At 42.8% G+C, this 232428-nt stretch overlaps 1 protein-coding gene across 1 annotated transcript; it reads left to right on the top strand.

Annotated features, from left to right (window-relative positions):
* The first annotated feature begins 20032 nt into the window (after window positions 1-20032).
* On the top strand, window positions 20033-214406 carry LOC126355551 (membrane-bound alkaline phosphatase-like). Its single transcript, XM_050005909.1, has 10 exons — window positions 20033-20093; window positions 28454-28531; window positions 59819-60039; window positions 74206-74379; window positions 107058-107252; window positions 159227-159431; window positions 191952-192086; window positions 199267-199458; window positions 205833-205943; window positions 214213-214406. Exons 1-10 carry the CDS (start codon window positions 20033-20035, stop codon window positions 214404-214406), a joined length of 1566 nt encoding a protein of 521 aa, XP_049861866.1.
* Window positions 214407-232428: the final 18022 nt, after the last annotated feature.

Genomic DNA, 232428 nt, shown 5'->3' with positions numbered 1-232428 from the left:
ACTCATTGCTCTACAGTACTAGCATTAAGCACATCAGTACGTAGCATCAACAGGTTAGTGTTCATCACGAACGTGGTTTTGCAGTCAGTGCAATGTTTACAAATGTGGAGTTGGCAGATGCCCATTTAATGTACGGATTAGCACGGGGCAATAGCCGTGGCGCGGTACGTTTGTATCCAGACAGATTTCCAGAACAAAGGTGTCCCGACAGGAAGAAGTTCGAAGCAATTGATCGGCGTCTTAGGGAGCACGGAACATTCCAGCCTATGACTCGCGACTGGTTAAGACCTAGAACGACGAGGACACCTGCGATGGACGAGGCAATTCTTCGTGTAGTTGACGATAACCCTAATGTCAACGTTAAAGGAGTTGCTGCTGTACAAGGTAACATTGACCACGTCACTGTATGGAGACTGAAACGGGAGAACCAGTTGTTTCCGTACCATGTACAGCTTGTGCAGGCACTATCAGCAGCTGATTGGCCTCCACAGGTACACTTCTGCGAATGGTTCATCCAACAATGTGTCAATCCTCATTTCAGTGCAAATGTTCTCTTTACGGATGAGGCTTCATTCCAACGTGATCAAATTGTAAATTTTCACAGTGAACATGTGTGGGCTGACGAGAATTCACACGCAATTGTACAATCACGTCATCAACACAGATTTTCTGTGAACGTTTGGGCAGGCATTGTTGGTGATGTCTTGATTGGGCCCCATGTTCTTCCTCCTACGCTCAATGGAGCACGTTATCATGATTTCATACGGGATACTCTACCTGTGCTGCTAGAACATGTGCCTTTACAAGTACGACACAACAAGTGGTTCATGCACGATGGAGCTCCTGCACATTTCAGTCGAAGGGTTCGTACGCTTCTCAACAACAGATTCAATGACCGATGGATTGGTAGAGGCGGACCAATTCCATGGCCTCCACGCTCTCCTGACCTCAACCCTCTTGACTTTCATTTATGGGGGCATTTGAAGGCTCTTGTGTGTGCAACTGCGGTACCAAATGTAGAGACTCTTCGTGCCCGTATTGTGGACGGCTGTGATACAATACGCCATTCTCCAAGGGTGCATCAGCGCATCAGGGATTCCACGCGACGGAGGGTGGATGCATGTATCCTCGCTAACGGAGAACATTTTGAACATTTCCTGTAACAAAGTGAAGGCACGCTGGTATGTTCTGTTGCTGTGTGTTTCCATTCCATGATTAATGTGATTTGAAGAGAAGTAATAAGTGTTTCCGGACACATGTCCACATAACATATTTTCTTTCTCTGTGTGTGAGGAATGTTTCCTGAAATTTTGGCAGTAACGTTTTGTAACACCCTGTAGATATTCCCTCCGGTAATAGGCAAGGGGATTCACGTCAGGTGATCTCGCAGGCCATGGAATAGGACCTCCCCTTCCAGCACAGCGACCTTCAATACAGAATTGAGGTGATTGCGGACATCCACACAGGAGTGAGGTTGTATTGTATCCACATCCTCTTACAAACAGACAAGGGTACGTTCTCCAACAGCTCAGAAAGAACTCTTTCCGCGAACATCAAGTACAGCAGGCCAGGTACAAAATACGGCCCAATGAGATTGTCGTATATAATGCCGGCGCTGGTATTCACAGCAAAACGTACTTGATGGTGTGTTTCTACTACAGTTTGAGGGTTTACCTCATCCTGCACATGGCTATTCCTCCTGTTCCAAATACCATCACGTTCAAATGAGGTCTCGTTTGTAAACAGCACGATTCGGAGGAAATCTGGTCGATATAACCACTGTCGCAACAACTACTGACATGTGGTGCTAAAACCAGTCTCCTATGTTCTTCAGTCGAGACAAATAAACCCTCTTCGTGACGGATGATGGCTGTTAGAACATCGTTCCCTGTACACCCTTTCAGCAGTGGTAACATTGAAACGAACTTCCCCATACACAAGGTGTATGTCAGTGAGTTATGCGAAACTCAACTCTACTGCTCCATCGTACTGTACTGCATGTCTCTGAATAACATTGATTAATGAATGGGTCTGTCGTTGATTCGCAGCGCGTTGTGACATGAGGCAGTGTAAATACGGTACAACTGAGTCACCTTATGGACAAGTAAAGTAAACAAAACCCTCATCGTAACTTCCTAGAAATCCTCTGGTTTCGTTGAAGGAAATAAAGAATGTACATGTAAATAAACTGCACAGTATGTGTAAACTTGTTCGCATGTTAGTTGTAAATAAAGTGGAAAACAGTAATGCTAGACAAAGCGGTAGACAAGGCTACTTCCATATCTCCTTAAGCTGGCTTCTCCGATCCCAAGTTCCCTAAATCAAATTGTACAGTCCTGTTACATGTTTGCACTCTCTTACGGAAATATCCCGTATACATCTGCGTGTCGAAGCCTTCAAAAGTGACCATTGTATTTACCTAATTTAACCAATTGTAATCTTTTTACCTTGGGGCATTAGAAGAATGTGACGTACATCATTCTAATCATCAGCAGAGCAGAGCTAATTTCTCGATCGAGCAACTAATTGCACATCAAACGGAATGCCGAAAATGTCGACTGTGTTTAATAATCAGTCTTGCAAAGCATTTAACTAGATTTACAACACACTTTTTTGACATCAGTTCTAAACTTTTTCGAAAAAGTTCCTATCAAAATAATGTATGTAAGTGTAGTTATTCATTTTCAAAACCTTGTCTTGCGAATCGACGTTTTAGAAAAATATTCTTTTGAGTGACATATATTTCCTCAATATTTATCGGCATTTCGAAACATTCAGTATTTGGCTCATTTCGTCAAACCTAGTGTTTTAATAATATCACTCAGTGTAACTGGTGGTAATGAACGAGCATTGTAATACCATGTTACAGGTAGTGAGTGTTGGTTCTTTTTTGCTAAAGCAGGGGTATCCAACCAGCGGCCCAAATCAAACATCAGTGCTGTTCATGAACGTGTCACACGATCGGAGAAACCTGTGAAATTCCATCTACATAACACTATTACAAAGTTAATATTTTTAATTTCAAACTCCGGCCACTGGATGTCATTGTTCCACACTGCTCTTAACATTGCTACCCATGCTGCACTTGTGCTCCAGAGGCTCGTCCTTGTTACTGGCCGCTCCTCCAAAGGCGCTGGTGTGTTGTCTTAGGGCAACGCTTGTTACAACTCCGAAACTAGAGATTTAGGAACGTATAATGAAATTAAATGATGGAAAAACAAGGAAATTCTGTGTCATATCCGTACAAAGAACGTTTTTGATTGCAGTTCTGACCACTACTAATCGGTATGAATTGATGTGGGCCGTCCGCGGTGGCCGTGCGGTTCTGGCGCTGCAGTCCGAAGCCGCGGGGCTGCTACGGTCGCAGGTTCGAATCCTGCCTCGGGCATGGGTGTGTGTGATGTCCTTAGGTTAGTTAGGTTTAAGCAGTTCTAAGTTCTAGGGGACTTATGACCTAAGGTGTTGAGTCCCATAGTGCTCAGAGCCATTTGAACCATTTCTTGATGTGGTTTGCAATTATTGGCAATGTTTGCTATTTTACAGTCTCGTAATTATGTTATAACTGGTATACTTTGACATCATATTCACTGCTAAAAATAAGAGCCTCATTTAAACGTGAACATCTCTGTGATGAGCTCTCACGAGATCTTTTCACTTTCGTAAGCAATTTCTACCACGGCAGACAATCGGCACAAATAAGAACGTGTTCATACTGCACGTGATGGAAGTTGTTTCCCTTGCCGTTCGTCGCACTTTGGCGATCATCATGCTACTTCTCCTCACACCCAACCTCCAGTAGATAACGTTTATTGCACGTGGTTTCTTGGATGGAATGCCTTGAGTTCCAATATGATAGTCAACTGAAAGAAAAATAACTGATTATATACGTACCTTTGTTGGACGTTAACAAATCATGCCTAGCCAGAGACAAATATCCCTCCCTTCACAGTTTTGCGTTACAGATCTCATCGTTGTCTGGAGGAAGATACTTTTGTTAAGGGTTATTTTCAAGAATTAATCACACAAAGAGTAAAGATAGAACCATACTAATACACGAACACCTAGGGAACACCCTGAGAACCGCAGCCACTTCGACTGTACCTGATATTGATCCATTAGTTCCACAAATTCAAAGTCAAGTGTCACATTAATTATATGATTCATTAGTATATATAAAATTATTAATGGAATCTCATATACAAAATTTAAAATTAATCCCATGTAGCCTCTAGCAAATAAAGAATTCTCAGTTAATAAATCCGAAATTAGTTTGGTATGAAGTATATTACGTGCGGTCCAAAACTTATCGTCTTCTTCCGTTGTGTCCCAGGTAAATTAAATGGATGGAAACCCATGGTTTACAGTCCGGATAAGCGTCCAGTCGTTGCACTGGCCCTAAATACTAGTAAGATCCTCACCCAGTATCCCCTTAGCTGACGCAACTGTTCCATTATACGTCTGTATCATATCCAATGAACCGTATATTTTGCAAGTTACTGATATGCTGTCTTACAGAATTACAGCAGATGCAGAAATATGTATTAATAATACTTACAGTTAGAGGTTTTTAAGGTTCAATTACCTGATAATTTACCAGTTACTAACATCAAAGAGGGAGAGAATTTTTGTTACTACCGTTCACATTTTTGACGACATTCTTGTAAATTGTTCAGTGAATATTGTTTCTATGGTAAACGAGCGTCATTATGTTACGTCAGAAGCGAGTAAAGCGGCTTGTACAGTTCTGCATCTATAGGTAGGAATTTGGTGAATAGTGACGTTAACACCCGCATAAAAGTTTATTTGTTGCTGATGTAAAAATTGGTTTAAATCCAATCCATTTCTTTAGAAGAAGTTCAGTACTAACATCAGTTAAAATTTCAGTCTTGTAAATACCAAATAAAGGATTATTTTTGGTTTTATTGCTTCCTTTTCTAGATTATGTTCCTGGAAGGCAAAAAGTGCATTCAGTAAGTGATGCAACACCTTTTTTCTTGGCCAGTTTCGGTTGAAAAAATTTGAAATTTGTTGTGATAGTTTTTGGAATATTCCCGCGTCATCCTCTCTAGTTTTATGAAGTTCCGATAGATGATGGGGCTATATGTAGCATTCAAAATGCATCTGTAATGGATATGCGTTCTAAGCACAGATATGTCATAGAGTTTCTTTTGGAGAGAAACCAGAGCCTTTGAGGCATTCATAGGATACTTCGCGGTGAGCAAATCTCCGGTGACTCGTTGGACGAGGCGACTGCCATCATCACAGCAATTTCGCGCAGACCTGTCCATCTCTCGCGTGCCTGTCGACCTCACACAGCTATGACTCTTGTAATGTTTGAACATGTGGACACTTTCATTCGAGGTGATCGATGGATCACAACTAAATACTTGCCTGCACAACTGAAGGTCTCCGCTGGTAATGCTGATAGATTCGTCCAGGTTGTAGTACTCAAAGGTGTGAGCCAGCAGGGTTCCTCGCAGCCTAACAGAAGACCATAAGGCTGCGAAGGTCCATCCGTGCGAATCTGCTTGTTCGTTAAGAGGCTGATCATGACAATTTTTTGTTCAACATTGTCACAGGTCATGAAACAACGGTTCATCACTTCGAATGGGAAACAAAACGGAAACCCACGGAGTGGGCCGCACCACTTCTCCTCCAAAAAAATGTTCAAAGCCGCACCCTCAGCCGGTGAAGTCATGGCGACGGTCTTGTGTGTCTCTGAAGGGGTTATACTGTCTGATGTCCTTCCTGATGGTGCAACAATCAAGTCTGATTTGTATTGTGCTACCCTCACGCTATTGGAGAAACGACTTCAGCGAGTTCGTCGCAAAAAATATGCAAAAGAGCTTCTCTTTCTCCATAACACTTCAAGACGTCATACAAGTCTTAGTACCCGAGAGGAGCTTACAAATCTCCATTGGACTGTTCTTCCTCAACCGCCCTATAACCCGTATCTCGTACCTCCCGAGTTCCATCTGTTTGGCCCACTGAAAAGTTCACTCAACGGGAAGCAGTAAGTGGATGTTGCGTAGGCTGTTGATGCAGCAAGACGTTGGTCTCGTTTCTGACCAGTAGAGTGCTAGCATGCGGACACACTTGCCCTTCCAGTAAGGTGCACCATAAGGTCATCGCATTGAACAGAAATTAAGTTGGGAAGACGATTTGTAGCCAAAAGAGTGGTGAATAATACGAGGTAGGGGAAAAAAACCTAACTGTTTTCAGAAAAAAATATGTCGCATTACTTACTGAACGAACCTCTTAGCATCAATGAAACAATTCTGCAGGTACCAAATATCACATTTTTTATGCTTAATTGCTTCTGACTCATGTACGAGGAATTATTCTAAATTTTACTTCAGTCCCCGTGCAGTATATATGCTACATACAAATTTTCCTTTTTACTAGCGCACGGACTCAACCAAACTCGCTTGCGCTAATTGTAGCATTTACTTTACTTTGTCTGCTTTCACCGCATCACTTATTTTCGTCTCTGCATATTCGTAGTGGAAAGCAGCATCCGGATGGAAAGTTGTTTATCGCACTGTCAGTGCAACTTCGAATACTTAAGCTAGTTTCTCTAAGTTCACAATAATTTTTGACTACATTGTGTCTTGACCTTGCTGTAATCTGCTAATATATCCTAAAGTAAGAGATAAGTGATTATTTATTTCACCACAACAGTACAGTGATATACTGTTTTCGATGTAGCAGTGTGACTACATTTGGCAATGCCTTGTTTTTCTCATTCCACTGATGTTTATCTTTAGGTAATATATATAGAGTTTTACGTGTATTGCACATATTTCAGTTGTTTTGTAATATTAACTGTATTTACTTTGAACATGTTCTTTAATTTTTGTGAATAACACTAGTCTGTTTTTTTTTAATTTCGTGTTTCATTCTTATGTTGCCCCAGAGCAATGCATTGACCACGTATATAAACTTTTCTCTCATAAGATCCAAGCACAGGACTGAAGAGGATAAGTGAAGAATAACATAAATGTGGCAAACATGTACAGCGGTTAGTCAATAAGTAAATGCACTTCCATTCAAATTGTGTTTAGATTAGCAGTATGGATTAGTGCGCTCTCCAACCACTAGATGTCACCACTTTGGCATGATTAAATGTTGTTACATCTTATCGCTTGGTGTTATCGCAAAGCAAAAGTGGATGCGGCACTCTGCTTCTGCAGAAATGAAGCACGGCGAGCTGCCATCGATTCTTTGCTGTCTGGAGGTGTACCAGGAGCTGAATTCCTTGAAGACCTTCAGCCCAGTGCACCAGCAGTGTATACCAACGGGCTGAACAATTCAGATGGGCCAATAAGGAGTACAGGTGTAAGCTGAGTTCCAAAACAACTCGACGAAGAGAACAAGCGCAATCGTATAAGAATCCGTCAGTCGCTACTGGATTACAGTGCAAATGATGGTGAAACATTGACCGAATCATAGCTGTTGATAAAAACATTGGTTAATCGCCTTAAACCAGAGAACAAATGCCAGAGTATGGAATAGAAAAACCATACTTCCACCCAAAAGGAAATTCAAGAGTCGACCCTCTGCAGGAAAAGTTATGCACACAGCTTCTTTGGAAAGTACAACGACTGGTTCTAAAAATTACCTCCACAAGGCGCCAACGTTAAAGAATCATCATCACAATTACACTTTTTTTTCAGTTGAAGACTGCAGTTCGAAACAAACCCTCAGGCCTATTGTCTAACGGCGTTATTTTTTGCTAGAGAGTGCTCGTCCACATATCACCGCCCACACCATTCAAATTCTTCAGTATATGCCTACGAGAGATATTGCGAAATCCTCCATATTCTCCTGATCTTGGCCAGTCAGATTTTCCTTTGTTCGGACCAGTTAAAAATGGCTGAAGAGACCGTCGATTCATCTCAGATGTGAAGGAAACAATGCATACGTTTCGTACTGCTCCGTAGAAAACCTTTTCTGTGTGTGCTTATTGAAAAGCTTGTGTAGCGATGATCCATGAGCAATGAAATGCGGACTGACTATGTTAAAAACTAACGTATGTGTAAAGTCTGTAATATCGTAATAAAACATTGGAGAAACGTTATGTAGACACTGTATGATTTGGTTCAAATGGTTCAAATGGCTCTCAGCACTATGGGACTCAACATCTTAGGTCATAAGTCCCCTATAACTTAGAACTACTTAAACCTAACTAACCTAAGGACATCACACACACCCATGCACGAGGCAGGATTCGAACCTGCGACCGTAGCAGCGGCGCGGTTCCGGACTGCAGCGCCAGAACCGCACGGCCACCGCGGCCGGCACTGTATGATTTATCCTATTATTAGCGAACTGGATCTTTCGACTTTCGCAAACCAACTGAAACCCTCAATGACTGTATAGAATACTAGAGAGCTAAGCAGCAACTGACAAAGAATGTGTTGCTCCGCAGAAGTAAAGGAGGCAACAGGAGCCACTGCAATAACACTGTTACTACTCTTACCGTACTTAAGCCAACAATTTGTTATTAATATTCAAGAAAAAAGTGCATTCAATGTCTGTAATCCAATTATCCGACGAAAAACAAGGCGAGGAGTCTTCCAGGTCACAATCACCGAGATCAAGATGGTTAAGACACAATTCCAACTTACTATCTGAAGAAATTCATCCGCATAGTCCCGACATCAAGGCTGCTGTGAGTAGCCCCATCTCAGAATGAGTTTAACATCTCATGCATTCAAATGGCAGACCAAAATAATTACAGAGGAAAGAAAAGTTTAAGAATTGTTAAATGACGATCAATTTGGCGTTATAGCAGTTAAAGGAATCAGTACTGACGTTGTGCTTGTCAATGGGAGTAAGACAAAATAAAAATCAAGACACGTTCATAGGGCTTTGTCAGTCTAGGAAAAGTAGCCGAAAACTTACAATGGTGTAAACTGGTCGAAGTCTTCAGAAAAGTAGTGTAGCTCATACAGGTTTTGATAAGAAATCCATGTCTGAAAATGTATGCCTTGGATATAAAATAAGTTTGAAGGTCACATCACTTGGAAACCTTCTGATTCACGGTAGCCTCTCAAACTGAGAACAGGGCATCTTCTTCGGTACTTATGACCTCACGTAACATTTTCCTTCGACTACAACAACGGCACAGAGAAACTGATGCGTTTGCAACGAGGAGAGTTGATTATGATGCTTTACGTAAGCATCGCGCTCTCGACTTTTCAGAGGTCATCGTTCGTCAGGAAAGAGGAATCATGAGGACTAATACTCGAAACAATGTGTAGCCAATGGGCTCCTTGAACACACAGGTCAGATCTCATTGTCTGCATTGTGTATGGAGATTTGAGAGTGATTCGATCTTCAAACTTGTTTTACATCCACACGTATCCGGAGTAGCGTTTAGTTTTGAAACTTTATCAACAGTGCCCGCTTTACAGCACCTAGAAGCCTGTAATAGAAATTATGCAACACCATGTACAGAAAGTCTTGTAGAATACAATGTGTAAGAGAACCAAGAGGCAAAATTAAGAACAGAAGATCAGGAACGAAGCACTCGGAATGCTCTTCAGTCTATACATCGAAGAAGCAGCGACATAAAGAAATGAAAGCTTGAAACTTCCTGGCAGATTAAAAATGTGTGCCGGACCGAGACTCGAACTCGGGACCATTGCCTCTCGCGGGCAAGTGCTCTATCAACTGAGCACTTGCCCGCGAAAGGCAATGGTCCCGAGTTCGAGTCTCAGCCTGGCACACAGTTGTAATCTGCCAGGAAGTTTCATGTCAGCGCACACTCCGATGCAGAGTGAAAATCTCATTCTGGAAATGAAAGCTTAATACGAGATTACAATTTAGGTAGAAATGAAATGTCAACGACAAGATTCTCTGACGAGATTGCTGTTCTCAACAAAATTGAGAGAGATTTACGGAACTTACTAGGTGGAATAAACAGTCTGATGACAAACCGCTATAGATAAGGGTAAGCCGAAGAAAGACAAAACTATTAATGAGAAGGAAATTAGCGGTTAACTTAACATCAAAATTAATGACCAGGAATCATACGGAGTGAAGAACGAAGCTAGCAGCAATCTAGCACAGACAAAAAGAGCGCTCTAACCAAAAGATGTCCACTATTATTAAACACCGACCTTGAGGAAGAAATTTTTGAGAACATAAACAGTGTGATTCATTTAAGGCGTAACGCCCCTTTTATTTCGTGAACTGATCCACATATCGGAACGCGGTTTTCGGCAAATGATAGAGTGCCGAAGTACACGTATCTTTTGCTTGGTTAATGCTTTTAGCGCTGGTATCAACGGAATTATTGAAGCAAGTACGTTTTCTTAAATGGTACCGTATACTTTGTCTAGCTACATTTGATAGCCCTTGAGGAAACAGTTACAGTGATATAGCATTAGTTAATGTGAACGCTGAAACCTGTCGTAAAAAAGTCAGAGAAATATCCCAGAATTTATGAGCACAGTGGCTGGAAGCGGCATTAGTTGTGCAAACAAAGCCAAGCAGAGCTCTCGTGCAACACTGTGTCATAATGTCAACACATTTGGCCCATTTACGTGTCTACGCTGCAGGCCGCTCATGTACGCCAATGAGGAGAAGTTGGATGTACTAATTTTATGCTGTGAATGCAAAAAAATGTCGTAAAAACAATCCAGCGATATAGGGTTATCTATCAAAATCGACAATCTGCGACGCGCCATATAACTGCACCAATTTTTAAGACGCTAGTACGGCCAGTTTGCTTGAACGTTGGAAAGAGGACAAGAAAGAAGACTGAACCTCACAGAGAACACGAAGAAGCTGTTCTGGGTACGAAGCTAATCAATCCGCACAATGTTACGAGACACATTGCCAAGGCCTGTGGAACCAGCCCGACGAGTGTCACTCGCATCCTTCATCGACAGAATTTCCATCCCTACATCAGGCATCGACGACCCTGATTTCGAACGTCGTGTACAATTTTGTCAATTATCTCTTCAGCAACTGAGACATGACCCTACGTTTCGTCAACGTTTGCTCCTTAAAGATGAAGCAAGATTTAATAACCACGTTAATGTAAATTTTGCGTAACATGCCGAAGATCGACAGTGGTTTCGTCTGCTGCAACATCAACGGCCGTGAAGAGCAAATGTATGATGCGGCATACATGAAATAACACTGTGGGACCTCCCTTCATCTCAGGCGTTCTAAATGGACATTCGTACGCACACTTTGCGACGAACATTCTGCCGGTTCTTCGAGAAAAGGAACCACTTTATATTCGACAGTGTATGTGTCTGCAACACGACGTTGTCCAGCTCACTCGTCCCGCGTTGCAACGAAAATGATGAATGAGAACTTTCTGGACATTGGATAGGACGAAATTCTGTTGACAAATGGCCTGCGAGATCCACCGATTTGACTCCTCTGATTTCTTTTGTTTGGGGAGCACTCAAATATGCAGCCTATGAGTAACCGCCAACTACGCCTGAAGATAAGAGTCGTCGAATCACCAGCGCATGCCCTACCATGGCGATTGCAAATGTGCCTTTCAGTCCGTGGTCCACACTTTGAACAAATGCTGAAATTAAGGATAAAGTTATTATCTTGGAAGACTAAATTAAGTTACGTCATTTAGGACGTTTCCAAACAATTGTTCGTAAATTGATTATTTCATTTATTTGTGTACGAAATAGCAATGAAGTGTCAAATAAGTCGACTGCGTTACCAGCTACGTGCAATATACGCACGTAACTGGTAACGCAGTCATTATGGCAGCGTAGGTATAGTCATTTGTACGACAGCATGTATTTTACCCCTAAGAAGCACACGGCAACGTACAGGAAACTTTAGGTCAAGCCTTCCATCTAACATTTACGTATTTAATAGAGTAGTTGCATTTTGCAGCGTGTAAGATCTCTTTATTTTTGAAGAATGATCAGTTGATATATCTGTTTCAACTCACGTATATCTGGGAGGATACACAGATGTGAAATAGTTTTCTAAGCCATTTGTTATACACTAGATTCTAGCCTATGTCGTACTTCCATACACAGCATTCGTAGGTGATTCTGCATCTAGATCCTAAGTTGGTACAAGGGAAAACAAAGCTTTGTTCTCAAAGCGCAGGCCTAACTTACAGTAACCAAGTACGCAGCGTGGTCCGACACGCCCGCTTGGCATAGGTGCACCGCAAATGCCGTTTTCGCTCTCAATTACTTTACCATTTCTTAATTTTTTTACTAAATGTTTTAGAATCAACATTAACAAATGCTACGTTACTGTAATTGTGTTCTCAAGAGCTATGATTCCATTACAAAAAAAAAAGAAATTAGTTCAGTTCCTCAGTTGATACCGGCGCTAAGAACATCAACCAAGCAAAGACGTATGTGCTTTTTGACGCTCTAACATTGTACGAAAACCGCATTTAGATATGCTTAGCCGTTTACGAAATATAAGTGATGTTACATCTTACTTGACTCATCCCGTATTTGGAGGCCGGCCGGAGTGGCTGAGCGGTTCTAGGCGCTACAGTCAGGAACCGCGCGACCGCTACGGTCGCAGGTTCGAATCCTGCCTCGGGCATGGATGTGTGTGCTGTCCTTAGGGTAGTTAGCTTTAAGTAGTTCTAAGTTCTAGGGGACTCATGACCTTAGAAGTTAAGTCCCATAGTGCTCAGAGCCATTTTCGTATTTGGAACACAGCATTGTACGAGAGCGAGTGGATGGGCCATTGGGAAACTGGTGAAGAAGAATTTGAAACATTTGAGATGTGGTGCTGTAAAATGTTGTTGATACCTAGATGGACTGGTAATATAAGAAATGAGACCTATCTCTGCCTAACCGGAGAGGAAAGGAACTTTCGTTAAACGCTGACGAGAATATGTGACAGGATGATAAGACATGTGTTGAGATATTAGGGACAAGCTTCCTTGATACTACAGGACGATGTAGAGAGTAAATGCTGTAGAGAAAAACAAAGGGCGGGACTATATCCCAATTGAGGACGTTACGTGCAAGTGGTATTATGTGATGAGGAGATTCTAACAAAAGAGAAATTCGCCATGGGCCCCATTAAGAAACAAAAAAAAATACAATTTTGCTATTACGATTCTTACAGATACTGTTCTGGATATTTCAACTACAAAACTGTTCTTTCGGAATAGGAACTCTTGTCTTGATTATTCCCATTTGTAGTTCGGAATTTACGTTCTAATGTGCCTATTTTTTCTCTCTTCTGTAACAGTAGTGACTGTTTTACGCAGTGTGTTGATTGGAGTGCTGCAGTTTTTCCAGTTTTTCATTCCATGTTATGGTTATTTAACATATGTTCATTGTAGAGTCAAGTACGAAAATCATTTCAATCAGTGAATATTTTATTCCTTACTTATGTTAGATATTTCAGCTCCCACGCAACAGTATATCACAGTTACACGCAATACAGAAATACGAGGATTGGAACTTAAATAGTGGCAACTATTTATTCACAGCCGATACAAAAGAGTTACATGTTTGCACCTATTACTGTCCTTCAAAGTAGTCACCAACGTTGTGTAGAACACGTGCCCACCGAAGTTGAAGGCGTAGTATACCGTTAGCAGAGCCTGTTCTGTTGATGGTGCGAATGGAGCGGTCTATAGTTATGGTGATTCTCGTGTACGAATGTAATTCATTACGTTCCTCCACGGCAGACCGACAGTGCACAGTATTAATGTCCGTTTTTGGAGCGTCACCTGCGCAATACAGAAATACGAGGATTGGAACTTAAATAGTGGCAACTATTTATTCACAGCCGATACAAAAGAGTTACATGTTTGCACCTATTATTATCCTTCAAAGTAGTCACCAACGTTGTGTAGAACACGTGCCCACCGATGTTGAAGGCGCAGTATACCGTATATCTCTGCGAAAGAAGCGGCGACACTTTCTGCGCAAACCCACCCATCATTTTGAACGACAATGCGCGGGCCCATACAACGCAAGCTGTGGCTACTCTGCTCGGTCGATGGGACTGGGAAGTACTGTACCATCCACCATACTCACCGGACTTAAATCTTTGTGACTTTGATTTAATTCCGAAGATGAAGTACCCACTTCCTGATTTTCGCTTCAGGTCTGTTCCAGAGATTCGACAGGCAGCGGACCGCTCCATTCGCACCATCAATAGAACAGGCACTGCTAACGGTATACTACCCCTTCCACATCGCAGGCAACAGATTATACACAACGCTTGTGACTACTCTGAAGGACAGTGACAGGGGCGGCGTCTGAGGCAGAACTGTTCTAGGCGCTTCAGCCCCAAACCGTGCGACCGCTACGGTCTCAGTTTCGAATCTGCCTCGGCAATAGATGTGTGTGATGTATGTAGGTTAGTTAGGGTTTAAGCACACTCCTGGAAATTAAAATAAGAACACCGTGAATTCATTGTCCCAGGAAGGGGAAACTTTATTGACACATTCCTGGTGTCAGATACATCACATGATCACACTGACAGAACCACAGGCACATAGACACAGGCAACAGAGCATGCACAATGTCGGCACTAGTACAGTGTATATCCACCTTTCGCAGCAATGCAGGCTGCTATTCTCCCATGGAGACGATCGTAGAGATGCTGGATGTAGTCCTGTGGAACGGCTTGCCATGCCATTTCCACCTAGCGCCTCAGTTGGACCAGCGTTCGTGCTGGACGTGCAGACCGCGTGAGACGACGCTTCATCCAGTCCCAAACATGCTCAATGGGGGACAGATCCGGAGATCTTGCTGGCCAGGGTAGTTCACTTACACCTTCTAGAGCACGTTGGGTGGCACGGGATACATGCGGACGTGTATTGTCCTGTTGGAACAGCAAGTTCCCTTGCCGGTCTAGGAATGGTAGAACGATGGGTTCGATGACGGTTTGGATGTACCTTGCACTATTCAGTGTCCCCTCGACGATCACTAGAGGTGTACGGCCAGTGTAGGAGATCGCTCCCCACACCATGATGCCGGGTGTTGGCCCTGTGTGCCTCGGTCGTATGCAGTCCTGATTGTGGCGCTCACCTGCACGGCGCCAAACACGCATACGTCCATCATTGGCACCAAGGCAGAAGCGACTCTCATCGCTGACACGTCTCCATTCGTCTCCATTCGTTCCTCCATTCACGCCTGTCGCGACACCACTAGAGGCGGGCTGCACGATGTTGGGGCGTGAGCGGAAGACGGCCTAACGGTGTGCGGGACCGTAGCCCAGCTTCATGGAGACGGTTGTGAATGGTCTTCGCCGATACCCCAGGAGCAACAGTGTCCCTAATTTGCTGGGAAGTGGCGGTACGGTCCCCTACGGCACTGCGTAGGATCCTACGGTCTAGGCGTGCATCCGTGCGTCGCTGCGGTCCGGTCCCAGGTCGACGGGCACGTGCACCTTCCGCCGACCACTGGCGACAACATCGATGTACTGTGGAGACCTCACGCCATACGTGTTGAGCAATTCGGCGGTACGTCCACCCGGCCTCCCGCATGCCCACTATACGCCCTCGCTCAAAGTCCGTCAACTGCACATACGGTTGACGTCCACGCTGTCGCGGCATGCTACCAGTGTTAAAGACTGCGATGGAGCTCCGTATGCCACGGCAAACTGGCTGACACTGACGGCGGCGGTGCACAAATGCTGCGCAGCTAGCGCCATTCGACGGCCAACACCGCGGTTCCTGGTGTGACCGCTGTGCCATGCGTGTGATCATTGCTTGTACAGCCCTGTGTACCCGGTAGAGCACTTTCCCGCGAAAGGCAAAGGTCCCGAGTTCGAGTCTCGGTCGGGCACACAGTTTTAATCTGCCAGGAAGTTTCATATCAGCGCATACTCCGCTGCAGAGTGAAAATTTCATTCTCGAAACATCCCCAGGCTGTGTCTAAGCCATGTCTCCGCAATATCCTTTCTTTCAGGAGTGCTAGTTCTGCAAGGTTCGCAGGAGAGCTTCTGTAAAGTTTGGAAGGTAGGAGACGGATACTGGCAGAAGTAAAGCTGTGAGTACCGGGCGTGTGTCGTGTTTCGGTAGCTCAGATGGTAGAGCACTTGCCCGCGAAAGGCAAAGGTTCCGAGTTCGAGTCTCGGTCGAGCACACAGTTTTAATCTGCCACGAAGTTTCATATCAGCGCACACTCCGCTGCAGAGTGAAAATCTCATTCTGGTAAAATCAAATGGTTAATCGTTGGAATTGTTCACATTACCTAAGCAGGTTGTTGTTCGCAGTTTAGTTACTCTCAAGCATTGGTTGTTCTAGACACCAGATTAAAAGCAGAATGATATCAATATTGTTTACCCACCACCTTTGACGAAAGTATCCTGTTAGAAAGATCGTAGATTATAGTCAGTACGTTTAACACAAATAAATCTACAAGCTACAGTTATCTGATTAAACGGAAGTGGGTTCGCAGTAGATTAAGAATATCGTACATGAGGATGCAGAAGGCAACGAAACCACTGCATTAAAGACACGTAACGTGTATCCACAGGACATGTGGCCTGTAGTTGAAGAAGTGTCATGATGATCTCTCCATTGGCAAAAGATTCCGGAATATTCCCCCATTCAGATTTGCGGGAGGGGACTGATAAGGGGGAGGTTACCACGAGAAAAAGATTGAATAATCAACGAAACGATAATATTCTACGAGTCGGGGCGTGGAATATCAGAAGATTGAACGTGATAGGGAAACTAGAAAATCTGAGAAGGTAAATGCAAATGCTCAATCTAGATACAGTAGGGGTCAGTGAAGTGAAGTGGAAGGAAGACAAGGATTTCTGGTCAGATGAGTATCGGGTAATATCAACAGCAGCAGAAAATGGTATAACAGGTGTAGGATTCGTTATGAATAGGAAGGTAGGGCAGAGGGTGTGTTACTGTGAACAGTTCAATGACCGGGTTGTTCTAATCAGCATCGACAGCAGACCAACACCGACAACGATAGTTCAGGTATACATGCCGACGTCGCAAGCTGAAGATGAACAGATAGAGAAAGTGTATGAGGATATTGAAAGGGTAATGCAGTAGGTAAAGGTGGACGAAAATCTAATAGTCAGGGGCGACTGGAATGCAGTTGTAGGGGAAGGAGTAGAAGAAAAAGTTACAGGAGAATATTGGCTTGGGACAAGGAATGAAAGAGGAGAAAGACTAATTGAGTTCTGTAATTATTTTCACCTAGAAATAGCGAATACCCTGTTCACGATTTACAAGAGGAGGAGGTATACTTGGAAAAGGCCGGGAGATACGGGAAGATTTTAATTAGATTGTATCATGGTCAGACAGAGATTCCGAAATCAGATATTGGATTGTAAGGCGTACCCAGGAGCAGATATATCACAATATAGTAGAGATGAAGAGTAGGCTGAAGTTCAAGACATTAGTCAGGAAGAATCCATACGCAAAGAAGTGGGATACGGAATTTCTAATGAATGACGAGATACGTTTGAAGTTCTCTAACACTGTAGATACAGCAATAAGGAATAGCGCAGTAGGCAGTACAGTTGAAGAGGAATGGACATCTCTAAAAAGGGCCATTACAGAAGTTGGGAAGGAAAACACAGGTACAAAGAAGGTAGCTGTGAAGAAACCATGGGTAACAGAAGAAATACTTCAGTCGATTGATGAAAGTAGGAAGTACAAACATGTTCCGGGAAAATCAGGAATACAGAAATACAAGTCGCTGAGGAATGAAATAAATAGGAGGTGCAGGGAAGCTAAGACGAATTGGCTGAAGGAAAAATGTGAAGATATCGAAAAAGATATGATTGTCGGAAGGACAGACTCAGCATACAGGAAAGTCAAAACAACCTTTGGTGACATTAAAAGCAACGGTGGTAACATTAAGAGTGCAACGGGAATTCCACTGTTAATTGCAGAGGAGAGTGCAGATAGGTGGAAAGAATACATTGAAAGTCTCTATGAGGGTGAAGATTTGTCTGATATGATAGAAAAAGAAACAGGAGTCGATTTAGAAGAGATAGGGGATCCAGTATTAGAATCGGGATTTATAAGAGCTTTGGAGGACTTACGGTCAAATAAGGTTGAAGGGATTGATAACATTCCATTAGAATTTCTAAAATCATTAGGGGAAGTGGCAACAAAACGACTGTTCACGTTGGTGTGTAGAATATATGAGTCTGGCGACATACCATCTGACTTTCGGAAAAGCATCATTCACACAATTCCGAAGACGGCAAGAGCTGACAAGTGCGAGAATTGTCGCACAATCAGCTTAACAGCTCATGCATCGAAGCTGCTTACAAGAATAATATACAGAAAAATGGAAAAGAAAATTGAGAATGAGCTAGGTGACGATCAGTTTGGCTTTAGGAAAAGTAAAGGCACGAGAGAGGCAATTCTGACGTTACGCCTAATAATGGAAGCAAGGCTAAAGAAAAATCAAGACACGTTCATAGGGTTTGTCGACCTGGGAATAGCGTTCGACAATATAAAATGGTGCAAGCTGTTCGAAATGCTGGAAAAAAATAGGGGTAAGCTATAGGGAGAGACGGGCCATATAAAATATGGACAACAACCAAGAGGGAATAATAAGAGTGGACGATCGAGAACGAAGTGCTCGTATTAAGAAGGGTGTAAAACGAGGCTGTAGCCTTTCGCCCCTACTCTTCAATCTGTACTTCGAGGAAGCAATGATGGAAATAAAAGAAAGGTTCAGGAGTGGAATTAAAATACAAGGTGAAATTATATCAATCATACGATTCGCTGATGACATTGCTATCCTGAGTGAAAGTGGAGAAGAATTAAATGATCTGCTGAACGGAATGAACAGTCTAATGAGTACACAGTATGGTTTGAGAGTAAATAGGAGAAAGACGAAGGTAATGAGAAGTAGTAGAAATGAGAACAGCAAGAAACTTAACATCAGGATTGATGGCCACGAAGTCAATGAAGTTAAGGAATTCTGCTACCTAGGCAGTAAAATAACCAATGACGGACGGAGCAAGGAAGACATCAAAAGCAGACTCGCTATGGCAAAAACGGCATTTCTGGCCAAGAGAAGTCTACTAATATGAAATACCGGCCTTAATTTGAGGAAGACATGTCTGAGGATGTACGTCTAGAGTACAGCATTGTATGGTAGTGAAACATGGAGTGTGGGAAAACCGGAACAGAAGAGAATCGAAGCATTTGAGATGTGGTGCTATAGACGAATGTTGAAAATTAGGTGGCCTGATAAGGTAAGGAATGAGGAGGTTCTACGCAGAATCGGAGAGGAAAGGAATGTGTGGAAAACACTAATAAGGAGAAGGGACAGGATGATAGGACATCTGCTAAGACATGAGGGAATGACTTCCATGGTACTAGAGGGAGCTGTAGAGGGCAAAAACTGTAGAGGAAGACAGAGATTGGAATACGTCAAGCAAATAATTGAGGACGTAGGTTGCAAGTGCTACTCTGAGATGAAGAGGTTAGCACAGGGAACGAATTCGTGGCGGGCCGCATCAAACCAGTCAGTAGACTGATGACAAAAAAAAAAAAAAAAAAATACAGCGGATTGTAATGAGATAACACTACGTGTCTGGTTCTCTCGTAACGGATCCGATAAACGTCTGAAGCCATGAAGCCAAGTGAGAATGAAAGACGGTGCTGTTACGTATTTTGTTTATTTTTTATAGGCGGTCTTATCAAATACATGGTAACTGGAGGAATTCTGAATAATTCACAGAATTATGAAAAAATTAAAAAAGAAAGTGCGTCTCTTCTCCGATTCGTATAGTGAGGAGAGCTCATCAAACTCCAGTAGCAAACGCTGCACGAGAGGCGTTGTACGTGATGGAGGGTTAAGCACAAAGAAGTCACTCATTTCTGCTAGTATCGACCGAAAGCCTGCGAGTATTGTTAACGATAGAATGCTGAATATTACTTTGCATTCACCTCCTGCTTTGGAAAACAGTCTTAGAGCGCTGTGGCATACAATTTCTCGCTTGTTGGTAAACTGAGCTTGGGCAAGAACGAAACGAGAGCCGAAGGAACGTGACACAACGCATTCAGTACCCTGCGTGCCGTGCTGCCGATTGCCGCGAAGGAGCCGCCATGGTGACCCGTATTGCTTTCCTTGTGTTAATCCATCAGGTGTTTACATCTAATATGCAAGGTAAGTGGACAAAGCATTCATCAAGACATAACACCTGTATTTATCGTTTCAACTCTTATTTTCAATGGTCTTGTTTCTGGAGGTGTTCGTTTCTATACTCTATTGGCATCTTATCGTCAACAAAATAAGTATAGTATTTTGCGCATAAATGGGAGGAAAGAAGCACCATCATAAATTTAATGGCCCTTAACCACGCGCTGGAAACCATAACAGCTGTAAAATATCGAGAAGTAAGCGCCAGAAAGAATCACATAACAGAAGCAGTTGTAAAAACATGCCGGACTGGAAAGAAGCTTAAGAATATGGCACTCATTCAGGAAACAAGTAATTTATGAAACTGCATCTTCGACAGATTATTGGATACTGCTCGTCAGACTATCTTCGTTACAAAGTAGGGTTAAAAGAAGAGATAGGAAACAGCCAGGACGAGCAGTGTGTCAAGTCTCCGATTCTTATAGTAAGGAGAGCTCATCAAACCATACCAGTTCTAAAAAATGGTTCAAATGGCTCTGAGCTCTATGGGACTTAGCTTCTGAGGTCATCAGTCCCCTAGAACTTAGAACTACTTAAACCTAACTAATCTAAGGATATCACACACATCCATGCCCGAGGCAGGAATCGAACTTGCGACCGTAGTGGGCGCGCGGTTCCAGACTATAGCACCTAGAACCGCTCGGCCACTATGGCCGGCCAAAACCCTACAGGCAAACGCCCTTCGTTGAAGGGTTAACCAATAAAAACTGTCAGGAAGACAGAGGCAACATATTAATTACTCCAACTTAGATTCAGCAAACTGAGATTGGCTGGGTATCTTTCCCAATGGCAAAGATATCTCTCCAGCTTTGGAAAAGTGTGGAATATATAACATTATTTGTAACCATCACAAATTCTTTATAGGTCAGTATCTCAGAGCAAAATGTACTCGTCTGAAGAAAACCATACAGATTAGAAACTTGGAAAACGAGACTCTACTTTTGCAGATCACCTTCTTAATGAAGGCCTTAGTTACAAGGTGACACAGGACATATTACGCCATATCCATAGAGGAAGGAAGATGGACTATCTTTAAATAATGGAAACTAATAAAAACATCCATCAACTGAAGCTTATACTGAATGAACAAACATAGTTCACTCACTCGCCACTTGTGACTGCAGATACTATTCACAATACCGTTAAAGCCATGTTGTAAATTACCCCTCTTACTCACATTTCCCATTATCCTTTATTTCAATTACTATAACTTGACTGGTTACTTTCAAAAAAATTTACCTTGTGGAATCATAGCTGCCACATTCACCTGCTTAATATCAAATATTATATCTCATCTGTTTGTAATTTAAGACCTACTGAAGACAAGATTCTTTTTCAGTTACATCCTTGAAGCATATCACCAATGTTTATTCTTCAATTATTTTCTTCTGTGTATAACTGTCGTAATTTCTCTATAGTTCACTAGTTAAATAATAATACATCGCATTTACACTGAAATAATATGTATTGTTTTATTCGTAATTCTAACATCAACATTTTTCGCTTCTGGAAATGTAGATACCCAGTAGGTACACTAGGTCAAAATCTTTATGCCCAACAAATCACACCCTCATTTTTGTACCAGATGATGTTGTAACATCGGAAAACCGGGTCGTGTGACAAATAACATGTAGTGATCTGTCTGTTTCATTCATAACTGTCCAGATGAATTAATTTGAAATAAAAGAAACAAAAACTGTTTAAGAGAAACACTTATACTGTCTTCTGCATTAATGTGGTATACAACTTGTATAAAGTCACTTGTAATTGCCCATCATCTACTTTGTAGTGCACTATAACTTATAGGAATATTAATCATTTCGAAAACTGTTTCTTAGATGTTCACTTACTAGAAACCCATTCGTAAAAATACTTAATAGCTGCATAATTAGACTACTAACCCCCCCATCCCCCCACCCCATGAACCATGTACCTTGCCGTTGGTGGGGAGGCTTGCGTGCCTCAGCGATGCAAATAGCCGTAACGTAGGTGCAACCACAACGGAGGGGTATCTGTTGAGAGGCAAGACTAACGTCTGGTTCCTGAAGAGAGGCAGCAGCTTTTTCAGTTGTTGCAAGGGCAACAGTCTGAATGATTGACTAATCTGGCCTTGTAACACTAACCAAATCGGCCTTGCTGTGCTGGTACTGCGAACGGCTGAAAGCAAGGGGAAACTACGGCCGTAATTTTTCCCGAGTGCACGCAGTTGTACTGTATGATTAAACGACGATGGCGTCCTCTTGGGTAAAATATGCCGGAGGTATAATAGTTCCCCCTTCAGATCTCCGGGCAGGAGCACGTTGTTGCCAGGAGAAAGAGAACTGGCCTTCTTCGGGTCGGAGCGTGAAATGTCAGATCCCTTAATCGGGCAGGTTGGTTAGAGAATTTAAAAAGGGAGACGGATGGGTTCAAGTGTCGGTTTAATAAAGTATTTAAAAAAATAGGAATGCTGGTAAGCTTCAACGAACAGCATAGTGGACGCATTATTGTGGCCAAGATAGATACGAAGCCCACTCCTTCCACAGCAATACAAGTTTACATGCCGACTAGCTCCGCAGATGACGAAGAGATTGATGAAATGTATGGTGAGATAAAAGAAAATATTCAGATAGTGATTGTAATAATCATGGGTGACTAGTAGGGAAAGGAAGAGAAGGAAACTTAGTAAGTGATTATGGAATGGTGGTAAAGAATGAAAGAGGAACTCGCCTGATAGAATTGTGGACAGAGAATTACTTAATCATATCTAACACTTGGTTCAAGAATCATGAAAGAAGGTTGTATACCTGGAAGAAGCCTGGAGATAATAGACGGTATCAAATAGATTATTTAATCGTAAGACAGAGATTTAGGAATCAGGTTTTAAATTGTAAGATATTTCCAGGCGCAGATGTGGACCCTGACCACAATCTATTGGTTATGAACTGTAGATAAAAACTGAAGAAAGAGTAAAAAGGTGAGAACTTAAGAAGATGGGACCTGGATAAAGTGAAAGAACGGTAGGTTGTACGGAGTGTCAGGGAGAGTATTAGAAAACGATTGACAAGAATTGTGGAAAGAAATACAGTAGGAGAAGAATGGGTAGCTTTGAGAGATGAAATAGTGAAGGCAGGAGAGGATCAAGTAGGTAAAAAGACGAGTGCTAAAAGAAATCCTCGGGTAAAAGCAGAGATACCGACTTTAACTGATGAAAGGAGAAAATTTAAAAAGGCAGTAACTGATGCAGGCAAAAAGGAATACAAATATCTCAAAAATGAGATCGACAGGAAGTGCAAAATGACTAATCAGGGATGGCTAGAGGACAAATGTAAGGATGTAGAGGCGTATATTACCAGGGGTAAGATAGATACTGCCTACAGGAAAATTAAAGAGATCTTTGGAGAAAAGAGAACCACTTGCATGAATATCAAGAGCTCTGTTGGAAGCCCAGTTCTAAGCAAAGAAGGGAAAGTAGAAAGGTGGAAGGAATATATAGATGGTCTATACAAGGGATATGTTCTTGAGGATAATGTTATGAAAATGGAAGAGAACGTAGATGAAGATGAAATGGTAGATGAGATACTGCATGAAGAGTTTGACAGAGCACTGAAAGACGTAGGTCGAAACAACGCCCCAGGGGTAGACAACATTCCATTAGAACTACTGACAGCTTTGGGACAGCCAGGCCTAACAAAACTCTACCATCTGGTGACCAAAATGTATGAGACAGGCGAAATACCATCAGGCTTCAAGAAGAATATAATAATTCCAACCCCAAAGAAAGCAGGTGTTGACAGATGCGAAAATTACCGAACTATCAATTTATTATGCCACGGCTGCAAAATATTAACACTAATGCTTTATAGAAGAGTGGAAAAGCTGGTAGAAGCCGACCTCGTGGAAGATCAGTTTGGATTCCGTAGAACTGTTGGAACACGTGAAGCAATACTGACCCTACAATTTATCTTAGAAAACAGATTAAGGAAAATCAAACCTACGTTTCTAGCATTTGTAGACTTAGAGAAAGCTTTTGACAATGTTCACTGGAATATTCTCTTTCAAATTCTGAAGGTGGCAGGGGTAAATACAGGGAGCGAGGCTAATTACAGTTTTTACAGAGGCCAGATGGCAGTTATACGAGGCGAGGGGTATGAAAGGGAAGCAGTGGTTGGGAAGGGGGTAAGACGGGAATGTAGACTATTCCCGATGTTATTCAATCTGTATATTGAGCAAGCAGTAAAGAAAACAAAACAAAAATTCGGAGTAGGAATTAAAATCCATGGAGAAGAAATAAAAACTTTCAGGTTCGCCGATGACTTTGTAATTCTGTCGGAGACTGCATAGGGCCTAGAAGAGCAGCTGAACGAAATGGACAGTGTCTTGAAAGGAGGATATAAGATGGACATCAACATAAGCAAAACGAGGATAATGGAATGTAGTTGAATTACATCAGGTGATGGTGAGGGTATTAGATTAGGAAATGAGACGCGTAAAGTAGTAAATGAGTTTCGCTATTTGTGGAGCAAAATAACTGACGTTGGTCGAAGTACATAGGGTATAAAATGTAGACTAGCAATGGCAAGAAAATCGTTTCTGAGGAAGAGAAATTTGTTAATACGAAGTACAGATTTAAGTAACAGGAAGTCGTTTCTCTAGGTATTTCTATGGAATGTATCCATATATGGTAGTGAAACGTGGACGATAAATAGTTTAGACAAGAAGAGAATAGAAGCTTTTGCAATGTGGTGCTACAGAAGAATGCTGAAGATTAGATGGGTAGATCACGTAACTCCTGAGGAGGTATTGAATATAATTATGAAGAAGAGAAATGTGTGGTACAACTTGACTAGAATAAGGGATCGGTTGTTGGACATATTCTGAGGCATCAAGAGATCACCAATTCAGTATTGGAGAGCAGCGTGGAGGGTAAAAATAGTAGAGGGAGACCAAGAGATAAATACACCAAACAGATTGAGATGGATGTAGGTTGCAGTAGGCACTGGGGGATGAAGAAGCTTGCACAGGATAGAGTATCATGGAGAGCTGCATCAAACCAATCTCTGGACTGAAGACCACAACAACAACAACAATAATTTATAAAGTTTTTGGCCACGTTTATCTCATGAAAGCTAAGAGTGTATTACATACACTCTGCTCATCGGTTACATTCTTCACCCAGAGTCTTAGCAAGTGCTGCAGTTTGATTGGGATTACATGTATATAGGAATAGTCTTTTGTAATGTTGTCTAACAACAGCAATAAACTAGGCTTGAATGACCAATGTTACAGACGCATCGTCAACTTTGATACAACCCACTGGATGTAACAGTGATTATATCTAACATGTTCCAGCGTACTCGGAACGTACACTAATACAGATAGAGAGAATTAACTATCAGAGCAAGTAGATCCTTTATACCTTTCATAGATCACAGCTGCACAAAAATGACACGAATTATTCCTCAGGACAAGGTTAACATAGCTGATAGTAGAACCATCCAATTTATAATGATCTGTTTGTACTTTCTGTTTAGTTTAATATATCTCTTCACTTCTGCACATGCAACTGCCTACGAACTGTTTTGATTGACCAATCAAACGCGCAGCCTTGGTTACAAATGCTCTACGTATATCCCGTTTAGGACATAAGACCATTATCAAGTGTCTACTTCCAAGTAGAATACAAAGAACAGTATCTAAAAGTAAGGACTCGACAGCTAATCTTAGTGTAATTATGCATTATCTTACAACTTGTTACATGTATACCTATAATGTATATCCAGAAAAACGTATAGGACTTACTGAGCAGGATTTTTTTTATTTAATGAGAAATGGTAAGGTTATTTATGATTGTAACATTTCACGTTTCTTTGATTATGTGACATCGAAAATTAGACTTCTTAGACAAGATTCAGCTTTTAATTTCAGTATGTTCTCTTTATTTGGTTTTAATCTTTCTGCTGGTTAGTAAATACTGCACACTTAATGTTCAGTTTCAGTCAGATTGCCGTTATATATATCTGCTGCTTCGAAAGAATTTTTGTCAGGTGTACTATTATGAATTATCCTACCTCAGTGAATATCGACCAAACACTTAAAAACATGAAAGTGTATCCAATTAGTGGCAGAATTTTAAGCATGATTAACATCTGCATGATATTGCAAGTATATAACAAAGAGAGATAATGTTGCAGACGGCCTGCTGAATTATAAAAACAAATTTGATAAGGGTTTGGTGATATGTAGGGAAAGAAAAGGAAAAAAATTAATAATCATGGGTAAAGGCAAAACCGAAACGAGCTTACTTAACTGCAGACCCATAAAGTATAAGTAGTTGTAAACTGTCGTACCTCAATGATGAATGGATAGAAGAGTAAGAGTTGAATGTTACTAAAATTCTGTGGATACAAACATAAGTTTTATATATTAAGCGTAGAAAGATTTTTAGCGGTATTACTGGTTGCGCCAGAAGCAGTTACCATCGATCAGTGACTATTTTTTTCTGTCTGACCGCAGTTTGGAAATAACGTGTTCGACTTTGCAACTGAAGTTGTGAATGATTGTATCCTAAGTGTAAAATAATTCCCCTCACTGTTAATATTAAACTCATTTTGAAAGTTATGTTATGTCTAAGATTTCAGATCATTCTCCGTGCGTCTTTACTTTGTAGTGAAGTACAGATACAACACAGAGTACCTGTGTTTATATTGTATACGTTATAGCGTTCCATGCACCAAGTAACACAGTTTTCAGGCTCCTATTAGTGTCCAAAACGAGCTAATTCCACAAATACACTCCTGGAAATTGAAATAAGAACACCGTGAATTCATTGTCCCAGGAAGGGGAAACTTTATTGACACATTCCTGGGGTCAGATACATCACATGATCACACTGACAGAACCACAGGCACGTAGACACAGGCAACAGAGCATGCACAATGTCGGCACTAGTACAGAGTATATCCACATTTCGCAGCAATGCAGGCTGCTATTCTCCCATGGAGACGATCGTAGAGATGCTGGATGTAGTCCTGTGGAACGGCTTGCCATGCCATTTCCACCTGGCGTCTCAGTTGGACCAGCGTTCGTGCTGGACGTGCAGACGGCGTGAGACGACGCTTCATCCAGTCCCAAACATGCTCAATGGGGGACAGATGCGGAGATATTGCTGGCCAGGGTAGTTGACTTACACCTTTTAGAGCACGTTGGGTGGCACTGGATACATGCGGACGTGCATTGTCCTGTTGGAACAGCAAGTTCCCTTACCGGTCTAGGAATGGTAGAACGATGGCTTCGATGACGGTTTGGATGTAGTGCACTATTCAGTGTCCCCCGACGATCACCAGACGTGTACGGCCAGTGTAGGAGATCGCTCCCCACACCATGATGCCGGGTGTTGGCCCTGTGTGCCTCGGTCGTATGCAGTCCTGATTGTGGCGCTCACCTGCACGGCGCCAAACACGCATACGACCATCATTGGCACCAAGGCAGAAGCGACTCTCGTCGCTGAAGACGACACGTCTCCATTCGTCCCTCCATTCACGCCTGCCGCGAAACCACTGGAGGCGGGCTGCACGATGTTGGGGCGTGAGCGGAAGACGGCCTAACGGTGTGCGGGACCGTAGCCCAGCTTCATGGAGACGGTTGCGAATGGTCCTCGCCGATACCCCAGGAGCAACAGTGTCCCTAATTTGCTGGGAAGTGGCGGTGCGGTCCCCTACGGCACTGCGTAGGATCCTACGGTCTTGGCGTGCATACGTGTGTCGCTGCGGTCCGGCCCCAGGTCGGCTGGCACGTGCACCTTCCGCCGACCACTGGCGACAACATCGATGTACTGTGGAGACCTTACGCCCCACGTGTTGAGCAATTTGGCGGTACGTCCACCCGCCCTCCCTCGTGCCCACTATACGCCCTCACTCAAAGTCCGTCAACTGCACATACGGTTCACGTCAACGCTGTCGCGGCATGCTACCAGTGTTAAAGACTGCGATGGAGCTCCGTATGCCACGGAAAACTGGCTGACACTGACGGCGGCGGTGCACAAATGCTGCGCAGCTAGCGCCATTCGACGGCCAACACCGCGGTTCCTGGTGTGTCTGCTGTGCCGTGCGTGTGATCATTGCTTGTACAGCCCTCTCGCAGTGTCCGGAGCACGTATGGGGGTCTGACACACCGGTGTCAATGTGTTCTTTTTTCCATTTCCAGGAGTGTACATTTCAGGTTGAGTGTCAGCTGTTTTGCGTAACGTTATCCTTCATGTAGAGAAACTTCAACATGCGGCCTTTAAATTGTTGTGTTACCTTCAGGAGCCTCAGCGCCAGAGTGACAAGCTGCTGTTTGTGTTCCAGTGAGCGCCGTGGTCGACTTGCGACAACCTGACCTAATCAGACATGGCTACCCTGTGAGGAAAGCTGAGCAAGAATCGGGTAAGAAACAATTAATCTGGAACTGGAGACACCTAAGCGTAGTTCTTGAATAAAAAGGACCATGTTTTTAGCAGTAATGTGTGATGCCAACAATAAGTTAATCATGCTACTTACGATGAGACTATACAATTATATAACACTAATACTGCCTCATACTCCTCTGCGTGAAACACTCTGGTAAACGAGGTATCGTTAAACTAGTGATACCACAAGAATCAGTTCTGAAGTGTGCCTTCAGTACAGGTCTCTGCGTTGGTCACTGTTACTACATTATGATTTCTGTTCGTTTACAAGCAAGCGGAAAAATGTTTCCATATAAGCACGAAAAGGCGAATATATTCCCCCTTAAAAGACACAGACGGAAAAGTGGGGAAACAGCTGCTTCAGTCCTCGTTCAGCATTCCTCACGAAAAAGTTTAGCACTAAAACCTATTTTAACAGAGAAGATTCAAATTCTTTTACCCAGTCTTTGTTTCTAATTAAGCGTCATACTCAGCATTTGCCTCTTACTGCTACTGCCTTCATATGTCTCTCTCCCACTGTCTGCTTGTTCTCCCATTGATCTACACTGTAGAGTATATCTCACTGGCACTGCATCCTGTCTCGCCCATACTGTCTCCTTTTGTCTTTCTTTCCCAATGCCACTGTCTCCACCATATCTCAGCAGCTCAAACCTTTCGGGGGTCCTAATTATTTTTCGCCAGTACCCACGTGTTTACAATTTCAGTCCAAAACGCGGTCTCCCCTATACCTACGTGTTATAGTTCACCGGTCTGGGAGGGTCCAGACCCCACAAGCCTACGTATGTTCTCCAATTAGTCGTATTTTTCATTTCTTCTCTCCCTTCTATCTTTTGCTTCCACTGCTTTTATCTCCATCCATATTTCTTTCTGTTTTATTGCCACTGTTTCTTACTGACCACAAATACGTCCTCTCTCTTTGACGTTCCACCGCTGTTGTAATCATCTTTCCCTTTTACTCCCACTTCCTCTCCCATTATCCATGTCATCACTCTTTCTCTCCCAATGGCACTGACTGCTCTCTCTTCCACTGTCACTCTCTCTCCGCTGCTCTCTGTCAGCGAAAAAAGAGCCTAAATTTTTGGTGAAGAAGGCGGAATGAGGATTACGGTTGCATGTTCCGTAGTTTTCTGTCATAGTCTTTTAAAGAGGAGCACTTCCGCCCTTTCTCTGCTCCGACAAAAACATTTTCTACTGTTTTTTTTTTTTTTCTTTTCCCCGCTACAACAGGGTGTGTTGCTTGTAGAGTACAGGCCAGCAAAGTTTTGACACTTTGGTTGTGTACCTGAAAGCATTTATATCTTTGAAACACATGAACAACAAATGAGTAAATGTAATATAAGGTTAACACAAAATCGTTTGCCTTAGAGTTTTGTGATACTTCGCTCACTGTTCGCAGTTCATCGGAAACAAGCAGCTTCTGAATTGTATTTTGGAAGAGCAAACATGTTGGTAGAAGTATTTTTTTACAGAATTTTCAGTCTTTTCAGTTTTACAAAATTTTTTACAGTCATTTTAAGCTATTTTAGGGGATGTTAAGGCGCTTTTGAGCCCTTTTTTTTCTCTCACTGCAGTGTCACATGGTACATATTTGTACAGGGGTGAAGTTTCCAGTATACAGTAGGCCATGAAGTTTTATTGATGAAAAAATGCTGATGAAAGCATACTTTGGTGGCCTCAGAACCCTTATGAAGACTATAGAGCCCTTTCAGTGTGTTCAGTACGCCCCAGGCCGGGTATTACGTGCATGTTTTACGTGTGTAAGTATGGTAACTTAGAACCTCTGGATTTCAGCAATTGATAATATTTTGGTAATTGTGGTAAGTTCCTATGGGACCAAACTGCTATGGTTATCGGTCCCTAGACTTATACACTAGGGCAACACACACACCCATGCCGAGGGAGGACTCGAACCTCCGACGAGGGCAGCCGTTTGAACCGTGGTAAGGCGCCCAAGATCGCGCGGCTATGCCGCACGCAAGTGATAATATTATCAGAAACATCATTTTTATAACATGTGGTAATAATGCGACGACATTCCATGAGTAGAAATTATAGAAGGGGCAATCTGCACAATTACCCAGAAACCTTGATTTTACGTGTTTCATGATAACGTATACAGGTTTTTGAAAATGGGGAAATGACGTTTCTGTATGAATGTCTAAATAATATAGAGTTAAAATTTGAGCTGTTTTGTATGGTTAGTTATTTAGATAACTGCAGCCCACGTAGAAAATCTACTAAAAACCTGTTTTTGCGGTTAACTTTAAACATCTACATCTAGGTAACGGGTAATGATGTATAAAAACTTTCAATGTTGCCAATGAACACCTTCTTAAGAACATACGATAAAAATTTCGATGATGTGCCTTCTACAGAAATTATTGCAGTCGCCTTCTCCACAAATGATAATTTTCGAGGTTTTCTCAGGAGCTGCCCATGAACAAATGCTGCTTTTAAAAAGCGTCTGAGGGCCACCCTAGACTGCACCTAGTGCAAAAGAACCAAACGATTTGCTCAGTTTGCCTGGTCTGGAGGAAGCGATGCCTCTCTAAGAAAATGCACTGGCTTTATTTTATGGTGGCTTCTCAAGCTGCTTGTTTGCCTGCGAGTCTGCTGTCTGATAAGCAGCCACTATGCTGGCACTATGTGGCCAGTTGTTGACCGCGACATACCCAACAGCGCCTTTCTTCTGCATTCACCACAACACGACACTACACGATTGTGTGACAGCTAGCTACTGCTGCGTCAGGCAACCGCTGCAAGGTCGGCGGTCGACAACCAACTTGCTTCACCAGCCGTCAGAGTCTTACTGAAACAGGGAATCCGTCGGGTATAAATTTCGGTGTAGGGTGCTTGTTAATCTCTATGAAGCCGCTTTGATGCAAAATCTTTATTTTTTTAAACATGTTGGTCTATATTTGTAATGATTACAGCATTACCCTTATTTGCCTTTTCACTATTTCATCATTTTAGTTCTTGTTAACTCTTGCTACGATTAGCAGCTTTTTAGATACACCTTCCAAACTGATGATTCATCTTATACGGCCTCCTTAGTCTTGACACTTACGCATTTCACATGCAGTGCGTCTTGGTTGCTTTATTGTAACGCTTCTTTCTCTAATGACTTTTTTTTACTTCATTGTTACATAAAGCGCTAATCAAATAATAATGCATTCCTTTAGACAGGAACTGTTATTCAGTATCATCAAAGCACTGTCTGCCAAATTTAAAATACTGTCGTGTATTTTGTATACCGATTACCATACGTTTTGCCTATTACCATTTTCTGATATAGGTATACGACTTTTTTTGTTATCTCTGATGTTTACGGTTCTCTGTACTTTAGGTTTGTTTCCATGCGCTATACAGCACTCTGAAACTGGTTGGGGGATAGCGTATGGACTAACTGGATTTAATCGATAGCTTTCGCCTTTACATTTGCGTTCGTTTATCTTTGTATCAATCCTTAATCTCAATCTACATCCCTAATTTTACAGTTTTATGCAACACTGGTTATGTGATTTTTATATTGCTCTGGATTATTGTTCCCGCATACACTGAGGGGGCAGATGTCAAGAAACGGCGATATGCACATGTGCAGAAGATGGCTGTAGTATCGCTTGTTTTTATAACTCAGCAGGCCGTTTGCAACATTATCTCTCGTTGTTGTATGCTTGCAATATCAAGCAGAATTTATAGAGGATTTCCAAAGAGTTTTATATTATTTTCAAACGTAATATTTTGTTAGACAGCATATTACATACAACATTCAGACTTACTGCAGTTCTCTGAGCTTTCAAAGCAAGTATTACCTTTGACACGTTCCTAGTGATGCTATGTAACTACGTATGGCAACTTCATGGTGATGCTATGATGTCATCAAGAACAGTCACCACGTCATTTGTGCACCGCACCTGCATTCCAATGGAGTCTACGTCCAAACACATACTAATGGTGTGCTGTTAATTGTCAAGGAATTGCACACTAAGAAGTGAATCAAAGTGTGAAGTATATACTTTAATTAACTTTTGTCTCTGTTAGAGTGTTCAGTATTGAATGTCTGACTTTGCAGTCTCACTATCTCTGCATTGACCGTTTTTTAATACCACAATGTTTGCAAATTCCATAAATCGTACCTCTTACGGGAATCAAGGTATATCAGCTTACAAACGTTTGTATGAGAATACGCAGGTGTAAGGGGTCTCCATATACTTATAAAGAACACTATATCCCTTCCCTCATGAACTGTATGTAAATAATTCACTATAGTTCACATTAACAGTAAATACTCATAATACCAGAGGAAGAAATAACATTTTTTACTTCACACTAAGGTCATCTTTAGCACAAAAGAAGGTGCACCGTGCTGCAACTAAAATTTTTGATCACTTCCCCTATGACTGAAAACATGTGGCAGATAACAAACTAAAAAAAATTTTCCTTGAAAGATCTTCTCTTCTGTAGACGAATTTCTATAACTGTAATGTGTGAAACGTGGCGGATAGAAATTACCAATATCTCCGTACTAAAAAACATGATTTTCAGTGTGTATCAATATTTACAAATTAATCATGAAATAACTTGAAGGCCATTATGAGATAATAGACGTTTTTTATTTGTCAGTGTTCATTACGTTATCATCTAATTTAGTTTTCAGCAACCCGTGCTCGCTCCCCGGGCAGACGTAAACTTTCATTTGTCGAACGGTCTGCGTTAATCTTGTATGCGATAAGCAACTTTTTAACTACATCCAAGGCGAGAAAGACATAGACGAGGACCTACTTAAACCACGCATAGAAAATCGTATACGTTGTCTGCCAAAATGTTCTATATTAGACCTGATGATGTGCAGTTGACTTGAATTTCTGGTACCTATCACAGCAATACAGCCCATCGAAAAGTCTGGACCACACTAGGCGTAAGCTAGAGCGTTTAAAATTTTGTGCTGTTGAGCAAAATTGTGAAGTAGACTTAGGGCAAGTGCGTCGTAAAGTCGTCTGCAATATGTGTTGTCACTAGGTCGACGATCGTATATGACCCTGTTACATAGTTATTAAGTTCGTGAAATCTGTATCTGCAACAAAAATACAGTGACTGATTGTTGAACTCCTGTTCCTTTTTGAAGTATTCTATTGGAAAGCAGTCCCTGTTGCCTCTTCCGAATGGCCCCCTCCAAACCTCACGGCGTGGCAGAACAACTGGCAGTAGGCATGATCTTTCAATGGCAGAAGAATGAAGTAGAAACACATCACTTATGTCCCAAAAACTGCTTTCTTCGCAGTTACCGCTGTTTCGAATTGCGTATAGGAACAAGACGGGATTTGGCTCCATGATACTGATGCTTCTATATCTTAGGCATCGCATAATGAGCCCACGCGGTAACTACTGGAGGGAGAACCGCATTCTCTTATCTTTCTTTGTTCTGAGAGTAGCCACGATACCGGGTGATAATATATCTTCTGGTCCCGAACATATTGTGCCTGATATACACTACACTGCCGGGAGAAGTATTGAAATGTTGTGCAACCCTCCATACATGAATGTGGCGATCAATCCGCTGACGTGGGATGCTTTGACATATGAGGTGAATGTGTTTAGTCGATCTCAGTGTTACTCATGTCCTTGCACCAAACTTACACCAGTTTTCACGACTCCTGTCTGCATCTACACACGGTGCTTGGCGGAGGGTACCTTCTACCGCTACTAGCCGTTTCCCTTCCTGGTCCAGTCGCAGATGTATCGAGGGAAAAACGAGTATCTATATGCGTCCTGTGAGCCCTAGTTTCTCTAATCTTAACTTCGATGTCCTTACTTGGAATATATGTTTGCGGCAGTAAAATGGTGCTGCAGTCAGCTTCAAGTGACTGTCCTCTAAACTTTCTCAATAGTGTTCCTCGAAAAGAATGTCGTCTTCCCTCCAAGGATTCCCATCTGTGTTCCGGGATCATCCCCGTTACACTTAAAAATGGCTTTGAGCACTATGCGACTTAACTTCTGAGGTGATCCGTCGCCGAGAACTTAGAACTAATTAAACCTAACTAACCTAAAGTCATCACACACATACATGCCCGAGGCAGGATTCGAACCTGCGACCGTAGCGGTCGCTCTGCTCCACACTGTAGCGCCTAAAATCGCGTTACACTTACATGTTGTCGTAAACTACCGGTAAGTAAGGTAGCAACTCGCCTCTGAACTTCTCAGATGTGTTCCTTTAATCCGCTCTGGTGGGGATCCAAAATACTCGAGAAGTACTCAAGAATAGGTCGCACTAGCGTCCTACAAGCAGTCTCCTTTCGCAGATGAACCTTATATTCCTCAAATTCTCCAAATGAACCAAAGTCCACCATTCGACAACCCTACAACAGTGCTCGCATGCTCATTTCATTCAAATCGCTTTGCAGCGTTACACCCAGATATTTCCACGACGCAGCTCTGTCAATCAGGACACAACTGATGCTGTATCCGAACATTAAGGATTTCTTTTTCCTTCTCACCCTTATTAACTTAAGTTTTTCTACACTTGGAGGTAGCTGCTATTCATCAGACCAGTTAGAAATATTGTCTAAGTGATGTTGTGTCATCATGAAGCCACTAATCTTCGACTTCTTTCCGTACATAATATCATCAGAAAACTGCCGGAGATTTCTGCCCGCCCTGTCTGCCATATCATTTATGTATACATAAAATAATAGTGATCCTACCACACTTCACTGAGACCTCCTGACAGTACCCAAATCTCTGACAACGCGCATGTTCCGGAAACTTCCAACTGTTGACTGTGATTAGCAGCTGCGGCCGTTTTCGGTATCTTTATTAAAGTTCAAACTTAATTCGTCGAGCATATACAGTAGAGCAACTGGGACACCAGTTAACCGATAGTGTTCAGTCAGTGAATTTACATTAGCGCGTCATACACTTCCGCTAGTGGCCGCTAGTTATTTGATGCTGCATCTCTTTTCCTCTCCCTGCCGCAACAGGCAATCAAGTGCTTGAATTCCAGCCGCCAGTAGTCACTACTAAGCGAACCCGGACTCCCTAGCCGCGCGGTCTCAGGCGTCTTGCAACGGTTTGCGCGGCTCCCGCCGACCGAGATTAGAGTCCTCCCTCGGGCATGGGTGTGTGTGTTGTCCTTAGCGTAAATTAGCTTAAGTTAGATTAAGTAGTGTGTAAGCCTAGGGATCGATGACCTCAGCAGTTTGGTCCCATAGGGAGTTACTACAAATTTCCGAATCTCGTGCACGGCAGTGAATCGCGCCGACCTCTCAGCTCCGGAGATCGACTCTCATTTCATTTCAGCGGCGAGTCAGTGTTCGCTTGTAACATCGTGCTCAAGTTGTACCGTTAGCAGATGCGAATAAACGTAAACGCATTGTTCTCAGTATTTCCGATAAACTTAAAATAATAGGCTACATGAAGTATAGTACTAGTTGATCAAGTGTACCTAAGGGACATGGAGTTGGGCACGCCACAGTATCGTATATTGAGACGGACGTTGATGCCGTTACAAAAATGGAATGCAAGTCGTCTTGAGAATGAAGATTGAAGCTTTCTTTTTTTTTTCTTTTTTTTCTTTTAATGCAGGTACATAGAAAAGGACTACCAATAAATGGCCCTTTCATTTGTGAAAAATTGCTTGAAGAAAAAAAGAAATTCCGTGAGGGGTGGGGGGAGGGATATGGGTAATACTCATTTTAAAGCGCCTACCAGCTTCCTCATACGTTCCAGACCTAGACGTGGAACTGGAGTACTGGACATTGAAGGTGAAAAGCTTTTGGCTGATACTGAAGCAGCTAATGGGTCTTTCAGTAACTTGACTGCTAAGCAGAACTATAGCAAAACCAGTGTCTACAGTGCACACGTAACTGGTTGGAATTGGAAGAAAATACCAACAAATTCCCTAGTTTACAAGAAAGAAATGTCAGCACGTGCGTATAAAGGAAGCATATCTAGCGTCAGTGTTATAGTATGGGGAAATGCTACCGGAATAAGTAGGCTATCCTTACTGATTATAGGGAATTCTATGAACCCGGTGTGACTTACGGAACTAAAAAAACTGCCGGTCACCTACAAGAATCAAAATAAGTCATTGGAAACAAACATGTTTACAGAATGTTATAGCCCTGTAGTGATCCCTGAAGTTAAAAAGCATCAGCATATAATTGTCAATTTTGGGAAAGTTTTGTTGTTGATTGATAGTACCCCAAATCTTCCCTCAAACCTTTATCAGTGGAAACTTTAATGTCTCTTTTCTTGCATCCGAGTTCAGTGCTCCAACCGATGCATAAAAGGAGAATTGAAAGCTTCAAACGGTAATAAACAAAGGCGCTGCTGCGTATAGCTCAGTTGAAGAAGGATGTGAAAAACAGTTCTACATCTACATTCATACGCTGCAAGCCACCCAACGGTGTGTGGCGGAGGGCACTTTACGTGCCACTGTCATTACCTCCCTTTTCTGTTCCTGTCGCGTATGGTTCGCGGGAAGAACGACTGTCTGAAAGCCTCCGTGCACGCTCGAATCTCTCTAATTTTACATTCGTGATCTCCTCGGGAGGTATAAGTAGGGGGAAGCAGTATATTCGATACCTCATCCAGAAACGCACACTCTCGAAACCTGGCGAGCAAGCTACACCGCGATACAGAGCGCCTCTCTTGCAGAGTGTGCCACTTGAGTTTGCTAAACATCTCCGTGACACTATCACGGTTACCAAATTACACTGTGACGAAACGCGCCGCTCTTCTTTGGACCTTCTCTATCTCCTCCGTCAACCCGACCTGGTACGGATCCCACACTGATGAGCAATACTCAAGTATAGGTCGAACGAGTGTTTTGTAAGCAACCTACTTTGTTGATAGACTACATTTTCTAAGGACTCTCCCAATGAATCTCAACCTGGTACCCGCCTTACAAACAATTAATTTTATTTGATCATTCCACTTCAGATCGTTCCGCACGCATACTCCCAGACATTTAACAGAAGTAGCTGCAACCAGTGTTTGTTCCGCTATCATATAATCATATAATAAAGGATCCATCTTTCTATGTATTCGCAATACATTACATTTGTCTATGTTAAGGATCAGTGGCCACTCCCTGCACCAAGTGCCTTTCCGCTGCAAATCTTCCTGCATTTCGCTACAATTTTCTAATGCTGCAACTTCTCTGTATACTACAGCATCATCCGCGAAAAGCCGCATGGAACTTCCGACACTATGTACTAGGCCATTTATATATATTGTGAAAAGCAATGGTCCCATAACACTCCCCTGTGGAACGCCAGATGTTACTTTAACGTCTGTAGACGTCTCTGCATTGATAACAACATGCTGTGTTCTGTTTGCTAAAAACTCTTCAATCCAGCCACACAGCTGGTCTGATATTCCGTAGGCTCTTACTTTGTTAATCAGGCGACAGTGCGGAACTGTAATGAATGCCTTCCGGAAGTCTAGGAAAATAGCATCTACCTGGGAGCCTGTATCTAATATTTTCTGGGTCTCATGAACAAATAAAGCGAGTTGGGTCTCACACGATCGCTGTTTCCGGAACCCATGTTGATTGCTACAGAGTATATTCTGGGTTTCCAAAAACGAAATGATACTCGAGCAAAAAACATGTTCTAATATTCTACAACAGATGGACGTCAGAGGTATAGGTCTATAGTTTTGCACATCTGCTCGACGACCCTTCTTGAAGACTGGGACTACCTGTGCTCTTTTCCAATCATTTGGAACCTTCCGTTCCTCTAGAGACTTGCGGTACATGGCTGTTAGAAGAGGGGCAAGTTCTTTCGCGTACTCTGTGTAGTATCGAATTGGTATTCCGTCAGGTCCAGTGTACTTTCCTCTGTTGTGTGATTTCAGTTGCTTTTATATTGCTTGAACACTTATTTCAATGTCAGCCATTTTTTCGTTCGATCGAGGATTTAGAGAAGGAACTGCAGTGCGGTCTTCCTCTGTGAAAAAAGGTGTTTAGTATTTCAGCTTTACGCGTGTCATCCTCTGTTTCAAAGCCATCATCATCCCGGAGTGTCTGGATATGCTGTTTCGAGCCACTTCCTGATTTAACGTAAGACCAGAAGTTCCTAGGGTTTTCTGTCAAGTCGGTACATAGAATTTTACTTTCGAATTCACTGAACGCTTCACACATAGCACTTCTTACGCTAACTTTGACATCGTTTAGGCTCTGTTTGTCTGAGAGGTTTTGGCTGCGTTTAAACTTGGAGTGAAGCTCTCTTTGCTTCCGCAGTAGTTTCCTAACTTTGTTGTTTTTCCCGTCCCTCACAGTTTTACTCGGCACGAACCTGTCTAAAACGGATTTTACAATTGCCTTAAACTTTTTCCATAGACACTCAACATTGTCAGTGTCGGAACAGAAATTTTCGTTTTGATCTGTTAGGTAGTCTTAAATGTGCCTGCTATTACTCTTGCTAAACAGATAAACCTTCCTCCCTTTTTTAATATTCCTATTAACTTCCATATTCAGGGATGCTGCATCGGCCTTATTATCACTGATTCCCTGTTCTGCACTTACAGAGTCGAAAAGTTCGGGTCTGTTTGTTATCAGTAGGTCCAAGATGTTATCTCCCCGAGTCGGTTCTGTGTTTAATTGCTCGAGGTAATTTTCGGATAGTACCCTCAGTATAATGTCACTCGATGCTCTGCCCCTACCACCCATCCTAAACATCTGAGTGTCCCAGTCTATATCTGGTAAATTGAAATCTCCACCTAAGACTATAATATGCTGAGAAAATTTATGTGAAATGTATTCCAAATTGTCTCGCAGCTGTTCTGCCACTAATGCTGCTGAGTCGGGAGGTCGGTAAAAGGAGCCAATTATTAACCTTGCTCGGTTGTTGAGTGTAACCTCCACTCACAGGAACTATCCACTTCTGCTTCACTACAGGAAAATCTACTACTAACAGCGACAAGCACGCCACCACCGGTTGCATGCAATCTATCCTTTCTAAACCCCGTCTGTGCCTTTGTAAAAATTTCGGCTGAATTTATCTCTGGCTTCAGCTACCTTTCTGTACCTGTAACGATTTCAGCTTCGGTGCTTTCTATCAGTGCTTGAAGTTCCGGTACTTTACCAATGCAGCTTCGACAATTTACAATTACAATACCGATTGCTGCTTGGTTCCCGCATGTCCTGACTTTGCCCCGCACCCTTTGAGGTTGTTGCCCTTTCGGTACATGCCCGAGGCCATCTAACCTAAAAAACCGCCCAGTCCACGTCATACAGTCCCTGCTACCCTTGTAGCCACTTGCTGCGTGTAGTGGACTCCTGACCTATCCAGCGGAACACGAAACCCCACCACCCTATAACGAAAGTCGAGGAATCTGCAGCCCACACGGTCGCAGAACCGTCTCAGCCCCTGATTCAGACCTTCCACTCGGCTCTGTACCAAAGGTCCGCAGTCAGTCCTGTCGACGATGCTGCAGATGGTGAGCTCTGCTTTCATCCCGCTAGCGAGACTGGCAGTCTTCACCAAATGAGACAGCCGCCGGAAGCCAGAAAGGATTTCTTCTGATCCATAGCGATACACATCATTGGTGCCGACATGAGCGACCACCTGGAGATGGGTGCACCCTGTACCCTTCATGGCATCCGGAAGGACCCTTTCCACATCTGGAATGTCTCCCCCGGTATGGACACGGAGAGCACATTGGTTTTCTTCCCCTCTCTTGCTGCCATTTCCCTAAGGGGCCCCATTACGCGCCTGACACTGGAGCTCTTAACTACCAGTAAGCCCACTCTCTGCGACTGACCGGATCTTGCAGACTGAGGGGCAACCTCTGGAACAGGTCAAGCAGACATATCCGGCCGAACATCAGTTTCAGCCGGAGACAGAGCCTGAAACCGGTTCGTCAGACAAACTAGAGAGGCCTTCCGTTCAGCCCTCGCTAACTGTACACCGGAATTAACTTGAAAGACGCTGTGTACACGCCAGAAGATGCTTGGGCTACTGTGAAGATTGGAATAAACTCCATACATCAGATGATCTTACCGCTGGAACTTGAGACCCAATTAAACAGCCAATTTGTATCACATCTAGATGGGATAACTGAACGATTATCAGAATTTAAGGATTGTGACCGGGAAAATGTCCAGTATTGCAATGTGATGCCGATGACTCCGCCCATGAAGTCATTGCCAGTGTCATTGATGACCAAAACCCTTACGACGATGAGTAAGAGCCTAGCGACAATCCTACGGTAATGGGGCTGTCCAGCAAGGAAGATTTTCAATGCCTTGAGACGGCTTTAAGTGGTTTGAAAAACAAGAACAGCGTGATGTTGGCTAGTTGCTGTTTTTATGAAGTCTGAGAAATTTAGAAGCAGAAAACCATATCTCAGCTCCGAAGCAAATGTAAATTTTGGGACTCGTTTCGTAAACTGTAGGCCTGCCTAACCAGTGACTGTTTTATATAAGGTATGAACAGTATTTCCAATACAGATAGAATATATGCAGCTTTGTGTTTAATACATACATCTGTCTCATTGCTTCATGTTGCTCCCATGGTACATTCTTTTGGTAAACCATCGGTTATCCGAAAAGTCGGTTATCCGAGGGCCGTTAGTCCCGAACTGTTTCGAACATTCGATCCTTCATTGCAACTGTCATCAGCACCATCTCATAACGTGAGCGCGACGATAAACGCAGCACGTCATAAACTATGTATAATAATCTGTGTAATCAATGTATAGCACTTTAGTCTACATTTTTCACGGGTATGTTATTGGTGTCCGATCACAGAAACTGAGAATAACCAGTAGAGGCGTGTGCTGACCACATGCCCCTCTGTATCCTCATCCGGTGACGCTTAAGGGCTGAGGATGACATGGCGACCGATCCGTACCGTCGGGCCTTCAGAGCGTGTTCGGACGGTGCTTGTTGTGTTTATATGTTAATGGTAAATGGAAATGAGCGTTTGGCGTCATTGGCAGGGGGGACCCTTACGGGGCAAGTCCGGCCGCCTTGGTGCAGGTCTTATTACAGTCGACGTCACACTGGGCGACCTGCACGCCGGATTGGGGGTGAAATGATGATGAAGACAGCACAACACCCAGTTCATCACGCTGACCACTCAGCTATCGGGGCGGACTATGTTACAGGTGAAGCTTTGCGAGCAAACAGTGAAGTGTCAGTTGTTTATGTACTAGCCTTAATTGTTTTTCCCGTGCAGCCTGAAAAAGAAACATTGTTGTATGTGAGGCAGTAATGTTTTCTCGCTGTTGTAGCACTTATTCTTCTATCTTGTATTATTCACCTTTCAGTCACACCAGTTTGTAGGATTTTCTACGATTATCTTGATCAGCTTTCTGGGGTAAACATGTCACTGCGACCAAACCTGTAGCTTTAGTGGGAGGTGAGCACAGCATCCGTTATGTTCGAGAAGTGTTGGGAACTACATCTGCCACGTCTAACAGGACAATAAAGAGATAGACTTAACCTGGAGGATATGCACGGGAACCAGGTATTGGCTCGAGAAAATCAATATCGGTAAGTGATGGCTATTTATTACAAGACCTCCGTAAACGTCTTAGCACCGCCGTTAAAGCACGAAATCGATTCCACGAAGTTCGAGATGTTAATGTTAATGAGAGAAAAGTCCGAAGGAGACTGGAAGCGCCTATTTTCAGTGCAGAAGACCTGCAGCGAGCCCAGAATTCACCAGATGGCATCGCAGTGCTGACTACGTTCCGCAAGGTAATATCGTGGCTGAAGAGTACAATTTTTGGATGAAGTGATGCTAGCCGATGAGTCGCGGTTTTGCCTTCGATAATCTGACGGTGGAAAGCAGCTCTGGAGAAATCCTCGGGAAAAGGTATTAACCCTGCACATTCTCGTCCAGAATCTCTTTTACAGGGTGTGGGCTGGCCGCTGTGTCCGAGCGGTTCTAGGCGCTACAGTCTGGAACCGCGCGACCGCTACGGTCTCGGGCTCGAATCCTCTCTCGGGCATGGATGTGTGTGATGTCCTTAGGTTAGTTAGGTTTAAGTAGTTCTAAGTTCTAGGTGACTGATGACCTCAGCAGGTAAGTCCAACAGTGCTCAGAGCCATTTGAACCAGGGTGTGGACAGGAATCAGTGCCACCTTAAGAACGGTTCATGTCTTTGTGGAACATGGGAGCCTTACAGTACGTCTGTTTGCGCAGGAAGTCCTATTGGAGGTTACTGTAGCTTCTGTTCCATTTATTCGTGATGGTGTTACACTAATGAAAGACATTGTACCGCCACGTGATGCGAGAATCAAGCAAGAGCTCTTGGACAAACTGGACATTCATGCTGTGGCTTCACCTACTCGAAATCCAGAGTCTTACCGAGCACGTATGGGTCCAATTGAAGGCAATGGCAAGTCAGCACTATTCGGATATTCTACATGACCTGCTGGTGGCCATCCTGAAAGCATCGAAGGAATCGGAGATGATTCCTCATGAAGTCATTGCATTATAAATCAGGATAGTGCCTGAAGGCTTGGATACAGTGGTTGTTGCAAGAGAGTGCAATGCACGGTTTTCAATATGCAAAGAGACGTCCCTGAGGTGAAGGTTGATGTGTAGAAAATGAAAACCGTGATGTACTGCTTTCATGAGCTTCTTCAAAATCTGCTTGAAGTGTGAATTCATTAGTATTACTTCCCAGTCTCTTGCTTAAATTGTTTATAATCGTCAACGTTTTTCAGTGTTAGACACATCGATGGGACTGTGCCACAATAATTTATAATAAAATGGTAGATTGGTGTCATAAATTGAACTTGTATTTAAAAAAAATTGCTTGCTTGGAAGTTGAAGTATCGCTTTTTTCGTGCTCGTCAGCGTATGTTTTGAACCGCAGTGGCATATCTGCCTTGATGTACCAGCGGAATTTGTTGCCGGTGAACCTAATCTATGACCTGGTCAAAATGATAGCACCGTCCAGTTTACGCCCGAGAAACGGAAAGGCGAAGTGGTTACAAGTTAAAACTCCTGTGTATTATTGTCACATGCTCAAAGTCTTACACGTCATGGCCCTACATAGCACAGTAACTGCACTATGATCACCACTTAGGTTTTCAGTAGTTCCCGCACATTGCAGCTGTGACCGCATTAAAAAAATAAATCATCTATCGTCTGCATTCTTTACTTCTGATGCTTCATTATTTCATGAAGATGTAATGTACTTTTTAAAATTGTGTCGTCCTGTGCGTACGTGGTGACTCATTTATTGTGGAACCTATCCTTAACAAATTCTTTACATCGAAGAATAATTTAAGTTACCTTTCAGCACAAATTACGCGAAGAACCTTTTCAGTCCACCATGTTTTTAAAATTCTTCTGTAGTATCACATTTTAAATGCTTAGATTCTCCTGTTTACCGGTTTTCCCATCGTCCACAACTGACAACCATACACAGCTGTGCTCCAAATTTATTTGACCGTTCGGATTAGCCGTGCGGTTTGAGGCGCCTTGCCACGGTACGCGGGGCTCCCCACGTCGGAGGTTCGGGTTCTGTCTCGGGCTTGGGTTTGTTTGTTGTCCTTAGCGTAAGTTCGTTTAAGTTAGATTAAGTAGTGTGTAAGCCTAGACAACGATGACCTTAGCAGTTTGGTCCAGTATGAACTTACCACAAATTTTTCCAAATGTATTCCTTACAAGGATGAAGATCGATGTTAGATACTGTCAGTCTCCTCTTGGCCAGGAAAAAGTTGTGCCCTCTTTGAATGAGCTAATTGCTTTTTATGTCCTCCTTGCTTCGTATGTCATTCGTTATTTTGCTTGCAAGATACCAGGTTCCTTAACTTCAACTGCTTCGTGATCCCCAGTTCTGATTAATTTATCGTTAGTCTAATTCCTACTACTCCTCATTACTTCTTCAGTCTACAGAGCGCGGTCTTGAGGCTGTTGAATTCCGTACAACAGGCCGTGTGAATCCTCTTATATTTTACTGAGGATAGCAGGTTTTCATCAGCGAATGTTATCGGAGATATCCATTCGCCCAGAATTTTAATTCTACTCTTGAACCTTTTGTTTATTACTGTCACTGCTTCTTCGATACATTGACTGAACAGTAGGGCCGAAAGACTACTTCCCTGTCTTTAAAGCCCTTATCTTTCCCAAAACCAAACTGGTCATCTAACAGATCCTCAATTTTCTTTTCCATTCTTATGTGTATTATTCTTGCCAGCAACTTGGATGCATACGTTTTTGATCCGACTGTGCGATAATTCTCGCTCACGTCTGCAATCTGCAGCCTGGGGATTGGGTATACGATATTTTTCCGAAAGTCTGATGGTGTGTTCCAGAGTCCTAGACTGTACACATCAATTATAAGAGTTGCTTGGTTGTCACTTTCCCTATTGACTTCAGAAATTTCGAAGGAATGCCATCTATCATTTCTACCTTTTTTTCACACAAGTAATCCAAAAACATTAGTTATAAATCCTTTAGCAAACAGCCATTATTATTCGAAACGTAATCCTCAGCAACGTGTTTCAGGACTCAAGCTCCCATCATCTTTCTGCCTATGTTAATACTACATAAACATGCATTTCGAAAGCACACAGGGTCAAAACATAAAAACAAAGAAAATAATTTGTTCCTGAAGTCCTCGTCTTACTTTCAAAACGATAACACCAGGTTCTGTACTGCGCTTACCGTGTTACAGCCCATCCACCAATGCATTTGCTCCGTAAAGCCGTAAAAATTGTCCACATAAGTTGTCTCTCCGTGCACCGCTAATTCATATAGATGTGTACGGCTCTTATATTCCTTAAAGAATCGGAAGTTTACTGGTCGTTACTAACTTTTATTACGAGGTTATATCTGCTCTTGGGTACGCCTTTTCTTATGTCTGCTCTTGGGTACGCCTTGCAATTCAATATATGATTTCGGAATCTTTGTCTGACCATGATGCAATCCAGGCGGAATTTTCCCGTATCTCCTGGTGTTTCTCAAGTATACCGCCTCCTCTTGACGTTTTTGAACAGCGGATTCGCAACTATTAGCTGAAATGTATTGCGCCTTCTATTAGTCTTCCGCCTGTCTCGTTCCTGCCGCCACTTCCTTATTCCCCTGTAACTCTGGCTTCTATTCATTCCCCTACTATTGCGTTCCAATCCTCCATGATAGTTATCATCTCCTTTCCATATTAAATTCCAGTTCAGCATCCACAAATACTTTCCCCTGTATTCGGTTATAAATCCACTCATGGATCACAAAGTTTTATTGATCAGACCATTAATTTCGGTCAGCAATGACAATCTTCAGTCCTGAGTGAATCGAGTACATGAGACAACTGTGTAACATCGTGTGTCGATGGGACAGTCACACTAATCAGACATACAAACTTTGCCACGAAATCTAAAAATTTTACTGAGTGTCATGGACTGTATTACACCATATATGTTGAAAGTTTGAAGACATGGGACTAAGTAACATTCTTAGATTTTCCGACGAAGCTTATATAGCTGAATAATGTGACTGCCATCTATATACGCAATGAGACGAATAACATAATGTGCTGTATTCAGGTGTGAAGATAGTTATAGCGGACCGGAATTAATTACCTGATTAATAAAATTTTTGTGTTCCATAACTGGATTTACAATAAAACACAGTTTTCCTGGACCGCTTTGAAACCGTATTCTGAATATGTAGCAATAGGTCTTTCTCTGTTTCTTCATCTTCTGCTTGTAACGTGCGAACTATTTTTCTTGGCGCTGGTGTGCTGTCGATTCTGATGTGAACAAATCTGCCACTGAACTATTTACAGTAACTCAGTCTCTGTCTTATCTTTCTATCATAACGTTTCATACTCTCCTTAAAGAGTTTCTTGCTGCTCCTGACGAATTTATCTGACCATGAACCATTATATTCTTTCCATTCCAGTTCACTGGTTCTCACTCTATCTAGACTGCACCTTCGTATTTCAGCTTTTAGTTTATCTGCCTTTCCTACCATGCAATGACTCCAAAAATGCTACCCTTTCGTTGACTATTCATTTTCTTGTGTTTATGTCCCACTTAACAGTCCTCTCCCTCTTGAATCTTTTGTCAGTGGATAAGCCATAATGACATTTATTCAATTACAGACAAATTTCCTCTGAATACACGTTTTATATCTCTCATGCAGTGGTTTCCATTGCCTTCTACATCTTCATGCTGTTGACTACTACTGGTTCTCGCACCATTTAGAACCGGTTCCCCAAACTAAGAGCAAGAAATTGCCATGATACTCTGTCTGCTTCCCCACTCTCGTTGACAAGGCAATTGCAGACCGAGGATGGCTCCTTATACCGTAAGTCTTCGGCTTCCATTGGTGATGATTTTTATGCAAAAGTAAAGCGGTGGGGGGTTCGAACTTGAGTCTCAGGGAGGTTTAGTAGGAGCCAATGAAGCTACCAATAGATCACGAGTATTGTCCACAAAGTTGTTGAAACTGCTTGTTAATGTGGCATGTATCCACGTATCAATTCAAAATAAACATTGCTTTTCCTTCTTTTGTAGCAGATATTGAAATCTCAATCGAGTTCCTCCTTCCGTAATTTAAAGACCATGACGCATCACCATTAATGTGGACAGAGCTTGAACGAAAGTGAATTGTGGGCTGTCATCGCTGTATTGTCGTAAGACGTGTGAGAGAGAGAGAGTAGAAGTGTTTTTCAGTTACTTAGCACAGATCAGTGGAACCCTCTACTCTGCCCTCCAGTACTAAATTGGTGATCCCTTGATGGCTCAGAACATGTCCTACCAACCGATCCCTTCTTCTAGTCAAGTTGTGCCACAAATTTCTCTTCTCCATAATCCTATTCAACATCTCTTCATTAGTTATGTGATCTACCCATTTAATCTTCAGCATTCTTCTGTAGTACCACGTTTCGAAAGCTTCTATTCTCTTCATGTCCAAACTAGTTATCGTCCATGTTTCACTTCCGTACATGGCTACACTCGATACAAATACATTCAAAAATGACTACCTGACACCTAAACCTATACTCGATGTCGACAAATTTCTGTTTTTCAGAAATGCTTTCCTTGCCATTGCCAATCTACATTTTATATCCTCCCTACTTCGACCATCATCAGTTATTTTGCTCCCCAAATATCAGAACTCCTTTACTATTTTAAGTGTTTCATTTCCTAATCTAATTCCCTCTGCAACACCCGACTTAATTCGACTACATTCCAATATCCTTGTTTTGCTTTTGTTGATGTTCATCTTATATCCTCCTTTAAAGACACTATCCATTCCCTTCAACTGCTCTTCCAAGTCCTTTGCTGTCTCTGACAGAATTACAATGTCATCGGCGAACCTTAAAGTTTTTATTTCTTCTCCATTGATTTTAATACCTACTCAGAATTTTTCTTTTGTTTCCTTTACTGCTTGCTCAATATACAGATTGAATAACATCGGGGAGAGGCTACAACGCTGTCTCACTCCCTTCCCAACCACTGCTTCCGTTTCATGCTCCTCGACTCTTATAACTGCCATCTGGTTTCTGTACTAATTGTAAATAGCTTTTCGCTCCCTGTATTTTACCCCTGCGACCTTAAAAATTTGAAAGAGAGTGTTCCACTCAACATTGTCAAAAAGTTTCTGTAAGTCTACAAATGCTAGGAGCGTAGGTTTGCCTTTCCTTAATCTACCTTCTAAGATAAGTCGTAGGGTCAGTATTGCCTCAGGTGTTCCAGTATTTCTACGGAATCCAAACTGATCTTCCCCGAGGTCGGCTTCTACTAGTTTTTCCATTCGTCTCTAAAAAATTCGTGTTAGTATTTTGCAGCCGTGACTTATTAAACTGATAGTTCGGTAATTTTCACATCTGTCAACACCTGCTCTCTTTGGGATTGGAATTATTATATTCTTCTTGAAGTCTGAGGGTATTTCGCCTGTCTCATATATCTTGCTCACCAGATGGCAGAGTTTTGCCAGGAATGGATCTCTCAAGTCTGTCAGTAGATCTAATGGAATGTTGTCTACTTCGGGGGCCTTGTTTCGACTCAGGTCTTTCAGTGCTCTGTCAAACTCTTCACGCAGTATCGTATCTCCCACTTCATCTTCATCTACATCCTCTTCCATTTCCATAATATTGTCCTCAAGTACATCTCCCTTGTATAGACCCTCTATATACTCCTTCCACCTTTCTGCTTTCCCTTCTTTGTATAGAACTGAGTTTCCATCTGAGCTGTTGATATTCATACAAGTGGCTCCCATTTCTCCAAAGGTCTGTTTAATTTTCCTGTAGGCAGTATCTATCTTACTCCTAGTGAGATAAGCCTCTACATCCTGGCATTTGTCCTCTACCATCCCTGCTTAGCCCTTTTGCACTTCCTGTCGATCTCATTTTTGAGACTTTTGTATTCCATTTTGCCTGCTTCATTTACTGCATTTTTATATTTTCTCCTTTCATCAATTAAATTCAATATTTCCTCTTTTACCCAAGGATTTCTACTAGCCCTCTTCTTTTTACCTACTTGATCCTCTGCTGCCTTCTCTACTTCATTCTCCAGAGCTACCCATTCTTCTTCTACTGTATTTCCTTCCCCCATTCCTGTCAATTGTTCTCTTATGCTCTCCCTGAAACTCTGTACAACCTCTGGTTCTTTCAGTTTATCCAGTTTCCTTCTCCTTAAATTCCCACCTTTTTGCAGTTTTTTCAGTTGTAATCTACAGTTCATAACCAATACATTGTGTTCAGAGTCCACATCTGCCCCTGGAAATGTCTTACAATTTAGAACGTTGTTTCTAAATCTCTGTCTTACCATCCTATAATCTGACTGATACCTTCTAGTATATCCAGGATTCTTCCATGTATACAACCTTCTTTTATGATTCTTGGACCAAGTGTTAGCTATGATTAGTTTGTGCTCCGTGCAAAATTCTACCAGGTGGCTTCCTCTTTCGTTTCTTACACCCAGTCCATATTCACCTACTACGTTTCCTTCTCTCCCTTTTCCTACTGCCGAATTCCAGTCTTCCATGACTATTAAATTTTCGTCTCCCTTCACTATCTGAATAATTTCTTTCATTTCATCATATATTTCTTCAGTTTCTTCGTCATCTGCAGAGCTAGTTGGTATATAAACTTGTACTACTGTGGTAGGCGTGGGCTTCGTATCTATCTTGGCCACAATAATGCGTTCACTATGCTGTTTGTAGTAGCTTATCCGCATTCCTATTTTCCTATTCATTATTAAACTTACTCCGGCATTACCACTATTTGATTTTGTGTTAATAACCCTGTAGTCACCTGACTAGAAGTCTTGTTCCTCCTGCAACGAACTTCACTAATTGCCACTATATCTAACTTTAACCTATCCATTTCCCTTTTTAAATATTCTAATCTACCTGCCCGATTAAGGGATCTGACATTCCACGCTCCGATCCGTAGAACGCCAGTTTTCTTTCTCCTGATAACGACATCCTCTCCATTAGTCCCCGCCCGGAGCTCCGAATGGAGGACTACTTTACCTCCGCAATATTTTACCCAAGAGGACGCCATCATCATTTAACCATTCAGTAGAGCTGCATGCTCTCGGGAAAAATTACGGCCGTAGTTTTCCCTTGCTTTCAGCCGTTCGCAGTATCAACACAGCAAGGCCGTTTTGGTTAGTGTTACAATCAGTCAATCATCCAGACTGTTGCACGTGCACCTATTGAAAAGGCTGCTGCCCCTCTTCAGGAACCACACGTTTGTCTGACCTCTCAACTGATACCCCTCCGTTGTGGTTGCACCTACGGTACGGCTATTTGTATCGCTGAGGCACGCAAGCCTCCCCACCAACGGCAAGGTCCATAATTCATGGGGGTAGGATTACATGGTTATGTGCATAAATGCACATATGTTGTCCTTTTGTTTTAAAAAATGTGGTGGGGCTGCCCCAGGGTATGGACACAGTTTTACATAAATTTTTTATAGGTAAAAAGAGATTACAACGTATTACACAACTTGTGATCAAAAGTATCCGGACACCTGGCTGAAAATGACTTATAAGTTCGTGGCTCCCTCTGTCGGTAATACAGGAATTCAATATGGTATTGGCCCACCCTTAGCCTTAATGGCAGCTTATAGTCTCTCAGGCAAACCTTCAGTCAGGTGCTGGAACATTTCTTGGAGAATGGCATCCCTTTCCTCATGGAGTGCTTCACCGAGGAGAGATATCGATGTCGCTCGGTGAGGCCTGGCGCGAAGTCGGCTTTCCAAAATATCCCAAAGGTATTATATAGTATTCAGCTCAGGACTCTGTGCTGACCAGTCCATTACAGGGATGTCATTGACGTGTAACCGGTCTACCACAGGCCATACATTATGAACAGGTGCTCGATCGTGTTGAAAGATTGAATCGCCATCTCCGAATTGCTCTTCAACAGTGGGAAGCAATAAGTTGCTTAACACTTCAATGTAGGCAGAGTGCAACGAAAACAACAAGTGGTGTAAGCCCCCTTCTTGGAAAAAACGACCACGCCATAACACCACCGCCTCCGAATTTTACTATTGGCACTACACAAGCTGTCAGATGACGTTTACCGAGCATTCACGATACCCACACCCTGACGTCGGATCGCCACATTGTGTACCGTGATTTGCCCCCCACAAAACGTTTTTCCACTGTTCAATCGTCCAATGTTTAAGCACCTTACACCAAGCGAGGCTTCGTTCCGCGTTTACCGGCGTGATGTGTGGCTTATAAGCAGTCGCTCGTCCATGAAATGCAAGTTTTCTCACCTCCCGCCTAACTGGCATAGTACTTGCAGTGGATCCTGATGCAGTTTGGACTTCCTGTGTGATGGTCTGGATAGATGTGTGGCTATTACGCATTACGACCCTCTTCAACTGTCAGCTCTCTCTGTCAGTCAACAGACGAGGTCGGCCTGTAAGCTTTTGTATTGTACGTGTCCGTTCACGTTTGCACTTCACTTTCACATCGGAAGCAGTGGACCTATGGATGTGTAGCAGTATGTAAATCTCACGTACAGACGTATGCCACAAGCGACAGCCAGTCGGCTGACCACGTTCGAAGTCCATGAGTTCCGCGAAGCTCCCCATTCTGCTCTCTCAAGATGTCTAGTAACTACTGAGGGCGCTGATATGGAGTACCTGGCAGCAGGTGGCAGGACAATGTAACTAAAATGGAAAAGGTATGTTTTTGGGGGTGTCCGGATACTTTTGATCACATAGTGTATGTCTTGTAGGTTGAACTTTTTGGAAAATGAATCGGAGTGGTTAAATTATTTACCCTGATTGAAACTGTAAACTATGGAAGTGCCATAAATGTTTCGTCCAGGCTTCTGAAAAAGTAGTTTGAGCTTGTTTCACTATTGCATATAAGTAAATGTTCCTCAAGTTTATTTCTGTGGATACAGATTTCTAGTTCTTCATACAAGAGACATTCTGCTTACTTTGTTCAGTGTATTTACTATTTTAAGGTTGCTTTCTTTATTATCAAATAGATGAGGTTCGTCTTTTACATGAGAGGCCAATGCAAATCTGCTGTTGTGTTCTTCGAATGTGGTGTGGAAATTATAGTCTTTTGACCTAAGTACTGAGCTAGGCATTTACTGCATATGATTTTATATATGTCTGGAAAAGAAAACTTTTTAAACCTCACAATTGCGTTTCCTAAATAAACTATTTCTCATTAGCGGAATAAGTAACATAAACTACATTTCTCTTGGTCCACTGTTGTGAAAAGACGTATATACGAGGTGCATTCAAGTTCTAAGGCCTCCGATTTTTTTCTCATTAACTACTCACCCGAAATCGATGAAACTGGCGTTACTTCTCGACGTAATCGCCCTGCAGACGTACACATTTTTCACAACGCTGACGCCATGATTCCATGGCAGCGGCGAAGGCTTCTTTAGGAGTCTGTTTTGACCACTGGAAAATCGCTGAGGCAATAGCAGCACGGCTAGTGAATGTGCGGCCACGGTGAGTGTCTTTCATTGTTGGAAAAAGCCAAAAGTGACTAGGAGACAGTTCAGGTGAGTAGGGATCCGGAGGAATCACTTCAAAGTTGTTATGACGAAGAGACAGTTGCGTAACGTTAGCTCGATGTGCGGGTGCGTTGTCTTGGTGAAACAGCACAAGCGCAGCCCTTCCCGGACGTTTTTGTTGCAGTGCAGGAAGGAATTTGTTCATCAAAACATTTTCGTAGGATGCACCTGTTACCGTAGTGCCCTTTGGAACGCAGTGGGTAAGGGTTACGCCCTCGCTGTCCCAGAACATGGACACCATAATTTTTTCAGCACTGGCGTTTACCCGAAATTTTTTTTGCGGCGGTGAATCTGTCTGCTTCCATTGAGCTGACTGGCGCTTTGTTTCTGAATAGAAAAATGGCATCCACGTTTCATATATTTACACAACCGACGAAAAGAAAATCCCATTCATACTGTCGTTGCGCGTCAACATTGCTTGACAACATGCCTCACGGGCTGCCATGTGGTCATCCATCAGCATTCATGGCACCCACCTGGATGACACTTTTTGCATTTTCAGGTCGTCATGCAGGATTGTGTGCAGCGAACACACAGAAATCCCAACTCTTGAGGCGATGCCCCAAAACAATTCTCTCCACTTTCTCGATCATGTCATCAGACCGGCTTGTGCGAGCCCGAGCTTATTTCGGTTTGTTGTCACACAATGTTCTGCCTTCATTAAACTGTCGCACCCTCGAACGCACTTTCGGCACATCCATAACTCCATCACTACATGTCTCCTTCAACTGTCGATGAATTTCAGTTGATTGCACACCACGCAAATTCAGAAAACGAATGATTGCACGCTGTTGAAGTAAGGAAAACGTCGCCATTTTAAGTATTTAAAGCAGTTCTCATCCTCGCCGCTGGCGGTAAAATTCCATCTGCCTTACGGAGCTGCCATCTCTGGGACGTGTTGACAATGAACGCGGCTTCATATTAAAACAAAGTGCATGTTTCTATCTCTTTACAGTCAGGAAGATGATGATGTGTCACACGCAAGCGCAGTTTCCCTACACCACTTTATTCATCTTGTAGTGTGTGGTGGCCTGAGCTCCCAGTTGGTGCACATCGACAGTACGAAATATACATATATAGCTTCTTTTCTGTGTTTACTTCGTAGATTATTACTTAAATAACGTGTGTGTTTCGTATAGGAGGTGTAATTTTGAGTTTTAGTTACTTTAATCGTATATTCAGGCAGATTGTAGCACAGTCGTTAGGCATTTGTACAGGTTAGTTCATACATTCTTTGCGTGTTTCCCTTGCGTTATCTAGGCACAGACTTGTGTTTCAGTAACTGCTGTTCAACATCGACTAGAATGGACAGGGACTGTGATTGCTGTGTTCGGATGAGGGCTGAGTTGGCACCCCTTTGCTCACAGCTGCAGGCGGCGCCGACTTTGGTCGTGCAGCTTGAGGCTGTTGCCAATGGGCAACATTGTGGGGAGCCGGACTTGGGTATCACAGGGATGTCAACCTCGTCCCGCCTGTCTCCAGATCGGTCTGCCGCTGTGGTTGCCCCGGTTGCTACCTGCAGTGGGGCTGAGCCCTCGCCTGTGGTTGATTCGGAGGTCATTCCAAGGCGTGGCAGGCAGCGAACGACGTCCCCGGAGGCTGATCAGAAAGTCTCTCAAGTGCGTCTGCCAAACAGGTTTCAGGTACTGTCTCTGGCTGAGCCGGGTGCAGCTGCCTGCCCTGTTTCAGAGGATTATTCTGAGCATTCAAGGTCCGGGCATCACAGAGGATGGGCTTATTGGTTGGGAGCTTCAATGTTAGGCGCGTAATGGGGCTAAGGAGGGGAAGAAATCTAGTGAGCACTCCGTGTGTATTCAGGGTGAAGTCATTCCTGATGTGGAAAGGGTCCTTCCGGATGCCATGAAGAGCACAGGGTGCAGCCAGATGCACTAATGACGTGTGTCGCTTTGGATCTAAGGAAATTCTCTCGGGATTCCAGCGGCTATCTGATTTGGTGAAGGCTGCCGGTCTTGCTCACGAGATGAAGGCAGAGCTCACCATCTGCAGCATCCTTAACGGAACCGACTGCGGACCTTTGGTGCAGAGTCAGGTGGAGGGTCTGAATCAGAGGATCAGACGATTTTGCGACCGTGTTGGCTGCACGTTCCTTGACTTGCGCCATAGGGGTTCCGCAGGGTAGGTCAGGACTTCACTACACTCGTCTGGCGGCTACACGGGTAGCTGAGGCTGTGTGGCGTGGACTCGGCGGCTTTTTAGGTTAGAAGGCTTTGGGAAAGAACAGGGTGGGCTGCAATCTCAAAGGGTGCATGGCAAATACAGGACGTGCTTGATTCAAGGAACAGTCGGAATTGTAGTTGTAAATTGTTGTAGTTGTGCTGGGAAAGTCCCTGAACTTGAAGCGCTAATAGAAAGCACAGAAACTGAAATCGTTATAGGTACAGAAACCTGGCTAAAGCCTGAAATAAGTTCTGCAGAAATTTTTACGAAGTCTTAGACGGTGTTCAGGAAAGATAGATTAGGCAGAATTGGTGTTGGAGTGTTTGTTTCTGTCAGTAGTGGTTTATCTTGTAGTGAAGTCGAAGTAGATACTACGTGTGAATTGGTACGGGTGGAGGTTATACTTAACAGCCGAACTAAGTTAATAATTGGCTCCTTCTACCGTCCCCCAGACTCCGATGATATAGTTGCTGAACAGTTAAGAGAAAATTTGAGTCTCGTAAAAAATAAATACCCAACTCATACAGTTATAGTTGGTGGGGACTTCAACCTTCCCTCGATATGTTAGCAAAAATACTTGTTCTAAAACGGTGGTAGGCAGAAAACATCTTCCGAGATTCTCCTAAATGCTTTCTCCGAAAATTATTTCGAGCAGTTAGTTCACTAACCAACGCGAATTGTAAATGGTTGCGAAAACACACTTGACCTCTTAGCCACCAACAATCCAGATCTAACAGAGAGCATGATACTGATACAGGGATTAGTGATCAGAAGGTCGTTATAGCTAGACTCAATACCGTTTCTTCCAAATCCACCAGAAACAAAAGAAAATATATTTTAATTTAAAATAGTGGATAAAGTGTCACTAGAAGCCTTCCTAAGAGACAATCTCCATTCCTTCCGAACTGCAAATGTAGACGAGATGTGGCTCAAATTCAAAGATATAGTAGCAACAGTAACTGAGAGATTCATACCTCATAAATTGGTAAGATATGGAACCGGTCGCCCATGGTACACAAAGCAGGTCCGAACGCTGTTGCAGAGGAATCGGAATAAGCATGTGAAGTTCAGAAGAACGCGAAATCCCGAATATTGGCCAAAATTTACAGACGCGCGATATTTGGCCCGGACGTCAATGCGAGATGCCTTTAATAGGTTCCACAACGAAACAATGTCTCGAAATTTGGTAGAAAATCCGAAGAAATTCTGGTCGTATGTAAAGTACACAAACGGCAAGACGCAGTTTTCCGAAATTTCTTCACCAGGGAAGACAAATGGAATATTCCAGAATTTGAAACACGAACAGCTGCTAGCATGAGTTTCTTAGAAGTAGATACCTTAGGGGTTGCGAAGCAACTCAAATAGCTTGATACAGGCAACTCTTCAGGTCCAGATTGTATACCAATTAGGTTACTTTCAGATTACGCTTATACAATAGCTCCCTGCTTAGCATAGTAATCATATACAACCGTTCGCTCACTGATAGATCTGTACCTACAGATTGGAAAATTGCGCAAGTCGCATCAGTGTTTAAGAAGGGTACTAGGAGTAATCCATCGAACTACAGACCTATATCATTGACGTTGTTTTGCATTACGGTTCTGGGGCATATACAGTATTCAAAAATTAATCACCTCGAAGGGTACGATCTATTGATACGAAATCAGCATGGTTTCAGAAAACATCATTCTTTTGCAACACACGAAGTAATGGCCGCTATCGACAGGGGATCTCAAGTTGATTCCCTATTTCTAGATTTCCAGAAAGCTTTTGACACCGTTCCTCACAAGGGACTTCTAATCAAGCTGCGGGCGTAAGGAGAAGCGTCTCAGTTTTGCGACTGGATTCGTGATTTCCTGTCAGGGAGGTCGCAGTTCAGAGTAATAGATGGCAAATCATCGAGTAAAACTGAAGTGATATCAGGTGTTCCCCAGAGAAGCGTCCTAGGACCTCTGCTGTATCTGATCTATATAAATAACCTGGGTGACAATCTGAGCAGTTCTCTTAGGTTGTTCGCAGATGCCGGCCGCGGTGGTCTAGCGGTTCAGGCGCTCAGTCCGGAACCGCGCGACTGCTACGGTCGCACGTTCGAATCCTGCCTCGGGCATGGATGTGTGTGATGTCCTTAGGTTAGTTAGGGTGAAGTAGTTCTAAGTCTAGGGGACGGATGGCCTCAGATGTTAAGTCCCCGTAGTGCCCAGAGCCATGTGAACCTTTTATTTTCGCTAACTACTTACGACTTGACCTATATCGTAAATATTCAATACTTTGAAAATATTCACTATGAATCAAGGACCACTTGCTCTATAGTTCAAGAAACAAGTATCAGTCTGTAACTGTTCCCTGCTATTCTCTGAAATCCTTCTAACTTCTCTGAGTGGGAGGCAGGCAGTTTCAGCTCAATGCTATTCCAATGAATACTGAAAACTGATGATTAGCTTGCAGTGTGTCTACCAGAGTCTATCACTAATTCTCGCAGCTGAAGGGTCTATTGCACCATCAGGTGCTTCTGAGGAATGTCACTGGTTTTAGGATACTAACTTTACTCGCTGAATCTCAACTTCCCTACAGTCTGCCGTTTTTTAGCTTTTATCTCGTTACACATTGATTCTTGGCGCAGTATTTGTCAGCAATATTCACTTGGTAGCTTTCTTCGACATGTTCGACCATCATTCTAACTTCCACAGTATATTCCTCCATTACATCCATCGGAGGGCTATCAGTGACGCCTGTGATCTCGACCCTCATAGTCTTAGCGAACAATCAAAAATAATCCTCACTGACGCGTTTGGTCAGCCACTGAATAGCAAACAGCTTTCAGTTGCCTTCGGCGTCATTATCTAACCCTATTTGTCATCCATCCGTTCCATGCACCTGAAAGCCTGCGTCCACTTTTATTTCTGCTCGAACATGTAATTAAACATTTTCTGAACTGACATGTAATTAAAATTATAACATTTTCTACAGTCGTGACAAATCTTCGAAACGTTTAGTGGCAAAATACAGAAGTAGAAAGTGGCACATTATTTCTTTGTTGTATGGTAATGTATAGTTACTCATTAAGTTAGTCCAGAGCACTAATGCGCTGATTCCTAGATCCGGGTAGGCCAGCCTACCCCGGATCGAATCCGCCCGGCGGAATAACGACGAAGACCGGTGTGCCAGCTAGCCGGGATTTGGTTTTTAGGCATTTTTCCACATCCTCCTAGGCGAATACTGGGCTGGTCCCCACGTGCAGCCTCAGTTACACGACTCGAAGACACCTGAACACATTCGCACTGTTCCATGAATTATACTCGACGCAGACACCTTTGGTACACTAACTCCGTCCCGGGGGCTACGGGGTGGCGGCAGGAAGGACATATTGCAACCTCTTAACATTAGCCTTACCTAATCCGTACCCAACCATGCCGACCCTGCGAACCACGGGATCCAGGCACAAACACTAGGTAACGTACAGTTATGTTAACTGGCATTTTGTCTGTGTGGTAATTTGATGCTGAATTTGTGATTAGAAAAACAGTTAACCTTGGGCTTAAGTTCGTAAGCCGTCTTTTAATTCTTGAAAAATGATCAGCAGTGCGAAAGTTAATCAGAAATGCAACATTACACTGTGTAGTGCCACACCCATGGCGTTTTGCTAAATTTAAGGAAACTGTCTTGTTAGCAATAGTGCAAGCAATCTGACTGGGAGAAAAATATGTAATATCAGATACTAACAAATATGTCTTGTATGAAATATGTGTCACTATTTTAATGTTAGTTGTCCCCACGTAAATTATTAATGGCCGAACTATTTGGGTAATGTATAAATGCTATACTGCTGCTATCTCCAAACTACTGCAGCTCCTGCTGCTATGCTAGTGGAAGAATAAAAGTTCGAAATACTAGCAATACGATGAGCAAGGCGTACCTTAAACTATATACACTCATCCACATAACTTGCATGCAAATAAAACTCATTACTACAATGACCATTGTCAACTAAATTTCTCTTGCGGAGAAACTTGGGAGAGCAAAATTATATATGTGAAACTTGAAACAAAGAGACGAATTCTGAATGATGAAAAAACGATAAAAATTAACTGTATTAACAAAATGCTATATCTCTAAGACAAAATGTTTTAACACATGAAATTCCAAAAATTCACTTCACATTAATAGTGGAAAAAGCAAGGACAAATTCTCTTTACTTTCTTGCAAACACGTATGCTGCACGTCTTTGAAGAAAAATCACACGTTGTTATACTGTCACAAAAATCTCCAATACTAAATACCTGACCATACTAATTACTACGCTTGCTTGTCTCGGCAAATGCGCTATAACAGTATCTATTGAAGTCTTCTCACTGAAATTACAAAATATTGCTCCATAAATGAAAGAAAACTATTTATTGCACACAGCGTGGCCTAAACACATCTTACTCCATCACAAGATACAATTCGACTCTTCCTCTCTATATCTCCAAGACTGTACTCCATTCACAAGGTGCTGCTAAAAGTTTCTCGCAGCGCAACCTCTTTGTTAGAGAAGTTGCCCATTGTTGAAATTAAATGACCTTACAGCATTGTGGGCCGGGAGTCCCTCATTTGGGGAAATTCGACGGCCCAAGGTAGGCACTGATTGCGTTCGACGCCACATTGGGCGACTTTCGCGTCGGAGATGGGGATGAAATAATGATGATGTGGACAATACAACACTCATTTCCTGAGCGGAGAAAATCAACTGCTCCTGCCGGGAATCGAACCGGGCCACTTGACGTGGCATTCCACCGAGCTGACCACTCAGGTAACGGGACAGGACTGCCTACTATTACTCAGATGCTATGGAAGCTTTAAATTTTCCCGTGACATCCAAAATATTAAGAGAATTACAATTTTTTGTGTGGAACAGAACGCCTACAAAGTGTCTGAAGCAGAGATTAGTTTTATTTGAATATATAAATAGTCACAGCCCTCATAATGCCATCCTTTATGGTCGACGTAACATGTTGTTATCGTATTTGTTGCACCATTCTCGTAGATAAACAAGTGATTACACTAGAAGGGGTTGTCTCCTAAGCAATGATCGATTGTGGAGTGGATGATAATGCAGCGCCCGGTGTTGACAGAGCCGGCGTACTGGCGGTCTCAAGCACGGCGGAAGCTGCAGGCATCACTAGACCGGCCGCAGCTTCTTGGCTACGCCCGCAACGCCGTTCTACTGGTGGGCCCCGGGCTTTCGGCCAGTGGGCTGGCGGCGGCGCGCGTGCTGAGGGGTCAGAGGCGGGGGGACGCCGGAGAGGGCGCTGCACTCTGCCTGGACGCGCTATCCAACGTCGGGCTCGCCAAGGTCAGTCGCTGTGGGTTCAGCACGCGCCTGTACGCTTCATAACGTTACTCTGCACTGACGATGACGTCCACGATATTCGCCAACACAAGATCGTGTCCACGAATTTCCAACACTTGCTGCCAATGGTATTTATATTTCTCTTAGAAGTTTATAATGCAGTATGAAGACACAATCTTCTCTACAAACTTAGTAAAATAATTTCATGCAGAAAAACAATCTTATTATACTGGGGAACAAGATAAGCCCTTCAAAAACGCTGAACGGTGGACTACCTCAGGGATCTATTCTCGCCCCACTTTTCTTTATATTATGGCTGAATTAGGTCTCATAAGTTTGCACATACAGATAACAGCATGCTGGCAGTGGGACATCGAAATTTAGAAGAAACGGCAACCATCTTAACATCTGATGTGGCAAAAATGGCAAAATGCATTCGGAGGTGCAGACTGAAACCAGAGTTGCACTGAGATGGAGATGGCTTGTTTTCATTTGTGCAACAGAGCGGCTGATAGAAAGCTTCGTGTCTGTTTTGGTGACCGGCTATTACACCGCAATCAGAACTCAAAATGTCTACGTGTTATATTGGACCAGACACTGTCCTTCAAGAAGCATCTGGAAAACACCGTTCCAACGATAAAAACTAGGAGTACCCTACTGGCCATTAAAATTGCTACACCAAGAAGAAATGCAGATGATAAACGGGTATTCATTGGACAAATATATTATACTAGAACTGACATATGATTACATTTTCACGCAATTTGGCTGCATAGATCCTGAGTAATCAGTACCCAGAACAACCACCTCTGGCCGTAATAACGGCCTTGATATGCCTGGGCATTGAGTCAGACAGAGCTTGGATGGCGTGTACAGGTACGGCTGCCCATGCAGCTTCAATACGATACCACAGTTCATCAAGAGCAGTGACTGGCGTATTGTGACAATCCAGTTGCTCGGCCACCATTGACCAGACGTTTTCAATTGGTGAGAGATCTCGAGAATGTGCTGGCCAGGGCAGCAGTCGAACATTTTTTGTATCCAGAAAGGCCCGTACAGGTCCTGCAACATGCGGTCGTGCATTTTCCTGCTGAAATGTAGGGTTTCGCAGGGATCGAATGAAGGGTAGAGCCACGGGTCGTAATACATCTGAAATGTAACGTCCACTGTTCAAAGTGCCGTCAATGTGAACAAGAGGTGACCCAGACGTGTAACCAATGGCACCCCATACCATCACCCCAGGTGATACACCAGTAGGGCGATTACGAATACACGCTTCCAATGTGCGTTCACCGTGATGTCGCCAAATACGGATGCGTCCATCATGATGATCTTAACAGAACCTGGATTCATCCGAAAAAATGACGTTTTGCCATTCGTGCATCCAGGTTCGTCGTTGAGTACACCACCGCAGGCGCTCCTGTCTGTGATGCAGCGTCAGGGATAACCGCAGCCATGGTTTCCGAGCTGATAGTCGATACTGCTGCAAACTTTGTCGAACTGTTCGTGCAGAGGGTTGTTGTCTTGCAAACGTCCCCACCTGTTGACTCAGGGACCGAGACGTGGCTGCACGATCCGTTACAGCCATGCGGATAAGATGCCTGTCATCTCGACTGCTAGTGATAGGAAGCCGTTGGGATCGAGCACGGCGTTCCGTATTACCCTCCTGAGCCCACCGATTCCATATTCTGCTAATACTCATTGCATCTCGACCAAGGTGAGTAGCAATGTCGCGATACGAGAAACCGCAATAGTGATTCGACCTTTATCAAGTCGGAAACGCGATAGTGCGAATTTCTCCTCTTTACACGAAGCATCACAACAACGTTTCACCAGGCAACGCTGGTCAACTGCTGTTTGTATATGAGAAATCTGTTGGAAACTTTCCTCATGTCAGCACGTTGTACGTGTCGCTACCAGCGCCATCCTTGTGTGAATGCTCTGAAAAGCTAATCATTTGCATATCACAGCATCCTCTTCCTGTCGGTTCAATTTCACGTCTGTAGCAAGTCATCTTCGTAGTGTAGCAATTTTAATGGCCACTAGTGTAATATCCTACATTATCTGTGCATAACAAACTTGGGCACCACTGCTGGAAGTTTGCCACACGCCATAATTTGAGCAACTCTAATCTACCGATGAGTATGGTACTCCTTTATAGCTCAATAGCGCACGCACACAACCTTTCGAGATACAGCACAATTGTGTAGTGAGAAATAAAAGCCAAATTCCTGTCTCCTCTGACTTCGACGAAAATCGGCTCTCATCTGCGAGTTTAAACTAGTGCAAGACGACCCGTAACTCTATATCCATAAAGACGTGGATATCCTAGAAAGATACCGGCTTTGATAAAGGAAACCCTCCATGAAAACAACCCAGGGACTGCACACGTCTCAGTTCAGCTTAACGGACTTAAGGGAATGAGACGGAACAGAGGCTTGTTCTCCACATTGCCATAACTTGACCTGCATAACAAAGAACCCCCTGGCTTTCACGAATCATGCGGAACATGGACAAAGTCTAACAGATCACATACCAGTCATGGCAAGAGCGTGGACTATCTTCACAGATGGGATAAGGCTCAATCTCCAAAATGTGACCGTGTAGCAGTCAGCAAACTGTTCATCACATTGTTACAGAAAGTCCAAACAGGGCCTATCGTGGCGCTTCTGACGACTTCCTAATTGCATCCACAGACGCAACTGATTATATTACAAAGTTTATGTCTCTTTACAAATTACATGTGTTATTGTTTGCATTGTATTTAATATTGTCCTTAAAAAAATAATTAAACCCTACGCTTACTAATGACACTCCAAATTCTCAAAAAGACACCATTGACTGACTTGTAGTTTAGGCATCGTAATCTCTTAACACATTAAAACAGTGTAAAGACCACGATTATTTCACATGTGCTCGTCGACATACTTGTAGCGCACAGTCGCCATTGTCAGCTGCGGCATGTTTTCAGAGAAGTAAATATCACGTAATCGTTATCACCATTTGAAACAGGAAATGTACGCACAATAATTAAAATGCCGCTATTTTCTATATTTTATGGCGTTGCAATTTTAAGTCCAAGAGAGTACAGTGAAATAGTAGGACGTTCATAAAATTTTACAAAATCGTTCGCAAAATTTTACGAACATCCACCTACTTTGCTGTAGTCCCTTGGGAACTAAAATTGCAACGCCAGGAAGTATAGGAGGTAGTGATATTTCAGTTATTGTGAGCATACGGAGTAATAGCTAAAATACATTATTTGAAATGTAGGTGATATGAAGACGTACAGGGTGCTAATTTTAGCACACAGGGCTATCAGCTCTGGCCGTAACTACGTAACTCTTCTGGCTGGGCATGGAGCCAGAATGAGCTTGGATGATATGAGGACGCCATTCCTCTCTGCTTCAACTCTAAGTCAGTTGATCAGTCGCTGTGACGGGCGAGTGCTGGATTCCCACTCTCTCGGCAACTCTTTATCAACTGCATTCACTGCGCGGGAGAGTTGGATAAAGTGTAGGCTGTGACAACAGCCGTAAATCCACTGTATTATGGTACGTCAGGGTAACAAGTAGCCTTGTGTTATCTTGTTGAAAATTAGTGCAAAGAATATCTCAATTATAGGGCACAGACACCGGCCATAAACTGCCATATCTGTGATGTCTGCCGTCCATTTTTCGGGCTATGTGAGCCAGAGCGGATTGCGTTGTGTATACAATGCACCCTACTCCACAATCCGGGTTGTGGCCTCATGTGATGGTGATACGATCAATCGAGTCACGTTCGTTCTCCTGGGAGGGTCTACACAGGGATAGGTCCATAGTAATGCAGTACACAGATACAGAACTCGTCTGAGAGGAAGACATGATACCACTAACGAGTCCGATATTGTCACTGGGTACGCCACTGGTGGCGTGACTCTACCTAATGCCACGTCAATGGAAGCCGCAACGTTGGTCGCTGTGCTAGAATTCCGTGGTGCTCCAGATGTCATTGGATTGTTCGTATGAGTACTTGTCTTGCTCCAAACAAGGACAAAACACCTTGCCTGATTCAAGGAGCATGACATGGATGTACGAACCATGAGAGCTCACCAAACAGTAAGTCGATAGTCGCCTTTGTCTGCGACATTCTGCGAAGCTTTATCTCAGGTGACCTACAGAGAAGGGAAGCACCCCATGTGATAGCGCAAATTAGTGTAAGGGAAATTGACACGTCTCATAAACGGAAATGTTTTACTGGAATGATGATTAATAGGGATGGCCCCATCGATCATGAAAATAGGGGTAACACACCATGCCACAGATATACAAGGTTTATTTACAGCTCGTACAAAATAGATACGTGTTTCAAAGTTTTCTGACGTTCAAAGTAGTCACCAGCATTGTGCATAACCCGCTGCCGGCGATGTGGAACTTGTACGATACTCTTAGCAGTGCCAGTTGTGTTGACAGTTCGGGCGGCGCGGTCAATTTCTCGCCGAATTTCCAGCAGTTCTGAAGCCAATGCCGTGAAGTGTTTCCTTTAGTTTAGAAACCGAGTTGAACTTACGAGGGCTTAAGTCAGGGGAGTGCAGTAGGTGGTATAGCACTTAGCAGCCCCATGATTCAAACAAATCGATAACAGCTTGCATTGTATGTGCTTGAGCATTGTCCTGAAAAATGATGGTCAGGTCCTGCAGAAAGTGTCATCGCTTCTGTCTCTAAGCTGGTCGTAGGTTGTGTTCCAAAAATGAACAGCATAGGGACAGGAGTGATGAAAAATTCCACAGGACGTGCCCATCATTTTGTAGGACAATGCTAAAGCATGTACGGTTCAAGCCGTTACTGATTTGTTTGACTGATGGGGCTGCTATGTGCTGCACTCCGCTGACTGAATCCTTCGTAAATTCAACTCTTCAAATAACCTTCTTGACTTGAAAATTCTTGTTCATCGAAGATTTTGAGCATAGTGATACCGTATTTTACGCAATCTTTCGCACCCTGTGACCAATGTGTAGTCAGCAATGGGTGGTAAAATACTTCATAATATGACATTCTTTCATTATGGAACCCATCCTTATAGTTGATTTTAATTTCTAGGTATCCACACATGAATTATGATTCGTGAGAAAATAGTCAATTAAGTGGTAACGAATATTCAGATAGGTGCAGCCAAGCCGGGGGGTGAATTACATTTCCAAAATCTAGAAGCACTAGTAACCAAAATTGTCATTCTTCTGTATACTCGAATGGTCATTATTGCACCATACCAGTTGTCCACAGTTTTGTCTGCGAAAGTAAGCTTGCTCCAAAGAATGCTCATCTAAACCCCATAAGTTTTTATGCTCATCTAAATTATCTGAATGTAATGGCCAAAATCACTAGCGTCACCATCTCGATTAAGTTTTCTTTCGATTTGTATGACGTGATCACCTATTGCCTTTACTTCCAATTGCTCTTGTTGTGGATTTTCATTTTACCATCTGAAGTTAGTTTCAAAGCTTCGCATTACTCTGTTCCAAAAATGAACGTGTATAGTATCATCAGAAACTCTATCTCCATTGGTCAAAAATTTGTCACTTTTGCAGTAAGTTCATCAACTTGTATGTAGCTGTTGTTTCCCTGTTTCCGAATGAGGTGTCAATGCTTCATTTTGTTCACCTATTTCGTGAGTAATAGGACTGAATTGGTCATTCTTTTCTTTTACTTGAGTGATCACATTTCACGGAACTACAGTGTTTGCCTTGGCCAACAACTGTTTTTTGTGCTGAAGTAGATTTGTTACAACATTTGAAACAATCTCATCTAACTTTGTGTCTCTTAATAAACGTGTTTTGTTCTGTTGGCGCTGTTCTGTCTCAGTTTTACGAAGCTTAGTCTCAATAATATGTTTTATATCCTGGACGTGATGACGAATTTCTTGTTTAATTTGAACCGATACTTCTGTATCTGTGATTTTATCGCTTCGTGTGTCTTCTTATTTTCTTCCTTGATATGTGAGTTCTTCCTTTTCTTTGTTCTTTTCTTCTCTCCCTGTGACCTAATATTTTCTTCCTATCTCTTTCTGCGACACTTTAATCTGAGTAACATTTTTGTTCATATCCTTCCTCATAGTTAGCAACTACTCAACAATACTGACGTTGCCAGATTCCACAGAAATGGCAACAGAACGTGCTGCGGGTACAAATCACACAAACGATGCTGACACAAAACCGGAATCTACCGTTCTTGTGTGACGCTGTTGTGAAATGAAGTTAAGATGAGGTTTCTCATCTCCCACTGATTCTTCCTCAGAGCCTAAAATTCCACTAGCAGTCACTTGTCCTGTACTTTGATTAGATATTAAATTAGTTTGAGCTTGCATGTTTGTAATGTTAGCTTTTATTAAAAATAATTTGAAAACTTAAATTTTTGTTGTTGTGCAGAGCAGTGAACAATGCTACAATGAATGACGTCACAATACGTGTCTTGCAATACTGACACACAGATTAACAGAGTTAAAATTCTACATGAAATTACGAACTGAACTTCGACGAATAAATGCCCAAAATGCTTATGCTACAATAACCTGCAAATTTACGAGACGAACCTGATCAGTTAAAATTCCGATCATTGAATGACATACACGAACATGTTACACTGCACTGTAACATTAAGAATATGTTACAAAGGAAATGAGATCTGAACCTTAGTTTAACTAAACTGACCCTGATGTGATTTTCAAACGCAGTTCTTGAAAGCAAATAATATTATTGTACCTTAATAGTGATGTTAAAGAGGCTCTAACAAACTCTCGTAACTTCGCTAATTTTTGTAGTCCTGTCTTCCTCAGTTACGTGTAATTTACTGTGTATTGATAAATTTTACTATTTAGACAGTCTGACTACCACTGAATAAACACAATTTTCGTTCCATATGCGTTTCGCCTTTATCCTCTGCAAGGCATCTTCAGTGGCATGGAATATGTACATATTTTCACAATTTAGTTCGCATATTGGGGCACTGTACATATACGTTACAAACAGTTCTTGTGGCTGGTTTTTGCTGTGATGTATTAATAATTCAAATTCTACTTAAATGTTTCGCGGACAATTTTCTACATTTTACGTTTCTGTTCCATTTGTGCTGCCGTTCCTCTTTTGATAATTGCCATTTGGGGTTTTTCCTACTTTTCACAGCTCTAGGATCTGAATACTTGCTTTGATGCAGCGTTTTGGTTTGTGTTGCCGACTGTCGGATGTTCTTGCCACAGATCGACTGCAGTTGTCAACTTTCGAGAGTAACTTTGGAAGTATCTGTAAACTGTTTGTGTTTGGATGTGTGTGTATGTGTTTTGGTGTGAAATAATATTTATTTTGGTGTGCTTCATTTGGCTGCTTGTGTGAAAGGGGCAACTTTTATCTTGTCATTTCTTTTATTAAGTGTAGTAGGGAGCCTGTACTGATGTGTGTTAGCTCATTTATCACATGGTATTTTTCAGCGATAACTTTCTGAAAATGGAAGTTTTCTTGTATTTGTCATGATTGTTTATTCTCATTATTTTCATTTCTTGTTCCATGGTTGTAGTATGATGGTTATGGTGTTTTAAATGTTCTGAAAATGTGGAGTGGTTTGTTTCGTACTTCTAAAACCTGATATGTTCTTTGAACCATGTTTTAAAATTCCTGTATATCATGCCGATGTATACTGCATCACAACTTTGACATTCAAGTTTATACACTCCTGGAAATGGAAAAAAGAACACATTGACACCGATGTGTCAGACCCACCATACTTGCTCCGGACACTGCGAGAGGGCTGTCCAAGCAATGATCACACGCACGGCACAGCGGACACACCAGGAACCGCGGTGTTGGCCGTCGAATGGCGCTAGCTGCGCAGCATTTGTGCACCGCCGTCGTCAGTGTCAGCCAGTTTGCTGTGGCATACAGAGCTCCATCACAGTCTTTAACACTGGTAGCATGCCGCGACAGCGTGGACGTGAACCGTATGTGCAGTTGACGGACTTTGAGCGAGGGCGTATAGTGGGCATGCGGGAGGCCGGGTGGACGTACCGCCGAATTGCTCAACACGTGGGGCGTGAGGTCTCCACAGTACCTCGATGTTGTCGCCAGTGGTCGGCGGAAGGTGCACGTGCCCGTCGACCTGGGACCGGACAGCAGCGACGCACGGATGCACGCCAAGACCGTAGGATCCTACGCAGTGCCGTAGGGGACCGCACCGCCACTTCCCAGCAAATTAGGGACACTGTTGCTCCTGGGGTATCGTCGAGGACCATTCGCAACCGTGTCCATGAAGCTGGGCTGCGGTCCCGCACACCGTTAGGCCGTCTTCCGCTCACGCCCCAACATCGTGCAGCCCGCCTCCAGTGTTGTCGCGACAGGCGTGAATGGAGGGACGAATGGAGACGTCTCGTCTTCAGCGATGAGAGTCGCTTCTGCCTTGGTGCCAATGAGGGTCGTATGCGTGTTTGGCGCCGTGCAGGTGAGCGCCACAATCAGGACTGCATACGACCGAGGCACACAGGGCCAACACCCGGCATCATGGTGTGGGGAGCGATCTCCTACACTGGCCGTACACCTCTGGTGATCGTCGAGGGGACACTGAGTAGTGCACGGTACATCCAAACCGTCATCGAACCCATCGTTCTACCATTCCTAGTCCGGCAAGGGAACTTGCTGTTCCAACAGGACAATGCACGTCCGCATGTATCCCGTGCCACCCAACGTGCTCTAGAAGATGTAAGTCAACTACCCTGGCCAGCAAGATCTCCGGATCTGTCCCCCATTGAGCATGTTTGGGACTGGATGAAGCGTCGTCTCACGCGGTCTGCACGTCCAGCACGAACGCTGGTCCAACTGAGGCGCCAGGTGGAAATGGCATGGCAAGCCGTTCCACAGGACTACATCCAGCATCTCTACGATCGTCTCCATGGGAGAATAGCAGCCTGCATTGCTGCGAAAGGTGGATATATACTGTACTAGTGCCGACATTGTGCATGCTCTGTTGCCTGTGTCTATGTGCCTGTGGTTCTGTCAGAGTGGTCATGTGATGTATCTGACCCCAGGAATGTGTCAATAAAGTTTTCCCTTCCTGGGACAATGAATTCACGGTGTTCTTATTTCAATTTCCAGGAGTGTATATTCATCATCGCTTGAAATGGTATTTGGTTGGCTTTTGTGTGATTGGATGGTTTGTCAAGTCTTATATTCTAAGTGGAAGCCCTGTCTTTTCACTATGTTGGCAACTCTGTGTGTTAATTTATGTGTGTAGGTCATAGTGTACCATCAGTTTTTTTTGTGTGTGATGATGTCATTGTGCGTTTTCGTTGAGTGTGTTTGTGAGTTAGCCTTTTGTGAGTTGTCTTGTGTTCTGGAAGTTGTGTACTTAATTTGTATTTGTGTTTTTATCTTCTAATTGAGCCTGTATGCTACATGTGAGTCATACCCATTGTGCCTAGCTATTACTATGTTTCTAGTGATTTCTTTTTCATAGTTTCAGTTGTTGAGTGGGATCCTGTTTAATCTATGTAACATATGTCTTAGTGCTGCGTTTGGTACAGATATGTGGATGACATTATTTGATTGGTAGATGAGCCAAATGAAGAAATAGATGAACTCCACTTAGAAATCAACGTAAAATTCACAGTTGAAGAACAGAAAGAAAATCAAATTAATTATCTTGACATAACAATAAAAGAAGAAAAAGGTAAATATACGTTTAACGTCTTCAGAAAACCAACAGCCACAGACACCGTAATACAGTCCACATCCTATCATCCCCACAACTAAAAGCTTGCAGCACCAAGACAGCACTCTCAAAACTTGGGCACGACATTCGATCTTTGGCAAGAAAATCCAACAATTGGCATCACAAATCGAAACACTGTATCAAAACAAGTTTTCAGATCGTAGTGCTGCGAAATGTGGGAAAAAACCCAAATTGCAATTATAAGAAGAGAAAAGGCAGCAAAAATGGGACAGAAACATTGTATGTAGAAAATTGCCCACGCAACCATTAAGTAGAATTTAAAATATTGCTACATCATAGCAAAAATCAGCCACCAGAACTGTTTATAACCGAAAGGTACACTGTCCTAAAATGTGAACTACATAGTGAAAATATGTTCATATTCGACGCCACTGAAGATGCCTTGCAAAGAATAAAGGCGAAAAATGTATGGCACGAAAATTGTGTTTATTCAGTTGTAGTCAAACTGTCCAAAAGGTAAAAAATATCAATATGCGGTAATAAGTCTTGTAACTTACCCTCGGCAAAGGAAAATCGGTACTGCTCGAAAGTGTTGAATGTTAAAGTGCAGCCCAATAGCAAAAGAGCTAAAGAAAATCTCGTCCAAGTCCAATGCAAGGAAAAGCAATTATGCTACACACGTCATACCTTAAGGTTGAGCAACTCTGTTCCGCTAAGTTCATTGGGGTGACACATGATTACAAAAATAAAACCTTCACATTTCTAAAATTAGTCTCTAAAAAACCATATTTCGTTAAATCAACAGCGTCTACATTTTATTTCTGTATGCTACTAGTCATTCGCAGACCATTCAGGACCGTGACCAACCAGCATTCTTCCACTACCGGCTCTCGAACCCTACAAAACCAAAGAAAATGCTACTGACAATCTAAGACCACATTGCTTATAATCAGAACCGCTATGGCCTTACATATCGACTCTTAAAGACTTATTTCTGAAAATGTATCCATTGCACAAATATTACGTGTGACTCCTCGAGTAAAAAGAGAACTCACATCACCGTCATCGAATACCAAAAGTAATACACAAACCTTACATATTTCCGACATTTACCTACACCGCCAAGTTACTCCTCCACATAGTCGGCACTCCGACTTAGGTATTTATCGTATGGTGATATCAACTTTCTAATACCCACTTCGTAGATGGAAGCAATTTGTGTTTTAAGCCAGTTCTCTGCGCTGGTCTGCTGCTCATTGCCTGTGCCAAAACGTTGCCACATAGCCCGCGAGAGAGCAAAAACATAAAAATCAGAGGGAGTCAAGTGCGGGCTGTATGATAGATCCTCAGATACCACCCATCGAAAACGCTGAAGGTGCGTCTTCGTTGCAGCTGCAGTGTGCGGCCGAGCATTGTCAAGAAGTACAGTCCCAGTTGACAGTTTTGCACTTAACTTGTTCTCGGCTGCCCTTCATAAACGAGTTTCTAAAATGGTCTCATCCACTCGCTGAACATGTTCATCGGTTAATCCTCGCTTTATTCCTGGACCGCCTGCATCATGAATGTCGGTACGCTTTGCTTCGAAATTCCTGCAACATTGCGTTCTTAATCCTGACAGTTACGTTACGAGTGCAGCGTGGAAATCAAGCGCAACACTTCAGAATGAAGAAGCAGCACGAAATCACGCACTTCACACTTGGTGGGAGACTATTTTTCTAGAAATCTTTGTGTGCTGACAGTGCACTCAGAATTGAAGAATACGATGTGACGTAGTCGACAGGCATACGAGAGACACTGTTCAATTGATTGTGCGAAGATTGATTGGATTTTCTCTTTGGTTTTAATTTCTCGACCGATTGGAACTAGAGCAAAAATGACTCTCGTATTACAGATATGTTATTGACTGTAGTATCTGTAGTAATGCGGTACTAGCACATGATAAATGTTTAAAAGAAATGTTGCTCCACATTCATAACTTCCAAGGCCTGTATTAGTTTTTCCGGAAACCTCATTCTCAGTACACTGTTCATCACAGAGAATCGCTACGTGTGTAAAGGAGACGAAAGTGCACTTCTATTCTCGATAGAGTTCACTATGGTGTACTGTTTCTCCCATCATGAACGAGACATATACCGAGAAGTAGTAGATAGTATCTGAAGTCCCAGGAGCAGTCCTGTGCATTCTTGAATCGTCATTACATAGATAGACGAAATTGCAAACGAATATATACGAGGACGCTTTCTGTTTGCTTGTCTACTGTAATCCTGATCTGGGACGTATCGAAGCAAAGGCAAACAGTAGTCTGCAAGCATGAAATAATTCCACCGACTCAGATACCTTCTTTCCATAGCTGACATTGGTGGAGCCGTTCACTATGCCTAGCACTTATTGCATCGCAGCTTCCGGAAAAAAGTGTGAATGCGAGTGTCGAAAGAGAATTTTTCGTGATATGTTGCAGCCTAGGCGATGGTACTTGTCCAACAAGTTGTTCAGCGGCTCAGCATAATTTTCAGCTCTTCCGTAACAAAAACAACCATGCACAATACTTTCAAAGTCCACCCAAGCTAGTTTTCCATTCTGCAGGAGGATTATATCAAAGTTATGATCCGCAGGAATTTTGCGAATTTCGGGACTAGTACAGATTTATTCCTTCAGTTTCATCTAAGATGTGGAAACTTGAGTCTCTGGTACTTGAAAGCTTATGCATCCTTGTTCATTCCTTTTACGGAGTTCTTCACGAGGCCGTGTTTGATGTGTTTTTTGGTGGCAGTATAGTTTAATATCGATCTACCTGCGATCTGTGCCGGACGTTCTTATTAACTGGATCGCAGAGTTTCCCTTGGAGACTAAAGTCTTCTTCTATAGGAAACGGCGGTATTCTGTGTACACAGCCCTACTGCATGTCCCAAAGTACTGCAGTCATCTTGAGATCTACTAATTCCTTCTTGAACTACCTTCAGGGTGTTAAATGTTGCCTTGATGTGGATAGCATGGCCAACACAAAAGGAAGGCATACAGCTCCCATTACGTAGTGTAGCAACGCAGCTTTTAAACTAAGCTTTAATTTGTCTATGAACAGCCCCAAGTTCTCTGGTGCCTGGATCACATTGAAAGCTGTCGTCAAACCATTCACGTCACAGCTGGCATTTAAATCACTCCTCCTTTTAAAATATAGAATGAGATCTTACTACTGTGTGTTACGCATTGACAAATTAGCATGTAGTTGTAGAAGATTCGTAGTTTCAGCTCAGAACTTAGAATCTCAGTTTTGTCTTTTCGTGGGTCTAAATCATTCAGATCACTCACATTGTGGATCACTTATTGATTGAGCTGCAAAATCGCGAACCTGTGATGTTGAAGCCGCGCGGGATTAGCCGAGCGGTCTATGGCGATGCAGTCATGGACTGTGCAGCTGGTACCGGCGGAAGTTCGAGTCCTGTCTCGGGCATGGGTGTGTGCGTTTGTCCTTAGGATAATTTAGGTTACGTAGTGTGTAAGATTACAGACTGATGACCTTAGCAGTTAAGTCCCATAAGATTTCACACACATTTGAACAGTTTTTTTATGTTGAAGCAAAGGTTTTTAGATACAATGTTTCCTCTGTTTTTTCTTCACCGACATCTGCCTCCGAACTACCCTTTGCTGGATTCGGTACAGGAAGGTGATGCACATGTGGCAATGGACGAATAGCTGACCTGATGTCGGGGTATGTCACGTTCAATCTTTTCTTCCTCGATAGACGTGACTGAATAGCAGATATCACGCTGAAATAGCAGTAATATACACAGCCGTTCTGTTCCCTCCAGCCGCGGTGGTCTAGCGGTTAAGGCACTCAGTCCAGAACCACGCGACTGCTGCGGTCGCAGGTTCGAATCCTGCCTCGGGCATGGATGTGTGTGATGTCCTTAGGTTAGATAGGTTTAAGTAGTTCTAAGTTCTAGGGGACTGATGACCACAGCAGTTAAGTCTCATTTGAACCATCTGTTCCCTCCAAACCTTAGGGATGCCTCGTTCAACGTTTAGTTTACCGATCCTTGTACGTTTCCAAAGCAGGAATTGTGAGGTGCCCACGGTTTGCCATTATTTTGGTGAGAAATTGTCTGATCACGACAAGCCGTGGACTGTTGATGGTTTTACGTCTGTATTTGGTATTACTCGAGATCGACCCAATACTTCAGTTCAAATGGTTCAAATGGCACTGAGCACTATGGGACTAACATCTGAGGTCATCAGTACCCTAGAACTTAGAACTACTTAAACCTAACTAACCTAAGGACATCACACACATCCATGCCCGAGGCAGGATTCTAACCTGCGACCGTAGCAGCAGCGCAGTTCCGAGCTTAAGCGCCTAGAACCGCTCGGCCATAGAGGCCGGCTCCAAGCTCCACTGATGTCAAGCATAGATAATACCGAACAGTTGCGGTACAGAATTTAGTCGTTGCTTTTAGTGCTGCACCTGTGTGTCCTGTTGCAGACGTACTGCGTGGACTCCCAGGTGGCGGACAGCGCGTGCAGCGCCACGGCACTGCTGTGTGGGGTGAAGGGCGTCGCCGGCACGCTGGCGATGGCGCCGTCTGTGCGCCGCGGCGACTGCAGGGCGCAGGGCAACGCGACAATGCACCTCTCCTCCCTGCTGCGGTGGGCGCAGGTAACACGCCATGCGTCTGTGACGGCCAGCCACTTCGCGCTACGGTAGCTCAAAACTATTACAACTGCTTTGCTGCAGATGTTATTCCCTATGCCATACGTATGTGTGAATGTGGACTGTCCGCCGAACAGTGCTGATGAAAAGCTTTGCATTTTCAACTGAGTTGCAGCGTTGAGATACAACGACCCTAGCAGACGAGTGTCTTTACGCGCCGCGCTGCCACCACCGGCGCTGAGGCTTCCTGGTCTATGCACTCCGGTATACAGGGTGTTACAAAAAGGTACGGCCAAACGTTCAAGAAACATTCCTCACACACAAATAAAGGAAATGATGTTGTGTGGACATGCGTCCGGAAACGTTTAATTTCCATGTTATAGCTCATTTTAGTTTCGTCAGTATATACTGTACGTCCTCGATTCTGATGATCAAATTGTAAATTTTCACAATCAACATGTGTGGGCTGGCGAGAATCCACACGCATTTGTGCAATCAAGTCATCAACATAGATTTTCTGTGAATGTTTGGGCAGGCATTGTTGGTGATGTCTTGATTGGGCCCCATGTTCTTCCACCTACGCTCAATGGAGCAGGTTATCATGAATTCATACGGTATACTCTACCTCTGCTGCTAGAACATGTGCCTTTACAAGTACGACACAAAATGTGGTTCATGCACGATGGAGCTCCTGCACGTTTCAGTCGAAGTGTTCGTACGCTTCTCAACGATAGATTCGGTGATCGATGGACTGGTAGAGGCGGACCAATTCCATGGTCTCCACGCTCTCCTGATCTCAACCCTCTTGACTTTCATTTATGTGGGCATTTGAAAGCTCTTGTGCTTGCAACCCAGGTACATTTGGTACAAATGTAGAGACTCTTCGTGCTCGTATTGTGGACGGCTGTGATACAACACGCCATTCTCCAGGGCTACATCAGCGCATCAGGGATTCCATGCGACGGGGGTTGGATGTATGTATCCTCGCTACCGGAGGACATTTTGAACATTTCTTGTAACAAAGTGTTTGAAGTCACGCTGGTACGTTCTGTTGCTGTGTGTTTCCATTCCATGATTAATGTGACTTGAAGAGAAGTAATAAAATGAGCTCTAACATGGAAAATAAGCGTTTTACGGACACATGTCCACATAACATATTTTCTTTCTTTGTGTGAGGAATGTTTCCTGATAGTTTGGCCGTACCTTTTTGTAACACCCTGTATACGGCGTTCCTCATCTGAGAGCAATAAACCCTTCTAACCACGAACATTTGTGCTGGACCGGCATTCGAACCCGGATTTCCTGCTTATCGCGAGCGCTTGCCTTACAATTTGGTTATACGTGCACCATTCACGGCCACATCCAAAATTCATTATGTCGTCAACCATGCGTCTATAGCCCGTACTCGTACAACCATTATGTATAATCCAGTACAGTGGAGATATCTGAATTTGTTCAGTGTCGGTGGATAAATACGATATAGCAGTGTCTGCGTTGTTCAGATATGAAATGCAATGTTCCTTCGCACACGCTTGCATGTCCAAAGAAACACCGCATTCATCTGCCGACAGAGGGTAAACGACTTTCCATTAAAATTGTCTCACATGTACGGGAATGTACTTAATGGATGTGTAGCCCAAACCGTAAAGCGGCCGCTAGCGACAAGAGGGAAATCATGGTTCGAGTCCCGTGTGTAGGACAAGTTTTCATTTTGGTCATTCCATTCGACAGCTGATGGTTGCCCTTATTCGCAATTGCAAATACACTCCTGGAAATGGAAAAAAGAACACATTGACACCGGTGTGTCAGACACACCATACTTGCTCCGGACACTGCGAGAGGGCTGTGCAAGCAATGATCACACGCACGGCACAGCGGACACACCAGGAACCGCGGTGTTGGCCGTCGAATGGCGCTAGCTACGCAGCATTTGTGCACCGCCACCGTCAGTGTCAGCCAGTTTGCCGTGGCATACGGAGCTCCATCGCAGTCTTTAACACTGGTAGCATGCCGCAACAGCGTGAACGTGAACCGTATGTGCAGTTGACGGACTTTGAGCGAGGGCGTATAGTGGGCATGCGGGAGGCCGGGTGGACGTACCGCCGGATTGCTCAACACATGGGGCGTGAGGTCTCCACAGTACATCGATGTTGTCGCCAGTGGTCGTCGGAAGGTGCACGTGCCCGTCGACCTGGGACCGGACAGCAGCGACGCACGGATGCACGCCAAGACCGTAGGATCCTACGCAGTGCCGTAGGGGACCGCACCGCCACTTCCCAGCAAATTAGGGACACTGTTGCTCCTGGGGTATCAGCGAGGACCATTCGCAACCGTCTCCATGAAGCTGGGCTACGGTCCCGCACACCGTTAGGCTGTCATCCGCTCACGCCCCAACATCGTGCAGCACTCCTCCAGTGGTGTCGCGACAGGCGTGAATGGAGGGACGAATGGAGACGTGTCGTCTTCAGCGATGACAGTCACTTCTGCTTTGGTGCCAATGATGGTCGTATGCGTGTTTGGCGCCGTGCAGGTGAGCGCCACAATCAGGACTGCATACGACCGAGGCACACAGGGCCAACACCCGGCATCATGGTGTGGGGAGCGATCTCCTACACTGGCCGTACACCTCTGGTGATCGTCGAGGGGACACTGAATAGTGCACGGTACATCCAAACCGTCATCGAACCCATCGTTCTACCATTCCTAGACCGGCAAGGGAACTTGCTGTTCCAACAGGACAATGCACGTCCGCATGTATCCCGTGCCACCCAACGTGCTCTAGAAGATGTGAGTCAACTACCCTGGCCAGCAAGATCTCCGGATCTGTCCCCCATTGAACATGTGTGGGACAGGATGAAGCGTCGTCTCACGCTGTCTGCACGTCCAACACGAACGCTGGTCCAACTGAGGCGCAAGGTGGAAATAGCATGGCAAGCCGTTCCACAGGACTACATCCAGCATCTCTACGATCGTCTCCATGGGAGAACAGCAGCCTGCATTGCTGCGAAAGGTGGATATACACTGTACTAGTGCCGACATTGTGCATGCTCTGTTGCCTGTGTCTATTTGCCTGTGGTTCTGTCAGTGTGATCATGTGATGTATCTGTCCCCAGGAATGTGTCAATAAAGTTTCCCCTTCCTGGGACAATGAATTCACGGTGTTCTTATTTCAATTTCCAGGAGTGTACATTTAATATGTAACCTGAGACAAGTGTTCCATGAAGATAGCTGCAGTGAAGCCCAGATTAAAAGGATGTTCGAAGAATTGAAAAGTGTACGGAATCAGCGAGAAGATGATAGAAATGGTTTAGTTTTCTGACACTGCAGTCCTTTTCACGTTGGTCAGACATAAAAAAACACCCTGTGAGTGCGTTATCGTCAACAGAGTAAATGACTGGGTATAGGAGTGGACCCTTATTCTATGACAGAGCGCGTCGGTTTTTAGCTGTGCACTATTTGTTTACTTTCAGAATTGTTGTCATAGAAGTACACGAATGTAGATAGATTGTGACATGACAGTTTCAGGACAGTTGTCAATGTAACGCATTACATCTTGTTTAGCAGAAGTAACACTGAACACAAGAATATCAGATTTAGGAAGAGGATTCTCTACAAGATTTTCCTTATTTACGCACCGCGAAGTTGGCCAATATTACGACGAATCATCCGATTCCGGTTCTAAGTTCTGTACTATTTAGGATGACAATGAAGTTTAGGGAGTATCGTTAGGTTTTGTGACAAGATGCGCAAAAAGGTTACTCAAGGCTCCTCGAGCTGACGGTGGACGCAAGCTGGTGAACCAAAAAGTTTACACCTCTACCAGCGGCGATTACCTTTTAGCTGCGATGTGCTGTCGGCTGCATGACTGCTCTCGTCCTCTGAAAATCCTATAAAGAGCTAATCAATATCTTTACTGATTTTATCAGCTGAAACTGTCCTATGTTTCTCGTTAGGCGAGAAAACATGCACTCATCCCTAGTCTGGAAAATATGGCGATATACACGTGCATAGATGGTGCAGTGTGCTTACAAAATGCCCTCTCAGTTCTCACAAAAACAATTAGCTGTGAGGCTCTTTCTTTTCTCCGCTATCAGAGCTCAACGACTCTTAAGCTAATTTCTAACTGAATGTCAGCCGTAAATGAACGCAATGTTCACACACAATTTCTCTTTTCGCGTCGTACAGAGCGAGTTGCGCTCTTTTCTACACTGGACGATGCTTCAGAGGAGAGTCCCTGAAGTTTTCGGCCTTGTGTCTTTCGCAGCAAACTGTCCCTCACCTGCGTCCTTTAATACTCCACAACACTTCTTTTTCAGACCATTTGGAGCGTTCCTTTCATCTTGTGGAAACTACCCTTGTCAGTCGCAAAGGGCCTACCTATAGCAGCGTCATGTCGCCCCTTTCTACTCCTTCCGAGTTTATTTCAGCCAGTCGGACATTGTGCCTGCTCCTGATGCCTAAAAGTGACATGTATACATCACGAAAGTACCATGGGCATTTCACATGATCAGCTGCGTCGCTGGTCTGTTTGTATCCATCTGGAAATTCCCAAACTTAGTTTTCTAAATAATTTCTCCATCGAAAGCAGCGCTGCGCCGCTACCTGCTCCCCTCGAGGTATTGCCCAGCGCGTTCGTTGTCCCTTTCGCCAGTTCACCAACTCCTATTAGAAGCATTCCATCGTACTCGGGCAACGAAAGTGCAACTTGCGTCTGCCCCCAAACAAAAATGTTTCTTACAGCAGCTTGTTTCACCTTTTGCTCATTGACATGCAGGATTTGGGTTTGGTGTGTTAATATCGACGAATTGAGTGTCATCTCTTTGCATTACATACTGTACATTTTGATAGGCAAACCTGCTCATTATTGCCAAAGTATGTCAGGTTACATATTCATCTACTTGTTACAACGCATAAAATCTCATGTAAGGTGCGAAATTGATTTTCATTCAAGCTGCCACCTTACAGTAATATTCTCTATGTGTGAACGCCCGTAATCAAGATCTCGATGGTACCTGGAAAATGCTACACGAAACCCGTCTTCCGGCTCCATCAAAGGCGTAAGATGTTCTCCGCTTCGACGTGGATCCAGTCAAACATCACCTACCAGAAACATGAGGCATCCACTATGAATGTAGCTGACAATATAATGGGCAAACGTAACAGTGTGTCATGGAACTTGAGAAGAACATAATAAATGTGTTCGTCTGTGGGACAACAATGCTATGCTGGGCCATCTGCCATTGGGAAAGAGTAACACAGGAATTTTTAGTTACCAAGAACCACGACATTCTTATCAGTAGGTTACCAACTAAGCTTGGCACGGGATCCTACGTTTCTGATCAAATGTATACGGTCACTTATTTGTGGACAGTAACGTGTGTGCATCTAACTTTTGCCTCTGAGACATCTTTAATTCTGCTAGGGCACTTTCAATGAGCTGAGCTGGCAGAACGTCTGTGGTGGAATGGCAACCCGTTCTTCCGTAAGAGCCGAGGCAGAGAAGGTAGCGAGGTTGGACACTGCGGCCTAGAGCGAAGGGGACGTTCTAAACCAGGGATCCCCAAACTATTTTGGACAAGTGACCCCTTTTCAAAATGAACTGTTACCTCAGACCCCCATGGACAAATAACCTACTTTTAAGATCAAACCCCTTATTCATAATGGGGTTACCTTTTCGTCAGTAAGTACTCTTGATAAGTGGTCATCCATTTTTGAAGGCTCCTTGGCATCGTTACTGAATCCTTTTTCACATGTGAGACACGTCGGAAAGTGTTGATTTGATGGAGATCCAATAAATCCGAACTTAAAGTAGTCCCAAGTGTATTGTCTGCATTTTTTTCGTGTCCGCCATCATTAAACTCTCAGTAATCCTGCAAATAAAAAACTACCTACACAAAAAACAATAATAAACTGTTAAATTTGCACACTAATTTTTATCATACCCAGGTAATGGATTATTGTTAGGTATTACTGACTTAGTCATTGATAAATTTGGATACATATATTAGGAAAGTAACTATAGTAGGTAATTAGGTATAGAAAATTCGTATTAGGTAAGTTGGTACCTATCAGCATAAGAACGAAAACCCAAGCAAACTGAAAACTTCAAAGTTTAGGTACCTACCTACTTAAAAATTTAAGTGTAAGTAATTTTTTCAAATACTTTTACACCTACCTATTTAAAATATGTTGTATGTTGTGTTTACCACTTATTCAGTCACTTTACTTCACTTAATTTAGCTATGTAATAACTTTGAAATCCCTTGAAATAAATGAGTACTTATATAAGTTATTATTGTTCACGCTCCAACAAATTGCAAAACCCAAATGAACTTTCAACCTAAGTTCAAGCTCGTTAAATAGTAAAATATCAAGAACGTGTTTGGAGTTGATCATGAATTCGTTCGTGTTAAATCGCGTAAGCGTCAAGTAGAGAGCAAGTGCAAACGCGCCTGAAAGACGTACGCTCCAACTCATTATCTTGCACAAACTTGTCCGCACAGACTTGCCGAGTTTTTCATCTTGTACGAAGTTGAGGCTTTACATTACTACAACAATGCTATTTCCTACAAAAATATTAATTATTCTTAGTACACGTGACACAACATAAACAACGCAGTACCCACCTATCTTGAAAGTTTTAAATAAGAACTTGTGTTAATTTAATAGGGGTCGATTTGTAGATCTCGTCGACCCCCAAAATCAGTTTTCGTTTATGTCGACCCCTAGGAAACCGATATCGACCCCAAGCTGTCGATATCGACCACGTTGGGAATCCCTGTTCTAAACCTTCCCAGAGGTGTTCCGTGGGGTTCAGGTCGGGAATCTGGGCACGCCAGTCGATTTCAGAAATGTCCGCAAATTATTACTTCGTGGATGCTGCCTTATTAGAGGTCGTTCTCATGCTAATAAAAAATCGTCGTCGGTGTACATTTCTTCTACTGTACGCAATACACAGTGCTGTAAAACACATTCTCATTGTTCCACATCTATCGTTTTCGAAAGCGTAAAACTGGGACCACACACCAACCATAGAAAACACCCCCATACCATAACACAACTTCCTCCGTCATCAACTCTTGGTACCACACATAATGTCAGGTAACTTCCTCCACTGTAGAGTTACGTCGCTCTCCACACGATCTCAAGCTTCGTTTAGCATCCCCTACTGCAATGTGTGGCTTACGAGGAAGTGATCGACCACTGTACCGATTTCTTCTCGTCTCTCTACTCATATTGTGCTGCATCGACTGCTGGCATCATATTGGAACTCGCATGTGCTTCCTCCTACTGATTTCATGCGATATTTTCCAACCACCCTCACCGCTGCTGGACGGCTGCTATCCGTCAGTACATGACGTATGCCTGGTCCTGGCTTACCTGCTGCTGTTCCTTCGCGTTTCCACTCCACTGTCGTATCACCGACAATCGACCTGGGCAGTTTTAGAAGGTTTCAAATGTACCTGATGAATTTATTACTCAGGTGACATCCAATGACTAGTCACTGAGTTCGAAGCTACTGAGCTCTCCTCACGACCAACTTTGCTGTAACTATTTTTGTACTGACAACAGAATACCCTCCTCCTCTGTTTTACTCTCGGCTCCGTCTCTGGTGACATCTGGCGGTCGGTTCAGCTTTACATAGGAGTGTCTCGACTTACAGTACGACCTATGAGAGCGTGTCGAGTAGTGGACATCACTCCAGCCAGATCTAGAGTGCTCGTGCAGAGATTCGAGGTAAGCATGCGGCCAAGGCTTACCCCCATACCGTCGTCTACAGCTAGATGGAGATGGCAGCCGTCCAGCGGGTGTAAACATAGGGACATCGACAGTGCCTCGATACGTCTTCTTATAATAACGAATATGACGCCAATTAAAGCGACGACACTGCTTATCACTGCATTTTGTAGTCAGTAGCTCACGGTGCCGTAACTCGAAGTTATAGTCCCGAAAGCAAGTGTGTGTACTAGTGAACGTCTCTCAGTTGGAGACTGCTGCGCCACAAACAAAGTGAAACTCAGTACGTACTGTCTGACATTTTACAAAAAGTAGGTAAGATTTGTAGGTAATCTGTTTACGAGGGACGTTCAGTAAGTAATGCAACACATTTTTTCTCGGCCAGTTCCGGTCGAGAAAATGCGGTGCTTGTGGCAGTACCCTGTTTGCATGTTGGCAGCGCTATAGACTGTGTTAATATCTCTTACAGCGCTCTGATCCCTCGGCAAGAGATTCTGTGGTTGGGCTGAGTAGTAGTTAGCGAATGGATATGGGTGTGTATGGACATTATACTCTTTGTTGAGACTGTGTCGGTGGAACATGCATTGTATAGTGAGACGCAAGGAAATGTATGAGAATGGATGTATAGTTGATAATACTTGAGCAGTGGAATCATTGACAACTATATAAAGTTTGGAAGTGAATGTCACATGAATAAGGTAAAATTATTTAATGATTGCCACTCCAATTCACGTATCATGTCTGTGGCACTATCTCTCCTACTTCACGATAATACAAAACGACCTGCCCTTCTTCGTACTTTTTCGATGTCATCCGTCAGTCCCACCTGATGCGGATCCCACACTGCACAGCGATACTCCAGAATAGAGCAGACAAGCGTGGTATAAGCAGTCTCTTTAGAAGACCTATTGCACCTTCTAAGTGATCTGCCAAAGAATCGCAGTCTTTAGTTTGCTGTACCCGCAATATTATCTATGTGATGGTTCCAAATGGTTCAAATGGCCCTGAGCACTATGGGACTTAACATCTGATGTCATCAGTCACCTAGAACTTAGAAGTACTTAAACCTAACTAACCTAAGGACATCACACACATCCATGCACTAGGCAGGATTCGAACCTGCGACCGTAGCGGTCGCGCGATTCCAGACTGAATGGCTTAGAACCGCTCAGCCACACCGGCCGTCTGTGATCGTTCCAATTTAGGTTATTTGTAATTGTAGTCCCTAAGTATTTAGTTGAATTTAAGCCTTCAGATTTGTGTGGCTTATCGCGCAATCGAAATTTAGCTGATTTCCTTTAGTACTCATGTGAATAACTTCACACTTTTCTATATTCAGGGTCAATTGCCACTTTTCGCACCAGACACATATTTTATCTAAATCATATTGCAAGTCGTTTTCATCATCTGATGACTTTAAAAGACGGTAAATGATAGCACCATCTGCGAACAATCTATGACGGCTACTCAGATTGTCTGTTATGTCGTTAATATAGATCAGGAAAAATAGAGGACCTATAACACTTCCTTGGGGAATGCCGGATATTTCTTCTGTTTTACTCAATGACTTTCCGTCTATTACTACGAACTTCGATATTTCCGACAGAAAATCAGGAATCCAGTCCCACAACTGAGGCGATACTCCGTAGGCACGCAGTTTGGTTTCTGACGGTGACGAAAGCCTTCTGGAAACCTAAAAATATGTGATCAATTTGACATCCCCTGTCGATAGCTCTCATTACTTCATGAGTATAAACAGCCAGTAGCGTTTCACAAGAACAATATTTTCTGAATGCGTGCTGACTGTGTGTCTATAAATCTTTTTCTTCGAGGTACACAGTATATGTTGCAAAACCCTACTGCAAATACATGTTAGTGATATAGGCCTGTAATTCAGCCTATTACTCCTACTTCCCTTTCTGGGTATTGGTGTAACTAGAGCAATTTTCCAATTTTTAGGTATGGATCTTTCTGTGAGCGAGTGGTTGTTTTTAATTGCTAAATATAGAGCTATTTTACCAGCATACTCTGAGAGGAATCTGACTGGTATACAATCTGGACAGGAGGCCGTGCCTTTATGAAGTGATTTAAGCTGCTTTGTTTCACCGAGGACATCCACTTCTATGTTTCTCTCAGGTCAGTTGTTCTTGACTGGAAATCAGGAATATTTTCTACGTCTTCTTTGGTGAAAGAGTTTCGGAAAATCGTGTTTAATAACTCTGCTTTAGTGGCACTGTCATCAGTGACTACTCCGTTGTTATCGCGTAGTGGAGGTATAGATTGTGTCTTTCCACTGGTGTGCTTTATGTATGACCAGGATCTCTTTGAGTTTTATGCCAGATTTCGAGTCAGAATTTCGTTGTGGAAATTATTAAAAACATATCGCATTGAAGTAGGTGCCATATTTCAAACTTTTGTGAAACATTCCCAATCTTGGGGATTTTGCGCTCTTTTAAATTTGGCATGGTTTTTTGTTGCTTCTGCAACACCGAAATCACGTTTTGTGTACCATGGTGGATCAGTACCATCACTTATTAATTTATGTGGTATATGTCTCTCAATTTCTGTTGATACTATCTCTTTGAAAACATTCCACAGTTTTTCTACACTTACATGATCAGATCGGAAGGAGTGAAGACTGTCTCTTAAAAATTGATTAAGAGCATTTTTTATGCTTTTCTAAACAGATATACTGTGCGTTTATTTTTGATGGTTGTAGGTGCTACGGTATTCAGCCTAGCAACAACTGCCATGTGGTCGCTAATCCCTGTATTCGTCGCAATCCTTACTATATGTCCTGGATTATTTATTGCTAAAAGGTTTACGCTTCGAGTGGGCTCATGAACTAATTGCTCAAAATTATTTTCTGAGAAAGTATTCATTACAATGTCGGATGACGTTTTATGCCTGCCGCCGGATTTTAACGTAAATTTTTCCATCATATCGAGGGTAGCCATCGACTATAATTGTATGAGCGTGGTGCTTTTTTGCAATGAGACTCAAGTTTTCTTTGAAATGTTCAGCAACTGTATTTCTGAGTCGAGGGGGGGGGGATGGGGGGGGGGGTCGGTAAAACGATCCAATTAATAGTTTAGTCCCATTGTCAGGTATAACCTCCACCCATACAATTTCACATGAACTATCAACTTCAATTTCGCTACAAGGCTAACTACCTGTGACAGAAAAAATACTCCACCACCAATTGTATTTGATATCTCCTTTCTGAATTCTGTTAGATCGTTTGAAAAAAAAATTCGGCTGAACTCATTTCCAGTTTTAACGAGATCGCTGTACCTACAATTATTGTTTGAGCTTCAGCCTTTGTTTTGGTAACCATATTCCTCGTAGTAGTTAGAGTCTATAGTAGTTACAATCTTTTCATTCAGCTGGCTGTAGCTGCTACTTGCTGTTATTGCTGCAGTTCGTTTTTGAACATTTTCTGTGAGGTAAGTGATTTATGAAAAAGAGTGGGTTTTCCACTATCGGGATTCGTGACTGTAATGAGTTTAGACAAGTAACAGGGTTGGAGATCGTTTCATATTTCTTTAATTTCACATTTTTTGGATTTGTATTATTGATAGGATTTCTGGCTATTCAGGTCTATTCTCATGTGGTACTTATTGGAAGTCATGTTCTCAACGTATAGCAGTCAGACTACGCTAGGCTTGTATATTGTGGGTAATAAATGAATAGGTTATGGTTGAGTGGCCTTCGTCTGGGAAAATTCTGTGGGTCAGTGTTTGATAAAAAAAATAAAGAGTTAGTCTCGCTTGTCGTGGGACATCGTGGAATATTCTCGCATGAGCAGCTATAGTTTCGCTAATTTCCTATAGCTTGCGGCGCTATACGTGGCTCTCAAATAGACATAAGTTCCAAGCATAGGGCTATCATTTTGATTTGGTGGAATACCTAAGCATTGCAGATATTCATAGGTGCTTGTGAAATGTCTCCGGAGATTTGCAAATGAACAAAAGCACGGTGAGTCTTTCAGAGAAGCGTCTGGAATTAGCGAAACGAGGTAGTGCAAACCTTCCTTATCGTCCAAATGCCAGCCGCCTTTATACAGTTGTGACTCCAGGAATGTTGGAACGTGCGGACACTCTAGTTCCAGGTCATCGACAGGTCACAATCAGACACCTAACTGCACAGCTGGACATCTCTGTTGATAGTGCCGACGCACTCGTCCACATTTTGGGATACACAAGGGTGTGTACCCGTGGGGTTCCTCGCCGCCTGACGGGGGCATCATAGAGCCGTCTGCGCGGTTTCATCGCTTCGAATCGGGAACAAAGCGGGATCCCATGTAGTGGCGCCACACTACCTTTTCTCTGAGAGCAAAGTTCAAAACAGCAGCAGCCGCTAAAGTCATACCGAAGGTCACCTACAACACTGAATGCGCTATTCTGTCTGATGTTCTCCTTCATGGGCACTATTTGTTCTAAATGTTTTGTGCCGTTGTTGTTGTGGTCTTCCGTTAAGAGACTGTTTTGCTGCACCTCTCCATGCTACTCTATCCTGTGCAAGTTTCTTCATCTCCCAATACCTACTGCAACCTACATCCTTCTGAATTTGCTTGGTGTAATCATCTCTTGATCTCCCTCTACAATTTTTACCCTCCACGCTGTCATCCAATACTAAACTGGTGATCCCTTGATGGCTCAGAATATGTCCTACCAATCGATTCCTACTTCTAGCCAAGTTGTGCCACAAATTTCCTTTCTCCTCAGTTTTATTCAGTACTTCCTCGTTAGTTATGTGATCTAACCATCTAACCATCGGTATTCTTCTGTAGCACCACATTTCGAAAGCTTCTATCCTCTTCTTCTCTAAACTATTTATCATCAATGTTTCACTTTCATATATGGATGCACTCAATACAAACATTTTCAGAAATTCCTTTCTGACACTTAAATCTATATTCGATGTTAACAAATTTCTCTACTTCAGAAAAGTTTTCTTGCCATTGCCAGTTTACATTTTATCTCCTCTCTACTTCGACCATCATCACTTAATTTGCTCCCCATATACCAAAACTAATCTACTACTTTAAGTGTCTAATTTCCTAATCTAATTCCCTCAGCAACATTCGATTTACATCTTCAACTTTTGTAGTCCTGTCTTCCTCATTTGCGTGTAATGTTATGTTATATCGAGAATTTTTACTTATTGACCGTCTGACAGCAACTGAATAAAACGAAATTTTAGTGCCATACACGTTTCGCCTTTATTTTCTGCAAGGCATCGTCAGTGGCCTGGAATACGTACATATGTTAGCTATTTAATTTAGATTTTTGTCATTGTGCCTATAGGTTATAAACAGTTCTGGTGGTTGGTATTTCCTATTAAGTAGTAATGTTTTGAACTGTACTTACAGGTTGCGTGGACAATTTCTTACATATTATGCTCCTGTTGCATTTTTGGTGTTGTTCTTCTTCTTGTGAACGTCAATTTGCGGTTTTTTCCACATTCCACGGCACTATGCACTGAACGCTTGTTTCAATGCAATGTTTTGGTTTCCGTTGCCGACTGTCAAATGTTTTTGCCAAAGATCGAATGTTATTGCCAAACTTATGAGTGTAACTATGGAAGTATCTGTGGTCTGTTCGTGTATGCATCTGTGTGTGTGTGTGTGTGTTTTGGTGTGATATTAGTTTTATTTACTTTTATTTTATACAATTTTAATTTTTTTTGTGCTGTGTGTGTATGTGTGTGTGGGTGTGAGGGTGTGTGTGTTATGGTGTGATATAATTATTGTGTGTGTGTGTGTGTGTGTGTGTGTGTGTGTGTGTCCAGGTGATGTGTGGAAGAGTTTTTTGGTTTTATGTTATCATTTCCTTTATTAAGTTAAGTAGGGAGCCTGTGCTGATGTGTGTTTGTTCATTTATCACATGTTTCTTTTCAGCTATGCATTTCTGGATGTGGAAGTTCTCTTGCGTCTGTATAAGATGTTTGTTATGGTTGCTTATTCTCATTATTTTTATTTCTTGTTCCATGTTTTTAGGATGATGGTTATAGTGTTTTAAATGCTCTGTAAATGTGGAATGGTTTGTTTCATATTCCCAACATCTGATATGATCTTTGTATCTTGTTTCAAAATTGCTGGATGTCATGCCTATGTATACTGCATCACAATTTCGACGTTGAAGTCTATTTATTCCTGATTGTTGGAATTTGTCCCTCTTGGTACATGGCTGGCTTAAGTGTGATTGAAGGGTTTGCCCAGGCTTATATGCTATTTTGAAGCCCTGTCTCGTTAGGATGTTTGCAACTCTGTGTGTTAGTTTATGTGTGTAGGTCATGGTGTACCATCTGGTTCTTTTCTGTGTGGTGTTGTCATTGTGTGTTTGTTGAGTGTGGTGTAAGTTTTCAGCTTGTGAGTTCTTTTGTATTCTGGAAATGTTGTGTTTGTTTTTGTATTTGTGTTTTTATTTTTTAAATGAGCCTGTGTACCAGATGTGCTTTATTCAGTTGCTGTCAGACGGTCCATAAGTAAAAATTATCAATATACCGTAAAACCACTCGATTTAATTCGACTACTTTCCATTACCCTCGTTTTGCTTTTGTTCGTGTTCATCTTATATCCTCCTTTCAAGACACTGTCGAATCCGTGCAACTGGTCTCCCAGGTCTTTTGCTATGTCTGACAGATTTGCAGTGTCATCGGCAAACCTCAAAGTTTTTATTTCTTCTCAATGGATTTTAATTCTTATTCGGAAGTGCTTATTTGTTTCCTTTGCTGATTGCTCCTGTATATAGATTTAGTAACATCAGGAATAGGCTACAACCCTCTCTCACTCCCTATATCAATCACTGCTTTTCTTTCGTACCATTAGACTCTTATAACAGCCATCTGGTTGGTTCAAATGGCTCTGAGCACTATGCGACTTAACTTCTGAGGTCATCAGTCACCTAAAACTTAGAACTACTTAAACCTAAATAACCTAAGGACATCACACAAATCCATGCCCCAGGCAGGATTCGAACCTGCGACCGTAGCGGTCGCTCGGATCCAGACTGTAGCGCCTAGAACCGCACGGCCACTCCGACCGGACAGCCATCTGGTTTCGGTACAAATTGTAAATAGCCTTCCGCTCCCTGTGTTTTACCCCTGCCACATCTAGAATTGGAAAGAGAGTATTCCATTGAGCATTGTCAAAAGATTTCTCTAAGTCTACAAATGCGATAAACGTAGGTTTGCCTTTCCTTAACCAATCTTCTAAGGTAAATGGTAGGATCAGTATTGCCTAACGTGTTCCAAAATTTCTACGGAATCGAAACTGAACTTCCCCGACGTCGGCTTCTGCCATTTTTCCCATTCGTCTGTAAAGAATTAGTGTTAGTTCGTTGCAGCTGTGACTTATTAAACTGATAGTTCGATAATTTTCACATCTGTCAACACCTGCTCTCTTTGGGTTTGGAATTATTGTGTTCTTCTTGAAGTCTGAGGGTATTTCACCTGTCTCATACATCTTGCTCACCAGATGGTAGAGTTTTGTCAGAGCTGGCTCTCCCAAAGCAAGGCTATCAGTAGCTCTAATGGAATATTGTCTACTCCTGGGGCCTTGTTTCGACTTTGATCTTTCGGTCAAACTCTTCAGGCAGTACCATATCGCGCATTTCATCTTCATCTACGTCCTCTTCCATTTCCATAATATTGTCCTCAAGTACATCGCCCTTGTATAGACCCTGAATATACACCTTTCACCTTTCCGTTTTCCCTTCTTTGCTTAGAACTGGGACTCCATCTGAGCTCTTCATATTCATACAAGTAGTTCTCTTTTCTCTAAAGATCGCTTTAATTTTTCTGTAGGCAGTATCTATCTTACCCCTAGTCAAATACGCCTCTACATCCTTACATTTGTCCTCTATTCATCGCTACTGAGCCATTTTGCACTTTCTTTCCCCATTTTTGAGACATTTGTGTTCCTTATTGCCTTCTTCATTTAACGCGTTTCTATATTTTCTCTTTACATCAATTAAATTCAATATTTCTTCTGTTACGCAAGGATTTCTACTAGCCCTCGTCTTTTACTTATTTGATCCTTTGCTGCCTTCACTGTTTCACCTCTCAAAGCCACTCATTCTTCTTTTACAGTATTTCTTTCCCACGTTCTAGTCAATCGTTCCCTAATGCTCACTCTGAAACTCTCTAAAATCTCTAGTTTTTTCAGTGTATCCAGGTCCCATCTCCTTAAATTCCCACCTTTTTGCAATTTATTCAGCTTTAATCTACAATTCATAACGAATAGATTGTGGTCAGAGTCCACTTATGCCTCTGGAAATGTCTTACAATTTAAAACCTGGTACTTAATCTCGGTCTTACCATTAAATAATCTACCTGAAACTTACCAGTGTGTCCACGCCTCTCTCATGGATACAACTTTCTTTAATGATTCTTGTTGCTGGTGTTAGCTAGGATTAAGTTATGTTGTGTGCAAAATTCTACGGGGCGGCTTCGTCTTTCATTCCTTACCCCCAATCCATATTCACCTACAACTTATCCTTCTCTTTCTTTTCCTGCTATCGAATTCCAGTCATCTTCGCAAAGTGAAGAAACGAATTAAGCGTGTTCGTAGTCACAAAAATGCAAACGGGGTTTTCCTTCTTCGTGAAAACTCAAGACGTCACACAAGTCTGCACATCGGAGAGGAGCTCACGAAACTTCATTTTACTTTTCTTCTTCGTCCACCCTACAGCCCAGAAATCTTTGGAAAATTTATGGAAAGGTTTTATGGGACCGAACTGCTGAGGCCATTGGTCACTAAGCTTACACAGTAATGAATCTAACTGAAAGTAACTTACGCTAAGGACACACACATCCATGCCCGAGTGAGGACTCGAACCTCTGACGGGAGTGAGGGGGGGGGGGGGGGAGGGGAGGGACGGAGCTGCGCGGAGCGTTAGAAGACGCCTCAGACCACGCGACTAGCCCGCACGGCTACAGGCTCCATCTTGCACCTTCCGACCTTGGTCTCTTTGGCCCAATGAAAGATGCACTCCGCGGCAACCATTACTTGGATGATTTGGAAGGTACTGATGCATCAAGACGGTGGCTCCGACGTCGACCACGAGAGTGGTACATTGCGGGTATGCGTACCGTGCCAATGAGGTGGTGTAAGGCCGTCGCATTGGGCGGAGATTATGTTGAAAAATAAGGCTTCGTAGCCGGAAGAGTGGAGGTAATATGGTTTGTTTGAATCCTCAGTAAAAATAACTGTATTTCAGAAAAGAATGTGTTGCATCACTTATTGAGCGCCCCACGTAGTGTGAACCAGCCTGGACATTGAATTCAACGGCATCTTGTCTACTTCGAGAATCATGCAAATACTGCGTGTGCTTCACGCGACATCCAGCGTCCACGGAAAACATCAATTAGTTCCTCGTTACAGACACAATGTTTCGTTTTTCAGTTTTGTATAATGTTGATTCCTCAGCGGTACATTTTCGCGGTATGACTGATTTGGATCTCCTCAGATCATCTTCAGATACAAAAAAAGTAAAACTCAATATGTACACTCTAATGTTTCACAAAAAGTAGGCAATTGTTGAACATAACTGTTGAATTTGCCTACGTTGTTGCGTTAGCAATTCGTCGGAACTACGTTTTAGAATTCTTTGGTGTACCACTGTGGTCTATGTTTCCATTGAGTGACTGGTGGTGGGAGGGAGAGGACAGGAAATGAGGAATGGGAAGGGAAGCAGGAAACGTGAAGCGAGGAGGACTGAACGAAGAGGAAGAAGGCAGGGACGTAGCGTAAGTTGGATGTCACTAAATAAGGAATTACATCCGGTAAAATATTATTGCAGCTTGCGTAATAACAGAAATTCGAACTCTAAGGTTTTAAAAGGCAGAATTATTTAAAATTTACTGTTATGATGTCAAGCGTGTAGAACTATGGTAGTGCAATGTGTGAAACGTTTAAAGCAGTAAAAAGGTGAAAGTGTAATTATTTGAAGTAACCACAAGTGAACTGTCTTAAATGTTTCCAAGGTGTAAAACTTTGAAACTACGAAAGTGATAAACCAGTACAATTATTGAAGCGTAGCTCTGTGAAACTACAGATAATAGGATGTCGCAGTTGTGATTAATTGTATGTGACTCTACCTGGTGACGTTGTTCGACGCCTATGTGTCAGTGAGCTTGGAAGCCAGTCGGCACGCCGTCTTGGAGTAGAACCGCCACCGTTGTCCATTCTTGGTTCCAATACCGCGTTGAGCAGAAGTGGGCGACAAGGAAGAGACCTTCAGAGTTCCTACAATACTGATTATAAGTAAAACTGTTCTGCTGATTTAACCTGTTGTCAGGCTCTTGTAAATGATGTGCAGCAACTTTAATTTCATCCAACACTGTCAGGAGGTGCTCTTAATGTTCACTGTATAGTTCTTCCAAATGCGTCTCAATGGTTCCTACAGAGTGCTTCGATGTCAGATGTTCACCAAACGGTTTTTATTATTGTGTACTAAAGTATGCTTTTTGAAATGTACTTCAGACATGCTATTGCTTCTGACACTAGTCCTTTGCGTTTCAAGGGCATTTAGACGATTTTATTGCTTTCCTCTTTACCTGCTAACTTACTGCCACTGATTTTAGCTGGTTGCTGTTGTCTTTTATTTTTATGTAGCGTAATTGTTATTACTGAAGTTGGATACCATTTGCTAACTGCAACTCATTTGATAATAGCAATTTCTTTGTTCTTTTCTTGCTCGCTTAATGGCAGTTTCAACAATTTATTAATCACAGTAGAAAGTATGCTATCTCTATCTACCACTGTGTAAGGACTTGGAATCAATAATAATGTTTGTACAAGTATGTTTTCTATACACGATAAAACAGTGTTCGTCCGCCTCTGTTGCATCCGTAACATCCAGGCAATTCATCGCTTCCTCAACTGCAAACCTAATTACTGGGTGAATTACAGCCGTTCTCTGAACTGCGTCATTAACGTCACTTTGATCTCTAGTGATTAACAAACTGGAGTATTCCACATTACGATAACAGCACAGGATTCTGCTGCATATTGCTGACTTCCGTTTGAAAAATCAGTGCACCAAGTGATTAGGGAAAATTGCAGCAAATGATGGATGCGTAATTTACCATGGCTGGCCTAGCGGACAAGGTAGCGCAGTACTTGGTATAACGATGAATATCAATAGCGACAGTGTAAATCGAAAAATACTCCCCAGCACCTACTGAAGACAATTGGTGCAGATCGCTAGCAGACACAGCGAGATGTATTTTATGAGCAAGTCGGCCTCGGAAAAGGAAGGGGCAAGAGAAGGTTTTTTTCTGCCGCTGTGATGCATGTATAGGACGTATAGTTAAACCAAATACTGCTGTAGATTAATTTTGCGCCCGTACTGTTGGGCTGGAAATATTCCAGTTCAATAAAGCATTTTATTTTTAATAAAGAAACAATAGACGTTTACTAATAACGGGATGACACATTAAACGAGAGAGTGTTACCGACTGGTTGAGCTGACGATATGTACACCATGGAAATACGAAATAGCAAACATCTGCCCAAACACCAGAGGAAATACACTTTATGACTCCTAGGAGAGACTACAGGTATGTATGTAGATACAGAAGAACAACAGCAGCGCACCCTAATTTTATGTGACTAAAGTCTTCCAACACGGAAGTCTTCCATGTCTTTCGTTTAGGGTAGCTTCTGTTATTAAAACAGTAAAATTATTGTATCGTTTATTACTAATCATTGTGTAGTGAATCCACTTAACCTTACAATATACACGGAATTTCACAAAGTACTATAATAGTAACCACTCATAATGATGCCAGAGGCGATCTTCCGGTGACTAACATAACGTCGTACAACTTAAGAGACGAAGTCTGACTTTTTACGATTGAGAAGTGTCTTTGACTCGTATAATGGCTTGCCTCCTGGGTTACAGCCCAGCACTATTTGAATTATGAATAATATTCTTCAGCAACGACGGCCGAGAAATTCTGTTGTAAGAAGTCACTCTCTTTCTGCCAACGGCTGTGTCAAAGGGGGCGAAGGAGTGGACGAGGTTCAGGGGACTCCCTCGCCCTTGGAGAGGAACATTACCACTAAAACCCGGCATAATCATTAGTGATCAACGACATAAGGACGCAGAAGGCAATAGAAACCACTGCAATGAAGACACTTAATGTCTATCCACAGGATTTGTGGCCTGTAATTGAAGTAGTGTCATGATGAAACTCTCCATTGGTAAAAGATTCCGGACTAATCCCCCATTCGAATCTCCAGAAATGGACTGCCAAGGGGGAAGTGACCAAGAGAAAAAGATTGAATAACCAACGAAAGGATAATGTTGTACGAGTTGGGGCGTGGACTGTCAGAAGTGTAAACGTGATGGTAAAGGGAGACAAGCTAGAAAGGAGAAAGGTGAGGTTTATTCTACGTATAGTGGACGTCAGTGAAGTGATTTGGAAAGAAGATAAGGATTTCTTGTCAGATAAGTATGAGGTAATATCAACAGCAGCAGAAAATAGAATAATGGGAGTGGATTCATTATGTATGGAAAAGTGGGACACAGAGTGAGTTACTGTGAACAGTTTAGTGACAGAGTTGTTCTCATCGTAAGCCACAGCAAACCAACACCCACAACAATAGTAAAGGTATACACATCGAAGTCGCAATCCGAAGGTGAAAAGATAGCGAAAGTGTATGAAGCTATTGAACGGGTAATGCAGTTGTAGGAAAGGGAGTTACTGGAGAATATGAGCTTGGCAGTGGCAACAAACAAGAGAAGAGAAAGATTAGTTGAGTTCGACACAAATGATCAGAGAGCAATAGCTAACACTCAGCTCAAGGATCACAAGAGGAGGAAGTATACTTCGAAAACGGCGGGAGATACAGAAAAAATTCAGTTACATTACGTCATGGTAAGGAAGAGGTTGAAAAATCAGATGCTGCAGTATAAGGGGTGCCCAGGTGCAGATCACAATTTGGTAATGATGAGGAGAAGGTCGAAGTTTAAAATACCAATCTGGAAGAATCAATTCAGAAAGAAGTGGGATAAGAAAACATTAAGGAATGAGGAGATACGCTTGTAGTTCTCTGGGGCTGTAGATACTGCGATAATGACTAGATCAGAGCCAGTTAAACTGAAGAAGTATAGAAATCTCTAAAAAGGGCAAACATAAAAGCTGCACAGAAGAAAAGTACACACATGGAACAACTGTGAGGAAACAGTGGGTAGCAGAGGAAATACTTCAATTGATTAACGGAAGAAGGAAGTACTGACATGTTCAGGGGTATTCAAGAATGCAGAAATACGGTCCACTTAGGAATGAAATAAATAGGAAGTCTGCGAAGCTAAGGCGAAATTACTACATGAAGAACGTGAAGAAATCTAAAAAGAAATTATTGTCTGAAGTACTGACTCAGCATATAAAAAGGTAAAAAAGCAGTCTTCAGTGAAGCTGAAAGCAAGGACGGTAGTATTAAGAATGCAATGGGAATTCCATTGTTAAATGCAGAGGAGATAACGGATAGGTGGGAACAGTACACTGAGGGGTTCTGTGAGGGGGAGGAGTTACCTGGCGACGTGGTAGAAGGAGAAACAGGAGTCGATAGGGAAGAGGTATAGAATACAGTATTACAATAAGAATTTAGAAGAGCTTTCGAAGACGTGAACTCAAATAACGCAGAAGGGATAGATAATATTCCATCGGAATTTCTAAAATCTTTGGGATAGTAGTAACAAAAAGATTATTCACTTTGGTGTGAAAATGTATGAGTCCGGCTGTATAACATCCACCAAAAGTCTTCAGCCGGAGCTGGAGAATATTTTTCCATTTAACTGGCGCTGTTGATATTCGTCGTTAAACCAAGTAATGCATGTGACTAATTTGGAACCATTATATCGCATGTGCACACAAAGTTACATCTCTTAAAAAACGCAAGATAGCAAGAGCCGAGAAGTGCGAGAATTATGGCACAATCATAGTAACAGCTCATTCCTCCAAGTCAGTGACAAGAGTAATGTACAGAAGAACGGAAAAGAAAATTGAGGATCTGTTAGATGATGATCAGTTTGATTTTAAGGAAGGCAAAGGCACCGGGGAGATAATTCTGACGTTGGGGCTGATACTGCAACCGAGACTGAAGGAAAATCAAGACTGTTTCATAGGATCTGTCCATTTGGAAAAACCATTCGACAGAGGGAAATGGTACAAGAAATTCTAAATCCTGAGAAAAATAGGGGTAAGCTATAGGGGCAGACGGATAACATACTACGTGCGCTAGAACCAGGAGGGAAAACTAAAAGTGGAAGACGAAGACCGATGTGCACGGATTGAAACCATGTGAGACAAGGATGTAGTCTTTCGCTTCTGCTCTTCAATGTGTACTTCGAAGAAACAATGAATGAAATAAAAGAATGGTTCAAGAGTGGGATTAGGAGCCAAGGAGAAAGATATCAGTGTTAATATTCGCTGATGATATTGCCATCGTCAGTGAATGTTAAGCAGAATCACAGTGACTGTTGAATGGAATGTACAGTTTAATGAGTACTGAGTATGAATTGAGAGTAAATCGAAGAAGGACGAAAGTAACGAGAAGTAGTAGAAATGAGAATAGAGAGACAGTTATTATCTTAATTGGTGATCACGCAGAAGACTAAGTTAAGGAATTCTGCTATCTAGGAAGGAATATAAATAACACATGACGGACGGGACAAACGTGACATCAAAAGCAGATTAGTGCTGACAAAAGGGCATTCCTGGCCAATAGAAGTCTACTAGTATCAAACATGTGTCTTAGTTTGAGGAAGAATTTCCTCAGATTGTACGTTTGGAGCATAGCATTGTTCGGGAAAATTAGGTCGGCATATAAGGTAAGCAATGAGGAAGCTCTCCGCAGAATCGGCGACGAAATCCATGCCTGGAAAAAACTGACAAGGAGAAGGGGCAGGATGACAGGGCATCTGTTAAAACATCAAGGAATAACTTCCATTTCCCTAGCAGCTGTAGAGGGTGAAAACTGTAAAGGAAGACAGATTGGGATATATACAAGGAAATTATTGACAAAATACACTCCTGGAAATTGAAATAAGAACACCGTGAATTCATTGTCCCAGGAAGGGGAAACTTTATTGACACATTCCTGGGGTCAGATACATCACATGATCACACTGACAGAACCACAGGCACATAGACACAGGCAACAGATCATGCACAATGTCGGCACTAGTACAGTGTATATCCACCTTTCGCAGCAATGCAGGCTGCTATTCTCCCATGGAGACGACCGTAGAGATGCTGGATGTAGTCCTGTGGAACGGCATGCCATGCCATTTCCACCTGGCGCCTCAGTTGGACCAGCGTTCGTGCTCGACGTGCAGACCGCGTGAGACGACGCTTCATCCTGTCCCAAACATGCTCAATGGGGGACAGATCCGGAGATCTTGCTGGCCAGGGTAGTTGACTTACACCTTCTAGAGCACGTTGGGTGGCACGGGATACATGCGGATGTGCGTTGTCCTGTTGGAACAGCAAGTTCCCTTGCCGGTCTAGGAATGGTAGAACGATGGGTTCGATGACGGTTTGGATGTACCGTGCAATATTCAGTGTCCCCTCGACGATCACCAGAGGTGTACGGCCAGTGTAGGAGTTCGCTCCCCACACCATGATGCCGGGTGTTGGCCCTGGGTGCCTCAGTCGTATGCAGTCCTGATTGTGGCGCTCACCTGCAAGGCGCCAAACACGCATACGACCATCATTGGCACCAAGGCAGAAGCGACTCTCATCGCTGAAGACGACACGTCTCCATTCGTCCCTCCATTCACGCCAGTCGCGACACCACTGGAGGCAGGCTGAACGATGTTGGGGCATGAGCGGAAGACGGCCTAAAGGTGTGCGGGACCGTAGCCCAGCTTCATGGAGACGGTTGCGAATGGTCCTCGCCGATACCCCAGGAGCAACAGTGTCCCTAATTTGCTGGGAAGTGGCGGTGCGGTCCCCTACGGCACTGCGTGGGATCCTACGGTCTTGGCGTGCATCCGTGCGTCGCTGCTGTCCGGTCCCAGGTCGACGGGCACGTGCACCTTCCGCCGACCCCTGGCGACAACATCGATGTACTGTGGAGACCTCACGCCCCACGTGTTGAGCAATTCGGCGGTACGTCCATCCGGCCTCCCGCATGCCCACTATACGCCCTCGCTCAAAGTCCGTCAACTGCACATACGGTTCACGTCCACGCTGTCGCGGCATGCTACCAGTGTTAAAGACTGCGATGGAGCTCCGTATGCCACGGCAAACTGGCTGACACTGACGGCGACGGTGCACAAATGCTGCGCAGCTAGCGCCATTCGACGGCCAACACCGCGGTTCCTGGTGTGTCCGCTGTGCCGTGCGTGTGATCATTGCTTGTACAGCCCTCTCGCAGTGTCCGCAGCAAGTATGGTGGGTCTGACACACCGGTGTCAATGTGTTCTTTTTTCCATTTCCAGGAGTGTAGTTTGCAAGTGTTACTCTGAGACGACAAGATTGGCACAGCAGAGGAATTCGTGGTGAGTTGCATCAAACCAGGCACAACACTAATAAAAAGAAAAAGGATAAGAGAAGAAATTATAGCAGGAAATGCGGCAGTCAACATGGGTGACATGTAGTATCAAGTATTAGAGTATTTAACAGATATTTCTTTGATTTACGACCTAATAAGGCGGAAAGGATGGATATCATTCCTTCAGATTTTCTAGTTTCATGGGGGTATGTGGCAACCAAACAGTGTATGAAATCCATGAGACTTATTTTAAAGTGTCTGCCGGATGGCTCATGCGTTTCAAATCTAGGCATGGAGTTGTGGAACTAAACGGGTGAAACACTCTCGGAAGCAGAGCAATATTTCTATCTTTTGGAAACACTAATGATAAAAAAATACTACCAAAAATGCCAACAAATGTCTGGAATACAAATGAAACTGGTTTATGCCGAAAGAAAATGCCTCCAAACTCAAGTCTAAACATCCAGGAACCTTGAAAAAAGAGGAAGAGCTTGTCATCAATGTCCTTGCTTAGACGGGACCATTGTGTCAGAAAGATTTTAACTGACTTGAGAGAGATATGAAGTAGTTTAGTCACCAAGAAGACTATGATGCTGCTCAACTGTAATCTTTAAAATATTTGTGTTTGCAAGATTTTGCGGAAAAAGAACGGATCTGAGGTCTAAAAAACAAGAACTATTTTCCTAGCTAGTTTGGCAGTTTTACCCTGCATTCTGAACTTTTCAATCTAGGGTATTTAGTTAGTTAGTTAGCGTTCTATGTTACTGGAATGACGTTTATAGAAATATGTGTGTGCAGTTTTGTATATAATTCATTGTTTTTGTGTTTCATATTTCTATGAACAATGATACAGTAGGCTTCAATAAGTGATTGGTTATCCGAATAATCTATTATTCGAACAAACACTCTTCTTCAGTTGGTCCAAACCATGGGCTATCTACCGTATAATGTAATATGATTTCGTATCATGGACTAAGTCCATCTGCACATAAATGATACTTTTAGTACAATTTGTGATACAGCTATGGATCAGTATTCCAACCGATAAGCATTCTAACACCGTAATACAAGTAAATAAATCCTACTCGTGATATACTGGATACTTATTTGAATAAGTGAAGAGCAAATAGAAAGTTGTTTTTATTGTTCTGTAAGCTTCATCTTTGAAGTTTCAACAACTTAATCACGTATGAAGAAGGCTATCAGGAGCTGAAACCAGCAATGTGAACATGGTGATTTTTAAGCGATTTTGGTCATGATAAACTGTTCTATAAAACATTTAAAATATCGGACAATTCCATTTGGAGGTATTTAAAATTTTAGAAAGCTTTTTTAAAATTATGATCATGATCCTGATTGACAATACTTACCGTTCAAAGCGGAAATGATGATACCACTAAAGCTGATTAAACATCAGCCAAACAGATATGAATTAACAGTCAACAACAAACAGTTTTGTTTAGTTCAAGACGGAATGCTCGATATGTAATTGTTTGTATAATGTACAAAAATACTACACGTGTCAACCACTTTCACAACTAACCATTATGTTAAGTAATTTTATTTTATTGTGTTTACGTAGAAGATGTATTTTATGCCCCACCTCCATACTAAGAAAAACGTCTTCATGAATGAAACTGGGTTCTAGTTCCTGGATTGTTTCTCTGGATTTGTCGTTCCATCTTCAAGCATATACGCGTTATTGTGTTACAGCTTTGCGAAAACATAAAACTTTGCTTGCAGGATTGAGCAAAAGTCTAACACTGCAATTTATATACACCTGTAAATGATTAAAAGACACTATCCAACCAAATGCGTTAGCAAAGGCATCTGAATTTCTTCGAATGGTATATTGTCAATATTCCCTAAGCAGTAACCTGTGAACCCCACACTTAGACCATTATCAGGAAGACAATAATTTTGTTTAGTTGATTTCGGCTTGAGCCTTCTTTTGACAGTAATGTTTTTACTAGCGCTACGGTTGAGCCACGCTAACGAACGTTTGCCATAGCTTTTCGCACTGAGATTGTGCAGTATTGCTTATACTCAGCGGAGGTTTAACACAAGAATGCATGGGGTATTTAGCGAGTCTTCATAACACGTATTACGTGAAAGTGATTCCTCAGTACAAATATAATGGATGCATTATTTGTAAGGGCTCTACTGAAAGAAAATTCTAAGAAAATGTCCTGGGAAGGCTTTCTTTTTTTCATCACTCTTCTGACTGGTTCGATGCGACCCACCACAAATTCCTCTCTTGTTTTAACCCTTTCATATGAGAATAGCACTTGCACCCTACGTCCTCCGGTATTTGTTGGGCATATTCCAATATATGTATTCCCTGCTGCTTTCGCCATGTGAAACTATCTCTGGTGTGCTAACCTCTGATGTCTTAATGCACATCCAATCATCCTGTTCCTTCTTCATGCGAGTGTTTGCCACACGTTTCTTTCATTATCTGTTCTGTAGAGAAATTTGTCATTCCTTATAAATCATTACTCTCAGGATGTTTTTCATAAATCAAAGGTCCATTTATTGTCCGTTCTAGGCTACGCACCTACATAAGTCATATGTGAACTTCTGAGTCAAAATCTTAACTTCTCGCATCTTCGGTGTCGATGACACTCGCAAATTTTTGTAACGAAGTCACTGTTGTTTTTAATATAACTCCATATTCGCAAGCCAATCTTGGTTCACTAGAACGATTTTTCAGCTGATATAGCGTTTTAAGGTTATCGGGAACATTAAGAGATACGCGTCTAAATTTTGACGCTATTTCGAACGACACTCTGTAATAAACGAAGGTTCAGACGTCAATAAAGACCCGCATCAATGACGGATGGCAGAGAGAGGAAACTAACTGAGACGCAGCGTAAGCGGGAATTCTACACGATGCGAGCAAAAATTTGAATTTTCGATTGGAAGGCTTTCGGTTACGCTATGTGTCGTATGTGGTTATTAGGGTAATTTATGCTCTAAGTCTACTGTAACATACAACTAGACGAAACACTTTTTCACTTTTTACATAGCTGATTAGGAATATAACTTCCTGAATGTAGATATGGAAACACAGTTTTATGTCTGCGCTCATTTCTTATGCATTTACCCAAAATTAATTACCGAATCAACAGGAAAGTGATGGAGATTAAAATACTAATCAACGAATACAAGCTCAGTTTCTTAGATCGTCCGGTCCAGCAATCAAATACGGAGATGCAGATACAGCCCTTGACATCCCTCACTGATTGCTGAAATAATGCTGCCTTATGTAACAGCTTGTTAGAGGTTAAAAGTACCACTCGGCACTATGCTCAACAAGGTGGTGTGAGCTGGATCTGTGATACTTAGGCGACCGGTCTACACGACGGAAGGCCCTATCCACACGATATTTCATTTCATTGTAAGTTCACTTAAGGCAAAAATGTGAAAGTTACCAAATCTGACTGAGAAATTTAGAGTTATACCGGCGTAACGGACATTACCCACTTTCATATTGGAATATTCTGGCATAACTGTTAAGCACTTTAAGAGGTCTTGGCAATCTACTTTCATCATTTGTGAATGTGTTTGGGTATCCAGTTTTAAGATTCCCGTATATGATCATACTTGTTTGTGAAATTCGGACTTGTGTAGACACGGATCTGTTGGACAACTCCTTACAATTACCAACAAACTTTGTCAGGTTAGTCCCACTTTTTAAGCAGATGCTATTTCTGTACGATAATTTCGAGACTATTGGGAATGTTTAAAAATGCAAATAAATCATTTCTAACGTCGACTTTGACTCGGTGTTTGAAGACGTATATGAGAGCGAGGCACTGCTCTTGGGCGTGGTTTTAAATGTAAGAGAAGTATACACATAAAAAGCTGTTAAAGGAGCTGTTACACTATGGACCTGAAGATTGCATCAGCTTTCGGTGAACAGACAGTGAAACAGACAAATTGAACAAGTTATTAAATACTTGTTTCGAGTTACCTTGCCCACAAGCCGAAAAAGAAGTATGCGAAGCTTTATTCTCTTCTGCTTGGTCCCCTAATGACAATCAATTAAAACACCTCATCGTGGGGACATAAAGCATACACCGTCTGCGGAAGAACCGGACAACTTAGAATTTTTGTATTTTATTACACTCCCACTAATGCTGTGGATAGAATATTGTTTCATTCTTTAACTCTTCCTGCTCTACTGTTTTGGTAAATGCCAGTGATAATTTGTTTTTATGTTTGATCATCGTTTCCATAGTTGTGGAGATTCACGATAGAGTGAGACAAATAGTACTAAAAATTACATTTTACTGAACGTACGCGGACAAACGTCGAAGCAAAGAACTTACATTCTGTCAACCAAAATTTCTAGAAGACATATCAAACACGCTCTGTGTTTGACGAACAGCACCCTAACTACAAAACCCGTACATCTGGTGCCTGAGAATACAAACTGGAAATGTGTTCAGATAAGAAAACTCGGTGTCAAGAGGACGAGGAACTCTGACACATGAGTAACACTGAAAAACAAACGAGGATAGGAAACCATTCTCGAATCCTACGAGGAAATAACACATTGACTACCCTGTGCAGTCTTGCACGTACCCTTGCAGTTAGGTGCCACGAAAGATTATGTTCCGTCCCGGGGCAGAACAGCGCAGGTCCCGCGTTAGGTCCAGCGTCTAAGGCAAGATTGAGTTCGGAATCTTCAGCAGCGTCTCCTATGCGAACACGTGCAGCCCTCCTCACCTCTATTCATTCCAGAAGCTTCTTCTAGAGCCGATCACCTATGCTCCTGCTTCTTTGCGTCCCAGCTGATGAGAGGTTGCTCGTCTACACTCACACATGGTGCAGCGATACAGTTCTGACTGCTCACTTCTGGTACCTCACGCGGCTCACTCGCGACAAACGTACTCACGAATAAAAGCCCAATACAAGGTCATTTGGTTTAAATGTCATAAAACATTAAAGTGTATTGAGAAACACTTGTTGATTCTTGCTCAGATATACCTTGATAAGTAAACCAAAAAACGAATGTGGTAATGATTTCGCTTGTACTGGTATGGACGTTAACATACTACATTTAAACATATGATCTCAATGAATGTGTGTGCTTAACATTTTAAAGAGCTCACTAAAATAGACTCAGAACGTCTTAATTCATGGAACTGACGGTGTTTTTCACAGGCTGTGTAGTCAGAAACGATCGTGGATGTCTTATGACGATGGTTACATAGTGCTGTCAAGTTCATGGATCATTAGGGCTCGAAAAGTCGTATGCTTAGCAGCCTCAAGAACGCGCTTTTCCGCACAGCCTGTTGCTACGTAGTGTGGGGTTAGGAGAGGAATAGAGTGTTTCAAGACGTTAATGTGGAATTTGTTCCCGTGACTGTGTATTTAACTTTCAGTTCATTACTACTTCCAACTTGTGAGAGCAGCGCGGACTGTTATAAAACTCTGTTTTTTGCAGCTAAATATCCTAGCAACCTGGAAGTGGGGCAGAGGAAATGCCAGCTGGGAATCTTTGGAATGGGGATTGTTACCTATGATAGCTATTTTTAAATCACCTAGACGCGAAAGCAACCAAACAATATATGAACTGTCTCGTTAATTTTGACTACGAGTTTAATTATTAGTAAACGATTTTAATCTGCTGCATGAGCTAAGGATGTCTTTACACTGTACGTTAGTTTTTGATATGTACACGAGACTATTTTGGACAATCTTTTTGTCAATGATTTCCCATGCCTAAGGTATGCTCAAAGAACCCTCTCGTGCCTGATGATGTGTGTACGTAGTGGCCGAAACCTCATTCCCTATCTTTGCTGATTTTGCTAAGGTGGTGTGGCGCCTTTCTTGATTTTACACAGACACTTAGAAAATAATCACTGAGGCTCTTAGACGACAAATTTGCTTGAATCAAACAAATTTTCTGAGAAGATAAAGCCGGCCGCGGTGGCCTCGCGGTTCTAGGCGCGCAGTCCGGAACCGTGCGACTGCTACGGTCGCAGGTTCGAATCCTGCCTCGGGCATGGATGTGTGTGATGTCCTTAGGTTAGTTAGGTTTAAGTAGTTCTAAGTTCTAGGGGACTGATGACCACAGCAGTTGAGTTCCATAGTGCTCAGAGCCATTTGAACCATTTTTTTGAGAAGATAAATAATTTCAGAGCTCTCCGTGAAGGAATATCCAGATGAGATGAACTTTTTCAGTTTACGAACAATCGCCGATGTTCAGTGACATTTAATTTCAGTGGCCGATGTGTAATTTTAGAACGTCAATCATTTATTATTCTGACAAGATACATAAGCTATCAATTGCGCAATGATTTGGACAAGACTTCCGTATGTTGCGAAAAGTGGCACTTGACTATAAATAAGGAAAAGTGTGAAGTCGTCCACATGAACACTAGAAGGAATCTGCTTAACTTCGGTTACACGGCAAGGCTGTAAGTTGAAGTAAATACTTAGGGGTTCGAATTACGGATAACATAAATTGAAACGATCACATAGATCATGTTCTAAGAGAAGCAAACCAAAGACCGAGGTTTATTGGCTGAACACTTAGAGAGTGCAAATTGTGTATAAAGAGACGTCTTATACTGCGCTGTTCCGTCCTCTTCTGGAGTGTATTGTTGCAGATAAGATTGATGGAGGATGTCAAAGAAGTTCAAAGAAGAGCAGCTCTTTTTCTACCGTCGTGAAGTTGGGAGAGAGTGCCATGGATACGACACGTGAAATGGGTTGGCAAGCGTTTTTCGTTGCCGAGGGCTCCCCTCATTAAATTTCAGTCAACTTTCTACTCCTAATGCGAAAATATTTTGTAGCCAGCCATCTACATAGAGAAAAATGAACATCATAACAGAATGAGGTCTAGAGTGGAACGACAGACAAATAGCTTCAATGTGTTTCGATGACCCTTCTGCCAGGCACTTAAAGTTAGCGAGGATACATGCATCCACCCCCTGTCGCATGGAATCCCTGATGCGCTGATGTAGCCCTGGAGAATGGCGTATTGTATCACAGCCGTCCACAATACGAGCACGAAGAGTCTCTACATTTGGTACCGGGGTTGCTAAGACAAGAGCTTTCAAATGCCTCCATAAATAAAAGTCAAGAGGGTTGAGGTCAGGAGAGCGTGGAGGCCATGGAATTGGTCCGCCTCTACCAATCAATCGGTCACCGAATCTGTTGTTGAAAAGCGTAGGAACACTTCGACTGAAATGTGCAGAAGCTCCATCATGCATGAACCACATGTTGTGTCTTACTTGTAAAGGCACATGTTCTAGCAGCACAGGTAGAGTAACCTGCATGAATTCATGATAACTTGCTCCATTGAGCGTAGGTGGAAGAACATGGGGCCCAATCAAGACATCACCAACAATGCCTGCCCAAACGTCCACAGAAAATCTGTGTTGATGACGTGATTGCACAACTGCGTTCGGATTCTCGTCAGCCCACACATGTTGATTGTGAAAATTTACAATTTGATCACGTTGGAATGACGCCTCATTCGTAAAGAGAACATTTGCACTGAAATGAGGATTGACACATTGTTGGATGAACCATTGGCAGGAGTGTACCCGTGGAGGGCAATCAGCTGCCTGCACAAGCTGTACATGGTACGGACACAACTGGTTCTCCCGTAGCACTCTCCATACAGTGACGTGGTCAACGTTACCTTATACACCAGCAATTCTCTGACGCTGACATTAGGGTTATCGTCAACTGCACGAAGAATGGCCTCGTCCATTGCAGGTGTCCTCGTCGTTCTAGGTCTTCCCCAGTCAGGAGTCATAGCCTGGAATGTTCCGTGCTCCCTATGACGCCGATCAACTGCTTCAAACGTCTTCCTGTCGGGACACCTTCGTTCTGGAAATCTGTCTAAATACAAACGTACCGCGCCACGGCTATTGCTCCGTGCTAATCCACCGAAGGTTGTTTTGACTTTCCTGTATGCTGATTCAGTCTGTCCGACAATAAAATTTTTTTCGTCTTCTCCACATTTTGCGTGCATCCATTTTTCCTTTGTTTTCCTGAACTTCCTATTTATGTTATTCTTCAGCGACAGCACTGCCAACATCAAAAGAAAAACGCTACGAGTCTGGGCACCAACCTAATAGTATTACCGGGTAATCGCTACTGTGTAGTAAACCCTGTAACTGAGTCGGTGTAACTTAGTCGCTGACTGTTGTAGTGGGCTAGGGAGGCAGCTTTGCTGGACCTCAACCAATAACTTAATGCAGTTTTGTAGACATCTCTATGCCAACGTCACAGTGTTTCACAGCTCTGTAGACGGCTGCTGTTTTCACTTGCAGCTGTTCATCCTTTTCTGTTGAAAACTGGCAATGGCACTGTTAGCTGTTAGGAGTCTCCTTACACCGTGTCGACCATATTTAAAAGACAGACTGTCAACTGAGGTACTAAAGGGCGACTGGCATTGCTTGTTCAGGAAGGGGGCAAAGCGACGGGCGTGGTCACCAACGGACGTGTGACGCAGGCACCGGTCGCCGCCAGCTACGCACACGCAGCCTCCGCTGCGTGGGAGAGCGATGCCCTGTGGACTGCTCACCAACACGGTGAAGGCCACTCTTGTCCGGACGTGGCACTGCAGCTAGTCACGGGCGAGACCGGCCAGAAGCTAAAAGTGGGTATCCTTCCCATATGTGTTGTTAGTATCAGAATAAACATGATGTTTCTCACACGGACCGGCACAGATTTCGCAACAACCATGCTCCAACACCGATACAAGGTGAGCTTTCCCGCTAACAGTAAAAGTCTTGTTTGTTAGTCAAAAAATACACTTGGGTCCCCTGTTGGTCAATGCCCTTTAATACAACTTTTTGCACAGCAAAGCCGCCACTTGTGTCACTCAGGATGGTCAGCAAAATTTCTATTTGCAGCTGCCATGCGGAGGTAGGAAATCACGGGAACTACTGAAATAGCTCATAAATTCACTGCAATTTGCATTTATTGTAACACTTGATTACACACCGAGAAAATGTCGCGTGTTACACTCGACAGATAGTAGCACTTGAACAATAATAAACACCTGATTCAGTTTTCTGCACTTTAGTTTAAGTTCAACAGGCTATCACAATTTAAGTTCTCTCATAAATATAAATATGTACGTAGGTGCTTTAAAGAACTGGTTATGAAACAGACGCTTACAACATCAAGGCCGGCACACTCCATTTAAAGGGAACATAATTAGCAAATATAGACACTGACTAGAATATTAAGGTGGATAATAGGAAAGTTCACCGTCCACAACACCTTACGGTGACAGTCAACCTCCACTAACTTCCTTTACAATATGACATTAAGAACAGCTCAATAGTCATAAAAAAATTAATATATGGAAAAAAGCTAAATCGGATATTGACAAATCTATGCGCAAAGGATCCGCATTTCATCCAAACACCCTAAAAATGGCTAATTAATGGCTACCTAGAGTAACAAAATTTTGACTAGCATGCTTATAGATTGACTAGAGTAAAGGAATAAATATCACATACACGACTTCTGACGACCGAAAAACTGTGTTGGACCATTGAGCAGTATTTAATTTAACCTAGCCACAACATATGCTAACCAGGTTAGCTGCGTATTTAAAGACAAGCATCGAGCAAGAACCCTGGTCAGAAGTTAATGAAACCAGCACTAATTTACAACAAACTGCGGCAATGAACTACAACTGAAACCCAAGTATAATGCTGAGGGGCGAAACGCCCAGCGTAAAGCATGATTAGCGCAAACACCTAGTTTGAGAACAAAACAAACATGAAACAACAGAATGGTATTTTAGTTCTTTCAACATTGCAGCCCAGTCAGCAATCGTGGTAATCTAATATATAAGAAACTATCATCCTCGATTGCGGTAATGAAACCAACCATTACCTAGGTTTCAGCCAAAGTAATTGAGCCTCCTTCAGAAGATAAACCTGATTCTATAATACGTCTACGAGGGCATGGTCTAGAAATAAAATTAAAACAGACTGAATAGGTGTAGTCACACTTTAAAAATGCGGCACATAGGTACTAAGTCACCACCAAGACTTAACTTAATCTCCGGCGAGCGCCTCATCTCCATGGACGCCGCGCAGTGGGCCTCGGGAGCACACGAGAGCTCCAGAGGCCCACCGCACGGCGTCCATGAAGACGAGCTGCTCGCCGGACCTTAAAGGGATCACACCCTGCCTATCCAACCCATGTTAATTTAGGCAAGTATCTGACCAATTTCTGAAAAAAAAACTATTTGATGCAGGACCTGAATATTTTTACTGTATGTTACATGGTGCTAATAGAGTCAACTGATGTAAGTAGGCTGTATAGGTTTTTTTTATTTCTAATGCCACGTAGCACTCTGTATGAAAAACACTGGCTGTGCTGTGTGCAGTCTGTGGCTGGTTTGCATTGTTGTTGGCTATTATAGTGTTGGGCAGTTGGCTGTTAACAGCGAGTAGCGTTACGCAGGTGGAGGTGAGCCACCAGCTGTGGTGGATGTGGGGAAGTGAGATGGCGGATTTTTGAGAGCGGATGATCTGAACGTGTATCCATCAGAAACAGTACATTTGTAAGAATGGATGTCATGAACTGCTATATATATTATGACTTTTGAACACTATTAAGGTAAATACACTGTTTGTTCGCAACAAAATCTTTCATTTGCTAACTATGCCTATCAGTAGTTAGTTCCTTCAGTAGTTTGAATCTTTTATTTAGCTGGCGGTAGTGGCGCACGCTGTATTGCAGTAGTTCGAGTAACGAAGTTTTTTGTGAGGTAAGTGATTTGTGAAAGGTATAGGTTGTTGTTAGTCAGGGCCATTCTTTTGTAGGGATTATTGAAAGTCACATTGCGTTGCGCTGAAAATATTGCGTGTCAGTTTAGTGTTGATCAGAATAGGTAAAGAGCGAAATGTCTGAGTACGTTCAGTTCTGCTCAGCTGTTTGAAAATCAAATAATGTAATAGATTTATCAGCACAGTAATACACTAATTTTTCTAAGGGGACGTTTCACTGTACTAAAATGTACTTCATCAATTTTATAGTTTTTAAGAAGTATTTTTTAAATTTATTAAAAAACTAATTTCTTCCTACAGAAAATTTTTTTGGTGATCTTCCTAATGGGGGAATATTAATGAATGTAGTACCAGAGGCGGCTTTTTATGTTATGCAGAGTCTCTGAAAATTTCATTCATTTATCTGAGATAAATTAGATGCACACCTGTCTGCATGTGATATCCTCATTTCATAGCAATGTTGCAGCCCAGTAACCATATTTTCACCAGGATTAATGCCCAGCTTTTTCAGTGCCCAACACTTTCCAGTATTACCACACAACACTTTCCATTATTACCACAACTGAATATAGTAACAGCATCATGAACTTCTAGTTTCATTGTATGCATGCCCACAAATACAGTTTTAGGAAGGCGGTTCCAAATTACGCTATTGAAACATTCATTTGGGTTCTGTGTCTGCCCATGCAGACATTTCCTTAGAAGGTCAGTATGAGCCAGGTCACTGAAAATAGATTTAATTGCTGTTATAACAGCAGCAGGAATAGAATTCTGGTGAGACTAAGATTCTCCAATTGCCTGAGCCCTATTGCATTAGCACCACGAATTTTCTCCTGATGGACACAATCCATGACATGGCTTATCATCTGTAGAGGACTTATGGAAGAATATGGCCTAAACATCTCTCTTCATTGTCTCCAGATTTTCTTTATTTCTCCTAATTGACTGCTCATAGTATACCTGCAAGTTTTCTATTTCAGTTTTAGCTAACCGACCCTGTCCAGTCAACAGTTTTCCATCTTCTAATTTTTTCCCCCTCTCATATCAACAGTTAGTTTTCTCAGCCTTGTTACCAACTGTTTCTGAACATGGCCTACACATTCTATTTTGCTAATAATGGCATCTCCATATAGCTTAGAGTTCACCATGTTGTGTATGTCTTACTATCACTAACGCCCAAATATTTTGTGTACTGTACGACTCTTCTATCTATGGAGCGATGAAATATTTGTTGTACTCCATGCAATTCCATACCACCACTTGTTCGTCTAAAATTAGCCACTAAGGTTCGTTCTTTCTGTTCATTGTCTTTACAACATTTGCAATATTTAGACATTATCTTAACATCTAACCCTTTACTGGTGTCTACACTTGTGGCAGTCACTATTCCATTCAGAGAAGTATGTCCTCTTTTCTGCCAGCTTCCATCAACTGCAACTGCAATATCCGAACATCCATCATTTTCTTCCACTGCTTCCCTAGCAGGCAGTTTCTTGCTTTCCTCACTGACCTCACATTTTTCTCTAATACTGCAGTCAGGTTTTCGAATTTATTTGGTGGCTGATGTAAAATCATCTCGGAACAAAATGTTCTCCTTGCAGCCATGCCATTGCAAATGGATCGTAAGGCATAAACTAATCTAGTATTGATTTCATAAGAGCCACTTGCATCTGGTTTTGAAGAACTCAAAAAAGAAATCACAGCTGAACATATAGTACAAATTCAATCCGAAGCAATTGCTAGGCCGTTTCTCCCACTGGCACTCTCACAAATTTTCACACTCTGTGATTCACCACACTGTCTACATTGTACAAATTTACGTCTGATAATATTCTGAAATTTATAATAATGTTACTACTCCCCTTGTCACTTACAGTAAATTCATTACAACTATCTTCAAATGGTAAGAGCTTCTTTGATGATACACTTGTTGAAGAAATACAATTAGAAACATCTTTACCTCTTGTACAGAAAGCTTTCTAAACTTGTTTACACTAAATTGTCGTTTCTTGGAAATGACACTACGTTTCGTCATCTTCAATAAACACAACAAAACACACGTAAACAAACACTGCAAACGTAACTATAATAACTACTCGCAATCTAATTTGAACAAAACTACCCGCGTGTTTGAAAGCGTGTTGTTTACAAACAGCAGAAACAAAAGTATACCCACCTTTGCATTCCAAGGATAGCCAACACACTCGGGAGAAAAAAAATCCCTGATGTGCAATGTACGGGATACAAGGATCTAAAGTATATGCAGAAAAGTGGGTGTGGCACTTAAACACACGTGGTAATGCCCGAAAAAATTTTTGTCAGCAAAATCATTTTCAAAGTACTTACAGAAAACCAAAGATGGTGAAAACCGTAAATCGGTTTTTTTCGACCTGAACCACGGTGTGGTCCCCTTAAGTCTTCGTGGTGACTTAGTACCTATGTGCCGCATTTTTAAAATGTCACTACGCGTATCCAGGCTGTTTTAGTTTTATTTCTAGACCATGCCCTCGTAGACATATTACAGAATCAGGTTTGTCTTGTGAAGGAAGCTCAATTACCTGGGCTGAAACCTAGGTAAAGGGTGGTATCATTACCGCAATCGATGCTGATATTTTCCTATATAACAGGATGAATTGCAGCTTGTAGTGCAAATGGCAGAACCCGATTATAGGCTTTACCCAAGGCAGGACTAAAGCACACTAGTTTCTCTCTCAATTAAAGTTTCCTAAACAATCAAAACTAGCAGGATTCCTTTACACGGCAGACGTGCCAACACTTCCGTTCATACCACAGGATCACCTAGCACAACATAAATCATTGACACATTTCCGATAATATTTTAAAACAACATACTTAAATACCTTTGTTTACCACAAGCCTTAAGTAGTTAACAGGTTAGGCGCTGTTATCGATGCCATCCAAATGAGGTAGCAAGTTAAGTTCTACAATTCTACCTTGCCATTTAACACGCGTCATGACGAGGAAAGCAAGAATCCCGTTAATTAAATGTAAGTCACTACTTGGATACATTATTTGGCGATGCCCTTAAAATCAACAGACAAAGGTGAGACTCAAGTTTACAGTCGCAATGATTACACGCTGAACACGAGCATAAGGTGAGCAGGAAATAAACTTCTCCTTGTCCAGTCATTTACACACCGATGAAACAAATAATCTTCGCCGAATTACTGCAGACGCCGGAGTCCCCAGTTGCTTGCAAATGATGCAAATAATGGTCAAAACGTCTTAGTTTAAGTCCGATCACATCTGTAGGACAGGAGTTTCAGTGAACAATCAGGTCACATCCCCTTGGATCCACCTGCGAGCAAGACAGTTACAATGGCTGCTACCAAGGCTTTAACGATGCATCACACCTGACACGAGTCACGGCAAACCATCAACAAAGCGGCGTGGCCTCCTGATCACTCCCAGAGTTCCTCCTCACGACCGACGCTGTTCCGCAAACACGGCAGGCAGCCGGCCGCAGCAACCACACAGCAAAGAGCAAAGAAGGAATTTCAAAACGAACGCGGTACAGACAAGAAGGAAACGCTGAGAACCAACCGTGACATTACTGCATTTCTGCAACGAAATGAACTATACGTATGTATTTTACTGTGTAGGCTAATGGTTACAAAATTAATCGTAGATTTACTTTTTGTAAGTCTTGTGAATATTCTTGAGTAGGTCAGCTTTCTAGTGTAAATTTTCCCCTTGACCAGAAACTCCGTCACGCCACTAAGTTTTAATTTTGTGCTAGTTAAAAGCACACAGTTTAGATCAGTGCATTCCAGTTTGAATATCTATCTCGTGCGGTAACTTTTCGACAAACAGGATTTCTATTAACAGGTACCTCTAAATACAGCAACTTCAGAAGAGAAATTTATTGCTGTTTAATACGTAGCTTGCGGTCTCATAATACAGTGAGAAATCTGCGCACCAACTTTTAAAGGTACTTTCTTCTCCTTTGATATATTTTCAATCTCTGTAGCGCCATTTGAGACCTTATATCTATTTTATACACAGTACGATATGACTAGGGACTGTGCTTGTTGTGAGTGGACACAAGAAGAGTGGGCTGCTGTCCGTAAACAGTTGGAAGCTGCGTTGGCTATCGTCGACAACCTTCAGCTAGTGCTCGAAGTTGCGGTGACGTCGGGAGGCCAGTGACGAGACCTGCGACACCTTTGGTGCCACTGGAATCCCCTAGTGGTCCTGACGTCGCTGCGGCTTCTGATACGCAACGTGTGACCGGTCCGTCCTCACTCGCGAGTGGGTGGCAAACAGTGGTAGGTCCGTGTGTCACTGGGCGGAAGGCGAAAAAGGGAGCAGGACGTGCGCCTGGCTCACTGCGTCTTAGCAACATGTACGAGGTGCTACCCAGTGTTGATGATAACTCTGAGGTAGCACAGGATGCCTCTTCTGTTGGGCCAGCGGTCGATTTTCCTGCCCAGTACGGACAAGTGCAGAGGGTAGCTAAGCTTGTCATTGGGAGCCCCGATGTTAGGCGGGTGATGGAGCCCCTCAGGGACATAGCAGGTAGGTCGGGAATTATTCCAGTGTGCATTCAGTATGTTTGCCGGGTGGTCTCATCCGTGATGTAGAGGGGGCCCTGCCGGCGGCTATCGAGTGCACTGGGGGGCCACTGGCTGCATGTAGTGGCACATGTCGGCACGAATTACGCCATCGTCGGATCCTTTCGGCGGCTGGCTGACTTGGTGAACGCAAATAGCAACGCACGCGCGGTGCATGCTAAGATGTCTATTTGTAGCATGGTACCCAGGTTGATTGCGGTCCTCTAATTTGGAGCAGACTGAAAGATGTAAGCGAGAGGCTAAGACGACTCTTTGACGGTATCGGATGCGAATTTATCGACCTCCGCTATCCGGTGCCCAATTTTAGGGTTCCCCTTAACACGTCAGGTTGCACTACACGCAGGAATCGGCAACTAGGGTAGCGGAGAACGCGTGGGGTGCACATGGGGGTTTATTAGGTTAGAGGACCCCTCCCTTGGGATTAAAGACGATTTGCCTGTTAAAACAGCCACAGCGACCTCGGAGAATCTTGGTCCTTCCAAATCAGAGACAGAAAAGATCAATATGATTTTAGTAAACAGTAGGAGCAGCGAAGGAAAGATCCCACAGTAAGAATCGCTTAAGCCCGTCTCACACGAAGCAAGATTCTCTGTAAGTTTCCTAGCTGGCTCGCGCGACGGCTACCTTGCGGGCTCCGTCGTCTGCTAGCGGGATACCTTCCTGAGTACCTTGCAAGATTTGCAGGAAAGGTTCGGTGCTATTCTTCTTGTAAGTTTCGCGGCGTGCTATCTGCGTTGGCCAATAATGAGACGTTTCGGTTGTGACGTCATACGCGGCAAGCTTGGGCGGGAAGCCTTTGTTGATAGTCACTTTTCTGCTGTTGTGAAGTGCGGTAGCAAGTTCTTATAATTATTAACTAATGGCACCGCAGTGGTCCAAGGGAGCGATTGAACTATTGATTTGTACTTATAGGGAAGAACAGTGTCTGTACGTCGTGAAAATCGCAAACTATTATAGTAAACACTTGCGTGCAGAAGCCCTCGAAAGAGTTGCAAGTGTCGTGTGTGTTGTTCGACCATATAGATCCATTCGTATAAAATTTTAAAAGCATGTACGATCTTCTATCCTTTAAAATAAAGTCGTATATAACAGTTATTATTGGTATATTTATAAAGTGAAACAATAATGAAATAGTGATGCTTTTCAAAGAAAAGTAGGTGTTATGCGAACTAACTTCAACTCTTTATGAAGCATGGAAAGCACACCTTTTCCAGCGTTTCTCCTCTTAATCCACTTTTTTGTCCATTATTTCCTTCTTCTTCTCTCATTAGCATGCATTTCTTCATCGTTTAGCACCAGAACAGCTAATAACGCCAGTTTGTTCCGAACATCTGTACCGGAAGCAGCCATCTTCGTTCGATACAACATGCAGCAGATCACAACAAAACTAGCTGCTGCCGATCTTGCACAGTGGGAGAGCTTCGGCATGGAAGATAGCCGGCTCCTTTTTCTGCAAACTGTTAGGTATGCATGCCACTTCGCAAACTTGCGGCGAACCTTGTTCCTTGTGAGATGGGCTTTACTGAAGGTTATAATGCACACATAGTATTGAGAAAAAAATCTGGTTGAAATTAGACGTCAATGACAACGAAATACTAAGTTTAGATTGGGATATTTATCATATGGATAGGCTGGTCGCCAAAGCTCGCCGCGTGTTTATTGCAGTACAAAATTCAATAAAATCTAACGAGTTTATCACGGATTCCGAATGTGAATTAATCTCGGTTAAACTATCAAAGAACTTTGGCGAGTGGCGTGGCGAGCAGACGTGTTCGCCGAGCGCTCCGCTTGTTGTCGCGTTTGTGGTGGGAAAATGTGGTCGAAGTGCAGGGCACGTTTCAGAGTGGATAGCTGAAGGCGTAATCTGTCACGTTACGCATTCAAAACTAGTGCGGAGACCGTAGTTTGAGGTCTTTCTTTTCTTTGATAGTGAATGTGTTCTTGCGTGGCGTGGGGAAAGTTACGTCAGCTCAACGGGAGGCTATTGCCTACTCTGTGAGCTGCGATGAGTCGCGCTTTCTGCTGACAGCGCTGACTGCGGCTTGCTCACTGCGCGAGCCACAGCTGATCGTTGCGTCAGGCGTCCCAGACAGCAGCGGCCGACTCAGTGGGCGCCGTCTACGGAAAGCTGGCTGCAGGTAGTGCCAACTGGCGTGTAGCTCTTATTTGCTGGCGTTACCGGGTAACAGCGCGGTACACTGTGGAATAAGTCACAGAGTGTACTGCTGTTAAGGGAATTGGTTGCACTCGGCTTAGAGACAATCTACATGCGCAACGAATCGAGAATCTGGGAATCGGCTACCGTACAGCACATTTCGTCCGGTGCGCGCTATCTTTGCCTTAGTCTGTGAAGCATTTGGGACGTGTGCATCGTCTTTTAACTAAATGAAGCACCACGTCCGCGAGTATACGCGGACACTGGAGCAAACAACCTGGTCCACGCTAGCGGCAGCCCTGCTACTTTCGAAAATGACGAACATACTCCCGGAATCAATGTGAGCGACACGTCAGTCAGAGGACATCGAAACAGTGACGCCACTCCGGCGGCCAGGAGCACGTGTTCAATAAGACAAGTGGTGTCCAGCGTGAATTAATTCGCAAAAGAAAGAAAATGAAAACTAAAATGATAAGCTCTGTAGATGAGATATTAGCGGAGTTCCGGAATGAACTAAAACAAAAAAGGGTGTCAACCACAATTACATCGAAGGTTAGAGACAAAATGCGGGCACTCGCACAAAGCCAAGCAAGACTCTATGGACAAAGTGAAGAGCTCAGAAATGAAAACGCCAGACTCAGAAAAGAACTATCGGTTGCAAACGTACCAGATGCCCAGGAACGCATTCAGCGTGTAGAACAAGAAATAGCGGAACTCAGATCCGAAAATCAGAGACCAGAGTCAGAAAATAAACCCCTCTCACTCTCATTCGCAGTGATTGAGGCAGCCGGTCCGATTGCAAAACGTAAAAGCAAAGTACAGGAACGCATTCAACAAACATAAGCTAAACAGTCCAGCACACTTTTCTTTAAATCAGAAACCAGTCAAGATGCGAGAACCATTAGAGAAACCATCACTAAAACAATTAACCCCAAGCAAGACAAACTAAAAATAATATCATCAGCTCAACAGCAAACACCGTAATAATTGAAACAGAATCACAAGTAGACAAGAAAAAGACATGGAAAAAACAGGATTGCTTAAGGATATTAGGTCTGAAGAACCCAAGAAGTTCAGATCCCTGCTGGCAGTGCACCATGTCTCAACAGCTCTTTAACTGACCAGGAATTCGTACAAGGGCACTACGAAATAAACCTGAGTGAACAAATTACTGAAGGCGAATTCGGTAGCGAGGTTAAGATAAAATTTAAAACAGGACCAAAAGGCCAAAGGACAGTAAACAATATTCTAGAAGTGTCGCCGAGAGTACGATTACTGCTGCTACAAAAAGAAAGTTGCTGTACAAAAATGTTGCGGCTTTGATCACCCATCGAAGCGTCGCGACAAAGATCCAGAATGTGTAAGATGTGCAAAACCGGGACACAAAAAGTCAGAATGCAGGCAGGAGCATCCTGTAGGCTGTATACCATGCAAACACAGAAACTGAACATGAGATAAGTCAGGGGGCAGATTGTCCTACATATAAACAACTCTACGACAAACAAATAGAGAGCACCAAATACGGTGTTCTGTACAACGTCCATTATTAAGGAGTGCTACCATAACTGTGACAAACACATTCAGGAACTGACGTAACTAGTAACACAAACAGGCGAAGGTACAAATCGCCTTCAACTAGGATGAGAGGCTGGCGGCGAGCCGTTGCCTGGCGGTAACACATGGGGATATTACAACCCCCAAATGCAGATACCGATACTAATGTAACGCCTCAGTTCTGGGAGACAATACAGCGTAGGTACTTCAGCATTACCGACTATATAGACGATATGTGCATGCAGGGTGCAGTTTAAAACGCGCCCTTAGAACAACTTATACACGACTGGTCTATGTGAAACGTCCTCTTTGAACAATTATACACGAATGTGCTTAAACTGACACACAATATTTTTAGCGCAATGCAATCTGACTTCCAAAAATCCCTACGAAAGAATGGCCCTGACTAACATTAACCTATACGTTTCACAAATCACTTACCTCACAAAAATCTTCGTTACTCAAGCTACTGCAACACAGCGAGCGCCACTACTGCCAGCTAAATAAAAGATTCAAACTACGGAAGGCACTAACTACTGATAGGTATAGTCAGCAAATGAAAGATTTTAATATAGAACAAACAATGTATTTACCTTAGTAGTCATAATATATATATCACTTCATGAAACCAATTCTTACAAATTTCAAAACTCCGCCATCTCTCTACCCACGTCCACCACTGCTGGCGGCTCACCTCCAACTGCGCTACGCTACGCGCTGTTAGCATCCAGCTGCCGCTGCCCAACACTACAATGGCGAGTATTACAACAATGCCAACCAGCCACAGACTGCACACAGCACAGCCAGTGATTTTCTTACAGAGCGCTACGTGGCGTTGGCGTTACCAATAAAAAAAAACCTAAACAGCCTACTTACAAGTTGAATATGAGGTTGCCGGGCACCTCAAACATCACATGTTTGACCTGAGCCATCTTCCAGGCTGCTCTCCTTTAAGGAGTTGACGAACTGGAAGAGGAAATACTGCGAGATAGTCCACAGAGATATAACGACGTCCTTGAACATCCAGAAAATGAAGAAGTCACTGAGTTCACAAGAAATCCAACACCACAGGCAGACACAAACAAAGACAATTGCACTCTACCCGCCCAACAAGTAGGCCCTATATTACACCAGTTCGTTTTGTCTACGGAGGTAGCGCACTCAGTCACTACGAAAAACAAAACAGTAATGTAGCTGAACAGAAAGACACATCCTGCACCGGCACAACACCAGACACAACCATCCCAGAAACGGACATACAGCAGTCACATTTTACGAACAAGTCTCCGGTAGAGATCAAAAACAACAGGTCACTATCAGGGCAAATGCTCAGTGAAAACACATCAAACTCCATAGTACCAGAAACCATAAAGCACGAAAGACGTGCTGCACTACAAAATTACTCGAAATCGGAGCAACAAACAACCAGTCAAGAACAGCAACAAGACACAACCAAGGACCCCAGGCTGAATACCATGAATTACGTAAACTACGAAAACTTAGAAGTTAACCTACGACTTAGCAGACTAGAAAACAAGGATATATTTCAGATAGGTCTTCGCTATGTAATACAAACTAAGCATGAAAACGGGGATAAAATCTGCTTTCCAACTACAGAAATAACTGACAGGATCAAAATATCCACGGGTGTACTGCCGGTCTATAGTGTCCAACGGGCACAATATTTCGGCGATCAAACATGTCGCCATCATCAGGTGAACTGACGGACTGAGCCCCTGTGAACGTGCCGGCACGGAGATCCGTACGCTATGGCTGCTCAGGGGGAACTGTGTTCGGTCGCGGCGGCGGCGGATTTAAATACCCTCCGCCCGCGACGCGCTCCCTCCGCCGTCCGCGCCCCGCGCCACGGTCTCGCGGTGGAACAGATTGCGACGGCGTCTGAGATGACGTCGGTGTGATGGCTCTGTCCGCCATGGTCGTCACAACTATGCGTTGGCTCGATTTACTATTGATTAACCCAATCGCTGGTTCCCAAGCCTTGCTAAGATTATAGCCACAGTCACGGTTTATGAGGTCGTCATTGGTGCGAATTTCGATGGCCTCTCTAACAACGCTGTCCCAGTATCTCGACGTCTGTACCAGAATCCTCGTGCGGTCATACTCCATAGCGCGATTTTCCGACAAACAATGTTCAGCGACCGCCGACTTGCTCGGATACATTAGTCGAGTGTGCCTCTGGTGTTCACGGCATCGATCCTCGACAGTACGCATCGTCTGACCAATATACGACTTGCCACATTGACACGGAATCTGGTACACGCCAGCCTTCCTAAAACCGAGGTCATCTTTGGCGCTCCCCACCAGTGCACGAGTTTTATTCGGAGGACAAAACACAGTTCTGACGCGGTGTTTCTTCAGAATGCTTGCGATTTTCCCCGAGAGTGCGCCTGTGTATGGAATAAATGCAGTGCCTACCTCCTCCCTCGTGACTTCATCCATATCAACAGGTTGTGCTGCAGTGGTTGGGCGGAGAGCTCGTTGGATCTGCCACTCTGAGTACCCATTTTTTCGAAACACAGTTCTCAGATGTTCCAATTCCTGGGGTAGACTCTCTGTGTCAGAGATAGTGCGCGCCCTATGTACTAGAGTTTTAAGTACCCCATTCCTCTGTGAAGGGTGGTGGCAGCTGTCTGCGTGCAAATACAGATCAGTGTGTGTTGTCTTTCGATACACCCCATGACCTAGGGTGCCGTCAGCCCTTCTCCTGACCAAGACGTCAAGGAAAGGTAATTTACCCTCCTTTTCAGTCTCCATAGTGAATTTGATGTTGGGGTGTACGGAGTTTAGATGTGTAAGGAAGTCAAGGAGTTTATCCATACCATGTGGCCAGATGACGAACGTGTCGTCCACGTAACGGAAAAAGCAAGTGGGTTTCCATTCGGATGAATCAGTTAATGCAGAACAGGGAATCAGCGATCATAAAGCGGTTACTGCATCGATGATATCAGCCGTAAATAGAAATATTAAGAAAGGTAGGAAGATTTTTCTGTTTAGCAAAAGTGACAAAAAGCAGATTACGGAGTACCTGACGGCTCAACACAAAAGTTTTGTCTCAAGTACAGATAGTGTTGAGGATCAGTGGACAAAGTTCAAAACCATCGTACAATATGCGTTAGATGAGTATGTGCCAAGCAAGATCGTAAGATATGGGAAAGAGCTACCGTGGTACAACAACCGAGTTAGAAAACTGTTGAGGAAGCAAAGGGAACTTCACAGCAAACATAAACATAGCCAAAGCCTGGCAGACAAACAAAAATTACGCGAAGCGAAATGTAGTGTGAAGAGGGCTATGCGAGAGGCTTTCAATGAATTCGAAAGTAAAGTTCTATGTACTGACTTGGCAGAAAATCGTATGACATTTTGGTCCTATGTCAAAGTGGTACGTGGATCAAAACAAAATGTCCAGACACTCTGTGACCAAAATGGTACTGAAACAGAGGATGACAGACTAAAGGCCGAAATACTAAATGTCTTCTTCCAAAGCTGTTTCACAGAGGAAGACTGCGCTGTGCTTCCTTCTCTAGATTGTCGCACAATTTACAAAATGGTAGATATCGAAATAGACGACAGAGGGATAGAGAAACAATTAAAATCGCTCAAAAGAGGAAAGGCCGCTGGTCCTGATGCGATACCAGTTCGATTTTACACAGAGTACGCGAAGGAACTTGCCCCCCTTCTTGCAGCGGTGTACCGTAGGTCTCTAGAAGAGCGAAGCGTTCCAAAGGATTGGAAAAGGGAACAGGTCATCTCCGTTTTTAAGAAGGGACGTCGAACAGATGTGCAGGTCTATAGACCTATATCTCTCACGTCGATCAGTTGTAGAATTTTGGAACACGTATTATGTTCGAGTACAATGTCTTTTCTGGAGACTGGAAATCTACTCTGTAGGAATCAGCATGTGTTTAGAAAAAGACGGTCGTGTGAAACCCAGCTCGCGCTATTCGTCCACGAGACTCAGATGGCCTTAGACACGGGTTCACAGGTAGATGCTGTGTTTCTTGACTTCCGCAAAGCGTTTGACACAGTTCCCCACAGTCGTTTAATGAACAAAGTAAGAGCATACGGACTATCAGATCAATTGTGTGATTGGATTGAGGAGTTCCTAGATAACAGAACGCAGCATGTCACTCTCAATGGAGAGAAGTCTTCCGAAGTAAGAGTGATTTCAGGTGTGCCGCAGGGGAGTGTCATAGGACCGTTGCTATTCGCAATATACATAAATGACCTGGTGGATGACATCGGAAGTTCACTGAGGCTTTTTTCAGATGATGCTGTGGTGTATCGAGATGTTGCAACAATGGAAAATTGTACTGAAATGCAGGAGGATCTCCAGCGAATTGACGCATGGTGCACGGAATGGCAATTGAATCTCAATGTAGACAAGTGTAATGTGATGCGAATACATAGAAAGATATGTCCCTTATCATTTAGCTAGAAAATAGCAGGTAAGCAACTGGAAGCAGTCAATTCCATAAATTATCTGGGAGTACGCATTAGGAGTGATTTAAAATGGAATGATCGTCGGTAAAGCAGATGCCAGACTGAGATTCATTGGAAGAATCCTAAGGAAATGCAATCCAACAACAAAGGAAGTAGGTTACAATACGCTTGTTCGCCCTCTGCTTGAATACTGCTCAGCAGTGTGGGATCCGCACCAGATAGGGTTGATAAAAGAGATATAGAAGATCCAGCGGAGAGCAGCGCGCTTCGTTCCAGGATCATTTAGTAATCGCGAAAGCGTTACGGAGATGATACATAAACTCCAGTGGAAGACTCTGCAGGAGAGACGCTCATCAGTCGTTCCCTCATGTCTTAGCAGAAGTCCTATCATCCTGTCCCTTCTCCTTATCAGTGTTTTCCACATATTCCATTCCTCTCCGATTCTGCATAGAACCTCCTCATTCCTTACCTTATCAGTCTACCAAATTTTCAACATTCGTCTATAGCACCACATCTCAAATGCTTCGATTCTCTTCTGTTCCGGTTTTCCCACAGTCCATGATCCACTACCATACAATGCGGTACTCCAGACGTGCAACCTCAGAAATTTCTTCCTCAAATTAAGGCCATTATTTGATATTAGTAGACTTCTCTTGGCCAGAAATGGCTTTTTTGCCATAGCGAGTCTGCTTTTGATGTCCTTGCTCCGTCCGTCATTGGTTATTTTACTGCCTAGGTAGCAGAATTCCTGAACTTCATTGACTTCGTGACCATCAGTCCTGATGTTAAGTTTCTCGCTGTTCTCATTTCTACTACTTCTCATCACCTTCGTCTTTCTCCGACTTACTCTCAAACCATACTGTGTACTCATTAGACTGTTCATTCCGTTCAGCAGATCATTTAATTCTTCTTCACTTTCACTCAGGGTAGCAATGTCATCCGCGAATCGTATCATTGATATCCTTTCACCTTGTATTTTAATTTCACTCCTAAACCTTTCTTTTATTTCCATCATTGCTTCCTCGATGTACAGATTGAAGAGTAGGGGCGAAAGGCTGCAGCCTTGTCTTACTCCCTTCTTAATACGAGCACTTCGTTCTTGATCGTCCACTCTTATTATTCCCTCTTGGTTGTTGTACATATTGTATATCACCCGTCTCGCCCTATAGCTTACCACAACTTTTTTAGAATCTTGAACAGCTTGCACCATTTTATATTGTCGAACGATTTTTCCAGGTCGACAAATCCTATGAACGTGTCTTGATTTTTCTGTAGCCTTGCTTCCATTATTAGCCGTAACGTCAGAATTGCCTCTCTCGTGCCTTTACTTTTCCTAAAGTTGAACTGATCGTCACCTAGTGCATTCTCAATTTTCTTTTCCATTCTTCTGTATATTATTCTTGTAAGCAGCTTCGATGCATGAGCTGTTTAGCTGATTGTGCGATAATTCTCGCACTTGACAGCTCTTGCCGTCTTCGGAATTGTGTGGATGATGCTTTTCCGAAAGTCAGATGTTATGTCGGCAGACTCATATATTCTACACACCAACGTGAATAGTCGTTTTGTTGCCACTTCTCCTAATGATTTTAGAAATTCTGATGGAATGTTATCTATCCCTTCTGCCTTATTTGACCGTAAGTCCTCCAAAGCTCTTTTAAATTCCGATTCTAATATTGGATCCCCTATCTCCTCTAAATCGACTCCTGTTTCTTCTTCTATCATATCAGACAAATCTTCACCCTCATAGAGGCTTTCAGTGTATTCTTTCCACCTATCTGCTCTCTCCTCTGCATTTAACAGTGGAATTCCCGTTGCACACTTAATGTTACCACCGTTGCTTTTAATGTCGCCAAAGGTTGTTTTGACTTTCCTGTATGCTGAGTCTGTCCTTCCGACAATCATACCTTTTTCGATGTCTTCACATTTTTCCTGCAGCCATTTCGTCTTAGCTTCCCTGCACTTCTTATTTATTTCATTCCTCAGTGACCTGTATTTCTGTATTCCTGATTTTCCTCGTTTCATCAATCGACTGAAGTATTTCTTCTGTTACCCATGGTTTCTTCGCAGCTACCTTCTTTGTACCTATGTTTTCGTTCCCAACTTTTGTGATAGTTCTTTTTAGAGACGTCCATTCCTCTTCAAATGTGTTGCTACTGCACTATTCCTTATTGCTGTATCTATAGCGTTAGAGAACTTCAAACGTATCTCGTCATTCCTTAGAACTTCCGTATCCCACTTCTTAGCGTATTGATTCTTCCTGACTAATGTCTTGAACTTCAGCCTACTCTTCATCACTACTACATTGTGATCTGAGTCTATATCTGCTCCTGGGTACGCCTTACAATCCAGTATCTGATTTCGGAATCTCTGTCTAACCATGATGTAATCTAATTGAAATCTTCCCGTATCTCTCGGCCTTTTCCAAGTATACCTCCTCCTCTTGTGGTTCTTGAACAGGGTATTCGCTATTACTAGCTGAAACTTGTTACAGAACTCAATTAGTCTTTCTCCTCTTTCATTCCTTGCCCCAAGCCCATGTTCTCCTGTAACCCTTTGTTCTACTCCTTCCCCTACAACTGCATTCCAGTCGCCCATGACTGTTAGATTTTCGTCCACCTTTACCTACTGCTTTACCCTTTCAATATCCTCATACACTTTCTCTACCTGTTCATCTTCAGCTTGCAACGTCGTCATGTATACCTCGACTATCGTTGTCGGTGTTGGTTTGATGTAGATTCTGATTAGAACAAACCGGTCACTGAACTGTTCACAGTAACAGACCCTCTGCCCTACCTTGCTATTCATAACGAATCCTACACCTGTTATACCATTTTCTGCTGCTGTTGATATTACACGATACTCATCTGACCAGAAATCCTTGTCTTCCTTCCACTTCACTTCACTGACCCCTACTATATCTAGATTGAGCCTTTGCATTTCCCTTTTGAGATTTTCTAGTTTCCCTACCACGTTCAAGCTTCTGACATTCCACGCCCCGACTCGTAGAACATTACCCTTTCGTTGATTATTCAATCTTTTTCTCATGGTAACCTCCCCCTTGGCAGTCCCCTCCCGGAGATCCGAATGGGGGACTATTCCGGAATCTTTTGCCAATGGAGAGATCATCATGACACTTCTTCAACTACAGGCCACATGTCCTGTGGATACACGTTACGTGTCTTTAATGCAGTGGTTTCGTTGCCTTCTGCATCCTCATGTCGTTGATCATTGCTGGTTCTTCCGCCTTTAGGCGCAATTTCCCACCCCTAGGACAAGAGAGTTCCCTGGACCTCCATCCGCTCCTCCGCCCTCTTCGACAAGGCCGTTGGCAGAATGAGGCTGACTTCTTATGCCTATGAGATTCTATAAAGATTATGCGAATGAACCTGCTCCCCGTATAGCATCGTAGATCGCTTGTGAAACTAAAGGTACCTACCGACTGGAAAATGCGCAGGTCATTCCCGTATTTAAGAAAGGCCGTAAGACAGATCCACACAATTATAGACCTCCACTGTTGACGTCTGACTGTAGAATTAGGAACATGTTTTACGCTCAAGAATTGGGACGTTTTTGGAAAATGAACATTTCCTCAATAAAAAATCAACATGGATTCCACGAAATGAGATCCTGCGAAACTCAGTTCGCTCTGTTCCTCCATGAGATCCACAGCTCAGTGGACAAAGGCGCCCGGGTTGGCACCGATTTCCTTCATTTCAGTAAGGCATTTGACACCGTCCCGCATTGCCGTTTAATGAAAAAAATACGAGCATGCTGAGTTTCGGAGCAGACCTGCGACTGGATTCAAGACTTTCTTGCAGAGAAAACTCAGCACGTCGCTCTTTACGGAATTAAATCTACAGATGTAAAGGTAATATCCGGACTATCAAAGGGAAGTGTGATAGGACCGTTGTTGTTTACAGTTTACATAAATAATGAAGTAGAAAGCGTCGTATGCTCTTTAAGGCTATTCGCAGATGATGCAGTTGTCTGTACCAAAGTAGCAACGCCAGAAGATAGTAAGACTTGGCAGAACGACCTGCAGATAATTGATGAATGGTGCAGGCACTGGCAGTTCACCCTCAACGCAAATAAATGTAACATATTGCGCTTACATAGAAAAAGAAATCCAGTACTCTACATCTACACTATTGATGACAAACAGCTGGAGACAGCGTCTGCTGTAAAATATATAGGCGTAACTATCCAGAGCGGATTTAAGTTTAATAACCATACCAAACAGATAGTGGGAAAAGCAGACACCAGACTCAGATTCATCGGAAGAATCTTAAGGAAATGTAACTCATTCACAAAAGAAGTGACTTATAAGGAATAGTTCGCCCGATTCTTGAGTATTGTTTATCTATTTGGGATGCCTATCAGGTAGTACTGACAGGGGATATAGAGAAGATTCAACGAAGAGTGGCGGGTATCGTCACGGGTTTGTTTTGCTGGCGAGAGAGCGTTATGGAGATGCTAAACAATCGCCACTGGCAGACGTGACAAGAGAGGAGTTGTGCATCACGGAGAGATTTTCTATTGAAATTTCGGGACAGCTCTTTTCAAGAGGAGTCCAACAACATATTACTTCCCCCCACATACATCTCACGTATTGACCACGAAGAGAAAATTTAAGAAATTATAGCCAATACAGAGGATCACTGACAATCATTCTTCCCACTTAGTATTCGCGAGTGGAAAAGGGTTGGAGGGATTAGACGGTGGTACCGAAAGTACCCTATACCACACACCATCAGGTGTCTTATGGAGTATGATGTAGACGTAGATATGCAGATTTATCATGATGTGAAATATGTAGCCAATAGCATCTCTCACCTGAGAGTACTTGTATCGAAAGTGAATGCAAGTATGTGGACCATGTGAACATAATATATGGCTTATGAATTATGAAGGAGGCCGATACCGAATACGGAAAAGTTTCTCCAACAAGTCGTTACTGCTAGTAAATCACTAATTTGGATGGTTACTGAATGTGACAAGCATTACATTTGAACATTTTTATGTGTAGTTTGTAACATTAAAGAGTTATAAGCTTTAATGTGGATTAAGATTTCATCATTTACAAAACTTTTAATTTTTCGTACTAAAAAAGCAAACGTTTCCTTGCAGCAAACACTATAAATCAGAATTTAATTCAAAAATAGTATAACTTTTTATCCCAAAATGCATTAGTACGTTATGAATAGCTCCTGTTTTTCTTCATTCATGTTTATACTTTTCAAGATAAGGATTGTAATAATCTCTCAAAGACGTAATATCAAGAGAATACATTTTGGAAATTTAGTTCAATTATTTAAACATGCAACAGGCAACTCAAAGATCGTAAAATTCTCGAAATTGTACTACAAATATCTATGACTTTTTTTCTAACTCCCTTGCAGTTGAAGATCAGAGATTGCACAGTCAACATGGTTCATTCTGCTCTTTGTTGTTGCTGTTGCTGTGGTCTTCGGTTCTGATGCACCACTCCATGCTACTCTATCCTGTGAAAGCTCCTTCATCTCCCAGTACCTACTGCAACCTACATCCTTCTGAATCTGCTTAGTGTAATCATCTCTTGGTCTCCCTCTACAAATTTTCCCCTCCACGCTGCCCACCAATACTAAATTGGTAATCCCTTGATGTCTCAGAACATGTCCTACTAACCGATCCCTTCTTCTAGTCAAGTTGTGCCACAAGCTCCTCTTCTCTCCAATTCTATTCAGTACCTCCTCATTAGTTATGTGATCTACCCATGTAATCTTCAGCATTTCGAAAACTTCTATTCTCTTCTTATCTAAACAATTTATCGTCCACGTTTCACTTCCATACATGGCTACACTCCGTACAAACACTTTCAGCAACGACTTCCTGACATTTAAATCTATACTCGATGTCAACAAATTTTTCTTCTTCAGAAACGCTTTCCTTGCCATTGCCAGTCTACATTTTATAACCTCTCTACTTCGACCATCATTTTGCTCCCCAAATAGCAAAACTCCTTTACTACTTTAAGTGTCTCATTACCTAATCTAATTCCCTAAGCAGCACCCAACTTAATTCGACTACATTCCATTCTCCTCGTTTTGCTTTTCTAGATGTTCGTCTTTTAATGGTTCAAATGGCTCTGAGCACTATGGGACTTAACTTATGAGGTCATCAGTCCCCTAGAACTTGCAACTACTTAAACCTAAATAACCCAAGGACATCACACCCATCATTGACCGAGGCAGGATTCGAACCTGAGAACGTAACGGTCGCGCGGTTCTAGAGTGTGGCGCCTAGAACCGCTCTGCCACACCGGCCAACCTGTTCATCTTATACCCTCCTTTCAACACACTGTCCATTCCGTTCAGCTGCTCTTCCAAGTCCTTTGCTGTCTCTGATTGAATTACAATGTCATCGGCGAACCTCAAAGTTTTTATTTCTTTTCCATGGATTTTAATACCTACTCCAAACTTTCCTTTTGTTTCCTTTATTTCTTGCTCGATATACAGATTGAATAACATCGGGGAGAGGCTACAACCCTGTCTCACACCCTTCCCACCTACAGATTCCCTTTCATACCACTCGACTCGTATAACTGCCATCTGGTTTCTGTACAAATTGTAAGTAGCCTTTCGCTCCCTGTATTTTACCCCTGCCACCTCCAGAATTTGAAAGATCGTATTCCAATCAACACTGTCAAAAGCTTTCTCTAAGTCTACAAATGCTAGAAACGTAGGTTTGCCTTTCCTTAATCTTTCTTCTAAGATCAGCTATAAGGTCAGTATTGTCTCACGTGTTCCAACATTTATACGGAATCCAAACTGATCTTCCCTGAGGTCGGCTTCTACCAGAATTTACATTCGTCTGTAAAGAATTCGAGTTAGCAGTTTGCAGCTGTGACTTATTAAAGTAAGGTAATTTTCACATGTGTCAACACCTGCTTTCTTTGGGGTTGGAATTACACTCCTGGAAACGGAAAAAAGAACACATTGACACCGGTGTGTCAGACCCACGATACTTGCTCCGGACACTGCGAGAGGGCTGTACAAGCAATGATCACACGCATGGCACAGCAGACACACCAGGAACCGCGGTGTTGGCCGTCGAATGGCGCTAGCTGCGCAGCATTTGTGCACCACCGCCGTCAGTGTCAGCCACTTTGCCGTGGCATACGGAGCTCCATCGCAGTCTTTAACACTGGTAGCATGCCGCGAAAGCGTGGACGAGAACCGTATGTGCAGTTGACGGACTTTGAGCGAGGGCGTATAGTGGGCATGTGGGAGGCTGGCTGGACGTACCACCGAATTGCTCAACACGTGGGGCGTGAGGTCTCCACAGTACATCGATGTTGTCGCCAGTGGTCGGCGGAAGGTGCACGTGCCCGTCGACCTGGGATCGGACCGCAGCGACGCACGGATTCACGCCAAGACCGTAGGATCCTACGCAGTGCCGTAGGGGACCGCACCGCCACTTCCCAGCAAATTAGGGACACTTTTGCTCCTGGGGTATCGGCGAGGACCATTCGCAACCGTCTCCATGAAGATGGGCTACGGTCCCGCACACCGTTAGGCCGTCTTCCGTTCACGCCCCAACATCGTGCAGCCCGCCTCCAGTGGTGTCGCGACAGGCGTGAATAGAGGGACGAATTGAGACGTGTCGTCTTCAGCGATGAGAGTCGCTTTTGCCTTGGAGCCAATGATGGTCGTATGCGTGTTTGGCGCCGTGCAGGTGAGCGCCACAATCAGGACTGCATACGACCGAGGCACACAGGGCCAACACCCGGCATCATGGTGTGGGGAGCGATCTCCTGCAATGACCATACACCTCTGGTAATCGTCGAGGGGACACTGAATAGTGCACGGTACATCCAAACCGTCATCGAACCCATCGTTCTACCATTCCTAGACCGGCAAGGGAATTTGCTGTTCCAACAGGACAATGCACGTCCGCATGTATCCCGTGCCACCCAATGTGCTCTAGAACGTGTACGTCAACTACCCTGGCGAGCAAGATCTCCGGATCTGTCCCCCATTGAGCATGTTTGGGACTGGATGAAGAGTCGTCTCACGCAGTCTGCACGTCCAGCACGAACGCTGGTCCAACTGAGGCGCCAGGTGGAAATGGCATGGCAAGCCGTTCCACAGGACTACATCGAGCATCTCTACGATCGTCTCCATGGGAGAATAGCAGCCTGCATTGCTGAGAAAGGTGGATATACACTGTACTAGTGCCGACATTGTGCATGCTCTGTTGCGTGTGTCTATGTGCCTGTGGTTCTGTCAGTTTGATCATGTGATGCATCTGACCCCAGGAATGTGTCAATAAAGTTTCCCCTTCCTGGTACAGTGAATTCACGGTGTTCTTATTTCAATTTCCAGGAGTGTATTATATTCTTCTTGACGTCTGAGGGTATTTCGCCTGTCTCATACATCTTACTCACCAGATGGTAGAGTTTTGTCAGGACTGGCTCTCTCAAGGCCCAGGGCCCTTGTACGACTTAGGTCTTTCGGTGCTCTGTCAAATTCTTCACGCAATATCTTGTCTCCCATTTCGTCTTCATCTACATCCTCTTCCATTTCCATAATATTGTCCTCAAGTACATCGCCCTTGTATAGACTCTCAATATACTGCTTCCACCTTTCTGCTTTCCCTTCTTTGCTTAAGACTGGGTTTCCATCAAAGCTCTTGATATTCATGCAAGCGGTTCTCCTTTCTCCTAAGGTCTGTTTAATTTTCCTGTAGGCAATATCTATCTTACCCGCAGTGAGATAAGCCTATATATCCTTACATTTGTCCTCTAGACATCCCTGCTTAGCCATTTGCACTTCCTGTCGATCTCATTTTTGAGACGTTTGTATTCCTTTCTGCCTGCTTCATTTACTGCATTTTTATATTTTCTCCTTTCATCAATTAAATTCAATATTTCTTCTGTACCCAAGGATTTCTACTGGCCCTCGTCTTATTACCTATTGGATCTTCTACTGCCTTCACTATTTCATCCCTCAAAGCTACCCATTCTTCTTCTACTTTATTTCTTTCCCCCATTCCTGTCACTTGTTCCCTTATGCTCTCCCTGAAACTCTGTACAACCTCTGGTTTACTCAGTTTATCTCCTTAAATTCCCACCTTTTTGCAGTTTCTTCAGTTTTAATCTACAGATCATAGTTAATAGATTGTTGTCAGAGTCCACATCTGCCCCTGGAAATGTCTTACAGTTCAGAACCTGGTTCCTAAGTCTCTGTCTTATCATCGTATAATCTATCTGATACCTTTTAGTATCTCCATGGTTCTCCATGTATACAACCTTCTTTCATGATTCTTGAACCAAGTGTTAGCAATGATTAAGTTATGCCTTGCGCAAAATTCTACCAGGCGGCTTTCTCTTTGATTTCTTAGCCCCAAACAATATTCACCTACTACGTTTCCTTCTCTCCCTTTTCCTACTCTCGAATTCCAGTCACCCATGACTATTAAATTTTCGTCTCCATACACTACCTGAATAATTTCTTTTATCTCATCATACATTTCATCAATTTCTTCATCATCTGCAGAGGTAGTTGGCATATAAACTTGTACTGCTGGAGATGGCGTGGGCTTCGTGTCTATCTTGACCACAATAATGCGTTCACTATATTGTTTGTAGTAGGTTACCCGTACTCCCATTTTTTAATTCATTATTAAACCTACTTCTGCATTACCCCTATCTGATTTTGTATTTATAACCCTCTATTCACCTGACCAAAAGTCTTGTTCTTCCTGCCACCGAACTTCACTAATTCCCACTATATCTATCTTTAACCTATCCATTTCCCTTTTTAAATTTTCTAACCTACCTGCCGGATTAAGGGATCTGACATTCCACGCTCCGATCCGTAGAACGCCAATTTTCTTTCTCCTAATAACGACGTCCTCTTGAGTAGTTCCCGCCCGGAGATCCGAATGGGGACTATTTTACCTCCGGAATATTTTACCCAAGAGGACGCCATCATCATTTAATCATACAGTAAAGCTGCATGCCCTCGGGAAAAATTAAGGCTGTAGTTTCCCCTTGCTTTCAGCTGTTCGCAGTACCAGAACAGGAAGGCGATTTTGGTTAGGGTTTGAAGGCCAGATCAGTCAATCATCCAGACTGTTGCCCCTGCAACTACTGAAAAGGCTGCTGCCCCTCTTCAGGAACCACACGTTTGTCTGGCCTCTCAACAGATACCTCTCCGTTGTGGTTGCTCCCTTACCAATAGTATAAAATGCTTTTGCAGTAAACACATCTCGATTCCCAACAACCTCCTCCAGTACTTAAACTCCGCCGCAGTTTTTCTCTATGAATCATATGATCGCACCACAGATAGAAATTTGCCTTACATTAAATCCACAAAAGCTCCTTATTTAAACGTTATATCCAATTAAATTTATTAAGTGTTCCATTAGTATTCTGTTTTTTCCACTGAGGACACTTATTTATTAAATCGTGTGGGTGAGGAACATGAATGTGTGGTCAATGACATTCATAATAATTATGGCAGTCAGTTCTTATATGAATAAGTTGCTTTGCTTGTTTTGTTTTTATGTCATTCTTATTTTTGACAGATCCTGTTAGTACCAGTTATGTGACTTTAAAGGTTGTATTTTTCCTTGACTTCTGAATCTTCATGCCGTTAGTCAGTGGTGAGTCTTCCGCATTTCTTAAAGAAATATAATTCATCCAGTAGATGAGGGCTTTATGAAAAATTTGTTCTTTCGATTGTTGATTATTGTCCACGTGTCAGGGCTGTTTATGATATTGTGTTAACATTGTAGGTTGTGACCATCCAACGAAGATCAGCGCGTTTCGTCACGGGATCGTTCAGTCGGTGTGACAGCGATACTGAAACACTCTTTAAACTACATGGCAGACGCTACAGGAGACGCATTGTGTATCAAGTAGAATTTGAATGCAGATGTTTGAAAACTGCGTATTCATATAAGAAGGAGGTAGCATGCAAAGCTATACCGAGATGATTCTGCGCCCTTGGCAGAACTGTCAAAGCTACATACCCCCACAAAAATTAAACTGCCCTTCAGGAAATTTTTCCTAGCAAATATTGTAATTTGTAGCGTAGACTTAATAACTGTCAAGCGCTATTGAATAATGTTGCTTACATGAAGCATGTAGATGAGAAACATTGCCCACAGTGAACTAAATGAATAATTTAAGGAAATAAATAACAAACTTCTAAAGTTACTGAAACAACTGAAAGTAACACATAACCGATGACTTATTGTATGCAGGAACTACTGTACAATGATTTTATTTTGATCTCTAACAAAGGCCTTATTTTATTTGCTCTTAGTCAGCTATTACTAATGCATGAATTATTAGGTGGAAATAAGAGCAAAAATGTTATACTAAAAAGTCAGAAACATATTCTTTTCCAAGAAGTATGATTTTATATAATTTTATTTTCTGTTTCCTTACTTTCAGCGAAGCAACCTCTTTGATTATGTCACATTTGGCAGATGTGCCGTTTTATGTCGACAAGACAGCTGAATATGACTGTCTGCTTTACGTGTACTCGAATTTAATTTGCTGAAACTGCTTTGACAAGATGCTGCAGTGACTGGGGCTGTCATAAATAGGAATTAGCGACTACAGTGTTGCTGAAACGAGAATGAATATCGTAACGTCCAAACCCACCTAAAATAAACGCTAAATACATCCCGTTAAAAAAAAAAAAGTTAAAAGTTCGCTTGACAGATTGCTAAGAGACAGTCTCCATTTCTTCCAGTCTGACCACGTAATGATAAACCAAATGTGGTTTAAATTCAGAGAAATAGTATCGATAACAGTTGAAAGATATATTCCAAACAAATTAATAAGAGATGGTATCTGTTCCCCATGATAGATGAAACAGGTCAGAATACTGTTGCAGAAGCAACGAAACAAGCATGCAAATTTTAATTAGCGCAAAATCCCCAAGATTACGAAACTCTGTCTCGTAATCTGGCAAAAAAAAAAAAAAAAAAAAAAAACCATTGGAATTCTGGTTGTATGTGAAGTACCCCAGTGACAAAACGCAATCAATTGCGCGAAAACATGGTGGTGTTATTAGTCACAGTACACTAAACCAGAGGTACTAAACACGGTTTTCCAAGATTCTTTCACAAAAGAAGAGACAAAGTAAATACTTCAGAATTCGAATCAAGAACAACTCTCAACATCAGTAACGTAGAAGTAGATACCCTAGATACAGTGAAGCAGCTTGAAACACTTAATAAAATCAAGGTTTCCGGTCCAGAATATATGCAAGTCAGGTTCCTATCAGAGCATGCTGGTACAATACCTCCATACCCTGCAACCACATACGGCCGCTCGCTCGCAGAAAGATCCATACCCAAAGACTGGACAGTTGCGCTAGTGACAACAATACCAAGAAAGGAAATAGGAGTAACTCGCTGAATTACAGACCCATATAACTAACATCCATTTGCCGTAGAATTTTCGAACTAATACTGTGCTCTAACATTAGGCGTTTTTCGTTGCGGCAGGACCTTCGCATGAATTTTCGATCACCAAATTTCTCCTCAGAGCGTGAAAAATGTTTGGTTGGCGCCCAGTTACGCCGGGAAAAACAATCAAAATAGTAATATTTAAGTGCTCTTATTTCCCTTGTGCTGTTCGAGAGTGGAACTGAAAGGAAATACCTGAATGGTAGTTTGATTAACCCTCTGTCAGACACTTAATTGTTAAATGTAAAGTAATCATGTAGATGTACAGATATCCTCATAGCTATTTCGATGTTAGCATCCATACGTAAAAACAAAATGTATAAAAATGGGAAGCTTTGATAGTGCTCTTCACGTCTGTTTGCATTTGAATTTAAAAGCAGCTGTTTCCTTAACTACGTCGACTGTATAGATATTTCTGCTACAAATGATTGAAATGTCTCTAAGCACTATGGAACTTAACATCTGAGGTCATCAGTTCCCTAGACTTAGAACTACTTAAACCTAACTAACCTAAGGACATGACACACATCCATGCCCGAGGCAGGGTTCGAAACTGCGACCGTAGCAGCAGCGCGGTTCCAGACTGAAGCGCCTAGAACTGCTCGGCCACACCGGCCGTCTATTTCTGCTGCATTTGACACCAAAAACGGTTGCATATTTTACAAAATAAGATACAGAGCCTTCATTGAAAATCTTCCTAACAGGAAATTTAAGTCAGATGAACTGACGTGTTATATGTTAGATCTATTTGAAATTTCAGTTATTATTCTAAAAATTGCTTTGAAGCACTCAAGCTTAAACTATTTCACTGCAGCTCTCAGTTGGCAGAAATCGGCAAAAATTGTAGGTCTTCGGTCAAACAGCGCATTTGCTTCAGCTCTGGCGTCTGCAGGGAGCAATTTTAGAGCCTATCCCCTCCCTCCCTCCGCCTTCCGTTACCAAAAATCATCTGTTGGCGCTCATGGCTCCAGCACCCGCCAGTTTGCTCTGAGCACTATGGCACTTAACTTCTAAGGTCATAAGTCCCATAGAACTTACAACTACTTAAACCTAACTAACTTAAGGACATCACACACATCCATGCCCGAAGCAGGATTCGAACCTGCGACCTTAGCGGTCGCGTGGTTCCAGACTGTAGCGCCTAGAACCGAGCGGCCACTTCTGCCGGCACCCGCTAGTTCATCTTTGAGAGCCTGCAGTAGAGTAGTGAAACTGCAGCAAAAATTACTGCGTGGGTGGCTCTGTATGAACAATATCACTGTTGGCATGTACACCATGTGACACCTGCACGCCAGTAGTAATTTCTTTAATGGTCTTACTTTTGCGGAATGGCTACGTGGCAACACAGTTCGATTACAGTCTCGGGCCGAGGGAAACGCTTTCTCTCCCCGGCCGCAAGTAGGGAACGAGAACTCACTAACCTCTGCCGGTTCATTCTTAAATCGTCCTTTTCATTGTTTTTTCGGTCGGATTTTGCGCCCCCTCCATTCCTGTGCCCTTAGCGTAAGCCTGTCTCGTCGATGCCGCGGTGTGGCCCAGGCAGCACGTCACTTCCTTCCCCTGGGGTGAAGGTCCTTATATTTTGTTCACCTTAGGAAAATGTGTAATTAAATCCTCGGATATTGAAATGAATATTTTATTTTCAGTGTAACTTGAACTTTACCTAATGCGTTTCAATATACTAGACATACAATACATAATTATTCGCTGTTAATGAAATATTTGCGAAATAAAAACATATGTCATCTACAGAAATAGAAGTAGGCCTACACCTGCAAATACCAAGATCGCTATGGTACAGCATTTTTTGTGATGACCAGTTTTACTTAGACATTGGGCGACACTCTATTAGGTTATGTTATTTATGGACACATTTTCTTTTTAGTATACATTAATTTACAAAATGAGTACAAATATGAAACATTAAGGGAAGACAACCATTAGGACTTTACACCTATTTGTTCCGTTTGTCCCCGTCAGTTCCCATTTCCCACTTAGAGACCTCGAGCACAATGGTAGTACCTAAACCTCGAGCTAAGTCGGCCAGTTTGTATAGCTACTATGAATGTAACGACTTATTGATGGTTTTTATGAGTAGAGTAATTCATTACATTACACAGCAAGTTTATCTTTATTGCATTACATAGCAAGTTTTAGGATTTCGCTGTGTATTTTGGTCTTGTCATCGTCTTTCACACCAAGACATCGAACAGCCTAAAGTTCAAAGACCTAAAAGTCTAGCTATGTGTTGATACAGTAAATATTGTGATTTGTATAAAGCTAACTAAGAAATTTCATTGTATGGTTGCTGTTCTTGTGAAGAGGTGCTTGTGGTAGCTCCGAGTGGAATACGTGATGTTTCCTTTGCAGTTCCTTCAAGTTTGCTTCATTAGAAAAATGTTCAAATGTGTGTGAAATCGTACGGGACTTAACTGCTAAGGTCATCACTCCCTAAGATTACACACTACTTCACCTCAATTATCCTCAGGACAAACACACACACACACACATTCCCGACAGAGGACTTGAACCGACACTGGGACCAGCCGCACAGTCCATGACTGCACCGCCTCAGGCCGCTCGGCTAATCCCGCCCGGCGCTTAATTACACGGAGGTACCAAACAACAGGGTATGGTTGTCGAAATTTTATGCTGCCTGCATGTTTCTAACATGTATATTTTTAATATGCCATATCATTGGCTTCACGACTTGTGCTTAATTACACTGAGGTACCAAACAACAGCGTATGGTTGTCGAAGTTTTATGCTGCGTGCGTGTTTATGACAAGTATATTTTTAATATGCCATGTCATTGGCTTCACTACTTGTGTTTTAAACGATATATTGAAGGTACACTGCTTCCTTTTTTGTTTCTAAACTGGTTTTTAAGTTTTATATACATTAATTAAAATTACTGTAAGAAAATAAATGTTAAGTAATTTTATTTGGATTATTTATTGTAGGTCTGCAGTGCGACATTCTTGGATGCTAGGACGGCCTTAAACATTAGATGATACCACGTATTTTTGTGTGTAGTTGCTACAACAGTGTCACCTGGAGGCTAGGAACAACTCATGGCTAAGGAAGCGAATCTTCGGTGACACCGGGTACACCTAATGACTGTATCAGTATCCGTAGATAAATCGAGTCGGCCTCTTGAAGAAGCGTCGACATTCACAGCAGCCTTCCCCGACTTCTAGTTAAATGAATACGACGGGAAAATGAATACGACGGGAACATGAATACGACGGGAAAAACTCGTACCGAGGTTTCTCGACAGTCCTTACTGCAGCGGACCTTTCGTGAACGGAAAAGGCTAGGTGGGAAACGTAGCGATACATGAAGTAGCCCCGCCTTGTACCATAAGATAGCTTGTGGAGTATGTATGTATACGTTGTGCTCATATGGAAAGATGTTCAAATAAAATTTCATATGCACTTACGTGAAAATCATCACTCATGTGCACAAAAGAAAATGAAAAAGACCTCCAAAGATCTGTCGCTGAAATTTTCATATTATAACCTCTTCTTAAGAACTATCGCGGAAATACCCTTAATGGAGTGGTAGGAAAGGGTACTTACCATCAAAACAGTAAGCCCGTAGTAACTCTGACTTGTTGTTAAAACAAGTAGGACGTTTTGTCTGGAGTGCCGGTGGTAGAATATACAAAGAACTTTCTCTTGAATCAGTCCATTCATGAAAATCAAATCAAAACCCCTGCTGTAGTTTCTGAGATTAGCCTTCACACAGACAGAGAAACGTAGCAGAGAGCTTAATTCGTCATAGTTCAACCAACTTGCATGAAATAGTTATAAATTACATACATAGACTTCCTCATGAGTCTATCTAGTAGTGAAAAACAAATCAAAATCCCTTCAGTAGTTCTGAGATTAGCTGTCACAAATAGACAGAACAAAGTGGCAAGGGTTTCATTTATAACTTATAGAAGATACTATTTATAGATGTACTGGTCCAGATCAAGTTTCACTGCTCTCTGGAGTTGCGGTGATCGTTTACTATGGTGCTCTTCCTCCCGGCACCTCCTCTGTAGGTTACCAACTCGTAGTTGCCACCATTGTGGCGACATGTCACTCAAAACGCAAATTAAATGTGGTACAGATAACAGTACATATATTACACTCATCATAATTATATTTATAAATAGTTGTTGTTATGGTATTCAGTCCAGAGATTGGTTTGATGCATGCTACTCTATCCTGTCCCAGATTCTTCATCTCCCAGTACTTACTGAAACCTACATCCTTCTGAATCTGTTTAGTGCATTTATCTCTTGGTCTCCCTCTACGATCTTTACCCTCCACGCTGCCCTCCAACACTAAATTTGTGATTCCTTAATGCCTCAGACTATGTCCTACCAAGTGATCCCTTCTCCTACTCACAAATTTCTCTTGTCCCTAATTCTATTAATTCTGTTCAATACCTCCGCATTAGTTATGTGATCTACCCATCTTATCTTCAGCATTCTTCTGTAGCACCACATTTCGAAAGCTTCTATTCTCTTCGTGTCTAAACTATTTATCGTTTACGTTTTTCTTCCATACATGGCTACACTCCATGCACTTACTTTCAAAAGCGACTTCCTGACAAGTCTATACACGATATTAGCAAATTTCTCTTCTTCAGAAACGCTTTGCTTGCCATTGCCAGTCTACATCTTATATCCTCTCTACTTCGACCATCATTAGTTATTTTGCTCCCCAAATAGCAAAACTCATTTACTACTTTAAGGGTCTCATTTCCTAATCTAAATTCATCAGCATCACCCTCTTTAATTCGACTACATTCCATTTCCTCTTTTTTGCTTTTGTTGATGTTCATCTTATATCCTCCTTTCAAGACACTGTCCATTCCGTTCAGCTGCTCTTCCAGGTCCTTTGCTGTCTATGACGGAATTACAATGTCATAGGCGAACCTCAAAGTTTTTATTCCTTCTCCATGGCTTTTAATTCCTATTCCGAATTTTTCTTTTCTTTCCTTTACTTCTTGCTCAATATACAGATCGAATAACATCGGGGATAAGCTACAACCCTTTCTCACTCCCTTCCCAACCATTGCTTCCCTTTTATGCCCCTCGACTCTTATAACTGCCATCTGGTTTCTGTGCTCCCTGTATTTGCCCCCTGCCACCTCCAGAATTTGAAAGAAAGTATTCCAGTCAACATTGTCAAAAGCTTTCTGCAAGTCTATAAATGCTAGAAACGTACGTGTATCGATGTCATAATGATATATCTTGCTCAATATATATTTTGTGCGGTTGGTTGTAAGACCAGAGTGATGTATCACTGTTGTTGTTTTTGTGGTCTTCAGGCCAAAGAATGGTTTGATGCAGCTCTGCATGCTACTGTATACTGTGCAAGCCTCTTCATCTCCAAATAGCTACTGCAACCTAATTCCTGAATCCCGTTTTTGTATTCGTCTCTTGGTCTACCTCTATGATTTTTGCTACCTCACCCTACCCACACCCTACAAACACACATCCCTCCAGTACTAATTTGGTCATCTTTTGATTTCTCAGAATGTGCCTGATCAACCGATCCCTTCCTTTCGTGAAGCTGGGATACAGATTTGTTTTCTCGCGAATTCTATTCAGTATCACCTCATTAGTTACGTATTCTACCTATAAAATCTTCAGCACTCTTCGGTAGTCTCAAAACCTTCTATTCTCTTCTTGTCTAAGCTGTTTGGTGTCCATATTTCGCTTCCATACATGGCCTCACTCCATAGAAATGCTTTCAGGAAAGACTTACTGAGATTTAAATGTATATTCGATGTTAACAAATTCCTCCAGAATCACTAGTCTAGCCACCTATTCTGTGTATTAATTATCGATTAAAATCATACTCTGGCGTTAATATGATTGCAGAATGCGGTCAGTTGGCGTTGGCGAATCCTGTACTTGATTCACAACTTGTTTCATGCCCGATTAGTAATTCAAAACATTATCAGGAATACATAGAAATATTTGATTTTTATTAACTTCTTACAATATAATTGCATGCGTTTTCACTGTTACTGTAACCATTATTTGTGTTAAACTTGGTAAACAGTCGAACATGATCTCATGTTGTGTGCTATGCCCATATCTGTAACCTTATAAGCCGGGTGGCTATAATTTAAATGCACCTTCTGGTGTGCGGGTCCAGTGTGGGCTGTCATTATCGTATGGCAGATTTTTTAGATATGACAATGCGTTAATGCGGAACCTATTTGCGATGGAATTTTTTTTCCACTTAAAGCCACCAGGTGTTAATCTGGCACTGTACGCTGTTTGTATGACATCCATTGCTGTCATTTCACAACCTGTAGCGTGAATGAACAGTATAGCTATTGAGAACTTTGGTCCCTGTAGAAGTTCCAGATGGTGCAGCATCTGAAACTGCATGATCGGCAGCCGTGTTATGAATTTGCTGTTCGGTTTCTGCGACGGGACAAAGTGGATCACATTTGGCTGGGCAGTATTCTATGGAATGACGAGTGCAGTGGATACACAGAACTGCCGAATTTGGCGTACAGCCATTGCATGTTGTTACCACACAGGTGTGGATTCACAAGCACCTTTATTCTAGGTCCGTTCTTCTTTGAAGAGAGTACAACCAGAAAGCCTGTCAGATGTACTGTGACATCTGCACGTTATTGAGACTTCCTTGTATGGTACAACACGCGATTCGTGCTTTGGAAGAGTGCAAACGTGTGGAAACCGCTGTTTATATGCAAGAGGGGACAACACCTCATGCCACTCGCCCAGTGAAAGATTACTTAATTTGACCTACCACGAACGTGTTAACTCCAGAGGTTTTTCAGATATGTGGCCTGCAAGATAATCTGATATGAATTCATATGACTTTTGGTTCTGGGAATATCTGATCTCATTTACGAGGCACACGTTCGGTCTCTACCTGATCTGAAGGTTATTATACAGGAAATACGTTGTTCTGATTCCACAGGCACTTCCGTGAGCAACTTGATTACATCGTTTGAAAGATATATCATCAGATCGGCGTCTGTGGTGCTCATATTGAACAAATCGTGTAAGCAACGGTTAATAATAAAATCAACATTATTGCTTTGACACTCGTCTGTCCTTTTCTGCCTGCATCCATTTCTTTAGGCCTTCCTTACATTCAAAGCGCCGGATCTACACCAAGTGGACAAATTGGATCCATTTTTTTAGTGTGAAACGGTTCCACTATAACATATTACACTATCTACCAAGTTTCATAGCCACACTGGACTTGTGTGAGTAGCTGCACTTTAATTATAACGACTTGGTGTGTAAAACAGGATGTATAAATACACTATTGGCCATTAAAATTGCTACACCAAGAAAAAAATGCAGATGATAAGCGGGTATTCGTTGAACAAATACATTATACTAGAACTGACATGTGATTACATTTTTACACAATTTGGTGCATAGATACTGAGAAATCAGTGCCCAGAACAACCACCTCTGGCCGTAATAGCGGCCTTGCTACGCCTGGGCACTGAGTCAAACAGAGCGTGGATGGCGTGTACAGGTGCAGCTGCCCATGCAGCTTCAACGCGATACCACAGTTCATGAAGAGTAGTGACTGGCGTATTGTGACGAGCCACTTGCTCGGCCACCATTGACCAGACGTTTTTAGTTTGTGAGAGATATGGAGAATGTGCTGGCCATGGCAGCAGTCGAGCATTTTCTGTATCCAGAAAGGCCCGTACAGGACCTTCAATATGTGGTCGAGCATTATCCTGCTGAAATATAGGGTTTCGCAGGGATCGAATGAAGGGTAGAGCCACGGGTCGTAACACATCTGAAATGTAACGTCCACTGTTCAACGTTCCGTCAATGCGAACGGGAGGTGACCGAGACGTGTAACCAATGGCACTCCCTACCATCACGCTATGTGATACGCACGCTTCCAATGTGCGTTCACCGCGATGTCGCCAAACACGGATGCGACCATCATTGTGATGTAAACAGCACCTGGATTCATCCCAAAAAATCACGTTTTGTCATTCTTGCACACAGGTTCGTCGTTGAGTACACCATCGTAGGCGCTCCTGTCTGTGATGCACCGTCAAGGGCAACCGCAGCCATGGTATCCGAGCTGATAGTTCATGCTGCTGCAAGCGTCGTCGAACTGTTCGTGCAGATGGTTGATGTCTTGCAAACGTCCCCATCTGATGACTCAGGGATCGAGACGTGAATGCACGATCCGTTACAGCCATGCTGATAAGATGCCTGTAATCTCGACTTCTATTGATACGAGGCCATTGGGATCCAGCAAGGCGTTCCGTATTACCCTCCTGAACCCACCGATTCCATATTCTGCTAACAGTCATTGGATCTCGACCAACGCGAGCAGCAATGTCGCGATACGATAATCCGCAATAGTGATAGGCTACAATCCGACCTTTATCAAAGTCGAAAACGCGATGGAACGCATTTCCCTTCTTTACACGAGGTATGACAACAACGTTTCACCAGGCAACGCCGGTCAACTGCTGTTAGTCTATGAGAAATCGGTTGGAAACTTTCCTCATGTCAGCACGTTGTAGTTGTCGCCACCGTTGTCGCCACCGGCGCCAACCTTGTGTGAATGCTCTGAAAAGCTAATCATTTGCATATCACAGCATTGTTTTCCTGTCGGTTAAATTTCGCGTCTGTAGCACGTCATCTTCGTGGTGTAGCAATTTTAATGGCCAGTAGTGTATACTTTCACCATCTCCTCCCGATCCACTTTCTTGATTTTATCCAAATTTGATATACATACTGCTTGTTATCTGACAATCACAACTGTGGTAGTTGGACCTCCTTGCTCTCTTAGGAACAAAGGTACTATTGGAAGGGGCTTTGCAACCACCCTGACAGCCCTGAACAAAAGGGTTGTAATATTGGCATGTGAAACAGAGGTTACATGTGCGGATGGGCAAGCTGAGCACAGACAGAAGGAGTGAAGATGGGTAGCGAGAGAGGGGGAAATGGAAAGAAATAGGGGAGAGGAGGCAACAACGAAAGGGGGGAGGGGTGTTGGGCATGGACATAGAGCACATAGGTGTCAGAGGAGATAATACATAGAATAGGGAGGAGGGGATGCCCAGATGTTGAAGTGGATAAACAAAGAGTGGTGAGGAGGAGATGGCAATAAGGAGAAGCGACAGGAGGAGGCGAACACAGAGAGCGAGAAGGAGGATGCTGGCAGAGAGTAGGAAAGAGGAGATCGAACGAGAGGTTGCAGAGCGTATTGGCATGAGAAACTGGGGAAGAGGAGATTGGCAGATAGAATGCGGAGGAGGTGGACTCAGAGAGACCAGTGGAGTGGATAGTCAAAGGGAAGGGAAGAAGAGATAATAAGAGACGTGTAAAAACATCAGGAAGAGGAGTAAGTCGGGAGAGATAGGGGGAGGAGGAGATGTACACAGAGACCAGGGAGGAGGAGATGAATAAAAATGAATGAGTTAGGCATAGTGTGGGGGAGGATGAGATGGAGATAGAGTTGCTGGACACAGAGAAATGTCGAATGTGTACGTGGATGAAGATGCGACAAAAAGGCTGGGTGAATAATAAAACCGACAATTTGTAGGGACGGTTTACTGACTGGAAATGGGGTGAAGAAGAAGGTCCTTTATACCTGTGTCCGGAAATTGCCATTGTGGATGGCGCTCACGAATAAAAGTTCCTCTGAATCCATGCCGTGTCTTTCTGGCGTGTTGCAGGTTATGTGACGGACTCAGTGTACTCTAAAGATCAGAATGGCCCGGTAATCATGTCGGGAATAAGCCTAGAAGATGTTTGTGTATGGCCAGACAGATGGAAGCGGTCGAGATGGAGCACGGCTGTACTAAAATAAGGACCCTCATAGACCCCAACCACATCACACAATATTTTAAGTGCTGTTTGGGGCTTTGTGTAACCATAGGTCCTTTCAGACAGACGAACGTATAGGGAGGCAGTACACTGTACGTACACTAGATTTGGAGGACAGAGTTGCACAGGATAATGAGTGAACCCGAGTACAAGGTCCTGCCAAGGGTCTCACCAACATGGTGTAAACCAGAGTTCGACTATGTGTTTCATGCATAACAACCTCTACTATCTCTACCACCAGTTAGACTATGTGTTTCATGCAGAACAACCTCTACTATCTCTACCACTTGCAATGAGCGTAAGGATTATGAGCAGCTAGTTTCCCTCTACGGAAAGTATTTTGTCGATGGTTCTCGCACCAGACCATTAAGATTGTGGGATTTCTGTCATCAGTCCTATTTACCGACGAAGAAACCGCTACCAGACCTGTTATCATCAGTCTGCATAATCTTCAACTCTAAGCTACAAACAATTCTCGGGAAATGGTTGATGAGTCTCATCAGTATCGGTTCAGCATTAATGTATGGGCAGGGATTCTTGGAAACCACATACTTGGACCGGTTATTATACCAAAACGCCTCGATGGAGGAGCGTACATGGACTTCCTGCCGAATATTCTGCCTGGGCTGTTAGAGAATGTGCCTTTGGCAACTGGTTATGTGGTTTAGGCATGACGGAGCACCACCCCACTTTCACAAAACAGTTCTCTGACAGATCAACTCCACCTTCCCAAGGTATTGGTTAGGACGCGGAGGTCCTTAGCATGGCCAGCTAAATCACCAGAATTCAGCATCTGAATTTTTACCACTGGGAAAAACGTTGTGTATGCTAAACCAGTTCCTTATGCGATGATTCTTCAAAATGTGTTTCAATAAGTGTGGCGCTATTTGGAGAGAGGTCGGAAAGTAAGAAACAGTGCAGCAATCCATGATGCGACTTGTGAATGCATTCTACAGAGGCCAGTTTGAGAATCTGTTGCGGTGTAGATGCTGACGCAGCTCTGGACTGTGTTCTGAATCATCTGTTGTCATGCACGCACACCGTCCGTTTCCAGACACATGTTCATAGGACCTTTTCTCTTTCTTTTCCACCCAGGAACCTGTCCTTGCAGTTTATGGCTTTTATCAGTGTTTACGCTATATATTCGAGGGACATTCAGTAATTAAAGAGACACCATTGTCTGGGGGGAAAAACTTTTATTTTTACAAAACAATACATTTACTACTTTTCAACATAATCCCCTTCAACATTTATGCACTTGTTCCAACGGGTAAAATCTTTTTTATTCCGGCTGCAAAGACCTCTTAATCTTGATGTTTGAACAAATTTCCCACAAACTTTTTCACGTCCTCGTTGTCCTAGAACCTCTTCCCACATAATGTCTCCTTCAGTGCACCAGAAAAATGGAAATCACTAACTGCTAAATCAGAACTGTAAGGGGGATGACGCAGTACTTCTCAGCCCATTCTGTCGATGGTCTCACGGGTTAGTTGAGCAATATGAGGACCTACGGTGTCTTGCTGGAGAATCACACCTCTCCTCTGAGATCCACGACGTCGCTCTCTCATGGCTGGCTTCACCTCATTTAAAAGTGAATCCGAGTAGTAATTGCTGTTCACTGTACGCTGCTCTTCGAGATAACCACAAAGAACTGAACCTTCAGCATCCCAAAACACTGTCAACATGACTTTTCCTGTTGATTCTTAGGTTTTGAATTTTTTATTGACAGGTAACCTGGTGTACATCTACTCAGTGCTTTGTCTTTTTAATTCTGGCTCATAATAGTGAACCCAGGTCTTCTCGCCGGCTGGAGTGCCCGTGCAGTTCTAGTCGCTACTGTCTGTAACCGCGCGACCGCTATGGTCGAAGGTTCGAATCCTGCCTCGGGCATGGATATGTGTGATGTCCTAAGGTTAGTTAGGTTGAAGTAGTTCTAAGTTCTAGGGGACTGATGACTTCAGAAGTTAAGTCACGTAGTGCTCATAGACATTTGAACCATTTTTTGAACCCAAGTTTCATCACAAGTTAAAATTTGGTTGAGGAGGTGCTCACCCTCTGTTTCATAACGTTCCTTTACCTCTGTGCACACTCTCAACTTTTTTCCTCCTTGTAGCCGCGTCAACTCCATTGGCACCCATCTTGCTCATGTTTTGCCGTACTTCAGTTTGTTACAGATAATGTTATGAACTGTACCAGCAATAACATTAACCTGATCAACTATCATTTCCATAGTCCCACGGCGGTATGCACAAATAATATCAACTGGACTTAAAAGTAAGTGACTTGAAACTGCAACTGGTCGGCCAGAACGTTTTCGTCATTCACTGAGTCACGACCATTTTTAACTGATCTACCCACTTTTAAACATTCTACAGTATATATTCACTGGTTTCTCGCCTGTAGCAAGTAAAAAACTAATAAGCGGACTCGCCATCTTGAAATGTATTTTTGAGGTTATAAACAAAACAGTGTTGATACATCAGCTCATCCCAGTGGTGCCAACTTAAAGCCAAAAAAGTACCAAACATTCCCTACTACGCTTTTTTCCCCAGATCAATTGTCTCTTTAATAATTGAATTACCCTCGTATATATATATCAATACGACGATAAGTCCATCATGGTCAAACATTATCATTTTAATTAATCATATTGAAAGGTGTGTGTGTAAAGTTTCGTAGGAGTTCGTTTGGGATGTGTGGAAACGTGCTCGTAAGGTTTGAAGTGCTCAGACATGCGCGAGCAATCTCGGTAAAGTAGCCTCGCTACACGATGAGCTACGGGTGATATTTAGTCAGTGAAGATGTACTCCAGATTTATCTGTTGATCGAGAAGGGACAAGAGTAGACAGATTGTGGAACTTTGGTGTTAGATGTGAACAGTAGACTTTTGGTTTAGTAGTAGTACGCAGCAACCAACGGAGACTTTTGCGAATTATTCTATATCCTAGATTAATGGAAAATTTATTTTGGAAAGAAATAGAATTGATTTTACCATTGGTACGATTTTCCTCTTTGTGAAGAATGGATTACATATAGTGATCAAGATTGCTTTATTTTAAGCATCGCTTTGATAATGCAGCATTATCCTCTGATGTCAAAGTTAGGATTCGTTTTGCTTTTCATTTATTTTTTCGAATTTATCGATCGTTGTGAGAGAAATGAATTTAAGAATTAGATTTTGGAATTTTCTTTAAGGAAAGATTATAGATATGAAGTTCAATTTTGGTAGTTCTAGGATTAAATTTAGTTTTTTTCAGAGAAAATTAACTGTTACTGAAGTTCTATTAAATGTTACAAAGTCAAATGATATGAGACTACTATTGAGTTCATGTAACCCAGAATCTATATCTGCTTGCCGAGAATCAACTAATATTCGTTTTATTTAAAACCATTGTCAAAAATTATTAACCAAGAATAACAGGCAATTTTAGATGAAAAACACAATCAACATTATAAAGCAACTTTCACTAAAATAAATTCAAACTGGCGCATCTCAGCAGTTAGATTTTGCAGCTCTATTACCGAGACTCGCTGTAGCTACGAAAGCTGTTAGCATGACGTTATCCAGTGCGACCCAGGTAAGCAAAATAGTGTAGAACACTGGTTCTATGTTTAAATAACTTTAACTGAGACAAACTTTAGTTTCAAAATTATCAATTTTTCGTCAAATTTCGTAGTCAGCTTTGTCAGGAGAGTAAGTTTCAGACAGGGCACGATTTTCATAGAATTCTCGCCGTTAGATTTTTGTTTTAACTCTCGGAATTTTTAGCGTTAAGCAAGCTATCATCAGTTCATAACATTCAAAAACTGAAAGCCCCAAATTTAGCATCTTACAGGCAATTTGACATGAAAAACACCATCAACATTAAAAAGGCACTTTCACTAAAATAAATTCAAACTGGCGGAGTGCGGCATAGCGTTTCAAGGGCACACCGGCCTCCAAATCCTAGAACACGGAACACTCACCAGTCAAAGTTAATGTGCACAGTAGTCCTTCCTCAGAGCGTCGTTTCAGGTCTGCATTCCGCCCTGTCTTCACTTTAGTGGGTGACAATGCGCGGCCGCATCGAACTGCGCTGGTGGAGCAGCTCTTGGAACGAGAGGATGTTCGCCAAACGGTCTGGCCTTCCAATTTCTTCAGTTTAACTCCGATTGAGCAGTTGTGAGATTCGTTGTTTAGACGTAGAGCAGCACGTCCACAGGGACCATCCAGCAGTTAACCGCGCTGACGATGGAGTGGAACGCCCTACCACAGGAACTCCTTACCTACATCGTGGGCAGCATGGGAGCACGTTGCAGAGCGCGCGTGCCCGTCTGTGCTCAGTAAACACCCCATTACGAAGCATGTTACACCTTCTGTAATGTCCAGGGGACCATCAGAACTCGTGGTGACTTCATTGTAGTTATTGTCCTTGAATAACCAACACGCTTTTGTTCGTCTCATTGCGCATTTCTTTCGATTATCTTCTCTACTACACTATAGCAGTGATTTCTGTGTAAGGTCCACGTTTCGTCGAGCTATAGCTTGTCAGCGACACATCACTGGAAAGTTGCTTTCGTCCTTAAGTTTTGCACCAGTGAATTTGAGGCATATATAGCTGGCCATGACGCCATACACTTGAAAGGTGCTGGCCGCGGTGGCCGAGCGGTCCTAGGCGCTTCAGGCAGGAACCACGTGACTGCTACGGTCGCAGGTTCGAATCCTGCCTCGGCCATGGATGTGTGTGATGTCCTTAGGTTTAAGTAGCTCTGTCTAGGGGCCTGTTGACCTCAGATGTTAAGTTCAAAATGATTCAAATGGCTCTGAACACTATGGGACGTAACATCTATGGTCATCAGTCAGATTTTAATCCCATAGTGCTACGAGCTATTTGAACCAGCTACTTGAAAGGTACCGATTATGTATAGTGATTGCTCAGCTTTCCTACTTCCAGTATTCCATTTCTTTCAACTATTCTTAACTTTTGAACGCTGTTGTATTATTTATTTCCATCTCATTGTTCTATATTGGCCTTCGCTTCACACTAAAATGAGTTGATTCACAAATGAGAGCAAATGTATGAAGAACGTAAAATAAATGTAAATGTCGTGTGACTAGGGCCTCCCGCCGGGTAGATCGCTCGCCTGGTGCAAGCCTTCCGACCTGACGCCACTTCGGCGACTTGCGCGTCGATGGGAAAAGAAATGATGATGATTAGGACAATACAAAATCCAGCCCCTGAGCGGAAAAAGTCTCCGACCTAGCCGGGAATCGAACATGGGCCCTTAGGATTGACATTCTGTCGCGCTGACCACTTTTTTTTTTTTTATTATCAGATTGACTTGGTATATTTCACGAGAATTCAGACAACCATAGTCAAATCATCATTTAATATTAGCTGCAAAAAAGAAAATCAACAAATTAGGTGAAACACAAATAAAACATTTCTTCTGAAGGGGAAGACCAACCCGTTACCCCACCCGTATGAATTTTGGGTGTATATATATACATGCAAAAGAGAGAGAGAAAAAAAAATCACGAAAAAATACAACAAGGGAGGGGACTCGAGCTCAGGGAAGAAACAGGAATCACAGGGGAACTTAACCAACACCTTGACGGTTAAACACAAGAAAAAGCATATTCGCAAAAAGCGTTCGGTATTGTGGTAACCGCTGCCATTTCCAATGCGCAGTTGACAAATAATGGTGAAAAACGCGGGGATCTGGGTCATTACCGCCTTCAATGACGTCATGGACATAGTAACCCAAGAGCCAGACAATCGTGTTCGTTTTCGTCTGAGGAAAATAAGAGATGTCCGGATGTAAGAAGATGTCGTCTGGGAATGCGGTTTCAGGCCCTCTAGTAAGAAAAGCTAATTGACGGCGGACCCAGAGCCAATGATCCCGTCCGCAAGCAACTAGCCTGTGAAGTAAGGTGTCAGTTTGATGACATTCCTCACACTGATCAGTCGGACGAAGGCCAATACGAAAAAGACGATCACCAGTAGGTATCAGACGGTAAATGACCTTATACCACGTTGAAACAATCTCCATCGGCAAAATGGGAAGACTAAGATGAGACCAGACCGTTTTCCATGACGTTGACGGGGAAGCAAGTTCAACAGAAGAAGGGAAACATGCTGTACCCCAACGGATTTGTAGCATGTTGGTAGTAATATGCGTCATAGAAAGTATATCAGCACCCAGAATACCGACAAGTATAAAGTATTCACGAATGTGCCGCAATTTAGGATTAATCCGTCCAACATCAACAGGAGGGGTCAGACTGGCCGGCCGGAGGCGGGAAAGTAAACGAGAGGTGACTGAATGCGGAGCCCGCGTACAGGTTAAAACATTGCGGCGGGCAAATAAGATGGACGTCTTCACTTTGATATCTGAAAGACCCAATCCTCCAAGCTTCCGAGGCCTGGCCACAACTTCATACCGGACACGGAAGACAAGGCGGCGCCACAGAAATCGACTAGACAGCTGTTTCAGCCTGCGGGCCATCATCGCGGGAAGCGGGAAGACCTGCGCAACGTAGTATATTTTACTGAAGACATAGGTCTCTAAAACCCGTGCCTTGTGAAGGAGGCTAAGGGAACGGCGGTCATGTTCAAGGATCGCCCCGTGAACACGACTCGTAACCTCACGCCAATTTAGTGCCGCCATTTTGATCGGATTACGATCCACTATGATCCCCAAGGTCTTATGGCGATCGACAACCGTCGCCCAAGGAATGACGACATGATCAAAGCCTCTCAACGGCAGGAACGTGCATTTGCGATCATTAATGCGAGCACCAGCAAGACCACAAAATGAATCCAAGGTATCCTTAAGCCGCGGTATGTCCTCGGCATGTCGTACTAAAACCATGACGTCATCGGCGTATGCACGGACTGCAAAAATTTCCCCCAATATATTCCAGCCACGTAAGTGCATGGTGAGATGGCGAAGTAAGGGCTCTAAGGATAGAACAAAAAGTGACATGGATAAGGGGCTTCCCTGGGGTAACCCCCGTCTGATCGATATCCGGGGGATAGGGTGACCGTTCACAATCACCGAGACACTGATACCGGTAAAAAGATTAGTTAAGACTTGTCGAGCATCATTATTAAAGCCGACAGCGGTGAGCACTCTCGATAAAAAATCATGGCTGACGCGATCGAACGCTTTTTGGAAATCAAGAAAAAGCAAAGCCCCTGGGATATTAGCGGCAGCCGCCACCGAGATTACATCGCGACATTCGAGAACGGAAGTCAGTATCGTGCGTCCAGGCACACAGATTTGGTGGGCGGCAATAATGGTATCGAGCAGCTTAGAGAGACGGATATTAATTGCTCGAGCGACAAGTTTATAATCAAAGTTAAGGAGAGTAATAGGACGGAGGGAATCAATTGCAGGTCGACCTGTGGATTTCGGGAGGAGGACCATTCTGCCTTCCTGAAAAGGAACAGGAAGTGAGACTCCCCGCATCACTTCATTTACCATTGACGTTAAGGTGTCACCAATGAGCGGCCAAAATTGAACATAGAACTCCTTAGGAATACCATCTAATCCAGGCGACTTGCGGGACTGCGATCCTGCAACAACATCATATATGTCATCCTTCTGAAAGGGACGCAGAAAGGCGTCGTTTAATTGAGGAGTGACGACGCGAGGCAGCAAGGAGGTAAAGTCGTCAAGAGAGGTTTCCGCCGGGACATGAGTTTCGTACAGATCAGTAAAATAGGTGTAAACGAAGTCAGAAATGTCACGGTGAGAGGTGAACACGCGGCCGTCAGCGGTTGTGAGGGAGGCAAGGCACCCACGTTTCCGGCGCGACCGTATACGGACTAGATGGTAGAGTGACGTCAGTTCCTCTTGTAGAAGGGAACGTGGTTGAGACCTCGTCCGCAGGCCCTCCATTTGAATGCGTTTGAGCTGCAGCAATTTGGCTTTGATGCGCTGTATATCAGTAACCCGGAGGGGAGCATGCGTAGCACTATCGTACAGTTGACGTAAGACAGAATAGTAAAATTCATGCGTTCGTCCATCTTCTGCCACCTTCGCAGCCCCAAAACGCATGAGAGCCCTACGGATGTGTGGTTTTGCATACAGTTTCCACCATGCCACGATAGACGGGTACCGGTCCATAGTACGAGAACAACGAGTCCAAATGTCCTCCAGGACGATACCAAGGGAGGTATCTTGCAAATACGCGATATTGAGCATCCAAGGAGGACGAAACAATTTTACCGGTTGTCGCTCGTAATTAAAAGTAACGGCTACAGCGCAATGATCAGTAAAACAGGCTGGTATCACATCAACAGCCAGAAGTTGCCCACACAAGGAATCGGAAAGGTAAAAGCGATCGAGGCGACTGCTAGACGTGGGAGTAAAGTAGGTATGTCGCACAAGTGTAGGATAGCGAGAAACCCACACGTCACGCAGGTGCAAGGAGCGCACAAGGTCGTCGAGTTCTTTACTGAAATTAAAATTAGGAGACTGATCTACCGGCCGTAGAACACAATTGAAGTCCCCACCTAAAATTATCTTTGTCGGGGATTTACGAAGCAGGTAAATGACTTCTTCTTTATAGAAACTCGAGCGTGCGGTAGTACAACCCGAACCAGAAGGGGCATAAAGAAGGAGTAAACTGAGATCATAAAACGTGCACCCGATCCCCCTTCCACTGTCGAGTACTTCGAAATTCATCAACGGAATGCCTTCTCTATAAAACAAGGCAGTGCCCGTAGAAAGTTCGGAAGCGACATTAAAAAACGTCGAGAACCCAGGAATGGAAAACTGGTCGAATAGGACTTCCTGTAAAAAAACAACATCTGCCCCAGACTGATAGATAAACTGTCGCAAAGCGGCGAGCCGAAGCTCAGAACATATTCTGTTAATATTCAGAGTAAGAAATGTATATGCTTGCATGGAACTTCAACCTAGAAAGAAAAACAAAGATCGGTAGAGAGCCGTCAGCTGACGGAGCAGCATACAAGTAATCATACCAGAAACAAGCGCTGAACCACAGAGAGAAAAACTACGAAACAGAACCCTCATCTTCCCACTGCTTTTTCTTCGGCCGTGACGCGGCTCTCCGTGGCTGTTTACGGATTCGACTGCGGCTCCGCGGTGCCGACGCTGCAGCGTTCGGCTGCGTAGGAGCATCATGTAGACATTCCGTGTCAGATTGAGAGAGAGAGGCCTCTACATCCCACTCGTCCGCAGACATGGGTTCACGGTGGGACAGTTGGTGAATAACAACGGGATCCACTGGCTCTGGAGAATCAATCAGTTGTTTGATGGGAGGAGGCTCTGACCCAGAGGGGGCGACAGAAATTCCAGAAGGGGGATGCGAAACAGAGTCAATAGGAGAAGTGTCAGGGAGCACCGGAGAAGACACGTGGCAACCAGAAGCAGGTCCCGTCACGGGCGTCTCCGAAGAGGCTGCCGCGGTAGCAGGAACAACGTCAGATAAGGTGTCAGGGAGCTTCTGCAAAGGCATGATAGCACCTGTGGCTTCCTCATCCACGATTTCCGACTGAGAAAGAGAGTCCTTTACCGGAGGCCCATCGGAAGGGCGAGCCAATAAGGAAGAATCATCAGCCGCATCATGCTGTGTTCGCCGACGCTTGTTGTGAGAAATCAGCACGGGAACATCGGAATTAAGGGCAGCAACATCCCTACTCAAGGACAACGGGGGAAAATCAAGGCCGTTGTCGGGCAACGGATCACTGCGTCCCTCAGTAACAGTGAGCGATTCAGTCCGAGATCCTTGCGGGAGAAGATCAGCTAAAGTCAATTTTTTACGCTGTTCGTATGTAGGTTTTAATACCACCACACGCCGCGGACAATTAGTACGGAAATGACCAGTTTCATTACAATAATAACATGTTCCTTCCTGGCCACTGTACGTGATATGGACCCTATAACCACATACCTGTAGGTGAGAAGGAATAGGTTTTTTGACCACCATTTCCACCGACCGAATACCACTCTATACCTGTAAGCGGTGCTGAGCAGACCAGCGTTCCTTTCGAATATGGCGTACGTCCCCATAAGGAAGCAAAACGGACTTCAGAAAAGAGTCGTCAACCTCGGGCGGAAGGTTAAATACCCGAACATTCGTATATATCACTTCTGCATTCGCCAAGAGAACCATACTAGTGGAACCATCACGGTGCGTAAAGGGTACCTGAGAACCATGACGAGAAAGTAGCCTATCAACCTGGAGCGGGTCAAGAAACTTAACAAAAAACACATATAATTCGCTGTCGAAATATGCGGTATGCACCTGATCAGTAGTGACCTTAACTGTATCGACTAACCAGTCATGTATCTCCAAAGAACCGGGCTGGACGTGACGCGTGGATTTGTCAAAGGTAAAACTGACTGTACCTGTACGCGGAACTTTCGTGGGAACCATGGTGGACATCACGGCGAGAGACGACGCCGCGACAGGAAGGGCCGCACGAACACCAAACACCAGCCGACAACCAGCGATGCGACGCGCACGGAGACCAACACGGCACTAAACTGACAGGAGGAAAACACGCTGCGCTACGGTAGAGGCGGAACTAAGAGCACGACCTAGTCGCCCGACGCGCAAGCGAGAATGACCACTGAGCTACCGGGGCCGGAAATGAAGAACGTAGATACACGAGAACAACGTTTGTTCCGCAATAGAAGAAATGCCATCATTACGCAGCACTGGGAACATAAATTATGTCAGTGCCTTACTTTAGAGAGGGGTGTACTAAATGTTTCCCGAGAGACCTTTGGTTGAGTTGATATTTCTTTATCTCTGGGTCACTCTCGCCCTTCTTCTGGTGACAGGACGCTTACTGTCCTTTATCATCCGTCAGAGGCTATATTTTCTTTCTTCCTTTTTTGCGTCATCAGTCTTCTGACTGGTTTGACGCCCCCGCCACGAAATCCTCTCCAGTCCCAACCTTTTCATCTCGCAGTAGCACCAGCAACCTCCGTCTCAGCCATTTACTGCATTTATTCCAATCACTGTCTTCCTCTACAGTTTTTACCCTCTATAGCTCCCTTTAGTGCCATGGAAGTTATTCTCTAGCGTCTTATCAGGTGCCCTATCATCCTGTCCCTTCTTCTTGTTGTCTGTGTTTTTCATACATTCCTTTCCTCACCGATTCTCCACAGAACTTCCTTATTCCTCACAATGTTAGTCCATATAATTTACAACATTCTTTTGTACGACTTCATCTCAAATGCTTCGATTCTCCTCCGTTCTGATTTTCCACAGTCCATGTTCCGTTAGCATAAAATGCTGTGCTCCAAACGTACATTCTCAGAAATTTATTCCACAAACTGAGGCCCATGTTTGACATTTATTGGCCAGGAATGCCATTTTTAGCCAGTGCTTGTCTGATTTTTATATTGCCTTTGCTCCGTCCGGTATGCGTTATTTTGCTGCCTAGCTAGCAGACTTCCTTGACTTCGCCTATTTCGTGATCCCTTAGTTCTGATGTTAAATTTCTCCCTGTTCTCTTTTCTGCTACTTCTCATTACTTTCGTCTTTCTTTGACGTACTCTCCATCTCTGTTTCCATTAGACTATTCATTCCATTTAACAGATTTTGTAATTCTTCTTCAGTTTCATCGAGGATCGCAATGTCATCAACATATCTTGTCATTTATATCCTTTCATCCTGAATTTTAACTCCGGACTTGAAACTTTCTTTTACTTCCGTCATTGCTCGTTCGATGTAAGATTGAACAGTTAGGGGCGAAACACTACGTTGCTGTCTTACACCCTTTTTAACCTGAGCACTTAAAAATTATTATTTTCCTTTTCTGTTCTGAATTTCTTCATCTGTAACATAAACAAATTTAGTCGGTCTTCTTCCTTTAATTTCCACCTTAATTTTGTGTTTTTATTTTTTCCTATCAGGAAGATCTCAGTCCTGGTCTAAGTTAATTATCAAGCAATTAATTGCATAACATTTCTGTAATTTTCGTAACAAACAATACTGAGATACTACTAACCAAACATCACTCACATCAAATAATGAAGAACCACGAAAAATTTTGAATTTCTCACAAGACCGCAAAATGTATATGGTGATTTTCTTAGTACTAAAAACTAGTGACTCACTAAACATATTTCTTTCCATACAATCTTTTTTCTATTAATAGTGAATCTAACTTTTAAGATTATATTCCATGGTTTTTCATTAGTATGTTCTGTGACAAAGAAACTGGAATTAAAGGAGTTAAGTTGAAGTATATGCCTATATTCAATCAGTGGGGATACGTCAGTCACTTTAATTTCCAGTATTTATTTGGTCTGTGGCGTTTCGCTAGCCCTCTCCCATCTTCACATATCTGAATGTCATTATTACATTATATAGTGTTTAACATCTACTCCTTTACTAGGCGCTTTAGTCCGGAACCGCGCGACTGCTACGATCGCAGGTTCGAATCCTGCCTCGGGTATGGATGTGTGTGGTGTCCTTAGGTCAGTTAGGTTGAAGAAGTTCTAAGTTCTAGGGGACTGATGACCGCTGGTGTTAAGTCCCATAGTTCTCAGAGCCATCTACTCATTTCACATACTGCAGTAAATAATCTGCTACACTAAATAATTTTCTGCCTTAAATAATATAATGAATGCAGCTACATATATCAATGTGTTATCAGTACTTGCAGGAAGAGAAGCAGAAATTGTAAGATGACTTTTAAATTTCACAAGGCAGTTGCTGGCCGCAGTCACGCACATAGTAATATAAAAAAAACTGGCGTTACAATTAGGCTCCCACTGACCTATAAAACGGAAAGCTATACATTTTATTCACATGGCATTAAATGAAACAAAAACCTTTCTACCTGTCGTTGCGTATTTGTTGTGGTACATGCGCAGGAAGGTGTGACATTATTAAGCCTGAATGCTTCCAGATTTTAGATAATAAAATGTTCCCCTTTCACACTTTCGACGCTTCCTGCGCACGGCAGCATTTCCTGCGTTCGCAACATCCTGCTCAAAGCTTATGACTGCTGGTAAAACCAAAATGTAGCTACGAAAACATTACTTGACACCTGTTGTGTGAATAAATTTGGGAAGCAAAAAGTTACAGGCTATCAAGGATATCGGCAGGAAAGAGCTTAAATTCTGAAACACTGGTGTTTCTTCAGTAGCATCTTTATTTACTAATAGGTTTCACCTCGAAGGAGTCTAACTCACCTGACGTATTGATCTAACAGTCGCTCGTGTCTATTCCTCTACGATACTTCGCGAAACTAGCTATAATTAAGGCATTCCAAGGGCTAATATCGAACAAATGAATATGCAGGTCTACCGGACTCATATATAATACTGATGCGCCAAAGAAACTGATAGAGGCATACGTATTATAATACAGAGGTATGTAAACAGGCAAATACGGATCTGAGGTCGGCAACGCCTATATAAGACAACAAGTGTCTGGGGCAGTTGTTAAATAGGTTACTGCTGCTACAATGGCAAGTTATCAAGATTTGAGTGAGTCTGAACTTGCGTTATAGTCGGCTCACGAGCGATGGGATACAGCATCTTCGAGGTAGCGATGAAGTTTGGATTCTCCCGTACGACAATTTCACGAGTGTACCGTGAATATCAGAAATACGGTGAAACATCGTATCTCCGACATCGCTGCATCCAGAAAACGATCCAGTAAGAATGGGACCAACGACGATTGAAGCGAATCGTTTCAACGTGACAGATGTGCAACCCTTCCGAAAACTGCTGCACATTTCAGTGCTGGGGCATTAGCAAGTGTCAACGTGCGAACCATTGTACGTAACATCATCGATAAGGGTTTTCCGAGCCGAGCACCCACTCGTATACCCTAGAAGACTGCACGACACAAAGCTTTACGCTCTCGCCTGGGTCCTCCAACACAGACATTGGACTGTTGATGAGTGGAAACGTGTTGCCTGGTCGGACGAGTCTCGTTTCAAATTGTATCGAGCGGATGGGCGTGCACGGGTGTGGAGACAATCTCATGAATCCATGGAACCTGCATGTCAGCAGCTGACTGTTGAAACTGGTGGAGGCTCTGTAATGGTGTGGGCGTGTGTGGTTGGAGTCATATGGGACCCCTGATACGTCTAGACGTCTCTGACAGGGGACACGTACGTAAGCATTGTGTCATATCACCTGCATCCATTCATGTCCACTGTGAATTCCGACGGATTTGGGTAGTTCCAGCAGGGAAATGCGACACCCTACGCATCCAAAATTGCTACAGAGTGGCTCCCGGAATGATCTTCTGAGTTTAAACACTTCCGATGGCCACCAAACTCTCCAAACATGAACATTACTGAGCATATCTGGGAAACAGTGTTAATGAAAGTGTAATTTCAAATAATACTTGGGTACTTCCACCGGAAAAGGCAAGTTCAGGAAAGCAAAAACAACTTAACTGTGAACCCTGAAAGCTATTGTTAAGGTGAATTATAATTTCCTATTCCACTTCGAACATTGTTTTATTTCGATATAAACATACTTAATTTCATCTGGGTGTGTTTGACACAAGCTATTATTGATCAGTACCTTCTTGAAATGAACAATTAACGTGGAAACGACTAGATATAAACAAGTATCTTTAAAATTTATTTTTTGTGTGAGGTATATCACGTTTTGACTTAGAGTCACATCGTATTACGCTGAAGGGAAGTATTAGCACTTCACGGAATTGTTCACAGTCCTGCACGCTAGCAAGGTAAACTATGTTCAACATATCTGTTTCAGGTCGTATTGGGCGGGGGTCGTGCAATGTTCCGACCGAACACATTAGAAGACGAAGATGGCGTTGGTTGCGGCAGCCGCCTTGACGGTCGAAATTTGATCGAGGAATGGAAAGCGGACAAGGATGTTCGCGGTGTGTCCAGCCGCTACATCTGGAGCCGAGGACAGCTTCTCCAGAATGAAACCTTCGAGAAGGACTACATACTCGGTATACCGAAAATACCTATAAAACTGATTTCTTTCTATTTTGTTATAAGATGTATCATATGATGTATTTTGTTTGAAATTACTCTCTACTCCTCGTACATGAATTACAAACGCTTTGACAATGAGTGGTCAACATATAGGGGTGGAGTAAATCGTTACAAGGTTTCAGCACAGTACTGTAAATAGCAGTTGACAATCAATTAAGCAACACTTTACGATGCAAGACATTTATGTGTTGATGTCGACTGGAAAAATGACTATATCCTCTCACAATGACCTGATGTGACGTGATGTCACATCAGTTTGGTAGGTCCACAAAAGAAATTTTTCATTACTGATCCACACGATGTACAAACATCAAAAAAAGTTTTGTGTCACGTCGGCTCCATGAGTTCCGGAACCTGTACTGAAAATTGGAATAGTAATCAACATTAATATCATATCATCCCTTTTTATTGCTCATGAAAGCCCCACACTGCATGTTGTACCATGATACAGCGAGACCTTCACAGGTGGTGGTCCAGACTGCTGTAAACACCAGTACCTCTAATGCCCAATAGCACGTCCTCTTGCACTGATGCATGCGTGTATTCGTCGTGGCAAGGCACTTTTGGTCCAGACTGTTCCATTCCTCAACGGCTACTCGACGTGGACCTTTCAGAGTGGTTGGGGGTCACATCGTTCTTAAACAGCCCTTTTCAGTCTTTCCCAGGAATGTTCGATGGGGTTCATGTCTGCCGAACATGCTGGCAACTCCAGTCGAGCGATGTCGTTATCCTAAAGGGCGCCATTCACAAGATGTGCACGATGGGGACGCGAATTGTCGTTCATGAAGAAGAATTCCTCGCCAATACGCTGCCGATGTGGTTTCACTATCGGTTGGAGAATGGCATTCACGTATCGTAGAGAAGTTTCGGTGCCATCCATGACCACCACCGGTGTACGTCGGCCCCACGTAATGCCACCCCAAAACAACAAGGAACCTCTATCTTTCTGCACTCGCTGGACAGTGTGCTAAGGCATTTAGCCTGACCGGATTGCCTGCAAACACGTCTCCAAGGGTTTTCTGGTTGAAGGGATATGAGACACTCACCAGTGAAGAGAACGTCGTGCCAATCCTGTGCGGTCCATTCGGCACGTTTTTGGGCACATCAGTACCGCGCTGTATGGGGTCGTGATTAATAAGATGGACCTCGCCATGGACTTCGAGAGTGAAGTTGCGCATCATACAGCCTATTGCGCACAGTCGTAACACAGTGTCCTGTGGGTCCATGAAAAGCATTGCTCAACATGGTGGCTTGCTGTCAGGTGTCCTCTGAACCATAATCCGTAGGTAGCGGTCATCTACTGCAGTAGTAGGCCTTGGGCGGCCTGAGCGAGGCATGTCATCCACAGTTCCTGTCTCTCTGTATCCCCTCCATGTCCGAACAACATCGCTTTGGTTCACTGGAGACGCCTGGACACTTCTCTTGTTGAGAACCCTTCCTGGCACAAAGTAATAATTCGGACGCGGACGAACAGTGATATTGACCGTCTAGGCATGGTTGAACTACAGACAACACGAGCCGTATACCTCCTTCCTGGTGGAATGATTTGGACTGATTGGCTGTCGGATCCCCTTCGTCTGATAGGCCCTGCTCATGCATGATTTTTACATGTTTTGGAGGGTCTAGTGACATCTCTAAACAGTCAAAAGGACTGTGTCTGTGGTACAGTATCCACAGTCAACGTCTTTCTTCAGGCGTTCTAAGAAACGGGCTGATGCAAAACTTTTTTCGATACGTGTATATTTATGGACATCCATCTGCCCAGTTCCCAGATGCGCGACCGCTCCCGAGGCGTCCACACCGTATCACCGCCGGATGTGATCTTCCCTTTTGTGCTTCTTCGGGGTAGCAGGCGGTCTATTGCTGCTGGTAACCAGGAATCACGCTTCCTTAAAAAGTGATGGAGTGCGCCTGTTCCCGTAGCCTCCAATGCTCCCATGAGAGATAAGAATATCTGATGTGAGCCTGTATGTCCTGTCAATTGTCTCATCACCTGCAATGGCGTGGGTCTCTACAAGCCACTGCACGCAACACAGTATCTTAAAGATTTGTTAGGCTGTGACAACGAGGCTGCTCTAGTCGAAGATTAGGGCTATTTAGGCACGAACTTTACAATATGTTGTTTGGCCTTCTTGTTGCATCAGATTTGCTTTCTGTACTCGAGCTTTAAACTAATTCCTTGGTCGTCATCGTCAGGAGTTAGTGTGGTACTAACAGAGCCTGCGGTACTTTCGTATGTAGTTGGCCGAGTTATTTCATAGGAACGTAACAGTGTCACGAGACCTCTGTATGCAGCCACACGTTACTATGATGATTGTGACGGACGAACACTGGTAGCGATACTCATACCATGCATTTTCCCACTGGAAGTCTGTCGTCAGAGGCTCTATTGAGGTCATAATTTGCTGGAATAAATTTAATTGCGACGATGGTTCCACCGTAAGTGGTGCATGGAAACGGCCATTCAATGCAGAAAGGTAGCCCAGGTATAAAAGAGTTACCTACCATCTACTGAAATCAGTATCATTGCTAATGTTGTCAAATCAAAGGCAATGACATAATTTCCGGTATCGTGTGGAAGTTCTGTAACTTTGTGAGGTCTCCATCACATAATATGGCCAACAGCATACGAAAGTAGCGCGGGGCCTTTTTGTGTGGTAGGGAACGCCTTACGACGACGACAGAGGAAGTCGTTGAAAATATGAGTACACAAAGAAATCTTAAGTAGCAAGAAAATCGAGAGAAATTTACCTAAAATTGTAGCAGAGAAAAACTTCGTTATCAGATAGCATGAGTGTGTCACGCAGCGACATACAGAGGATGTATATCGCGGCACTCGATGGTACGTTTACAAACTTGTCGGAGATATCGGTGTCGCAAATTAATGGCATTAGTGTACGTTTCGCTTACAATAAAGTAATAAATATTCTGGAAACCAATTTACTTTATGGAAATCAAATCAGCCGTGAATGAAGTGTCTTAAAATTAGTACTACATTGGCCGTGCGGTTCTAGGCACTGCAGTCTGGAACCGTGAGACCGCTACAGTCGCAGGTTCGAAACCTGCCTCGGGCATGGATGTGTGTGATGTCCTTAGGTTAGTTAGGTTTAACTACTTCTAAGTTCTAGGGGTTTAATCACTTCAAACGTTGAGTCCCATAGTCCTCAGCGCCATTTGAACCATTTAGTAATACATAGTTTTATTTTGAATGTGATTACAATGACCTTTAACAGAAATAAATGATAATACAGAAGAAATACAATAAATAATAAAATATGACATGTTAACTATCAGAACAAGTCAACCGATTACCACCATATCGACCAATCAACAAACTTCATAAAATGACTGGAAATAAAATACAACAAAAATACGCAACATTTAACTATATTTTGAGGCTGCTAACAATCTTTTAATTCGATTGTAACCCACGTATGCAATGTCACTGGCTTAGTTTTACTTATTTATTTGCCGTCGTAATGAAGATTTTCTGTCCAGTGGTTAAGGCAAATCGTTCTAATTACCATAGAGAATGATTAATATAACTCACCATTATTACTAAAGTTTTGGCATAATGAATTTATGATGTATTTCAAATACAATTTTCTTAGACCTGAATGAACCAGCTCATATAAGATAGTCCAGAGTAACCACAACCGAAAAGGTCCCGTTAACCGCATTGTCTGTTAGAGTTTCCTAAACCCAATAGTGTTCACAAACTATATTCTGATAGTAATGCATTTAACAATGTTAAAATACAGTAACTTTGTGTCTTTAGAGGTACTATTTACAAATTTAATGTCAGATTGGTCCGTGGCGGTCTAAGGAAACGAAATAAATGCAACTGTAGGTTCGTATCAAAGAGTTGTATGGTGAATTTAAAATAGACGAGAATCTCGACTCAGTTTTTCTTAATGGTCTCTAAGATGTGCTCAAAGAAGCAGACTTTTGTCTAAGTACTAAGTGAAGTACGCTGACGGAATAAAAATTGCAACAGCAAAATATAACTAATGGAGAGTTATGAAATTTATGGAATACATCTGTTTAGGTAACATATTTAAGGATTAACACTGCAAGGTGACAAGTTGATGTAAGCTCGAGATAACACATTGCAAATGTGGAATGCTGATAGATTAATAACCACTGTTAGAATCAGAATGCTGAAAAAAGGCTTGTAAAAGGATGTCAGTTAATGTTTTCACCTTCCAGAATAACTATGTTTCGACTAACAAGATAAAAAGCACAGAAGCAAGGCTCAGAAGGTGAAGAAAGTAATGGAAAGAAAATGAAAAAGTAAAAAAAAGGGTAGCGAAAGAAATGGTAGAGCTTCTATCTAGTAATCTAATTATCTTCGGTCGCGAGGTCGCCTTTTTGATTAAGAAATCTTCAACAATGGCGACCGAAAATATTCGTTGTAAGGAGTTATTTTCGTTCTTCCAACGGAGTTGTCAAAGAGGGCGCAGGAGCAGATAGAAGATCGGGACGCCCTCTCACTCTTTGAGTGGCAACCTGTCCCTTCCAGGAGGGAAAATCGACAGTTGTCAACGGTATGAGGATTCAGATGTCAATGAAAAACCACTGCAGCAAAGACACATTATGCGAATCTAATGTCATGTGGCCTTTAACAGAAAACGAGTCACCATGATCTCTTCACTGGCAAACGATTCCAGATTAGCTCCCTATTCGGTTCTCTGGCAGGATACTACACTGGAGGGATGACTATCCAACGAAAGGAGCGTGGATTGTCATAAGCTTGACTGTGGTAGGGGGATTAAGAAAAAGTCTCAGTCTAGATATAGTGGATATCAGCGAAATGGAAACAAGGTAAGAGTTTACGTTGACACGAATTTAGGGTAATATCAGAAACAGCAGAATACTTTATATCGAAGGTAGGATTCGTTATGAATAGGAATGAAGATCAGAGGGTGAGTTACTCCGAGCAGTTCAATGATAGGATTAATATCTTCAAAATCAACAGCTGATCAACTCCAACAACAATAATTGTTCAAAAATGTTCAAATGTGTGTGAAATCTTATGGGACTTAACTGCTAAGGTCATCAATCCCTAAGCTAACACACTGCTTAAACTAGATTATCCAAAGACAAACACACACACCCATGCCCGATGGAGGACTCGAACCTCCACCGGGATAACAATAATTCAAGTATACTTACAAGCGTCGCTAGCAGGAGATAAACAGAGGCACTGAACGGATAACTCAGTGTGTAAAGGGACGTGAAAATATAATAATGTTGAAGGATTTGAACACAGTGATAAAGAGACTTGAGACGGTGTTATGGGACAATATAGAGTCTGTAGTAGGAAGAGGGTTGGTGAGAGGCTACTTGAATTTTGCGTAAACTCGAGTTAATAATAGCGAATACACCGCTGAAATATCACAAGAGGAAGAAGTATGTTTCTAAAAGTTCTGGAGACACGGGAAGATACCAACTGGATTACAGCACACCTAGACAGACATACACAATTCAAACATTGAAATGCAATATATATCTGATTCAAATCACCATTTCGTACAGATGAATGGTAGACTGAAGTTTAAGAGAATAACTGAGGCGCAATGACGTGTATTTGATATTCCCAAACGTTGAAGATACTGCGATAATGAACACCACAATAGGCAGTTCATTTGAAGAGGAACAGACACATCTCCAAAAAGGGCAATCACAAAATAAAGGCATTTAGAAATGAATAAATAGGAAAAATAGCGGATCTAAGGTGAAAATCCTGCAGGAAATATGTGGCGAAGTCGAAAAATAAATGATCGGCCAATGACATAGTAAAAACATACAACTGTCAAAATTAAAAGCAATACTGTCAACATTAAGACTAGAGGGTTAATTCCCGTGTTAAACGTAGAGGAAAGTGAGGATTGATGGAAAAAATGACTAGTTACTGACGTGAAGGTAGAAGAAATAGAACACAATTTGGAAAACAAAGGAGGGTTTAACAAAGCTTTGAAAGGTCAGTGATTAAATAAGGCAGAAGGAATGCATAACATTTCTTCGGAATTTATAAAATCACCGAGAATAGCGACCACTCCAGTTAGTGTGTGGAATCTCTGATACTGGAGACATACTCATAGACTTTCGGAAAAAAGTAACATTTATGCAATCCTGGTAATAGCAATGACAAATAAATGCGAGAAGGATAGCAAGTTCTGCTTAACAAATCATGCTTCATGACCGGAAAAGAAAATTGAGGCTCCGTCAGATGACCAACAGTTTTGCTTCAGGAAAGATAAAAGCGCACAGAAAGACACTTGTGGCATAGTGCTTGATAATGAGACAAAGACTTAAAAAAACTCAAGACACGTTCATAGGATTTGTCGTCATAGGAAAAGCGTTCGAAAGTGTAAAACGGAGTAAGAAGGTGAGTGACATATGGTATGTATAAAAACCAAGAAGAAACAAAAAGAATGGAACACCAAGAATATATTCTCGGAGTGAAAAGACCGTAAAACAAGGCTCCAGTCTTTGTCCGCTGCTGGTCAGTCTATACATCAAAGCCTCAATGACGAAAATGAAGACAGGGTCAGGAGAGGAATTAAAATTCAGGGTGAATGAATATGAATCATACTATTCGCTTATGATTGCTTACTTCAGTGAAAGCGAGGAATTATTACAGGACATACTAAAAGGGATGAACAATCAAGTGAACTAATAATATGGACTGAGAGTAAATCGAAGAAAGGCGAAAGTGATAAGGAGTAGCAGGAATGAGATCATCGTAAACTTAACATCAAAGGTGGGGACCACGATATAAACGAAGTGAAAAAGTACAGCTACGTTGCAAGCAAAATAACATATGTTGGACGAAGCTAGGAGGACATTAAAGGCAGACTAGCACAAACAAAGTAGGTACTCGCTATCAATAGATGTCTAACTGTATGAAACAAAAAATGGTTCAAATGGCTCTGAGCACTATGGGACTTAACTTCTAAGGTCATCAGTCCCCTAGAACTTATAACTAATTAAACCTAACTAACCAAAAGACATCACACACATCCATGCCCGAGGCAGCATTCGAACCTGCGACCGTAGCGGTCGCGCGGTTCCAGACAGTAGCGCCTAGAACCGCTCGGCCACCACGGCCGGCAACTGTATGAAACATTGGTCTTAATTTGACAAAGTAACTTCTGGGAATGTATATCTGGATCAAAGCGTATTACTGAAGTTAATCGTCTACTTGAATTGGGGTGAAACTGGAAAAAGAAGAGAATTAAAGTGTTTGCTATGAGGTGTTGGAGAAGGACGTTAACAAGTACAAGTGGGATATATATATATATATATATATATATATATATATATATATATATATATATATATATATATATATATATCATCGAATGTGGACCTGGTAAGCTTAAACGACGAACAGCCCTGGGTGATATTGGGTTATGCTAGACAAATATTCAAGGAGTCGTTCACATATATATATATATATATATATATTGCTCTCTTAGTTAAAGAACCAAAAATTAATATATTCTAAAATACTTAAATGTGTTAGCTCTATACCTCCGATCGTCCTCTCTTTTTTTACCCTCAACGGTGAAGCCCAAAATCTTCGTCTTCTTCGAATGTGGTCCTGGTAAGCTTAAACGACGAACAGCCCTGGGTGATATTGGGTTATGCTAGACAAATATTCATGGAGTCGTTCACATCTGTGAAATTATTATGAACGTATCACACATAGTTGTTGACAACTGGATACTGTGTGGAAAGACTTTCGGAAATCTACCTATTCACCAGCATTAATTGTTTCCAGGCTGTCGTGCACGAATAAAATATGCTGCGTATCATACAAATGTTTTTTTTTTCTTTTATATAAATCCGAGCTTATTTCTTGAAAGAATCTTCTTTTCCCTCCAGTGTCGTCACAGTGTTTGAGCTTGGCGGATTCTTTAGGGTCTTGACTAAATGATTCTGTAACTTTGTGCTCCTGATCTTCTACCGCTTTTGTGCAAAGGAAAGACCTGATCCCATTTCCGGACTCGCGAGGCGATACGCTGGGCAGGAAATTCTCGATAAATACGAGCTACGGAAACGTCTAATTCCGCAGGGTATCAAGTGTAAACTCTGACATTTTGCCAGAGTCAGGTGTCTTGTTTCCTCTACGTATTTGGTTTTCCAATACTGGTGATGCTAATATCGACACCTCTTATTTGCGAGCCTGTGCTGCAGTCAAATATTCATTCTGCTATATTTTCATAAGTGAAAATATTTTTAAACGCGAAATTTAATATTTCTGCTTTCTGTTTGCCGACATCGGTTTCACTACCAATCCGATCCGCGAGATATTGAATTTTGGGACCCGTTATTAAACTTTACCTATGACATGAACACTTTGAGATTTAGTGAAATATCTTTGGCCAGGGTCAGATTGCGTAAATTATTGTAGGTTTCACATCTACGTCTTCTTAGGAATGCACGAGATGTAGCTTTCTCTATCAGTTTCTTCTATAGTGAGAGTTCATAGGTCTGTTTTCACAATATTCTGGAGTAGCGCTTGAGACAGAAAGCTCATTATCAATATACTGTGGGATTGTACATACATATGCTAAGGTAAAGTTTTTTTTCCTCGAAACTGGTATCATAATAGAGTCAGTTAGCACCAGGCTGTTTATCCTCGTATTTGACTTTTATAAAACATGTTACGGGTATTGGGCACTGGCAGTTGGAAATATTTCATATTTACTTGCATTACTGACTAAATCTTTTGTTATAATATACATCTCGAACCTATTATCAGGCCACAAGTAAGTGCTACAGTACTGTCTCTACAAGGGACTAGAAAACGGGTGCCTGTTGTTGACTTACTATCATGCCAGGAACCACATAAGATGTATCTTCCATCTTTTGTCACTAGCTGAGAATATAAAAAGACATTAATAATTTAACTATTAATGAACGTCTCAAACAATGGCAGACGTAGTGACACTCACTTGAAAATTGGTGTACAACAGTATATTCCCGGTCAGATAGTCTGTTCAAAAACCGGGTCCTATTTACAATGAGGTGACAAAAGTCAGGGGAGAGCGATTTGCACATGTGTAGATAGGGGTAGCATCGCGTACACAATGCGTTAAAAGGCAGTGCCTTGGAGGAGCTGTGATTTATAGTCAGGTGATTCATGTAAAAAAATTCCTATGTGATTATGGTCGCAAGACGGAAATTAACACACTCTGAATGCGGAATGGTAGTGGGAGACAGTGACGTAGGACATTCAGTTACTTAAATCGTTAGGGAATTCAGTATTCCGCGAAACAGAGTGTAAACAGTGTGCCGAGAACACCAAATTTCAGGCATTACCTCTGACAAGGCTGCGGTCGACGGCCTTATCAAGCGAGACCAGCGGCGTTCGCATGTAGGTGTCAGTGCAGTGCTAACAGACAAGCAACAGTGCGTGAGGTAATTACAGAAATTAGCGTGGGACGTACGACGACCGTATCCGTTAGGACAGTGCGGCGAAATTTGGCATAAATGGGCTATGGCAGCAGACGTCCGACGCGAGTACCTTTGCTAGCAGCACGACATCACCTGTATCTCCTGGGCTCGTGTCCATATCGGTTGTTCACTACACGACTGGAAAACCGTGGCCTGGTCAGCTGAGTCCCTATTTCAGTTCGTAAGAGCTGATGCTAGGGATCGAGTTTGGAGCGGACCCAACGAAGCCATGGACATGCCACATCTACATCTACATCTACATCTACATCTACATGACTACTCTGCAATTCACATTTAAGTGCTTGGCAGAGGGTTCATCAAACCACAATCATACTATCTCTCTACTATTCCACTCCCGAACAGCGAGCGGGAAAAACGAACACCTAAACCTTTGTGTTCGAGCTCTGATTTCTCTTATTTTATTTTGATGATCATTCCTACCTATGTAGGTTGGGCTCAACAAAATATTTTCGTATTCGGAAGAAAAAGTTGGTGACGGAAATTTCGTAAAAAGGTCTCGCCGCGACGAAAGACGTCTATGCTGTAATGACTTCCATCCCAACTCGTGTATCATATCTGCCACACTCTCTCCCCTATAACGTGATAATACAAAACGAGCTGCCCTTTTTTGCACCCTTTCGATGTCCTCCGTCAATCCCACCTGGTAAGGATCCCACACCGCGCAGCAATATTCTAACAGAGGACGAACGAGTGTAGTGTAAGCTGTCTCTTTAGTGGACTTGTTGCATCTTCTAAGTGTCCTGCCAATGAAACGCAACCTTTCGCCCGCCTTCCCCACAATATTATCTATGTGGTCCTTCCAAGTGAAGTTGTTCGTAATTTTAACAACCAGGTAGTTAGTTGAATTGACAGCCTTGAGAATTGTACTATTTATAGGGTAATCGAATTCCAACGGATTTCTTTTGGAACTCATGTGGATCATCTCACACTATTCGTTATTTAGCGCCAACTACCACCTGACACACCCTACAGCTATCTTTTCTAAATCGCTTTGCAACTGATACTGGTCTTCGGATGACCTTACTAGACGGTAAATTACAGCATCATCTGCGAACAGTCTAAGAGAACTGCTCAGATTGACACCCAGGTCATTTATATAGATCACGAACAGTAGAGGTCCCAGGACGCTTCCCTGGGGAACACCTGATATCACTTCAGTTTTACTCGATGATTTGCCGTCTATTACTACGAACTGCGACCTTCCAGACAGGAAATCACGAATCCAGTCGCACAACTGAGACGATACCCCATAGGTCCGCAGCTTGATTAGAAGTCGCTTGTGTCAAAAGCCTTCCGGAAATCTAGAAATACGGAATAAACTTGAGATCCCCTGTCGATAGCGGCCATTACTTCGTGCGAATAAAGAGCTAGCTGCGTTGCACAAGAAAGATGTTTTCTGAAGCCATGCTGATTACGTGTCAATAGATCGTTCCCTTCGAGGTGATTCATAATGTTTGAATACAGTATATGCTCCAAAACCCTACTGCAAACCGACGTCAATGATATAGGTCTGTAGTTAAATGGATTACTCCTACTACCCTTCTTAAACAGCGCAATTTTCCAATCTGTAGGTACAGATCTATCGGTGAGCGAGCGGTTGTATATGAGTGCTAAGTAGGGAGCTATAGTATCAGCGTAATCTGAAAGGAACCTAATCGGTATACAATCTGGACCTGAAGACTTGCCCGTATCAAGCGATTCGAGTTGCTTCGCTACCCATAAGGTGTCTACTTCTAAGAAACTCATGCTAGCAGATGTTCGTGTTTCAAATTCTGGAATATTCCATGGTGATGGAATTTCGAAAAACTGCCTTCAATTACTCCGCTTTAGCGGCACAGTCGTCGGTAACAGTACCATCGGCACTGTGCAGCGGAGGTATTGACTGCGTCTTGCCGCTTGTGTACTTTACATACGACCAGAATTTCTTCGGATTTTCTACCAAATTTCGAGTATCTGCAGTACGCCGCGGAAAAGGAGGTCCGTCACGAAGTTGGAGGAATCCCATGACTTTGTTTATCTCAGTCTATGCTCACAGATAGTGTAAATGATGGCGTACGGTCACATGAGTCGTAGCTAACATACAGTAGATTCGCTGTTTTCTCTACTACCGTTGTAACTGGGGCCATATATTTTTCGATAAGACCGACCAGTCTCTTAAAAACAAATTAATAAATGCTTTCTATGAATCAACTAAATGAATTTCTATAATCCGTTTATCATATTATACATATACGACCATTTCTTTCTGACAGAGCATATTTTAGCAAGTAAATGGCCATATAAGTAGCATTTTCACTCTTTCAAGAAGTGAAGAACTGTTTTCATGCAGTTTAATTCACCCATGCTACATTTTCTAGGATTCTGCATTTCATTTCATCCCTTGCCAATGGAAAAACTTCTTCTTTTGGCAGTGAAATGGTGTAACCTAGTGTTATTGTACGAGCAGTGGACCCCAAGATAATGTTTCTGTAACACCTCAATTTGAAGATGAGCCTGCAGTGTGTCGAAAACCTGTTCATGGTTGAATAAATCGTAAAAAAGGGGCAGCTTGCATATTTCTTACCAAATAAACTCCAGTCATCTTGTATTGCAACTCAAAGCTCATAAACTGACATAAAAATGAGAAGGTACAAGAAGTATACATCGTATATTAACTGCGTTCTGATATGTACATAAAAATCATACTATAACTATCGACATAACTTCGCTGTTTTCTCTTGTGAATGTTACTCATAAATAAATAGTTCGTTACCAGAATCTTACTTGTTATTGTTCTACAACAGAAATTTTACTTCATTTTAATATAGTAATATTATTATATCCATTTTTGTAAATCTTTGGTGATAGTGGCATATTTTTGCCCATATTATCGTGATTTGTAGGTCGTAAAAATCCCAGCCCTATTCATAAAACTTCCTCCGCTGGTTAATGCATTAACTTGTTGTAGTTACTTTGGTAGTCCAGTAATTCTAGCCTTACTGTATCGCTAAATTCATACCATTAGTATTCGCATGCAGACGACAGAGGCGAGGGATGGTGCAATTCGGTAATTCTGACAGGCGTCGACTGCGAACATTAGAAACGTCTCTGTCAGATTGTTGTTACGTAACCCTCGCCCTCGACACGCAACCACATGCCATATCGATTTTCTTCACCTCGCGAAGCACTATGTGAATACGATGAGTTAGCGGAAGCGATAGCTCACATGCGCCATGCCCACGCTATAACTCCCCTACGAATGGTCACACGAATTAAAATGCTGTGAGGTGGAACAAAAGACAACGTTACTTTCTAAATGAGTCCTACGTTGTGGGATCTCACATGTTGATAAAATGCTTATTCTTTTTTTGCCATTTACGAATATGTAGATTTGCGGCACAGCATTGTGTGAATTTGTTGTGGAAATTTCAAACTCTATTCTTGTCTATTTTTCCGGAACAAGTTTACTGATGGAGAACTGTGACAATCGACAGTAGTTAACGCCAACAACACGCATGTATCTGTATGTTAAGCGTAGAAAGAGCGATGTGAATATGATGTTTAGTATAAAATGATTATAATTTTTTAAGCTTATGAGTCCTCCGAGTAATTTTTATACGGCCCTTTCTTTTATGCCAACATCTTCATGTCACGGTAAGACTTGAACCCAATGTCCTCATCTGTTGGAAATATTCCAGTACCTGTCTTCTATTACAGTTTGTATCCTGTGCACGTCTTTGAGTTGCCACGGAAGTTATTTCTTGGTGTTTAAACACGTGTCCTATCACCCTACCCCTTCTTCTTGCCAATACTTGACACATGTTCCTCCCCTAGAGGATTCCAGGCAGAACCTCCTCATTTTTTGTATATCAACAATTTACATCATCGAATATTTCTTTTTATAGGTTACGAAACCCTATGAACGTCGTTTGATTATTCTTAGGCCTTGCTTATAGTATTAATTGCTACGCCTGCTGTCTCCCCCTTGCAGCAGTCTTCAGCATTCTCATTCTGCCTCTCAGATCTTTTTCTCTCTCTCCCTCTCTCTCTCTCTCTCTCTCTCTCTCTCTCTCTCTCTCTCTGTCTCTCTTCTCTGCGTTTGTCCTTTGTTTCTAGTTTCAGTGACAGTTCTACTGGCTTAACGATGTTTCTTTCTAACATTCTGCGTGGTGTCTGTTTGTTCTATATCGTGTCTCCCTACCACTTTCGCGCAACGACGCTCTGAGCGTGTTTTTTTTAGGGAATTGACTAGTTTGAACCTGGGACCTGTTGCTGGTAAGGAGACGTCAGACCACACATGACATGAGGAATTCAGAAGAGTTCAGTGGGACTAGCGATGATATAACCATATACTTAATGATTTCAGCTTCAGCCCCACTGCACTCCCTGTAAAAGAATCATAATACTAACTAAATTTTGTGGGAGGGGTTCAAGTCTTTCCTATTTTTAGTTAGCTGGTAAAATAACTTCGAAAAAGCAGTTAAGTTTACCACTGGAAATTTTATTCCACTCACGAAACATTGTCTATAAATTGCACTATTGATAAAAGAAATGTTTTAATACAGGATGGTAAAAACCAACTGCGTTCAACAAAAATGTGAACGAATTTTCCCTGAATGGGTTTCTAAGTTCTACAATGGATCGAAGAATGACCTATGCCATATCACATCTATAATCTAGGTTTAAATTAAGTTTCACAAGAGAGAAAACTATCAAAATGGTCTACAGTGACCCTCAATTATCTTTAATTACTTATCAAACTTGTCGTAAATTACAGTGGCTGATGTGGCTTCTCAATAACTATATAACAGAAAAATCATCGCGTTTCAGATTTATACTTCAAGTGGCAAATGTGAACACCATGAGCTTTAATTGACGATCGACACTATTATTACGCAAAAAGGGGGTGTAACAGATGAGACTTCTGCAGTTCTGAGTGAAGCTTTATGCGCTGTTATGCGGCATCGCGTGCGTTCATTACCTTGTCGGTGTTCGTCAGGGGGCAGGGGCAGCACAGCTGTGCTCACCTCGCCGTCTCGGAATCAACTCTCTCCTAACATATCCTTACCGCAATTTATCGAAATTGGTTTAAAAATATTTCTGCCTGTGTTTTCATCTGACCAATCAGGGTCTCAATGTTAACCTTAAAGTCCACCAACAAAAATTCTGTCTACCCAATGAGAAACGTTATACTTTTCGTGGTGGGGCACTGTTTTTAAAGTTTGCAACGTAACAGAGACGCGCAAAAGTCTCACGCTAAAACTTGAAGCTGGTGTGGTCCTTTTTGTGTTCTCGTAACATCTAAAGTGTTCTTCTGGAGGGCTCTATCTTTTAACGTGGGCTGGGGGGTGGTCCTGACGTAACAGAGACGCGTAAAAGTCTCACGCTAAAACTTGTGGCTGGGGGATGGCTCTGTTTGTGTTATCATAAGATCTATACTGTTCTTCTGGAGGGCTCTAGCTTTTAACATGGGGTGGGGGGGTGGTCCTGACATAACAGAGACGCAAAAAAGTCTCACACTAAAACTTGCAGCTGGGGTGGTCCTAGTGGTTAGCTGGCGATGTGGGGGTCCGGTCTGTCCCTTATCGTAGGGCCTTCTAGCTTAACACGATTCTGCTCTCTGCTTCTGTTCTCGTTTCTCCCCTCGGAACTGCGTCTGTCTCACAGTGGGAAGGTATGACATGCTTTTAGCCATTCTTGTTTTAGTCTGTGGTATTTCATTTGCTGACTCGTTACTCGTATTACTTTCGTTAATTTAATGTCACGATATATATTCGGAGCTATGTGACATACTCCTGGATTTGCTTATCATGTCAGGGTTTTCATGGAAGGTGTTGGATTTGCCTGACTCCTTAAATCTTTTTCGATTTCTTCACATTTTTCCTCCAGCCGTCGCATCTTGACTTCAGTGCGCTTCCTGGCTGTCGTACTTATGTGATACTACACTGCAGGAAAAATAATTAGTACACCTTTTAGAGGTTTCTAATTCACGTACGATTCACTGTTGTAATAGTGCATATGGAGTCCATGAAACGAATACATTTAGAGATCAAGTTTTTCTGAGATAACAGATATCGCCCGATGCTGAAGCACCAAAATCAGTACGTGGTGTGGGCTCAAAGGGTGGCGTTACAGGCGCTGACTCTGGGATCCAGTCGATCGTGTAAACAGCATATATGCTTCGCCTGCTTCACTTATTCACACAGTTCTATAAGAATTGGTGGTTGACGAGTCGCATGAGTCACTTCTCATACCATAATATCCCATATGAGCTCGGGTGGATACAAGTCGGCAGGTCATGCCGGCCTGGGAAGTTACTGCACGTCCTGCAGACAACGTTGAGTTTCACGAGCAGTGTGTAGGTAGCATTCTTTTGTTAGAAAGAAACATCACCTACGTGCAGCAAAAATGGCAGAATAACGGGTATAACAACATTCTGCACCATCCGAGAGCTTGTTAGCGTCCCATCGAGGAACATCAAAGGTGAACGAGAGTTGTAGAATATCGCGCGCCAGAACGTAAGGCCTGGGTGGGGCCAGTGTGTCTTCGACGAATGCACTCTACGAGACAGCGCTCACCAGATCTACGTCGTGCGCGCAAACGACTATCACTCGACTGCAGAAAAACCTGATTTCATCGCTGAATACCACATCGCGCCATTTCATGAACATCTGAGGGCACCAGCCGATCACTGCACGCTGCTTGTGTGGTGTGAGTGGAAGACAGGCTAGAAGTGTGTTGCCCGTTGTCTCACTGCTAATAACTTGTTCACAAGAGTTCGTGTTGACACTTCTACGCTCACACTTCCGGGCTCACGAGTCCCCTTACCTTAGCTGTTCGATGTACCACTGCTGCTTTTACAATACGACCGTCTTCTGTGCTGTGTTGACATCCAGAACCTCTTCAAGTGACCACTGGTACTAGCATCGTTGCACAGTTGATAAAGAACGTTCCGCTTGAGTGGCAGTTCTCCAGAAGGACCATCCTGACACACTGGGAAGAGCGTTTGAAATCTATCAAACTCCCTCACTTGCCTGTAGGAAGCACGAGTGAATCTCCATGGCCTGTTTGCCTGCTTACTTCACACGTCTATACCATACTGAGGCTTCTGGCTGTGAAGATTGCCCATTAAAGTATAGACACAGATGAAGTTCTGGTAGCAATGGCACTACGCTGTCTGTTGGCTGACGAAGCTGGCTGAAACTGTAATTAGTACATCTCAAATCGCTCATATCGCATCTGCATAATCGGATAAAAATCTTTTCATGAGTAATAATGTTTTTCCAGCTGTGTAGTATTTTAAGTATGATGAATCATCTGCAGAAATTATGGACTTTACATAAAAGTCACACAATCCTTGTTGGGTTCTGCCTCGGAACCTGCGGGTGATGTTTGTTTAGCTATTTCCATTACGTTTCACCAGGACGAGTGCCTGGCATTATCAAAGATTCACTCTCTACTGGACTGGAGACCAGCCTGTGGCTGTAGGTTATGTGTACCTTTCGCGCCAACTTCTGAGAATTGTTCAGTGACCATTATCGCTATGGTTTAACCTTGCTACAAGTAATAGTCGTTCCCTTCAAATCCTGAATCCAGGCTCCATTTACATTAACACTTCCTTCATTCCGGCTGAAACTGTTGTCATGTATGTGAATTTCTATCATCTTAGCTAGTTGTAAATGGCGGACCTGATAGGTCAGAGACAGGCGCGGTTGCACTGCAGTGGATTACTCGGAATATGAATTCATTAATCAAGGTTTATTTAGTCTCAGCTACAAAAAAATCCACAAAACATGCGTCATTAAGACTGATCATAAGTGCATCCTGCTCTTCGGCGTGTCAACTGGCGAAATACTTGGCTTCTGTACTCCAGTGAAAAGTGGGAGAGATCAAAACGTACATAAACGATTCCAGACATCACACTTAGAATCTGAAGCAACTAAAACTTGGACAAAACCACATCTTGGCCAACTTTTATGTTACTTTTTTGTTCATCAACGTACCAATTTCCTTTTGGAGAATTTCGAAGAAAAGTGGTTGTTTTGTCACCTTGTAAACACAAGTTTAGCACAGGTACACGGATGAGACATTCATCGTGTGGGGCCATGTTGAGGAACAACTCACTGACTTGCTAAAGCAACTGAACAGTCTTCACGTCAAAGTAAAATGTACGGTGGCGGTAGAAAAGGACCAATAACCAATAGCTATCCTTTCTAGACCTGCTGATTATGAAGAATTATGACTATCTGGTACACAGTCTTTTCAGAAAACTAGCATATACAAACTTTAAAATCATGGTCTGAGCAAGAAGAGACAAATGATTAGTATGAACATAACGCGCAAGGTGAACGTGTGAGACCTTGCAATTCTGACACCGTGTGAAAACCAGGAATGCGCTCTGAAGAGGCAATGGGCAGGTCACCAGTTGCGTAAGAAGTGTCACTGAATTTAACAATAGACGAAGTGAGATGTCGGAAGGTGAAATGTCGGGTTCGACAAGCAAACAAACTGAATCGTCCGTATATAGCGCAAAAAAGGTTTAACGACAATTTGCAAAATGACCAAGAAGACCAAGGATCCAGAATGAGATTTTCACTCTGCAGCGGAGTATGCGCTGATGAGAAACTTCCTGGGAGATTAAAACCGTGTGCCGTACCGAGACTCGAACTCGGGACCTTTGCCTTTCGCGGGCAAGTGCTCTACCAACTGAGCTACCCAAGCACGACTCACGCCCACTCCTCACAGCTTTACTTCTGCCAGTACCTCGTCTCCTACTTTCCAAACTTTACAGAAGTCTCCTGCGAACCTTGCAGAACTAGCACTCTTGAAAGATAGGATATTGCGGAGACATGGCTTAGCCACAGCCTGGGGGATGTGTCCAGAATGAGATTTTCACTCTGCAGGGGAATGGGCGCTGATATGAAACTTCCTGGCAGATTAAAACTGTGTGCCGGACCGAGACTCGAACTCGGGACCTTTGCCTTTCGCGGGCAAGTGCTCTACCAACTGAGGTACCCAAGCACGACTCACGCCCCGTCCTCAAAGCTTTACTTCTGCCACTACGTCGTCTCCTACTTTCCAAACTTTACAGAAGCTCTCCTGGGAAGTAGGAGACGAGGTACTGGCAGAAGTAAAGCTGTGAGGACGAGGCGTGAGTCGTGCTTGGGTACCTCAGTTGGTAGAGCACTTGCCCGCGAAAGGCAAAGGTCCCGAGTTCGAGTCTCGGTCCGGCACACAGTTTTAATCTGCCAGGTATTGCAACTTGTAAAAGGTCGAGAAATCTGCCGTGGCGGGGCAGAGGCTTTGTAAGACCGGTAACGCGATCCGGTCCTTCCGCACAGAACTTCTCTCTGTGGAGGAAAGTTAACACGCCCGCTTATTCAGGAAATCCTTAGAAATTCATAAACATGACGTTAGTCTCAACAAGAAAGAACAAACGCTCAATGGGAACAGGTCCTGTATTTCGTGCTGCATCCAACGACCTTTGCAGGTAGGAAGGAGAGCACCACAGATAAAAAGACCAGAGGGAAACCTTTATAAGTAGGGACTATAGGTTCTTATAATCTCCAGCAGCAGACTCAACTCCAGTCTGCCGCCAGCAGTGTAGGGCGAACCTTTAACAATAACAGGCACTCGTGTTGGCGCAACATCAGGTTAATCCTTAAACAGACGTAGGCTGAAAATCCCGAGGCCGAGGCCAACAGGCGATATGTTAACAAATGTTAAAGAAAACCTAAAAGATATTGCTTAGGGAAGGTCATTTTATTTTTCTGTGGTGATAGCGAGTTGCTTTGAGGAAATCTACTCGCATAGCCAAACACGCCTGTGCGATGTTATTTGTAGAATTTATCGTTGGCATACAAACAACTGAAGAAAACCACCTACCTAATAGCGTATAGCACCACTGTAGAAGGTAAGATGGTGCAGAAACGCCGCCTTATGGACTCGACGGAACCCCCATACCATTCGACATCCATCGTGTTCTGCCTCCATTGAGCTGATGGGTGCATCGCATGAAGATTTGAAGGAACTGGATCCAAACGGCACTCATCTCACACCATAGCGGCCCACGGCGTATGTTCTCGTGAGCTGCAGCACCACACAAAAACCCGCCGTCCTTATACAATTCTGACACAGTTAAATTGTGCTCGTATGATTGTCAACCAGAAGGAACAGATCTCCAGTAGAGTAGACTGGATAATATTGTGACGTGGTACGATTGTGAAAGAGCTCTTATTGGCGAAACTATCGGAACGGGAGAGGTACAATGGCAAATATGCGCGGCTTGCCCTTTAGAACATGTTCCACACTACTGCGCCGGCCATCTTTATCGGTTAGAGCTTGTCGGGACCCGAGTTGTATTCTAGACACCGTGAGTTCGTTTTCGCAATCGAATTATGTTGTTAATTGCTGTTTTGTTTCTATAGATAGAAGACTAAGTATTTATGTGTTTATGTATTACATATTACACGGTAAGTAACAGTGGCTGCTTTTTGAAACAGATAGATGATTGGTGTTATGGGTTGCGATGGGGCAAGGGTTATCTGGGACGGGTACAATTGTGTCATGTTTTGTGGATACGGCTGTAACGTAACACTACCTTCCTCTCATTCATTACTGAATGATTCTTTGACTATTCTGTGTACTTCTATCCAGTGCCATATACTTCTTAGCTTTCTTTACCAGTTGTTTTGACTGAAGAAATACGGACTTGCCCAAAAGGTCCTCCCAGAAGAGTGGGATATCGAGGTCGTAACACTAAAAAACAACGTTTTATAGACACATGCCTAAAAAAAAGCTGACAGTCTAAAAATCTCAATGGAAACTAAAAAGAGGCAAAGACAAGCAGATGCAGAAAAGTCATTAAAGATTTCACCTTTCCGGCCAGTGTGGCCGAACGGTTCTAGGCGCTTCAGTCTTGAACTGCGCGATCGCTACGGTCGCAGGTTCGAATCCTGCCTCGGGCATGGATGTGTGTGATGTCCTTAGGTTAGTTAGGTGTAAGTAGTTCTAGGGGACTGATAACCTCAGATTTTAAGTCCCATAGTGCTCAGAGCCATTTGAACCTTTTTTTCACTGAACAAAAACAAGCAAGGAAAAAGAACGAAAATGGGAACACCTCTACGATTATTAGAAGATGAGGAATTATTCTGTCTTGTTTGACACAGTACACAAAAGAATGCCTGCAGAAACGTGGGTGCCACACCAAGGAAAATTTGGATACTGATCTCACTTAGAGAGCGCAGACGGTGGTCGCTGTTATATTTGTGATAACTGTGTTGAGTCTGATTAGAGATTTGATCACACCGAATTGTTTATTTTTATTTCGTAAAGTAGAAGAATTGGCACCCTTCTCATTTTCTGTTACGTTAAATTCTAATATTCTAAGAAGACATTTACATCCATATTGCGGTCATAGTTGACCTAATGTAGAGATCATTTCTGTTGTTCCTATTTGTTAGGGATTACCGATAATTTATAATGCTGAACCATAGATCGTGCCGTTGGCGGAAATACTTGCGTGCCTGAGCGGTATAGATAGCCGTACCGTAGTTGCAACCACAACGAAGGGGTATCTGTTGAGAGGCCACACAAATGTGTTATTTCTAAAGAGGGGCGCCAGCCTTTGTAGAAGTTGCAGGGGCAACTGTCTGGATGATTGACTGATAGTTTTCCCGAGTGCATGCAGCTCTGCTGTATGGTTTAATGATGGTGGCATCCTCTTGGGTAAAATATTTCGGAGGTAAAATAGTCCCCCATTCTTATCTCCGGGTGGGGTTTACTCAGGATGACGTCGTTATCGCCGACAGCTGTGGTCTCGCGGTTATAGGCACTCAGTCCGGAACCGCGCGACTGCTACGGACGCAGGTTCGAGTCCTGCCTCGGGCATGAATGTGTGTGATGTCCTTAGGTTAGTTAGGTTTAAGTAGTTCTAAGTTATAGGGGACTGATGACCACAGATGTTAAGTCCCATAGCGCTCAGAGCCATTTGAACCATTTTGAACGTCGTTATCAGGGGGAAACAATTTGGCGTTCAACGGGATTGGAGCATGGAATGTCAGATCGCTTAATCGGGCAGGTAGGGTAGAAAATTTAAAAAGGGAAATGAATGGGTTAAAGTTAGATATAGCGGAATTAGTGGAGTTAGGTGGCAGGAGAACAAGACTTCTGGTCAGGTGAATACAGGGTGAAAATACAGAAACAAATAGGAGTAATGAAGGATTAGGTTTAATAGCGAGTAAAATATTGGAATGTGGATAATCTGCTATGAAGAGCAAAGTGAACGCGTTATTGTAGCCAAGATAGACACGGAGGCCACACTCACCACAGTAATACAAGTTTATATGCCAACTATTTCCGCTGGTACCGAGAGCCGAAACTTTAATAGTCATGTGGGACTGGAATTCGATAGTGCGAAAAAGAAGAGAAGGAAAAGTAGTAAGTGGATATGGACTGTGGGAAAGGAATGAAAGATGAAGCCGCCTGGTAGAGTTTTGTACAGAGCATAATTTCATCGTAGCTAACAGTTGGTTTAAGAATCATGGGAGGACGTTGTATGCGTGATTGATTATATAAGGCTTAGACAGAGATTTAGCAACCTGGTTTTAAATTGTAAGATATTTCCATGGGTACCTGTCGACTCTGACGATAATTTGTTGGTTAGAAACTACAGATTATACTGAAGAAATTGCAAAAAGGCAAGAATTTTAGCAGATGGGACCTGGATAAACCGAAAGAACCAGAGGCTGTAGAGGGTTATATAAAAATGCTGTAAATGAAGCAGACGAAAACTAAAACAAACGTTTAAAACATGACATCGACAGTAATTGCAAAATGGATAAACAGGTTGGGGCACAGGACAAATGTAAGGATGTAGAAACATGCCTCACCAGGGATACGGTAGATGCTACCTACAAGAAAATTAAAGAGATCTCTGGATAAAAAAGAACCACCTGTGTGAATATCAAGAGCTCAGATGGAAAAACTAGTCCTAAGCAAAGAAGGGGAAGCAGAAAGGTGGAAGGAGTATATAGAAGATTTTTATAAGTGAGATATAATTGGAGGCAATATTTTGGAAAGCGAAGAGGACGTAGAGGAAGACGAGAAGGGGGATCTGATACTGCGTGAAGAATTTGACAAAGCACTCAAGGACTTAAGTCGAAAGAAGGCCCTGGGAGTAGACAACATTCCTTTAGAGATACTGATAGCCTTGGGAGAGTTGGGGAGCCAGTCATGACAAAACTATTCCATTTGGTGAGCAACATGTATGAGACAGGTGAAATACCCACAGACTTGAAGAAGAATACATTAATCCCAATTCCAAACAAGTCAGCTGTTGACAGGTGTGAAAATTACACAATGATCCCTTTAATAATTCACGGTTGCAAACTACTAACACTAATCTTTACAGAAGAACTGGTAGAAGTTGACCTCGGCGAAGATCAGTTTAGATTCCGTAGAAATGTTGGAACACAAGAGGTAATACTAATCCTACGACCTATCTTAGAAGATAAGTTAAGGAAAGGCAAACCAACGTTTATAGCATTTGTAGACTTAGAGAAAGCTTTTGACAATGTTGACTGGAACACTCTCTTTCAAATTCTAAGGGTGGCAGGGTTAAAATACAGGGAGTGAGAGGCTATTTACAATTTATACAGATAACAGATGGTAGTTATAAGAGTCGAGGGGCACGAAAGGAAAGCAATGATTGAGAAGGCAGTGAGATAGGGTGGGAGCCCATTCCTGGTGGTACTCAATCTGTATACTGAGCAAGCAGTAAAGGAAACATCAGGATTAATTAGAGTAGAAATTAAAGTCCAGGGAGAAGAAATAAAAACTTAGAGGTTTTCCGACGACGTTGTAATTCTGTCAGAAAGCAAAAGACTTTAAAGAGCAGTTAAGCAGTATGGACAGTATTTTGAAGAACATCAACAAAAGAGAAACTAGGATAATGGAATGTATTCGAGTTAAACGAGGTAATATTGAGGGACGTAGATTAGGAAATTAGGTACTTAAAGTAAAAATGAGTTTTGCTATTTGGGAAGCCAAATAACTGATGATCGTCGAAGTACAGAAGATATGAAATGTAGACTGGTAATGGCAAGAACAACATTTCTGAAGAACTGGAATATGTTAACAAAGATTATAGATTTAAATGTCAGGAAGTCGTTTCTGAAAGTATTTCCAAGGAGTTCAGCCATTTATGGAACCGAAACATAGACGATAAACAGTTTAGACAAGAAGAGAATAGAATCTTTTGAAATGTGCTCTAGAACAATGCTGACGATTAGATAGGTAGATCATGTAACTAATGAGGAGGTACAGAATAGAACTGGCAAGAAGTGAAATTTATGGTACAACATGTCTAAAAGTAAGAAGTGGTTGTCAGGACTCATTCAGAGGTATCAAGGGATCACCAGTTTAATATTAGGGGGAAGCTTGGGAGTAAAATTCGTAGAAGAAGACCAAGACATGAATAGAGTAAGCAGATTCAGAGGGATGTAGGTTGCAGTAGTTACTTGGAAATGAAGTGGCTTGCAGAGGATAGAGCAGAATGGAGAGCTGTGTCAGTCTTTGGACTGAATGCCACAACAACAACAACAACATAATGTTGAATATTAAAGTGAGAATTTTGACTGATTGTATTGCGGAAGACTGTTAAATGAAATTCAAAACATGTTGCCTAAGTGCCTTAGCAATTAAAATAGAGGTACCACTGAATTAAAATCATATTTGAATATTCTTTACGTATTGTAAGCTGCAGTATTTGTGGATTACTCGTTCTAGAATTGAAGACAACCGTGTAAGTTGAAGTGACATGTTTAATGTCGTAATATTAGCACAAAAACACACCTTTTTACCCAGTTTTGAATTAGAACAGAAAATAGTAGTCAGCATAACGCATCTCGTCAACATCAAAAAGTGAAATAATCTTAAAGACAACAATACTAACTCTTACCCCTCAGATAGTTAGATAATTCTAAACACAACAGCATTAAATTTTATCTTGCAGTTTCTTTACAAAATTGTTCCTACACTTACATTATGATGTTAGTCAGTACTACTAAAATCGTCCGATTCCGGTTCAAAGTTTAGTACTACTTTTAGGATGACAATCAAGTCTACTGTGGATGGTTAGTTACGTGACAAATTGAGCAAGAGATTACCCAAGGTCATTCGAGTTTACAGTGGACGCAAGATGGTGAACCAAAAAGTTTATGCCTCTGCATACGGTATTTACCTTAAGCTGCAATGAGCTGTCGTCTGCTAGGCAACTCTCTTCCGCTAAAATACCCACTACTCTAATTACACCTTTGGTGAGTTTTCTAGTAGAAAATTTCTCTACGTTTCTTGCTATGCGAGGGAAAATGTACTCATCAGTCTTAGAAAGTGGATATATACACACGCATGGCTGGAGCAGCATGCATATTATAATTCCCTCTCAGTTCTCGCAAGAACAATTAAGTAATTGGCTGTTTCATTTCTCCACAGTTGGAGCTAAACGATGCTGCAGCTAACTTCTAGCTGTATGTCAGCTGCTGTGAACGCAGTGTTCACACAGATTACTCCTCGACGTCGTGCAGACCATTATGTGTTCCATTCTGCACTTGCCGCCAGTTCAGAGAAGAGTCCCCAGAAACTTTCAGTCTTGTCTTACTCATAGCCTAAATGTCTCCCCACCTGGGTTCTTTCGTTCTTCAAGTCACGGCTTTTTTCGACCAATAGGAGCGTTCCTCTTATATTGTGGAAACTCTCTCTACCAATCACAATGTCTCTACCACAAAATTGCGTCGAAATATTGGCTATTTTCTCCTTCCTAGCGCGTTTCCGCCAATCGGACGTTTTGTGGTCGTTCCAGACGTGTAAGTGCATACATTGTCTCTATCACATTTGCACCACCTGCTGGACACGTGATCGAAATTGCGTCACTGTTCTTGTTTTGTATCCATTTGGAATTCCGAAACGCAGTTTTCTAAAAGATTTCTTTCCTGTCCTCCCTCAGATGGGCCATTATACTTGCTCTCCTCATCTGAGTCACCTGGTTGGTCGTTGACCTTCTGCCTGGGACTCCCCTTTAAGTGGTTTCCGTGGTACCATCTGTAGCGTGGCCTTGCCTCTGCTCGCCCCTCTGACATTCCCAACTAAAACGCCTGTCGGTGCTAGTTGCAGCCTCTGCTCATAGACATGCATTATATAGGAATGGTGTGTTAATTACTGTCGACTGAGTGTCATCGCTGTTTTGCATTTCATACTGATAGGCAAATTTGCTCATAACCTTGGAATTAAGTTAGGTGTCATATTCACCTTCCTGTTGCGATGTATAAAGCTCTAATGTAACGTGCGAATCTGACCTTCATTTATTCTGCCACCTTACAGTATGCCACTACTGAGTGCAACCTCTGTCACAACTGTCCAGGCATGTTGTCAGTTGTGACAAAGAATATTTTAACTGGAACTGCTCCTGTGAAATAACCATCGTGGTTAGGAATAAACTTTTACTGTTTCTATGAAGACAGATGTACATACTATGGTAACTGGCATTTTTCGTACTCCCAACCAACATACAGGTGAAACGAAGGACGTACAAACCAAAATTGTCACAACCACATCAAACCTACCTTAGTGTGATATACGAGAAAAAACAGTGCTCATATTGTGTATTTGTTATGTTCACCAGTAAGAGATATTTCCACTTGTATCTGCGGTCCCATTTCATCTCATATAAGCTCCTCACACATTAAGATATAATGAACAGTGAATTGTTGACTTGTGGAAGGTATCGTTTCACATACTTTCAGATGTCCTCGTACCACGATATTACATACCAATGTATAAGGGGAAAGATTACACCATGAGACTACCCTCCATCCTAGGGTCTAATTTTATTTCGTTTCATTTCATATACTGCGTATTTAAAAACCTGGTGCCTATTTTAAAAATCAACTCATACAGTTTACAATTTTACATGCTACAGTACATTGTTCCATATTCCTAACAAAATTTGTTTTGAGCAATAAAACAAAGACAAGTTAATAACTGGTATAAAGTGAATGCAATTTGAGGAAAAAAAACAGAAACAGTTTGTTTATTCAATAAGAAGCTAATAGATGACAGGAGATGTTTTTAACAGAAAATGGTAATCTACTACCTACTGCTGGTGGGAGGGCATTGGAACAACTCCGAGACTGGTCCAGATGGAGCAGCAGTTTGCTTAGATCTAAGTACAAATTGTATCGAACTACGCTATTTACAAGTTTTCATTATAAGTAATAAATTAGTACAAATTTCTCATATTAATTTTACTTTTACAGTGTAGTTTCTAGTAAAACATCATGAAAATTGATCTATTACGGGAAATGTAGTGCTTAGATGGCATTTGACAGTAGCATGACGTTCTTGAATAATTACTGGCAATGACATGGCTTTCCCTGTGGGAAGGGAGCTTCAGTAGTTCGTCGAGCTTCCGCTTCCCAGGAAGATTTAGCTCACTATATTTCTGTAATATAAGCCGTTATGAAAATAAACTTACAAATTATTTACTTGTTACTTTTTTATAGTTACAGTCCTTAACTATTTTTTATCGTTGGCTAATGTTCTATATACACTTATTTCCTTGCTCTATTATTTACTTTTGCTTTGTTCTGCGTGCCCATGTTGTCTTTGACTGAGTTTGTTGAGGCAGTTGAGCCAGTGGTTGTGTTGTTGTAGGAATCGTTCCATATATTGTGTTGTCTTGTAGGGTGATTCTCTATGCTGCGCTGAGTGCTTGCGAATATTTTTCTGTAATGGCGCTTAGTTCTAATCAGTCATCATGCCGCCTTAAACTTTGCTGTATGTCACTGTCGTGCTGTTGTGGTCGTATGTGTCTAATATCAGTCATCCTGAAGCCATATTATTCTTTGTGGGTTGTGGAGATTTAGACCACCTGCACCCCCAGAGCCCAGATTTGGTCACAGCCAGGCAAGCACTCAGCTCCCGTCATAGTTTACGAAATCAACTATAGCAAGCAAAATCCTTTGGAGGCCTCTTCATTGACAATTGCCCTGTATCATTAGAGGCAGTTGATACACAGCAACTGAACGCAACCGCTACATCTGTATTCTAACCCGCCGCCAAATTAACAAGTGAGTGCTTACCCAGCACTTTGCTGCCACAACGTCCTCCTCGCCCTCCTATACCCATAACCATTGCCACTTCTCTTCCGGATACTATTGCGCAGTAGGGGAAGAGGGAGAGCCAAAATATATTGACGAGAAAGAATCGCAACACCAAAAAGTAATTAAAGTAGACCAATGTAAGTATGAGATAAGTCACTCCAAATTTGAAATGCTGGTGCATTAATGAACTCTGCAATCACCATAACCTTGAATGCAAACGCAGAAATGTGCGTACACTTCGTTGCACAGGTCCAAATGGTCAGTTTGTGGGGCGGAGTTCATTGCCTGTTGCACTTGCTCGGTCAATACAGGGACGGTTAATGCTGTTTCAAGATGACGGTGGAGTTGTCGTCCGATGTTGTCTGTTTGGAGACAGATCTGGTAATCGGGTGGGCCGAGGCAAAATGTTGACACTCCGTAGAGCATACTGGGTTACACCAACGTTGTTTGAACGATTATTATCCTGTTTAATAGTACCAACAGGAATACTGTTCATGAACGACAGCACAACACGTTGAATCAGCATATCGACGTAGAAATTTGCAGTCATTGTCCGAGGGACAAGAACGGGGGTACTTCTGCTCAACTATGAAATCTCATCCGAGACCACGACACCAGGTGTAGGGATAACGCATCTAGCAGTAGACATACTGATTACAGGCCCTCAACTATCCTCCTTGTAACCAACACAAGTCCGTCACTGGCACCGTGGAAGAACCAGCTTTCATTAGAAAACACATCATACTTCCACTCTACCGCTGAATAAACTCTCAGTTGGTGCCGCTGAAGCGGTCAGTGTCGGTGGTTTGGAGTTAGTGCAAGCACGCTACAGGGCGTCTGGTTCGGAGCTGTCCTTGAAATAACCGATTTGCAACAGCTTGTTCTGTAGCTACCGTGCAAAACGTTGCTCAAATTGGAAGAAGTACGATGCTCCCAAGTCATACGCTGAACATGAGGGTCTTCCTTCTCGGTACCACGGGGCAGTCTGGAGCCGGTATGTTCTCACGACCACAGCTGCGAGAAATCATGTACAGTGATAACATTCCTGCCAAGTCTTTCTGCAGTGTAGCAGAAGGAACATCCGACTTCACGCAGCCGTATTAAACGGCCTCGTTCCAGCTGACTGAGGGGTTGATAATGGCGTCTTTGTTGCCTTAAAGCAGTCTTTGACCAATGTCAAGGCTTCCAATCTCAAAGTTAACTAATGCCCAAGACCGTTACAGGTTGTATTTAAAGCAAACCTGATTTACATCGCCATAATGGCGTCACCGGCGCCACTCTTATGCGACTGGTGTGGAATCTCAAAAGACAACATCTTTCAGATGTAAAACCACGCCTGCCTAGTCTCGTTTATGTAGCACAATTCCTTCATGGTGTTGTCATTTTTACCGTCAGTGTACATATTCCTCCCAAACATCTATCCTAAGAAACTTTTCGTCGCAGGGCATGTCAGCGACAACTGGAGGACTAAACGAAACGAGACCCTCTACACGAAAGGCGTATAGCCTTCGATCTATTTTTGGAGCTCCCGAACAGAACAGCTAGTCCCAAAGTATTCGAGCAAAATCAACCTATACTCGAGCATTAGTGTTTAGATTCTACAGACGACCACCGCAAAACACGCAGAAATAGGGAAATTGTAGCAAAATGGACGCAGATGCTGAATATAACCTCATAGCACCCCGCTTTTCCATGTAACTGACACTCGATATCACTCATACACAGAAGAATGTCAAGCTAATGTGATGGATTCCAAATCTCAGACCGCCATGTTCCGTGGACTTAAACCTCACATTCGGGGTAGTCACAAGTAAAGTGCATCTACTCACAGAGGTCCACTGTGGGCAATATTCATTGTATGGCAGTAAAATTAGTAGACATCCTAACGTGTTAATGCGGAACGGATTTACGCTGGAGAAATTTAGTTCCAATTCTCGCCAGCAGTGCTAACATAGCACTTTACAGCATCTTGTCGACGTCTCCGGTGTTCATATTGAACAAAACTATGACTTTCTTTCTAGTCCCACCTGTGCGGACCACGACAGTTTCCTAATCCGTTACATACTGGAACATTTCTACATGTGTTATGAAATGCGCGATGCAATACATAGCTGTAATCGTATATTTCAGTAAAGACGATCGATTTCGGTCTAGGGTCAGACCATCATCTGTTCCGGAAACCAACTCGGCTATGCATTTGCGTAATTAGGATAACAGCTGTCAGATAAGTGTTGTTCCTAAACTGATATTCGCTTTTAATAGGTATCGCTATATAATATTTACATCTAATACCTGTGATGGAACAAAGTGTATCTTATAATTACAATTCCACATATGCAAATGCATAGCTGAAATGGCTTTTGGACCCAACGATGGTCTCATCCTAGACGAAAACCGATCGTCTCTAATAAACCATACCGCTCCAGCAGTATGTAGCATAACGCAGTTTTTAGCAATCACTGAAGCTGTACTACGACACCACCTCCATAATGTATTCCTACATGTCTTACTTGCATTCATTGTGGCAAACTTCCATCTGGAATTGAATTTGAACGAATTTTTCCATCGTAAATCGGTTCCCCATAAAAGCACTAGGTATAAGTATCTACCAAGTTTAGCTGCCATACGATAATTACAGCCTACACTGGACCTCGATGTGTAGCTACAGTTCTGTTACAAATACCCTGTACAAACTTACAGATCTGTAGCAATAAATCTTCAACAAACAGCTCCTTATATTTATATAAAATTTTCATCAATCTGTTCAATGCCGCCGATTTAGTTGACATCTGTTTTCAAGAGCCCAGCAACCAAAAAATTGTGTTTCCGTTAGGCTACGACGTAATTATGAACATAGTATCAGACCAAGACACTATATATCATGTTCAAGCACGGAACCCGTACCTGAAGTGGCAGACATTTATGCTCGTCGTGAACGAACTACATAGCTGAAAGTTGTAGTTTCTACCATATGTTTGGCAGGGGCTTCTCTACCACACATCTATATTGCTGTAAACCAGATTCTGTTGTTCAGCCTTCAATTTGCAAAAAAATTAGCTCCATTGTGGCCCATCTAACTACTCTTTCAATTTATATATTCAACAGTTGTCTTGTCATCAATACGTTTTTTTACGAATCGAGATGGTCGCTTTGCACCTATGATAGTGATAGAGAAAGAAGTCAGGCCAGTACATTCTTAGAAATTGACTGTTCTATGTGCAAGTCTGGATGCATTGGTATTCCAAGTAGTACTCATTCTGCGCTAAAATGACGACTGTGTCCTTTTACAAGGTCCGTCACAACTCACTCACGTGGCACGTGGAACTAATCCATTTGCCATACCGACAAGACATGTTTCTATCAGAATCAGTGGATGGTTCAATTGCACATAAAGGTGTCAGTTCATTTCTCTTGAGCCGAAAAATCTAATGAAATTTACATTGAAATTTGAATGTACAACATTATCCCAAGAATAACGTTCACATTAGAAGCGTGTATAGCAGACACCCCTAACGATACATGTTCAAGCGGTTTTTAAAAAAACTGCTTAATAAAAAGGCCGCCATTATACCTGTGATAGATCAAGGCCGCTTCTATGGTGCAACCTTGTGCAATTGCATTTTGTGCTCTGTCTAAAACTACAGGTATGTATGCTTTAGAGAATTTTCTTCACGTTACTGTAATCCACCCTAACTTGCTCTGATACCTTTTGTTCCATTTGATATGAGAATATATGTGTTGCCTGTTCTAAGAATATTAATTCTTGTTTCTATCGATAATTTCCGTTCCGGTTTTACCGCCTTAATTTTTCATTATAGCTCCTTCCATAGATTTTCCAGCTCACTTTCCATTTTCACCAGTAGTCACCGCTCTTATCTGGCTACCTTTCACTTCAATTTGCACAATTTGCGTTTCTTTTATCTCGTAGAAAATGTTCCTAAATTACAGAGGTATGTTGGAAGACCGAAGACAACTGCATCCAGAGAAATGTAGCTTGTGCTAGTCTCTTTGCTCTCCTTGCTTTGTCAATCATGGACTGTTTTGGTTCCAAGGAAGCAGAATTCCAATTTTGATACTGAGTTTCTCAATATTCTTATTTCTACTACTTCTCATTAGTTGTGTATTCCTCCGATTTACTCTCAATCCATTTTCTTTCCTTATTACGCTGTTCATTCAGTTCAATGGATCGTGTAATTCTTCTTCACTGTCACTGCGAATATCAACGTCATCAGCGATTCTTATCATTGAAATCTTTTCACCTTGAATTTTAGTTCCACTCTTCGACCTTTTTTTATTCTCGTAATTGTTATTCTGTTATAGACTCAAAAGTAGGGGCGAATGATTCCATCCATATCTTACACCCTTTTTAATCCGATCAATTGTCTTTGGTCTTCCAACGTTACTGTTCCCTCGTAGTTCTTCTATATTACTCGCTTTTCCATATAGCTGTTCCCTCGTAGTTCTTCTATATTACTCACCTTTCCATATAGCTTACTCCTAATTTTCTCAGTCTATAGAACATCTGGCACCATGCTCATTGTCGAATGCTTCTTCCAGGTCGTTAAATCCTGCAGAAGTCTCTTTATTTTTCTTCAGTCTTCAAGCGCAACGTCAGTTACCTTTCCTGACGCCCTGATCAGCATCTAACATATCCTCAGTTTTCTCGCATTAGTAGTAACAATAAATTACTATTTTATTGACCTTCAGTGTGTTGGAAAGATGACGAAACGAATTATGCAAAAATGATTGTAACTGTCACTAGCCAAAAAGAAGGTGCCACATGTAGTTTCCTCGTGTTATGGACGAGAGGAAAACGGAGTGAGTTCTCTATTGTGTCTGTGTTGACAGGGCTTTTCGGCGCGTCTGAACTGCCATTCCACTTGGACACTGCCGCCAGCTCCACTCCAAGGTTGTCGGAAATGACGCGTACTGCCATCACAGCGTTGCAGAGGGAGTACAACGGCTTCATCCTGCTCGTCTGCGGTAAGCGTACTGATAAACACGGTGACGAACGGCTTCCTGGCTCCCAGCATCCCGGTAGTGGAACGAGCACGTTATCCCTGCAAAAACATAATACGTAGCTGAACAAGGAAGAGACTTTGTTTTACGAATTTAACTAAGTAACTCTAAACGGAAGCAAATAACAAAACTAATGTATCTGCTCATACATGTAATTCAGGACGAATATTCCTCACCTAACATATGTGGTAAAATTAAACGTTTTATTAACTATTTAGGAGGTTCCCGATAATTAGGGACGCAGCTGAAAGTACACGATACTGAAATCAGTAACGTGTCAATGACCAGGGCTCAACAGACGAATTGTTTGTTAGATAAATATGATTTTTGTACCAGTCCCCAGTGATTTCACTACATGGAACACCATTTAGTGAAACGGCAATGTTGAATATATGTTTTTAATTGCTACTTTACATGTTACAGATACGTGTAACAGTTACTTTACGCTTGTCCATCTTAAAAGCGTAGCCCAAGCAGTTCAATTCAGCGCTGGTCAAGTCTTCGCATTGCGTCTAGAATTAACTACTCTGAATCACTTTCAAACCGAATGACATATGAAACACTACCCGTTGTCAGCAGTCAGCCAACTTCCAGTAGGTGCTGGCTACTTCTTCGACTGAAATATAAATTTCTTATCGAATAATAGTTCACGGATATTAATGACTGTTAGGAGGAAAGTATGGAACATTATTACTTCCAAACTATCAAATGAAAGGTAACCTAATGGCACATATACAGTCAACCGCAGCCGATTATTAAAAACTTTTGTATGAGTATTATGTACTTATGCATAGCCATTAAATTTACATGGCAGAAACTACAGACTCATCGCAAAAACACAGTACAAATGTTATTGCATTCGTAGCATATCTATTTATACAATCGCTACCTTCTTCAAATTTTATAATCTGCCATCTACATCTATATGACTACTCTGCAATTCACATTTAAGTGCTTGGCAAAGGGTTCATCGAACCACAATCATACTATCTCTCTACTATTCCACTCCCGAACAGCGAGTGCGAAAAACGAACACCTAAACCTTTCTGTTCGAGCTCTGATTTCTCTTATTTTATTTTGATGACCATTCCTACCTATGTAGGTTGGGCTCAACAAAATATTTTCGCATTCGTAAAAAGGTCTCGCCGCGACGAAAGACGTCTATGCTGTAATGACTTCCATCCCAACTCGTGTATCATATCTGCCACACTCTCTCCCCTATAACGTGATAATACAAAACGAGCTGCCCTTTTTTGCACCCTTTCGATGTCCTCCGTCAATCCCACCTGGTAAGGATCCCACACCGCGCAGCAATAATCTAACAGAGGACGAACGAGTGTAGTGTTAGCTGTCTCTTTAGTGGGCTTGTTGCATCTTCTAAGTGTCCTACCAATGAAACGCAACCTTTGGCTTGCCTTCCCGACAATATTATCTATGTGGTCCTTCCAACTGAAGTTGTTCGTACTTTTAACACCCAGGTACTTAACTGAATTGACAGCCTTGGGAATTGTACTATTTATCGAGTAATCGAATTCCAACGGATTTCTTTTGGAACTCATGTGGATCATCTCACACTTTTCGTTATTTAGCGTCAACTGCCACCTGACACACCATACAGCAATCTTTTCTAAATCTCTTTGTAACTGATACTGGTCTTCGGATGACCTTACTAGACGGTAAATTACAGCATCATCTGCGAACAATCTAAGAGAACTGCTCAGATTGTCACCCAGGTCATTTATATAGATCAGGAACAGCAGAGGTCCCAGGACGCTTCCCTGGGGAACACCTGATATCACTTCAGTTTTACTCGATGATTTGCCGTCTGTGAGCTTGTGAGCTTTCCGGATATCTAGAAATACGGAATCAACTTGAGATCCCCTGTCGATAGCGGCCATTACTTCGTGCGAATAAAGAGCTAGCTGCGTTGCACAAGAGCGATGTTTTCTAAAGCCATGCTGATTACGTGTCAATAGATCGTTCCCTTCGAGGTGATTCATAATGTTTGAATACAGTATATGCTCCAAAACCCTACTGCAAACCGACGTTAATGATATAGGTCTGTAGTTAAACGGATTACTCCTACTACCCTTCTTTAACACTGGTGCGACCTGCGCAATTTTCCAATCTGTAGGTACAGATCTATCGGTGAGCGAGCGGTTGTATATGAGTGCTAAGTAGGGAGCTATAGTATCAGTGTAATCTGAAAGGAACCTAATCGGTATACAATCTGGACCTGAAGACTTGCCCGTATCAGGCGATTTGAGTTGCTTCGCAACCCCTAAGGTATCTACTTCTAAGAAACTCATGCTAGCAGATGTTCGTGTTTCAAATTCTGGAATATTCCATTCGTCTTCCCTGGTGAAGGAATTTCAGAGAACTGCGTTCAATAACTCCGCTTTAGCGGCACAGTCGTCGATAACAGTACCATCGTCACTGCGTCTTGCCGCTTGTGTACTTTACATACGACCAGAATTTCTTCGGATTTTCTACCAAATTTCGAGACAATGTTTCGTTGTGGAACGTATTAAAGGCATCTCGCATCGAAGTACGTGCCAAATTTCGCGCGTCTGCAAATTTAACCCATCTTCGGGATTTCGCGTTCTTCTGAACTTCGCGTGCTTTTTCCGTTGCCTCTGCAACAGCGTTCTGACCTTGTTTTGTATACCACGGGGGATCCGTTCCATCTCTTACCAATTTATGAGGTATGAATATCTCAATTGCTGTTGATACTATATCTTTGAATTTGAGCCACATCTCGTCTACATTCGCATAGTCAGTTCGGAAGGAATGGAAATTGACTTTTAGGAAGGCTTCTAGTGACACTTTATCCGCTTTTTTAAATAAAATTATTTTGCGTTTGTTTCTGATGTATTTGTAAGAAATGGTATTGAGCCTAGCTACAACGACCATGTCATCACTAATCCCTGTATCAGTCATGATGCTCTCTATCAGCTCTGGATTGTTTGTGGCTAAGAGGTCAAGTGTGTTTTCTCAACCATTTACAATTCGCGTGGGTTCGTGGACTAACTGCTAGAAATAATTTTCGGAGAAAGCATTTACGACAATCTCGGAAGATGTTTTCTGCCTACCATCGGTTTTGAACAAGTATTTTTGCCAACATATCGAGGGAAGGTTGAAGTCCCCACCAACTATAACCGTATGAGTGGGGTATTTATTTGCTACGAGACTCAAACTTTCTCTGAACTGTTCCGCAACTGTATCATCGGAGTCTGGGTGTCTGTAGAAGGAGCCAATTATTAACTTAGTTCGGCTGTTAAGTATAATCTCCACCCATACCAATTCGCACGGAGTATCTACTTCGACTTCATTACAACATAAACCACTACTGACAGGCACAAACACTCCACCACCAATTCTGCCTAATCTATCTTTCCTGAACACCGTCTTAGACTTCGTAAAAATTTCTGCAGAACTTATTTCAGGCTTTAGGCAGCTTTCTGTACCTACAACGATATCAGCTTCTGTGCTTTCTACTAGCGCTTGAAGCTCAGGGACTTTTCCAGCGCAACTACAACAATTTACAACTATAATTCCGACTGTTCCTTGATCCAAGCACGTCCTGTAATTTCCAAGCACCCTTTGACATTGCAGCCCATCCCGCACTTTCCCGAGGCCTTCTAACCTAAAAAACCGCCCAATCCACGCCACACAGCTTCCGCTACCCGTGTTTCTACAGAAACAGTGGAGTAGTACCTCCCGAGTCTTCCGTACATTGTGGTTTCACCCCATGTTAAACTGAATCATAGCCTCGTTGGTTTCATACATCTTGAAGTCCAGCAGAAACCTTACGAACGTTTTTTTTGACCATGAGAAAGGCTATGACAGTGCTTGGAGGCATAATTTCCTCAGACAGATCCAAGTAAATGTCTTCCATGGATTCTTTTTTTCACGATACATTCTCTCTTTACGCCATTTTAAATATGGCGTCGGTGGAATGCTTTACGTGATAACTAGAACTGTAGCCACGAAGGTAGTGGATGAAAAGATATCCGTTTTGGATAGCGATGACATATTATTTCATACGTAAGAGGTTTATTTAAGCACTGCATTTATGGGTGATTTTCAAATTTTTTTGTTATTTTAGTTTTTATAAGGAAAAACTGCATTTGCTGATGACAGCAACATGACAACCACTGGAAAACAGAACTCCGTGCACAGAAAGCAACCGAAACGGACAAGGAAATTCACAGTTGGGTTACATGTATAAAGTTACATTAAACTGAAACAAAAATCATCAATTTCAATATAAAGATGTAAAATTATACGTAAAATTAAATCTAGATATTCCCTCTCCACTGCGTGGCATAAAACGTTCAGTTAAAGCTATGCAAACCAGCGGGATATTAGCAAACAAGAAGTTATCAGCATCCCTTATGGCCATAGAGATCTGTCATCAGAGTAGGAGTATAAAGGCCATGGTGTTTTTGCTATACAGTAGACTGATCGGCCATACACTCAGCGACAAATTTCACAAAATGAACAGTTTTTATACTACAGCAAAGGGTCATAAGAATTATCTACAAAAGTGATAATCAAGCTGACTGTAAGGATCAGTTCAGATTTTGGGAATTTTAACTACACCACTTGAGGATATCGACCGTTTAGTTACGCACACAAAGAAATCGCTAGTGCACAAACAGTTGTACCCATCACCAGGGAACAGAATTCAGGCTCAAGTTTCATTTTCCAAGAGGAAACAAACAACAAAAAACTGTACAATAAATTGCTAATGCTAACCTTCCGCTAAATCAAATATGAAATTAAATAGTACTTAGTAACCAGGATGACCTATGTGGTGAAATATTACTTCAGTAACACAGATTAAGGGTGTCATTCAGAGCGAAACACAAGGAAAAGACAATAAAACCCCTCTTTAATTAGACATTTTCATTCTACATTATTTTATCTGGAAATCTTACACCAAATCTTTGACCCGGATAATAGTAACATTTTAGCCCGTCCTGACTCATTTCGACAGGATGCTGATTCAATTTTTATAGCAAGAAAACGGGAAATTGCGGCACGCCTGTTTCAAGTTACGTGTCATTGTCACAATGCTGTAAACAATTGATAGTGTGTGTAGTACGTGCAGTGTCTGGTACTCAGAAGTGGATGAAAATGCACAACTACCTTCTTACACTATGAAATAACTTACCTTCAAAAATATCTAGGCCAACCAATATTATACACAAGGTATAAAGCGAACGACGTAGGGCAGTTGTTAACAGACTAGACCTACGTACAGACGGCTAGAGGCTGAAATCCCCACTTCAGCGTTTACCCTAAATTACATCACGCTAATTCTGATGTGGTCCTTACTATAAAGCCTGTCTCATCCTTGTCAAACTAGATCTAGAAGTGAGCAAATGCCTGTATGAATGTTCTTTATCTCAAACACCATGACACGTCCAATGATCTTGCAAAAGTGAGCCACAGAGGAACGAAACTACTACCACTACAGGTTCGGCCACGTTACTTAAGTTTCTGTAGTAAAGAAGTACGGGAGGGAATAAGATGTAGAGAGATAATTAGCAGTTTTTTAGTAGATCTCGGAAGTTTCGTAGAAAAAACTTGTTTATCATTGAAGTCTTTTTGTTAAAACAGTTATCGTGTGTGTGTGTGTGTGTGTGTGTGTGTGTGTGTGTGTGTGTGTGAGATTTACATCTGTCAAGCTCAAGGATATGGTTTTTACTTTTGTTGGTAAATGCTTCACAGTATATCTATTCCCTCATGAAGATTGTTGTACACAATACACTGAAGCTCAAAAGGAACACCGATGTACGTAATTATAGCGTCAGAAAAAATAATATTCACTGCTCAACAAGAAAATTGTATTTAGTACAAAAAAGAATGCACAATGCAGCATCAAAAATTTTTCATAACTTTCACACTGAAATTAAACGTCTAACAGCAATGTAAAATTAGAAAACAATCTTTTATGTGAATTGTCCAGTTGGGCCTATGTGTATGTACATTGATTTTAACATTTTCACTTACATTTACTGCACTAAAGATGGGCACACAGTAAGCGAAATCTGGAGTTGTAACATATACTACATGAAACTGTTGCTGCACTCTTTCCTACTTGAAGTTAATATAATCGCTCAGACCATTCGCTTCCATATGGAATCAAGCCCGATAAAACTATCCCTCTTCCGTAGAAAAATTTCTGTAACTGTAATGTGTAGAAGGTGGTGTGTAGGAATTTTTAACTAAAGTCTGTGTATTTTTAAAACATTTTCAGCATGTATCTAGTTTTACAAATTACTTATTTGAATATACATGATTAGTTCCACATCATTACGATTTATCGTACAAATGATCTATGAAAATGAACACTTACCAACTAAATAAAGTTCATTTACATTCAGATACTATTACACAAACTGATAGCAAAACCAGATATGGTGAGGGTCTTCAGGTGGTGTGCAGACTTACGTAGGTAGTAAAATTTCATGATAAAACTGACCCTGAAATGAATGAACGTAAAAATTAACCAGCAATTCGTAGAGTGACCGGCTACAGCTGTTTATGGGTTAAATTGATTTGACATACTGTTGTTGAGCAAAAATATCTTTAATCTATAGTGTACACTGGTAAAATTTAATGACAAGATTGAAAGATGAAATCGCTCAATAAGAAAAAGTAACAGGAATTTTATTGATAAACTGTTTGCTACTATTTAAAAACAGATTAAACATACATCCACTGCGTTAAAAATTATGTACAGTGTTTAAACGTAATTCAGAGGTTATTGGTAAGGTGGTGCTTAATATCTTGCTTTATTTATTGCTTATTGGTAAGCTAATGCTTCTTCTCTTGATTTATTTATTTGTGTTTGCTACACTTTGTGCAACAAAATGCGATTACTTTAATTAAAATTGTGGAATTATTTCTATTAAAGTAAAAAATAAACTATATGGCAGCAGAAGAGTGTTTCAAATTATTCATTCTGTTGTACCACTGCTGGTAGTAGCATGCGAGATGTCACCTACCAAAATTTCTAATTTTTAATATAAATACGATACTAAATGAATATACGTGAAGACTCATTCAACCGCGTTGCAGAAAATCATTTCCACTACGTTACATGCGCCTTCTTTGCTTATTTGTTACGCAGCTTCCCTAATGGACAAGGCTCATGGGCTAAACCTAGCACAAAAGGCTCTGGACGAGACGCTGGAACTGGAAGCGGCGCTAGAAGTCGTACTGGAGCTGACAAACGAAAGTGACACCTTGGTTGTCGTCATGGCCGACCATGCGCACAGTCTGAGTTTTAGCGGATCCCCTCCAAGGGGCAACGACATTTTTGGTAAGCAGCTCTCTCATTGCAACGCTATCCGCTATCCGAATGTAGAGAACGTAAGAATATTTCATCTGATTTTATAAGTGACTTTATTGTCAATTATATACGCACTTTATGAGAAACTGGCAGCGGCTAGGAGAGCAGTTTCCAGAACCCGCGTCCCACCATACAGCATCCAGCACTGATGGAGGATGACACGGCGGTCGGTCACTACCGGTCGGCACAACAGACCTGTGGACGGAGGCTACCTTTTACGAATCATTTCGCAGTTCATGCCTACGTTACGTTACAAATTTTTGCTCTGTTCCAGTATTAGTGCCTTATATAAATCACAAAGGTACAATTTTGGGGCAAATTTGTAGAATAGAAGTGGCCCCTGTTCTGAAGTCAGCATGGGTAGGCGAAATGTTTTTCTCACTTTCTCTTTCGTTCATCTAGTCACTGGTGTCCTCAGTATCTCTTACTTACATACCAAATAACTATCATCATTCCACAACTGTAATGCCAGAAACGATACATCCGGCATCTAGACTATGTCTCTGCGTAACACTCCACTCTCCATCCCCTCGCATTTCAGCCACATCACACTGGAAAAAGCCGCCCTTTAACCTGCGTCATATGCAAAATCGCTCTGAACTCGAAAGGCGTAGCCTCGCCCTCAGAATATCCCAATCGTTTTCTTTATGTCCGACAGTGAACCAGCACCAGTCAGTGCCACTCACGTTTTTATCATCCCTGTCTATTCCTATATTTTAGATTTGTTTTAATATGCTAATCTAACGTGTGGTATCTCATTCTTCTTCTCACCAGTCAACTTCTACCGCCGCATTTCATTCCTTCTATACTGCTGCCACACATTTCTGTTACATGCCACTAAACTAATAATCAAATTGCTTAACACTGTTTGAATAACGCTGATATTTCTGAAATATCATACAATCATTACTATATTTCAACCTCATCATCATGCACTACTCATGTACTATGTACATCGTAATGGAAGACGGCCCCTGAATGCCATCATTTGTAAGAAGCAGTATGTGAAGAAGTAAATGAATTTGGTATCAATAGGTATCTCGTAACATGTTTTGGACATACACTATCCTTTGAAAGTTTGGAAACACAACATGATTATGGACGATGGAAAGTTTGCTTTCTAAATGGTTATGAAACTCGAACAATATATTGGTAAACAAAACCACTAAATTTTGGATTTATCAGCATAGCCACACTTTGCTTTAATCACTGCCTTGCCTACTCTAGGCATGTGATGGGGCGAACTTTGCAATGGGTTTCAGTTGGAAATAGTATCCATTCTTGCTTCAGGATCTCCCACAACTTTGCCCCACTCATGATCAACCGTTTTCGGATCCTCCTGTCAAACTCATCACAATATAATTCACTTAAAATTTCCTAGCTGACTGGCCGTGGTTGATGCATAAACCTGTCCCTTAACGTTTCATCTGCGATTCCTAGAGACATCTTTTGATGTGTTCCTTGCTCCTATGTGCCCATGGAGGTTGCACCGTCTCACTGTCGACTCACTCACTACTGTAACCCTAGTGACTTTTAGTTCATCAGTCAATTTATGGACACTTTCGAGTCTGTTTGCGTTTACTGATAAGTACTACATTATTTTTCTGGTATTCAGATGTCCTGGATGCTCCTGGGCGAGGACGATCATCATAAAAGTCTCTTTCTCGATACCGGTATATGGTCGTGATAACGCTGCTGAGGGAAACCTGCAATTTATTTGATATTTGTTGGCTACTGTAGCGTTCTTCGTGCAAAGTGTTTATCTTCACCTTTGTATCAGTGTAGGCATTAGGAGTGATTTAAAATGGAATGACCATATAAAATTAATCGTCGGTAAAGCAGATGAAAGAGTGAGATTCATTGGAAGAATCCTAAAGAAATACAATCAGAAAACAAAGGAAGTAGGTTACATTACACTTGTTCCCCCACTGCTTGAATACTTCTCGCCAGTGTGGGATCCGTACCACATAGGGTTGACAGAAGAGACAGATAAGATCCAACGGAGAGCAGCGCGCTTCGGTACAGGATCATTTAGTAATCACGAAAACGTTACGGAGATGATAGATAAACTCCAGTGGAAGACTCTGCATGAGGGACGCTCAGTAGCTAGGAACGGGCATTTGTTGAAGTTTAGAGAAAATGCCTTCACCAAGGAGTCAAGCAGTATATTGCTCTCTTCTACATATATCTCGCGATGAGACCATGAGGATAAAATCAGAGAGATTGGAGCCCACACAGAGGCATACCGACAATCTTTCTTTCCACGAACAATACGAGACTGGAATAGAAGGGATAACCTAGAGAGATACTCAAAGTACCCTCCGCCACACACCGTCAGGTGGCTTGCTGAGTATGGATGTAGATGTAGATACCCATACATTTTCCCCTGGGATTTTGTTGCAAGCTAGTCTGTATTTATCTTCCCTCCCATACAAGTCTATACGTCTTGTCAGTGTTTATACTGTTTTAATTTGGTAATTCTTCATAACTGGGCTCTTCTCTATTCGTTATGTAATTGCTTAGTTCGGTAATATGTTAACATTTTTATTCTTTCACACTAATACGGAAGTAATATGTGTAGATTCTTTCTATTTATTATGTTATCGTGGCTGTAATTTCAGCAACTGTAATACGTAATTTCACAACGAAATTCAGTCGTCAGTTCCAAATAAGACTTTATTTCGCTATATCGGTCTACATAAGTTAATTTATCAACTCCAATGGCCTAAAAAGTAAGGGGCAGTATAAATCTTAGGCGTTGCAATACATTTACGTAAATAATAACAGGTAAGTTACAGAAATTTACTTATAATTGGTTTATGAGATGTCAGAAACTTCTTCATAGGAACATAATGTATCTGCTAAAGCAATACCAAGTTAGTTTTTGTAGTACACTTCTCACACGTTATAAAAATGAGCAGCCAACGTCTAAATACTTATAATACCTCTAATTCTGTAGACGTCTGAAGATGAAAAATTAGTTTATCGAACCGATAAAGCGAAATAAAATTATATAGCCACTTGAAGACTGAATTTTATTCAGAACTATTTATTTTTCTTTGAATTCCAATTTTCAGTCTGTTAGAGGCTGAATTTTCCAATTTACTATCCTACGAACAGTTATGCTACATAATGGATGAACACTGATAAGCCAGAACATTATGACCACCGACCTAGTATCGATGTAAATCCGTCCAGGCGACAGCAGCGTCACCTGACGAGGAATGACTGCTAGTCAGACAGACGCACAGTGCGTGAATTATCAACGAGCATACTGCCCGTGTGTAGAATTATGAAGGCACGCGAGCTACCTGAGTCTGATCGAGAGCAGACTGAGATGGCCCGGAGGCTAGCTACGAGCACTTCAGAAATTGCACGACTTGTTGGGTGTTCGAGATGCTTTGGTGAGTGTCCTCAACACGCGGCGAAACGAAGGTGAAATCAAGTGCAGACGTTGTGGATTTGGGCGGCCACTCGTCATTACAGATATCTGACGTCGTAGGCTGGGCAGGCTGATAAAACGTTACAGGCGGCGGCGAGCAGTGGAGGAACTAACATCAGACTTTAAAGCCTGGATGAGAACAAGTGTGTCTCAGGACACAGCGTACGAAACAGGGCTAACGATAGGCCCCCTCAGGCAACAGCCCATGCATTTGCCTATGGTAACACAACATCGGCAACTACGACTGACATGAACACGAGACCATCGACATTTAACATTGGCGCAGTGGCAGAGTGTGTCATGGTCTGGTGAATCACGATATCTTCTTCATCATGTTGATGAGAGGGCGCCAATCCGTTGTCTTCCAGGGGAACAGCTCCACGACAACTGTCTGGCGGGACAGGGACAAGATGGCGGTGGCCCCATTATGCGCTAGACAACATTCAAGTGGTCATTCATATGTCCAGTGGTGGCACACCACATACAACCCTTCATGACGATCATGTTTCCCATCGGCAGTGGCATTTTCGGCAAGAGAATGCGCCATGTCACAAGACCAACAGTGTGGTGGAGTGGTTCGAGGAACTCAGTGGTGAGTTCCAATTGATGTGCTGACCCCCCAATTTGCCTGATCTGAACCCGATCGGTCACATACGTGATATTGGATGTGGCGTCAAGGCTCATAGTCCTCCTTCCCCGACATACAGGAATTACGTGACTTGAGTGTGCAGATGTGGTGCCAACTCCCTACAGCGACCTACCAAGGTCTCATTCCCTCTATGCCACGAAATGTCGCCGCTATTATCCGAAAAAAAGATAGAATTGGCGGCTATTAGGTTGGTTGTCATAATGTCCCGGCTGATCAGTGTGTATTCAGTGTTTCCAGTGCCAGTACTTCTGACTTGGCGTCGATATGACAACTACTGTTTGAACCCTCATTTAAACAACTTTAGATTTGAATTTTGGGAAGCAGTTTCTAGGAGGGCGTCTAATTCACATAAATTCTCCCTTCTAAATTTCATTTCTCTAGGACCCTTCGGTTAGACTATCAACCGATAACTCAGTAGTACTAGTTTCCAGAACCTGGTGAGTAGAATGTTACAATTTTTTTTTCGCAATGAAATAGATGTTTGTAGAGTTTTACATTAAGGTTCGATTAGGCAAATACATTTGAATACGTTTCACTCTCTTAAGGACAGAATTGTGAAAAACTCTTGTAAGAGGGCGCCTAAACTACCCAAGGAATGTCTCCGCATTGTACCATGCTTCTGGCGATTTGTTTGTGTATAATATGGATAAATCGCTTTCTTACCTTTGATACTATTCATTTTCTGTACCATTAATTAGGTTTCAAGGCTCACCATCATATGGAGGTGTTACAGAACATTATTTAGCCAACATGCCGCGAGACATGTTGGTCATGGTGCTGTCGGAATAATGTAAATTCAGTTAGCGATAACGAAAAGCTTATGAAACGCAAAGATTGTTGTATTCTGTATACGTCTATTGCACTAGTTGGCTGTATCCATGAAATATTCATTCTGTTAATGTACATTTTGCAGGCTGTGCACACAAATGTGCAGAATTTAGTTACGCTTCGTTTCACACACATTCAAAGTAAAAGTTGTTGGCAAACACAAAGACTATGAATATGTTAGAGATGACACATTGTCACATCGCAGTATTTGATTCAAGACTGCGTAACAAAAGCTTGATAGGTTGCTGCAGGGAAGGCTGTGTTGAGAAATAGCTGTAAAGAGAAAAAATCGCCACATTGGGCCGTTCCACAGTTATTTATTATCGACGTTCGCCAGTCAGGACGTCGAGAGCGCAAATTAAGCAACCTGCCAGAGGTGACATCGCCAAACGTATTTTTCGTTTGTGTTCCTCAAACCGAACAAACACAGCTTCTGCCTATCTAGCTTAAATTGATTTGGCTTACCGCTTTTCAGCTTGTTCAAGTGCTTGAATGGGGACACGCAGCGATCTGATTTCCTAACTTCACTGCTAAATAATGCAAAAACGGTGCAACGTAACGAATTGTTTTCTTAATAATTATTACTCACCATAACCTACTCTGCAATTTTCAGACTGTAGCTGTGCATGCTGTATAATTAAAGAGAGAATGAGCTACTACTTTGTCATAGAGCTTTTGTTCTTAGATCTACGGCACTAAAGAAAATAAAAATTTAAACAGTTATCAGTAAACAAACACAGCGACATAGTTATTACAAGAATAACGGAATAATAATTTATGTGAAAAGATGAAAAGATGTTATTGTTGCCTTTTTTTTAAGGTACCAGAAAATCTTGTAAAGTATGGAAGTAAAAGTTCTGTATTGCTTCAGTTCGTTTGTTAAGGACTTCTTTGAGGTGGTAATAGCTTAGTGTAAATCACTAACCACTAAATGAGATTCATCTACACAGATGTATAACACAGAAAAGTTGTCACCGATAACACCAATAGAGTGTTCATGATGACCTTTGTGTGATGCAAGCATGGAATTCTTCAAGTTTTTGCGTCGGAGGAAGACCATATGATATGATGTCTGTAGCTGACTGCAAGGTTTCTCCTTCTTTGCCCTCTACAGAAGCAAGAACAAGAACGTTGGAGCTTGTAAAATCCTGACTTTTAACGTCGCTCTCCAGTGGGTTTATTATCGTTAGTAATTTTCTTTTCTAGTTTATGCTGTTATAGTATGTTATTGAATCAGTGGTTTAGGCTTCGCGTTGTTATTTGATTCAGAGCTCGGAGAAGTACGTTTCAGTATACATCACACCTTTCTCGTACAGTCTACGTCTCTTGATTATCTGTGAACGTTGTTGGAATACAGACTCAGAGAGATCATTAACCGTTTCCCATAGAGTTATCTCTACAAAAATCTCTTACCTTGTTGCACAGGTGTGTCTGGCGTGGATGGTGAAGGCGTTCCGTACACATCCCTAACATACGTCTCTGGTCCAGGGTACCGACCTGTGCCTCCGAGATACGACGTCTGTGAGGATAACACACGTAAGTAGTTAGGTAGAAACAACTGGTCACATGTCACAAGTATCAGTACTGACTAAAGGGGTTGTGCCTCACGTCCTATTTTGTAATTCGAAGTAGAGTTCCTGACATATATGGACCAGCAGTAAGTATGGTTACAAGAATAGTGAAACAGTATATATAAGTCGCAAACGTGAACAAATGTAAACATCCCAGACGTTTTAAGCCATCCGCAATGAAGCAAATGAACAGGAAAGCAAATGGAATCAGATCTAAACATTTGTCTGTTACCAAATTGATGGACACGCAATTCTGAATTTTGTATTATTCTGAAGGGGAGGAAATTGACATCGACGTGTGGGAGGTTAGAGGAGAGACGATAGCTGTTGGTCTCACACTTTTTTTACAGTGTTAAGAAGCATTTTTACTTTGAATTTCAAATAAGATACAATTTGAGCTATTATAACATTTACTAAACTAAGGTAAACATGTACAACAATTAGCGACACAGTCGCTAATAGCACAGACATTATTGATGCGAGGTTAACCCTAATATAATAGTATTATTACGTACTTATGTTGGAAATCTGAGACACTGAGGTAGTCAAATCTGAAATAGATTTCGTGGGCTGTCTTCGAAAGAAATACAGGTTTTCATCGACCATTGTAGCGTGCCCTGATTGTATCAAAACCTACATTGAAGAGCCAAAGAAACGTTCACCTCCCTAATATCGTGTAGGGTTCCCGCTAGCACGCAGAAGCGCACAACATGGCAATGCATAGACGTGACTAATTTCTATAGTAGTGCTGGAGAGTATTGTCACCAAGAATCCTGCAGGACTGTCCATAAATCTGTTAGACCGTCAGTGAGATAGCACCTCCTGCTGCTAATAAGGCGAGAACACTGTTCGTTTGCTATATACACTCCTGGAAATGGAAAAATGAACACATTGCCACCGGTGTGTCAGACCCACCATACTTGCTCCGGACACTGCGAGAGGGCTGTACAAGCAATGATCACACGCACGGCACAGCGGACACACCAGGAACCGCGATGTTGGCCGTCGAATAGCGCTAGCTGCGCAGTATTTGTGCACCGCCGCCGTCAGTGTCAGCCAGTTGGCCGTAGCATACGGAGCTCCATCGCAGTCTTTAACACTGGTAGCATGCCGCGACAGCGTGGACGTGAACCGTATGTGCAGTTGACGGCCTTTGGGCGAGGGCGTGTAGTGGGCATGCGGGAGGCCGGCTAGACGTACCGCCGAATTGCTCAACACGTGGGGCGTGAGGTCTCCACAGTACATCGATGTGGTCGCCAGTGGTCGGCGGAAGGTGCACGTGCCCGTCGACCTGGGACCGGATGCACGCCAAGACCGTAGGATACTATGCAGTGCCGTAGGGGACCGCACCGCCACTTCCCAGCAAATTAGGGACACTGTTGCTCCTGGGGTATCGGCGAGGACTATTCGCAACCGTCTCCATGAAGCTGGGCTACGGTCCCGCACACCGTTAGGCCGTCTTCCGCTCACGCCCCAACATCGTGCAGCCCGCCTCCAGTGGTGTCGCGACAGGCGTGAATGGAGGGACGAATGGAGATGTGTCGTCTTCAGCGATGAGAGTCGCTTCTGCCTTGGTGCAAATGATGGTCGTATGCGTGTTTGGCGCCGTGCAGGTGAGCGCCACAATCAGGACTGCATACGACCGAGGCACACAGGGCCAACACCCGGCATCATGGTGTGGGGAGCGATCTTCTACACTGGCCGTACACCTCTGGTGATCGTCGAGGGGACACTGAATAGTGCACGGTACATCCAAACCGTCATCGAACCCATCGTTCTACCATTCCTATACCGGCAAGGGAACTTGCTGTTCCAACAGGACAATGCACGTCCGCATGTATCCCGTGCCACCCAACGTGCTCTAGAAGGTGTAAGTCAACTACCCTGGCCAGCAAGATCTCCGGATCTGTCCCCCATTGAGCATGTTTGGGACTGGATGGAGAGTCGTCTCACGCGGTCTGCACGTCCAGCACGAACGCTGGTCCAACTGAGGCGCCAGGTGGAAATGGCATGGCAAGCCGTTCCACAGGACTACATCCAGCATCTCTACGATCGTCTCCATGGGAGAATAGCAGCCTGCATTGCTGCGAAAGGTGGATATACATTGTACTAGTGCCGACGTTGTGCATGCTCTGTTGCCTGTGTCTATGTGCCTGTGGTTCTGTCAGTGTGATCATGTGATGTACCTGACCCCAGGAATGTGTCAATAAAGTTTCCTCTTCCTGGGACAATGAATTCACGGTGTTCTTATTTCAATTTCCAGGAGTGTACTTTTAAGAGCTTCCAACAGAAGTAATTTATTTACAGATATCTGTGTAGTCAAAAGATTATTTTTGTAATGTCTTGTGTGTTTGAGTGCTTACTAGGCACTAGCTTTTATTTTATTTTAATCACAATGTAGCATACAGTACCGCCTTTGATATCGACCCCACCTTTGTTCAGCTCTTACTACATTTGACGCCACATTTGGTGACCTGCGCATCGGATGGGGATGAAATAATGTTGAAGACAACACAACACCCAGTTACTGAGTGGAGAAAATCTCCGACCCAGCCGGAGATCGAACCTGGGCCCATAGGACGACAATGCATCATGCTGACCATTCAGCTATCGTGGTGAACTGCGAATACAATAATGGATAGGAATTGTGATTGCTGTGTACAGATGCGAGCTGAGTTGGAGACCCTCCACTCATAGCTCCAGGCTGCTTTGGCTTCCATCACACAGCTTGAGGCTGCTGCCAAAGGCATCAGTGTGAAAGGTCCGATGTGGGGATGTGAGGAACATCGAGCGTGTCCCACATGTCCCCCTGATTGGTCCACTGCCACCATGGGTACTGCCTGCACTGAGGTTGACCCCTCACCCGTAGTCGAGTGGGAGATCATTCCAAAGTCTACCAGGCAGTGAAAAACTTTCCAAGGGCTGATCATAGGGCCTCCCTGGTCCATTTGCCTAACATGTTTTGGGCGTTATCTGTGGCTGACGATGTCGCTGAGTTGTATGCAGTCGTCCACCCTGTGCCAAAGGAAGCTTCTCTGCCTGCAAGCTCTGGCTGTTCACAGAGGGTGTGTTTGCTGATAGTTGGGAGCTCCAATGTTACGTGTGTTGGCTGCTAAGGAGGGGAAGGAAGGCAGTGTACACTCCGTGTGCATACCGGTAGGAGTAATTCCGGATGATGAAAGGCTGTTTCTGGATGCCATGAAGAGTACAGGGTGCAGCCAACTGCAGGTGATGGCTCACATTGGTACCAATGACGTGTGTCACTTTGGATCCGAGGATGTTCTCTGTTGTTTCGGGCGGTTAGCGGAAATGGTAAAGACTGCCAGTCCTGCTTGCGAGATCAAGGCGGAGCTCACAATCCACAGCATCGTAGATAGAACCGATAGCGGTCCTTTGGTGAAGAGCCAAGTGGAGGGTCTGGATCAGAGGCTTAGGCGGCTTTGTGACTATGTGCTGCAGATTCCTTAGCTTGTGCCATCGGGTTGTGGGTTTGCGGGTTCTGCTTAGTAAGTCAGGAGTCCACTGCACACAGGAAGCGGCTACACGAGTAGTGGGGACTGTGTGGAAGGGACTGCGCTGTTTTTATTATTTTAGAGGGACTCAGGGAACTGCAGAAAGGGCGTCCATCTAAAAGGAGGCAGGTAAATCACAGTAAGACAATTATAGGAACTATCGGTATTGTAGCTGTGAATTGTCGTGGCTGTGTTGGCAAAGAACCAGAGCTCAAAGCCCTAATATAAAGAACTGAAGCTCAAATAGTTACAGGTACAGAAGACTGGATAAAGCCGGAAATACGTTCAGCCGAAATTTTTTCAAACGCTCTAACAGTGCTCAGAAAGGACAGATTAAATACAGCTGGTGGTGGAGTATTTATTACTGTCAAAAATAGTTTGCCTTGCAGTGAAATTGAAGTAGAGATAGTGTGGGTAGAGGTTATACTTGGCAGTTGGACTAAACTATTAATTGGATCGTTTTACCGACCCCTCGACTCAGAAGATATACAGTTCAAATTAAAATTGAGCCTCATTTCAAATAGGTACCCCACTCATACAATTATCGTGGATTGTGACTTTAATCTGCTCTCGATATGCTGGAAAAATTAATCGTTTGAAGCCAACGGCAGGCATAAAAAGTCATCCAAAACTGTACTGAATGCTTTCTCAGAAAATTATTTTGATCAGTTAGTTCATGACCCCACTCGAAGCATAAATGGTTGCGAAAGCATACTTGAATTCTTAGCAACAGACAATCCTGGAAAAATAGTGAGTATCGCGACGAATACCGGGATTAGGGACCACAAGGCAGTAGCTGGTAGGCTGAATGCGGTAACACCTACAATCATAAAAAAGAAACGCAAAGTATATCTATTAATAGGAGCTGATAAAAATGCTGTTAACACTGTTTTAAGAAAGAGGCTGCACTCCTTCCGATCTGATCATGTAAGCGTAGAAAATTTGTGGAATGATTTCAGAGAGATAGTATCGACAGCAGTTGAGAGATATATACCACATAAATTAATAAGTGATGGTAGTGATCCCCCATGGTACACAAAACGGATCAGATCGTTGTTGCAGAAGTAACGAAAATAGCATGCCAAATTTAAAAGACTGCAAAATCTCCAATACTGTCAAGTTCTGCGGAAGTTCGAAATATAGCGCGTACTTCAGTGCGTAAAAACCTCATCCAGGCTGGCCGGCAGACCGGCCCTCGTCGTTACTCTGCTGGGCCGATTCAATGCGGCGCCAGCGTGCCGACCCGAGTCCAGCAAGCAGCGGATTAGCACTCTCGGCTGCCCTGGCAGGTCCACTGAATCCCTTATATTTCTTATGAACTTGTGTTGCTACAGATATTTTCAATAGACTGACGTGGCGTTTCCTCATATGACTTAGCAAACTGTTCATGAGATATTAGCGTCTAAGGTCTCGCCCAACACCTACAATTATGTTTCTTGTACTTCCAAAGATTTTATGATCAGTGGAACGTTTGTGTCTCGCCAACATACGTGCTTTCCAGTGCGTACACAGGCACGACTCTTCCGCTTCTGCGACATGGCACTGGATTTACGAAGTATCCTAAGCCAAATCTAAACAGCGGATTTTAGCACTGAAGCCGTTAACGGATTGTTCTTGTCGCCAAAAGCACACGGGGGGAAACCAGTTTAGGGTGAGACAGTAGTAGATTTAGACCGTTATACAGTACTCTGTCCAAAGACACAAGCTCAACAGTATTATAAATACTAGAAAGTAGGCTGATAGATTATTAAAAAATGACAGTTAATACTTTTCTTCATCCACAGCTACATGGTTACCTTGCCATTCACCCTTAAGTGCCTGGCAGAGGATTCATCTAACCACTTTCATACTACTTCTCTACCATTCCACTCTCGACTGGCGCATAGGAAAAAGGAACATCTAAATCTTTCCGTTCGAGCTCTGATTTCTGGTATTTTATTATGATGATCATTTCTTCCTACGTAGGCGGGTGTCAAGAAAATATTTTCGGATTCGGAAGAGAAATTTGGCGATTGAAATTTCGTAAATAGATCTCACCGCAAAGAAAACCGCCTTTGTTTCAGTGAGTGCCAGCCCAACTCGCGTTTCATATCAGTGACACTCTCATTCCTATTGCGCGATAACACGAAACGAGCTGCACTCCTTTGTACTTTTTCGGTGTACTCCGTCAATACTACCTGGTAAGGATCTCATACCGTGCAGCAATATTCCAACAGAGGACGGACAAGTGTAATGTAAGCTGTCTCTTTAGTGGGTTTGTCGGATCTTCTAAGCGTTCTACCAACAAAGGTCAGTCTTTGTTTCGCCTTCCCCACAATATTATCTGTGTAGTCTTTTCAATTTAAGTTGTTCGTAATTGTAATTCCTAGGTATATAGTATAATTGACAGCCGTTAGATTTGTGCCATTTATCGTATCCCCAAAATTTATCAGATTTATTTTAGTACCGGTTGGTTGTCAACGTGGTGAAGAGATTCATGTTACTTTAAACTACTTTCATGTGTGGAGAAGTTAATAAACTATTCCCATATATTCATAACCAGAGGTACATAATAAGTGACAATTTTCAGATTCTCACAACAAACCCGAAAGGAGGAAACATACAGTCCTCATACAAGCAGATAAGTTTTTATCTCCTCGTTTCTGCATTCTGCTTAATTATTCACCTTAGCACACTCGATGATCGAAGCTTGTGTTCTAAAGCAAGTGGTATACTGAATAAATAGAAGAAGTGTTAATTGTTGGACTACTAAGGTGGTCAGCGTGCCCCCTTCTCGAAACATATAAATTTAGACATCCGTGAGGTTTGAATTTAATCTCCTCGTATCCTACTACAGCGCTTGCGAAATGCTACTACTCTCGTGTCTCACGGCCTCCTAATGGCAGCAGTATACAGTGCCATGTAAAATGATCCATACATCTTTGATCAGCTATAAAATCAGATTGGAGATGCTATTTGAAGCATAATGTGTACACACCCCGAAAGCCTTTTTTTTTTTGTTTCTTCTTTTTACTCATCAGTTATTGACGGAAATGTCCACCCACCCTTGCTACCACAACCGTATCCCTTCTAACTGTCCGCCTCTCCCCACCCCGTCTCCCCCCCCCCCCCAATCACCCACAAGAGAAAAAAATGGTTCAAATGGCTCTGAGCACTATGGGACTTAACATCTGAGGTCATCAGTCCCCCAGGTTTAGAACTACTTAAACCTAACTAACCTAAGGATATCACACACATCCATGCCCGAGGCAGGATTCGAACACGCGACCGCAGCAGCCGCGTGCTTCCGGACTGAAGTGCCTAGGGCCGCTCGACCACAGCGGCAGGTCCCACAGCAGATGTCATAGTGTGTGGAATGGTTGAAGTGACAGCGAGGTCAACACAATTTTGGACACGTTACGGAAGCACACACGTCAGTCCGACTATCAGGCATAGGGTTCGAGAAATCGGGAAGTGTCATGATGAGGATGAGTTTTGGGTGATGGAGATGTGGAACAGGTGTAACAAGCATCTATCCGGAACACAATTAAATCTGTACATCAAGCTTCTCGACAGTTTCAGTTACCAACAACTGCAGTGGACAGGCTCCTTCACAAGAAACTAGAGCTTCAGGCCAACAAGTTGCAACTGATGATGGGCATTTGCAGTTGACATTTTGAGTCGCTTCATCGGTGTTCGGACTATCTGAAAAAGGTTGACTGACGAAACTTGCTTTCATGTGTTCGGTAAGGTGAATCGACACAATGTGTGGATCTGCGTCTGTGAGAAACGCCACTTTAGTACGGAAACTGTAAGCGATAAAGGCCCAAAGGTAAACCGTGTTGTTTAGTCTGCTTCATTACAGTGTGGTGGAACCGTTTTCTTTTAGCAGACGCGTCAGTAACCTCGGCAGTTTATCTGTATATATGGAATCAGTCCACAGACCAAAGATTTGCATTCTGACATCATGCTACAGCTCATCGTCTTCCATCGTTAGGAAACATTGGTTGATACATTTCCATGTCACTGGTTTGCAGGGGAGGACTCATTTCCTGGACCCTGAGGTCGCCAGACATAACTCCATTAGGTATTTTGTTAGGGGTTTTGTGAATGATGCTGTCTACCAGGCGGATTGCGCGACCTACAAGACATGCGAGCTCTCATCAGAGTAGTAGTTGCACGCGTTAATGAGGACATGGAAGGGCGGACATGGAAGGAGTTTCAGGATCGCTTGCGTGTCCTGCGTGCTACAGTTGGTACACACAGTAAACTCAGTTACACAGCTGCTAAAAACGTAGGTGCCTCAGAACATTCGGTCTCAAACCGCACCTTTCTACCTATCGCCGTCTTTGGAACATATGTGATCAAAACTGTAGAAAACGTTATGGAGCACCCTGTAGTTAATTATACTTTCAGAACAGATGAAATCTTCGGCCGGCCGGTGTGGCCGAGCGGTTCTAGGCGCTATAGTCTGGAACCGCGCGACCGCTACGCTCTGTGTAATGTCCTTAAGTTAGTTAGGTTTAAGTAGTTCTAAGTTCTAGGGGACTGATGACCTCAGGCGTTAAGACCCGTAGTGCTCTGAATCATTTGAACCATTTTTTGATAAGAAACATGAGCGGAACATCGCTCTTTCTATCGTGATTCATATCACTTGAGCTATTGTTAAAAAGTTGACTGTTCCATCCTGGGAAAAAATAAAGACACCTAATTTCTTTCTTACTTCATCTGTGACAACAACAGACGGGAAGGACCACGCGTTCCCTGCGATGAGGCCAAAAGCGACAGCGTCGCATAGCGGGGAGGATGCGCTGGTCCTGAGCCGCGGGCCATGGTCACACCTGCTCTCTGGCGTCTTCGAGCAGAACTACGTCCCGCACGCAGTCGCGTTCGCCACCTGCGTTGGCGACGGCGCCACCGCGTGCGACGCCGCATGAGGTGAGTTTATTGAGGACCACTCTTTTAACATAAGCGAGAGATAGTAAATTAAAAAACAGATATACCTCTCTAGCTCTGATACACTTTTAAAAATCTATGCCACTGTACCCTAGCATGCCACAAGAAGAGCCAAAACAAAACGGCACTACTTGTTGGTAACGTGGCGTACCGAGTAGCAATGCGTTTTGTGCATTTATAGGGGAACAATGATGCAACAATTTACGTTGAATCGATGGAAGCGTGCGACAACTACTTGCCATCATATGGCACATGGTTGGGCGCTAACGCTTCAAGTGTGATATAAAAAGTCTGAATGGCGAAAAACGATGTGACTGACCATCTGTCTGCGAGTAATCGGGAATTGTAAGGAAAATAGAGCCACTGGTCCTCGCCGCCGGCGTATGAACGACAAGTTAAAACTGAAAATCAGTCATGGATACGTTTTCAACATTTTAAACGAGATTTGTCAGCATCATAAAGGTCCCCAGCTCGCTGGGTTCCGTGATTGTTCACACGCACACTGAGATCGCTCACCACACCGACGCAACAACAAAATAGTTTAGCCATGTCAGGCCAGGCCGGACGACTGCTCCAGAGCCCTTATGGTCACCAACGAGTGCTGAGTATATCACAACGACCCACAGAGAGTGGGGCTGAGAAGTGGAAAACTCGCGAATCCATCACTTCCGAAAAAGACAAATACTGTACCATCATCGGTCAAGATGATGCTGAGTGATTTTTGGGGCTGCAGTAGCGTGGTCCTTACACGTTATACTCATAAGGAACAAACTGCCAAAATCTCCACTCCATGGCGTGGTGAAACAGCAATTAGTATGTAGAATCAGGAGAAGAAAACAGTCTTTGTGGGGATGTTGAAATTACCGTTTGTTTATTCATCACTCACACGCGTTTCGCCTAATTCAAAGTATCTTCAATTTCTCCTACAGTAAAACAGAATCGAATAAGGAACTCTTAACTCTACCTAAGGAGTGGACGAAATTAGAAAAATTAAAAATTAGATTTAGTAATTAATGTTGATGAGCAAGCTATGGATATCGATGATAAAATATCGGTAAAAATGAATTGCACCCGTAATGTAGAAGAAAATTAGTCGAGCTCCTCATGTATTAATAGTATAACCTCCGATAACTTTGAAATTAACAGAGTGAATTAAAAAGTAAAAGCTGCAACTGATCATGTTCATAAATATAGTAGTTCACAAAGTGAGGGCCGGAATATGTAAAAGATGGGAAGTAAATACCTAGTCGAGATGTGTAATCTGGTCTTGACGACCAGGAATAAAGTAGACGTTAGTGTTATGAACAGCAAGTACCGTGAGTGAAGGGAGGAGTTAGTCTGCAAACAAGAAACCCAGCCCACACCGTTGACATTGTCACTGTTCTGCAGATATTTTCATGTAATACCAGTACAGGGGGTAAGAAATCAAAGAAATGTAATTACTATGAAACGAAACACCGGAAAACACTGGTCACTTACACAAAAATACTCGGAAAATGTCCCTGGACAAACTCAAATGCACTGACTAAATTTTGTCAGGGAAGTTTTTGTTCAGCCATTTGTACATGTAAAATAGCCTTTTCGTTAGAATGACACTGTGTCTGATGCACGTTACATGAACCACAAGTTTATTCACGGGTGTTGATCACATTTAATGTTAAAGTATGCATTGTTAAGTATAAGAAATACGATTTTTAAAATCCGCGTTTATAATTAGGTTTTAATGATTTTAATTGCTTTTTCTGAAGATCTAGGTGCGTACCATCAAAACACAAGCGAGTGCCTTTATCTCCCAACACTACAGTTGTGACACAAGTATCAAGAAGGCGCTAAGGAAACGAGGATGCATCTGTGTACAAAATTAATGCCTATTATAAAAAGGTCTCACCATGGTCCACAATCAGGGCAGGCAATGGTTACCCAAACACCCTCGCATCCTTGAGCGGCCGAATAGCTGACAGTTTTAGCTGTCACCATGTGTCAGCTTTAATTCTCCGAGTTGAGCCGCATAGTAACCCTGAAAGAGTGGTTTGGTGTGAGGAGGCGGAGGGGTGAAGTGGACTGCGGTAGTCGTCGTGGGGCTGTGGAACACTGCGGCTGCGGCGGGGACGGAGCCTCTCCGTCGTTTCTAGGCTCCCGGTTAACATACACTACAATACAATATAGTCACTTGCCCTTAACGGCCTTATTGGAAACATGACTGACGTTAAGTTGCAGGAAAATCTTATTAACAGAGACGTCTCGTGTAAAATTAAGAAAATCGCCCCAGGAAGCTCAGTCCAGACCACAGAGATGAAAATCAGTCACTAACATACCACCTGGTAGCCAGTCCCGGCAGGTGATAGCGGAACAAGTGCGAAACATCCCCAACGAGCGCAGAGCGCTTCGGCGGGGACAGAGTATGGAACAGCAGGTACAGAAGGATGAGCCGCCTCCCTGACACTACTAAAGAGTTTTGTTTCAAAATCTTAATCATAGGGGTTGACATTCTCCCGCCCTCTGAAATGCACGTTAAATCCAATGGAGGCTACAAACTTAGAAAGTTAATTGTCTATCGGACCGACAGACAACAGCGACGAAGCGTAGGAGTAGTGGTATACATTCGGATATCGTTTACCCATACACATGAAAGAACCTAGGCAACCGAGCACATCGAAGCGGTAGAAGCTATGGTCAATATTCGTCTTGGCACAGTTACCGCCCCTACTCATCAACATTGATTTCGTCCATATTGAAGGTATACCCGGGGATTGGATAAAATAAAAGTGACAGAAATGAGAACTCGAGATGACAAAGCGTTCGTAAAATAATATCGGTTTTGACGCAGGTCGTGCGATGAGTGAGCCATTTATGTGGACGTAGCTCTCAGATAGCGCCTGGCCCAACGAAGGGACTACAGAGTGGTAATATGAGGGTCGTGGGTTCGGGCTACATTGGGGACACAATTTATTTTCAAATGTCCCGTTATTTACACTGAATATAAACCCAACGAAGGGACTACAGAGTGGTAATGTGAGGGTCGTGGGTTCGGGCTACATTGAGGACACAATTTATTTTCAAATGTCCCGTTATTTACACTGAATATAAACCATAATAAGGCTCAGTATATTGCAGTTATTAATATCTTCAGACAACGAAAGGCTAAGCAAAGCAATCAATTGCAAATAAATATCCAAGAAAGGATTTTGGATTGTTCATGAGAAATATGTGTATAGAGGTACATACTTTTATTGTTTTATAGGTGATGATTTACTCACTCTGGGGTAATATTCAGAGTAAAAACAGGGTAAACGGTAATTTATTCGGCGTCTTGCAACCGTTGTAGCCACTGTCCTTTTACTACACAATTGGCCATTAAAATTGCTACAACAAGAAGAAATGCACATGATAAACGGGTATTCATTGGAAAAATACACCGGGTGGTCAATAAGTCAGTATAAATTTAAAAACTGGATAAATCACGGAATAATGTAGCTAGAGAGGTACAAATTGATACACATACTTGAAATGACATGGGGTTTTATTAGAAGCGAAAAAAAAATACAAACGATCAAAAAACGTCCGACAGATGGCGCTTCATCTGATCGGAATAGCTATAATTAGTATAACAAAGTAAGACAAAGCAAAGATGATGTTCTTTGCAGGAAATGCTCAATATCTCCACCACCATTCCTCAACAATAGCTGTAGTCGAGGAATAATCTTACGAACAGCACTGTAATGCATGTCCGAAGTTATGGTGAGGCATTGGCGTCGGATGTTGTCTTTCAGCATCCTTAGAGATGTCGGTCGATCACGATACACTTGCGACATCAGGTAACCCCAAAGCCAATAATCGCACGGTCTGAGGTCTGGGGACCTGGGAGGCCAAGCATGATGAAAGTGGCGGATGAGCACACGATCATCACCAAACGACGCGCGCAGCAGACCTGTCACGCGTCTACCAAAGTGGGGTGCTTTTTAGTTTTTTGGCTCTAATAAAACCCCATGTCATTCCAAGCAATTTTTAACTCTCTATGTACATTATTACGTGGTTTATTAAGTTTTCAAATTTATACTGACTTTTTGATCACCAGGTATTTTACTAGAACTGACATGTGATTACATTTTCAAGCAATTTGGGTGCAAAGATCGTGAGAAATCAGTACCCAGAAAAACCACCTCTGGCCGTAATAACGGCCTTGATACGCCTGGGCATTGAGTCAAACAGAGCTTGGATCGCGTGTACAGGTACAGCTGCCCACGCAGCTTCAACACGATATCACAGTTCACCAAGAGTAGTGACTGGCGTATTGTGACGAGCCAGTTGCTCTGCCACTATTGACCAGACGTTTTCAATTGGTGTGAGAGATCTGGAGAATGTGCTGGCCAGGGTAGCAGTCAGACATTTTCTGCATCCAGAAAGGCCAGTACAGGACCTTCCACATGCGGTAGTGCATTATCCTGCTGAAATGTAGGGTTTCGCAGGGATCGAATGAAGGGTAGAGCCACGGGTTGTAACACATTTGAAATGTAACGTCCACTGTTCAAAGTGCCGTCAATGCGAACAAGAGGTGACCGAGACGCGTAACCAATGGCACCAGTATGGCGATGGCGATGACGAATACACGCTTCCAATGTGCGTTCACCGCGATGTCGCCATACATGGATGCGACCATCATGATGCTGTAAACAGAACCTGGATTCATACGAAAAAATGACGTTTTGACATTCGTGCACCCAGGTTCATCGTTGAGTACACCAACGCAGGGCTCCTGACTCTGATGCAGCGTCAAGGGTAACCGCAGCCATGGTCTCCGAGCTGATAGTCCATGCTGCTGCAAGCGTCGTCGAACTGTTCGTGCAGATGGTTGCTGTCTTGCAAACGTCCCCATCTGATGACTCAGGGATCGAGACGTGGCTGCACGATCCGTTACAACCATGCGAAGAAGATGCCTGTCATCTCGACTGCTAGTGATACGAGGCTATTGGGATCGAGCACGGCGTTCCGTATTACCCTCCTGAAGCCACCGATTCCATATTCTGCTAACAGTCATTGGAGCTCGACCAACGCGAGCAGCAGTGTCGTGATACGATAAACCGCAATAGCGATAGGTTACAATCCGACCTTTATCAAAATCGGAAACGTGATAGTACGCATTTCTCCTCCTTACATGAGGCATCAGAACAACGTTTCACCAGGCAATGCCGGTCAACTGCTGTTTGTGTAAGAGAAATCGGTTGGAAACTTTCCTCATATTAGCACGTTGTAGGTGTCGCCACCGTTCCCAACCTTGTGTGAATGCTCTGAAAAGCTAATAATTTGCATAGCACAGCATCATCTTCCTGTAGGTTAAATTTCGCGTCTGTAGCACGTCATCTTCGTGGTGTAGCAATTTTAATATCCAGTAGTGTATTACCATGTTGTTTCAAAGTTTCTATAGACAAATTAATTTGGTTTACATTTATAAAAGACTCTCTCCCACTGCACAGCTTGGCAGCAAAACACGCGAAACGCTTCATTTCGCCAAATGATGTTGAGGATAGCTGATGATGCACAATGAAATATATTTCGATGCAGTTCTCTCGGAATATGATTTCTTTTTCTCTCTCGGCGAGACAAGAGCGGTTTGGAAACTTTTTGATCAAATTCTTTAGCAGACGATAAAATTGGACACCGCAGGGTTGCACTAGAGTGCATTTGGGGAAGAAATCTGTTAAATATTACATGATGGCAATCCTCCATTTCTTGAGAAAAAGTGCATTTGTGGATTTTTATCTTCCCACGAGACAAGTAACAGAAGAAATTTGTTCTCCTTCACATATAGTTTCATCACATCAAATACAATATATCCAGCAATGTAACGTAAACACTGAAACCAAAAAGCAGGAAAAAAAAGGAATTTCCTCGTAGTAACTGGATTCGACGATTCTCAGTTTACCGGCCTATGTTCTTCCCGTTACGTCATTTCACTTGTACGCATTCCGCCGGTCAGCCTAAATCAACTCCGGCTGAAGGAATGTCTGCGAAAATTAACTTCGTTGAGAAAATTATGATCGGAGCCGACAAATATACCAAAAACCTGGTTTCGTTTTTTCCGCCGAATAAAAAGAAAATTACTCCAGCTCTAAACCCCGTTAGCAATATCAATTTGTGGACCGCAACACATACACGTACACAAGGAAACCCGGATTACCGCCCAGAGGTTACACGTACGGCCATTTTCATAAAGTTAAACTTGTGTTTGGACATCATACACGAATTATCGTCGGATAATCACCCGATTGTTCTGAAACTAAATGGCATAACATTGCCTTACGACAGGAATTACGTGTAACATCTTGCTGACTCGTACAAATATGCAACAGTTTTAATATATACCGCAAGGCCTAACCTAGCCTTCACCTCAACAGAAGACCCTTCAATGCAGGAGACTACCACCCTAAAAAAAATTCAAATAACAGAAAGAACTCAACCATCAGAATTCAGCGAAATTTTCCGCCTCTGATGAACCTCCATGGATGTTACAAGAACTTAAACATATAAAAAAAACGGCAGCTGTACCGAAATCCTAGAAAACACACAAAAAATGTTGCAAACTGCAACGATAATTACAACGACTCACAGACTGGGAAACGGAACAACAGGACGATAAAATGGGAATGCTTTTACTCTGAAGTAAATGGGAATTTTTTGTCGTACACTCTCTGACACAACAACTGAAGACTTATAAATCGTGACAACGGCTTTCAGCTGGATAAAAATTGGAAACCTGTTATTAAAATTATACAATCACAGCGGAATTGACAGCGTCATTTGATACTCAATTACTAGATGATCTTCTATTTTCACCACCGAGGGCAGCACGTACAACTCGGAATGCCGCGCATGTCAACACCTGACGCATGCGCTGTAGGATGCCAGTACATTTCGCATGCGCGAGATTCGGCATAAATACCGCGACTGCGCCTGGGCTCTTCAGTAGTTGTGTACTCACCTGATGATGGCCGGACGTCTCTGGGCCGACATATCGTGGCAGAATGTCGACGGGATCCTGCTACATACCCGGAAATTATTAGAAGAACTGAAGACTAAATTTCCCTTTTCAGACCGACGCTCGCTTAGCTTACGATCACCTGAGGATAGCAGAAACTTTGGCTAGAATATCTGAAATACAAACCACATTCTTTATTTAAGTTCTTAAACCATATGAACTGCAGGAAGATACACAAATCATCACAGCAGTTAAAAACTTCAGAAACATCCATTTGTATCACAATCCCAACTAACCACTCGTACAGAACTTTCAAAAAAATTGTGTGGTGGGAGAAGGGTACACCTGCCCTGGGATTATGCGGTATTAACAGTAATCGCCGGAAACACCTTCTACGAAAGCCCTTAGCCTTCATCACCGGAATTTTCATTCCCTGCCTTCTAATTGACACATTCCCACCACACTGGAAAAGGCGAAGATGATGATCATATTTGAGACATTAGAAGATAGCACAGCCGCCAGTAACAACCATCCAATTAGCCTGTTGAACACAATGTGTCAGGTTTTAGAAATTAACTTAGGAGAATCTTATTACCACTGCCGGCAGCAGGAACGACGCGGACAGAACATTCTGGCTTCATCACTCAAATACCTGCTTAATTTCAGGTACTCAATGTAACACAACATGACCTTTCAATTCACAATATATACAGTTGTCTTCCTTGAATTTCGAAACGGTATGACAAAATACGGTAGCAAAACCTGACATGCGAAGTGATGGCACAAACGTCGGTACCAGATATCTACATAAAATAGTATATGACATTTTAATAAGCAGAACCTTCTTGTTGATCTAATAAGTAAAATGATCGCGTCTCAAAATGAATGTCAGTGGCTCTGAGCACTATGGGACTTAACATCTGAGGTCATCAGTCCCCTAGAACTTAGAACTACTTAAACCTAGCTAACCTAAGAACATCACACACATCCATGCCAGAGGCAGGATACGAAACAGCGACCGCAGCGGTCGAGAGGTTCCAGACTAAAGCGCCTAGAACTGCTCGGCCACACTGGCCGGCTAAATGTCAGTCAGAATACCGTACGTCTCTCCACTGGTCCTTTTATTTCAATCTCTACGTCAGTGTTGTGCCACTAGAGTCTCATTGCCGTATAGAACAATGCTCACATAACATAGCAATACGGCAATATTGGCACATGGGCGTAAGAACCAACACAATATGTAAAGCACCTCCAAAGACAAACTAAAGGAATGTTACATAGTGCTGGGCAAACAAAATCGCATTAAAAGTACAAAAAACAAAAGCAACATACAGGGTGTCCCACCTATCTCTGCCACCTCATATATTTGCGAAATGAAATAAAATTTTGAAAAATGCCGCTGGCCCTACGTTAGGGGTTCACAGAATGGGCAGGAGGACATAATCCATAAAGGTTAACGAACACCACTTTCAGCACAAATGCACATGCATTTTTTTCTGCAGAAATAGAAGCTAAAGGCACAATTAGTGATGGCAGACTCGGTTTCACTGCTCTGAATCTCATGCATCCTTATATCTCAGACTTTTCAGAATAGCAATGGCGCCGCAGTTTCTGCTGTACTGCGCAGGGAAAGGGTTTCCTGCACTGTCCTGCAGCCCGCTGTCAGGGACCTACACAACGGGCGGGAATGCTAAATATATAAAAATAAACAAACTTCACTTTCAATACAAAGTTAAATTTATATAAATGACAAATATACGTTTTTTCTACAGAAATAAAATTTACAGGTACAATTTGGTATAATAAGACTTGGTTCTAGTATCCTATAAGGAGTTAACAGTGGCATATAGCTCACAGCAACTACACTCCTGGAAATAGAAAAAAGAACCCGTTGACACAGGTGTGTCAGACCCACCATACTTGCTCCGGACACTGCGAGAGGGCTGTACAAGCAATGATCACACGCACGGCACAGCGGATACACCAGGAACCGCGGTGTTGGCCGTCCAATGGCGCTAGCTCTGCAGCATTTGTGCACCGCCGCCGTCAGTGTCAGCCAGTTTGCCGTGGCATACGGAGCTCCATCGCAGTCTTTAACACTGGTAGCATGCCGCGACAGCGTGGACGTGAACCGTATGTGCAGTTGACGGACTTTGAGCGAGGGCGTATAGTGGGCATGCGGGAGGCCGGGTGGACGTACCGCCGAATTGCTCAACACGTGGGGCGTGAGGTCTCCACAGTACATCGATGTTCTCGCCAGTGGTCGGCGGAAGGTGCAAATGCCCGTCGACTTGGGACCGGACCGCAGCGACGCACGGATGCACGCCAAGACCGTAGGATCCTATGCAGTGCCGTAGGGGACCGCACCGCCACTTCCCAGCAAATTAGGGACACTGTTGCTCCTGGGGTATCGGCGAAGACCATTCGCAACCGTCTCCATGAAGCTGGGCTACGGTCCCGCACACCTTTAGGCCGTCTTCCGCTCACGCCCCAACGTCGTGCAGCCCGCCTCCAGTGGTGTCGCGACAGTCGTGAATGGAGGGACGAATGGAGACGTGTCGTCTTCAGCGATGAGAGTCGCTTCTGCCTTGGTCCCAATGATGGTCGTATGCGTGTTTGGCGCCGTGCAGGTGAGCGCCACAATCAGGACTGCATACGACCGAGGCACACAGGGCCAACACCCGGCATAATGGTGTGGGGAGCGATCTCCTACACTGGCCGTACACCTCTGGTGATCGTCGAGGGGACACTGAATAGTGCACGGTACATCCAAACCGTCATCGAACCCATCGTTCTACCATTCCTAGACCGGCAAGGGAACTTGCTGTTCCAACAGGACAATGCACGTCCGCATGTATCCCGTGCCACCCAACGTGCTCTAGAAGGTGTAAGTCAACTACCCTGGCCAGCAAGATCTCCGGATCTGTCCCCCATTGAGCATGTTTGGGACTGGATGAAGCGTCGTCTCACGCGGTCTGCACGTCCAGCACGAACGCTGGTCAACCTGAGGCGCTAGGTGGAAATGGCATTGCAAGCCGTTCCACAGGACTACATCCAGCATCTCTACGATCGTCTCCATGGGAGAATAGCAGCCTGCATTGCTGCGAAAGGTGGATATACACTGTACTAGTGCCGACATTGTGCATGCTCTGTTGCGTGTGTCTATGTGCCTGTGGTTCTGTCAGTGTGATCATGTGATGTATATGACCCCAGGAATGTGTCAATAAAGTTTCCCCTTCCTGGGACAATGAATTCACGGTGTTCTTATTTCAATTTCCAGGAGTGTACAATTGTGTGAGTGACATCCAGCACAGAAAACACACGCACAGGTAACAGGTAACGTCACGTCCGATGAACTTGCGTCACCTCAATGAATGTTCAGTGCACTCGACATTTGCATCAAAACACTTGTGCAGAGGGTGAACAAATACGGGCTCCACAGATTACAGTGTTTCCACGGATACTGCCGCACACGTGGCAATACGACAGTAATAAGTCACAGCATAATCATCTGATGAGGTTGGGGGTTCGTGGTACGCGTGATCTTTCATTGCGCCTCAGAGATCGAAGTCTAAGGGCGTCACATCGAGGGACCGAGCTGGCTAGATCCCAGGACCTCCCCGCTCTACCCACCCATTTGGAAACTTGGCATTCGCAGCTTCCCTGGAAATATGAGCATAATGTATGGGCCGAAAATCATCTTGGACGCGTTTCCAGTCCTCCGTACTTCATGAAAGCTGGTAGAGCGTCTGCGGAAATGATGCATACCACCGTCCAGTTGTTCCTGATAAAAATAGGGACCTACAATAGGGAATCAGCGATACCGCAGCAAACATTGACATGCGAGTGTTTCTGAGGAGCAACCGCGAGAAACCAGTGGGGATTTTGCACAGGCCACTGGTGCGTGTTTCGCAGTTACATGACCATAATTTGTGAATGAAACTTCATCCGTAAACGACGTATCGCGTAAGAAATGAGGATAACCTTGCAAAAAGGTGAAGCGCAAAGCGATGAAAGTCGTTCTAGCAGTGTTTTGGGTGGGAATGAGACATGATAGGGATGAAATGTTTGCCTAGGCAAAATGCTACACTTATTTCAGAAAAGCGTGCAATCTGTCGTACACTCAACTAAGGATTGTGCGCTACATCAATTTTCATTGTTAGCTGAAGTTTCTGTACGCTGATCTTTCTGGTCGCACATGTGCCTCTTTCCATGACACTTGCGCCGACCTTCGAAATGGTGCGACGTGAAGGACATCGTCTGTCTGGGTACCGTTCAACGTACACGACTACAGCTGTAGTTCCGTTTCTGTTATGCCTTCAACTTCTGTTTGTTCTAATGTTTCTAATTTGTCTTTCCGTGGTATGCCTTTTATAGCTGGATGTTATTCAATGGATTTAATTCTTGAGATGATCTGTTAAGATGAACTGCTTGTTTAATACTTTTCCTTAATTTTTTCCTTGTGATTTAACAGCTTCTTATTCTTCTCGTTTATTTTATTATTAAGTGTCTGGCGACATAATTTTTGTTCAATATTTTCTTTTGAAGTAACATCTGCCATAATTAACATCATATCTGGTTTCCCTTCTGTACTGAAGACCAGTATGTTGATTAGACGACCGCTTATATTACAATCCACAGAAAAACAGGGAGAGCAGTGTCCAAAACGTACGTTAAATGCGTTAGAGAATATTATCCTATCTTACATTAACAGCAGTACAGCAGGCCCGAACAGGAGACACTAGTAGACTGAACAGTTTAGTTAGAACGTGCGTACTGATAGTGGTCAGTTAACTGCAGATTGCAGGACAGGACAGGAAACCTTTCGCCCTGCGCATTACATCTGAAACCGGAGCGCCTTTGCCATAGTCATATATTATTTCAGAATATATGATGTTTAGAATAGTGAAACCAAGTCCACCACCTCTAATTCTACCCCTATGTTTCTTTCCTGAAAAAAAAAACACATGTGCCATTTACAAAACCTGACTTAACGTTGAAACTAGTGTTAATTGACCTTCACGGATCATCCACTCCTGTTCATTCTCAGAGCCACTGTCACAGGTGCAACCCTTTCCAACTGCATTTCTCGCACTTTTTTCTGTTCGGAAATCATGAGGCAGAAGAGTAAAAGTTAGACACCCTGTATAAGGGGCAGGGAAATGAAAACCAGACTAACGGACGAAAATTAAGTTAACTGTTTATTAAATCAAAAGTAATCGCCATAATGGTAAATGCATTTCTTCCACTTTAAGACAACACGGTCAACTGCTCTATAGCAAAATGTTTACAATTGCCCAGTAGTACCCAGGAGAGCACCTCTTCGTCCGAGGCATATCGACAGCCACGAATATGTTTTTTCTGGGGTCCAAAAATATGGAAATGGTACGGAGAGAGATCGGAGCCGTACGTAGTATGTGTAAGACCATCTGAGCGAAACATTTGCAGTGTAGTCGAAACAGTGTTTGAAAAATGTGGGTGGGCTTAATTGTGCAACAGAATGATGCTGAGCATCAACAATCATTGGTGTTTGGACTGGATAGTGTGTTTCAATTTTTGCGAAGTATCTATGTGTGTTAATTGTGGCGCTTTGCTCCAGAGAGTCGATGGACAGCGGACCATAGCAGTCAGATAAAAAGGTCCTTATATCTTCTTCCTAGCTGATGTGCACGGCTTTGGAATTCATGTGCTTCCATTGCTGGCTCTGACGCATCCTGTCCCACTCAACATAATGCGATACCGGTCCAGATGCTGCAGTTAGGTCAACATTCTGTTCAGCTTCTGCTCTATCGTCAGGCTGTAAGGAAACGTCTTCCAACGTCCGCTGTCGGTCTTTTCTAACGTTAGTATCCACCGCAGCAATGACAGATTGGCAATGACACGATGAGTCTTCCTGGTCGACTGCCGTCTTTCAATGACATCCGTAGTTCACGAAATCGTTTATTCTACGGAAACACAGGTGCACATGACATACTGGTTCGGTGTACAGAGTACACATTCGGGCATGAATTTCACTTCCTGACACTCCTTCCCCAGTCAAACAGATATACATCTTCCCGATTCACACAGGACTCGATGTCCTCATGAGCGCGTCTAACACGCAAATGGCTCAGCGGAGAAGATTCGTGCTGTTCCTTCCTGATTCCAATAGAGGACACTCCTGTACACGCATCTACGTGCATCACCGACGTCCTTGTCTTGCTCTTTACATAGTCTTTCTCGTTTTCATTTTACTACCCATATACTTTGCGAAAAAGAGATCCATCTTACAAGACAACATCATAACCAACAACGTCAGAATTCCACGAAAAAAGGAGGCAAAATATCTCGGTGTGACATTGGACCACAAACTATTTTTGCATAGTTGCTGTTGTGGTCTTCAGTCCAGAGAATTTTTTATGCAGCTCTCCATACCACTCTCTCATGTGCAAACTTCTTCATCTCCCAGTACCTACTGCAGCCTACATCCTTCTGAATCTTCTTAGTGTATTCATCTCTTGGCCTCCCTCTACGATTTTTACCCTCCACGCTGCCCTCCAGTACTAAATTCGTGAATCCTTGATGCGTCAGGACATGTCCTACCAACCATTCCCTTCTTCTAGTCAAGTTGGCCACAAACTTCTCTACTCGCCCAATCCTATTCATTACCTCCTAATTAGTTATGTGATCTACCCATCTAATCTTCAGCAGTCTTCTGAATCTCCACATTTCGAAAGCTTCCATTCTTTTCTTGCCTAAACAATTTATCGTCCGTGTTTCACTTCCATACGTGGCTACACTCCATACAAATACTTGCAGAAACGACTTCCTGACACTCAAATGTATATTCGATGTTAACAAATTTCATAAACGCTTTCCTTGCCATTGCCAGTCTACATTTTATATCCTCTCTACTTCGATCATCATCAGTTTATTTTGCTCCGCAGCCAAGCTCCTTTACTACTTTAAGTGTCTCATTTCCTAGTCTAATTCCCTCAGCATCACTCGACTTAATTCGACTTCATTCCATTATCCTTGTTTTGCTGTTATTGATGTTCATCTTATACCCTCTTTTCAAGACACTGTCCATACCGTTCAACTGCTCTTCCAAGTCCTTTTCTGTCTCTGACAGAATTAAAATGTCATCGGCGAACCTCAAAGGTTTTATTTCTTCTCCATCGATTGTAATTCCTATGCCGAATTTTTCTTTTGTTTCCTTTACTGCTTGCTCAATATACAGATTTAATAACGTCGTGGATAGGCTACAGCCCTGTCTCACTCCCTTCCCAACCACTGCTTCCCTTTCATGCCCCTCGACTCTTTATAACTGCCATCTGGTTTCTGTACAGATTCTAAATAGCCTTTCGCTCCCTGTATTTTACTTCTGCCACCTTTAGAATTTGAAAGAGAGTATTCCAGTCAACATTGTCAAAAGCTTTTCCTAAGTCTACAAATGCTATAAACGTAGGTGCTCCTTTCCTTAATCTTTCTTCTAAGGTAAGTCGTAGGGTCAGTATTGCCTCACGTGTTCCTACATTTCTACGAAATCCAAACTGATCTTCCCCGAGGTCGGATTATACCAGTTTTTCCATTCGTCTGTAAAGAATTAACGTTAGTATTTTACAGCCGTGACTTATTAAACTGATAGTTCGATAATTTTCACATCTGTCAACACATGCTTTCTTTGGGATTGGAATTATTTTATTCTTCTTGAAGTCTGAGGGAATTTCGCCTGTCTCATATATCTTGCTCACCAGATGGTAGAGTTTTGTCAGCACTGGCTCTCCCAAGGCTGTCAGTAGTTCTAATGGAATGTTGTCTACTCCCGGGGTCTTGTTTCGACTTAGGTCTTTCAGTGCTCTGTCAAACTCGTCACGCAGCATCATACCTCCCATTTCATCTTCATCTGCCTCCTCTTCCATTTCCATAACGTTGCCCTCAAGAACATCGTCCCTGTATAGGCCGTCTATATATTACTTCCACCTTTCTGCTTTCCCTTCTTTGCTTAGAACTGGGTTTCCATCTGAGCTCTTGATATTCATATAAGTGACTCTCTTTTCTCGAAAGGTCTCTTTAATTTTCCTATAGACAGTATCTATCTTACCCCTAGTGAGATAAGCCTCTACATCCTTACATTTGTCCTCTAGCCATACCTGCTTAGCCATTTTGCACTTCCTGTCGATCTCATTTTTGGGACGTTTGTATTCCTTTTTACTTGCTTCACTTACTGCATTTTTGTATTTTCTCCTTTCATCAACTAAATTCAGTATCTCTTTAAGCATTTACTTGCAGAATACGTAGAGCAGAAAGGATACAAGTTATCAAAGCCACTATATTCAGTCTTCAAAAGTAAAGATTTACGATCGGAAGCAAAATACCATCTCCACAAATCAATCATCCTGCCATGACTTATATATGGATGTACCAAGTGGGCTACAATCAGGAAAACGTATTCACCTTGTGGGATGTGGGAAAGCGCCTAGAAACCACATCCAGATGGGCCGGCACACCGACCATGGTCGTCATACTGTCGAACGGACTTGATGCGGGGCCGGAATCGAAAATTGAATACGCACGGCTATCCGGGTGGGTATGCAAAAATAACACGACTGAGGTACTCATTTTGCTTCACATATTTTCGTCTGTACTTGGTGTGCATGGTTTTGACTTATTATTAATTCAACTCTAATATTAGAACGGGACAAATGTTTTCAGAGCATCAGACTTCTGTGAGCTTCTCCACGAGTTGCTTCTTGATTTAAATGGTGATTTGCTTCTATTGCGCTTAGATTTGGAATATCCAAGGCTATGAAAACGTTTCACACCATTTTCAGCTAGGAATTCTTTCATTAGTGATATGATTCACCACAGTGCACGAAAACAAAATCCCCGCAAGGAAACCACTTCAGCTGAGACCTAATATTTTTCTCGAGAACTTTTTATAATGCTCACTGCACCGTGAACTTTATAGTGCACTGAGGTAGCAAAAGTCATGGGACAGCGATATGGACAGGTAGAGATGGTTCAAATGGCTATGAGCACTATGCGACTTAACTTCTAAGGTCATCAGTCGCCTAGAACTTAGAACTAATTAAACCTAACCTAAGGACATCACACACATCCATGCCCGAGGCAGGATTCCAACCTGCCACCGTAGCGGTCGCTCGGCTCCAGACTGTAGCGCCCAGAACCGCACGGCCACTCCGGCCGGCTACGTAGAGATGGCGGTAGTATCGCGTACACAAGGGGTGGTAGGGCAAAGCATTGGCGGAGCTGTCACTTGTACTCAGATGATTCATGTGAAAAGTTATAAGACGTGAATAAGGGCGCACTAAGGGAATTAGCAGACTTTGAAGGCACGAGACATTCCATTGTTAGGGAATTCCTAGATGCACAGTGTCGAGAGTGTGCCGAGAATACTACATCAGGACCACTTTCGTGTCACCCGCGGCGTCCTTACAGCACGGAGGTACATCCATGATTTTATACACCCCGTTTCATAGCCCTTAATGGCAAGCCTACCTGGGCTTACATTTCAGCAAGATAATGTCCGCCCACATACGACGAGGGTTTCTAATGCCTGTCGGTGTGCTTTCCAAACCTTACCTTGGCCAACAAGTTCGCCTGATCTGTCCCAAATAGAGAACGTTTGAACGTTTGGAGCATTAAGGGCGCGGCCCTCCAGCTACCTCATTATTCTGACGATCCAACACCCCAATTGGACAAAATCCCAGGAACACAGCCAACGACTATATCAATCAATTCCAATTCGAATAATTGCCTGCATGAGAGCCAGACGTTAATCAATGCGTTATTGCTGCCTCTGTAATTCTCTTTCTCTTGAAAAGTCATCCAATTTTTCTAAATACTTTAATCGTTTGTTTGTCTATATATGTACATCACATAGACCGATCTCAGTCCCATTCGGATAATTCCTTCGTGGTTCGTCGCTTTTTTTGGTCTTAGAGTGTATATCTGTCTTATGTATTCCAGATCCACGTAAAACAACTTCTGGTGAACAGCGATATATTATTCAGACAATTATGTACAGCATTATTACCACACGTTCTAAAATTATCCAGTGTTTTTTGAAAAACAGTTTACAAACAGTGTGTCAAAATAAAATTCACACTAGAGAAAGACAGGATTTACACAGATTTCTGCGGTGATACAGCGAATACATTCTATTGGCTTAGTCCACCAAGTAGCTGTAACTTCGCTTCGGTAAACGCTCTTCTTAACAGAAACAAATATAGGATACCACGAATAAAGCAAACAGTGTGTTATCTCATGTATGTCTATTACTAAACAGAAGATATTCCACGAATAAGAAGAGCAGTTTGTTACTTTACAATTCGGTTATTAAATATTCCCCGTAATGGGAATATCTGCGGCTACACACACTGCCAAATTCTACTGTACCTGAATCAAGACATAGCAAAGACTTTTAAATGAGCGATTATTTGTTAGAAACTCCACAATCTGTGATGACTTAAAAGAAAAAGCTGTTCCAGACGAGGGTCGTTCTGTAGCTTGTTGCTTCTACATTAAACTGTCTTCCTCGATTAACGTACAAATTATTAAAATTTTCTCTTAGGCCTATGATATTCATGTGTAACTCAAGCATAAATGGTATTATTACCGAGTCGGTCATAAAAATGAAGTTAATGGAAGTCCTTTTCGAAGTATTTCTTAAGAATATTTAAATGATAGGTCATTGATATTAGTGATAAACGGACCACATCGATAAACGATCACTCTGAGAATTGAAATCCTCAGTTGTTTATAAAGACGCTGTAATTTAAATATGGCCCTACTTCGTCGCCGAAGAAACGGTGAATGCAAAGCTGATATTCAAAAGTGATGAATAAATCATTATCTTTTTATACGGTTCCAGTCATGTTATGAATGTTCAAAGCGCTGAAGCTCGTTTCCACATCCAACACGCGTGCATGCCTCAAACCAAGGTCAGTGGAAGCTGCGTGATAAGATACGACTGTTGACGGATTCCGGATGCTCCAGGTGTAAAGAACGCGCTAATGCCGGGACAA

The sequence above is a fragment of the Schistocerca gregaria genome, chromosome 3, assembly GCF_023897955.1.
Source record: "Schistocerca gregaria isolate iqSchGreg1 chromosome 3, iqSchGreg1.2, whole genome shotgun sequence".
NCBI classification, from domain to species: domain Eukaryota; kingdom Metazoa; phylum Arthropoda; class Insecta; order Orthoptera; family Acrididae; genus Schistocerca; species Schistocerca gregaria.
The sequence above is the reverse complement of the archived record's forward strand: the minus strand, read 5'-3'. Positions and strand labels throughout refer to the sequence as shown.

What these genes read in the sequence shown, in the direction of transcription:
- LOC126355551 (XM_050005909.1), top strand. Translation starts at nt 20,033, where the DNA reads ATGGTGACCCGTATTGCTTTCCTTGTGTTAATCCATCAGGTGTTTACA. An exon ending in GTTTACATCTAATATGCAAG is followed by an intron (nt 20,094 to 28,453) that starts GTAAGTGGACAA and finishes TTTGTGTTCCAG; the next exon opens with TGAGCGCCGTGGTCGACTTG. An exon ending in AGACCGGCCAGAAGCTAAAA is followed by an intron (nt 107,253 to 159,226) that starts GTGGGTATCCTT and finishes TATCTGTTTCAG; the next exon opens with GTCGTATTGGGCGGGGGTCG.